Below are 288358 nucleotides of genomic sequence, written 5' to 3' on the forward strand. Positions count from 1 at the left end.
AACCCCTTAGTTCACCTCAAATCAAATGCGAGATATGTGGTGGATCTGATAAGAAATCTTTTAAAAATCAACATTTACGAAGTCTAAACCATGGAAATGGCATCTTACTAGGTATATGAGTATTGGTATATAAATGAGATGGCGTTTTGCTGACGTATCTACCGGACATCCCTGGATTGTTAAGAGTGTCTGGAATAATGGCACCCAGAGTTGGAAACAATTCTATCAAATACACACATCACCAGGAAGGGAGTTCGTGTTCGCTCAAAAGCTATGGCACCTGTAAATGATCGATGCGTGGAATTAATTCACAAACTACAGAACAAACTATTTGAAAATTTTCTTGGGCCTTGATTGGACTGGAACGATAGTTTCTATGCAGACCATTTCCAGATATCTAGTTGAGAAGAGATTTTATGCTCATTCGTTCTCTTCAACTCATCATAGAAAAAATTCACTATATTGTAAATCTTGGGTGTAACAAACTTGGGACCACGTCCTCTTTCCTGACATCAGAAGATTCATGATACAGAATGATTTTAAATAAATTGTGATATGAAAAAGAGTATGGTGTCCGCTATATTCCATAAAACATAAAAGAAATCGATTACTTCTATAGAAATAAAACTCTTATGTGAGTAGGAATTATGTTGGACTGCCGTACAATCATACGATTCTTTGTTTCGAGATCTGTGAATGAACAACGATATGGAGATGAGCCTTGCTGAGGTGTTTTAAGAGAGTTATTAGATATGATTTAATTTTATGGGGAACAACTTGAGGCCACACACATCTCAACTTGTGAATAATTTTCTGGAGAAAGAGGATGTTCGTCGAAAGAGATAGTCAGCCGACGAATAAAGCATGCTTTTGTTTGAAATAAAATGCTCTTTGTTTGAAAAAATGGGATCTGTTGCCTCAAGCAACGATCAACAAGCTCATTGTCAGCCTGACGGCCCGCTGTAAAATTTGTAAAGCTGTGAGAAGTAACCAAACTCTTTATAAGCCTGAGGATTCTGAAAACATCAGGCATGATGCTTTAGACTTTTTTAATCTGATTCGAGTATTTGAAATTTATTCGAGTATTTATTCCTTTTTATTATGCTATTTTACTGTTAGAAGTCTAATGACATCAGATCAGTGCGTACAAAATGTCACTACAAAAAGCGAATTTAATTGATATATAACATGTCCCACATTTATAATCTACCTTTCAAAGAACAGTTTATGTGATGCCCATATGCTCGATAACCTCCAAAACCAGAAACATTGCATGATTCACGAAGCAGTCATTAAAAACAACATTCCAGAAATATTACACTACGGAAAAAATATCAAACCTCGTAATTTTGTATTATTCTTTGTCGATATGAATAGATGTAATAGAGTTTTCATTCAACTAACTTTAATTTAAATAAGTATTCTACTGAGCGAATTTTTCTGCCGAACCTTCACTTTCTAGGATAGCGTTATTTACACTCCGTATTATGAAAGATGATTTCCATTTAACGAAATTTCTCTGGCTAAATTTTACTTTACACTAGTATAGAGAAAGTACTGTAATACGGGGGGAAAAAAACCTTGAGATTTTAACAATTTTCGACGTTTCAGAACTCCCTGAATTCAAAAAACATGTTTTTAATATTATGCCGGTCTGTCTGTTTGTCAGTCTGCCTGTCCGTGAATTCGATAACTCAGGTAGGTGGTATCAAGTATCGCCCGAAACGAAGAAGCAGAAGTTCTTATAAAAGCAGTCATGGAATCCTTGCCATTTATAGATTGAATTTCCCACAAGAATATGATCTCCAATCTAAGAAAGAATTCTACTCAAATAGTCTCAGATCATTATCACAGGAACATATCTCGAGCTTTGATTGGGAACTTCCCAGACATCATTACTATGATTAAATGAACCAGAAGTTGAGTTCAAGGTAGACATTGCATGTGTAATTTGTAAAATTATCATAATTTCAGGTTTTTTATGCAAACTCAATCTTCCCGAAAACCCTTGTGCATCAAGTACAACGAAGACAACAGTCGGTCAACCAAAAATTGTCGGCAAAATGCGACAACAACGGCAAATATGACAACTTATTGATTTATCACCCTTTCGACTATTTTGCCGACTGAAATCGGACTTGGATATTTCGATTCTATATTATATAATTTTAAGATGGTTTTTAAATTATCATATTGTTTAATGGAAGTGGGGAAGATGTTTGCTGACGAATCTCAGAAATTCTTGCAGATGGTGGTGGTGGGAGCTACTGATAGGGGCAAGTACTTCTTTCTCCCATACAAGCGCGGATTCTGATCCTTATGCAAGGGTATAAGTCACTTCGGCTACAGAATAAGTATTGCTTTTTTGAAAGCTTACAGTTTATTTCCTTTAAGAGTATATAATAATGCTGAATATCACTCTTGAGATGATACTAGACTAAAGATATTTAAAATCAAGAAATAGGCGTTAGTACATTGCTCTTCTCTTAGCACAAACTGCCCCAAAACATTGCTATGATACCTTAAAAATATTGAACAGCTTTCAAAATATCGCACAATATTATGGGGTTATTGTACAGTATCTTTCATTTATAGGATCTGATCTTAATTTTGTTGTCGTTTCGTCACTTTGTTCATCGAAATACCCTACCGTAATAATATTAGAAAACAGCTGGTTACATTTATATGAAGAATTAGATTATAGGGTATGGCAACAACTATTCACCTCAAGTTTTGTGATGTGCTGATATGTGTGTGTGCGATTGCCGTTTATTACGTGTGTTTAACTAAAACCTTTCTATCAATTATTCAAGATGGCTTGCTTTTATTCAAAACATTTGAGTCTTTTGCTAATTTATTTTTATTTAACTTCTACATTATCATTTTATCTTCCTGGTCTCGCTCCTGTGAATTATTGTGAAGAAACAAAAGCGACTCAATCTTGTCAGGTTAGAAACATTTTATCGATATGATTACTAGTTGATAGAGAACATTTTGTGTTCATTTTACAATACTGTGAATAAGGGTTGAAATATTAGTTCAGTCAGATGATTAATTTTGTATTCTTGCATTTGCTATATGTCACGTAGCCCCTCCCGGCGACTTCATAATTGCAAGACTACTTTCATATTTGTAGTTATGAATCATCATTCTGTTTCTGTTGAAAACTACGTATTAACTCCCAATCGATCGCCAGTTCTAGGCAATAATTTACTTAATATTAGTTATTTATATAAATGATATCTGTGCAATTTATAAGTACAGATTATTATTAAAGCGAACTGCATACTTAAAAATCTTGAAATATTCTACATGTTTTATTGTAAATTTAATTCATTTCCATTTTTTTTGAAATAAGGAAGTATGCAAAGTAAAAAACATTAAAAGGCAAAATGGAGAGAGGTAACATTTCAAAAAATTCATTGAATAATCATGAAACTGTAAAAAGATTTAAATGTGAAGCAGATATCTGATTGCAAAGAAGTAAAGCATTAAATTTGAGCTATCATTTCTGGGCATTTCTTCTCAGCTGGAGTTTTTGACAAACGTTATATAAAATATTAATGAAAAAAAAATTAAAAAGTTAACTGGAAAAAATATTATTCTGTTTTTGTCGAATTCTGTAAATGACATTTTGAGATCTAACTTGTGATTCTTTATTTGAAGCACAGTGATTTGTTTGGGAAAGTTTCATATTAAGTTTAATATAAAAATTGAAATTTGAAGAAAACTAGCTTTACATTTATAAATTATAGGCTATTAATTGTTATTGCCGTCTTAGCTTTCAAGGTCTGTAAGAATTTTAATATCGTTGGTGCAAGTCGTGAGAAATGTTGCAAGATGAAACTTTAATGTGCATAATTTGACAAGTAGGGCAAAAAAAAAAAAAAAAAAAGAACTGTGTATTATTTACTGCATTTCTGCTCGAACTTCAAAAAAATTTGCTTGTTTTAATAAATTAGACAAAAATGTATGATACGAATTGCGATACATCTTGCTTTTATTTGTTTAAGATCTTAAACTTTTGAATTTTTCCAAGGAAATGTGATTTGTATCTTTACTTTAAAATATTCACTTTTTGTCCTAAGACAAATAAATGCTAGACTAATTTTTTATAGTGATAACTTCCATATGTGGTAATCTAATTGTATTGTTTAGTCGGTATTTGATGAGTTTGTAATGATTTGGCTGACAATGGTGAAAAATCTAATGTGTCCTTTACTTTTACTGAATTATTTAATACAAGTCTTATTGATATAGCTAATTTGCTTCTTTTAATGACTGTCATATAATTTGTAGTTGGTTTTTTAAACTCATTTTTTAGAAATTGAACACAAAATGATTAGAAATTTTTAAAGATATATGATATTTTTGATTTTAAAACGGATTATTTATGCCAAGGAAAATATGATTTTACTGAAATGAATTAAATCTTTAAATTATTGTGCACTAACCTTTACTTATTTCATATGATTATGTTAATGTGTAATGTAATTTAAATGGAATTTTTTTCAAGCTTTAAAAAGTAGTTCAAAGTTGAGATAAATTGTTAAACAATTTAACATAAAATTTCTGATCATATATTATTGATATTTATTTTTTTGTTTTAATGATGCTTCGAATTTGCTGATAGTTTTTGATTAAAATTTTTAAAGTCCAAACTGAATTGGAAAATTTTATTATTTGTTTACTTTTTATTTAAAATTTCCAATAATGTTTATGCAATAATTTTTCATGTTTTCTTTTTTAGTCTCATGTTGTGCTTTATGTCAATCGACTGAATTCTGAAGAATCGGTCATTCCCTATGAATATAATCAGTAAGTTGAATTTTTTAAAAACTATTTTATAGTGTAAGTCTAAATTTTTAAAAATGATTAAAAATTTGAAGTTAAGCATTTGTTTACAAAGTCCATTTTAAAGTATATATATATAATATAATAATTGCGTGATAAAATGAGATATTATTCTGCAAGATGTTCTTGTTTTGAGTACTAAGTTAAACAAAAAAAAATGTGGCTACATGATATTTAAACTGTTTGTAAATTTTTTTTCCTCAGTTCTTAGCTTAAGTTTTCTTGAAAGTTTTTACAATTCTTAACTTAAAAAAAAGAAAAAAGTTTTTTAGTTTGTAACTTGAAAAAATTTCTTGGCAGTTATTTGCTAAAGTGCACAAAATGCAAATATGAAATAAAATATGGGACAAAATATTTTTGTTTATAATATCTGTTTTATACCAGTGACTTCATTGTTTATTCATGACTGGAGAATGGAGATGCATTTCAGTTTAAATATAGGTGCTATTTATTTAGGTTTTTTTTGCCAAGAATTAATTTTTCTTAAGCCTTTTCAAAAATTATTCCTTAAATCTACAATTATTCTCTGTGACAATTTGGGTATGAAATTTTTACAGTTGATCTGAGAAAAGTAAAAGTCAATATTTTTATTTTCAGAGTTTATAAAATATATTTTCATTTACATATGTCATTTTCAAATTTGTATATAATGTAAACACATAATTTTAAGCAATAGAATGGGCGAAGAGAGAAAACACTTTGAAATTTAAAAACTCGGTTTATTTCATCCAGGAAGGCATAAGTTATGTATAAGCAAGAAATGACAAGATACAGCATGACATAAGAGCAAAAAGCAAAATATTTTCCCCTGTAGTTTTATACCATGAGATTCTGATAGGGATTTCTTTACACAAGTTGATTTAGGAAAAGGAACTATAGGTATCTTTTAAACGAATTTTCCTAGCTCGACAGATTTTTATCCTTTCACTTGGAGTGTGTAAAAGTACTGATTAAAGCAGTTTTACAAAGCTCGTGTAGTATTAATTAAATAAAAAAGGTGGGAATTGGATCAGGAAATAAGAGAACATTTTAGAATTAAGTTAATATGGGTTAAATTAAGATAAAAATTGGAACATTAATTAGGATTTAAATTAGATTAAGAGGTATATAATATACAGATATATATACTGTTAGCAAAAGTGTGAATGCTATGATAATGTGAAACATTTGGTTAAATTCATGGCATTGGTATTTGTGAAATATTTTTCCTTTAGAAAGAATAGGACAATGAGATGTCATTGCTTACAGAAATGAGCATATTTAGATTTTTTAATGGTTAAATCTGGGTTAATGCACACTGCAACTATCTCTTGAGAAAATAAGCATTTTCATTTTTGTAATTTAATATCCAAACCAAGTTTTTTTTTTTTTTTTTCCCCTTCAGTTTGGGCCAGAATTGATCTCTGTAGCAAAAGGCAGGAAGTTGGTGATTCATTATAAATGAATAAAAATCTTTTTTCGTGCTCTAACAATATCTGTAGCCTAACACTTTGCATTAAATTTTTAACTTGAAAATATTGATGGAAATTTTCAAAAACAGTAATATTTTTTAGGTATAATTTTGTAAATTTTGCTTATTAAGTAATTTGAAGATAAATTTTAAACAGGGTGCATAGTGCCATGAAAAGTGCTTAAATTTTAAAAGTATTTTCAAGTGATTTAAAAGTGCTTAATTTTGAAAATTGATCCTTGAAACATGCTCAATTTTCTCAAGAAGAGCAAAGAAAACTTTTTGAGGGAAGCTTACATGTATTAAGATAACATTTAATGAATTTTTTGTCTTCACTTCTTTATTAACTATGGACATTGTGCTTATTGATGCTTCTTGTGACTCAAAAAATGTTCCAACTTCTGTGGAATTCAAAGATGGTGAAGAATTTGTTTTAGTTATGCTTGATAAATATACTTTTAACCATTTTCTGTGTAAAAAAAATATGCAGATTGGTTCGACAATCGGAAAATAAGAATACAGCAGGGTGAATTTGATGCACCATAGAGGTGTATCGAATATGAGAAAAGTTGCTCTAAAAAAACTTACAATGAAGCCTATCTAGTCCATTACACATTTAATCATTGTTCTTGTTAATATTCTCTTTTGCAGCAATCTCTTGAGCAACTTATTAAAGAGATTTTACTGTACTGTATGAAATTGTATTGTAATTTATTGCTGTATGTAATTATGTTAGATGATTGCATACAATTTAGTATGATGAAGTTTTAATTTGAAACCATAGATTTTCATAATCATAATTTCTTTCACATTTTCTTTTTCAATGTCCCCATCCATTTGAAAATTTACTTATTGGAACAATCTTAACATATTTTAGATTTTATAGATAAAAAATCCTGCTAGATCTGCTAATTTTTAAAGAAATACATTTTTTTTAAACTTTTATAATTTAAGGTTCAGATTCTATCATTTTTAAAAACAATTTTGGCCTTTTCTCTTGGATTTGAAACTGTTACAAGTCCTCCTCCCATTGAAATCCTTCTCTATATACATACAAGTTTATCCTGATTGATTGAGCAACTTGCCCAATCTTAGTATACCCAATTCTTAGTATACCCAATTATGCAAACCATTGAATAATTGGGTATACTAAGAAGGGATTTTTCAAAATTTTAATTGGAAGTTGAATTAAAAACTAAAAACAGAATTTAAGCACATTTCTGCCATAACATCAAAGCTTATTATTGCACAAAAATTTTAACCCTGTTGTAAAAGTTTAAAAAGGTGACATTTCTATGATACTAATTTTGTTTGAATGAATAGATATCTTACAAAAAAAAAAAAAAAAATAGTAATTTTTGGAAAATTAGTTTTACACAATTTATAACAATGATTTTTATTGTAATTAAATTTAAGAGACTGTCATTGATTCATTGAGTCGCATTAAACATGTCATTGTGATAAAAGAAAAAAAAAAAAAAAAAAAAAATGCTTTCTTTGCTTTAATTTTTCAAGACCTTTAAAGCAGTTCATTGAATAAGATTCTTCACTTTTTGAGTGTTGTTAAATTTTAAGACAGTGGGATATATTATCTCGCTCTAGCTTCAAAAAATACTTTTTTTTTTTTTTTTAAATACGTTTAACTTTGTTTAAAAAAATTTATTTTATTTCTGAGTGAGGAGCTGGAATCTTTTTATCTTCAGGAATTTGTTTCTGTTATTTATGAAAACTAGGAATTGTGAAATCATCATTTCTTTGTAAAATATGTAATCACATTTTTCTGTAATTTTTTTAAAGCTAAAGTAAGAAAATTTTATATAAGCTGCAAATAACTGTTATTGCTTTTAAATTGTTAAATGCAGTGAAATAGCATAAGTGAAAATTTATCTTTTCCAACCAGATTTTATTTGTTGCTACAAATATAAAAAGCGAATACAAAATATGTGGTCATCATGTGTTTCTACATCAGTGTCGACATTTTCAGAAATTATGTATCAATCTAAATTAACTAATAATTTGTTAGTTTTAAGAAATTTTGAAAATTATCCCAGATTTTTATTATTAATCTTTTAAAGTTGACTTACTTTTTTGATATTTTTTTCCTTCTATTTTTATGCTTTTGTCTAAATTAAAAATTTGCTTTACAACAGAAGGCATGCTTCTGCAGTGTTTCAAAAATAAATATTAAAATTTAAAAACACATTAAAATTTTTTAAAAATACATATTTAAATGTAAACATTTTTGCAATAAAAATAATGCATTATTATAAAACAGAAAACATCCCATGCTTAGAAAATACATAGGTTTACACATGCATGAATTTAAAAAGGTGCTTATTTTTGACTAAGGTGCTTAAAAAGTGATTGGCAGTAATTTCTCACTACATACCCTATTAAATAACTAGCACTTTTTAATTATAATCCCAATACTTATTTATGATTTTTAAAACAGCAGTGATTCAAACTGAATTGCTATGCAGGGAATTTAAAAATCATCTAAAAAAAAGGGGAAATGTAGAGAAATCTGATTTTTTTTTTTTATTATTTATAAAACCTGGAAAATACAGGGAATATTAAGCTTCTTAGTTGATTTTTTTTTTGCATCTGAAAGATGCCAATCTCCAAACACTGCAAGAATAAAAGATCATAGTCATAGCTTTCAAAAATGAAACAATACCATTTGTGATTATGTAATGCAGAAACTCGCCCCTTTTCTACTCACCCCCTTTATTTATGTGCAGTTTAGTCCCATTTCGATTTTTGAGACAGTTATTCTTTCTTAAGATTCCAAAATTGCTGGTAAGAGCATGCACAAGACTTCTGTAACTGTGTGAAAGAATAGAATACATATCTGGCAGAAACATTCAATCAATGGAACCATCTCTGATTGGTCTACATTGGTGGTGTTTAATCCACCATACCTGAGTTTATTGAATGACTTATTATTTGAGAAACTATAAGATTATTCAAAATAGAGAATTTTTTTAAAATAACGAAATGCCCAAAATCCACATTGGACAGATAAAAAAAAAAAAAAAAAAAAAAAAAAAAAAAAAATCAATCCTGATTTTGCTGAATGTGTCGAAGTTCTGCAAAATCTATTTGTTATGTACTGCTTGCTTTATAAGCAGATAATTAGCCTAAGTGATATGGGAAAACAGGCATTTACTAGTCATGCCAAAAGAGGAAAACATGCAAGATTTACCTGACAGTTTGAAAGAGTCATCGCTGATGTTGTATAAAAGGAATACAGAAAAAGATGTGTCAAATCTGAAAATGCCAAATTGAACAAACGACCTTTTTCGAACTTTTTAGTTAAAGAACAATAATTTAAAGCTGAATGTTTATGGGCATTAAAACTTGTTGCGTCACATTCATCCTTTAATGCATTCAATGTTATTGGAAATACTTTCACATATGTTCACTGAAAGTGAAATAGTTTAAAAACAAAATGTACAAAAATGTTGTGCCTTATTTGTTAAGGGCGAGTTCTATCAAACTGGTGGCTGAAAAATCTGCAGAAATTGATGGTCAAATACATAAATAGACAAAAATGAATTAATAAAAAAGAATCATGTTTTGCAATGTTTTGTGGTTGTTGAGTAATCATTAAATGATTTGTATTATAAAATTGTTTTGCATTTTTTTCCCCCGAGTTCTTAATTTTGTGCGACTTACAGTTAAAGAGCATGAGAGATAATATTTCTACCCCCTTAATATATAAATTTTGCCTTGGTAGATTCTAGATAATAAATATAAATTGTTTTTGTTTTTTCTATATGTAAATATAAACCTTCTTATAATATGCTATTATTCCTAATAATGTTAAATTGTTGTTTCCTTTCTCCTTTCCTTGCTTTTTCCACTCCTTAAAATCATATTCCATTACAACTGGCACATGAGTGCTATTCGCATATTTCCTCATGTTTTGAATATACATACATGGTGAGCACAGGGATTTTTTTTCCAGATTTGAGTAACAACACTGCTCAAAGCATAACATGAATTTAGTATAATAGCATTATAGGACGGATACTATTTAATATAGCAGCACGTCATAATAATTCTAAAATTTATCTTGCATATGAGTTAAAAATGCTCTGTAATAAAAGCTTTGCCTATTAAATCCAGTGCAATTCAATACCTTTCAATTTTTCAGCATGGAATATCTTAAATTCAAAATTTTGGCACACAATGGAATCAGCAAAAAAAAAAAAAAAAAAAAAAAAAACCCTTATTTCAATTGTTAAAATGTTTAAATCAATAGATATCAAAAATCAATGTATCAAATATTTTAAAAACATTACAAAATTATTTTTGATATTACTAAGTACTTTTTAAGGCTAAGCAACATAATTGTGAAGATGCTGAAACAGTTTTTTACTCTTATTTCTCACTTTAATTTGATTATTTAGAAACTATATTTTTTGCATTATTTTTTTCGTTTTGTGTATGCTTGAATATTTTTTAAACTTTTTTTTAAAAAAAATTGAATTCACCACCTTTTAAATGTACCTGTAAACTTGAATCACAATACATTTTAAAGAAGATTGTATGAAATATTTATCACCCTCTACTTGTAAAACAAATCTAGTAACTTGAAGCATGGAGGATTTAATTGTTTGCAAAGAACATTGAAAACAATTTAAGTTTTATGAAATTGTAGACAAAGGAAAGTAGAATGATGACTGGGTGGGCATTGTCAGCAATCAAAATTCTGAAACTTTTTTACCATCAAGTAGATGATGATATTCTTGGTGACTTTTAGTAAAGCATTCTTTGAAGAAACAGGCTTGGAATTCGTTAATGATTTTTATTCTTCATAAAATTAAAGAAATAGTCCAAATGTTATCTATTATCAATATTCTTTCTGAAAGTCATGATGATTACAGCACAGAAAAAAGAATAGAGGGAAAAATATTTTGATCTTATATAGTTTCAGAAAAGAATTTGGACACTATGAAAAATGAGTAATCTGCTCAACACAGAAGTTATAGTGAAGTCATTTGAATGATTATGAAATTATTTTTCAAATGTAGATTAAAAGCTATTACATGCACATACATATATAAAGAATATCTTTCTAAGTGTTTTTAGGTCTTTGAAATTTGTTAAGATATATTATCATAAAATTTTTAAAAAAAAATAAAATATCTAAATTTTCCCAATTTGGTTTGTATTTATCAAGTTTAAAATTATCCATTTTTAATTCCATAAAATTTTTTAAGCAGGATATTACTTCGATGTGACAAAAACTTTCAGTAATATAAAATAAATGCATCCTTTTGAATTTCTCATTCAAAAAGTATAGAAAAGTTATTATAATCGTCAAAAAATATGAATTCAAGATTTTGATCCAAGTCCATGTTTTAGATCTCCCTAAGTTTGAAAAACACATTTTTGTCTATTCATTTGTCTGAGACACAGATAACTCATAAAGGCTTTGAACTAACAGTTGGAATTGTTACATGGTCTTTACATGAAATTTGTAGATTTCTTTCAAATTTTGAGCAAAATCCATTCAGTGGAATTCTCTCTCTGCAGCTGCTTAATTATAAGTTAACACAATTACTACAAAATGGTGAGAGCTTGATAGATAAATTTCAGTGCACAGATTTATCATTTATAGTGTACACTTCTATCATATTTTGAACCAAAACCAACAAGAGGTTGACCATATGTATCTTCAGAAGCATGTAAACACAATAATTCAAAAATGCAATATGAAAATTGATATGGGATTTTGCATCTAAAATTGTAGTTCTGTGTCATATTTTGGTTTCAGTCGGTTTGAAACAACATATCTAAAACAAATTTGATTTTTGCATACCTATTGCTAAATACTAGGAGTTAATCCTCTCCCCTACCTCCCGCCAAAAAAATCTTCTCAGCGAGCTGGAAGGCAAAGGTAGATTCCTTCACATCTAAGTTACTATCTGGCAACATAAATTGTTGATGTTAGGAACAATCAAAATTGGGGCTTGAAAATCACTTTTCAACCCCTAACTTCTTAGATATTGCAGTTATCGAAAGATTTTTAACACACTGTTTACAAGATAACATGGGTAAAGTGTTTGTGCATATATATATGCTTATATAACTTTTGAACAAAGAATGGTTTTAGAATCTAGGGACCATGATTGGGGAAGAACTGACGAAATTTTCCCAAAGTCTTGTCATGAGAACCATTGCAATTGGTAGTCTTCTTATAGATATCTACCTAAACCACCAAAGATCATATAATAGATTCATTAAAAATGTTAAATTCATACCAAAGGTTAGTATTTCATAACTATTATGCACTAATTCCTTGCAAAGCATTCTCTGCCTTACTCAAGGTCCACGATTTTTTTGGGGGGATGGGGGATAACAAATTCATTTGAGAGCATGCGAGAAAGTTTTGGAAAGATCACTCTCACTGGTTTCACATGCAGTTAAGTCTTTGTAGTCTAAAGAATATTCTCTGCATTTTTTTACCAAGAAATATGAATATGTATTGGTATGTTTTTGCATATACTTTGGAGTTTATCACAATGAATGGAATGTCTTTGTTACTAGGAATTTTTAGAGATGATTTCTTGAAAGTTTGTTTCATAGTAGTATTAAGTAATGGGATATCATTAATATATTGATTGATTGATTTTAGTTTAGCTTTTGTTTTTCATATAATACCTTTTAAGCATTTCTGTGCGCTTGGATTTTTTTTCTCCCATGTGTATCTTATATATTTAAAATTTGCTGTTGGAAAGGAATGTTTGTGCCAAAATGTTAATATTCTTTATAAGAAGGTATAGGTATAATTTTCAGGGTATGTAGCATCATTAAAAGTTCTTAAAAACTGCTTATTTTTAATGGTTCTTTTGCAGGGTGTCTTAAAAACCTTGACCGCGGATTTTATTCCTTAAATATTGATTATAGACATATACTGTAAATTACAGAATCGCGTAAAAAAAGGTGCAAAATGTTATGAAATCGATTAAAATTTTCAAGGGATTAAACTTAAAAAAATACAAAAATAAAATTTTTATACGGACCGGACCGCCTTTCAAAAAAAATTCCTAGTGAGTGAAATGTGCCCCATCCTTTAATAAGGTCATGTACAAAATTTCAGAATTTTATTATGAAAACTCTCAAAGATATGTTAAAACAAATTTGGTGAAGGGTAAATCACAAATTAAAATGCAAATGTTTACAGCTTCAGTGCAGAAAACGCGACGCAGGAATGCATCCTAAGGAAATAAAATATGCTTGATATGTTTAGTTTTAAATACAAATTTTAAAATCTATGCTTTCTAAAAAATATTTTGAAACTTTATATCGTGAATTATAGAATATAACTTAAAAATCACAGTCAATGAACTTGTAAAAAAACTTATGTAATCTCTGCTTTAAGTAATCTTTTCTTTATGTTATCTTTCCTTTAAGTTATTATTTCTACAAATTTTTAATGCTTTTGAACCAATAAATAGCAAAATTATTTATTTAATCATTACTTTCTTTGTTAATTTGTGTACGACCCCTAAAACACGAACATCCGACTTGATTTTTCTTTTTTTGCGAACTCATATCCAGGTGTCGAAAAGTGATTTAAGTCAGCATTTATGTAGTTTCATATCTTTAAGACTTTTTGTGATAAATTGCAGAAATTTGGTTCATAACTTTATTAGAGGATGGGAAATATTTTACTCACTGGGAATTTTTTTTTTGTACGGGGTCTGTATAAAAATTTAAATTTTGTATTTCTTAAAGTTTAATCCCCTGAAAATTTTAATCGATTTCATAACATTTTGCACCTTTTTTACACAACTTTGTAATTTACAGTATATGTCTATGATCAGTATTTAAGAAATAAAAGCTGCGGTCAAGGTTTTTTGAGACACCCTGTATAAGGGCCTTAAAAGTGCTTATTTTTTATTCAGGCACTGTTTCTGTCTGATAAAAAACAACAACAAAAAGAAACAACAACACTGAATTACAGAGTTATGCTAGATGTACCGAATTATATGACTGTATTTTCTTTGCAGTGCTTGATCTTTCAGTGCTCAAAAGGTCTCAATGATTCTGAAGGCTGCTTAAAAACGTTTTATCTTAACTTAGGGAAATATTTATAGTATGAAAAAAAAAAAAAAACACCTCTCATTGATTTGACTTTTTATTTTGCTTTTAGATGGAGGAAAATCATTTCTTTTTATGGGTAATTTTATATATTTGTGTAAAACTACACGAGTTAGTTTTTAACAATAACTTAACCTTATTGCGTGTTGCTTTTCTACATGTAATTACTTGTTTGCAGAAATTTTGTTAGTTCTGTTTCAACATTAGTTAGTGAATTATTTAAGCATTATTACAAGTAATTTTTCTGCAAAATTTAAGACTTTTTTTTTATTAATATGCTGGCAAAATGTGTATTTAATTCATTTTGAACTCATTAACTTTCAAATGGGAATATGCTGAAAGGTTTAAGGCTTTTAAAAGTAAAATAAAGGGTTCAGGGTACTTCGAAGTTACTTGTAGGCCACTTGTTACTCTAGCCAGAAATCCCAAAAATAATTTAATGCCAATAAACTTCTATTTTTCTTTCACTTATATAAAGTATTCAAAGAGGAAGAATTTTAACTGCCAAAAAATTCAAATTTGAAATTTTATTTAATCTCAGTGATTCAAACCTATGCAGAATGCATTTTCGGAATTTTATCTGTTTGTGAACTTTGAACTAGACAGTTGAAATTTGTATGTGGTTTACTTCAGATTTGTAGATTTCTATCAGATTTAAAATGAAATGTGTTCACAAGAAGTTTATTTGTTCGGAGCTAGAGAACACAATAGCTTCATACTACAAGAGCTGTATTGGTAGAATTTTGAGTACAGTTTTAAAATCTAAAGTATAGATCCATATATATTTTTGAACAAAATCCATTTTTCTGTACTTTTGCATGCATATAAATGTGACAATTTAAACATGCAACAACTGAGATAGATAAAATTTTGCATGTTATTTTGTTACTAAAATTGTAGCTTTGTGACAAATTGGTTTTAATTAAGCTTCCAAAATGCATACTTTTTTTTTTTTTTTTTTTTTTTTTTACTATATTGCAAAACACAAAATAATCATGTGCAGAACTCTAAAAATAAAAATCTTATTACTCTTGAATTTCATGGTCTTATCTATGGCATGGTCTTGTCTATGGTCCCTCTCTCATAAATATGGCCCCTAATATTTATGAGAGAGGGAGGGATAAAACCTTTTTTAGAGAGTATGCAGACAAGTCTTGGAGACATTTTTTACTGGTTTATATGAAATGAGACATTTTTGATTAAGTCATTTCTTCTACACACTTTGATCCACTTTTGTCTTTTTATGCCTCTGAGATATATATATATATATATATATATATATATACACAACAATAGCTTAAGTTTTGAAAGAAAATTTCTCAGTTGAAATTATTTTTTCAATAAATTGCTAATGCTAGTTTAATTAATTTTTTTTTTTAATAATGCATCATGCTCTACAATTGATAAAATGAGTGATGATGTAGAAAGAAGACATCTTGTTGAAATACTTGCATTTCATAGAAGAAATATCTGATAAAATTATATGCTTTTCATGTATAATTATCAGTAGTTTATTTTTTTAAAAAGGTTGGAATGCTTAATGATTAGGTTTCCAGTAAATTTTGCATCAGTAAGAGATGTTATTTTGGCAGATAACTAGTAAGCGAAAAAATTGAACATGTTATGTTCAATTTCTTTACAGTTTCTTCAGTACTTTAGAGAGAATAGAAAGTATTAAAAGTTATTTTTACTTGATCTTAAAATTAAAAAAAAAAATCTAATTATATCTATTATTTCACCATTTAAAATATTAAAAGAATCATTTTAAGCATATTTTTCTATATCACATAAAAGAAAATTTAACGTACTTGCACGAAAAAAATTAGCTTTTATCAATGTGTATCATGCTGGCAAAAGCTTAGATTACAAGGTTAAGCTAACTCTCATTATAAACTAAGCCTAGAAAAATATAATTTTTAGCATGTTTCTGTATGAAATAAAATAAGTATGAAACATAATATTTTCTAGAAAAATAGATGCAAAAAAAAAGCTTGTGATCTTTTAAAATTTTTATATTAACAATGCAATAAATATGTGATATTTGAAGCAGACATAGTTTTATATATAAACGATATCTACTCTAATATGTCCCTAGCCGCTTATTTCCAAACTGTTTACAAAAAGCTTGCATAGATAATAAGAAAAATATTTTAAATGAAGTAAAGAATCATATTTAATGTAATTTAAGTTAATAAATGTTCTGATTAATTGCAAATTTTAAATTTTTATGCAGACCCTTAGTCTTATGAGTCCTATTTAATAAAATATTCTTGAGACAATAATTAAATTTCCATTCTTTTTTTGACAAAAATGATTTGAGATGTGGCAATCTGAATATCACTATTTTATAAAAATGTCTGATTTTAGATCCCTCCATTTTGACTGCTGCAAGAAAGAAACACCTATGTAATTGTTGATTGTCCTAAAATATATTTAAAGCTTTATAACTCGGTTAGATTTGGCCACAGAAGATTGAAACTTTTTTGGTTTAAAAGTTAGAGTGTTAAGAATATTTTGCTAAACATGATTCATAGGATAAAAGGCCTACATAAATTTTTCAGAATTTTTTCAAAAATGCATTCATTAATTGAAACAAAATAATCTTTATCTGATTTAGAGTCTTTTCTCAAATGAGATTATATACCTGTCTTGAATAGAGTAGAAATTAGCTGTTGGGCCATGTTTAGAGTGGATACCTTATATATAAAATCTTTAAAAGAAATGTTATTTTGAAAAATCAGAAAACTTTTATTGAACAAGACTAATTTTAAAGAGAGAAGGGAAGTAAATTTAAAAATTACTATAAAGACTACTGAAAAACAATGGTTGAATGTTTCTTATGAAAAGTAGTTCAGTGCAAGTAAATTTAAAATCTACTTGCATAGACACTCTCAGCATATTAATGTTAATTAGATGTGTTTTAAAAGACTTTCGAAAGTGCAGTAGCATATTGTTTAAACTATGATGGAGTCCCAATTAAACAATCAAGAATTTTTTGTAGTTATTTGATTTCACGAGCTGAAAGATGTAACTTTTACTTATATTCCTGGATGTATCATCAAGAAATTCATTATATGAGACAGCAAGTTTTTGAGATTTTAATGTCTTATTTATTGTCAAGTTAATCTTGGAAATTCTGCTTCAGTTACATATCTTAGTTTATTTGTATTGCTGAAGAAATCATAAATGCCAAGCTACATAAAATATTTTAACTAAAAATTTTTGTGACCATTGATCATCATTAATCGACTGATCATCAAAGATGGCTAATATTTAGTAAAATTAGCATGATTTTAGATTTGTGTACTTATGTTCTTAACTTTTTTTCAAGGAGTAGAGATGTTAATGAAATGGCAATACATTTTTTTAAATACTATTAATTGTAGTGTAATAAAATAGTTTTAGATATGCTATTAAAGTGATTTAATTTTTTGACAAGTGATAAAATTTTTCAAACAAAACTTGCATAAAAAATATTTTAAATAATTTAGTATCAGTGTTGGTAAAAAATATTTATTGGTGGTATTATGTTTATATTTGTGTAGAAATGAATACTTTGTTAATATGTAACTTGATTCTATTCTTCGAATACATAGTTCCATAATCAAAAATATTACATTAATATTGGTTCTTATTTTTCTCTAATGATACTTAAAAGTCTTTATTTTTTAAGATAACATTTGTGTACACACCTTGATTTTCTTAATAAAGGAGAAGAATTTCTGCAGCAGTATACACTTTATTGAGGTTTATTTTGTTTTAAGTTTGTGCTTCATTGAAGTTAACATTTTACTAAGAATCCTAAAAAAGAAACTCTTCAGGTTAGTTGTCAAATGAAAAATTGTCATTTTAGGAAGTGTTTTATTAAACTTTCAGTTATTTTAATAAGATTATAACTGTATTAAACTTTATGTACAAGTCAAAAGTATCCTTATGCTTTAAAATGTCTTTAATATTTGGTAAATATTTTGTATGCAATTTAGTGTCAGAAACTTTCTTGCATACAATTTTAATAATGCTGCTTACTATATAAATATTTTTATAGCTTTGATTTTTGTTCTGCTGATGTCTCAGACTCTCCTGTTGAGAATTTGGGTCAAGTAGTGTTTGGAGAACGGATTCGACCATCGCCTTACAATGTAAGCTGAAATTCCTTCTAGAAATATTTCTTTATAAAAATAGCATAATGTCTTTAAATTAGTCAATTTTTTCTGTTGAATACTTACAAAGTATTCTTTATTCGAGTTCATTTGAAATGCTTTCATGTACAGTTATAGCTGAACTTGCATGAACTCAAATGTTGTAGTTCATAATTTTCTGATGCCACTTGATGAACAAAATTATGTAATAAAAACAAATAGAAGTAAATTTGTCCATCCTTTTTCAAAATTGAATTAAAAGCAACACCAGGTACTGAAAGGTTCACCCAGGTAATAGAAGTGATCAATTTTGATGGGTAATTATATTTGGAATTTTAAAATAATATTGTCAATTAGCTGTTAGACTTGCATAGTAGAGAGCTGATCATTGATAATCTAATTGTGATATGTGAGTAAATCTTCCTATTGAATTCAAAACCTTTAGCTCACATTCACCAGAAAGCTAAATGATAGTTACAATTTTTTCAGAAAGTTCATTTGAGATTAATGAAGAATATTTTCCAACTATAATGCATAGAATTAAGAAAGAAAGAAGGGGGGGGGGAAAGAGAGAGAGAGAAAGAAATGGTTGCAGTGCATAATTTTTATGAGAAAAATAATTTATGAAGTTTTCAGATAAATTTGTTTGATACTTAAGAAACCATCAACATCATTCTTTTGTGTGACACTGTTATTATAATATGTACTACTACGCTCTGTTCACTTCAAGCATCATATAATTCTGGGGTATTATTCCATTTATCCCCCCCCCCCCATTTGAATGGAAATAGCTGTAATATCATGGAAGTTAAATACTACTGATCTAAAGCATAAGTTTGCTTCATTTGTTAAATTATCAACATTTAGGAAAATTATAACTGATTTCTGATATCTGTTACTGTATTAGTAATGGTGTTTTTAATGGTTGTTTTTCTGTTCAATAAGCTTTCTTGTTGATTTAGTCTAGGCGCTTCTTAATAGTCTGCTTAGGAATGAATCCTATGTAAGATTTTTGTGGAATGTACTTCTGATCACTTATCTAATTACATTTGGATTTTTTTTTTTGAATTAGTCTGTCAATACTTAGAATTGTTTTGAAAAAAAAATGTTTTTTTTAAAAAAAGAGATCTTTTCAGGTTTGGAGCTACAAAAATGAGATTGTTAATCCCCCCCTTCCTTATCTACGTAAAAATGTTTTATATATTTTAAAAATTATTTATTTAGTTAGAGATGTAATTTCAGTTTCAAAATTAGTTGAAAACTATTATTTTATGCTATTTTATTGCTTTGTCCTGTGTTTCAAGAAGAAAAAAAATAATAACTTGGATTATGAGATAATTATATCACATTTTTATAATTTTAATTTTTGAATTATAGATTAGTTTCCTAAAGGATATTACTTGTGCAACTGTTTGTGAAAAAACTTATCACCTAGATCGTAAAGAAGATGTTGAAAAGCTTAATAATTTGAAAAAAGGAATGCTCAAGAATTATCAGCACCATTGGTGAGTCTTTTTTAAATTTAAAATTTTTTTTTATTTAGCATATTTTATGTAATTGTTTTGAAGTTAAATTTTTCAGTTATAGTTTTTTATTAAATTGTAGCTTTTCATTGAAATATTAGAGGCTATTCATATTAATTGTATTAAAAATATTGGTAACATTTACATGTAATGAAGTCTGTTATGTATCTGATTTTTATTTTCTGCAAGAAAAATTGTTATTTGGAAAGGGGAGCATTTACTTGGCAGTATTAAAAAATTGTTAACTGTTTCATGCCTTTAAATATAGAATTAGTTTCTTAATACAGGGTGTTTATAAAGTCCCGGACCCATTTTGATGTTTAATAACTCATAAAATAATAAAGATATAAACAAACTTATGGCATTTATTGATGGAATAACTCATATATTTTCCTTTTCAGGTTTGAATATTTTTACTTTTGTAAATATCGTCTGCGCGTGTGGTTAATTTCAGATAATTTCATTTTCCAGTCTAAATATCTGTACTTTTCTAAATATTGTCTGCTTATTAATTGCATTTTTCTCTCTTTTATTTTTGGCAACTATTGCAATGTTATGTTTACTTGTGATATGTTTGTTCTATGTAGTACTTTTGTATGTGATGTTTTATTCGAGCTGATATTAAGGAGAATGCATATACCACAAGAGAAAGCACAGATTTTATGGTGGTTCATAGAAATGAAATCGATAGTGCAAGGACAGAGAAATTTCAGAAGAATTTACCAAAAAGATCCTCCATCCAAAAACAGCATCTTGCGGTGGAAAAAGAATTTTCTAGAAATTGGAAGTATCGAAGATAAGAAACGTTCCAGACGTCCTTGCACAAGTGATTTTGATGTTGAGCGTGTCAGAGAGACATTTTTACACAATCCTAGAATATCTGTGAGATCAGCGGCAACAGAATTGGATATGCCAATTTCGACGGTGTACAAGGTTATTAAGAAAAAATTAAGACTGCATGCATACAAAGTTCAAATTGTTCAAGTTTTGGAACCGAACGATAGGCCTAGGAGGATGGCCTTTGCAACAGATATGCTAAGGAGGATAGAAGATGCTGCTGATTTTCTGAAGAGCATAATGTTCTCCGATGAAGCATCCTTTCATGTTTCTGGCATTGTTAATCGCCATAAAGTGCGCAAATGGCTCTGTGGATGCCGACATGCTTGTCGCTACCTGGCGTGAAATTGACTATCGACTTGATATTCTCCGTGCGACGAAGTGGGCACACGTGGAAGTTCATTGACAAGGGTCATGAAACTTTTTGAGTCTATTTAACCATTTATGTTATTAATTTAAATCTATCTTTATTATTTTATGAGTTACTAAACATCAAAATGGGTCCAGGACTTTATAAACACCCTGTATTTATACCTAAATACATTTTATGTTTTACTTAAAAGCTCTGCCTTTATGAAGAATGTGTCTGTCATTTTTGTTAATTTCAGGATCGTCGATAACATGCCAGTTACTTGGTGTTATCTGGTAGAAGTTAATCAGCAGTTTTGCTCCACTGGTTTTCCAATGGGTTGTTACGTTAATTCAGCTCGTCAGCCTAAAGATGCCTGTGTGATGAATGTGAGAACAATAAATTTTAGTTTTGATTGTTCTTGATTATATTTTTTGTTACTAGATATTTAACTATATGGAAATCTTAAGTTTCCCCCCCCCCTCCAAATTTGATAGGGAATTTAGTTCAAGTAAAAGTGAAACTGAATTACTGAAAATTATGTTTAATATCATTTTCAGTCACATAATCTTACAAAAAAGATACTGACAGAATTCAACATTTATTATAATTGATAAATTTATAATGAATGCTGAAAATATATTTTAGTTGGAATTTTTTGTTACTGAGCATTTTTTTGCTTGTATCTTCTAGTTGATAAGAGAAATTAAATGCAGATAGAATCTTTTGTCAAAAAGTTAGGAACGTCTAAAGTTTTGGAATTTTTTTTTTATTAAAACATATATTTATACAGTTTTTGAATATCATCCTAATATTTATGTTCCATTAATTCAGTTTTTTTTTCTTTATTTGAATCAAAATTGAAACAGCTGCCATTTAAGATTCTGTTTATTGCATATTTCTTTTGTGTTTTTCTTATTAAATAGTGATCTCACAATAAAATGTGGCAAACTTTTAAAAGTTAATTAAAATGTATTATAAGAATTAATGGAATACTAGTCAAATGCCATTGAAAAAGTATCACTGTGAAATTGCTCTTTTAAATTAATTTTTATGTAAAAGATGAAGTGTTGAAAGGTTAGAAATTATCAGCTTTGAAATAATTTTATGTATTGATTTAATTCTTTATTAGTTACAATAATCTTAAATGGTTGCAGTGAATTATGTGGATATAAAATATGTTCCATGATATGTTCATTTCGTTTTGATAATTTTGTAATTGAGTACTTTATGAGAATTCAAATTGTAATGCAGCTAACTGATGCAGGCAGCATGGGTCTTTGTTAGATATTGCAATTAACAGATGATTAATTTTTATTGTTAGTTTTATTATGAAAGCAAACATGCATTCCTTTAGGTTGCTAACTTAGTTCAAGTTAAGTAAAAAAGCGTGAACAGAGTGTAACTTATTAACACAACTGTAATACATGAGGAAATTAAACAGCCATGAGTGATTTTTTTATTGATTGGCAGATTTTTATCTGAATATACCAAAAGATCACTGATTATATTGATTTACTTCTTAACCAGCCAAATATTTATAATCAATAATACAACTATTAAAAATATTTAAAGAAATAAAGTAATTCTTTTATAATAATTTAATGGGATTAGTCGGTATTATTAAATGCCTATATTTTGTGACAGTCATTATGTATTTATCTTATTATATTAAAAATTCAGCTTTGTGAGCTAGTGATGACTGCTTTTTCTGGATCATATATTTCAGAAATTATATTATTTTATCGCATATTCAGCATACAGAGTATGAACTGGTTTCAAAATTAATTGCTCCTAAAGCTTTTGTACTGAGTTATGAAAATGTCAAAAGTGTATTCTTCATGTGATCTTGAAATATATATAGGATGTTTTGATCACGGGTTTCATAATTTAAAATAGCTTTTGATTCTTTAGATAAATTGCATTAAAACTTTTGCTTTAGACAATTGCACCTGATATATTAATCAGAATTGTTAATTTCTAATTCATAAAATGAAAGTTATTGGAAAATGTTTATAAATTATCAAAATTGAAATGTTTTCTCATTTTATTTTATAGATAGAAATTTTATCAATTGAATTTTGTTGTTTATTTCATGGCAATGTAATTTATTAGCTTGCAATAATCGAAAAGCAATTGTTTTAATTCTAATTTTGCTCCATTTTGTGTCTATTTCAAATAAGTTTTCATATCTTAAGTATCATTTTTTATTTTTAGACCTTGTTTAATAAAGCTGATACCTTTTACATCTTTAACCATGTGGATATAACTATTACATATCATAGTGGTGAAGATGAATCCTGGGGTGTAGGTTTTAAAGATAAAGGAGGCCGGATTGTGAGAGTTAAAGTTAGACCTAGGAGGTATGTGTATTTTTTTTTTTTTTTTAGCTAAGTATATTTTACCTTTCTAGTCCCCCCCCCCACAAAGATATTATGGGAGATTTCTATTTTCAATGCAAATGAACTGCCATTTTCCAGTTTTAAGTCTTATAATCTGTATTTTTGATGCGTATGTAGTAAAATAAGTAAAACATACTACATTATCTAATTTTAATTTGTGTTTTTTTATATTATGCTACATTACATTTTTTACATTATGCTAATTTTAATTTGTGTTTTTTTAAATTTGTGTTAATTTTATTTGCATTCAAACTGCTATTTGAATATTTTTTTTTGTATTATTTTGCTTTAAAAGTGCAAATATTGAATTAGAATTGTAATGAAAAGCCATTTCAGTGGGATTTATTAAAAAAAATGATAACTGGAATAATATAGCTCTTTTTACTTTTAATAATAATCCTATAATGTATAAGATGAAATGCTTGAAAAGTTTTTAAGAGCATATTGCTGTTAATTTTTTCCTTCTTTATTACATTTAATTTTATTAGTGTTTGTTTATGTATCATAAAAAATTGTTAATTGTTGTAGATAGTGCAAACTTTACCATTTTAAGAGTAAGAATGAAAGCTCATTTTAAAAAATGTGGATTGATTATTTAAAGAGATATTTAAGATTTGTTTTTATTCGTGTAGAAATGTGGGGGAAAACTTAGGATGTACTATCTTAACTTGTTATTTTGGATTTGAGTTATCCTGTTTAAATTTTAGCAATATGAAATTGTTTATTGATTCAAAATAGGTGTTCATTTTTAATTTGCCTTTTTGTTAGGTGTAATGTTAAATATTCAAAATGTTATTTAATTTTATTTTATAATTTTTATGCTGATTTCAATGGGCAAACAGTATTTTAATTACAGCATTATTATTATATTGTGAATTAATACATTAATCGGATATTTTCTTTACCTCTCCATTTTTTTATGTTAATCCTTTTAGTTGTGTTAGTGCAATACTAATTGTGTTGTATTTTTCAGTATCAAACACAGTGACAAGAGTTGTACTACTGAGTTTACTCCTATGGATATACCTAACAAAATTAACCCTAAGGATGTTATTACAATAAAATACACTTATTCCGTTAATTTCACTGTAAGTAAAAGTATTTTATTTTTATTGCAAAATGAAGTAATTTTCTAATATCGCTTTGCAAATAACCAGAATTGATGTTAGAAAATAAAATATTGATAGAAATATTTAGAAAATATTTAGAAACGGTATTATCTTAAGAGTTACTATGTTTAATATCCAAAAAAAAATTATTCGCTTTATAATATGAACGTTGACGTGTGTATAATTAATGGACCATTATTTGTTAAGGCTTGTGTTTTTATTTGACATAATTTTTCTCTCTAATAAAACATTTTTTTTGAGACTCAGCTGCTTTTAATATTTGGCTGTTGGATACTTTTAATTATTGAATGCATTTGTAAATTTCTTTAAAATATAATTTAAAATTTAGATAATTCAGTTTCAAATAAGTATGTTTAAGTTTAGAACAGTGACGCAAATCCCGTATTACAGGTTTTAATACTTCTGAGATATTTCAAAATATTTACTGTCACATAATTGCAATTTTATTTACACTTTTGCAATTCTTCTATTTTTTAAATTTTTACTTTTAGTTTACTTTTATCTTTTAGAATTGTATGATGTGGTGTGATGCTTATATTAAGGTATTTTTTGTACATTCAATTTGTTTTAATTGAAGGCATCGATTAATTTTAACTGTTTGTAACTATGATAAAGAACAGGCCTCATCTGAAAACTGGAGAGGACATTCTCTCTCTTCCTTGTCATAATAGTCTAGTTTTTGAAATTACTTTTCTTAGACTAAGAAATATCTATCAGTGATTTGTCTTATTTCTGGAATTATTTAAATAGTAGATTGAAATTTTTAGAAGTATAGACTGGGATATCGTCTGAAATTCAATATATATATATATCTTCTAAGGAGCTTGCTTTCCATGCTGAACAACAGATTTTCTGTAATTAAACATTTCATTTCTCTGTCTTCAATTTCATAGACATGGAAATGAAGATATGTCTTTTATGAGTAGAATGGAAACGGAAAGACATTTTAAGAGCTTTCTTTTTAAATTTGGAGTTGTAGAGATTAAGAAAAATCAAATTGTTCTTTAATCATTCTGTAGATAAAGATTGTGAATGTATAATTATAAAATAAAATAAAGCTTAAATCAAGTTAATATCAAGGAAAGATTTAAGTTGAGACTATGAAAACAACCTAATTCTGTGTTTTTAAATTGACATAAAGTTTACTATTCACACACTTAGTATCGGTATTAATGTAAAAAATTACTTATTTCAGAAAGAAAACAAGGTCAAGTGGTCTTCTCGGTGGGATTATATTTTGGAATCAATGCCTCATACAAATATTCAATGGTTCAGGTAAGAGTAATATCATAAGCAGATATTTAGTGTTAGATGTTTGAAATATGTAGCATTTCTAATAATCGTTTTCATTTCAGCATTTTAAATTCTCTTGTGATTGTTTTGTTCTTGACTGGAATGGTTGCGATGATTCTTTTAAGAACCCTCCACAAAGATATTGCACGTTACAATCAGATTGAAAGTGCTGTATGTATATGTTTTAAAATATTATAATATTTGTTTTTCTGTTTAATAATTATTACGAATTATCATTGCACGAAGTTTTAAAGATTTGTTACAGTATTTCAGTAATTCTGTATTAATGTTAAAATATTGGCTGTGTAGAAATTTATTAGTCAATAATATTTCATTACTTATGATAAAAAAATAATCGAAATTCTCAAAGTTTCTTTTAAGTAAACTTTTGGTGTTCAGAAATGAATAACAACATTTAATTTTAGAGATGAGTTTACATTTTTTTTGGTTGTCAATTAAGAATTGGAATGAAATAAAAATCTGAAATTGTGTTTTAATTAAGTTGAATTTTTTGGATCATTTATTCATGTAAAGAATAGAGCTGATAAATAAATTCAGTGTAAATATTGCTTTCCTTTTGCAGTTATTGAGAAATGAAATTTACATTTCATACTGCAAAAGCTATTAATTGTCTTCTGATGTAAAATCTGCTATGAATCTTGCAGATATTTATTATGGTCTTTACGCTCTTGTGAATATTTAACATTATTGGAATGTTAAGTGGATGTTATTTTGATTCTTGATAAAATTCTATTGATTATAAATTTATCATCCTGGAAATTTGTATTTCAGCTATTGCTAATTTATTTATTTAAAAAAAATCACAGATTTCAGAGGTTTATCAATTACTGAATTTTATAACAAAAAATAAAATATTTCATATTATTAAAGATGATGAAAGATTTTCCAATTTATCTTGAAATGGTATGAATATTCTTAAATCTTTCAGACATGTTACATTTCTACATTCATTTTCCTTTATTTTAATATTTTTCCTTTTCCACTTAAAATTTAGGAATCTTTCTTTTCTTAGTCTTGGATACATTTAATTCATAAATCAAAGAATATCATGAGCTTGAGAAAAAAGTAATTTAGAAACATGAAATTATGGAAAAAAGTATGAAATATTGGATGTTTATAATATTATATTTGGTAAAGAGGAATTTTCAGTTGACTTATTTTCTTTGATTATTTCTAGCAATATAGCTATAATCTTCATCTTGAAGTTATATTGCTAATACATAACCAAAATTCAGATTAATATTTTTTAATTTAAGAAGCCAGAAATAAGGATGCGCTTAAGTTTTTAAAGTTCGAAACGGGAATTTCCCTGAAAGAATTTAAATTCTAGAGATCTTAAATTTATCACACACGAATACAAATCTATTGCAGTACTTTCTATATTGAAGTAAAATTTATGGAAACCATAATGTTCGTATTATGTTTAATTTAATGTGTTTTCTTTTGAAATTTTTAATTTTTTTATTGAAGTTTAGATTAAATGAATTAGTGATAATCTTAACTTATTACAAATTTATGATAATTTACTTATTTCTTAAAGGAATTTTTAAGAGTATCTGTAAAATATGAATCGTTTTCCAGACTTGGACTGAGAATGTGACTACAAATTTTATAGATTAATATACTTGCAAATTAAATGTAAGAGGAATTTAAAAATGATTGAAAGTTGGATGTGGTATCTATACTAGCTATTTTTTTTTCTCCATCTGAATTATTTTTAGTGTGATCTATAGTATTTTGTACTTATCTGAACATTCATAGATATTTGACAAATGCCATATAAGAGTTTTATTTAGGCACAAATTATCCGCCGTCTTGCGTGTAGTTAAAAATAGCAATTTTGTGCCTTTTATGGATAATTTCTTGTTGACATTCCTTTGTAGTTGCCTGATGGTTATATTTAGTGGGGTATTTTCATATTTTCTTAAAGGATGATGCCCAAGAGGAGTTTGGATGGAAACTTGTGCATGGTGATGTTTTTCGTCCTCCAAGGAAAGGGATGTTGCTTGCTGTATTACTTGGAAGTGGTGTACAAGTTTTCTTTATGGCACTGATAACTTTATGTGAGTTTTGCACATTTTTAAGATTTAGAATAATGATGTTAGATTATAAAGATGTAAATTTTTTCCTATTTTTCATTCAATATTTTCATTTAATATATAATCTGAAGTTACAATGAACGAATGAAATAATGATTCTAGAACCAACTTTGTATCATTGTTACAAAAAAAAAAAATGTTTTGCATCATTTGACATATATCAGCATATATTAGATGTAAATTTGTGAACTTTTATATAGAAAATGTGTTCATATTAAGAGATTGAATGAAAGCTACAAATAATTGTAATTTATAAATATTTTACTTTGTAATATTTTAATATAGCCTTTAGTCAGTTTTTAAATAATGTGAAATGAAGTAAATAGTCATTCCGTTTTATGTATTTAAATAGAACAGAAAACACGTTTTCTTCCACATTTTTATTTTTATTGAAAATGTTTTTTTTTTTTTTTTTTTTTTTTTATGGGGAGATTATTTCATATTATTTTCAGTTCTTATATTTTAATTGGTCTTTTATGCTTAACTTCTGAAACATGTATTTGATTTTACTTTTATGTGTTTTGGCTTTATTAAATTTCTGCTTTTAGTTAACTCTTTTTCTCTAAATTTCACAACAAACTTAGATGTATTTATTTTCAAAAGTTAAAAAAAAAAAGAACCTTACTTTCTGTTGCCCTTTTAAAATGAACATTTTTATGAAAAATTTCAGAATAAATTAAAAGTGAAGAATTTTCACTGATTCAAAAAATATTAATACTCTGTCAGAGATGTTGATATACAAATTATCCAAAAATTATTGGAACTGTACAAAATTACTTTAATAATAAACTCTAAGTAGTAATCAGACTTTTGAACTATGTCTGACTAGTGCAATTTCAGTATTTGTGTTCCTTTTAAGTTTATATATATAAAAAAATTTGATAGGTGGTGCAAGGTATGACACAAAGTTATAGGCAAGAGAATTATAACACATTTGTCATGTTGATTGTGTAGTAAAAGGCGATATGCATTTTATGGCTCGTATTGGCAATATGCATTTTATTTAAATCAGTGCCTAAAGTTAAAAGGCATCATTGTTTAGAATATAGATATCAGCTTCCATCAGAGAAATCCATTGAGATGGATGGATCAGTTAAAAGAAATTTAAAAGGTGAGCATCGTCCATAGGTTGTCTAGCATTCACTGTGCAATAGTTCATATATTTCATTAATGTTTCTGCCGAAGTCCCATAAAAACCGTTCGTTAAGAAAGCACAGAACTGCAAAAATTCCCAGATCGAAGGTTGTGACAATGTCTTTTGCTAACAGGGGGTGCACATCCACAGTAGTGAATATTTATGCACAGTTGCTTTATTTCTCTAACAGATGGATTGTTCATGGTGGTCCAATTCCATTACCTCTTCGATCGCCTGATTTAATTCCAATAGATTTTTTTAATATGGCGATATGTCAAATTTTGGCTATAAGATTGCAGATGTGCAGCAGATCACAATTGCTGTTTATTCTTTAACTACGTGTATGTTTTTCAAATGGGGAATGAATATGCTATGTACTATGGTCAATCACAGGATCCCATTTTGAAGTATATTAATACATTGCTGACCGGCAATTTGATGCCGCACTAATGAAAATACGAGTTAACTTGTATATGGTCAAAAGTGTGGTAGTGTTTATAGGTATGCTTGTAGTGAGTTATTAAATTTTATTGCTACTGTTTCTAGAATTTTATTTCATTTTGTAAAGTGTCCAACAATTCTCAGACACCCTGTATAACCCTTTTTGTTTAATAGGTTTATGTTTGAAAAAATTTTCTTGGTAAAGGAAAGCTCCTGTAAAGTGCTTTAAACAATGTATTTTATTTTTTTATGCTGATGAGAAGAGTTCAATTTTTGTCCATCATTCAGGTTTCTTTGGTTTAAACATGATCAGACACAATCCAAATAAGAAGGCAAGAAAGAAAAAAAAAGTTGTGAGGGAACATTCAGAAATATAATTTTAGAAGGAAATTTGGCTGAAACAGCATTTTGATTTCACCACATGTAGACCCAGTGTAAGAAATGCCCATGCACTTCAGAAGTTGGGGTGAATCCTGAATTTGAGTGATAAGAAAAAAAAATTTATACATGGATAAATTGAAATTATGCATATATATTGCTCAGGCTTTTATTTTCTTGCAGTGACTCTAACAAGTGCTGAACCAAAATGCTTTGCCAGTAGATTCCTTTCTGAAACTATATAGGTTCAAAATATTCTCTCACGCTGTCCTTTTTTCTTTTTCTCTAGTTGATATGCTATGCTCGTTATGGCTAACAAAGAAATCTTGATAAAAATTGGACTATTTCCTTATAAATTTGATATATATGATGAGCTATAGAATCTTGAAAGAAATGCAATTGTGATGAAAGCCTAATTCTATTTATATTAAACTTGAAGCTTTATAAGATTAAAGCTCATTTAATTTATTCTTCAAATGTTATATTTAGCAAGTCCGAACCATGGCCGTTTGAGAAAAATATGGCAATTTCAAAGCAAAATGAGCCTGATATAATAAGTAGTACTTTTTAACAACCCAGTAGAGGGAATCTTCATTGCAGAAGTTAAATGGTAATTTAAACTAAAGAATTGCTTGCACAGCAGTTCACAAGATCCTGAGAGGTATATGATACATATGCAACTCAGAAGTTGAATTTTTCAAATTTGAAATCAAGTGGTTAAAAAGAGGATTAATTTAAAAAATGCTAATGATTTGAATTTATCATTCATGCGAATGCGCCCAGCCCCCTCACACACACAGACATTATTGCTCCCTGTTGAACTTGGATTTTTTAAAGTTTATTATCATGTTAGTTTCATCTCGTAGAATTCATTTTGAATGAATGAATTTTCTTTAAGATAATACATGACTGTAATGTGGCTACATTCAAATATTTTTTAACCTTAGTTTTGTTTTAATAAAAAATAAAAATCATATATAATCCTTACATACTTAAATTTAATATGCTTTGGGTTTTTATAGAATTTACAACATACTCTTGTTGATTTTGTCAGAAAATAAACTATTCCAATGAATTCTAGTTGCTTGTTCCATTCATGTTCTAGTTCCATCTATTGCTGTAACATTTTTTTTTTTTGAAAAATTTTGTTGCTTAGTTACTGCTTTGCAATGACACCTGTTCTTCAGTTCAACATTTCAGATTTCGGCAAATTGTATTTGTTCCACTATTTTTTCTTATTGAAATAAAATGGAAATATATCTTTTTTTTTATTTAATAGTTTTTGCCTGTCTGGGTTTCTTGTCACCAGCTAATAGAGGAGCTCTTATGACATGTGCTATGGTAAATATTATTGTTTTTAATTTTTAAAAAAAAATTCTTACTGATTATATAAAATAATAGGCTTAATAAATGCCTAAATTTATTAGCATTTAAATGGTATTAAAATACAAAATGTTATTCTAAAATTAAGCTCCATATCTTTTCACTCTTTGTTCATACAAGCATTGCTGTAGCTAATATGTTAGAAATTGTTTTTAAAAGTTTGATAAAGAGTTATAATTATTTCTAAAATATGTTTGTCTGTTTCATGTTTTAAAAAACATTTTTTGATTGCCAATCTTCTATTTTAGGTTTTATATGTTTGTTTGGGTACCCCTGCAGGCTATGTTTCTGCTCGAATGTATAAAGGTATTTTACTTTTATAACGATGAAAATGTTTGATGAAAATGAATGGTGTATTTAATATTTGTCTTGTATTATTCTTGATTTTTATCGAATAATATTTTTGTTTTCAGCATTTGGCGGTATCAAATGGAAATCTAATGTGTTGCTGACATCCACTCTTTGTCCTGGGTATGTTTTTATTTATTTGGATTAATTTTATCACTATTAAATTATTTTCTATGTTTTCTTATTTTAGCCTTTTTTTCCAGAGGTGTGTTTGTTTTATTCTTTATATTAAATTTACTCCTATGGGCTAAAGGAAGTAGTGCAGCAACACCATTTACGACTTTACTTGCACTGTTGTCTTTATGGTTTGGGATATCATTACCTCTTACATTTGTGGGTGCTTATTTTGGATTCAAGAAAAGGGTAAATATTGTAGCTATAATTCATGGCCAATTTTTGAGTTTTATTGTGTTTTCTTTGCATTTGTAACATTTTATTAATCATGCACATTTCCATAGAAAGCATTTTATAAAATTGATCATACATTGTTCTTGGGTAATTTCAAACTGAAAAGACAATTATTTATTACTTATGAGCTAAGTGAAATCGTTGTGTAATGTTTCGATGGTAATTTACATAATGTGTTCTACTTTTATACTTTTATCCTGCAAATCGACTAAGTTAGAATTTCCTTTAGTAAGTTAAGGTAAGTTAAGGATTCCTAAGTTAGGAATTCTTTTTAACTCTCCGGTTTTGCATATCGTTAAAAATGTTTTTATAAGGCCTTTTTAGAGCATTAAGAATTGTCAATAATTCTAATTTAATTTTTCAACTATTATTTTTTGCTGTGATGTTTCAGAATTATAGTTCCATTATAAAATGAATAGGATTATTCTTTTAATTCTGTGCAAGAAAATTTCATTTGATAAAATCTTAAATATTTACTTTTGTATATTATGTAAATTTGTTATCAAGCCCAATCTGTAATGCAATTTTAAAATCAACTGTGAACAATCAATCATTAACAGAACAGGCTCAATTGAATAATTTCATAATTTTAAATAAAAATTGTGACAGAAAAAACGCTTTCAGTGATTTTTGCATATCAGAATATATAAATTAAAAGGGCTTCTCAGAAATAATTTTTTCGGATTTTATTCAAGAATTGTTGAGTAGTTTTTTGAATTTCCTCTGCCAATATATCCAATTTTTTTTAAAATCCAGTTTGTTTGACAGGTTTAAATTTTGTAAAGCAATTTTTTGTTTGGCCTTAAGCAATGCATGTGCATTTTCATGATTTTGATTTATTGTCACTTTATCTCTGTATCTCTTAAAAATAAATTAAAAAATTATTTTATTCACGTAAAACTTGATTTCTACTTTATTTAGTACTAGCCGCCTTTGGCGACCAGCCGGTTCGCCAATCTTAATGCTCGTTAAAATTTTAATACCTAAATATTTCATGTAATTTCTGCTTTAATACCTTCTTCATCAAAATATTTTACAACTTCAAATTTTGATAGTCATATAATTCACTCATATTATAAACGCCTTCAGTCATAACATAATATGTATCTCTCTAATTTTCTATTAACTCCCATAGAATTTATGCTTTAAATTAAAGTGGAAATGGTTAATCTGCAATTAATATAATAATATTTTTTACTGAAACAAAGCATTTCTTTATAATATGATTTCTGAAAACAGAGTCACTGAGCATTTAAACCTTATGGGCACTGAAGAATATCTTTCTTAATTTATGTAACATCTCAAGAATTTGTCAACAAAATTTTCTCAGATTCATCATGAGCAGATCGATTAATTAACAATGTTTAATTTTAAATGCATCAAATGCTAAGAAAATAAACAGAATCGTTTAAAATAATCGGTCGAAAACAGGTTAAAAAAACTACTTAAAAAAACTATTTGCTTAAAACTATAAGCATATGCAAAAAATATATAACATAAATACAATTTAATTACAAAAGCATACAACTAACCTAAAAATAATTTAAATCAAGTCCGCTTTTGTTGAAAATAGTTGTCAACAATCAGAACACAATGCGCATGCGTGAATTTTCAACGCCAGTTGGGGTAACGCTACGCAGATTAGAAATTTTTAATTTCCTTTATTCTGTTTTATTTTAATTCAAAAGTACTTCAGAATGAATCTGAAAGATCTATTAATTAACGATGTTTAATTTTAAATGTATCAAACATTAAGAAAATAAACAGAATCGTTTGAAATAATCGGTGGAAAAATGTTAAGCCTAAGTCTCATTAGCGTGGGAAAAAAAAAAAAAAAAAAAAAAAAAAAAACTTAAGCCTTACTTATATGGCGGTGGAAAAATGAAGATTTTTTTGGCGAGAAAGTTAGTTTTTAATTAATAATTAAAATTCTAATTAAAATTAAAAAAAAAAGACCCCGGGTGCTCATTCCCGACTTCCAAGGTATGCATATACCAAATTTGGTAGCTGTAGGTCGAACGATCTGGCCTGTAGAGCGCCTATACACACACACACACACGCAAACATTGAGCTTTATATAAGTATAGATAAGTGGTTATTAGAAACTTTTTGAATTTGTAATTATAAAATCGTTTCAACTCTTGCAGACCATAGAACACCCAGTCCGAACCAATCAGATTCCAAGACAAATACCTGAACAGTCTATCTATACACAACCAATTCCTGGAATTATTATGGGAGGCATCCTACCATTTGGTTGCATTTTCATACAACTGTTTTTCATCTTAAACAGCATCTGGTGAGTGAATATTCTAAATGAAATGCCTTTCTTTGCTGAATAATCATCTTTTTATATATAATTATATATGAGAATTTTATTCTGTCAAAGAGAGACACGTTTGTTCTTTATTTCAAGAGTATTTGTTTTATGAGAGATGGAAGCCTGTGGTTCGTGTTCTCTGTCCTTTTAGGTTTTGAATGCTGAAACCTAATGCATGTCCACCAGTTATGTTTAATGATGAAATTGAAAATACTTTATGGAATCATGTCTTATATATTGTGTAATCATGTGATTTCTCAATGTTTTGATATGGCTAAAATATAACGAAGTTAAGAGAAGTTAATTAATTTTTCATATTTACAAATATTTTTGGGCACATTATGAAGTGATTTGAAAAAATATTAATAATAAAGGGATTTTTGTAAAAGCAGCACGATTATTAACGTACTAAAATCTTGAAAATTTGATCAAAATAAAAATCGTAAAATATTTCCAGTAAATTAAAATTCTTAGGCTATTCATAATATAGTGCAACTTGACAAAGTTAACCATATTAAAAATGAGTGTAGCAGCAATATTTAAACATAAGGCAGTAAAAATTTATTTCGAATATTTAATAATTTAATTCAGTAAAAATAATTTTAACAAATTTATAAATTATTTCAGTAATTAAAAAAAATTAAGTAATTTTTATTAACTAAAAGTGTAGAGCACTCTGAATACCTCTCCGCTTTAAATTAAACAGTGCATTATGTATTTAACATTTTTAAGAAGTAAGACGTTTTTATTGCTTTTGTGATTGGATACATCGAGCAGTAATGAAATCCTTAAGTATATTAAGTGCCTTAAAAATTGACTTAAAGTCATTGAGAACATAATGTGTTGTTTTTGTTTCTGATGGCACTTGCCATGGACAAGCCCTGCTGATCGAAGTCAGCGATTTTAAGCCGAAAGAGAGTTTCTCTTGTTTTTTAGTAGCGCCAACTAGTGCCAAGAGTACGATTTTGCTACTATCGCATCACATTCGTTTGCATAGCCCCTTTTTACATGGGGAGCACATTCACACATCTCAAAGATAGAACAGATGAACAACAACCATGCACGAACCGGGACTCGAACCCAGGACGCCCAGATCACGGGGAAGATGCGCTACCCCTATGCACGAACATAATGCACAATCATATTTAATTTATGATGAAAATTCAAAAAGTAATTTTTTAAATTTGGCCATCATACTAACCAAAATGAATTCTAATTATTAAGCATATTTTCAGAGTTTACTGACTGAAGATTCCAAGGATCAGAGAAAAAAAATTTAGAAATATATATATATATATATATATAATATATGAAGTGATTTAGTGAAGTTTCGTCATATTTTAATTTAATTTCGTCATTTCGCATTTAGGTATTTTCTAATTATATGTATTGTGACTAATTTGACTAATTTTCTTATTGTTATTATTTTTGACCCTTTAGAGTTTTATAGCTTTTATTTAGACCTGATTTTTTAAAAATTTGAGTTTATTTTCTGCATTTTAGTGCACATTTATGAGACCTTGTGACATGAAACATTTATGAAACCTGTATTTTAGTGTAATATTTAATAAAAATTTTAAAATTATTTTCTATTTTTTAAATCTTTAATATGAAACATTATTATAATGTTTATGGAATCTTATGCTTAAATTTTCCCCAATCCACTATCGGTCACTCTCATCTTATGGAATCAATATTTAGTTGTTAAATATAGTTAATAATTAGTTGATAATTTCTGAAAGTATTGAAATATAGCTTTATCGTTAGTGATATACAAATTTATATGAAATTTTTTAACCGCTTAACTGTTTTGCCCGAGTGCCATACGTGCATCGAATTATCGAATTTTGATAGTTGTAAGCAAAAAAATAAATCATTCATAATGATTATAATTCAATATTAAAATTAATTCGAATACATAGATAAGTCAAGTATTCAATGGATTTCCATTAGAATCAAAATAAGAAAATATTCCCAAAATAGAAGGTGCCATTTTATTAGATAGTAAAGAAAATAGAACAGTTAAGGGGTTAAACACGCATCGGTAAGTGAGGAGAAAATTAATTGAAAATCTCAGTCTTTTATTTATGTGAAAGGTAATTAGAAATTTTACTGCTTTAACGTTTAAATTAATTTTGATAAAATGTTTTTGAATATTTAGATATTTTGCGAGTGGAATATACTTATATTTTATTGCATATCAATTTAATTTGATTTTGGAAAATGATTTTAGCTGAAGTAATCGGTGTAATTTTTGGGCTTGTGCTGAACATTCCCCATTTCTGTTTTATCATTGCTGTTAATTAAAATTTAGATAATAGTCTTACTATATAAACTTGTTCATTTCAGGTCAAGTCAAGTGTACTATATGTTCGGGTTTTTATTTTTGGTATTTATCATTCTCATAATTACTTGTTCTGAAACAACCATTCTCCTATGCTATTTTCATTTGTGTGCTGAGGTACGTACGATCTATTTTGAAATCTATATATTTTTGCTATTAAAGTAGTACATGAATTCTTTACAAAAGATATGATTTAGTTTCATATTTTAATACCAAGAAATACTTAAAAATACTTTCTTAAATAAATATTTGCATACTTTAAAAAATATATTGATGAAATTAACTAATTAAGGAATAATTCTGTTTGTGTAAATAATATAGTTCTGTTTATGTAAACTGTGCTCTAAAATTTGGTTGTTATTTTTGTGTTATGAATAGTAAGAATATATTACATTTTCTTGTGCAGAAAGTATATGGTTGTGAAGTTCAATTTTGATTAATATTATTAAAAATTAATTTTTTATAACCATGAGAATTTTAGAGAGCAACTTAACTTTAAAATTAAGCTTCATATTGAATTTTTGATGGAATTATTAACATTGCGGTAGCGCTAGGCATTTTTTTATTGATACCTATTCATTCAATATAATCTGATTTAAATTCCATTGGGTGGAAAAAATTACAGGCAGAATGATGTTCCTATTTGTCCTGTAGATTACTGAAATATGCATTCTTTGCATTAGAAAAATGTTATTTTTCATTGCTACAATTAAAGAGAATTATACAATGAATTATTTATTATATATTAAGCAAAGGGAAAGAAAAAGAACGTTAGAAGTTTCTTTAAAAAAAGAGTTTTGAGTTTGTTATTAAAAGATTATAGCCCATTCTTTTTTTCATTTGTTCTAAATTCTGTTTAATGTACAGCAATTGTGAAAACATTGATTTACTTTGATTAATATACAGCTGTACTTTTTAAAAACTTCTGAATTTGTGTGCCTTTATTCTATGAAAATATTTCTTATATGTTTTGATTCGCAGGCATTGTCATATTTTAGGTCTTGAATGTTTATTAAAAATGGAAAAAAATAATACTTTGTTTCTTGAAAATTTACTTGTGACTCTGTTTCATTATATTCATTTGTTAAGGTTAAATATGAAAGTAATTATTTGAAAAACTTGGTTTTAATTGCATCAATATGCATTGAAGAATTAGTATCTTTACTGTTTTTGTAGTCAAATTAAGAGTAGAGTTTATATCTAGATGAATATTAAAATCAAATTGCAAGCATTTATACTCATTTTGAATATCTTCACTAGCTCTAAAAATATGTATAGTGTCAATTCAATAATCTTTTCATTATATTTATCAACCATTGCATTTAATAATCTTATATTGAAAAAATAATGATCATAAAATATCTTGCATATTTGTAATAGCTCACTATAATATTTATTTTATTTTACTGATCATATATATGTGTGTGTGAAATAAGTTGCCTGAAGCAAGTTAATGCAAAAGCTTTGTTTGTTCTGACCATGATCTTCAACTCAAAGTAAATCTTTGCCAATTTGTCAGAATTATTTATTTTCATATTTAACAAATTTGTAACTGAAACATAGGGATATAAATTGCAATTGTTATAATGATCAATTCTAAATCTTTTTGAATTGTAATATATTCAGCTGTCATGATTGTTGAACTAATTTAACTGCAAATAATATATTTAATATATTTTGTTTAGTTAATTCTCAGCAACTGACTAGCAAGCTTGCATTAAAAAAATAGGGCTAAGATATTTTATATCATGTTTAATTTTTATAAGGAACTGCTTACATTTTTGTGAAGTGTTTGTGGTTAGGATCCTTTAATTTGTTTACATGCATTATTAAGCGTTGTATTTCATTATATTTTGAAATTATTTATTCTGTTGAATTTATTTCATTACAAGCATATTTCAGTGCATACAGCAGAGTGCAAATTGCATTTAATTTTATACTTATGCAATGGATCAGTTTTGATCTCTGTTGAAATGTTAGAATAGATACACAATATAGTTTTATTTTGCAGATTTTTTTTATATATGTTATTTTTCTTGTACTGAACAATTTTTAAAACATATAAATAACATTAGAAGCGGCATTATTTCGGAATATATGTAAAGTGCATGTAAGTATGAAGGTAAATAAAAGTAAGACATTTGCATTATTTGTGGCATAATTTTTTAAAATATTTTATTAAGGTAGAACAATGAATTGTTTTATATATTATCTGCATTTTCTCTAGGATTATCATTGGTGGTGGCGTGCTTTCCTCACAAGTGGCTTTACAGCTTTCTATTTATTCATATATTGCATCCATTTTTTCATAACAAAATTGAACATTACTGGCGTTACATCCACACTCTTGTACTTTGGTTATACTCTGATTATGGTCTTTCTCTTCTTCCTGCTTACTGGTAAGTATATTAAATTTAAATGAATTTAGTATTCAAGAATTGTATTAAATTGTTTTTTTTTTGTTGTGAAACATATTTTTAGTTTTAATTTAACTTATTCATTGGCTGACGTTTTTCTTGTTATATTTGGGTAAATTTTTCAAAATGTTTTTAATTGCAGAAGTATCATTTATATCCGCAATAAAAGATGTATCTAGGTGTTGTTTTATCTGTATAAGATGAACCTAATGGTAACTTCTTTTAAAAGGACCTACTTCTTATATTCAGAAGAATAATTTGATACTTAATTATCCATGTATGTTTGAGTTTACAGACCTGAAAAATATAATTGTGCAAGATGATCCTTTTTAAAACATTAATTTGCAGCTTATTGCAACTTTGTAGAATTTTTTTTTTAACCGTCAAGTGTCATAATTATGTATCATTTTGGATAATGCGTAGAATTACACTGAATGGCCAAATTATTACGACCACTTAGACACTTATACGCAGATCGGCCATAAGTTCGCGTTGTTGCCGCTAGAGGATGAAATAACTATAAAAAAGGAATGCAGGGAAGTGAAGCATCAATTCCACTGTATTGCTTGGAAGAAATGGGTAAAAAACGTGGTTTAACTGAATTTGAACGGGGTATGGTTGTAGGCGCTTGAAGCATTGGAACCAGTAGCAGCAAAACGGCTGCACTTGTGAAGTGTTAAGAGGAACAGTTATTAATGTTTACAAAGAGTGGACTACCAAGTAAAAGAGCGGGTCTCATCATCAGGATTGTGGTCATTATAGGCTACTGATCGTTCGATCTGGAAGGAAATTTGACAGAAGTGTCCAGTATAAGAGAAGAGCTACAGTATATGAAATTGCGGAGAATTTTAATCAAGGAGCAACTGTGAAGGACTTCAAGTGAACTGTTTGCTGGAGATGCTTTGCTCCTTATAGGCAATAGGAGATGACGACCTGTTCGAAAGCCACTACTGTCTACCTTAAATAAGAATAGATGTCTCCAGTTTGCAAAGGAACACAAGAATTGGCAATATATGGCAGGAAAAGGATCATATACTCTGATGTATCGCATTTTCAATTACACCATGCAGCGAATGCGAATATGGAGAAAACAGCACGAAAGCATGGACCCCAACTGTATTGCCTCAACACTTCAATCTGGTGGAGACTATATTATGGTTTTGGAGGTATTTTCTTGCCATTGTATGGGTTCTTTGATTACTGAGGAGCAATGTCTGCATGCCCAAGAACATTTAATTGTTACCACAGATCATGTATATCCTGTTATGTTAATAGCGTACCCGGTAAGGAATGGACACTTCCAGCTGGGCAGTTTTCCCTGTTGTAAAGCTAGCGTTTTCCGCAGTTGGTTCGAAGACCATGATAAGAAAATCCCTGCCTTTATTGGCTCTCATAATCGCCAGATCTCAATGCAATTGAGAATTCGGAATGAGATTGAAATTAGCATCTGGTTATTGGGTCCATTAGCATCAAATCTTGAGGAATTGGAAAGTGCTGTTCATCGGATATTTTCTCAAATTTCTCATATCACTTAACAGTTGTCCATGCCTAAAAGACTCCATGCAGTGTTTAAGAGCAAAAGGTGGTCCAACATTGTATGAGGAGGGGGGGGGGCATAATAATTTGACCGTTCAGCGTGCATCTATAACTATGTATGAATGTATGTATGTATATAATATACAAATTTGTGTGTGTATAATTCATGGCCAGAATTTAGGTCACAAACAGGTTTTTCAAAATAATTCTAAATTGCTACCAGTAAAATTGATAGAAGTTGTATTTTATATATTTTGAAGAACGGTCAACACAATTTCACCCTTCATTTTAGTTAAAGAAGTTGTTTATCGTTAGTTTTTGCAGAACTACTTGAATTAGACCGTTTAAGTATCTGGGATTTTTGCCTGCAGTTTTGTAAATATTGCATTAAAACAAATAGCGTAAAACAGCGTGTTTGCAATGAGAATGAGTTCTCATAATCGTTACATGATTCCTTGAGATGGAGAGCCATTGGTAAGCTCAAAGCTGGTCAATCTCAAATGGAGGTGGTGCGATGGTTAAAAGTAGCATCGAAAGTGGTATCCAGGTGGAGCCTTCCTGGTGATAGTACCCCTCCTACGTAATACAAGGGGTACTATCACCAGGAAGGCCGGCTAAAGCCGGTACTGAGCAACGACACCTGCACAGGATCGCTACTTAGCATTAAGCGATCCTGTGCAGCATCCGACGATAGAAGCTGAATACGGCTCCTCAGCTTGCTCTTGATCATACTGCTGCGTCAGGAATTAGAATTTCCTGGCGAACAGTATATACACGTCAAGCAAAGAGAACTCTTTAAGCCCGGCTTCCGGTCATGTGTCCCTTTGATTGCATCCAATAGGAAAGCCCGGTTGTTTTGAACCGATTGTACACAACAAGAATGGGGGTAGTGTTCTTTTCACTGGTGAGTTGAGATTCACCACACTGTGACTGTCGTCGAGTCTTCATCTTCAGTGAACAAGGAGCTCGCTATCATCCCTCCTACGTAATAGAAATTGAAAGATTTTATTGCAAAGGAATCCTTGTCTGGGACAGCATAATGTTGGGCAGTCGTACACGGCTGCACATCTTCAATTCGGGTAGTTGCCGAATATCGCAATAGATATGAGGTTTTTGAAGCCTCTGTGAGGTTGTTCCTTGAAGCTATAAGCCCAGGCATCATTTTTATGGACGATAATGCGTGTCCACACAGAGTTATATGAATAAGCCCTGGTGGTCTCCGGATCCAGTTTTTTCAACTTGTATGGGATGGTCTAGGAAGAGCCACTGCACATCATAATAGCTCTCCCACGACCGTCCAAGAGCTAAAAGTCTCACATTTGGATGGACGGGATTGTTGCCACTCTCATAAACATGAGAACTCGTTGTGAGTATTGTATAACAGTGCACGATGGTCACTCCATATTAGACGGATTTTCCCCGAGATAAATGCTCTTTCTCTGATTCATGATTTAATACTTTTTGATTTCTTCTTCATTATTCACAAATATTTTCCTCATTGTTACGTTGCTAAATTATGTATCCCATTGTAATATATCTCTGCGCCAAATTTCGTGACTAACCAGTTCGTGAATAGTTAATCAGATTTCACAGATTTTGTTTGTGACAATATTGAGGTGTACATTTTGAGCGCGTGCGTGTGTAAAACTTGGAGTAAACTGCAATTTATTTTTCACGGGAGGCATAATTTGTACATGGGAAAAGAGTGATAGGACAAAAGTAAAACACAAATTTTTGCATTTAGTAATTTTACTAAAAGATTCTGGGAGGGATTTCCTTGACACGTGTTGATTTAGGAAAGGAAATCTTTGAAATATATACGTGGTGTTAGGGATTTTTATTCCTTCGCTTGGAGTGTGGGAAAATTGTTAGCAATTTTTTAGGCGCGCGTTAGAAATTAAATAAGTAGGATTCGGATCAGGAAATAAGAGAACATTTTACAATGAAATAACATGGGTTAATTTAAGATAAAATCAAAATTTAAATTAGATTAAAAAATATTATTACGCCCTCCCATTCTCTCTCTCTCTCTCTCACACACAAATTTAAATATTATCTTTTATTTATTTATTTTTATTGTTAATTACTACTTCAGATGTTTTAATATTATATTCATTTGTTTCTTTGCTAAATAATGCATTTCCAATAGATTCAAAAGTTAAATGAATTCTATTTATTATAGGTTGTGTTGGATTCTTTGCATGCTTCTGGTTTGTTAGGAAAATTTATGGAGTAGTCAAAGTAGATTGATTCAAGGATCGAATTTTCTCTATCAAGTAAAGGTTTAGTCCTTTTTAAAGCTTTGTAAAATTTTGCAAAGCTGGTGTGATATTTACGTTTTACTTTGGATTGCAACTGAAACAAATGTTCCAACTTCTACATTGTAATTTTAAAATGACTTGGTTATTGTTAATTACTATGGAAAATGACCAACTATTTTAGTCATTCAAAATGTATATCAATTCATTGTCCACTATAAAACTTTTCTTCGATTATATATTATATTTTCATTAAAATGTTATAATTGTTGTTTTTGGTTAATTATTGTGTAATGCATTTAGCACAAACCAAAAACACAATTGGGCAAATTATAAAATTATTATGTATTACATCTTTATTTGTATTTTCCCCTGTGTTTAACACCGGAGTTTTAAGAATTAATTCAAGAAATCCCCCCCCCCTTTTTTTTTTACTTGTTGTATTATATTGTAATTTGGATTATACTCTACTTTAAGAAATATTGTCTTATGGCGCACTATATTTAAAGAAATGAACACTAGGAAGTAAAAAGCTATTCTGTGGTTCTTTTTTCTCTCTTTTTTTACGGAGCTATTTGTAAGAAGGAAGAGATTTAGCCATGTTTATATAATAAATCTAATACAAACTGAACAGTTGTAAAATATATGCAGATATAGTGCTATGTATACTCAAATATTGTTCAAATATGTCTGCTATTTTATTATTATTATTTAAAAGTCAGTGTCTTATTTTCTAGGGGTTTATTATGAAGATAATTTCATATCTTCATAATAAACTTGCTGTGCTTTTGTAGGTATTTACTTTGAGAAATAAAGTGCTAAAAATGTTTTATTCATAAAACGGACTTTATATACTCTTTTTTTTTTTTGTGAAATAAAACTATCAACCTGTATTATGTTTTAACAGTATTGAGTTTATTATTATATCTCATTATTTATAGAAATGGAAAAGGATTTTAAAAATTCATAGTTTGTTCTCTTGAAACTCAGAAATAAAATTTTGAATGAAGATTATTTGCTTATATTTAAGATACCTGCATATACCTCAATAAGAATTTAATTTGTATGATTATTAACAACTGAATATTTGCTTAATTTATATGTAGTAGCTGGCTTAAATATTAATGAATAGTTTTATTGGAAATATTTGTTCGATTGTTTCAAAGTGTATTTTTTTCCCCTTATAAAGCCATTTCGAAGTTGACACATTTTATTTCGGGTCACTAAGTTTTGTTAGAGCATATAAATTGCACCATATTTCTTTTATTATCTAGGAAGAAAACTTTTTCATTTTTTTTTCTAGTTATGTTAATTGTCTTCTGTAGTATAGAGTTTAAGATTATTTTTGTGAATATTTAATGTTTTGTATTTGAGAAGTATATATATTTATACATATATATATGTAGCTGATTTCTTGATATATTTGTTGTATACTTGGAAAGTGTTTATTTTTAGGATCTTTAGTTTTCACAATCACTTTTGTGCTGGCAATACCACTGACCAATTATCTTAAGATTTCAGGTAATATGACAATTGTAGCATGTTCATTGATACCATTATATTCATTATGTAATAACTATATTTAAATTACTATTAATGGTGCATAGTGCTTGTCATGTGCACTGCATTTTCCCCCAAATATTTGAATCCGAGATATTTATTTCAGTCTTCTTAATCATCTCAATATCAATTCTTGCAAACTTAGATGTTTAAAATGACTTCTTAAATCTTAAATAGTTTTTTTTATAAAGAAAATAAAAAATGTTTATGTGTGGCATTATTTTTATAATTTGTCGAAGATAATTTGTACTCAGTTTGTTTTAACGTTATGTAATTATTCCGAAAGCTTTGGTATGTAACATCTACTAATAAAGTTTCTGATTTTGAAAAAATAATAATTTTCTAATATTATGTGTTATATTGACGATTGTACACAAGATTATCATAATTCTTCCTTATTTTTTACTTATATTTTATGCCATTACGGCTTCACAACCCAGAAATTATTTTTTAAAGTGACATTTTCGTTAGCTAATTTTCTAGCTTTTCTATTCTGAGAATTTGATGCTTTGTGTTTATATCGCTAAGAGTTCGATGATCAATGAAAAAAAAAAAAAAAACGTGAAGAGAAGACAGAATACAAATTAACAAGTTGGTAAACACATGTCTTGGCTAATTTTCTGGCTGCCCATGAAAGCTCAAGTTAACCATAAGTTGCTTCTATCATTGTAGAAAATTATCTCTTCTCCTCCCAACTTTTAGAGACCAATTTTTTTTTTATATAAGTAAGAAGATAATTTGTTTTGTGGTGACTTTGCAGTTATGTTATTTGCTTTGTTTTTTAATGTGTATATCATGGAAAAGAAACCTAATGGTAAATCTTTATTAAATGCGACCCATTCTGAAGCAGGACTGTAGATGAAAAATAAAAAGCTAGGTTTCTAGTGTCCCAATTATTTTTGTTGATTTTGAATTAAATTTATTTCCAGAATCTTTTTATATTTGTAAGAGAGTATTAAACATCCTTGTGAATTTCCTGAAAAGTTGCTGCTGAAGGTGCATCGATGTAGTGCTATGATTTGGAGGCAAAGTCAGCCCCAAAAGCAGTAGGATCTTAATTAAATTTGTTTTTTATTTACACATAATACATTCCCAAACTGGTATATATTGAAAATATTACTTATTCAAAATTTAGTTAAGTTCGGTTAGGGTAAGTGGCAACGAATTTTAAAGGCTTTTTCATTTTTTTTTCTATTTGAAATGATTCTATGAGAAGGGAGGTAGGTCTATAATTTATATGCATATCTTTATTCTGGTGAGCTCCTTAAACAATTTTTTCCAGATTAATTTATGAATTAAATAGTTTCAGTTAAACGATGTTCATAATTGCCCCAGAAACCATGGGGTAATTGCAAACATCTATTTGGGCTTCTGATTTAGAAGAGAATATATTCAGAATGTTAAAAAGCTACTGCTTTTTGCCTTAGAATTTAATTAACCACATATTCTAAACGATACCAAAGTACTTCTTTTCTACTATTTCCCATTAAATACTTTATCTCATGGGATATTGCATATAAATTATTATAACTATTTAATGCCTTCAGTTTGGTTTAATTTATAATAATCTCCAATTTTGTCGGAAAATGAATCTTTATAAAAAAAGAGTGAAAACAGTTTCATGTGACGTGACAAGGAAATATCTGAGATTTAGAACTGCACTTTAAAATGAATATGGATTAGTAGTTTAAGTGAAACCAGTAGTTTCTATTACTAAATTAAAATAAACCGTTCAATCTCTTATTCACCTCATTTTCCCAGATATTTACGTTAGAAGAAAAAGACGACATTCTAACAGACCCTTTCGTTTATAAGTTTTATCCGACCCTCGGAAATCACGAACTAACCATTAGTCACCAAAACAAATTTTTATTTAGTCAAATTGACGTTTCTTCAAACCCGTCGCATTCAGCTGGTCACCATCAATTCCATCCCTGAAATTTACGAATAGTGTCCTTTCTGGTTCTTTTAACATCATTGATCGAGACATCATATTTGTTGAAAAATCAGCCAATGATGATTCAGTATACTTCCTTCATTTTCACAATCTCTATTTCTTTTTGAAAAGAATCAAGATCAGTATCTGGAAATTCTTCCCACAGCATTATTTTTTCCTTCTTCGATGTCAGTTTTCTTGTTTTCTCTCAGATTTGACTTCAAAAGCCGCAAAGCATTATTAATAACCAATCCATTCGGGAAAGGTAATATGTCCTTTAAAGTATCAATTGTTAATTTGACATAAAACGAAGAACGTTACTAGCAGGGCGATACGCTATCGCATTCTTAGATATAAAAATCACAAATTATTGCAAATGCATGAAAAAATGCAGGTTTTTATTACAATAAGTCTTATTTCTAATTAATCCATGATGGAATTTATCAGGCGTAACTGAGAACGTTATCCTGTTCCAAAATAGAAAATTGAGTCCTACTTATAACCATTATATTCTACAGATTTTAAAAAAAAAAAAAATCAACTTTATCTTACAAATAATCGATGTAGTGATTAAATAATGACATTTAGAAAAATTTTGGTTTATTTTTTTTTAACGTGATTGCAATTAAAGTAAATAAACGTTATAAAATGACACAGAAAAAGGCAAGAAAATTATTTTGAGTGCCTTAAGAAAGCAAATGCTTCTCAGCTCGATCAGGCTTCACCTGTGCTCTCTGTAGTTATGTTTCCAATTACTCTTACTGACCCTATGTTAGTTACTTAACAAAAACAAAAACCCTAGAATCTTGATGTTAATTGAAAAAGAAAATAAGTAGTAGAGAGTAATTAAATAATTGTAAAAAATGCTCATCCATGTTGAGAGATTAAAGGGTGATATTTTAATCAGATTTTGAAAAACTAAAAGAAAACAAGTTTTTTAAAGCTGAAATAAAAGCCTGATTCTCAAATCTTACATCACTTAAATGAGGATGAAGAATTTAAATTACTCAAACTGAAACAGGCAAAAGAGTGAACACATTCTTTATTGAAAATCGGTATTTAAGTGTTTGGTTTCGAAACAATTTAGTGGCACGTACAACTGTATATATAACAAGCTCTTCTCATAGATATGCATAATGATAATTTTTCTAAAATTGACAGCTAACACGAAATATTGTGTATGGTCGACTAAGGCTTAATCTTGATCCATTTTCTTTTTAAAGAGTAGAAATGTGGTAATAAATGTTGGGAAATGAATTTCGTTTTTGCAAATTCATTAAAATCAATGAAACTTGCTTTGGTGACAGATCAAGGTTATGCCATTTGGTGTTTCACACTCTGATTAACATAAAAAGTGACTACTATTAGGGTGAACTATGACAAATACTAATTTACCAATTTTGATTGAGAAGCTCCACAAGGGCAAAGGAATGATACAGTGATGCAATCTATTTGTCTAAAAAGCTACTTTGTGTTTGGCAGTTTGCTAAATAATGTGTTTTACTTTACTACAATACATATTATTTGACAAGGTGAGTGACTTTCGGGGAGTTGAATACGATAGCTGTGAACATTTAAATGATTATAATAACATTGATACTTGACGTTGAGAAGAATAACTGCAGTGTTGAATGATCATATCAAAAGTCGTGAAAAGTAAAAACAATGATTTTTATAGAAATGTGTGCCAATGATGTGTACGTTATAAAACGATGTTTGTTATAAGTCAACAGATTCGGATTGGTCAAGTTGAGATAGTATCAATTCCCTTTTCAATCTAAATATTTGTTCTCTCAATTGTTCGGTGTTAGCTGCTGCTAATGGTTGCTCTGCGAAATTATTATTTTCGCTTGAGAGGGCATTGTTATCAGAATATACTGAACTTGAGGAATTTGCGGAATTGTCAGTATCAGAAAGTGGCAGTACTCCATTTCTTTTATCGCAGCCCTTGATTGATCTGTTTTCTAATTGTGGAACTATTTCACCACTTGGATTATTTGTATTTAATGATACCGCATCAATAGCACATTTGTTTCCGTCTGTGTTACTGTTTTCATGGTCATCCGAATTTCTCTGCATTAAAGTAGAAGAAACCTGAACTTCTGAAAACGTGAGTTCTGTTGGATTTGAGGAATATTCAGTCAAAGGAGTATCTGCGTCGCTTGCTGGAACGTTAAAATCTTTTCGACTGTCACTGGTACGAGCTGAAGAGTCACTGACAGTTGCACCACACATGCTACTGCTGCTACTACTTGATACTGCACTTGTACAACTTCTGCTCAAAGAAAGTTCGCAAAATGTAGAATTTTCAGGATTTTTAGAATGGCTCGGATTTCCATATCGATGATTACTTTGAAAATCTGAAGATTCTTGAGTCGATGTACTCGTATCTTCACAAGACAGATAATTTGAAATTGTGTTATTTTCCAGTGATTTTGTCGTACTTTTAATACTGCTTATTCCGTTATTAGAAGAAGATATAAAATCCTCTAATGGGGTAGAAAAGGATGTACTTTCATTTAAAGGAGCTGTTGTCCAATTACAATCCGATTGACTACTTTCTTCCAGAGAAATTTGATTCAAAGATTTAGCTGAATATATAGGTTTGTTAGTATCATCTTGTTTCAGTTCATCGCAGAATAATTTGGGTTCAGATCTCAACTGTTTCTCTACAGGATGGTATAACAAACTAGAAGAAACAGTAAATTGAGTTTTGGTTGATGTTTGTGGATTTTTTAGCTCATTAAGAGTTCTGTCGGATAGAAAATTTCTGACAGGTTTAGAAGACATGGCAGATAAAGCATCAAGATTTCCAATTGTTGTTAAGCTCGCTCTAAGAGGTGAACAGCTTATGTCTTTTAATTGTCCTGGCATATGTTGAACCTATAATAGAACAGATGAATATAAGAGTTCAGCGATATGTATGAAGTAAAATTTATTTTGAATTTCTGCCTAAAACAATGGACTGCAGAGATACTGGACGATATTATGTCTATGGTGTTAGAAAGTCTCGGTTAAAATTAAATTAAAGTAAAGAATTGTCCAAAAAAAATGCATATAAACTCATTTCATTTACATTTTAAATGAAAAACCAAATTTTAATAAAAATATTATTGTTAAATGAAACACAGGTAAATGCTTATCTCGAAAGACGTTATTAAAGGCAATCCTTTATGATGCAGATTAATATATGTAAAACGCAATACTTTACAGAGAAAATATGTTTTAATAAAAACAAAACCTTCCTATACATAAAGAAAACTATTCGGAAGAAAATGACTCGAATTGCGAGCAAAAGGTGTCTATCAAGTACAAAAATACAAACATTAATTGTATAATAAATATAAAATAAGGGTTAAATCGCATTAAGGGTCTAAAATGATACAATATTTAATTTTGTTTCAAACTGAATAAAAACAAGCTAATTTCTTGTTACATTTCCTGAAATTATGTTAATATCGACAGAAATATTGAATAGAACTTAAATTTAGTTTTTTTAAGACCAAACAGATAGACAAGCAAAAAGCAAACGTAGAATTGCGTACACAGAATGACAATATATAGAGATTTTCGGTTTTCAAAAATTTTAGGGACATAAAAGTTCTGAAGATTATGCTGTCTGAAGAATTACGTACATTATTTGTTAAAATTATAATCCCAACATCTAACGCATTTAGTTTGTTGGTCTATTGGGCTGTGGTAAGATAAAAAAAAAAAAAAATACGGAAAATTTTTTTTTGCAATTTTTAATCTAAAACTCAAATAGGGCGAGGATAAATAAATACTATAATACCTTGCAAACAATTTCGTTGGGATGGCTTGTGGAAGTGGAAGGAATTTGAAGAGCTACTTGATGAATAGCACTGAACGCAGAGGCTATGGTCGGTCGACTTGTGCACCAAACATCATCACTCCCAGTGGAAGAATAATCTTTGTATTCGGATATCCATGGAGGAAGACCGTCATCACTGTCATCGTCCTGAGATATACAATATTTTTAAATAAAAAAGATGTACTACCATTTGGGAAATAAAATTGTTTTTAACAACAGAGAGCCAAATATTATTTTCTATAGACTACACAAATTTTAGACTTTACACGAGAATTAATTTGTTTTATGCGTTAAAAGAACGTTGAACAACCTTTTCTTTCAAAATATTTCTTTTAAGGGAAAAATTATGTGAGAACCTTTTTTTTTATACATAGTTTTCTTCACTATAAATCTGTCCAGTGGATTAACTGTCCCAATGAACGATTATTTCTAATTTATTTAGCAACTTCGAGAATAAAGAGGAAATAGTCGCAAATAGAAATCTTGGTTACAGTCTTAGAGAGTGTTTGTTCTCTTACAAATAAATAAATTGAGTTCTGAATTTTAACCATCGTTTGAATACCTGGAATCACTTGTAAATTTGTTTGCGTACTTTCAGAAAATTGAAAAGCCTAATTCTCGGTGAAGCAAATTTCGCATTTCTTATATGTTTCTCAGTTTTCTAAACTAAGAGAACAGAATTAAGATGTTTATTGTAATAACATTCTCAATTTTTACTTTTTTTATATACTTTGTAATTGATTGTATTTTTAAATATACTTCATTTTTGTTACAGTGAGTTTCCTCAATATAGTAAAAGCAACTACATTCTTCCACGATAAAGAGACTTTCAAGTTTTCTTCAGCAAACTTGCGCATCAGTGGATAATTTGTTATATGAACTTTTTAATTAGGGAAAATTATTTTAAAGGCTTCCTAAAATGTTTTTAAAATCTTCTTTGGGAATTGTTCCTTTAATAATTGTTTAATGATTGTATCGCTTAGATGGTAATAATAATAATAATAAAAATTTTGTTTCTACTTTTTTAATGATTAGAAATTCAAAAAGTCAGTTTGAGAACATGAAAGCACTTAAAGGATTCAATGCACATTGTAAGTTCTGTTTAGAGGGTAAAACAGATAAATATTACTTTAATGACACTTACTTGACTTTGGTCACTAACAGTTGGTTTGCGCACTGGAGTTGGAGTAAGTCCGATGTTTATTGCCAATCTGTTGTACTCTTCATCTAACTAAAAGTAAAGGAACACAATTATCTTTTTGTTATAATGAACATATACTTCAATAAGATCTTCTGAAAAATTAGATGAACCCCAAAATAAAAGTGACTTTCTGTGTATGAGATCGCTCTTTGATGAATGATTATACAATTTGTTCCTCTAAATATATTTTGATATTTCATTTTAAAATTAATTTATATTAAACTTTTTATACACTTTAATAAAATTCATCTGTTCATACAATGTGAACCCCTTTTCAGCGCATTTTTCGTTAACAATTATTTCGCGTTATCTGTCTTATTTAACTAAAAAGGACAATTATGGAGTTATATTAATTACCAAGCAGATGAAATTTCTTATTTTCATCGAATTTCACGAATACCTAATGCGAACTTTTTCTGTTTAACATAAATACTATAATTACATGTATTGAAAAAGGTAAATTTTTCCTTATAATTATCTAGTTAAATTCATAGTCAGTAATTTCAGACATTTCAAGATAGATTGGTTGTATGAAGAAACGAAGGGAAATGCAATCTCAAAAGAATAAAATATAAAAACAGAATAAAGTTGCAAATTATCGAATATATGTGAGAGCATAAATGTATTATATGGAAAATATGTAGATTAATCCGTATAAATAACTAGAAGATGTAAATTATCCAACTTCAGTATAAAAATTTTCTAGCGCATAAAGAGAATTTTATGGGATGTTTGTATCTTATGGTATGTTTTTCAAAATTCATCATATTAGTTGTTTGGAAATCTTTTTTACATTTTTCCGTATATTTTTCTTTCGGTAAACCACTAATATTTTTGATTTCAAGCACTGCAAAAGCAGAAAATGATTCTTATTTTTAAAAAATAATCTACTGTTTGCATCTTAAAATAAAAAGGAAATTAAGAAAAAATATTATACTTAATATATATAAAAAAAAGTCAATTGCAATGATGTAACAACTAACATCCAAAGGGGTTTCAGCAAATTCATTTACCATTTAATTTTACAATCAATAAGCAAGAGACAATCAGTGCTCTATCAGTGTTTTAATGATAATTTGCTTACTTATCTATACATGAAAAATTGATACGATAAAATACCTCTTTTAATTCTCTTTTCAATGCTCTGTTTAATACTTCTGCTCGATACAAAGATTCTCTGGGCTCATCTATTGCAAAACGGCGCGTTTTACATTCCACTTTAACACCTGGTGTTGCAACAACAGCAGCAGCATCTGGGTTGAGTAAAATCGTGTGAATCTAAATACAAAATAAAATTTAATATTAAAGCTGTTGGACGGACGGAAGCCATATTTAATTTTATAAACGGAACTATTGCAATTTTTTTGAATTCAGGTTAAAATAATATAGGAATTATTTTTATATTAGAAATATGCCATATACCATTAAAATTACTCTCAAACTAATTAAATTTTGATTTCAATTGTATAATCTATTTATGTTTGAAACACAGAATGATCATCATGCAGTTTAATTGATTTATAGAAAGCGTATATCTCTCATGTATGGTAGTTCTTTCCCTGAAGGAGGAAGTTCAAAATTATCTAATGCTCATAGATTGGTACTAGTAAACTGTTGAGTTCAGTATTAAGATAAACACGGAATGTGGTTTATATCTAAGAAAGAAGGTTCAACAGTAATGGAGCAACATAAAAAATTAAGGCTAATATCTCTAAACTATATTTCAAAGTTAACAAAGTAATTGAACTCTTTTGATAAAGTTTGACTCTTTTTTTTATTATTTAAATACGTTTAATGTATCTTTATATACTTTTAATTTTTTAAATGCAGAACTATATATATATATATAAATGACCTATTGTATGCTGATTTTAAATGAGGATACTCAGGAATGATATATTCTTTTTAACCAATGCATCTTAAGTTAACATTTACCTGATTTAGCATTTAAGTTAGCACTTTGAATTTTGTAATAATAAAGCTTTTGTTATTTGAGAATGAATAAATATTAAATATTTCAGCTCTCATTTGATGAATTTCAACTCGTAAGTAGGAGAGAATTTTTCTTATATAAATGAGACACTAACACTATTTGATTCATGAAGGGATGAAAATACATGATGATCAAACACACTTCATTAAAATGGATACAGTTAAAAAAAAACTAACGATAAACAAATAAAAGTTAAAAATGCAGCTATAGAAATAAAAAAGAATAGTAATATAATGTGCTGCTTTTGTTAGTATTCGGAGGCTATTAACAGAAAACTTTGACCACTGAATGCTTCAGAATTGATCGGATTTTCAGACCAAACCTTTATTTTTAAGCAGGTTGAAGAAGTTTCAGAAATTTTCAGAAGAAGAAACATAGAAGCGTGGGTCATATTTTCTGTTTCTAGACTGACAGATTTGGTGAACACTCCAGCGATGTGTTCATTGAATGAAGCACTGGAAATTGGTTAAGTCTGTAAAGTTTTGTTTTTCATCTATGGCGTTTATTATTGCTTGAAATTTAGAAGGAAATTTCCTGAAGTAAAGAAGTGCTATATAAAAGTATAAAAAAATATTTTATCTTCACTGTTTTCTTTAAGGCGGAAAAACGACTGAACACAAATAAAAGCAAACGTTTTAAACAGCTATTAAAACATTCTATGACAATAGTCATGTCTCACTTCAAGAAAAAACAATTTGTATATCTGTATGAGTAATAGTAATATTTTCTGCTATTTGTTTTGGATTTTGTTAATGTTTTATAAAACTAATGTTTAAACGGATAACAGAACATAATACAGACGTGCACTAGTTTACATGAGCTGTATTGATCATGAAAATTTACCTTTGGCACAAAGAGTATGCAAAGCGTCATAGTAGTTGAAACGAATATCAATGTAGACACCAGGACGAAAGTTAAAGTGTAGCGTTCAGCTGGAATTACATTTGCCAAAGCTACAACAATAACACTTGTTATGACAACGTTATAGACGCTCATTCCAATATATTGAGAGTCATTGAGAGCGGGAACTTTGACATGTCTAGTTTCCCAGGCCATGTAGCATCCAACAACCAGCAGAAATCCTTTGTATATGTATAAACTTCCTAACCATTTCGCCATGTGTGTTGAGCTGCAATGCTCTCGCAAATTGAGATATACGACGTTTCTTTCATCCTTGTTAACCTAAAATAAAAAAAAAAAGACATCTTTGCAACAAATGTTTTGATTTGTTGTTGAGCATATGCACAGGTACTTCACCTATCTTACGTTTAATCATTTGAATGCTAGACGATAGTATTGAACTTTTGACCTTTTTCTCAAAAGTGCTGAACTCGCCAACATTTAAAATGAACTATTTTATTACTTGAATTTCTTCATCTTACATCATGAGGTTTTTATGAAACGCATTTTTTTATTTTAACTAGGAGTGAGTAATGACTTAAGAAAACCTTTATTCACAATCACTTAGAAATGTGTGGAATTGACTTTAAAGGTATTTTTGAATGCAAAGTTGTAGAAGAACGATTGTGGTACTTGCTACTTTTGAGCATGAAACTTTGTAATAATATATAAGCACTATGATAATAGAGATTTTCAATCATATTTTAATAAACATGTTTGTCGCTCAAAGGTTAAACCGTATGTGTCTATTCTAAAAATGTTGTATTATTACAAATTTGTTTCACAAATAAGAAGATAATTAAAGTACAAAATGTAAAATTGTTTCAGATCATGTTATATGAAACAGGTTTTGTCAAACACCAGTATAATACCAAAGTTGGATGGATTTTTCTATCGACAAAAGAAAAACAAATGATTTGAAAGCAAAATAAATAACAGACAAAATGCAAATACGGAAAAGGAACGGAGAGGAAAGTTTCAAGGGCATTCGTACACAAGCATAAAAAAGATAGTTCATGCGGGTGAAAAGAAAGAAGTGAGCTTTGCACTCAATCGAGAGCTTTGGGGAGTTTGTATCGTAGTTGCTTTTTCTATTCGCTAGAAACTTTATAAATAGATAGATCTGATTTCTTCACAAAATCTATTCAAGATTTCAAAACACTAAGGATTCTTATTGTGACCGTTTAAGATTTAAGAATATTCGATGCGTCTCGAAAAGCAATATTTCTCGATCAGGGCAATTAATACGTTTTTTTAAAAACTTTTTTACAGTTATATTATTATACATAAGCTGACAGTAATTATTGCTATAGTAAATAATTTTTACATGATTTATTTATGGCATGCATTTTCAGTATTTAGCATAAATGCATACGAGACATTTTTTAAATATTTTAACAAATCAGCAAGACTAAAAACACTATAAATTCATTTTGATTTTCGAAATCATCAATCTTCTTTCTGGTTTATTTTGCTCCATGTTACTGTTACTTTTAAGAGCAGTAAATGAGAAAGAACCAACCAAAACTTATTAGTAGTCACACGGTTAAAATATGAGAAATTTTCATCCAATTTTCTCCAGTTTATTTCAAAGTAAATGAATAAATGTTAAATGACAATCATATGAAGTTTTATGCGTTTCACTTGCTTATACTTCTTTGATTAAATACAATCCCTGTCAAAACTTTTATCTTCACACAAATTTTTTTATTATTTATTTAATAATTTGGAGCTAAGTATCAGCTTAAAAATAAGTGAAGGCGTGATTGAATTATAAATTATATATTTACGCATATAATTTATATGTTTTTTCTGTTGAAGAAAAGATATTGTTTTTCCTTTATCTCTTACCTTAGGCAAAATGAAAATAATTTGATTTTGAATATTAAAATAACATTTTTTTCATAAATTCGTGATGTACATATCTAAGCGAATTTTCCTCCATGGTGAATTTTCATTTTGCTTTGTTTATTGATATTTCTTGAATATGACTTGTGTTTAATATTTTTTTTAAATATTTAATGATGTTTCTTCCTTCAACTTTTCTTGGAGGAGTTACGAATGAGTTCAAACATATGACGAATAAAGCGAATGCTTAAGCAATTTTGCAATAAATATATAAAGCTTTTTTAAAAGAAATTATAAAGTTTTTTTTTAATAACTACAAGCAACATTGCAGAATACAATTAAAATGTTCATTACTAAAGACTGATTGATTGTAATTTGTCTACAAGAAAGGAATGCTCGAAGAATTGTCAAGAAGCATTAAGTCATCAATTGTGACTTGCAGTATATTTTATGGTCGAAGATTCTTTGCTGATCAAAAACCTAAAGACCTTTCAAGAATGATTACTTATTTTTCTATGCTTTTGAAGTTCAAAGCTTCTTCTTCATGTGATAGGACTTTACAACAATTCGTTACCTAATGAATTTAACAAATCAACAAAAGTGAGCGCGTGTAATAATTGTTACTGTTATGGTTTTTCAACAAGATCCTGGTCATGGCTTTTTTTGACAGCACATTTATTACACACGCATAAACAAGCATATAGAGGAAAGACGAATAAAAGATCACATAGCATTTTCAGTTCAGTATTATAAGTATACAGATATATCTTCAAGGGCTCGCAAGGAACATTGTGAATGACTGCGTTAAGGGAAGAGGAGGGAGTAATCACATAGATATTCATCCACACTAAAATATTGCAAAAAAAAAAAAAATGCTTGCTTTATTCCCACACATCCCTTCTGCGAATGATATATTTTATAATTTTAATACTAAACCCATAAAATATAAATACCAATAAATATATAAAATTAGCGATATAATATTTTCCATAGAATATTTCACATTTTCTTCGTTAAGAGCAATTAACATCTTGAACAGTGCGAAAATTTGCAAGCAGGATATAATTATCCACAATATTCTGGTTTAATTACATTATCCTCTAACAAATTAAAAAAAATGAAAACGGAAATTCATATGCCGCGATTTATTCGAAGAGTTAGTGCATTTAATACTCTGAATTACTGCTTGACTATCTGAATTTATCAGCATAATTCATGTATTGTTTGTGTTTCAGTTCAGTTAATAAATTTACTATCCAAATAATAAATATGCATAAAAATATCGTAGAAAAATAGTCCGCTCGCTTCATCCCAACAGTGAAATCCTGTAGCAAGTTATATCTGTTTGAATTAACGTTATATGTAAACAAAAGATTAGTTAAATTTTAAATGCTTCTTTTAAAATCCTAGAAATTTAAATTTTAGAGTGATGTGGTATGTTTTTCTCCCCTTTAAAATCCATTTGTCATTTATGAGTAAATCGTAGAAAATTAAAATCTTGATTACTAAGCAAATATTATCTAATCTAAAAGTTTATGTACACACACATGATTTTTAATCTGGATTTGAACACAGAAATTTACCTGCGAACACAATAAAAAAAAACTCCAAAAGCTGGAGTTTTCAGGAAGAAGTAAGTAATTATTTTATTTTGATCATGAATAAAAAAAAAGAACATTTTCAGTTTTCAAAAACTGCAAGCAAAAGTTTTGATAATTTTAACTTTCATTTAACTCGCTAGGAAGAAGAAGGAAAAGAACATAAATATACACCAAAAAAATAGAGAAAATTTTGTATTTTTACCTGCATAGATAAGCTGATAAGTTTCCGCTCCATCGGGTCGATAATTACCCACAAAATTATTAGTATGCAATCAATGAGGAGAAGAACACTAACCATTCCGAGCAGCTGCTGATCGTGTAAAAGCTTGAAAAAAAATACAAAGTTATGAAACGGATGGAACGATTTTAAATAAAAATAATATAGTAGAACGACGCACAAATATTGATAGAAAATAATTGTTTTGGGATTTAAAGAATAAATTTCAGCACAATATTAAAATCAGTGCTATATTTATCTAATCACATTATTTTAGAAAGAGGTTTTGTGTTAGTTTTAAATATTTTATCTTTCAAAAGAAAAAAAAAACTATCATACATGCCTACTGAATTAATTTCTATATCGATTCAACACCAATGAAACTAAATTAATTTCACAGGAAGAAAGTAGTTAAAAGTTAAACTAAATGAGTAAGATAAATATGCAAATAGTTATCGAAAAATTTGCATTCTTTTATCGAATCACGATATTTATTTTTGAGTTTCTGATGCTAATAAATTATCAACTTACTATAATTTTACTATAAAAAATTAATATTAGTGAGATTCCAACTTTACAAAAATAGAATGTATAAAACATGATGTATAAACTCTACAATTTGATACATTCGTATTTGGTTTCGAATTCAAAGTTTAGCAATATGCATAATTTGTTTGGTGAAATTATCAGAAATTCAAGTGACTTACTTTGCTTTTAACAATTCCAGTATTTGCTCGAATGAATATATGGTATACACGATATGTTTTGATGAACATACAGCCAAATGCAAGCGAAAATCCACCAGACAGCAAAAAAGCCCGGGCCTTTAAAAGAATTATATTGTATTATAATACAATGAGAAATTTCTTTCTACGCACTTTAAAGGGAATAACTTATATAATAGTTGACTATGAAAGTATCCTTCATCAAGATGATTAGAAATGTTACATTACTGTTATTAGACGTAACGAAAATTATTATCTGAGTTAAAAATTCTTTCAGGTATATTTTATACACATTTTATTACGAAACACTGACACATAAAAGGTTTTACTCTGTATTTAGTACTTGATTGATATCAAGAAAGTCTGGAATGAAAAAAATACCCTCTCGCATTTAGTCAAATGTATACAGTAAATGTATTATGTCTGCTTTGAAAACTCATGTTGATATCAAAACTCAAAATAGCAGGTCTATGTTATTATAGCAATAATATTATGCTTCAGTAGTTTTATGAGCAGGAAATATTTTTTTTTTTATAAAGAAGAACATTTTTGAAGAGCTTTGTACATTAAATTTAATATTATTATTATAAATAATCCACTTAAATTTTTCTACAAGAAATTTGTATGATTAAAATTTTAAATCCCATGTAAAAATGGTTCACTCTACGATAACCGATGTAAAGGTAAGATTTATTTACCTAAAAGGGAATGTAGTCTGATCTCTGTGTCGTATATGCCTATTAGGAACAAAAGGGTTAAAGTTTTACAGAAATTATATAAATGTAGAATTTTCTAATAAAATTTTAAACATTTAATCTAGAATTTGATAGGTTTGGCATAAAATATATGAATATTTGTTAATAAGAAAGCAGCAATTATTATTAAATATTGAAGACTGACAAGAAAAAAATAATTTTCAGGTTAAGTTAGAATATCCAATTTAGCATTTCTATTGCATATGAAATCTGTTTTTGGAATAACATATTCTTTTTCTCAATTTTGCAGCGATTCCTAATACAATGAAAATAAAAATGGAATATTGATTGAACTGCAGAAGTTTTCTTTCATTTCAGAAGCAAAATTTGTTTTAATTTAACAATAAGATGTGGAATTTTCCCTATTATGATATGAAGAACATTTTTGTCGGATATTACTTATTCACATAAGATGCACTGAAAAGATTTCCATATAAATTTTGAATCTTTGTATGCATAGAATACCATTTTAAAATAAAGAATATAGCTTATGACAATGATTAATTTAAATGCTATTTTCCTTAAATGTATGTTTATACCAGCTACCTTCGAGAAGAAATACGATGGTAGTTTTAGTTCCTGTTTCACTCGATATATCACATTCCTTTTCTCATTTTGCAGAATACCTTTTATGATACCAATCATTCTTTCATATAAAAATACTTTTCGTTTCAAATGCTTTTTCTAACGTTGGATTTCATTGAAATGTGCTTTTTAATCTTTAAACTGCTTAAATTGAATCCTGAAAAAATAATATAAAAGGGTTTTGAATTTCTTTCATAGCATGAAATTTTTAATATTAAATCTTCAAGCGTTCACCTTTTAGGGTTTTGGTATAAGCAAGGTTCCCTGTTTGTGCAGGTAGGGTTTAAATTTTATTCTACCAAATTATACATTTTTTTAAATCTAGTAGACTCGAAACTATGCATTAAAAGTTGCATTAATATTTTAATTATAATTTTATAATGCCAAAAATATTCCTGTAAGCTTACTAGTATAATTGTGAGTTGTCTTAAATTACGCCCCATTTTACTCTGGATGTTCCTTCTCTTTATCTGTAATTGTTACTTTGCCCTTTTAGTTTGGTGTTGGTGCTTTAAAAACTATTCATTTAGAGTCTTTTTTTTTGTCGTTTAATAATCTCGATAATTAATCTCAAGATATAAAAGGTACAAAATCTTTTATTACATTGTAAAAATATCGAATTCAAATATCGAAAAGAAATTATTCGAAATCAAACTTTATTCTCAAAAATGATTTTTAAATACATAGATGGAGATATTTTAATATCACTAGCGAATAGAAAAAAGATACTTACGGAGCATACAATGCGAAAATGATTGTCATCAAGCAATGTTCCATGATCCATGCCTAACAGGATGACTGTGATATAGACTAAAATGCAGCCTACAATCACGAAATTATTCAAGTTTGGACTTGATAGTTTTATAAATCTAGAAGAATAGAAATACATCATAATTTATTCCACAACATAATGGATGTTTTCATAGAAATGCTTAGAATAATATTCATCTATAAACGAAGGATTTTCAAAGGGGAAAATGAAAAAGATGGAGCATTAAATGCAAAATGATACGTAATCAGATATATTAGCAAGACACAGCAATTCAGAAATGAAAGAAATCAAAAGAAATCATTTTATATAAATGATTGAAAGAAAGATAAAATATTCAAATTCAGTGCTTAAGGAGGTTAGCAACTTGACATAAGTCATGCTTTTGCGCTTAGTGAAATTTGTTTTTGTGAAAAAAAGAAAAGTAGGCGAAAATGTTTGGGCTCACATTACACAAAACAAAATTGATAAAAGCTCAAATTAAAATTTCAGAATATAAGCTTAATTAGAACTTCATAAGCATGTTTTCTCCTTTGATTATGATTTAAAAATGGACGAAAGCTAAACCTTGAGAACAGTGGCGTAGCATAGCAGAAATGGTGGGGCGTCCCTCTACGAGTAGCACTTTTTGAGGGCGGCAAAATTTCACAATATATAATAATAATATCTTACAATTTGAACTTTCTTCAAGCTGATGGCCTCAATAAAATGAACTGCAGAGACCAAGCATATGATAATGAAGCTGTTATGACTGGAAAGCACATAGAAATTCGACAAAGAACAAAAGAAATAAACCCCCAAAGTTGAATTCGTATGTTGCAGAAATCATTCGTTAAACATGATTTGTTTACATGTTGTCTCAGGTTAAGTGATTTCAGCAACTTTTTTCGGTAGATTAGAACGTCAGCTTTCATTTTTCCTTATGTCCACAAAATGGTTGGGAGTTCTGACAATAGCTATAGGCAAATATTTAAAAGAGGGTTCAGGATATGTGGTGGGGCACAAGATGCAATGTCATAAATACAATGGTGACTGAAATTGATAACTCTTTTGGAAATTTTCATGTTTTCTAACTTTGTATGCTTATAGGAAATATTACATTTCACAAAATGCAAACTTTTATATATAATTTTAAAGAGAATTTAATATTGAATTCAATACAAAAAATAAAATTCAAATATTCACACAAAATTATACTTACTTTAATCTGAAAAACAAACACAATGATGAAGTGGATTGAAATTACTAACTTTCCACTGCTCATGTTCTGGGAACTAATCAAATGTTAGTAACTGCTAGCAGAAGCTGACATCATGTTTAAAGTTGGAACAAGTCCCTATATGCTTTACAGAAAGAAGGCTATTTTTTATGCAATTAAATTACAAGTAGGAATTTCTGTTAAACTTTTTAACATTTAGGAGAAAGTTTTATAAATATTTTAAACATTTAATCAAGAAACAATGATATCATAGAATAAATTGGACATCTAGAAAGAGAACTAAGGTTATTGTGTTACAAGAATGTGGTCTTTCTCATGCTGAAATTGAAAGACAGGTTGGTGGTTCAGTGACTACATCTGGAGTCCGAAAGTTTTGTTTATGATATCAGGAGACAAATTTAATAAAAAAACAAAGCAGACAAAGGACGAAAAAGTTACAGTACATATGTTGACGACAGAAAAATAAAACCTATGTCTCCAAGATGAAAGAATGTCATCAGCGGCTATCAGATATGAACTGAATGATGCTGGTGTTTCTGATAGTTCAAGAACAATCAGGAGAAGATTATCAGATGTTGGACTAAGAGGTAGAATTCCACGAAAAAAGTCTTATCTCAATTTATAGCAAAAAAGACTATAGTTGGCAAATGAATACATAAATTCGTCAGATTATCAGTGGGCATAAGTTACATGGAGTGATGGAACTAAGATTTTGTAATTCGGTAGTGATGGACGAAAACATGTAAGATGTAAAATAAGGGAAGAGCTACATCCTGACTGCATTCAATCAACTTTGAAGAACTCAGTTAGTGCAATGATTTGATCATGCATGTCATCAGACGCTATTGGTCGCTTTCATATAATCGATAGGACTGAATACAAGAAAATACATTGACACTATTCTAGAACCAAAACTTATACCTCCCACCAGGGATCTCTTTCTCAACAATGTTTTATTTATTTTTCAGAAGGATTCTGCTCCTTGCCACACAATAAAATTATCGAAAAAGTGATTTAGTACAAAGAGCATTGAATTCCTGTCATGGCATTAGTACAAGGAACATTGAATTCCTGTCATGGCATTAGTACAAGGAGCATTGAACTGTTGTCATGGCCAAAAAACAGTCCTGATCTAAGTCCTAAGTAGAACTTGTGGCACTGTTTGGAAACTCTTGTATGAATGAGGCACCCATCAAATAAATGATAACTAATAGAGGTTATAACTGTTTTCTGGCATTATGGAATACCGGAGGAAGAGCTTAAAACTCTTATCAGCTCAATGAAACATCGATGTGCAGCGGCAATAAAAAATAAAGGCTGCCGTACTAAATATTGATTACTCACTACAATCATCAGCATCTTATTATCTCTATAATTACCCTCGATTACCTTCTTTTGTGTTGCAAATATTTTAATTTTTTTTGTATTGAAATCAGTATTGAATTCTCTTTAAAATGACATATAAGAGTTTGCATATCGTGAAACGTAACATTTTCTATAAGCATACAAATTTAGAAAACATAAAAATTTTCAAAAGTGTTCACAACTTTGGCACCGTTGTATGACACGGTATAGGTATTTTGATCTCAGTGGAAATATTGACTGAGACAGATGAAAGTTTAAATACAAGTTTAAAATTAGAAGTTTTATATTTATATTTCATTAATTTATCAACAAAAATATGTATCACAACAGTATCTACTCTAATTAGAAATTGATTTGTGTTTTATATTCTATTCGCTCTTATCGTTATGTGCTTTTAATTTTATCTAATAAAAATAATTAGTCTTGTCTGCACATATCATAAATGTTGTGTCTATATCAATAAGTGGCATACTTGTAGAAATTCTTGTAAAAATTGTGTTTATTATAATATGAAACATACATCCAAGACTTTTTTATTTGTATCCAGTACAATAATCAATAACAAAATTATTCTTGTCGAAAAAGTCTTTGGAGTTTCTGTAAATTTTGGAGCCTTTTGGATTTAAATACCTAAATAATAAGGCGGCAAATTTGACCTACGCCCCTGGTGGCTGAAACTCACGCTATGCTACTGCTTCGGAATCTGACGGAAAAAGAGACTCACGGTTGGGATGCAGTGATACGAGATGCTTTTGAAAGGCGTTAATGTTCTTGAGTTAAAGAGTTCATTTTTTAAATGATAACAAACTAGAATAACAGATCAGTAATGTGATGACTAAAATCTTTTCAACAGATGAGAAGTTCCAAGTTAAAGAGTTGCATACAGGATCTGAGTACTGAATTTTTAAAACATATAAAATTTTGTACCTAGATTTGGATAGTTAAAATTTTCAAAATAAGAAAGACCTCTGTCTCCCAGCCTTTTTGCCATTTTTAATAAATAAAAAAAAACAATTAAAAATTTTGTTTTCCTAATTAACTCTGAGCTCAGTATAGGAATGTATGATTTAAGGACATTTAGTATATAAAGAAATGAAAACAAAATTATAACATAGATCATAATAAATAGAAAACTACATGTGATGTTATAACATCAAAATAAAAAGTTCCGTGCATGGTTCTAATACATTAATTTTTTTGATATATTTGAACATATCTTCACTTTAAATACTAATTATAATCGTTACTAATCATAGCTTTCTAAGAACTACCAGCTTGTGTCATCATTGACTATCGATTTTTTAGAAAATAGAAACGGTGTTATATGAGCTACACGGAGAAACTTTATATTTGGGTTTAGAGGATAGCATTCATTGTCCATTAAAGACTTTTTCTTGCAAAAATTATTTAAGATAATCAACTAAATTGGAAAACAAATAATTGACATTTTTCATCAACGATTCAAAGTAAGACTCACTGTAAGAAAAAAATTGCAACCAAAACGCCTGAAAATTGAGCTATATCCGGGATGATAGTTATTTTCGAAATTTAATTGTTCAAAATTCCCTCTTTAAACGAACCGTGGCTTTATGGTTGTTAGTCTATTAGCAAAAATACATTTAATATAAAGACAATAGATGGCAGCACAATTTCGAGTCTTCTTCTCTTACGGATTTATTCAAGAATTCATTTCATTTTTATGGAAGGGGGGGGGGATAACCGAATGCTCTTCTGGAACAATTAATGCTGAATTAATTTTTCTGTCATTGATACCTGTTAGACTGCCCACTAAAAATGAGTGTTACATAGGAACTAAGCAATGAAAATATATTCCTTGGCTAAATAATGCATGATAAAGTGAAAATTGTTTGCGACCATGTTGTATAGTTTTGCCAGAAGTTTCGGAAAAAAATTTTTTTTACTGTCTTTCAACTTGGTATCTGAACTCAGAAAAAAAATATGATTGGTATGTGAAAATAAGTCATCAGTTTCAGCCTTCTTACTTCAGTTACAAAGTGTAAAGGTTCCCCGTCTGCTTTCTCATAATTCTGTTATTAAAGACAAGAGAATAAGGATTTTGCTGAGATTTATTCTTCTCTTAACCTCTTAAAAGTGTAATTCTATCTTCAAGTAATCCTTATTGCAATCTTCTGTGAAACTTCATTCATTTCAAAGAAAACAAAGCTTAAAAACCTGCTTGAAGAGAAAAATCAATTTTTTGAGGAAACTGTAATTTAATCGCTGTGTAATCACATTTGTTTGCGGACGCACGTATATTGATTCTAATACTTGAATGTGTCTTGCGTGTTTGTAAATGGTTTTATAAGTTTTAATGTTATATTTGTTAGATTGAATTACAGTTTTTACTGACATTCAATTTTTTAAAACTCATAATAAGTATTTTAATCGATTTACAATAACGAAATGGTAAAATAAATGTCTTTTGAATTTTATCATTTTTATTTATTTTCATAATTTACTTACGAGAATTTTCATAAAAAAATAACTGGATAATTGTTTTTACGTTGAGAATATTATATGTGCGAAAATACTATAAAGTAGCTCAAAATTTAGATTGTTCAAAAAGTAAGATTTCATTCAAGGAAACTCTAATTCATATTCAAGAATCATTAAATTAAATTCATTGTTGTCTTTTGATTATTATTTGAAAAAAGTTAAAACAAAGATACAGGATCTTTATATTGTTACAGAAAAATTTCTTAATAATAAATAATACATTTTTTGATACAATTCTTCTACAGTTAAAATGTTTGAGTTTTTTTTGTAGTAAAATCATAAAATATTTTCCTTTTATATTAATTCAATAGTAGTATTTTTGTGTATATTCTTAAACATGCAAAAAAGTTAGATTTTACAATAATGTCCTGCATATCAAATATATTCAAGTATGTATGATGTTCCTAAATACTTAATAAAATAAAAGTAAGTTCGTATACAAATGTTTCTGCTTATAAAAAATGTCATGTTCAAATGTATCTGACAAGGAGCACAAACCAGTGTGCACTAGTTACACACATTTAGATAAAAATATTATAATTAACTTTAAAATGTTCTAATCCCAGATATGATGAATTTTGGGAAGCAATCAATTTATATTCAAGTGATATACGTCAATTGTGAGAGATCAATTTAACTTAGAATTTATACTACAGTTTGAAAGAGAAAGGGAGAGAGAAAGATATGAAATTGTAAAGCAGAATAAGACAACGTGCTATTGGATGACGCTTTGGAGTTATTTTTGACATGTGATTATAACGTCACGTCCATTGATCTCTCGAATATCATTCATTTATGAGCATTAAGGATGCAATGTTTAATGTTTCAGACTAAATAAATAGCCACAAGACATAAAGTTTTTAATTCACCAGATAGCCAAATGAAATTAAACTTGTTTTATTCATCCTTCATTAATTAATGTCCTTTTCTATGTAAATGTATATTTGAGTAACTAAATACTTTTTTTGGAAGAAAAAGACAACAACAGACGGAAACATTCTAGGAATCCCCCTGAAATGATTCTAATCACTGATAGAAGGAAAGCGTAATGGAAATAAAATAAAATTACTTACTTGATCTTTCGGTAGTACAGATTAAAGGACAAGAAAGTTAGAGCTAGGCTAACACCAAGGATTGCTAAAGCTGTGACACAAATGAAAACTCTCCGATCCAATATGGCAATTCTTAAAATAATATTGCGACTGGAAATCGGGGGACTTCCACCTGTAACAAGAGTTTGCTTAAAACTGATCTTTTATGTACATGAATAAGAATAAACAAAGTAATTTTGTTATGAATACTTTTTGGTTTATTTCCTCAAAGAATGCATAAATAATTATTTGTCGGAAAAAAATGAAACAAAATAAAAGAGCCTTTTGATTCCCAAAACTTAACTTGAAATTATGCGAGTAATTAAATAAATATTTACATCCACCAAAATTTTTAATTTCTTCATCTCATTAAAAGTTAAATTAAAATAATTTTATTCTTTATTCAGATTTAAACAATTCTTTCTTACAATTAGATAAACATTTCATTAATGCATTTTGAGCTTTTTAAAGAAAGTGGGAACAATAAAGTAACCGAAATTTTGTAATTTTCGCACAGTTAAGAAATGAATTAATGGAAGCTGTATGTATTGTTTCTTCCCACTAAAAAGTTTCATCTTTTGACTGAAAAGAGGTTTTTGACTTTTTTTTTTATCAATGAAAGTATTTTCACACAAATATTCCTTTGTTTTACCATAGAGTGGAAAATTTGCTTTATATCCTACCAAATTTAGGAAATTTAGAAATTATTACAATATATATCTAATTTTCATTTATTAGCGCATGTAAAACTTTTTACATGCGCTAGAAATGCATTTTTAATACAACGCATTTACTGTTGTTATACAAATAGCATCCCCTTTTATTTCCGAATCTATTGAAAGAGAGAAAAGTACTTGATGCGTTTGATTCATTGAAAGAATACAAAAGAATAGTTTGTAGGAAACTTTCTAATAGTTGTCTTTGTAATTAAAGAAAGAGCTTGCACGTACACAAGGTGAGTTGTTTTTGATAAATAGGACAAAGGCGAATTTTGTGTGCTACAGTTCAGCTCCATTCATTAAAGGCTAGTTCTTTTTGAAGTTAATGTAGTAGCAAGTACAGTGAATCTTTCAAAATTCTTACTGTAGCTTTTTACTGCTTGTATATATTCAAGATTCATATCAAACTTTGAAACACGAATATATTCATTTGCGAGTCATTCATATAATTTGTTATTTATAGTTATTTATATATTTATATTTGCGAGAGAATGCATATAATTTATTTATATTTTGCACAATGATGTCTGGCATTAAAGCTTCAGCTAAGCTTGGTTATATATCAGGAACACCTATGTGGTGTGGAGTAATTGAGCTGAATTTGATAAATTATAATACTTTAAAAGCAATCATGGATTACGTCAATTAAAAATTTATAAATATGATAGGCTACATAAATTTTAATGTAAAAGCTTATTTTTATAATTGCACAGATTATCTGATAAATTACTTGATTTATGGATCAACATATGCCAATTTCCTATCCTGAGTTTTAAAAAAATCAAGAAAAATTTCTGGCATTTTGTGTTTTAACTTACAACATAGTCTGTTTTGAATGTTACTTGCGGTTTATGCTATAAGTTTATCTAAGGAGAATTTAGAACTGAAAGAAAAGTGGAGAAATTGTAATGAAAACTAATACTATTTAATTTATATTAAATGACAGTAAAACGAGACCTCCTGGTTTGTTGTGCATGATATTTTAGCTTTGAGTACAGATATGTTTACTACAATCTTCTTGAAATAAATAACAGGCATATAATATTGAAAAGTATAATTATAGAGGGTGAATATCAAGAAAGATAGGTGATAGCTCATTTTTTAATTGTAACAAAAGAACATACAATGAATATAGATACAGATCTTCGAAAATTCATGTATTAATAAGAATAAATCTGGAACAGGATATCATCATACGATTGTAATAGTGGAGCCACAAAACGGTATAAAAATAATTATTTAGCGATCTAAAATTATAATCAAATCAAAATATCTTTAAATTACAAAAAGAAATCTAAAAGACAAACACATTTAATCACCCTGTGTGAAAATTTAATTGCCGAATTGTAACTGAAGAGAAATCAAGTTTAGAGCAAACTTGGATATATTGTAATGTAGGATTTCAAGAAAAAATTTCGCAAATATGCAGAATGTGAAAGATTAAAAATAATACCATTTAATAAAAATTCACAGAAATCGTGCCAGGTATTAAAGCCCATGAAGGGATGAAATAAAGTAATGATTGTTAATAATCTAACGATGATGCATCGGTATCCTATTTTAAGTCCAAGTCTTCTTCTAAACTGGTTAAGCTTATTTCTGTCTTCATTTCAGAATAAATGTGTAGTTTACATTCTGAAATATGTTAGATATTATTTAGATTGCCTCAAAAATTCATAACAATTTTCCTACTGAAGGCGGAAGATTTAGTAAATAGAATAAAAAAGTAAGTTAGGCATTTTTGGTAAAACTTAAAATAAAAATTTTAAATGAACTTGTTGTTAATGAAGAAACGTTATTTGATGCTGATACGGCAAAACATATAAATGACTATTCCTTTTAATTTACAAAACTGATGATTCGATAAATATGTTGGAACATTTAAAGAAAGGTAAATGGTCAGACTTATTTCTGTTCTGATTTATCTTACAAAAATATAAACAGATATTCAAAATTCTTTTTAAGTAAATGAGAAAATACAATACTGCCTTCATAATCTTAAAAGAATATTAAAAGAATTAAAATTATCTCAAATGTTGTAGTCCCAAAGAGATATACCTTTTTTTAATTAAAAAGAAGTAGATAAACCATTTTTAGTTAACGAACTAAACTTAAATCCCAAATTTAATTATAAGTGGTTTTTATGACAAGTAGTCACTGAAGAGTTGGCGTAAACTACTGCGAAATATCTTCACCGATTCCATGAAAGACCCTGTCATAAATGAAAAGATGAATACGCCCTTAAAGAGATGATTAAGTACCTAATATCCACTTCATTTTCGTTCACTAGAGACTTTTTAGCAAGAAATACAAGATAAAGTCAAATCCAAGAGCCATTAACTACCAAATTTTGGTAAAAAGATCTGCATTGGAAATTAATGACTTCTAGTCATTTTATCTACTACAGCAAGTTCATTTAACTATTTCATAGGGAATTATATCTTCTTTTTCCTTCCCAAAGAATATATAAGTTCAATCAACTTTTTTAAAAAAAGCACTAGTCTAACAAGGGTTAACTCCAAAACGAAGCATCTTTATACCACAATTTTTTTCAAAAACAATTTCCAAAATAATTAAGGATTTTATTCTTTTTGGTGTATGCCGTGTGTCTAGAAATTCGAGAACAAAAGCTATAATTCCTTAAATAGGCCCCTGAAGACATGATACAATTTATCATGTTTACTTCACTATGTTTGCAGAATTTTATAAAAGTCATTTAAATTAACTGTGATTAACTTTTAGAAAAATTTGAAAGGATTTTAACAGTTTCTTGGATCCAAATTGCTAAACGCCAGCACCATTATGAATGCTTCTCCAAAGCACAATGGCAAATAATTTTAATTCTTCTGAAATATTAACAGTCATTTGAAAATGTCCTCATAGTTCACGCATCAAGTACCTGTCAATCTATTTTAAGAATAATTTACTGATTATTCACAAAATAATAAAATCATAGTAATTAAAAATTGATTATATTTATTTGTCCGTTTAGAATCAAAACGTTCTTCGTCATTATATTATAAAAATTTTGGTAAAAAAGATCTATAATTTCTTGAATTCAATACATTTTTTTTCAGGAAAATTTTAAGTATCACACTTTTAAACTGTTGACGAGGGTCGCCAATAAATTTGGGGAATATAACACAAATAGTTGATTATAATATTGCTCAAAAGCTAAACTTTAAAGAGATAAATTATTTCTGGCAAAGAATTTATTCTAAAATGATAAAAATAACACATATTTATTTCGAGTTACCTCACTTCCATCAGTTTATTGTATTACAAAACAAATCACATAAGTATGAAAGCTTATATAATTTTAATGTGATATTAATTTTAATCTAAAGCTGTTAATTTAAATATATAGTATAATGTTACGTTTTTTGAAATTACAATGGTCGTATTATTTGGTATAAAAATTAGTTTGATTTGAATCACATTCGAGTAACATATTTCTTTCTGGAAATGTCAGCAAACGACACAGAGTCAGTTTGGTGTATATATTTAACCTTTTGCATCGTTCAGATATTGAATTTGATCAAAGTTTGTTTGACGTGAGACAGAAATTATTGCATCAATCCTGAAAATATTCATTAACCTTTTATGCTTAGTTTTCATAAATGAATTTAAATAGAAACTATATTTTTTCTTCAATAGTATTTAATGGTTGCAAATACATAAAAATATGAGCACTAAAACTGTCAATTTATTCCTATTATGTCAGTAGCCTTATTTAAATTTTTTATAGTTATAGTTTTATTGCTTGTAAATTATACATCGTAGCAATAATAAACAATAGAGACCTTCGGTAAAATTGAAAACTTTAATTTTGAGGTGCTTTTTAATTTTTGCTACTTGAACTCTGATCGAATATATACCAGTACGAATCAATAGTACAGCATAATTTTGCTGATGGATTAATTTATGGTTAGAATAATCCCTTAGATGATAGGGTAGTAGCAATTAAGGTTCACATTTTGATATTATATTGAATTATTAGTAATAATTCTAAGACATCTATTAGAGGGCTTTTAGACACCGTTATTAGATTGATTAAACAAGCTGCAATTCTTTAACATTAATCTCAAATATATCCAAATGATTCCTTCAGCTGTTCAAGGGCATAATAGTCTCATATTCTTCTATCCGCCTAATGATTGTACTTATTACAGGCTCAAGAATATGGGATAGCATCTATTTAAGGGTATCGTATGTGGAAGTCATTCAAAACAGTTAAAATTATCATTATGTTTAATTCAAATCACAATTATATAGCTTTTCGGAAAACTTTAATATATTTTCTCTAAAAAGTAAGGATAATTTTACATTAAATATTATTATAACATATCGTAGTAACATGAAGTGAAAAATATTGAAAAAAATTACTATAATTGAGTCAATAAGGGACTTTTAATATGCAATCCCGAGCTGTAAAAAGTTGACTGATATGTATCAGAAAATCATACAACATTTGAGCATCTACAACAATATATATTCACATAGGGAGAGAAGCATTAAATAGGTATTAAAAGTCAAATTCAAAAATATTAATTTTAGTAGATGCAAAATTATTTTTCACCTGTAATATAGAATTTAAATATTTCTGCATTACTAGTTATATTAAACAATTCAAAAATTGATTTTTAATTACTTTTCTTGATACTCACACATCTTGCGTTTGTTTTTTCGTTAATATTTGTAATTTTTCATCATTTATCCCGTTGTTAAAATACAACCTTTTCTATTTATGATAATTTAAAAAACTGATATTTTGAAAATGATATATTTTTTTTATGAAAAAAATAAAGAAGTTTCATTGGCCAACCACTTTTGTTATCTTAAAAGCTTTTACTTGGACAAAATAGTGAAAGAGAGTCTTATTTCGAAAAAATTTCTTCGATGTTAAGTAAGAGAGTAGAATAAAAGTAAAACGTCTTGTTAGTTTAGTTTTGAAGTCGTCTAAAAAGTAAATCCGATTACAGCTTAAGAGTAAATCTAGTATTACATATCGATCCTATACCATTCGATTTGATTTTAGTGCCTTAACGAAATTATTTTTTAGAATAAAGTATGGTATTTTGTTCGAGTCTTCTTCAAGCTAGTAAGAAGGAAGGAAAAGAATTAATTCGAATTTTGAATTAATTGAATTTAATTCGCAAAATGTTGAGCTCTAAATGAATCATTAAATGTTAAGAGTTGACTATGCTAAGAGTTCGGATAATTTTTAAAGTTCTGCTCTTTTTAAATAATTATTTTGAACTAACCTTGCCATTCTATATCACTGCAGGCTATACATTCGAACTCCAGTTTTGAAGAATCAGGAGTGTAGATCGCTACTAGTTTTAGATTAGTTCCTAGAAATAAAAATTAAATAAAATATCTGAAATACTTGACAACTTTTATATATTACGACAATGCATAGTTTTCAAACATGCTTCGAAATGTAACATTGCATCAAGTACCAAAAAAAAAAAAAAAAAAAAAAAAAAAAAAGAAGTGTTGATAAATTGTTTTACCTTGCCTTTGATGAAATGCCGTAATACCCACTCTGTCAGAATTGTGAAATGAAACAGGCCCCTAAATATGTAAAGTAAATCTACTTATAGAAAATGTATAGTAATCTGTCACATAAAAACACTTAATAACTTGTTGCTTAAAATGTAGCATGTTATATAAAGTATCATTACTTTTCCTATTATTCTTTCAGAAATACTGTTTTTCAGTTTGTGAAAAAATTAGGTCCTCACTCATAAACCATCAATGATAAAAGAATGCATAGATATTCATTTTACGAATAACATTAATTTCATTATTATATTATTAGTTATTGTTGAACAACAAGTAAAATTTAGCCTTTAAAACTAATTAAATTGATTTATATCCTTATTTTTTAGAAAAAACATTAATAAATTAAATACATTATATAACACATAAAAAATAAATTAAATACAAAACAAAAAGCGAAAAGTAGCAATTAATATATTAATTAAAACACAATGAAATAAAAAAATTCTAAAATTTAAATGTTACAGTCCCAAAATTCATAAAAGAAAAAGTCCCCAAGCTTTAAACTTCCAATATTTCGGGCTATAAACTGTAAAAAATACAAAGAAATTGATATTAAGAAATATTTTTACAATGCAATCTCTTATCGTTGAAATGTAAAAGATTTAACAAAGTTATAAATTTCTGTTTTCAATATCTTTGGATCTATGTATTTATATGAGTAATGTTTTCTAACATGAATCCTGTTATATGTAAATTGCGGATCCAAATTTTTGATGCCAACTTTAATAATTTTATACACAAAATTATATGCTTCTATGTATTAAAAGCGCATACAAATACTTTTATTTTTTGTAAGAATAAATTTTATATTTCATTTATGTAAAGAATTTTTCAAGAGAGATGTTCGCAATTTACATTTGAGACTATATAATTACTAATAGCAATGTTCTTTTAAATATCGTTGCTGGTAATTTTATTGAGCATTAAGAAAGTACATAATTAATTAAATAGCCTTCCTTCTTGGCCACTTTTTCGTTCTTTATATCATTGTTTTTATAGTTTCCGTTTCCGTGGACTTGAAAGTGCTTACTTCATAAAAAAATACAGTAATGTGATGCATAGATCACGCATTTTTTATTTTATAAGCCTTAATAATTTTGTTTACATAGATCACGTATTTTTTTTAATCTTATAAGCCTTAATAATTTTGTTTAAAAACTGATATAAATAAAGATTGCAATTGTTTGGATGTTTCCTGTTAGGGAAGTAGTTTTCTTAAATTATATTTTCTGTAAAACAAGTAACTGATTAATAAATAGCAATAATCTGAAAATAATTATAACAGTTACATTTAGTTTAATATGTACTTACAGAAATACCCATGAAATGCAGATTGGAAACGGTTTTGGCTATGTTATGAGCCATCAAAGCGTTGTCGTAAGTGAAATCACCCAGAGTAAACGTCGAATTCGTAGATCTCCAATATTCTTCTACTTCTTTCAGTGCCAGTGCAATTGCCCAGACAGCGTCATATGTTTGAGCGATGTAACCACTTGATTTGAAGTCGAACTCAAATTCGATTTCTTCTAGTATTTCTGGCAGTGACTACAAATAAATATTTTTATTTCAAGTGAGATCATACAATTATTTTTTAGGGGCGAGAATGGACACATAAGAGATGGAACATTTTAACTAGTTAATTAGTTTCTACTTACAATTTTATTTGGTCCAGTTTTTATCGAAATGGGAGAAATACTATTGTATCTTTGTTTATATTTTATATTACTGTTAGATTATAAAATGAATGTGATGAAATTGCAATAAGCCATTTCATGAGTTTATAAGTTCTTTTAAAAGTGTAAGTATATCAAATTTAAAACGAAGTTCCTAACTTCTTATGTTTATATGCTTTTTTGGTTAACCCTTTAAAGGGACATTTTTTTTCTAGTCATATTATGTCAAAATATTTTTAGGCTTGAAATTAGAATAAGAAAAGGGATTCATTTAACTTATTAGATAAATTTAATTTGATTAATTAATTAATTTGGTTAATTAATAATTAAGTAACAAATCAAGACACATCATTTTATGCAAGATAAATAACTGAAGCATCTAAGTTTCTGTCTTTGTAAAAAAATTTCTCAGAACTTATGCCAACCTACTTAATTTCATACAAAGATTGATAAATTTGGTGGGAAGCATACTTCCCACGGCCCTAGAAAGGGTTAAATAATCTCTTTGACTGCAATTATGTATTGATATATAGAATTTCAGAAATAATTTGTTATGAATAATAGTTGTCTTTTAAGTTGAACACGACTGTTGAGATTAGATCTCATTATTTTGATCATGTCTTCAATTCTATTATAACAGTTTTCAGTTTTTAAAGTTTACACTACAAGCATTATAAAAGGGAAATGGTGAAGATGAAAAAACAAAACACAATGATATCATGCGAACCTTTTTGAAATTTGATCAAACCCAGTTTAAGTGATTCAGCTTAATACTCATTTACTCTTAGTTCTTTGGGTCTCGATCGAAATAACTTTTTTTTTATTTAAATGAAATTTTAAAGAAAATGCCATAGAAATATTGTAGATAACAGATAGTCAAACATTTTATTTTACAAATGTGTTTCATTCTAAGTTGAAGATAAGCAACATTACTTTAAGTTTTTTTTTTTATTTCCATAGGTTTTATTAGGCACTAAGAAGTTACAACGGATACATTGAAATAAAGAATGATACAAATAATAAATGCATCGAGTTCATGCAAAGGTAATCAAACTGAAAGTATCTGGAATTCATTCAGAGTAAAAGGCTTAGTACGAGACTTGCATATCCTAGCTACATCGTGGTTGTAACTCAAATGTTTGGTTGATATCAAATTTTCGTAACTCAAAAACTTGGTTTATTTCTCACTTTATTTGCTTTAATTTTCATTTTTAGCACTTTTTCGTTAATTTTTGAATTATGTATAATTAAAGCTAATATTATCTTGATTACTACAGCCTAAAAGTTAGGCAGTAATAATCAAGTTGAAAATTGGGCTAAGCTTCAAAAGCAGATTTATTCAAATTTTTGATTTATTATTTGATTTCATTCGAATAATAATTATTGCTAATGTAAGTAAATAGTGATGAGAATTCACACATCAATTATTTCAGTAACCAAACATTATTTGAATAAGTTCATATCACTTTCATTTCACACATAATAAAATTTACTGATGATTTATTTTTGACTTAATTTCTCACGATATCTAATTCAGTAACATAAAAAATACAATTCTGACTATCCCTTTTTAAAACTATACATTCTTTATATAAAAGAGATATCTTCGCTACATTAAAACGATTTTCATTTTCGAAGCTTTTATGTTTCCCTAACATAAACACTTTTTCTTTCCTAAAATTGAAAAATAAAAAGGAATTGACATATTATGATGGATAATAAACGACATTTCAGTTTGTGTATCAGACAGAGTAGTTTGCAGGTACCTTTTCTGAAATCGGGGTCCCATTCCCTACGACTTCGTAAAGACTGCCAACCGAAATGACGCCTTGGACAGCTTTTCTCAGTTGGTGGTCGTTACATTCTGCATCTGAGTCGAGTTCCCATGAAGAATCGTCATTATCACCTAACATGATCCATGCGTAATCTGCGCCATACATCCCCAAGTAATAAACCTATAAGTTGAAAAAATATACAATAGAAAATAAAAAATATACATGGAAAACAATCATATTTAATTTATTATTGTACAAGGCCAGAATTCTTCAAATGTTCAGGTATTGAATGTTATTTATTTTTATTAAGCACACATATTTTTGCTGTTAAGGTTTTCTTACAGCCAATGAATCATTTTTATAGATAAGCGGACAAGAAGTGGTTTTGTTTAGGTCCCCGACTTATGAACTGAATAACTAGTTGTAAATGCTTGCAAATTCAGTTGTAAATTCATCAAACTCTATATCAGAAAAACTCAAACATTCAGTGTAGAAAAGCAGAAAATTTTTGATATTTTCTGTTAAAGAAAAATACTATGAAAAAAGATAGAAAGTGATTGTGAAAATTTTGAATATACTATAGGTTCGAGAAAAAAAAATAGGTTTTTATTGTTTGATGAATGTTTGAAAGTTTTCTATATGCCTCCAAAATTTTTCTTTCTTGGTGCCTTCTTAACAACAAGAATTTCTTCCATTTCAGCGTTTAGTATGATTTGCATTTACACTCTATCTGCATTAAACAAAAGTGAAGTTTGTTAGTCGATATGGATAATCTCTATAGAAAATCATATAGTAAAAAAAGATACTGAAGGCTTAGTGCATGTACGCAAATCTTTCCTCCGTTAAACAGTTTAGTTGATTTGCGTGTTCGCGCGATTTCATTCTAATCTGTTTAGTTGGCAGGGTGGTGCAACCGTAAGAATATTTGTCATAGAGATTTACCAATAATAATCGTGGGTTTGCTTTGCTGTCTAGTCGCTGTATGTTAGCACACTTACTAAGTGCAAAAGGGGATTATTTTTTTATGACAATATAATTTAATCTTTCTCGAAATTTTTAAAATTTATTTCTAGATAATATTCTTTCACGAAGCTATTACTCGAATTACTAGATTGAATGATGATTTTTCAATTTCAGTACACATTCAGCATATAAGCCTAATCTATTTCCTGCATTTATATAGCTATTTCAGACAATTGTGTCTGAAATGAAGGTATCGATCTTTTTTGATATCCGCTCGTTCTTCCCTGATATTCTTGTTTAATTTGTTAAGTGTTATTTGAAAGTATTTATCTTTTATATTCCCAACTGTTTTTAGACTTTAAGTGGAAATGTTACACATCTGAGAAGCGACATCATATGTACTTAGAATCGAAGCCTGATGTATTCACTCAATATATATATATATATTCATTTTTATACGTTATATTTTCCCAAGAAACTAAGTCAGATACAAGCTAAAATCTAATAATTTTTAGAAAACTTAATTACCTATTTTATATCTTATTTAATAAGTCAGATACAACTACTTTGCAATTAGAATTTTTTGAAATTTTAAAAGGAAGAGGAGGGTTTCTTCCGTCTTCGAAGAAAGGAACTGTTGGGTTTACTTTGAAGGAAACCCAGGGAGTGTTTAACGAAAATTAAAAAAAAATATACAACTATATTTCTCCTTTTATATCTAATTACAATAGACTACATGTTGATAAATGTAATTAACATGAAATAAAATTACCAATTTTTTTTACCAACTATAGAAGACGAAAAATCATTCATAATGACCTCAAAATTGAAAATGTTTCAGATTTCATTAAAAGAACCACAGGAAATTTTTTCAAAAAACATTGGAAACTAACAATAAATAGCTTCAAGGACAAGCATATAGGATTCAACAATCCCCAGTTAGAGCAAAAGGTTGAAAGACACTTCATACAAAAATTCTGATGAAACGAAGATGAAATTCTTCCTGAAATCTTTCAGTTTAGGCCTTCGTTAACTATAATGTGGTCATGCATTTGTACAGACCTTTTCCCTATACATTCTAGCAGCAACTTTGTATAATTCACGCGCCAGTTTCAGAGATCTTATCATGATCTTCAATCCCTAATGAAAGGATTGGAAGAAGAACACTCCAATACTCTCCCGTGAACCTGGAGCCGGCCCCTGATCTTTGACCAATTTTTCAATCTAAAAAAGATAATTTCGGTATTTAATCGGCCTGCAATTATTAAGTTTGGAATATTCTCTTGCCACTTTGATCCTTGAACTTGATTTTCGATTTTCAACTATTTTAAATTGCATGTATGTGCCTGACTTAGCACTGAAAATTAATTTTACGTATTAAATTTGTTCATCGTAGTGAGAAGCATATGACGTTTACCATAACTTATGTTACAACAACCATAAAGGAGAATGCAGGACTGTGGGTCAATGAAAATATCTTACGTTAAATGGCAATTTGAATTCCCTCTTTGTATAACACATAATACTTAAAAGCCTTACAATTTTTAAATACTGTTTTGCTACTTTCATTATAAAGAAATAATTATAAGCTATCTAATTTTCCATACTATATAATTAGACGACATGTTCTATTTTGAGAAATGTCGAATGGTTTTGGAAGTTCGGTCGCTGTCATTTTCATTCAGCTAAGAGTCCATACATGCTTATATTTATAGATTTTACGAGTCTTATTATTTTGCTCTTATTTTATTTTAGAATAACTATTATTGAAAATCAATCACAAGAAACTTCACTGATTCTTCCTAGTGTATCAGTATTAAAAGACCTCCAGTTTTATATCCAAGCAGTGGGTGCCGTGATCAGTAGCCATTTTAAAAAATCCGTAAGAAAATAAGACAAGAAAGATCAATCGTCCTTACAGATACTTGATATCAAGCAAGAGCTCTTCTGTTTGCCATTTTTGTTCAATTAACTCTAGGCTTTGACATCTTCAAATAATTGTCAAAATGGTACAATTCAATCAAATATAATTACCTTTTGGCCAAGCTCATTCGCACTTCTGTATAAATTCTCAGAAGGGCTTTTTCCCTTCAACAAATATGAGAAAAATAAAATTTCTTTTTTCTTTTGCCAAATAAGAAAAACAAATTAAGATGGCTGACTCGAGGACAAGAAAGAAGTAAATGGTTTCGAAAAATATTGCATAGCCACTAACCAGTTTTATTAATTAAAAATTGCTCGTTGTTATGTAGAATGTGGAAATTAGATATTTTAATACACGTTGCTTAATTTTTAATAGAGTATAGCTAAATTAAAAGTACAATAAAATGCATATTTACTATTGAATTTCAGAAAGATTGCTGAAATTTTGAAATCGACCTAGAGATTTAGATATCCAAATCATTAGATGCAATGACAGTATTTTATAAAATCATTACCCAATTTATTTTACATGAAAATTACACTAAATTCCTAAACTTTCTTAAAACTTCAAAATTTGTTCTAAAAATAACAGAGTAGTTAAATATTAAATAAAATGTTGGATAATAATTGTTTTAAATGAAAGGAATAAAATAATGACAAAATAAGTTAATAATATAGCATAATTAGTTAAGCATTGAATAGAAAATTATTGAATAATATTTATTTTAAGTAAAAGAATTTAATAAAAAAATATAAAATCATGGTAGAGTAATAATTGTCATATATTGTTAAATTAAAAATGGTTGATTAATAATTTAAATAAAAGAATCAAAGATAAATCAAATCAAAAGATAATTCAAAAGTTAAACAAAAATTATCTAACTATAGATATGTTATTTTTGTATAGTAATATGCAGTGGATTTAAACTTGACGAGGCCCTAGGCTATTTGAGGTATGGTGTCTTTTATAAGTCCATTTAAATAGAAAATTTAGTATACATGACATTTTCTCACCAGGACAATTTCTTTGAGACCCCTCCCTCACTCAAGAAAGGGGGAGGAGGCCCCAAGCTACAATTTTTGTAGCTTATACGAAAAACCGGTGCTGATAAAAAGCTTCTATGAATGTCTTAATTTTAACTTATGAATTCTGAAACACGAAAATACGATGGACGATATTAATATAAGGAATTAAAAATATAAGGATTATTAAAAACATAAGGAATTAAGGTAATGCATAAAAGAAAGTTATCCTCTATTTTCTTTTGTTACTGCGCTATTTATCAATTTTTAAAATTTAATGAAGCAACATTTTTTTATAAATTTGTCTCAGAATGTGTTTAAATTATTGCTTTAATACCAGGTACAGTGAGAAGGAAAAGAAAAACAGTCAGTATAACACCTTTACAAATCTTTCATTTATATTTCTTTTTAAAGTCGTAATAATCAATAATATTATTTTAAAATATTACAGAGAAATGTTAACTCAAAACTATTTGTTGAAAAATACTAGGCACTCATGAAGCTCACATTCAAGATAAAATAGATATAATTTTGTGAAGTATAAGAAGGGAAAGCGGGATGAATCTAATTATTTTGTATTTAGAAATTTCATTTGTCAAAATTGTTTAATTTTCAGATTCTCTGTTTTTCATGGTTTCACTAAAATAGAAGGTAAATTTTGCTCCTCAGTTATTTGAGCTAATGACTAAAATAGATTTTGAACCAAATACGTTAAAAGGTATGTATTTGTATATATTTGTTTATCCTTATGCATTTGAACAGAAAAATGCAAAACTTTAATTAATTAAAAAAATGAAGCTTATTAAGTGGCTTTTAGATCAAAATTGCAGGTCTGTACCAGATTTTCGATTCAGTCTACTAAAATAAAGAAATTTCAAAATTTATTCCCTATTAACTTCACAGAACTAAGCAAAATATAAAAATTGTCAATCTATGGAATTATACGAGGAGGTCAAATTGTGAATACTCTCTATTTTTCTTTTAGGAATGTCCAGAAAAGTATGTCTGTCTAAAAATAAAATTTCTGAAGAGCTAAAAGAGATAAATCAAAATTTATAATTTTATCTTTTTTGCGAATTATATCTGTCACTTTTATGTATCAAATTATAGTTATTTTAAATGATATAAGGCCATCAAGATCACTCTGTATATTCTTATTCTGCATCTAGAAATAAAGTCATTTGGTAGAAAATTGAGGAAATGCTTTTCTAATATCTTAGCAACCTGACTAATCATCCATGCTATTTCCACCTGCCTCTCGGCTATACTAAAAGATGAGCAACCAACCAAGAATTCACCAGAGTCAATTTATCATCGAGGCTATATATGCCAAAATTATAGAAAGGCAAGGTTTATAATTTGATATCGATTGACATAAACTCTGGGCCCTCTGAACTGATATCAGGTTATTTTTATTAAACTGCCATAGCACTTATATTATATATATATATATATATATATATTTGCTAGTAAGGTTTCAACAGCACGTCACTATTTTGTTGTAAATACGATTTTATAAAAGCCTGGATAATGCATTTGTTGTTAAAAGGGAATAAATCGGAAAAAATTCAATTGATTGCAAACTTTGTATGTATAGCCTTAATGCAACTTCCATTCAAAATCTCTTGAAAAGTAAATGGAATTTTCCTGTTTATGAATGAATTCTAGACAGAATCATTTATAATAAAATGCTTGTGTAAAAGAATTCGGCTTTTCGAAATCTTTTTCCTGAAGTCAGTTTAAGTTCAAAATATTTGCATTCCAAATGACTTAATTCTATTTTCTACCAAGACCTCAAAGAACTCGGCTTGGAAGGCATTCACTTATCCTTTTTTGAGTCATCAGACCGGTGTCTAATGACACCGCGAAGAAAGCGCGAATGAAGTAATTTATTTTCTTTCCAAAATCAGGTCCAAATAATATAATGAAGAATTTCGATTCGACCAAGTCAAGTTAAAGAGAAAATATGCTCTGATTTTTATCAGGAAAATAGAATGCATCTTCATAAAGCGCTGACATTCGTATCGTACAAATCGTCAGTCAGACAAATGCAACTAAGAAAGGATTTCCGATAAGCTGAAACTGAGAAAAACATAATTAATTTCCATTGATTACCATTATCGGTCATTTATAAGGGCTATCGTCTGATGTACGCCTAAATTGGTTCCTTCACTTTTTGGAGAATGTTCTGCAGCCCGAGGCTTATTTCTTAGTTCTTTAATCGCGTCAAATTAATGAAACTTTAATTAACTCACTTTTTACCTTTAATGATTATGATTTCTTTTAGAAGAAAAGAAAGAAACTAGAGGGAAGTTAAAGCTTCTTACATATTTAGTAAAGAATATTTATGTTTATAGAGAAATATTTAAAGAGTTCTTAATTCATTAATAGAAGATTTTGAGGCGTCATTGTTGGAAAAATATTTTATATTATTTATTTACATTAATTACAATATTTATTTTTTGTTTGCAAATTTATTTTTTTTATTTAATATTCCAAAAAAATTATTTTACAAGTGGAAGACAATATTATTTTTATAATGATAAAAGTATGAAAAATAAAGTTACTTATACTGAAGAAAAAGTGTTTCACGTTTCATAATAATGACATTTAAAACCGACAGCATAATTGCATAAAATTATTTTGGTAGCAATTTAATTAACTTATAATATCTGTCTGAGTTGAGTGAATAATATTGCAAATTTACCTTCAATTTACTGTCAGAAACCGTGCAGGTACTTTTGAAAGTTTTTAGCATTCATCTAAATAAAAAAAAAATAATACTAAAAACACTTAAATTAATTATGAACCAACATTTGAATTGTTTTTGATCAGCACCAGCATATTTGAGAGATTCCAACACTGGTTGGAAGTCATGATTCAAGGTCAAGGTTCTACAATACTCACATTTCCATTCCATCGTTATATAAAATATTTATTTTGATTTGACTTCACGTATTTATTTTGTTTTTCATATAAATCCATTACTAATTTCATGTGCTATTTTATATGCGCTCTATTCCTCCTAAAACCAAAGTGCAGGAAACATCAATGTGGTCTTTCGCAATTACGGTAAATTATTTAAAACTTTGTAAAAATAAAATTCTCTAATGTTCTTTATGCAGAATATGTTTAGCTTTGATAAGTAAACTGCCAATTATTTCTCTTGGTTTAAACGTCCTTGCAGTTTCGTTATTAACAAAATGAAGGACTGGATAATGCCAAGATATATCTAAAAATACTAAAAAATTTTAATATCTTATGTTTTATACTTTCTACAATTTTCACTTTTAATAGTTTTAAATACATCTTTAAAGTCATGAATGGCGTTCTGAGATGATAAATAGTTATTATATAGAAACGTAAATGTTTGATAATTAGCAAATGAAAGGATCAAAAGTCTTTGAAATTTTCGCTTTAACTGTTCCAAAAAATTCCAAATTTGATCCATGATATTGTTTGCTCATTTGAGTGCTGTTATCGCTGTTAAAAAGGCTTTCATTGTTAGCCATAAAATTATAGCGTATTTAAATTATTCATGCACTGTATTTAGTAAATATTCGTACTCAGTTATTTATTAGTAAATATTTCAAATTTCTATTCCATAAGCTAATATCTAAAATATATTTCCTATATTTATTCCCCCCCCCCGAATTTTCAGTAAAAATGTATCAAACTTTTTAAAGTCTTTTTTTATTTTATACGAAACGAAGACAAACACATTTAATTTGATTAGTTCATTTTACCTTGACGACGAAAACATATGCGCACTTCTTACCTTGCTCAAACAGCTGCACCTGGTGCAACTTGAGTCGAAATTCATATTCGACTGAAATTTTAGAATCCCTGGAGATAAAAATAATAAAAAAAGGTCCATGCTGGTTCAAACTGATATTGGTTTGCCGTTAAGAAATGAAATATCCACATTTAAGCGGGATTTTTTTTTATTAAAATATTTTCAAAACACTGTGAGAGTCACTTACAAACTTGCCTTTATTAGTTGAATAAATTATAAATTTTTGTGTTTCCATTTACTCACTTTGAGATTTATGAGTTTTTTCCTTAGGTATCGATTACATTTGTATACCCTCTAAACTTTGCCACCTCGAATATAAAATATGCGCAATCGAAGACTAGCATTTCCTGCATATAACTAGTAAAGTCCAAGAATGCAGGAATATGGTGCTTCATACTGCATCAGTTGCAGACACTTTTGTGCTTACAGTATACAAGCAATTAGTCTGTGAGTAATGAGCTGATTTTATTGATTGAAGATAAAAGTTTGTAATTTGCTATTGCTATTTTTAACGTTTGATCAATAATTAAAAATCGCACTGCAACTTTCCTCTGAAAATTGTTTATCTCAACAATTTAATATGTACATATTTATTAAATTTATCATGAGAATATCAGTATTTAATTATTATAAACTTAAAAATCTTATACCCACTACTTAATACTAAGCTGAAAATGAAAATACAGTGAAACAAGGAAATTTCACTTTAAATATAGAAGCTTAGTAAGAGTTTTTCATTTTATATACAAAAATTACTATTGATTAATTTATAGTGCAGAAATAACTTTTAAAAATTATGATTTATTACCATCATAGTTTTATGAACAGACTTTTTTTCATGTATACGTCCTTTTTCGTAAATAACCGGGATTTTCTTTGAAGAAAGCAAGTTTTGAGAAGGATTTTGTGTATCTTTATTATATATTGAGTTTTGGATTAGACTGAATGATCATTAGTAGGAAGCATCGCGGAATACTTTAATCTAGCTCGTCTCTAGACCGTTCTCTCTGCACTTGAAGATAATAGAATCGATTGGAAATTAATTTTAATTTTGCTTTTTCTGAGCTAAAGTTTGAAACATCTTGCTATATCCCATAGTACGAATTCAGTGTAATACCCGTGGCATAGAAAAAATTTCTTCTAGGCTACGAGTATTACACTGCATGAATTCGTCCATAATTTATTATTTATATTACACATTTTAATAATAATAATAATTTAATATTTTAATATTAATAATAATTTAATAATGCAATAATTTGCATATTTCCCATCAATTTATACTTGCTTTAATATAAAAAATATAAACTGAAGAAAAATTTGTCAAAATAAAAGAATCTATGAATGCATTGAGATAATTGAAGACAGGATATTTCATTTATACAAGATTCATTTTATACAAGTCAGCGATTTCATTTTATACAGGAATATATTCACGGGTAAATATATTATTTATGTTTATGCATCAACAGAGGCAAAATATATGGGTGGGCAAAGGGTACTTCCTCTCTTAATTCTTAAAAGATTTTTAGTTCTGATGCAAATTATTTAAAATTTCAAGACAAAACTGCATTGCAAATAATATCTCAATCTTGCAAATATATTTTGAAACTTCAAGCTAATTTTTAACATCGACTTAAGGACAGAATTTCGTGAATTCTTTGAAGATTATTTAAATCGAGATCTGAACTAACAAGTATGCTAGAACTCAAGAAATTGGTGGCTTCATTCATTCAAAAGATTCTTTCAGTCTTGTTTAGGAACAATAAAAAAGTTCCTCTGCTAACTTTGGGTGAGTTATAGATCTAATCAAAGAAAGGAAAAGTGATCTCATCGTGTCAGTACCAAGGGAAATCACATCCTATCCTATACAACAAGAGATAAAGCAAAGTGCAAGCTTGAAAAATTTATGAGGTTACTTTCCGTCTCTTAAACCTTTAGTAACTGCCAAATTTTGTTTTATTTTCCTACTGAGTAATCATATAAAACATATATAAAATTAAAATAACACCGAAAGCCTTATACTAACTACTAAAAGAAGCGACACGGTTATCAGAAACATTAAACAGAACAAATATTTTAGATAGATTTTGTCGAACATACCTCTTAACCTTCAAGCAAACAAACTTCAAGATAAAAAATGGTCTCAAAAACGTTAAAAAAAGATCCATATTAATAATATGCGATATAAAAATTTAATTTCAGATGTATAGAAACTAAAATCGTAAAATTATAAAAAGTAACGAGTTCTACAGTTTTCCAGCTTGACAAAGAAGCAAATTAAAGCTATTTCTCTTTTGTTTAATTAATAAATAATTGCAGGGATTAATAAACATTAATACAGAGGATAAAGCAATTCCTTTTGAAACCAAAAATTAGAGAGAGATTTCACTTCTTTTAGCAGTTGGAATGGCCAATGCATATGAAGTAATATGGACGGAAAAATACTTTTATTTTGTCGGAAACATCTAAGAAACAAAAAGAATCTTTCTGCGTTTTTTTCTCTTTCTTGGTGCTCTCTACATTTGCATTCTTTTAAGGAAATTTCCCAGAAAAAAATTCTTGGTTCATGAGATCCATATCTCCAATTAAGTGATTCGTCCGTACTAAAAGTAGAAAGAAAAATCCCATTACCTCACAGAATATTTTCTTGAAAAGAGAAGAAGAGAAACTGCAAATAATAATCCGGCAGTCTTGATTCTGGAAAAGAAAGTTCTTTGAGTTTTTGTTAATATTTAGCTTCATTTAAAGGAAAAAAAGTTAAAAATACAGTATTATGAATACAAATTATAAACTATAAGGAATATAAAATTTATAAACTTACAAGCTGACAAAAACAAATGATAATCAGATCGATGTACTGATTTATGCATTGAATGTATTAAATAGAAAAAAAATATAGCTGTTTTATCAAATGCTTGTTAATAAAAAGTAGAGTTTTGATTTGAAATCTAAGGGCTATCCAGCTTTCTGTTTTCAGACAAGAATTTTTCATAAACTTTTTTATTTTCGTATAAAAAATAAATTAATTTTAAATAAAAATAATCGAGCGGTTAGATTTAATCAAGCAGTTTAAGTAAAGAAAAGCTCCTTGTACATGTAAAAAACAATTAGTTTTTCTTTTTTATTAAAAAATTAATTGAAGTTGCTGAAAGGATTTCTCCTTGGGGTTTCTGTGAATAACTTGAGCATTTTCTTGCTGTTCGATATTAGTTTAGCTGATCGCTTCAATAAAAACATGAAAATAAATGTTTAATTCTTCCTACACTCTTCAAAAACATTGGAATGAATTTTTGTTATTCAAACGAATCAAGTAATATTTGTCTTATCTAGGATACTGAAATTTATAAATTAAAAGCATCGTAAGAGATTTTATATTTACTTATTTAAAAAATATTCTTATAAATAATCTTTGCAATTTTCATAAGAGTTTTTAGTTAGTTTTTTTAATATTATTAGCTATTGTTTTGAACAAGTTTGCGGTATGATATTAAAGTTAATTCCTTTCACAGAAGTTAAAGATAATCAATGGTTGTTTTTGGATTGAACTTGAATGAAGAATGCAACATTCTTCATTTTTACTTATTTTCTATTTTACTGAAAGCGATCTTTAAAAATGTTTGCAATTCATTTGTTTAATTTCGATAATATAGTGCAAGATTCTCATCGAGTCAACAACGTATCGTAAATTTGATTTTCCCCCCTTTTGCTTATAGGTGTCTTGATGCTTTTAATTATATATAGTGTTACAATTCTAATATTTGTTCAAATAATAGGAATAATGTAATTTATTGATTTTTTATGCTGCCAGATGTATTATAATTTAAATTAGGGTTCAGTTTAAAATATTTAGATACATTTGACCCTTTTCTCATCTTTATATAGCTCATTATTCGAAGATTCAAGTTTAAATACCAATCTGCGAAAAATCTCTTTTCATTTTACTTCTAACGCCAATGATAAATCTGTGAAAAATCCTATCATTTAGCTTCTCTTAATGGCCATGATGAATTTTAATGACATGCAATGGGAATTTTTATATTGATTGTTTTATGTATCTAACTTTGAAATTGAGAAAGAGAAAATGTGTTACGTTTCACATATCAGCTGTTAAAAATTATTTGCTTCAAATACTCACATTTCGTTGAATATTCAAAATATTTATTTCGTTTTGTTTTACATTGTCACATATTCTTTTAGTTTCATATAATATTGGTTGAGAGCTACCTGTTATTAGCAAAAAGATTTGCTGAAAAATTTGGGATTTTAAAGAACTTTATTTCTTCTCGAATTTAGTAAAAATGCATGCAAATATTACCCACTGAAAGTGAAATCATTGACGAAAGTTGCAAATCGTTGTCCGTTTTCAGTAAAATAGGGTGATTCCAAATCAGTATCTTCTTGATGAAGGCGTTTAGGAAAGAGGGTTTCATGGGGACCGCTCAGAAATTGACGAATGTTTGGTCAGTCTCCTAAACGCCCTCATGAACGAATCTTTACTGTAAAAGATGAAATTGGGTATATTCTTTACATAATTGCAATTTAAGGGCAGTTCGTCCGATTTTTCTGGAGGTATTCGAAAAAAATGTGTACATTCAAGAAGACTCTGATACTTTTGATTAGATAGTTATATAATTGACTCAAAATTTCATAAGAAGTATAATATAAGTATTTTTCATTCTCAGTACATTTTACAAAAATTAGAAAAATATAATGAATCGTATTTTTAAGGTTCATCATTTTTCAGCTATGAATAAACAAAGGTCGTAAAACGGAGCAGACGCAGCCAGTTTCTTTAGTAAATAAACAACATGGAAGCTCAACTTGTAACACACTATAAAATTTTTGTTCTTCCTAATAGCGATCCGCGGTGGCCTGGTGGTAAGGTCTCGGCTTCGGAACGGGGAGGGTTTCAGGTTCGTGACCCGATTCCACGAAAAGCCGTCGTGTAAGCGGGGCTGGTGCACGATAAATCAGTCCGGACCAAATGTACTCCCGCTGGTGTGGTGTACTGAGGGGAGGGGGTTGTTAGCTCAGGTGTAGTCCTCGTCATCTGACCGTGGTTCAAAATTACGAGGTCCATCTCAAAATAGCCCTAGTGTTTCTTTAAAACGGGACGTTAATATAACAAAACTATCTTCCTTATAGTATAATGATATACAGTTTGTACAGAGTGTCACTGAACTGAATGTTTTCCATCTAAAACGATAAAAGTATTGTTTTTTTGTCTGGAAGCTTTTGAAACTTATTTCCATGTAAATAATAAGTCTTACAAATTTTTTCCAGGTAGTTTAACGTAGATGTTGAGGTAGCTTCTCATTTTTTTTCATTGATTTATCATCTATATACGTTTCGAAAAACGAAGAGTTTATATTGTTTTCTTATTCATAATTTCGGCAAGAATTTATTTACATCTAAAGACATGTAAGTAAGACGCATTTAAAATATCTTCAAAATTCTAGATCTTATAAAGTTTATAGGTTGTTTTACAAAGTTTTTAAGATACAAGGAAGATACAAGGATAAGATACAAGGTTTTAAGATACAAGGTTTAAGAACCAAAAATTTTTTTAAAGATAACAGATGAATTCAAACTATGAAAAGAAACTGATTCTTTCATTTTGGCAAAACCTCCTTTTTATCTTACTCATAGCAAATTCACAACTAAATCCACATCCAAAATAATTTTTTCAAAGACTAAAGACAAAAATTATGGTTAACCCTCCAACTGCAGGATTTTTAAAGTTGCTACATAGGAGAAGCATTTGCAAATAGGTTCAGATCATTTTGAAATGAATAGAAATGTTTCTTATATGTAACGCAAACAATATAATGTAATTCAACGCGATAAAAGCAAGAAGTAAGTGTATTAGTTCGTGACCGGAAAGATATTTCAGAAAACAAAATTAATTCTCAACCCACGCAAATCGCAAGAGTAAAATTAATCATGTATTACTTAGATCACGATAAGACTAGACGATTGCCGTTGCTCCCAAAGGTATGCTTTACACTGAGTCACAGTAAAGCCTATGGCATGTATATGTACGCCCGTTTAAATTATTTTGAATATAATCTTGTTCTATTTATAAGTGATACATTTTAAGGGAATCTAGTTTCAATATATCGATATTTTGTATAATGAGACTCAATATTTGAAAAGAAAGTAGTTTAATTAAAAAAAAAACTCTAGAAGTTTTGAGTTTACTTTTAAGTCATTCTTCTGCGAGTTGATCACTTGTGGTTTTTAATGAATTGAGTTATCTAACTGCAATGGGAGGATACAGATGCCATATGTATCGCATCTGAATTGCACTTGAGAAAAAGGTTTGTACAACTTTTCTGGCGACAATAATTTTTTTTAAGGTGGCATTTGACTTTCTATTATTTTAATAATTGTATTTAAAAAGTGAATCAAATTCAAAGTTAAGACTCCATTCTGAGTTTATATAGTGTAGTTAAATTTCAAAGCTAAACGAAGGAGATTTTGGGATGAATCTCATAATTTTGAACTATCCTCTGGAAACCAGGACGTCACCTGAGCCATCAAGCGAAATTTAATGAAATTCATAGATTAATATATAGTTGAATTTTTAAAACATTAAAATAGAATATTATCATTAAGAATACATAAGGGAGTAAATTTTCAATTCTAGTTCATCAGGAATCGAGAAATGCAAATTTTCATCTTTAAGACATGAATCAAGTCAAGTTAAATAAAGGTACACGAGGCAGCATAAATTGTCCTTTTCTTAATTTTTGTTTGTTTGTAAATACAAATTGAAATTATGCGCAATATATTTTCCATCTCACAAATGTTTCTTTCTGCATACTTCTTGATATTCAAACACATAAAAGCACAATATTTAAATGCTTTATCGCATCAGTAAAAAAAAAACTATTAAAATATTCCTGCTTTATAAATATGAAGTAAATGGGAAACAAACCCATTAAATAAAAGCTTATAAAAATTCCGAAAATACTTTTAAATTTCTTGCAACGAAGACAAATATCAAAGCTTTAAGGAACAGATTAGGTACCAAACTTACAATTCTTCATAGCAGCACATACGTTTTTCTAAAACATAATTTTTTTATTACCTTGTTCCATTCCTCAAAGTGTTCAAATTTCTAAGTTAAGTCTTTAAAAAAATCCAAATAATTCGTGACAAGTTTATGTAGCAACATTACGTGCAATTTCACCATCCATGAGGCTTTCTGTTGGATTCAAAGAGTGAATCTGCTGTAAAGTTCATATGGGATTAAATCGATATATTTACTTCGAGAGTAATCTGAGGGTACGCTGATGTTACATACTGATGGAGGTAATAAATCGTGTTTGAGAAACAAGTTTAACTTTTTCGAACGCCTTTTAAATCTAATTTCTTTTCTTATCATTTATCTCCGGAAGAAGGCACGTTGGATAAAAATCTAGAATGAGCTCTGACTTGATTTATGTGTCGTCGATTATATGATCCGGGAATGTTCGATAATAAGTTATTACTTTTAATGGAATTTTTATCCTTTAAAATATATATAAAATACAGAAAACTAGGGAGCATGGGAAATGTGTGGAATATTATCAAGTGTTTATACTCATCTTTACGATGTCATTTCCCATTAATGTTTAACAGGAAATTTTCTCGATCCGCGATATATCAATTGTTCGTTGGAGGATGAAATTAATTTTTTTTCGAAGGATCAAGCAAAAATCATTAAATTGTGAAAGCGTTTCTTTTTTTTAAAACTCTTACAGATTTAAAGAAATAAATGCAACTAAGGCTTTTTGAGAATTCCAATTTTTTAGAATTTTTAAAAGAACATTTCGCTTTGGAGTATTAGGAAGATAATGTATTTCCCTGATAACTGATTTCACATAATTCGTTAAAATGATTCTCTCATATAGAGTATATTTACTGATTTTACGGATTTCTCACATAATACTGAAAACATCTATTAAAATTACTATTTTGTTTCTGGAAAAAAGTGATCAAATGTAAGTGAATGAGAAAGAAGTGTAGATACTCAAACAGTGGTTTGGAAACTTTTTCAATTCCAAGCGCTGATATTGAATCCTGAATTTTTAAAGGCAGTCAGTTTTAAATACCCTCAAAACGTTTTTTGTAAACTAGTAAAGGATTTTTTGTGCAAGTTAGATAAAAATGAATAAAATACGCTTCTCGTCACATTGAAATTAATTGAACAAATGCTAATGAATATAACAATTAAGTTCATGGATGGAACTTAATTTCTGCATATTTCGTCAAATTAAATGAAACAGAGTTAATCTCTTTTTCTTTTCCACGTTGATTTTTGAGCGATGATTTGATTTTATGATAGTAATTTCCAAAGAATTTAGCTTTAATAGCTAGAAGAATCAAACTATATTATCGAATTGCTATTTAAATTACATCGAGATTAAGCTCCTGATATAGTATTCCAGCTTCCTGAGGAAGGTGTGATTCTCAAGGGCACCGAACGCACATTTTGGAAACTGTTATTCTAAATGAAAATTTAAAATCCTAACACACTGTCTTTTTAAAAATTATTTGTGCTTAGCTTACTTATATTAGGGACACTTTAGAATCAAAACGAGATCTATTTTGAACCATCGGTTTCTGTGTATGAAAATCAATGGAACTCAAGTCACATGTCTCATTTTAAGCAGCTGACTTGTCTGTAACTGTTTATGAACAATTTAGCTTGATAAAGCCTTTCTTGTTGACGTTGCCAGATGAAGTGACATCTTATTTGTAGTCTCTTGGCCATCAACTTTTTGTACTTTATACCAATATATACCAATTTTATACTTTATACCAATGTTTTTTCGTTTGATACCAGTGTTACAAGCATGAAATGATGTAATGATTGACATTTATGGTGCTGGCTATTTTGGATTATCCCTGGTAAACTTCAAGACGTTCTATTATCTCCCATCGCTTGGCATCATTTAGATAATGTCGTAAACTGTTTTTCTAAGATTTTGCTATTTGATATTTTTTCAGTTATTCGTAGCCCTGATACAGCTGTAATCAGCACTGATACCGTTATTCGTAGCAATAACAAGCCGGTTTTTATGTCAGAAACTTTTTCATAAAAAATATATTCGTAATTTTTTTTTTTGTTACGAACTTGCTTTCCTTTATGCGTACCTATCATTTTCAAATTCTGTTGATACCACGTCGTTTCATTGCCGAATACATTACCGAGTATCTGCTAATCTATTTTTTAATTAAATTTTGAGTTCATTAAAGTAGCGCCACTTATTAAGGAATCTGAGAGGAAACTGATTTAAAGATACCATAATATTTATAAAAATGACTCTAAATTACGGATTAAAAAGCAGAAAATAATTAAAATAAAAACCATTCTTCTTTTTAATACACTAATAAAATTGAGCTTCAAAAATAGTCTAAATGAAATTTATTTACTTTGATTCTTGATTTTTTTTAAAAAAAAACCTCTTTCATCCGTTTAAGTTTTGAATGAATCGAACCCTCTCTAATAATCAAGTAAAGTTGACTCATCAACAACTAGGCATTCGTTATAACAATTGTAACTCTCTTTTTTTTGCCACTTGTAATAAATTCAACTCTCACTTGTTCACACATAAACAATTTCCCTAGAGAAAATTCTAATTTTTTTTTAACACCAGTGGATATTTTCAATGTTACGTTGAATTTTGTCGTTTTATTTCAATTTTAAATGTTTACTCGACAAAAATGTAGAAGTTAGAATTTCTCGCCTTTCAGAAATAGAAGTCATTTGAAAAAAAAAAAAAAAAAAAAAAAAAAAAAAAAGGAAGAAACCCACACAAATATCTGTATGGATCTTTCCTTATGAATGCTTTTTCTAAAATGACTGATATTCTTGTCTTTGCTACCTTAGTTAATCTCTAAAATAGTAAGCTTTTTAGAGGTTTGTAGCGCAGTATAAAATGTGTTATTATCTGTCGAAATGAATTGCATATAGAATGATCAAGCATAAATATAACAAGAAACTTGAATAAAGCATTTTCTCATTAACAAGAACCACAAAAAATGTGCCGGCGTCATGTCATAGGGGTAGCCCGTCTTCCAAGTGATCTGGACGTCCTGGGTTCGAGTCCCTGTTTGGGCATGGTTGTTCTTCCGTTGTTCTATCTGTGATATGTGTGAATGTGCCCTCCTGTAGAAAGGGGTTGTACAAGCGAATGAGTGATGAGTGAGTAGCTAAGTCGTACTCTTGGCCCTAGTTGGCGCTACTAAAAAACAACAGACGCTCCCCCACCGGCTTAAATCTCTGTCTTCGTAACAGCGGGCTTGTCCATGGCAAGTGCCATAAGAAACAACAACAATAAGAAATGTCTGCACTGACACTTATATATATTTTTTGTTGTCCATTAATATTTTCTATTGTTTTTTAAGTCCAATTATATATTTGTAAGAAAATTAAAGCACTATAATGTGGGGTTTTCATAGCTGAGAGAAATTAGGCTAGCCAAAAATTTGCAAATACAGTAGTTATTGAGATTGTCAAATTAAAATCATATTGACTGTCAATGCGAAGCAAATTAAGGTATGCTCGATTTTAAATACAATGCATTTAAGACAACAGTGTTCACCTTGTTTTATCCAATAATTTCTGTATGAAATGTTTTAATACACTCGCTTCCATGATTCATGTCACTGATTTACGCTTTCTATCTAATTAGATGAATCCTTCTCAACTATTTCTTAATTAAAGAAAGAGTCACCTAATTAGATAATAGGCGTGAATCAGAGCGCTTTTAAATGACGTCATTAGCAACAACCATGTTAAGAAATGGGCCTGACTAAAATAACAACCATTGAACATCGTTACTAAAAATCTGAGACGTTGCCATTTTAATAAGAGAGTTGCATAATCGCTGTTTGGCAATATACAGAACACTTGTACAAAACGTTGATGCTGTTTTCCTTTCAAGTTATAAAAATCAGAGTCGAGTGTTCCAGATTTTCGATTTGGAGAATCGAAGGAAAAAAAAGTACCAGTCAGCTTTATTTCATCATTATTCATCATACAGTCATAAAAAAGGTATCACTGTAAAGGATACCTTAATGCAATCATAAAGATTTTTAAATTAAAAATTTCATAAGGGGTCTTTTATATATTGAAATAAATACAAACTTCGTAATTTCAAATGAGAAAACCCATTTTTCTGATCAAATTTCAAAACTATATAAAGAATTATTCCCGAAAACCAAGTGTCATTAGCACAGAACTAATAAAATTTTGTCCTTTCAATGTTAAATTAAAATTTTGGACTTTTATTCATATTTAAAAAAAATAATATAGTTATTGGCCAAAACTTTTTCAATCTACACATTTTGCACACAAATTTATCATTTCAAAGTAACCTTTAACATGTGATGTAACTATTTTTTTTTCCAATATAATATGTAGTTAAGCCCAAAAGAGCAATGCTTTGTAAGTTTCGAAAGTATTGAAGGAGTATTATTTAAACTGATAATATATATCCACTCTCATCACATCTGCTGCAATGGTCAGATTGTCAATACTTTGCAGCGATTACCGGCTTATTTTTTAGTAATTTTTCATTCAAACTTTCTTTTTTTAATATATAATACGTAGAAACGGTCACAATGAATTTGCTGAGACGCTCTCCATCTGCAGTTAAAATCAAGAACTCTCAATCTGCGGTTAAAACCAAGAGCTCTCCATCTGCGGTTAAAATCAAATCGAATATAAGGAAATAATTAATATTCGTTTTACATACAATCAAAGAATCAATAGAAATACAAAAGTATTAATTGTAAATGATTACCTTGACTTCTTGCAGTTGATCCTTGTAATCTCGCTCACTGACACCTTTAGTCAGAGCTACAGTTACATTTACTTGCTCTAGGTCCGTATTAAGCTTTGTCATAGGCTATAAAAAATAAGAATTTAAATTTATATAAGCATATTGTCTACTGAAATCATGAAATAATTAAATGACAAAAATTCAATGTAATAAAACTTCAATTTTACACCTGCAACTATTTCCTGCTGTGCCTATAGACTAATTAGGGCTATGTGTTGACTTTTTGCTAATATACTAACAGATATAAATATCATTTAGTGTTACTTTAAAAGTATTTGAAACTATTTACAAAAGTTGTATCTATATATCATTTCTCTTTATTTATTATTTTTTATATAGAGTCTTCTTTTAAATCTATATATCTATTTTTTATAGGTATTTATTTCTTAAATATCAATACATATCTGTTTTCCATTTGTAATTTTTTTATAAAAAGAGATTTTTAAAACTTTTATATTTTTTTGTGTGCAAACTGTAGCATTTTCTCTTTTTTACGGCGGCAACTGCTGTATTATTCCCGGAAATCAAGTAAAACTAGTAAAAAAATCATAATTTTATGTGTGATCTTGTGTCCGTAGTTCTTGTCCGGCTGTCAACCCATTGTAGATGTGGAACGACATAGGTTGGAACTAAATACATGATTGAAATTTGATAAGCTTCTCTCTTAAAAATCACTTTAAGAAATGAAAAAGCAAACGATGTAGAATATGTTTTCAGAATCTGTTAAACTTTCAGGCCCAGGGCTTTCTTTAAATCGTTATTTAATTCCAATACTTGAAATAAGTTTAATTTTAATACTTTTGAAACAAACCGAGTTTCTATTTATATACAAAGTTGTAATAGTATAATATAATTCAAAGCTAAAATAGTATCTTCTAGCATATAGAAATTACGAATGCATCAGAAAATGAATTTACTTCGAAATCGCCTAAGTTGTTGGAAATGCTGTTGAAGGAAGATACGTAGATGTCAGCTAATGAATTTCTGCTTTGTGGTTCATAAAGTAAAATAAAAACGTAGCTTTAATTAGCTTCTGGTCTAGAGATTAGTGATTGATTACAGTTTCAGACTTCGAATTTGATCAGAATCCCCCAAGCAGGTAAAGCTCATTTTCTCAAAAAAAGAGAACAACTGGTTACATGGAACACATAAAAAGAAGTCAAGTGTCATTTATCTTGTTTCCTTCAAAGTCAGACGGTCACAATTACATGGCCCTTTTTATGCTTGCAATTTCTTTAAAACCGTAAGATTTATAACTGATTTGTGATAAATGTACTATATCATTTGCAAAAATAGTCCTTTAGTTACGTAGATTTTTCTCTTTCAATGAAAATGAGTTTGAAAAAGATTTTGTCTTTATTCAAAAGAATCTAAGCAATACAATATTTAGAATGATACATTGAGATAAGTGTATTCAGAACACTCTAGACAGCGTTTATTATCCAAACATTTAACATTTCAACAAAAAAGTAAATAAATCTGAGAATATTAGCAAATTTATTTTTTGTTAAAAAATGCTTCATATATACTAAATGACTCGAATGATTTGTCATGCTTTCAAGCACTTTATTAAAATAAAAATAACCTTAGAATAATTGGTAGTCAGGCCCAGATTGCCTTTTTCTAATTGTCTTCTAATTAGCTTTGGCATTTTAACAGAATTTAGCTCTTTTAAATCGATATAATTTATTATACCGCATATTTCATAGTTATTGTTTTTATTTACAAAAAATGGTTTCAGAATAAGACATTGTTTCATAAGAATAATAAATTCCTTTGTACAAGAAAGTCATAAATTTCTCTCAATAGTGTTAAATTTTTATTAAAAAGGGAAGAATTATTTTCCTTTTTTTGCTTAATTGATGAAAAAGAAACGCCATGTCTTAAATCAAGAACGACCAACAGTTTAATATAAATTCCCCCCCTTTAAACCCTTCTTTCTTCAAAGCTTCTTTAATGACTAAATTTTTACCCTTTTTTGAATTTTTTTGGTTAAAACTCATTAACAAAGTAACGAACTGTTCCAATTTATTTCCCTACTGTTGTTGAGCTGCATGTTTCGATTTTAAGCAACAGTTTTTGAAAATTGATCATCTAATGTATAAAAAAAGAAGATATTTAAACTAAAATAAGAAAGAAATTTTCATTTTTTTCTGCAAGAAATTTCATATAAAGGGATCTTTAATCTGTTCGTTTGTAAATACAGGTATCCCAAAAGTTCATTTATAAACTTTATCTACCAAGACGGCATAAGAAGCCTTTTTACAACAGGACATGGAGTCAAAAACGCAAAGTACAACAGCACAAGAGGGCAGCTTGTCAGCAACAGTGGGACAGTTAACAGTTCCACAACATAACTATTTATTCAAAAAATCATTATTGTAGGCAAGAAAAAACCAGCAGCATTTTTGTTTCACCATAAAAATCACATAATTTGTATTCAAAATCAAGGATTTGAAAAGCTTTGTGCAAAGGAACAGTTTACTCGTCTAAAAAATTTGAATTAATTGGTTTAGAATTACCGAATTCACAATTCACTTAAGAGAGGTTTATTGAAGTCAAATCTTCACACAAGAGAATTTCAAAGAATAGTTAATCCAAAAGCGATGCTTATGATTTCTTTTAGAAGAGAAGTACCGAAGGAATGAATTCGCAAAATTTTGTTTGTTCTTTCAAATGCATTAATTATTCTTATCGAATTAGCATTACACATCAGATGAAAGATTGCCTCAAAATGAAGGTAAATTGATGTAACTTCCATGAAAAATAAATTTTCAAATTTTCCGTTATTCTTTTAAAAATATTAATTATTCCTAAGGAGCAAACAAAGCGCATCAAACTACAATTATGTGTTAAAAAGGAAGGAAAACTGAATACTTCATCATCGAATTAAAACGAAAATAATGACATATTACTTCTGTAATTGTCATAATTCTCGAGATTTTACCCAGCCTTTCAAAATCATTAGATTTCCTCACTAGAGACAATTAAATAGCATCGATTAAAATTGAGTACCTCTTAAGAATTTTTAAAGGAAAAGATAAGTTGCCATGGTTTCAGAAATAAATACTTATGTATGACTTTTAAAAGTTTCTGATTAACAGCAAAGGAGTAAACGGGGGAGATCGAGGAATAAGCATCCTTGCAGGACGGCATAGAAAAAGTAGCTTAAACTTTCATGATCTAAATTAAAACTATTTCCTCTTCAAACTGCTTTCAATCGTGTCTTAGAGCCAAAAACTCATTTCGCTCTAATGCGAAAATGATTCGGCGACTTGCATTTTGGACGACTCGACGGTTGGTTCAATGATGGAAAGACGAGCAGCATACTTCCGGAGGAGATAAGAGGATATTTTCCAACAAAAAGACAGAGATTATTGGAGGAAAAATTTCAAAATATACGTATTTCTTGAGGGAGGAGGAAAAAGAGGGTAAAAAGTTTTCTGAAAAAGTGAATTTCCTAGGAGATTATCACGATAACGCTGTATCAGCATTGTTGTTGCAGAATTTTGAACTTGATGATGGGAAATTTTTATTGCTCGTGTATATCTGTCATTGGAAAAATTTCTCGAAGTGAAAATAAACTACTTTATATTTAATTTACCTTGAAGAGTTTATTGATTTTTTAAACTGACAGTTAAATTGATAACAGCTAAGATTATCTTTCAGTTTACGAAATAAAATAATCCAGGTTTCTTTTTTTCAAATTTAAAGATGCGTTTTTAAGTTTCTCTTTTGACTTTTATTAAAATTAACTGCAATAACAATAAATAAAATACTAAAAATATTCGAAATTAACTTTAATACAAGTTTCATTACTTTGCAAGACTAATTAAGACTATATTCATTAGATAAGACTAATTAAAAAAATACAAGATAAAGTTGTCATTATTTTTCCGTTAAAGTTTTAATAAAGACAAAACTATCTAAAAATTTACAGTAAATGAAACAAATCTATAGTGCATTTTCAGCATTGAAATTTGAATTATATTTTTTATCAGAATATCAATTACAATAAAAGTTAAAGTGATTAATTAATATATTACATTAAAGGTTCATTTTGAAACTCTACTAGCGCTATTGAATAAAATTTTCGAGATTTTATGTTCCCAGATAATGAAATTTTTTCCGAAATGTTAGACTACTTTCAATCACCAGGACAATACAAGGTAAGGAATTTCGGGTTTCCATACAGAAACTTCACAAACACAAATAAAATCTTCTCTAAAATAAAAAATCGAATCTGTAACCTTCTGACAGCGTAGCTGAGATATAACTACAAAATAGCTATGGTTTTATAATGGAACCTGAGTTAAGGAATTTGAAGTACAACTTCAAAAAAGAATACTGAATCTTTACAAAAACAAGTAATATAATTTTTTAAAAAATTCAATTTCTACTTAGGTCAAAAAAGAAAAATTTTATTGTAGTTACTTTTTATTAAATAATTATCAAAAAAAAATTATTAAGTATGAAAAAATTATTGATTTTCACAAGATTGAACTTGCATTCTTCACCTTCACGTGAAAAATACTGAAATCCTTGTGTTTTACCGATTGAGCTACAGCCTGTTGATTTCAATTTTCATTACAAACTGCTAAAACTCTATTTAAAGTATTAAACATTAATTAAATTTGATTAATGAATTAATATTTGAAAAAACTGTCTTACCATGAAGTGTCATCCACTACATGTTTAAAAAAATGCATTTGTACTTGAGTGGATGAATAAAAAGTATTTTTTTAATGATTGAAAATTTGAAAAAGATATATAAATATATATAGGGAGAGTGTGAACTAATAGTAGGAATTGAAAAATGCATATCTCAATAATTAAAAAAAGCATAAAAATTGGAAAACATATCGAGAATTCCATTATTTTATAATAAAAATTATGTTTTTTTAAAAGTAAAAAACAATTATTTTTGTAAATTCCGAAACTGTAAGTTAAGCGGCATAATATTCAAAGTAAAAATGAGATTTTTCCAAATTATTATTTACAAGTTGTTGATAAGATACACAAAAATAGAAAAATGCCTTGGAAATCCAATAATGCGTAAATAACAATCTCGTTTTCTTCACTAATTTAAAAGATGCAGATGATTAATTCTACAAGAATAATTCTTAAGCTCCCTTTTAAAAATCGGAAATAGTATCGCGAAAATCTTTTAGAATTTACTTTTTCTAAAAAGTACTTTTCTAATAAACTTTTATCTTAAATGCTATTTTTCAAAACGACTTTTGATCGGAAGAATAGAAGTACTTACCAGTGAATGCTTATCTCCTTGTTCATGTAACGTAGCAACAGTAAACCACTTGTGGTAAAGAACAAAAGATAAGAGAGCAGCACTGTGAGATGAGTCTGGAGCCACAGTTCTGAAGAACATCGGGAAGTTTTTTCTATCACTTAGAGCAGGAGATTTAGCTCCATAAGATACCTGTGGAAAAATATATATCTAATGTATACAATTTTTTGAAAATATAGATTGTGGGCTTCAAAAATTCTAGCAGAAAAATGTGTGCTTCAAAAATTCTAGCAGCATTTCCACTTTTTTAAAAATAGGAATAATTACATTGTATATTTATATAGCCATCGTATAGCTATTTGAAACTCTAGTTTTATGTGTTTATAATTTATTGAATTGCTGATCAGGGATTTTAAAATGTTTAAAAAGTTCATTCTTTCAGTAAGTTGTCAAGAATGATCAAACGCAGAAGTACAAAAATGTTTTTTTTTATATATATATCCGACAATTATTTGTCCGATATTTAATTTCATTCGAAATTGGTTCTCAATTAATTAGCAATTAAAAATCGGAAAATGTATTTTGTATCTTTCTTTATGGTTAGGTAAGATGATCGTTATGTGGGTATTTGTTTCGCTAATTATAGGGCGTTAAAGGCAAGTTGACATGGGATCTCTGGGCATAGTTTGTGTTGCCGGAGACTAGATGTCTATATTACTACGTTATTTTTTGTCCATGTTTTAATCAAGTTCTCCTTTGTATTTTTCTACCTGAAGACTGAAAGGAAAAAAGAATTTCTTTTATCTAAGGGCAACATAATTCTGCGAAGAGATTTAAATAAGACCTCTGAATTGCGAATCGAGACCAGATGAGAAAGCTGACACGTGAAGCAACGCCTACTTTTTTTTATCTACATTTTCATAAAGACGAATAAGAGTTTTATTTTTAGTTCTGAACCCACGACTTTCTCTTTCTAGATAACTGGTATCAATCTCTTGGTGATGTGCGTTTATTTGGGGGGAGGGGACCGTTTAGATGTCATTTTCGTCTATGATCATGATTTAAAATAATAAATTACATTAAACATTCTCCTGCAGTAATTTCAAAACAGAAAACTAATTTGATCAACAATTATACGTAGCTGATTAGAGCTCTTTTAGTTACGTTTTTCGATATCTTGCATTTGTTCAAGATTATTTCATTTGCGTCAATTAAAGGAAATTTTCTGTTTACAGAACAATAGGGAATATTTTTTTATTTAAAATTTGTGACTTACTTGAACAATATTCCATCTGCTGACAACTCTTGCAAGTCTTTCAGTTACTTCAGAAGATCCAGTTCCAAGAAGAGTGGTCATCACAGGTTGGCGATACAAGGAATGGAAAAATGCGTCGACAGCAACTCCCGAATCACACTAAAGAAGGAGAAAAGTTTCTTGATACATTCAATTACATTCATTATAATAAAAACGGCACAAGATTGTTTCTATTTCTTAAAAATGTTCTGCTGTACTAAATTAAGGTATTCTAGATGGATATTTTTGTAAGCATATTTTGTGCAGCGTATTGACAAATTTTAACTTTGTTTTCGAAATTGGGAATAATTTCATTAGCTTTCAGTAATATCTGTTGCTAAAAGGGTTATTTCAGGATATCACTTTCAAAATAAGGAAAATTAAGACTATTTTCGTTGGCGATATGTGGAAGAACCCAATGAACATCAGAGGTGGGAAACAATAAATTCTTTCCGTATCAAAGAATCATGAAATGGTACAAATCATGTTTCTATAACTACCATTTTAATGCAGAGACTGGTGAGCATGATAATACCTGGAATTAAGTTTCCAATTACATAAATATGACCGAACCGTAGCCAGTCATATTTATATAATTGGGAACTTTGAATTGTTTTGAACTTAAAATGTGCATTTTGAGAGGTAGTTATTTCCACAATATTTTTTAGAAAAAATTATAATGCTATTTTTTCACAAAAATTAATTACTTTGTACAAGTAGCGTACTATGCAACGGATAGCAAAAGTCTCAATTTAGCAAATAATTTTTTTAAAATTAACTTTAAAAACCCCCCAAAAAAACCCGCTAAGTCTCGGTTGGTTCCAAATTGTGTGCAGTAGTAATTCATTGTTAGTAAAAATTCTGATAATTTAATTTTACTTTAGCTTCCTCCGGCTTTAATTTTGCATTTTTTCCTCTCTGATTTTCGTTCACTAATTTTTTTAGAAGAATTGAGTTTTTATAATTTATACCAAGTCATTGGAAACATTTCTAATTTATAGTACTTTTGCTGCAGAAGCAGTTTTAAAACTCTTTTGATTCTCGTTTTTCCATTTATTCTCAGAGAGGTATATCAGCACCCAAAAAAAACTTAATGAGGAAATAACAATTCTTTTTTCTTTTTAGAAAAAGCACAATAAAAGAAGTATTACTTGCGTAATTCCTCTTCCTTTCATGCTTCAGGAGTTAGGTTTAAGTTATTTCTTCCGAATTACTTTTTAATTCTGCTAATGTATTTTTTTCTCTTTCCTAAGAGAAATTGGCGTAAGAATAAATAATTCTTTAATAACCTTTTAAACAAGCTCTATAAATCTTATTTTGTATATCTTTGACAACTAATATTCATTATTTTAAGAATTACTCTCACTTTTTAAAAAAATTTAAGCATATGAAGAATGTGATAATATTTAAAAATTCTAATAAGAGCTCTTAATTATAAACAATAAAAACAGTAGATTTCTGTTTTGTATAATATTTATTTATTTCTATTCTGATTTTCATTAAATGTTTCCTCAGTGCAAGTTAACTCCAGAAATTTTGCTGCAGAATTATGCTGGCCAAAATTAACTGAAGTAAGAAGATTTAAAATTTTGTATTATTTATATTACTTCATGTCATTATTTAACAATGGAAGAATAATCCTTTGTGTTTTTTCCCTATGATTTTTTTTCAAACCAGTGAATCCATTAAAGAAGAAGTTAATGAACCTAATATTTCTGCTCGTATGAGTTGTAAAAAACTTACAATAGTTAGCTAGGTTTACGGTTTAAAATTACAAATATTCATTTGTAATATATTGTCCGTCCAGTATTCAAGGTTAAAAGGCATATTTAAAGCGGATTCCAATATCTTAAATTAATAGTCATAGTTAACAACTGTTCCAACAATGGTAATTTTAAATTGGGTTCTTTCAGCTGCTTCTGTTGAAAAATAATTAATTTTATTTTCTTATAGGCCTGTTCAGTACAATTTGGTATTTTTACTTTCTTGTACATTAAGTGTAAATAAAGTATTGTAATCGTTAAAAAAGAATCTCGAGATTTTGACGAATTTCCACTTTTAAGAGCTCATTCATTTGAAAAGTACATTTTTGTTTTTATGCTTGTCTATCCGTGAACGCGATAACTCAAAAGTGCTTTGAACTAGATGGATTGAATTTGATAATTGGGATTCAGACAAATTTGCGGATTATTTTTTTATCAAATTTTGAAAGACATCTAATCAGAGTAAGTCTTTTGTGGCTGGCCGAGTACATGTTAATTCTATAACTACAAAACGTAAAGAGCTAGGCAGATAAAATTTGGTACAGAGGTTTCGGATCTAAAATATAGATTCTTATCGAATTTTGAGCCAGACCTATCAAAGTTCTGTACTTGAGTATACATGTAAATGTAATAACTCACAACCGCAGACTCAAATTAATTAAATTTGGCATGGGATCATATAACTACAACTATAATCCAATGTCAAAATTTCACTTCGACCAGTAAGTTGTCCAAAATACATATTCACACGATAGATTCAGTAAAAACGCTAGATTCAAGCGAAAGGTCTATATTTTATAATTATTGTTATCCAATGCCCTTCTATGTTTTCGCGAGCTTATATAAAGGTCTACAATTTTATGTGGAGGAAAGGCTATAACACCTTTATTGCAGAGTATAAGAGAAATTTTGTGGAGACTTTTCTGCAGATTTATATTTTGCAAAGAAAGCAGATTCTGCTTTCAATGAATTCTGAGATTATGATTAAAACATGCTATGAAGACATCTTTTTGAAAAAAATTTCTTCCTTGAAACACTGAAAAATTTACTTCACTGGAAATGCCGAAATAACTGTATATTAATTACCCACATGCTTATTTTTTGATTAAAGAATTCATACATTAGTGAGACTTTCAGCTTTTAAATATCAAGAATTCACAAAGCTTTTATTTTCTTAAGGTTTTTATCAATCACTACATCATAATTGTTTGCAATTTTGAGATGGAAATATTGAATTCTCCTCCTTATTCTACGACATTGCATAACTTTCACAAATAATTACAAATTTGATAGTAATAAATTTTCCTAGTTAGCCACTATTTTACAAAAATAAAATTTTAATATATATTCGATATAATCAAAGCTACCACTTAAGAGTATCAGCAAAATACTACATAATCCTTCAATTTAAAATGTCATGGAATGAATTTAAGATCAATAACATATTTATTCTGTTCAAAATTTATTTCCGTTTACGTTTACCTTTCTATCGAAATTTTATTTAGCAGCCATTAATTAAGGTTACATATCTTCTGCATTTGCGAGCACTTATTATTACTGTACAGCACGCACGCACGTACGCACTTTGGTCGGTTCTTCGCCACAAATTTGGCAATTACTCTAATTAGACCTGTTACCTCCAGAGATCCCGATAATACGATTTTGCGTTATTAAGTCTGGGAATTCTCACTCGAAACTTCGTTTGATACACGAATAATCGTTGATGAGTGGCTTTCAACAAACATCATGGGTAAAGTATCTCACTAATGAACTTGCAGATTCCAATTTTGATAGTTAATAAGCGCGAGACCATGCTTTATCCACATCCAATATTTAACAGAAATCGGGCAGTTTCATGACCTTTCAAGTAATATTTCAATATGCAGACTGAGTGATTTTCCTTTTTTGCAATTATTTGTTTTAGGATTCTTTCGCAAATTTATAACAATTTAGTAAATTACGCAAAATGTTTTATAATAAACTAGTGAAAGAAGCTAATAACGCAGGTTAGCAGCTTTTTTGGATGAGCGTTTTCAGATTCAATAAATGATTTAATATATTCAAGCCACGTGGAATAAGTATATGAATTCTATTTTTTAATTACGACAAGGTTTTGAAAAAAAAAAACGTAAACAAAAGCAATCATAAAAATGAATTTAACATACCTCAGTTTAACCCTTTAAAGGGCCATTTTTTTCTAGTCATATTATGTTAAAATATTTTTAGGCTTGAAATTAGAATAAGAAAAGGGATTCATTTAGCTTATTAGATAAATTTAATTTGATTAATTAATTAATTTGATTAATTAATTAATTTGGTTAATTAATAATTAAGTAACAAATCAAGGCACATCCTTTTGTGTAAGATAAAGAAATGAAGTATCTAAGTTTCTGTCTTTCTGAAAAAAAAATTGTCAGAACTTATGCCAACCTACATAATTTCATACAAAAATTGATAAATTTGGTGGGAAGCATACTTCCCACGGCCCTAGAAAGGGTTAAATAGCTTCAAAGCGATTCAAAATTAATTCACGCATTAAAATGAGAAAAAATGAAATGGGTGTTAATTTACATCATTTTCATATATAAGAGTGTGGATCATAAAAGTCATAAACACATAACTATAAAATATATTGTAGTTATGTAATTCGAATAAAAACAATGGAATTAACATTTATGTTTCAATTTGTGCTTAATCAATTAATGTAAAAAAATATTTTGGAGATTCTACAAAGCTATCTCCCCAAATATTCTTACAATTGAAATAAAAGGGCGTTTTCAAGGCTGTTCTTAAATTTCTCGGTGGCTCTTTTTTTCTCGATTATTTCATTCTCAAACGTATCAAAATGTAGCCTGGATGGCATAACAACAAGCAGAAAATCTTCAAATCCTTACCAATTATTTACTGACGGTAAATACAATATGGATTTTCGAGTTCAATACTTTTATACCTTTTTAGGATAAATTGAATGAAAGCCTGGTACTAATACTGTAATATTAGTACCAGGCTTTACTAATATTCTAGTATTAGTAAATCCAGTAAGTATTAGTAATTTTTATCTTTTCTTTTGTACTGCGAAACACCTTTTAACCTTTTGATTGCAAAATGCTCTAAGTTAAAGAACCTCGAGTTTACGGCCGGCAGTAGCGATTGCTGGGGACAAAATACTTTTTCTCACAATATGGATCGTGTCAGTGGCGTATTAACAGATTATAATACAGTATACAATCCAATTATTATTACTTTGTTCATTCCAGAACGGATCCGATCATTTTTTTAAGTTTCAATATATATTTTTAGTTCATTAATTGTTTAGTCACTAATGGTAAAGTTTCAAAATGTCATAATTTGATAACTATAATGTAAGTATTTGGGATATTGAAAATTGAATAAATAACAACTAAGTAACTTAAATACTCTATACGTAAACAAAAACTTTCATTTAAGAAATATGAACAATAAGAAAATTAATTTTTCAGTTGCGTATGGTAAATCTCAAAGCAAACATCAACACATAATCCGACTTAGCATTTTGTATACTTTTATGAAATATCTCTCCTTTTTTTTATGTTTCCTGCATATATTTTCTTCTCTTCAAGTTCCTGTTGTATTCAAAATTTTTGAAAGGATATGTGTATCCGGAAGACGAAATGGAAGGTTGAACCAAACCAAATAACGAATCCAAGTGATGAGATAAACGGGATTTCATTTTTCCCCTCATTAATAAGCAATGAGGTATGAGATTTCTGCGAATGTTGGGCATATACGATAGGAATAATTTTCGAACATACTCATGAGACAGCAGTAAATAGCTAAAGACTTCGCCGGACGCACATATGCGCTCATAGACCATACTGGTGGGTTTTGTTAGACGAATATATGTGTCCATAGCAGTCAAGGGGTTAAAATTTTCTTGTTTATGTCAATAAAGTGTCTCTATTCATGTGTTTCAAACTAAACACCCTTTATGTGAACCATTGCCTTAGTTTGTGCCATACTTTTAAAACCCAAAAATAAAAATCCTCCTTTTCTGCCTAAATGATGTTTTCTTAATTTCATAACTCAAACTCTCTACATTCTGTGACAGGCTTAGTATATATTTTAAACCCCCGTTTTATTTCAAAATAAGCAAATAAATGCCTTTAACATGCGATTTTACAATTCACTTTTTGTTTTCAATCATAAAATAATCATTTATTGATTTAAATATATTTCAACTGCTTATATACTTCATCTCTCTTTTTGTTAAACAAATATGCTAACATAGATGCTTGCATAACATTACTTGAACAGAAATATATTATAATAAAGGAATTGATTAACTGAAACTCTTTCTTGGACGTAACAGAATAACTTACTCAGCACTTGTTCATGTTACTTTTAACCACTTAGCTTTATCTTTGCTGACGATGTGGTCTGTTTTTACTGTCTCATTGTCTTCAAAAATCTTCCAACTGATGTCTAGTAGAAATTAAAAACCATTCCTTTGATAAAACTTTATTATTTGTAAGAACAAAATAATTCAAAATGAATCATATTAACCTTAAAGCAAAATATGTGTTTTTGTTCAGACAATGGTTATTATTTAAAAACCATTGATACAAAACAAATACAAACATATGATGCTTGACAGAACAATCTAAGACCATTTTTAATCTCGGGCGATCGAATCTAATATAAAATCTTATTCAATATTAAAAATCAGTATCGGCTTGAGTAATTTTTATGCAAATTTTCGAGTTTCAGCTGAATATTCTTTCATAATTTTTATCAGTAATTATCATATTAGTTGCTTTCACGAAATTCGAAATTAATTTGTTGATTTATTTTGGAGGTATTTAATAACATGAATTTTTATTAAACAATACTGTGAAGATTTAATATTTTAATTATAGATGCACTTTTACTAACTCTTTGAAATAATAATTTAAAAGTGTGCAATCGAATTTAAAAAAAATTATAATCTAGAAATGTAATGCTCTTTTAAAAACGATTTAACGATGGTTATTTAAAAACGATTAAACGGTGATTTTTTGTAAAATGATAATTTAATACGAAATGCATTATTTTACAAACCCTAGTCTGATATATATATTTTCCGTCTTTAAAGCTACACGTTGGCTACTTGGGCAAGGAAGAATCATGCCAAAGTTTTAATACGTATAAGGTTCATGCTCATAAAACTATCCTTAGAAATTAGTCTCGAACCCACGATCCTTCGATACCGAAGCTCCATCCCTGAACTATGTCTGGAAGCAATCAGTGAAAATAGGGATTAAATTTGGGAGATTAACTAAAAAATATTCATTATGTTAATACAAAATTTAAAAAATAAAAAATGGGAAAATTACAATTTTAGTCTTTCTTATCCATTTTTATTTAACTTGAATTGCTTCATGTTTATAAAAGGTGGAGTTCTGTAATCGGTTTTCTTGATAAGCTAGAATTTTGAAATTTCATTCACTTATATATTCTAGATGACAGTACAGTAATTTAAGATATTCATAATTAAAGCATCCGTTAATTAATAAATTTATTTAAATATTGATTCCATAAGAATGGCGGAAATTAATTGTGAACCGAAGAAAATATTTATTTCGAGATTTCACAATACTTATAACAAGGAATTAATTATATATGAAAGTTTAAAAATATAGAAGAAATTGAAAGATTTTTAGTAGGTACACTTTTAAATATTTTTGTGCATATATTTTTAATAGATTAAAAAGTGCATTTTCATTACTGCAATCTGATAGTCACAAAAATTAACAGATGTTTTCCTGAATGCTGATTCCGATTGAAAGACTTGTTATAAGTAGCTTCTTCTTTTGTAATGTTTATAACATATAGGGATGTAAGGTTAAAAAAATGAATGCTTCATTTATTTTTACAAAGTTGAAACCATTTTTCAACTCAACAAACAGGTACTTTATGTTCTAGTGCTCAAGTAAGATATATAGCTAAAGTTTAATTTGTAGGAAACTGCTTCAAAATTTACATTAAAAGTCTGGCTTTGTACGGCCAAATCTGGTTTTTTCGCTATTAAACTCACCCAATTAATTAGATTTAAAAATGCAAAAGTTATTTAATTTTATAAAATTCCTTCTTGTGGTATTTTATTAAATTATAATAGTTGAAGTGATACATACTTTGAAATTTCAGCTAAAGTTAATTCCATTAACTGTTGGGTTTCAAGCGCTGAGATTTAAATCGAAAATTTTTAGGAAATCGTTTTTATGTTTTATCATAATAAAAACACAGAAAATATCATTATCATATATTATACATAATTTCAATAATATTTAAAATTTTTAGGTATCATCACGCATTATTTAATATCATATACTGTTAACCCAGAAAAAATATTTCTCTTATACACCAAATCTTAGCTAATTTGTAAAATTAATATTTAAACAATTTATAATGCAATAAACGTCATGAATAGTTAATTAATTATAATTTACTAATCAATACTAAATACTATGGATTTGTCATTTATACCGGAAAATTATTTATAATGGAATTTGAATTGTTGGGTCGAAAAAAATCATGAAGTTAAAAATTCTAAATAATTTAGTTGTTTAATGCTAGGTATAATGTTTTGTTAAACGGTGATGTAATTTGAACAGAGATGCACGTGGAATAAAAAAATATAAATTTTATGAGTACTATACTATAAGGTAATATCCAAAATATCCCAACTATACGCTATATCAAATAAAGTACCGACAGGAAACTCATAACTGTGCTAATATCAATTTCCGATAAGATGCAACCAATAATTATGTCGTTAACTTTAGCCCCTCATCGAAGTACCTAAGTGGTATCGCTTAAAATAATTAAAATATACATGCAACAAAGTACCAATAATACTTATGTTGCTTATTTTCCCCTAAAAGTTTTTAATGACGCTGACTTTATAGCAATATTTCAAAACAGGAAAGAGTATTTTATATTTACATTAAGCGCATAGGGATGAAAATATTTTGAAATATATTTATTATAGCTTCAATTTGAAGTCTAAAATCAAACATTTAATTAAATAGCTTAGTTTATCAAAATGTATTTATTGAGGATAAATGGCTGTAGAATTCAGAATAAAATCTCTTAAAATTATGCATTTCTGCTGTATTTATATGGATTAAGTGATCTCTTAAAAAATCTAGTTTAAATGACTTTAGCACTGTGAATATTGTAGCTTTAATAGAACGTTAAAAAATCTCCACAAAGTTTCTCGAATGAAAAAGAAATTTTTTCTGTAATATCATATTATTGAAATATTTTTTCATTAAAATTAATGAAAAAAGTAAAAACCAACACCATTTTACTAATTCAATTAATTTAAAATTGATAAGAGTACCTGAAATAAGAGAGTAGAAAGGAATTTAATTAAATATACAAAGTGATCGATTATTAAAAATATTTTAATACATACTTTATATTTGGTTTTTTTAAACTTTTCTTTAGTTTTCTTTGTAATTCTGAAACAGTATTTGCAAGTTTGAAAAATAGATTCTTCGCCAATTTTTCTGAATGAAAATATATTAAAATAGGTTTCTTATATTACAATAAAACATTCATTCAAAATTATTTAAAACAAAACAAATTGCATTGAAAAATTGAAACAAAGAAGGCCTGAATTTTGAAAATGTTAGCTGTAATTGTTTGAGGCTATTGTTAAGTAAGAATTATTATTTTATTATTAATTCTTAATAAATAAGCCTTTTCAATCAAAATAATTTAAATATTTGTTTTAAAAGTATTATAATACTTTAGATATCAAACTAATATGAAAGAATTAATTGTAAAATCACAAAGTTATTTTTACAGTTTCTATTTCGAAAACAGCATAAGATCAGTTACAGTTGTTTTGAAAATATTGAACAATTTGAAGGAGCTTCTGTATTGAAACAGAGAATAAAGATTTAAAATATATTTTTATTATGCAATTTTATTTTGTATCAAATTTTGCTAAATTTTTAAAGGAATTTTCAAATTCATGAAAGCACTGATTTTTAAATATTTAAAAATACTTAAAAAAAAAAGAAAAGAAAAAGAACAGAAAAGAAACGCCACTTTAAAAAAACAAACAAATAAAAAAATAAACTACTACAACTATTATCAGAAAATAAAGTAGACAAAATATAAGAACCTAGTTCAAAACAAATGCAGTATTTTCGGAAAATAAAGCTGCAAGGTGGAACAAATTTTATTGTAATGGTACATTGAAGTTTTCGTAAGACATAAAAAAAAGCATGAAATATTTTTTTATCCTCAAAAATTAAGAAAAAAACAAACAAACAAACAGACAAACTTTTTTCATGACAAGAACATTTAGAGTAGGATGACTATATTGAAGGAAAATAAAAATGTACTTTGTAATTTTTGTTTCTGTTGAAAAGGAAAGCAGTTGTCTAGCAGAAATGCGTTTTCATTTTTATCAAAGTTACTAAGCTCTTAGAATGAAAAAAGGAATTGTAGCAGTGAAACATTTTAGAAACAAAATTTTCCTTTTCAGGGAAGTGAGATTGAGTCAAGAACTTAACATTTCTTCCACTGCAAAATTTCATTTGAACAATGAGAAATTACATGAGTAAACGCGGTTTACTCTGGCATTGTTCTTCATCGGAATAAAGAAGAAGAAAAAAATGATAGATGTGAATACAGCTCTCTGATTGGCCCTGACCAATTACCGCGTCGCCTCTAATTGGAGGTCACCCATTTAAAGAGTTTCTAAGTGACGTTGTGGGAGACTCCCTGGTAATTAGACAGGAAGCTGCCGACATACAGAAAGGTACCAATAAGTAAGAAATCGTGCGTTATCTGATTAAAGTAGCTACTATTCTTTTACTCAAAATGAAAATTATTTCTATGATTTTGCAGCATTATGGGAAGTAATGCTGACAAAAAAAAAAAAAAAAAAACCCTTCATCAAAAATAACACTGCACAATTTTTGTTGTTATTTTATTCATAAAGATCATGTACAGAAAGGTACCATACTGCAAGAAGCGGGAATTATCAAATTAAAGCAATTAAGCAATTAAAGAAGTCTGCAGTTTGAAAACAGAGACGGGATTTTAATTAATTTGTATGAAATCGTGTTACTAGAGATTTCTACTCATTTAAGAAGAAGCTTTATCAGAATTATTATTTTAAGGAAAAAGTTAAAGAAAGCAAATTTGGATAGAATGTAAACTTTTTGTTTTCTCAAAGAATGCGGTATCAATAGAATTAGCTTCAGAGTTAATTAATTTTTTTAAAAAAAACTAGTCGTTTGTTGCTGAATAGACAGAATGTTCATGACATTTTTTTTTTTTTTTTTCATATACCAATGCTCACTATTAAAATCTTCTAAATGTTCAGTACTTGCGACACGTTTTCGTTGCAAATGACATTCGAAATATCGCTCGATGTTTGAAAAAAAAATTTCGTCAAACATTCTTGCGAACAATGGAGTTTAAATTTAATAGTTTATGGATTTCAAATCAAAGAACCAGTTCTTTATCCTCAATTCCTAATTAGATTTCAACAATTTTTATTTTATAGGAAAAGTCATGACCCTGGATAAATCATCAATGATCACATCTCCCAACTACCCACAATTTTTGAGATAAATCTCAAAAGCATTTTTTTAATGCACAATCTTTATGACGAAACACATCTACATAGTCCTCCAGTCGCAGCAATTGTACATATTTCAGCAATTCTTATTTCATACGAAAATTCATGATCCCCAGATACGTAATCAATTGTCACTTGCCCCCTCCATTCTACATTTCTAAGAAATCTCAAAAACATAACTTCATTGTATGGAGATTATTTTTATAAAATCTCTCAATTACAATCACTGTACCGTTTTTGCGAATTTTTATTTCATATGAAAGCTCATGAACTCTAGATGCGTTATTAATGCTTGCTTGGCCTCACCTCTCCCCATTTTTGAGATATATGTATATTAAAATAAAATATTTTCATATATATCTTCCAATCTCAACAACTTGATCAATTTAGCTAATTTTATCCGTCTATTAATTTTGTTGCTATGCAAGAGTAATTAACCAATTAAAAATGTTCTAAGTGCTTAATTTATAATAGAACTTTCATTTAGTGTGATAAGATGTAGTTCATTAAGGTTTGATTACAAGACTAAATTAATATTTTTTATATGATGGCCAAACTGTTGATCACTGAATGCTACTAATTAATTAATTAATTATTTAATTTTAAGTTGAATTTCAATCAGTTGCTCTATAATTTTAATAATAATAAAGAATTATAATTTTACATAGGTAATGTTAGAAAGATATTCTCACAGTAACAAAAGAAGCATAAATATGATTTTATACCAAAGGCGTGCTCAGGTAATATCATTATCATTTTACAAACGCAGTTGTGTACGCTATCAAGATTCGAAAAATCTTCTCATTTCATATCGACTCATCCGATGTTTTTTAGATGCCGATCAATATTTACAGAATTAAAGTACGTCAAACGAAGTGCTTGGCTATATACCTGATTTTATACTAGTTATTTGATATTTTATAAAGTAACAACGGATTTACTTCTTTACAAAGTCAATCACGCTTGCATGTTTAACATTGCAAAAATCAGAATATTTTTTTCAGGAATACAGGTAATTCCGCTTTTTCTAGAAACAATCTAGAGGACATAATTACTTCCATTGATAGAAAATTGATGTAGAAACGTTAGTATAGTATTATATTTAGTATTAGTCATCTTTGAAAACTAGCTTATTTGACAGAACACCGAAGGATGTAACTTGTGTCTCGACTCAAATTGATTAACTCTGAATTTCCATTTACCTTTAAAAGCGATCTAAGGATTTCTGTTTCACAGTTCATAGCTTTAAAACTTTCATGGAAGTTTAATCCAGTTTATTATAAATAGATAACGAAACAAAATAAGTTTTGTAAAGTTTTGATGGCTAACTTAATGTTGAATATAAATTAACAGAAAATGAATTTAATTATTACTTACAGGAAATATAAATACAGTTCATTAATTGAAAGGAACAATGCATCGGTCTTGTATTGGTTATTGGATAAATGTTGATTAATTTATAGTTGATAAAACTTTCCCCATGCTGATATAGTAATCAAATATCAATTAATTCAAAGATGATATCGATTTAGCATGAAAAAATTTCAAATAATGAAAATAAATTTACATTTAAAGTTTCAATTCAGGATTTAATGTTAAAATAAGAACAAAACAAGATTAAAGTAACCTTCATCTTCATAAAAATTAAATATATTATTTTATAATAGAAATGGCAAGGGAATTATAAGAAAACACAATCCATTAAGTAAATATTTCTCTGGATTTCGTTTGTGAAACCAAAATCTTTAAAAATATAAAAAATATCACTGTCCTAAATTTTTAAAGATTTTATAAAATATATGCAAATTTGAGACATATTCATTATATTTATTATTTTGTATCAATTGATTTGTACCAATTTTTGAAAAGTACTTTCGAATATATCATTATATGGAAAAACAAAAAAAAAAAAAAAAAAAAAAAAAAGATATATCAAGATTTCTCATCCAGAAAATATTTTTGAACTGATAATTTTTGCTAATACTTTAATAATACTGATAGGGATTTGATATTTTTTAATACAATAAAGTCTTTATTGCCATCGACTATTACATAATTTTTATTTCAAACAGCAAAACACAAAATTAAATACAAATCTTAGTTTCCCAAATAGATAGGTTCAAATCACTTTTATTTAATCTCAAACCCACACATTTAGATTTAATTTTCCTAATTTTTATTAATTCTTTAAATTACGGAATATTTATATGCGTCTTACAGCTAATGTACTGGCGATCACGCGAGAGTTAAATTACTGTTCAATTTTTCTCTTTGAGTTGCAAGAGAGTTAACTAAAGACACACGCAAAGAATATTTGTTAATATTTAAAAAATGAGATTTGATTACATCGGGAAAGAACTTTTAACAGTTGAAATAAGCCTTTTTAACTGCTGTAATTAAGTCAGATAAGATACAATGATTGAAAAGATGCAGAAAGCTACAAATTTTCGTACGCAAAATGAAAGAAATAAAGATACATCATATATGAAATAAGACTTACTAACGTTAGTCAGGCATTAATGATATTTGAAATGGCATAATTTAACTTTTAAGACTTTTAACTGAAAATATATTTTCCAAGAGAGAATAATGGCCTTCTGATATTTCAGATGAACCTGGTAATGTTTATTAATTATTGCCTTTATATTTCAGCGTTTGGAAATCTAAGATCTTCTATTAAGACGAGGATTTTAGTGAAGGAAAAGGAATGTACTTTCACGCTTTCTAGTCATTAAGGGATAAAATTTATGACAATATATCAAAAGAAAAAAATGACGTAAAATGTTATGCCTGTAATAATATTATTCTTACATAAGTTGTTACATAAGTTTTTCCAATTGGTTTTAAGCACTTTTTTTCCCATTTTCTACTCGTAGGTACTTGAGAAAATAAACCATAAAGACTTTTAATAATTTTTAAATATCTAGATTGATCCGATAGTCACAATCAAATATGAAATGTTCAAAAAAATAGTTTATACTATTTAAAGTTTAAATGATATTGTTTAACTTTTAAAAAGCACCAACAATTTACTGTTTATAGATTCTACCACTTGCAAGAAGAGAATCACTAAAGAAGCATTGTTCCTTTTTATTGGACTTGTATTAAATTTCTGACCACAGTATGTCATTCCATCTTACCACCCATACATTTCATAAGGAAAGAGTAGCGGGTCAAACTATATATCGCAAAGTTAAATGCTTTGAAAAGATGCAAATAGTCAAGCTCGTAAATTATTAAGAGTTGTTGGCTTTAACGTGCAAGAAGTCTCAAAATGGTTCTATTGCATGCGAGTCATAATGTGGGTATTATGTACAGGATGTCCCAATTATTTCCATAAATACAGACATTTTTTTTAAAAAAGAAATCAATTCATTTTTTTATTGTGTTTAAAATGTGTTGAAAGTGTATTAAATTTTTGTATGTATATGTTATTCCAAAAGTTTTAATTTTATTTTCCAGAATTAACCTAATTTGGTAGATAAAAAACAATTTTAAGCTAGTATTTTTATAATCGAGTTATGATTACCAAAAATTGTAAACTAAGTTAATACAACACTGAAAAAAAGAGATTTATAAATATTTATGTCTGAACTTTAACTAAAAATTTCAACATGAGCTACTTTCTTAAGACTCTAGGTTTCAAAACTATGTTTAGCAATGCCAAACAGGTTTTGCATTTTTCATTAATAATCTCTTGAAAATAAACAATTCATTTGCAAAACATTGCTTTAGAAATTCAATAAAAAAAAGGTGATTTTGGAATACTCTGAATAATCCATTTAACACACACACACACACACACACACACACACACACACACACACACACACACACACACACACACACACACACACACACACACACACACACAGAGAGAGAGAGAGAGAGAGAGAGAGAGAGAGAGAGAGAGAGAGAGAGCGAGAGCGAGAGAGAGAGAGAGAGAGAGTTGAAATATATCAATACATGCGAAATGTATCAGATTGAAATACATCAAGAACGACGATACATTTTTATGAAATATCAGGCAAATCTCATTAGTATGTTTTAATATAAGTAACCGTAATATAATCCACTTTAATGTGAAACCAAACTAAAGCATTGAAAAACACACGAGGCAATTAAAAATGCTTCCATAAAAACGTGCATTATTGTTTGAAAAGTAATTAGTGAAAATTTCGTATTTCTAAAAAAAAAACAAATTAAAGATCTTCAGCACAAGAATTACAAGAAGAGGCAAAATTAGCTCCATATATTTATGATTATGATTATCAATAGATTGAAGTATCCCATGTTGTCTTGGAGGAAGTGATTAAATTCATATCATTTTTTAATTACTTTCATAGCCTAATTATTTAGCAGTGGTTTCTGTATTATGATACTACAGAATTCTAAAGTAATTTTGCAATCCGCATTCATAAATTTTAATTTTTCTTTAATTAATGAAAGAATTTCTAAATTTGAACCGTCCTTTAATATATCTTATCTGTGATCTTGAATGTCAGGCTTATTTTTAATGAAACATTAAAAGCAAAAGAGAAAGTTAATTAAGAAAGTATTCACGCAGAAGATTTTCATCATCATAAGGAGTAAATGTTTTCATTTTAATTTAACATGTTTCGTGAAAACATTTTATTAATATTTTTACATGGCAGAATCAGAGAAAATCGAATCTCTATATCTACATGTTACTAAACTATAGCTTTATAATATTACATTTTGAGGAAAATATCAAATTTAAAAGAAAAAATTTCGTTTCGAGTTCATTGGTATTATTTATGAAAATAATTACATCATTTGAATGCTATTGTAACTTTAACAATTTTCATTTACTTTAGGTAGTAATTTAAGCAAATCCAGTTGTTTTCATAGTTTATACTCAAATAGAAAAAGGATATTATACAGAGTTTCTTCTACTTTCGCTAGATATTAACCTGTTCATCAGTGTGCACTGCATTTTGCTGAGCTTGAAGTACTTTTTTATTTTACTGTTCTGACTCATTTACTTCATTGTTGTCTACTACATTTGCTTAGTTGTTGTATTATGTCATATATCTTAACAAACGAAATATCAAAAATAAAAATAATAAATTCAAATAATAAAAACAAAAAAAGCTACATATTGAAAAGCTACATGTTATTTGATGGCCATCAAGAATACATACTCACATTCAAAAATTTGGAATGCTCCGATTTCTAACTTTTTGAACATTTCTACAATATGGCATTTTTGGAGTTTAGATAAAATACCGAGAATGCGTTTTGGATCGATTTGACGTAAAAACTGATATAAATTGAAAATTTAGGTGTGAAGACCACAAACAAAATTTCATTCGATTAGCTTGCTTCATTTTAAAGTAAGTACACGGATATAAAGATAGTCAGAAAAACTATATGCGTGCTTTTCATAGATTTGATGCAAAAATTGACCACATTCCACATTTCATCCATATAGCATGTTCCATCCCAAGTAATCGTGTACAGATATATATGGAAAGACGGATTACAAACATGACTTTTTCGTACATAGGGAAGTCCAGAATGTTGTGGTGATATATCAAGATCTGGAAACCGATTTTATTTTGAATTGCAACATTTACATTTTGTATTTTTTTTACCAGAAGGTAAAAAGACAGTTTTTACCTTCATTCAGTGAATATAGGATTCAGATAAAAATACATGGTGGTACTGGGTGTAAAAAGAGATTCCACTATAACTCAGAATTCGAGGTAATCCCATAATTTGGTGAACAAGAACACTAAATCGAAGAGGTGAGGTGAAACGAAAGGATCTTGGAAAGAAATGCAAGAGAAGTAGTTGTAAGGATCGAAGAATTGGTTGGAAACTCTTGATTTCGATGCTGGAGAAGGGAAATCGGTTGCCCAGGGTAAAAGACTAGACTTTTTTCTTCACTCCCCATATTCCATAGGCGATTTAAGCCTCTGTGTATTTGAAAAGGGGTCTTTCTTATTCTCTCAAAAAAGAAATATACAAAAAAATGTCGTAATCGTCAAAAAAAAAAAAAAAAAAAAAAAAAATCTGACGCGAGATTAAAAGAAATGTCCTGATTTCAGGCCTCTCAGACTCCGAAAATACAATTTTTATATTTATACATGTCTGTGGACAAAATGAAAACACGACAAACAACTCAAAGCTTGTATCATAAAATTGAAGCCTGAAGCTTGTATCGTGATTTTTGTATCAAAATTGTCAATTTCTAAAAATATTTGTTTGAAATTCGCTAGCGAGTAGTCTGTTTACCAATTTCGCGAGCATGTGAGTATGATAAATCAAAACCCACAAAAGCTAGATAGATGAAATTTGGCAATTAATTTTATCACAAAAATTGCATCTAATTTTGGATTAAATCCATCGACTGACTAATTGCCAGCCATTATTTCTTTTTGAATATATATAAACCAAGGGAAAAAAATCAAATAGGCAATCAAGTCAAATTTTTTATCAAATTTTTGATAGAAATGATCAATAGAAAGAAGTCTAAAATGTAAATTTGATTCTCTTCATTATATGATAAAACAAAGTACAAAACTCGAAGTAGTGTGAAAGTATGGAGAAAGTTGAGTTCACCCACTAGTTGTTTTATTATTATTATAACAAAGAAAAAATACAAACTTTGTTAAGACCTAACCATAATAAATTGGCAGATGATATAATATGCTTTAACATATATTGGCAGAAGAATTGCAATAAAAACCTAAAAGAAATAAGGAAACTTGATAAGGAAATCAGAAAAATTCTTCTAAAGAATGAAAATGATTTGCAAGAGATTACGAAGCAAAATTTTTCAAGAAACTGAGTTGCGAAAAGGGTTTTAAGTAAGGTTTTAAAAAAAATCATTAATAAAATAGGCGATATAATAGAAAATTCTGATGCAAACTCCATCATAGGATACACGAGGTGTTCCTTTAACAGAGAAGTTATGAAGAGAAAAATTAATCATGAAATTTACAGAGACAAGGTTAAATGAATTAGCCTAATTGGTAAAAACAGAATTGACGAATAGGAATTTTAGAAAATGCATAATTTAGTTAATTAAGATGTAAAATAAACAAGTTGTACCGCTATACGTGTTACTATAATGATGTACTAAATAGACTCAAACTTTCATCGAAATACTTAAATAATACAGTGAAAAGAGGAACATGAAGTTCCGTTAAAAATCATAGTTTAATTAGTAAATGAACTTATTTAATTATCAAGCATGCTTATTTTAAACGTATTTACATATCAGACTCAATCCAAAAATAAAAGAGAACTTCGAAATGATTTAATTTTGCAAATTCTTTTTAATGAATTACATTAATTTAATTATATAATTGCTTTGCGAATATCAACCACTAACGAGTCTGCACAAAATATCAAGAGAAACGTCTAATTTATTTTGATTTAAACAAATCTGAATGAAAGATTAGTAGTTCTAAAATACTGTATTTACTTATAAATATTTATTCAAAGCAATTAATTCTCTTAATCAGAGCTAATCAGATCTAAAGATTCTTTTTTTTTTTAGTTTTATGCATTCTTCCATTTGAATTCAAATAGATGTGATAATTTATTCACTTCTGAATTTTATTAAAGGTGGCATTCTGTGATAGATTCAAAAGATTATGCATACCCATGCAGAATTCCGAAGGATATTAAGGGGAACGATTTTTTTAAAGAAGGCAAACACTTGAATATTTTGCGTTTTTAATTTGAAAATAAAGTAAGTAGTAATAAGTAACTTTACCCTGTACTAAATAAAACTTAATCCAGGGGAAAGAGCAGTATGAAAATTTGCCAATACTAGCAAAAAATAGTGCAGGAAAACCACTCTTATAGATAATGGTTCATCGATATCTGTAAAATGAAAATTTTAAACAGAGTAAAATATACATGTTTTAAAAGATGTTTGAAGAAATTAAAAATCCAATCCATAAATTCAGGTAACAAAGGTAAGGTGAGAAATTAGAATTTAAGAAAGTTTAATTGAATTAAAAAAAATTAGACTTCTCCATATTTCGCAGATGCCATTTGCTTATATTGTTCCATAAAAAGTATTCTATCTCTGAACGTTATTCGGGAACTAACTTAAATCCAAACCTATCTATTTTCTAGAAAAATATGTAAAATTATATAAAACTTTATGTGTAAAATTTTATATAATTTTAGGTTAGTTAAGGGTATGTCTTCATTTTGAAATCCTTATTAACTCGTTTTCTTTCCAATAGCAACACCTAATTGGTTAGGCAGAGTCAGTTTCTTCCGATTTAAAGAACTCGAATACATATAAGACTTTACCATAAAAAAAAAAGAAGTAGATTAATTATAGGTAGTTTTACAAGGTTTTTAAAAAATATTAATTAAGTTTCATATTAAGTTTTTTCTTAAATTGTGGTATTTCTTTTGCTGACGGATGGTAGCTGATACCAATACAATTTATGTGTATATAAAGAAAACACATTTATAAATTAACTGATGTATTTCAGTTAATTTTAACACTTGGTGATTGCGAGAAATAAAAAGCTTGAGGATACGTTTTTGAAGGACTGTACCTGTTATAATAAAAGCATAATACGAATACGTTTTATTGTTTATTATTTAAATGCGATTTTAATTTTTATATTATTAAATAATTCTTCTGGAATGACTTCAACATTAATTCAAATACTTATATTAATTTAATAAAATTAATGTCTCAGTTTCAAGCAACTTGAGATTTGATTAAAGTTGGAATACGAAATTGTGTGAAACCTGTCTAGAGGACGAGGAGGATAAATAACTCTTTTACCATTTTCCACAATTCCATGCCACACTAATGTGAGAACATTTATCCCGCCATGACAGATTTCTCCTGCACAAGATTTAATACATACAGTAAAATTGATCTATAATCTGTAAATATTTGATCCCGAAACTAAAATATTACCATCAGTCAATATTGTCTTTTATAACGCGTAACAAGATACAATTTCGTAATGAATTTTACCCTACATAATCCAATTTCAGGAGCAATTTTGTGAAACTTGCCATCAAATAAGCCCTTGTAATATGTTTTCAATTTAATACAGAGCGTTAACGATAGAAAGGTCGTCAAATTTAGGAGAGCGTAGAAGAAACGAAAATTATGTAGATGTTGCACTGTATGTTTGTGCCTTTTTATTTTCTTTCATAATCATGTATTCACATATGCGAACAAACAAAATAAGCGCTCCCAATGTTGATGCAACAATTAATGTGTTTGCTTAAATATTTGCGTCGCCTCGACATTCTTTAATGGAAATAAAACAGAATCTCATTTATTCAGCCTAAAAAAGGAGTTGTCGAAGTCGGATAGTTGAAAATGATGAGGTAATAGGAAGGGAAAATGAGAGACAGCGTTGCAGGTAAAATGTCTTTTCACATGTTCAAACTTAATATCTGCCATGTACTCTATATTTCAAGGTTAAAAATAGCCATTTAATGAACGAACGAAACATTTAAACATTTTTGAATAATAAATTTAATAAAAATATATATATTTTTAAAACATACTTTTATTAGTGTTCTAAAAAGGCAGATTTTTAAAATTTTATTTATTTTTTATTTTTCAATCTTTAATCTATTATTCATTATTATAAATGTAGTGATTCTTGAAATGATTTTTTTTTCTCAAATTTATAACAAAGCGATGAACTCATTTGGTAAAAATTCATTGAATTAATCATTTTAACGATAACTAAATTGCGAAAATGTTAAAATAGTGTATTGTCGTCATGAATGCACAAGTATTCACAATTTGAAAATTCTAGCCCACTAGGAAATGATTGAAAATTTGATAAGAAAACTTCCTCCTTACAAACACAAAAAAAATCAAATTAAATAATTTTAAAAATTGAAAGGCGAGTTCCTTAGCCCTATCATGACTTAACCCACTAGAGCACAAAGATGGATCTTATTGTTTTTTTTATGTTACTAAACTTACACTTTCTTTATTCTTTTTTCTAATCACCAGTAGTCACATGACTACCATATAATCAGTTACAACTGTTCATAGCTTTTCCTTTTTTCAATTTCTTGAATACCATAATAAAACCATTAATTGTTCCTCATTTATAGCAATTTTTTTCCGTTAAGCCACAATTAAAAAAACAGGAATTAAAATAAAATATAATAAACAAAAATTTAATTTAAACACAATAAACTTGCAAAATATTAACTAAAGATCAACAAGGGCCTTCATTATCACAGCGTCCTAGTCGACTTGGGATCTTCAGCTACACTACTTGGGATCATTGGCTACACTTACTGGATAGCTACACTTACACCAGCTATACTTACTGGATAGCTGTTCAATGCCACATATTCGCTTAATTTTGACAAACAGCGCACGGCATCCGTTTAACAATGAACCCAGAAAAGGATAGAGAAATCTATAATGAACATGTTTAGATTATGGATTAATAAATGGCGCAAAGCCGGATAATACTTTTTCATATTATGAGATGCTGTTGTATATTTAAACGGATAATAATTTCCAATGATTTATACTCACTGATATTTATCAAATTTAAATGTTTTAAACTGCTATGCTGCGACTATATTAAACTCCTTTCAATGATCTATTTAGGATTCCTCATGATTAAAACATAAGATGAGCTAGCAGTCAAGTTATATTTCTCCTTTCACAACTCTACAATAGCATTGGTGTAGCACTACAAGAACGAATACGAATTCAGCGCTTTCTATTTACTCGGTACAGGAAATGGTGAAACAAATATCACTTTGTTGACCGCTAACTTGAATTAGAAAGTGAAATAAATCTCATTTCCAGCTAACAAACCTGCCTCACAAAACCTTAGAGATATCGATAAATGATGGAGCCGGCCGTTAGTCTTTGATTTAAATGTTAATGAACTTAGAGTAACATTGCAACCCGTCAGATTACAAGTTAGCTAGGATCTGCGAAGCTCATCAATACTTAAGCAGAGTGATAGACAATGGAACTGTTTCTTTCTTTGCTTTAGTGAGGATGTTTTCTATTATGGAATGGATAGAATGCATTAGATATTCTCCTAAGAGGTACAGAAAATGAAGAAAAATGTATTGACAGCATAATGAATAATAAAATATGTAATGAATACCAACTTAATAAGATTTGATACCTGAGTAAGACACGCTTTAGATTTCCTAAAGCAATATTTGATTGTAATGAAATAAAGATTTGCTTCTTAGAAGATCATTAATTTAAGCACGAAAAAGTATTTACTAATGATGCATGGAAATTTCTATTTATAACATAGAAAAGAAGTTTTTTTAAAAAAATATTTACATGCTATCAAAACAGCGAGAGAGAACTCTTTCCAAAATTTTCATTTATGTTTATGCAATATGGAGCATTTTCACACAGTAAAGAAAATTGAATACTTTATTGGGCACAGCTTTTCACATTTAATGATTTTGGTCTAAAATTTGACATTGATCTAAAACTTTATGTAAAAATTACATATTACATTCATTGCATTTTTTTATTACCTCTTTTACGTACACACGACTACTCATACAGGCAGATGATCAATCCGATTTGAGTTAAAATCTAATAAGCATCTGCAATTCTTTAGATAAAACTCTGTGCAAAATTTCATCCATTAAGCTCAACGCCTATTTGAGGAATAAGAATACGGTTGAAATCTAAAGCTGAAATATAAAATATTTTCACAAGATGTTTTTACGAATTCATGGTCTAAATATTGGATAATGACAGGATACATTAAATCTGACAATTTCAGCAGAAAAAGTCAAAAGTTGGCAATTAGGCAGTATAACAGCGATGATGTTCATTGGAATGCGTTATTACAGCTACTCAAAAAACCATCTCTCCATATATTTTGCTTAAGGATTAACGTACCTTTTTGAAAATACTAGTAAATACCATACTCGAAAATACCTTGCTTGCATCGGGCACATGTCTGGTTCCAACGGTTGGTTGAGCCACAAGATCTGCTATGGACAACATAAGTGACTTAGCCTACTTGATTTTTCGCATAAGACTAAAGAAAAAGAATATAGAGTTATGAAAATTGAGGTGATCTTGTTGGCCAGTGTATCCAGATACTTCGCAAGCTTGCGCTGAAATGTACAGACAACATTGTACTAGAGTTGCATAGGTCGTGAATAGTCACGAAAATAACTGGAAGCAAATACAATCAAATCTATTGCAGACAAATGGGAGTTTTTTTCTACGAGATAAAGAAGAATACAAGGTCTAATTGAGTAGACACGGATGGAACTCCTATTTATAATTGACCGTTGCTGGTACGTATGTGGCTTGAAACCAGAAGGTTCTGATCTGTCAACAAATGTTGATTATGTATATTCATTTTACCTTGATGTGTGAATATAAATCGATTCGAAAATAACAGCACATCGGCCAAAAAATCCGTCTTTTGGAACATTCTGTATAAACAATGAGAGAAATTTATGGGCAGGGGACCATTTGAAATTTGCATTTTCAACAGGAGATTGGAATGCCAGCATTTCTCGTGTGATATTCTCTAGACAATATTCTCTGTTTTGATATATATTAGTATTCCGATGGAAGACTCATACTTATTTTTGGATTATCTGCAATCGAGCGTATATCTGGTTATCAAAATATATGTGATCTCCAGAAACCAAGTATCTTCACTTGAAAAGAGATAATCCCGGATTACTGACTGTACAACCATGCAAATTATGTATAGTTTAGCTTATGTCACATTGGATATCACTCAGGGGCACCCATCTTTATTTCTATTCTATTGTAAGTTGTTGCACCATATATAGCCATATCAGTTCACTAGGTATCCGTGAATCTTCTATCTCACGAGTGATCAAAAATATAATAACACTCGACTTCTGACACTCCAAGACTGCTAACCTGTGTCATTTAACCTTGCACCCCGTACCGGTATTATGCTGCTTTTATATTCTTTACAGAATATTTTCTGTTCTGAGTACTCTACTATCTTCTCATATTTGGGTCTTGAATTCTGGAACATCCTTTATAGGCAGGTCTAATTATTATTTGAGTCATACGATATTTAAAATGTACAGTAGAAGCGCAAGATTTTTTGAAATATCTTTTTCATATGTAAAAAATATTGGAATACGCTGAAGACCAACAAAGATTATTCTATCGAAGATTTTTTCAAAAAAAAAATAATAATTGTTCAGTCTTTCTTAATAGCTGAATATCCTCTTTATTGAATGTTTATGACCTATATAAAGAGCTTTTAAAGCTTTGATATTTATTTGGAGTTCACATTCTTTTTTTATTTTCAGAAAAACTTAATTAACTGGTGTAGATAGATCTATTGAAACACTGACAAAATTGTACTTGGTGATAAACATATCTTTTACAGATTTAATTAATTTTACTTCTTTAAATGTAATTTTCTTAAATTTATTATTTCTTTATTTTAAAATACAGCTATCCATGTCATAAATCTTAAGTCTCAAAGATAATAGCGAATGAAAAATGGATTTTTAAAGTTGTGAACAAGAAATAATTGCCTCCTAACTTAATTATTCCCTTTTCTTTCACTCACATTTTGAAAGGCACAGAAACCTTCAATTAGAAAAAAATCATTTCGATCTCTTTCAGAAATTAATAGAAAAAATGTTTATTTCCATTTTTCACTCCCTAGGTTTCAGATATGTGTGAAAGAATCGTTTTTTTCCCCCTTTCGCGTTGATTTATTGGGTGTGATAACAAATTTCAACTCATTCCTCTTATCTTTATTAAATTAGAACCTTACTTATTAATACTTTACTCCTTTAGAATTAATATTTTTATGAGTTTCAGAAAAGTTATGAATAATTTAAAGAGGAATGCGTTGTTATTTCAAAGAAACTTTAAATTATTTAAGAGAGGTAAATGAAGAATTTTTAAAAAAATTCTTTCAAAAAAGGCTTTTTAACATTTTTGATTGCTCACAAACCCTTTAAATATATGCGTCAGTGTAAAAATTAAGAAAGCGAAGCATTGTTTATGGGATATAAAAATACAATAAACTGAATGCAGTTTAATTATATATATTTATAATTCGTCTATTTGCTTGCTATTATTTGTTATGTATCATTATTTATATATCAGATCTAATAAAAAATATATTGAAAATTAATATTTCATTGTATTGTATTTTATGATATATAATGTATATTCATTCATTCTTTATTTTATATTTGAGTCTTAATAGAATGTTTTAAGTTAAAGTAGTTCTCGTAACTATTTTTATTATTCAAAATTCATCGAACTTAATTAACTAGGTCACAGTATCCTGATGGTAGAATTGCTGTTTCGAGATTCAGGTCCACAAGAGATCCGGCATGTATACAGACTTTGTACACATTAAATCTGTCGAGGGTGAAACGTCCAAGCTATTGTGTTGTGGAAATTTGGAGAGGAGGTGCTACAACAGTCGTGATCTTTGTCTATTAAATATGTTTCAAAATTGCAATATCCGTGCGAAAATAGCCCCTTTATAGCTTCAAAGTATAGCTTTTAAATATCAAATGCAAATACCATTCTTCTATAAGTATGATTCATTCTTTACCAAATGATATTTCTTTTGATTTTTCCAGAAATTCATTGATCATTTAATGCATATTCGGATACAAGTAACCGAAATATCTACATATATCCGAGTATAAATCGCTAATTTTCCCATTTATTCAACTGTAGATGACCCCACTCCCTTTCTTTAAAAATGCTGAAGTATACGGCAAAGCTGTTATGAGAACATTACCGCTAGTTTGTGCTTTATTTATAAGTATATGGTAATGATATTTTAAGTATATGGTAATGATATTTTAATGATATTCAAAATTCTTCAGTCACTTAAATCAACCCATTCAACTGAGAAGAAACCTTAGCAGTTCCCAGTTTGGCGGTATACTTTGGTGTAAAAAAGCGTTTTTAGTTTAGTTTAATTATATTAACGTCCCGTTTTGAGGTAACACTAGAGATATTTTTGGACGGACCTCGTGATTTTGAACCGCGGTCAGATGACGAAGAGGACACCTGAGATGACACCCTTCTCCAAACTTCCACATCACACTAACGGTAGGACGTTTGGACCCGACTGATTTAACGTGCACCAGATCCGTTTACACGACGGTTCTTCGGTGGAACCAGGTCTCGAACCTGAAACTCTCCGGTTCCGAAGTAGAGACATTACTACCGCGGTCCTGTTGGGAAAAAAGAGAGAGAGAGAGAGAGAGAGAGAGAGAGAGAGAGAGAGAAACAAAGTGTCCTAAATCAAAATTTGTCCATATTTTATTTATATTATTAAAAATATCCATAAAATCAGTCTCTATGATCATTACGACAAAGAGTAAAAGATACACATCTTGGTCTTCTTCAGAAACAAGGAGAGGGGGAAAAATACCAGTTGCAATTCTTAAAATCTAGGGATCGAATGCATTAATTTATTTACATAAGACAAAGTGAGTTTTACGAAGTTTAGCACAGCATTAAAAAACTCTTATTCTTTCCGAAATAAAGCGAAATGAAAATTGAGATATAATGGGAAAAGGACATAGATATGTAACATTTCTTACGAATTTACAAAAAATAACATTGCGCATTTTTTTTGTTAAAAGAATACTAGACCTTAGTTTCCATGTTAATACGCAGGGATCAGTATGCTTTAAGGCAATTTTTTACAGTTATTCTGAAAAAAAATTCCTTTCTTGTCATTCCTATTAAATATATATATATATATATATATATATATATATATATATATAATTTCCCGAAGGAATACATATGAGTCTGAATGCGTCAAGCTTTCAAAAAGTGTTTCAAACTCTAGAGACTGCATCGGCACTGAAACCCAGTTAGATAGCTTCGACGAAACTTTGAGTGCAGGAAGGATTTCGGAGCAACTAAGTAAAGAATCCCGCAGAGCAGTCTTTTTATAATTTCGGAAAAGGGCAGGACCTTTGAGAATTACGGAAAGGAATTTCTCAGTATATCAACAACCGGAAAGAAGTTTGAAGTGATGAGCGGCTGGACGTTATGCTGTATGAAACGAAAAGAGCATATAAATAATAAATATAGAATTTTTTAAAAAGGTTTTATCAATGCATTAAAAAGAGAAAATAATATCTATGTAAAAAATCTGGCGGGAAAAAAAAACTTAAGAGCACGAGGAGTAGATAGAAAAGATTTAATTAAAATTCCATTGTTTGTATTTATACTTTATTTAATTTTAATATGCATTTACTATTTCATTGAATTCACTGTGTCTTTGAAGCCTTTTCCTTTCGTTTTCTGTGCCTCATGTTTTTACGATTTTTTGTTTAACCTACAAATTTTTGAAAAAAAAAAAAAAATTTCATTTTTAATACATTTATAAAAACATTTTGTTAAAAAAATCAGTAAAAAGGCGTAAATCAGTTGTTATTTTCCAATGGATATGACATTAAAATCTACGGAAAAAGTTATGCAATGTGTCGTTACAATGGGAACGACAGATTCGAGCGTTTTTAATTCAAATTTGCTGGTAATTCGAATCGTTTCTTATGTCTCTTGAATTTTTTATTAGCATAACGTTAAAAAAATTCTTTTATTTTATTTATTTCGGTTAAATTAAATATTTTTTTTTTATTTCTGGATTAGTTTTTTTCAATTGTCTCGTATTCTCAGTGATAATAAACGAGTTTTCTTGAGACCTTTAATTGTCTTGAAAACTTTTACTGCTGTACATTGTATTCAAATAAAAAAGGAAAAAATCTATTTAAAAAAAGTAATTTTGAGCACATTACACGTTAATTGTACGTTTTATTAAAATTTTTTTATTATTAATTATTGCATTCAGTGTGCTGTAAATAGTACGTTTATCAACATTTCGTATCTATTCATATTATTATTTTTAAAAATATAAGAAAACTTCAATTATAATAATTATTATTTTATTTATTAAATTAACACGTTCTTTGTTTTATAAATTTGTAATATTAATTTAAACTGCTAAATTTTGAAAATTTTAAACGTGATTTATTTATTAAAAAATTGTAGCCTTTTTTAATGCTATATTTATTTACAGACCCATTTTTTTTAAATTCGAAATTTAGGCTAAATCGAATTTTTAGTGCTGCCATTTAGGTTTGAATTAGCCAAGTTTAAATCTACTACTAACTTAATAATCTTAATTATAATTTTAATGCACTAATTAAAAATAATTAATTTATATGATTTTTTGCTGAATGATTTTAAAACCATGGGGTAATCTTAAAGTGTAGGTCATGCATACAAAAACGTCTTTTCCCCACAGAACATGGGATCGTAAGCATATAGGGTGCCTACTACAAAGACGTTCTTTGCTACTGAATTAAGTGAAAGAATCTGATGCACTAGATAAAGCGTGCAATTGAGGTTTAATAAAAAGTTATTTAACTGATTTTTTTTAAATATACCAAGCTTTTAAAATGGACAGAAAAGTATGAAATAATTCCTCTCAGACCAATACAAATTGTCTTGAAAATTTGTGATTGCGAATTTTTTTAAATTCACAAAAATTAACAATCACTAATTTTCAAGACAATATGCATGGGGTTAGGAATTTGAATGGGATCATAAATCTGTATGCGACTAGGAGAAATTGTTTTTCTCCCTTTCAGTCCGTTTTAAAAACGAGATGAATTAATTTTTTTTATTTAAATAATTATTTTCTGCTTTTTAGTCGTGTGTCTGAAATGTTGCGATTGATTTTAAACTAACTTCCCGATGATAAAACAATTTGGCATGGCCTCATCTGTCGGCAGTGAAACTTTTTGATTAATTACCAAATTTGTACCGAACAGTCAGACAAATAGACAAGCGAACTGATAGTGCATTGTCATTCAATTTTGACTTTGTTTAAGGTTTCAAGCCCCTAGCACATCGGGAAGTTAGTTGAATACCAATTAATTGTGCTTTAATAGACAAACAAACAGGACAGAAGGAGAGTTAATAAAAATATGTTAATAAATTCATAATAAAACAAGTGAATAAATTATTAAAAGTCATATGCTTCATGACAGGTACAATGTTAAGCAGGAAGCAGGGAATATTTGGTGTAATTAAAGCATGTTTCAAATGATATGTCGTTCAGAACTATACATGCTTCATATGTAGTTTTTCTTTCAACAATGTTACTATGCTATTAGAAATTCGTATTCATTACATTCGTTTTTTGCTTAATTCATCGGCAAAGAACTATTGTAACAATCTCTTTTATGCTTGGAGCCACATCTTCAATTGTGAAAAATTACTTATTTTTGCTTTCTTGATCTATTCTTTAAGTTATGATTTTAGAATAATCCTATGCAATATATATCGACCCATCTACATAATGAAAATATATTTGAAAATGTTATTGAGTATCATGGAGATCCATTTGGAGCCCTTAGACTGCTTATTACGTCATTCATTGGTTTAATTGTTTTGCATTTCAATTAACTTGATTTGTATAGGCAGTACTTCAACTTTGCGACAAGCAACGGTTAAATAGCTTTTCTTGTAAATATTCTCATATTTAAAATTATGTGCTTTCATCATAGAGCAATTGGATACCATTTTTCTGTCAGTGGTAAAAATACAAATTAATTAAATGAAATTTTAAATTAATAAACAAAATAATCTCAATATCCCCCCCAAAAAATTACAAGAACTTGTAGCTAAACTACGATGGCGATTCTTTTTCAAAGATCTTTTATGAGATGCTCAAAATCGCATCACTTTGTAAAATGGGATTTGCTACTGAATGCTAGGAATTATGTTCGATCGATGTCGGCAAATATGTGTTTACAACACCATTCATGTGGTAATGAGTATGATTAGTTAACGATATTCGCAAGTTCTATGCATCATCTACTGACATTTCAGCGATAAACTTAAAAGCGGATGCATTCAAGCCTCACAATCCCTGTGTGCGTGAACGTGTATACATTACATGGCTGAAATTCTAATACGCATCATAGAAGTTTCTATGGCAAAGTATGCCATAGAATATGCGGCATACTTTGTTCTTATTGTTTTGCGCGTGTATTACTGATAACTTTTGCTGTTTTTTGCTTTAGTATTAAAATTTCAACTTCTGATTAATTAGGTCCAACTGATTTGAGGTCATATCCAGATTGTACAGCAAATTAATTTTTCTTTTCAGATCACGATGTTAATATCTAAAGATTAAGAATCGCTAGAGATCTTCCTTGTTAGCTTTTTAATTGTCACTGCTACTTAAAGTAAGCAGAAATATTAATACTTCTTTGCCAGGAAAATTTAAGAAGCAAAGTTTATTTCCAAAAATAGAATTTATAGTTTCATCTAATGTCACAAATCACTGAAAGATGCATTTTGAACTTTTTTATTCAAAGAAATTTTTTTTGAATAAGTCCGGCAACATACGTATTTTAGAAGAAACTGTTGTAAATGGCTGGAAATATCGAAAAATGTTGCATTGCTTTCACGACAGGTTCGTGAAACCAATTCCGAAGGAATTAAAATAATTTATAGACATGTTTCTGCGTATTGTTTCCTGAAAATTGTAGATTTAAAAATTACATAATCACTGCCTGTGGACATCATCGTGAATTTGAAATTTTGCTCCTCTTAGCGTTCACTAATAATCCACTAAAAATCGAAAACAGGCAACACATTTCACCAAAATATTCATTAATAGAGCTTTCTACTTTATTTGCTTTCGTTCCGGAAATACTTTCTTTCCTTGGAGGCAATAAAGCTTTTCAATTAAAAATATTATTGAATAACGATTATCTGAATACAAAATACTGGTAAAGTGTTTGTTACTAATTCTGCCAAAATGTAATGCTAATGGAAATTCATCGAGATTCTGAGGATAATTTGGATTGCATCTATATTATTAATTTCTTAACTGAAAGATATTTATCGAAATAGAAATTTTTTGTCCAAGCATACTTATAAATATCACTTATTAAAAACTCTATTTACCGACATATAAGCTACTATTTTTACTTTGAAATTGAAGAATTTTATTTCCTATATTTTAATTATACAAATACGAAAATTTGTTTTTTAATTATATATTTTGGAAGAAAATTTGACGTGATTATTATTAAAGGGCCCAAAATCTTCTAATTATAAAAATTTTCATCACACTATTTGAAAAAGTCAAAATATTTGGGAAAAATAAAATTTTGTTATACAGAAATAAGAATGAAATTTAAATCTGTTTTTGAAGTTACTTGCAAAAAAGGCATCTTCTTTATAAGAATCCGAACCCAAAATAAAAGAAGAAAAGTTTGACTTTTTTTAGATTGTGCATATAAGGTTATAATTGTGAGTGATCACTTTATATGTTGATATAAGTTAATATAATAAGTAAAAATTAAATAAAAAATATTACATTCAGATTAAATACGAAGAATAATGCATGAATTATAAAATATTTGGCAATATAAGCTAATTATTCGCTTTTAATAGGTTAAACATCAAGGTCTATGTTGGGGTTCACAGATTCCCTGATTGTAAAGATTCTAAAAAGATTGGTAGCTGAAGACGTTGTCAGTAACTGATTCATGCCATATCAGAGATTCATTGTATGTTGCAGATGCGGTTGCACTTTTATGCTTATTTCACAAAATAAGCATAAAAGCAAAACCATTTCAAGAAATACCGGATTCCGTTTTTATCTTAGCACTTTAGTTTCTTGAATTTTCAATGCAATAATTTCAAGAGAAAGCTACCTAATTCTACCCATTTCCTAAATTGTCTTTCCATCAGCACTTTTACCTCCATTAGAAGGAAATCCATTTGATGAAATGCTTTTAGAAGGCTTAGAAAGAAATAAAGTGTTCATTTTTACTGCAGTGAAGTAGCTGAGAAAGGGAAGATATTGAATTATCAGAAAATGACAAAAGCCTTCGTAAGTGTAAACGAAAACGGTAACTCCTTTCATTCGCACAACCCTGAAGTGAAGAGACCTGTCCAATTCCAGAGAAACAATCGGACTGAGATAGATTGCATTACTGGACATTTGGACACTCTTCACGAAACATGAAGAGGAAGAAATGGCAGACATCGGTTGCAGAAATGACTAAGACACTTAACTCCTTTTCATTCTGCCTATGAAATGTCCATCAATTTTTTTTTGCAGAAAGTAGTTTTGTTTCTTAAGAGGTTGATTGAAAAGTTTTCTTGAAAAAGGAACGATCCTTAAATCATTACTGTAAACATTTTTAGAAATTTGAGACGGCGATTTTAAGTGTAAAAGCACTTAACATCCACTTAAATAAGGATTTTTTTTTTGCTGCAAAATCTTCTGACACAAAGATTATCTTTTTAAATAGGATTTTTTAATAGCTAATTTTGAACGATTACTATTGGACCACCTTGGTTTAGGACGTCTAACTGTACTTTGTACGACACTATGCTGTACGCTCCATGTCATGTTTATTCTCACATCATGCTCAATGGATTCCAAAACTAAATGCGCGATGCATTTAATGTATATAATGTTATCATGAATTGGTACTAGTAATAACGACTGATAAATGTAAGCTCATTATGAAACAAATGATTTAGTAATTTTGTTTTTTATACTTGGCTTATTCGCCATCATTTCGTTTAGCAATTAAATGAATGATTCATTGCTAAACAGCATTAAATAATTTAACCAAATTACAATAATTCATATATTTTAAGGCAAGTATATTTAAATGTTTTTTGAGATAGATTGTATAAAATTTGGTGTTGGCTGAATAAATTACATTCTGATTAAAAGGAAAAATGTGTCATCATCAAAAATGAAATAATAAATAAATATGAAATCAATGAACTCCTGTTTATTCTTGATAATTTCACTTAGCAACATTTATCTTCCATAGACTTATGCTATATCAGTTCGTTTACTATTCCTGTATTCCGATGTTGTAATAATATTTTAAAAATGCTCTTAAATTTGCAATTATTTTTCCACATATTATGAAATCGTTAAATGTTTTATAGGTTTTCTTGCGTCTAAAATTTATCTTTAAGTAACGGTTTCAGTTTTGAAGGATTTTTATTATCTATAAAAAACAAGGTAAAGTAAATTATTCCCGAGTATCCAGAATTTTTATTGCGGGAGATATTTCATCGCCAAAATAATAAAATATTCTAAACATATGTAAGAATTTGTGAGGAATATTACGTGCCAATTTGAGTGGCGAAAGTCAACCTTGGCGCCGTGAATCATTCTTTTATCCAATCTCATAACCCTGAGTGTATGTGTTCAATATTTTTCATTCTGTTCATTGATGAGTTCGAAGCACGAAAGCAGGAAAAGCCTTTTCTACCAATGAAGAAAGGTGAAAGGTCTTGATATTTTAGAAGAAAAATTGTGCAATATTTAGTGCCAACATACGTGGTATTCTTAATGACAAGGAATTGTTTGATGATTTTTATACAACTAACTGAGATTGCTAAAATTGTTAAACAATTTTTAAGCCTTTTTTGCAATATTATGTTTCGTTGGGTTCAACTTAAAGTTTGAATTTTTGGAAAGAAGGATTCTTTCCGTTTTAAAACTGAACTTGGATTCATTCAGGATAAGAAAATATTAACTGTCGAAACTGTTTCGAAACATCAATCACTGAAAATATTTGACTGATATTTTATATTTACTCAAATATATCAATATTCTGGACATCACATTTTAACCTTGATTTTGATTATGTTTGATGTTCTTTAGACTTATACAGATAATTCAGATCATTTTTATGTATTTTCATTTTCAATGACTTCTCTTTTTTGTAATAGTGATATAAAACATGAAAATTTCCAAATTTAACACCAAAAAGGCGGAATTTGGTTTATGAAAGCCTCTTGGTTCAATAGCTGCTTTAATCTTTTTTATTCCTTTCTGAAATTTGAATGCAAAAATTATGTACTAAAATAATAATTTAAGACTGTATTTTTTTCTAATTGCTAATTTTATTATTAAAAATTAGGTATAAAATGACATTATTGGTAACGGTTATGCAACGACAGTTGTCGCCCTTTTCATCTGATCACCATTCAAAATTATCAGATACGCCCAACAGTAACTTTCATGCAGCTTCTAACCAAAATTTTAATGTAATTTAAATAAACCTATTAGATATGATTCCTTTTTAAAAATAGCATGTCTCACAAATTTGATAGTATATCGTCTCAAAAATTATAATTTGTTCCAAAGAAATCTGTCTCTGTTTTTCAATAGATCGTAACTGATTCTTGTCTATGATTTCTTATTGAATCAATTTTCCACAAGATTACTAGAGCTGGATCAAGTCGCTAGGGAGTTTAGGCAATACAAGCCTCGATGATCCCTTTTTTTCAAATTAGAGAATTTTTGATTGATTTTAGTTTTAATTTCTTTCTAAGCAGTTTTTAGTACCAGACTTCGACGGACTGGAATAACAAAATATTTAATTTCAGGACAAAATATTTAATTTCAGATTTTAATACTTCACTAAAAAAATAAAAATTAAAGGTAATTTTAAACAAAATAGTAAAAACAAGGACAAAAGATTTTTAATATAATCAAAATGCTATTAATTTATGATATCGAACATTTTTTTTAATTAAAAAGCTACATATCTTTTTAGAATTATAAATAGTAATGAAAAACTAAACTTACAAAATGTAATTATTTAGAAATAATGTTTAAGAATAATATTTTCAAATTTTTTGATTTTAGTTGAATAAATTCGAATGTAAGGTCTTTGCAAATCAAATGAAGGCTCAAACTTAAATCTCTCTGAAAGCAGCACGGAAAAAATCGCGAGACCTTTAAGCCTACAACGAAGATGGCTACAAAAATTTCCATTTGTACGTCATCTCTAATCTACTAATTCTTTTTACCCTTAATTATTCATCAATTACATAGGTGTTAACTCTTTGCATGATTTTTTCTTTTTTTGTGAAATAAATCAGGATGATATAATTCATGCTCTAGATGAAAGGGAAAATGTTTAAAAAAATCCTAGTATAAATATATAATAAAAAATAATTAAAAAACAGTATGATAGAATATTCATCATCATGCAAATTTACATATTAAGCTCAGTACAAAATCTTCAATGTCCCTCTCTTCTACATTTCTGCATTTATTTTATTAGCAAAAAAAAAAAAAAAAAAAATCCTCAGATTAGTTATAAAAAATATTCACGCAATCGCACGTTTCAACAAATAGTGGACTGACAAGTTGAAACCCGTTATAATGATTGTGACATTTGATTTTTTTTTGACAGCTTCGTTTCTTATTACGCAATCGTGAAAAAAGTTTCCAACAACAACCAATTTACAGTATACTTGTTTTGAGTACAATTTTTTGTTCACTAAATATTACGATTTAAATTTCCATCGTCATGCAAAGAAGAATTAATTACTTCTGATATTTAACTTCTTTTTGAAAGATTTTCATAATATAACTTCAAAGAGTCCCTGCTGCCTATAAATCTTAAGAAATTGTTCTCGCATCGAATTCTTACACCGAGTCTATCTTCGTTTAAGTTAAATTTTGAAGTTAACCAAAGATAAACAGGCTTTGTTATTTTAAAGTAACTTTACTGAGCGAACTCTTCAAACAACCTAAAAGAGAAGACTCATTTCGAAAAGGAAAGATCTTGTTTTTTTGCTCGTGGACTGGAAAGCTGATCTTGCGAAGCGAATCAAAGAACAGTTTGCCTAGACACTTCTAGGATCGTTTAAGGAAAAAAATTCCCCCACTCTCAATCCGTAATAGTATTTTTATTACTTTTCAGATCGAATTTCGAGATTCAATTGGAAAAGTCAATGAAAAAATACTGCCCATTTCTTAAACGGAATAAAGATCAAATTGAGAGAGTCGTTTTTAGATTTTAGCATCCATCCTTTCATTCGATAAAGCAAGTGTATTCCCATGTATACCAGATAGCACGTGAAAAGAGTTTGTGAGAGATTTATCAGGCAACCATAAAGGAATTATTTTGTTACAATTAGAAAATAATTAGAAGAAAGATGCTATGTTAAAAAATTGAACTGGATTATTTTAATTTTACTGCGTTAATAAATAACCAAATCGGTTTTTATATTTGCAATCAACGCTTCTATATTTTTTGGTAAAGCTTATAAAAAACAGATTTTAAAAACAAACTTTTATTAGCGCAGTAAAAAAGTAGAATTTTTTTTTGAATATTTTCTACATTTTTACTTTTAATTTATAATTTATTTTTTATGGTAATTTGCAATTAAATTTTTCTCAAATTCACTATCAAATGGGTACATTTATATGGAATAAAAATTAAATTAATTAATTGGTAATTAAATTCTGAAATGGATAAAATAGAATATTGTCATAAAGAATTTACATGGGGAGAGAATTTCAATTTTCTAGCACATACAGGAAAAAGTGAAACATCGATTTAAAATTCCATCTCTACAAAAATAAATGAAATTAAATAAAATATAAAAGTTTATAGTAAAACCCGAATTCAGTAATAATATAATAAATTAACTTCACACTTCCTTCATTTTTATAAAATTTAAAAACAGCAAAAATTTATTTTTCGTTGAACAAAATGCACGAACATTATTTTCACATTAAAAGAAATCTTGATTCACTGGTTAAAATATGTGAACATGATTTTCAAAGTCTTTGAGCATATTTTTAAAGAACTCAAACTGAAAATGCAGAGATATTCATTGACACTCGAAAACAAATAAATATAGAATAAGTGAATTAAAAATTTCCTTTTTTAGCATCTAGATTTAAAAAAATAATGAGAATATATATGAAAATTCTGAATACTTTATAACTGAATGCCACATCAAATTGGATTCAGAAAAAGAACAAAACTGGATTGTTTTTATCTTAAATAAATGATTCAATTTTTCATCTGAAGTCAAAAAATTCACTTTACAATGATAAACTTAAATATTAGAGGCAAGAAAATCGCTTTGAAAAAACAGAACGTTCCAAATATATTTACAAATGAAAGAAGCTGAATGAATATCAAGAAAGAAAAAAAAATTATGTTGTGGCATCTAGGATTTAAAGGTAAAAAGCTTAATATTCTACACAATGTTTGAATGTGCAATATTTAATTCTTTATTGGAAAGAACTTATGACAAATTTAATAACAGAGAGCATGAACTCGTATGTATATCGAGAGTATTGATCTGAGATCTGTGTTTAATTCTTCGTATGTTCCATATTCCAAAAAAGAAAAAAAAATGGACAAGACTATTGAATAAAAACTTATTCTGGGTATACCTTAACACACATTTCTTACACTAAAAAAGTTTTTTTTTTACTATAACTATATTTGAATATCAAGTTTTTGTAACTTAATGACAAAAGAAAGACAACGCCGACTCATAAAATGACCGCGCATTCAATATTCATTAGAATATCATTAGTATTTTAAAATAAACAAAAAGAACTTTTCCCACATGTTTTCGAATTGGTGCTTCAAATGAAAAATGTTTAACTGTGATTAGCAAAATGCTTTTTTTTTTTTTAACATTTATTGATTTGTCGACTCTCAGAATAATTAACATCTTTGCTCAAGTGGAAAATAATTCATTCCATACGACTAAAATAATATATTCAACCATATTTGTGCACATTTTGAACAATTTAAAATAATTTGTCTTGTCACATTGTGTTTAGTCTTGGTTAATATGTTTAACAGAATAGCAGTTTGATGTGTAATTTATGTTCAAATTAAACAATTTTCTTTCTAATTTATAAAGAGGTTTTTATTTACCCGTTACTTTGTCCAAATGCCTATAAAATAATTGAGCTTCATTAACGCCAGCGTAGTACTGAATTCTCATCTAGTCTTTTCTTTTATTAATGGTAATTTTTAAGGAGGATTTGAGTGAAATTTATCTCTATAATTTCTGGAGAATGAATTTGATCAATCCAATTCGACTACCGGAATCATCTAACACATCAAGACTTTTTTAAAATCTTAAAAATAAATAAATAAATAAAAATAAAATAAAATTTTGAGCAAGGTTATCTTTTATGAATATGGTTGAGAGTCAGTGAATTGTTAAAACACTTCAATTATTTTGAAATATAAGCGTTTGAAATAAGTATTACTGTAAATAAATAAAACTTATCTTACAGGAATTGTTTGCATAGCAAAACAATTCTTCACGAAATGCTTTAACATTTACACCTTCGTTATTCTTTGACCCCTGAGAATAGAATATATTTCACTGAGTGAGAATTTGATAAACTGACAAAAAGATGCAATGCTGACAGAAAATGCATTTCCTTTCTGACATAAAATTCTAGGCAGATATCATCGCGTTTGAACTCTTCAGAATTTTTCCAGCATTCCGATTTCAGTATTTCATGCTCATGTTGTTAAAGGAGATTTCTTATGCTTCTGAAAAGAGAACTAGAAGATAAACTTGAAATCTTTCTACCCTTCAATAAAAACTCTATTTCACACATCGTAAAACGTCTACCTGCTATAGAAAGGCTTATTATCTTCTCTATCTTCGATTTGCCTTTCAGTTTTGTTTACTTTGCATTTCGAAACAAACAGTGCGTTTTATCCAAAGACATTTACTACTTTCTAGGTTTTAAAATAAATGTAAGAGAAATGAATATATGCACATAGAGATGTTGAGTTTTATTATGTCAGCGATTGTAAAAGAAAAGTGGAATATTCGATTTTGATTTCAAGTCCAACCAACAGAAACTTATTAATGGTAACCATATTAGTCAAATGTGCTTATGATTTTAATATTTATGGACTAGCATTAATACGAAAGTTTAATCATCTATAAAACAATACATTTTTAAGAGGGATTCATTATTTTTTAAATGTAATTTTTGCATTAATACTATGCATATAATGGCAAATACAGATTGTCCAAAATTAAAAATAATTTTTAAAATTTGCTTCTACAAATGCAATGAAAGTGAAGATTGTTATTTAAATATTTTCTACTTTCTAATCTAGTATATTATAATTTATTATTTTAAAAATGAGAAAAATCAGTTGAAATCAGTTTTTTTTTCAAATTCACTACTAGGTAGCGCTACCCGTAGAAAATCAAAATTTAATTAAGTTAGCAAATTTAGCAGCAATTAATTTATGAAGATGTTAAAGTAAGGCATTATAAAATAATGTAGAAGACAAAATTTTAAAATTCTAATACATCAGGAACTATTGAGTGAAAAATTTATTATGAAATCCAAATTTTTGAAACGAGACATAAATCAAATTATATAAATTAGCGTAATAATATATTATTAAAAGTATAATTTAATGATTAGAATAAAAGACATTAAGGATAATAAAAATTAATAATATGTACTCATCTTAAACAAAAAGGGCGACAGCAAACTTCATTCGTCAGAAAGACATGAAATTTGAATAGTGTGGTAAGGAGGCGAGGGGACAATTTTCTAAAGGAAAAGAAGTTATTTCTATATTCTACCAAAAGAAGGCAAGTTTCTTTGTGTAGAGCCTATAATTTAAATTGTAAAATTTATCTGTCTAAGACAGTGATGAGCAAACGCTTTTTTGAAGAGGACAAAAAAAGTACTGGCAAAATATAGCTAAAATAGTTTATTATTTAACCGAATAAGAACACTAAAATTATTTTAATAATTCATTAACACTAATGCAAAGAATAAAGCTGTCACTGCGTTTCTAAAAGCTAAGAAAAGCTATTTTATTCTACACATAAATCATTCTAATAGCTATGAGGTTTCAGTTCGATATCTGTTTATTATTTTAAAATCTATGATGGACCAATTAGAACCTCAAGTGAGTAGTAGCCTGCTCATGGCCAGTCAAATGAGAACAAAGCATGTTCAATAGGGTGGAACGAAAATTGACTTTTTTAGATTTTAGTTTGGTAATAGTGCGGGAAAGTTGCCTTTTAGGTTCAAAAACAATATTTAAAAATTTGGTTGCAATATTACATTATCTTGAAGTGCCGCAAAGAGCTTGAAATTTCCCCCCAAAAATTGAAGTTTTTGAAAAGGGCCTTTAAAATTTTTCTTAGATTGTAGTTTGGTAATAGTGGTGAAAAGTTAGCTTATACTTTAAAAAATAATTTTTAAAAATTCTGGTTACAATACAACAATATTTCGAGATGCCGCAAAAAGCTAAACTTTGTAAAAAAAAAACTGAAAAATTATAAACTTTGATAAAATATTTTTACGAATTTTTCGTTCATATGACGTTACAAAAGATGATTTTAAATATATATATAAGCATTAAAATTGGAAAAATTATTAGCTACAAAGTATAATAATAAAAAAATATTTTTATGTCCAATTTTGCGTTTCTTACTTCTGTATCCTTAATGATTACAAATGTTACAGCTGCAAAATGTTTGTTTCTACTTCATTGCTCCTTTAAACTGTTTTTTTTTTTAATTAAATTTTGACACATTCACGCTTAAGTCAATTTTTGCTCTTGAGTATCTTTCTCTTGCGATTGAACCACAGACATTTTGATCCCATTCGACCACCAGTTTCACAGCTCTTTCCAATCCTTCCATGTGACAAGGAAGCCGGGGAAAGTCGATAACCGGATCCCCTATACTATTTGGTTCAGCTTCAGATGCCTTCTGTATAAAGTTTTCACTTGATATTTAGCCGCATAGGTACTTGGTAGTTTTATCGCTTCTTGTCTGTTTGATGGATCTCGTTGGCTTGCCTCTTTTTGTAAAGAAAATTGTTCTTTAGTGTTATCATTGTCGCCAGTAATCTGATGCACTAGTATTTTTTGTCCGTTCTTGATTAAACTTAACTATTATCTGTAGTTCTTTACTCTTTCTTGCTTCTTTCTTCCTCAAAGCGCTTGTGGTAGCAATATCAATATTACCTATAACCATTTTCCGTTTAGAGCATTGATCGTTTATAACCTTTTATTCAATAACTGGCACTTTTTTTTGTTTTATACAAGTCAGCAATATCGAATAAACGTCTAGCTTCTTCTCTAAATTCTGTGAGGTTGGAATTAAACTTATCTAAACAATTTCTGCTTTTAGACTTTAATAAATTCCCGTTGATCGTTACAGATCAAATTAAAAGCTTCTAAAAGTACAAACATATTTAATTTCCCTTTAGAATAAAGTTTTACAGAACACGCCTGCAGCACAATGCGGCTCAAGCCAATAAAAAGACAACATAACAGCCGTTGCCAAGAACATAATACAAATTGAACATTAAATTGGTTGCCAGATACAATGTCATACATTTAAATGATAATAATAAAAAAGAAAACACGAGAATAGAACCAATAATAAAATTACAAATACATCCAACACCTGTATTTAGCATCATAAGCTTTTATCATTTGTGAAATTCTTTTGCTAAAAGCAGCGGGAACAGTAGCACTAGATTCGTATGTAGTGAGTTCAACTTCAAGTAAATCACTAATTTTCCCAAAAATAGAATACTCCGATATTTGTCTTATCTTCCTTAATTTAGACTGAGCCATTTTTACTCACAACAAAGCACACAAGCACAAACTAACAAATCAGTTACTTTAATCAGTTACACAATAGACGGAGAGGAGAAGACAACACAACTGAACTCGGCAAAGCTACCGATTTGAAACCATCTCCGTCCGTGTCACCGGACGCAGAAATCTCTGCCTTACCTCAACAATAACCGCTCTGGCCAATGCCCTGCCATGCCAGTCCAATAATAAAACTGTTTTTATACTTATATTCATATGAAAATGCCTGATGAAAGCTTTTTATTTCATAAACGAGACACGGAAAAATCCTTAAAAAGTTGCAAAAAGTGTGTGTTTATGAAATTTTAACATCCTTGCGGCACCTCAAGATATACTCTAATATTTTTTATAATTTTTATTTATCTTATCTATACTGAAAGGCAACTTTTCCGCGCTATTAGAAATTAAGAATCAAAAGTTGATTATTTCGTAAAAAAACTTTAAATGTAGCAAAAATTTCAATTTTATGAAACTTTAACATCGTTACGGCACTTCAAGACCTACTACATTATTTTTAATATTTATAATTTATTTTATCAACACCAAAAGGCAACTTTTCCGCTCTATTACAAATTAAAAATCAAAAATTGATTTTTTTTTGTTCCACTCTAATGTTCAATATGATACTAACAACCGGGATTTTGTCCTAGCATGTTCAATAGTTGATTGCGGGGAATGCTTCGGAATGTCACGCACATGGCATGCTACATTATCTTTCCCATTATCTCCTTACATTCCCCACATTTTATAATTTTCTGATCAATAATTTGCTCTGTAGGCCTTTAAGAAACATGCAACTTAAATTGGGGTAAGCTGAAAATGTATTATTCTTTACGGAAGCATCATATTTTGCCCTAATTATAAAAACATATTTTTCACAGCTCAATTTACAGCTTTTCTAAGCATTACTGAACAAGTCATGCAACTCAAAAGTATTAATAAAAAAATCAAAAGATCTTGCCGGGAATAAAAATATTTTGTGCAGAGCCTATGGCAAAGATTCCAATACGTGATCTTTGGTAACAGCAATTAAGACTTGTATATGCTTCGTTTAACAGTTCTGTAGATCATAACCAATGGATAAAGCCGCAGGTGCTGTATTCATATAAACAGTCGTCATTCTTTCCAAGCTTGTTTTGTTTTAACGCATTGTGCTTTCGTCTTAACTATTAAACAGTTACCTATTCTGGAGTTTACTGAATTGCTGTCTAATGCTAATTATGTTATCAGTAGTATTAAAAGGGAAATAAAACATTAAAGGGTTAGCAACAAACATATAAAGTATCAGATTATAAAATAATGAATAAAACGTTTTCCCCTATAAAGTGGATATGTCGCCTTCTATGCAAACACAAAACGTAATTTGTTTGTATTGTATGTTTATGATTTTCTATGCTGGCATCCTGGCATAGGGGTAGCGCATCTTCCCGTGATCTGGGCGTCCTGGGTTCAAGTCCCCTTTCGGGCATGGTTGCTCTTCATCTGTTCTATCTGTGAGATGTGTGAATATGCCCCCCTCTAGAAAGGGCTTTGCAAACGAATGTGATGCTTGAGTAGCAAAATCGTACTCTTGGCCCTAGTTGGCGCTACTAAAAAGAAGAGACGCTCTCTCCCGGCTTAAAATCACTGAATTCGAAACCAGCGGGCTTGTCCATGGCAAGTGCCATCAGAAACCACCACCAACAACATTGATTTTCTATATTCTTTATTATTAGATGATTTTAATGAATTGCTTGTTCTTCACTGACTTTCCTTGCTGTTGAACTATTAAGATAGGACGTATAGTTGTTTAAAATTTTCCCTTTTATTGCTAGACAAGACTGAAAAGCAGAAATTCAGCGAAATTTGAGATTTAAACCTTTAAAAGTATAATTTCAATAAAAAAAATAATTAATATTACTTGTATAGAGTTAACGGTCTGCCTAGGGTTAAATTTAATATTAAGAAAATAAGAGATGATAAAAATTGCAAAATATCTGTGGCATCACATATAGTGGATTAAAGAATATTATGAGTCTTTTAAAAACAGAACGAAATAAAATTAAAAAACGCTATTAAAAAAATAAAAAAATATCCTTAAAAAAGAGCTAAACGTCAGAATTTTTCAAATAATAAATTTTGTGGCGTGTAAAATGCTTTTTCATTGGTAAAAAGAATTAAAATTAAAGAAAAAAGCAAATGCTCATTATCGTGCTATTGCATATTTTATAAAATGTATCAAATGGATGCTAGTACGAAAAAATATTTCACTTTTTAAAATTTAAACGATAAAAATATCGTTATTCAATGAACTTTAGCTAGAAAACTTTCTCCGAAAAAATCGAAAACAATTTGCAACTGAAAGAAATTTAAAATAAATATCAAATAATTGTTATGATGGGCACATTCTCACTCTCCAAAGTGTATGTGAGATGAATTGGAATTCCAGGTTCAACACTCTATGCTATAGAGTGCCAATAGACAAACATTTGTTCTTATTATCGGTAGAGGTAAAGACTTGTAAATCTAATAATTAAATAATTACTCTAAAACTAATTACTCCTTAAAATCAACTCATAAAACTATGCAATAATATTTTTTTTTCAAAAATAATTTGACTTTTCTATCCAAACTGAGGAATTTTTAATATTTAAAATAAGAGGTTAATATATAACGGATTTCTTTTCCAAGCATTCCAGTTGCAATTTAACTGGAATTACAACAGATGGTTAATGGAAACATTTATGGAACAAACAGCATAATCAACAATATTCCAACATTAGTTTAAATAATTGATTTAACAGTACTGTGCAAAAATCGAAACTGAATATGAGATTAAACCTTTATTGAGAACTTCTAGATAGTGATATCAAGTAAAAAGCAGAGCAAAATATTTTTTAATCTGGCTAATGTCCTTCACTTTTGTTATCAAGTATACAGTTTTGCTTTCTTTTTTCGATAGATAACTGAAGAGGTAAGTGCTGGTGGAAATAGGCAGATCAAAAATGTCACACAATAAGCTTGGACATCCGTTGGCATAACAGCACCATATTAGTGAATTTGTGTTTCCATCATAAATGGCTGAAACTTTGTGTTTCCATCATAGTGGCTGAAACTGAGTGAAACCATTACAGGGGAATGGTACTGAACTCAGTTGATGCACTTTGAACCGAACATTGAAGGAGAAACTTGACAGTAGCAAGAGAGACACGGGAAAGTTATCCTCTAGCAAGACAATGTTCGGCCACTTATCTCAAGGCCACTCAAGACATAATTTGAAATGCTAAAATGGGAAGTCTTACCTCATACACCGTACTCTCCAGACGTTGCTTCTTCCGACTACCGTTTGCTTTGATCGATGGAACACGGTCTGGCTGATCACCATTTCTGCTCTTATGAAGAAATCCAAAAATAATCAGTTCGTGGATCGCCTCAAAAGACACATCCATTTCGTTTAGATGGTGTTCGGCAATTGCCAGAAAGATGGGAAAAGGTAGTACATAACGAAGTTCAGTAGTACTTTTAATCATGAATAAGTAATTCCTTTTTGAAAATCCACCTCAAATTTTGAAAAACTGGTGGAAGCGAAGTTTTACATCTAATGTGTGGTTACCTTTTATAAATAATAAATGCGAATGATAATTACTAATACATTTTTTCTGAAGAATGCAGGAAAACTTCTGTGTTATACTACATTTTTCATGCATATCACACCATTTTCTACTTGTCTTTAGAAATTTTTCTGTACCATCAACGATAAACTATCCTCAGTTGTCTATTTATATGATTATAGGCTTGATATTCTTTCCTGCTTCGACCGAAACGCGCTGTCTTTTGGAATGCATTTTTCTTAGAGAGGGCCCCTGTTTATCAGGAAGAGTCGATATTCTTTCTAGTTTTCTCCAAACAATGGTTCTTGATGATGGTTTAGATGACCAAGGATCGGATCTTAGATAAAATAAGATACCTATGATTCTTCTCATGAGATATTTGTTTTCCCAGTGGGTGGAGGATAAATATGTTTTGTGCCAAGAAGGAAATTGCTACATTTTCAAATTCTCAAGATGATATAATCTATATGAGGTATTGAAAAATATTAATCTTATTTTATTTTGTCTTTACCATGATAAGGACTACTTTTCCTTAGTTTTTATCTTCATATTATGAACATTTGACTTGTTTTGGTGACAATTTGTAAAGCGTTAACTTCATGCTCCTTTATTTTTAAATTTTCAAACATTAATTATATGCCTTCATACAGATGGATATAAGATATATAAGTAAAATTTTACCTAAAATTGTTCAATATATTTTAAAAAAGTGCTTGATGTAACTAATAACAATATAAATTTCAAAACATACTCATAAATCATACGATAGGTAAAATTTAAACCGTATAAATAATGAAATATTTTTTAGGGATTTTTCAAACGAATTTTTCTTTAAATTTAAATTTTTTTTATTCTACAAAATATTTCACAGACAGAGAGTGTCTTAAATCGTTTAAAAGCACAGGTCTTCATACATACTGTAAGAATTTAATGCTTTCTCTTTCAAAAATAACTTCCAAAATCTGACTAATTTATGAATTAGAATTTAATGCCAATATAAACTATGAAAACAAGTAAAAGAAGTTGGTGATCGAAAAATTACATTTTGTTTCTTATATTGATTTAATTCTCTATTGATTTATTCTCTCTTCATTTTGTTTCTAAAAGATTTGGATTCTCTAGTCAACTGATTGAGAGAAATCATTGATCAAGAAAAAACTTGAAATACATTTCCACGTGCGATTTCTATAAGGAATATACCCAATTTTGATTTATTATTTTTAAAAAAGAAAACCATTCATTTTTGAAACAAATGATAACGACGGAAAGAAATGTATCATCTATAGTAATAGTAAGCTGAAATGCTTTAGAAGTTATTCGAGTAAGCGACCATCAACCAACACAAAAGGCAATATCTATTCTAAGAGACTTATTTTATCTTGCTTGTGGACTTGAAAATGCATCACAACTAAGTGGCTAACAAAAAATTTAATTCTGTTTAATATATTAACCATCTTAACAATTAGAAACACGCCAATGAGCAGAAGCATCTAAACATAAAGGGGCGATCTTTCACTAAGATAACTCTAGGTCCCATGTGTTTTTCGTTAAGCGAAGAAAGTTGTTGGTGCTTGCCTGTTTTACAGCCCCTCCCCATGTAGTCCTAAATTCATTTCTCTAGAGGATTGTAAACAACACCTTGAGAAATTTCTTAGCAATAAGTCAGAGACTTTCTATGAGAGTGAGATAGTGAAACGTTTCGAGAAAAGGTAAATCAACATCAAATATATAAAATAAAAACTCTTAATTGTTAGTATTATAAATTCTCTTTTCAATTTATCTCAAAATTCTGCTGAGAAATCTTATACATGCATACACACATAAATATATATGTGTAAAATAATGCTTAGAAAAACCCGAGTATCAAAAAAGGGAAAAAGAAATTGTAAATTAAAAATAATTCAAGGAAGGAATACTATAGATTTTTCAGAATCAAAAAGGGAAATAGCACATACGCATACCATTTTTATCATCATCTTATTTGTGAACAAATATATAGCAGTACAGCAAAAATTGATACTGAGCATGAATGAACACTTGTTTAGCGCTTCAAAGATTCTTAGATCCTTTTATCTTTTGTTGTGGGAAATAAATCGTGGAACCATAAATCGAAGAAGACCATAAATCTAAGAATGCAACACTACCTTCGATATTTTTTTAATAAAAAAATATTTTAAAAAAATACTTGTTACTTTTGTGCTTTATCCATGTAAAGAAAAGCAGTTCTTTCTTTCAGCTTTTAAAAATTCGCAATCATTTGTTACACATCACTGTGTCGTAATCATAGTAACACATCTATCACAGTCACAGTTACACATTTATAAATTTCATTTTAGAATTTTTTGCGGATATCGCTGGAGGGAAACCGATGTGACAACATTTCACAGGTAAAGTAAGACGTTAGATGTCGTGCATTGTAATATTTGTCCCCTGTTTATGGTATAACTTGAATTGACCATTTTGTCAATACAATCCTAGAGACTATAAGAAATAATTTTTTTTTTCATGAAGTAAAGATGGAAATTATCGATTTCTGGAAAGAATTGTTTATTAAAGTCAATCTAGTTATGACATAAATGGACTTTTATTCACAACTGCAAACCATCTTAAAACGGGTAAAAAGTACTAAGGGGAAAAAATTGTAAAAACATTACCATTTTATGAAAGGGAAAAAGGGTCCGCTTGAAGGGATCTCTCGATAACGGCTCCCTTTTAAAGGAAAAAGTCATGAATCTCTCTTCTTTAACTGTAAAAATTTATAATTCGAAAGCTCAGATTGAATGATTCAAAAAGAAATATAATTTATTCAACATGACTGCTTGTTCAGAGTTAAAATGTTTCGACCTTTTTTCTCCCAAGTATAGACTGAGACAACGCTGTAAATAATGAGGTACAAGGGACAATTGACACAAGAGTTTTTGGCGTTGATTTGCTCGATGACCTTGTTTCCAATAGAGCTTGTGTTTCAAAATTAAGCCTTGAACAAGACCCTGGATCAAACAATATACTAAATTTTATTTATAAGATGATATTAGCCACTTTGTTTTTAGTTGCATTTGTTAGAAGCGTATTAAAAAGAATGGAAACATATTCGAAAAGGTGAAACTTTTATTTACTATCTATTAAAACAAAAAGAACATTACAAAATTTCTAAGTATATCTGCATAGAGATTTTTTAATAAAAGGGCCTTAAAAGTTAATATTTGTTTTTTTGAGTATATTTATGAATTTTGATTGTTTTAAAAATGTTTGAATTAAGTATTACACGCTGAGCATTCTAGATTATAGTACTTAGATTTATATTTTAATTGCTTAGAATATAAATTCTATTTAGTATTCAGTTTTAGACATTTGCATTTTTTAGCCTTTTAATATTTTAGTGCGCTGTTTATTGAATATGGCATGATATAGAATAGAATGGCATGATATAGAATAGAATGGCATGATATAGAATAGAATTAGCTTATAATGAATTAATAGTGTAAAATACCTTGTCTTGACCAAAAATAGTCCTACAGACTTTAAGTAGACTCAGACGATGGGAGTAAATAGTTAATAAGCAATTTAAAGAAGGCATTTTAATGTGAAACTATATGTTTCACACTTTTTTCACTTTCAATAGATAATACGTAAACAGTCATCACCAGGAAAGTATTTATAATTTTTGTATATCTATATAATTTATCTATAATACTTATATTATATATTGTATATATATATAGATAAATTATATATTGTATATATAATTTATCTATAATACTTGTAGTCAAGAAGAATATTTATAAATTCCATTAATTATTTAAGCAAGAGTAGGACACAAAACAATATTTCAAAAAATTTCTACCCTGCAAATGATTTCATTAATGTTCTTATTTTAATATAAATTAAACAGAAAATTCTCACCATATCATGAATATTGTATCTGCATTTAAGACGCAGAAATTACAAATTATTTAAAAAAATGAGCGCCTAAAATATTTTGACAAGAGAATGCATATTAAGCCCCCCCCACCTCCCCCCCAAAAAAAGACAATGTAAAGAATAGAAACCATACAATTTTTGGTATTTATATATATTCATGAAGTATATCTCTATCATTGATCAATTTTAGATCTATTTATTATTTAATTGGTTTGTTATTTACTTGGTTTTGAGGATGAATATTGTTTTTGTAAAACATCATGCTTGAGATATGTAAATATATATTGTTTATCGAAATAAAATTTAAATATTCGAAGAGTAAACCATTATACTTTGAAAATGCTGTAGAAAAATTTTTCTAAAGAAAAATGTCAAAGAAAAATTTTCAGTATTAACTTTTGTTGATAGCAAGTAAATCAATAAACGAGGGCCAGTGAATGCAACAACAATGCATGATCCCATCTATTTAAGATTATAAGGTGGAAAATGAACACCTCATTAAGTTAGGGATAAAAGTTTACCCCTCTAAAGCAAGACAATGCATGTATCGATGATATATTTTGCAATAATTTAAGCCATGTGTTAAGTAATTCAAGACGTATAAACCTCAATAATAAACCTTTGCGGTATGTCTAGAGCAATCACTTGTTTCTAAATTTAAAGAATTTACATTTTCTTCCCAAAGATTGCATTGGTAGTGACTTGCTGACTAGAAATGTTTATGTGGCATAAGAAATACTCAAACATTATTTAGGTAGTCTTTTTATAGATCCATACAAGTTATTATGCCTAAGATATTGATTATTCATACATAGGTGAAAATAAATCAAAGCAAAAAAATATGTTTTACGAATAAGCGCAGTACTCGACCTTGCCCGTTTTGGGAGAGTAAAATTATAATGAGTAGCATAATTCTTATTAAACTTTTACTAATGGGATATTGCTAAAATTCTAATAAAATAATTCATAAATTAAAAGTATAATAATTTTCTTTAATTTGAAAGCCCTTATTGCGACATTCTATATATTTTCCACATTGTTAAGCATCTTACTGAGTCTTTTTAAGAATTCTGAACTGGAATTCTGGATGCAATCCAGATGAGTAATTATTCGAATTTGTTTATCATCACAAGCTTTGATAAAGCACACTTACTAAGTTTCACCTCAATTAAATTCACATCTCTACTTACCTAATGATTAGTTATTATTTTAGAGAATACTTATGATTAGAATTTCATATAAGTTTGTTTAGTTCTAACATGCAAGTAGCATGTACCTAGTAGGTTCATTTATTAGCACTATTTTAGTGACTCACTGTCTATTTTAGTAGCGTAGCGATTGGAAGGTAAATATGTCTGGTCGCCAGTCTTAGGGACAGTCATGGAGACAAAACATTAATGTAATTACACCAGTCTTTAAAGTTAAATGCGATGACGGAGCAAACCAAAATAGTCCAACCACCAAAAACCAAAACAAAATAGCCATAACAGCCAAACAAAAATACCACGACTAACTCTTGATAAACCAGTGATGGTGTCTGGGTGGTGGTGAAAAGACTGCATTATGTTCTGCCACCATTTACCTCCGCTAAGCCATAGCGCGCTTTACCTAAAGGGGGGGGGTTGTAGTTGATTGACCCTTACAGGATTGCTAATTGGCCAATGAGAGACTTTACCAAGTTTCATGAAAATCCCCCAAACTGGATCTTACAAAAATATTCAAAGGAAGCTGGATACTACAGATATAGAAAAATAAGATTAAGTTTTAAGCTTACATGTTGCATGATTTACAATTTTCTGGAAGTGAAATTCATTACATAATTTAAGACCCCAGAAGGTCTAACGCAAGACGAAAATGAAGATAAAATTTAATTAAAGCTTGAAAACAACTCAGTATTAAGTTCTGTGATCATAATGGCATTGCATAATTATCACAAAATAATTAAAACTAAAACTGCTTTTATAAATTTTAAAGTCACGCTTCTTAACTTTCAGAAAAGTTTAAAAAAAATGGACGTGACAATCTCTTTAGACAATATGGCGACAAAAAAGAAAATTCTTTCCAATAAAAGAGTTAGTAGGCCCTTTTAGAAATTCATTGGAATCCAAATAGATCGTAAAGATACATCACGTCAAAAGATTTATTCAAAAGAACATTCTTTCGATGGCGAAAAACGTGACTAACTACCAAAGAAAGAAACGATCCAATCATTCTACCGTTCTGATTAGAGGCTGAGCTGTCAATCACCAACATCCGAAGTAAAAAAGATTATCTCGATCGAAAGCTCTTTTATAACCTTATATTTAGGAATCGAGAGGCAAAATGTGGTATCAACTCTTTTGTTTCTGAAGTCTCATCACTTTTTTCTTCTTGCTTACTAAATAGAGTATGGATCAGAAACCACCGATACTTCCTGGTTTCTTTATATGTTCTGACAAGATGAAATGGTCACCTCTTGTGCACGAGTACTTTCTTTGGGAACGCTCGAAAATGCCATTGAATAAGACCCAGGTTTTTTTGTAACATTATTTCTTGAACAAGAGGATGATTGAAAAAGGAAATAACTTCATCATGAGTAACTTCACTAAGAGAAAGATGCTTTTCTGTTAGACATTTCATTTCTAACAAAAATATAGTGATAGAATCTAATGTAAAATTGGTTGCAATGTTTGCAAATATTTCCCGTTTCTTTAAGCTGGAAAATGACATTTTCTACAACAGTTAGAATGAAGACTTACCACCTGTTTTGTTACTAAATACAGTTATGCTGAAAAATTATTTAATTACTTGTGTTTTCTTAGGAATATACACTTAAATAAAAACATCGTGTTAGAAATATTCAAAATGAATAAAATGTTGTTGCGAACATTCCCTTTATTCCTCTTAAAATAAAGCTTCATGAAGAGTAAATCGCCTGAATGAAAGGGAAATAAACGAGGTTTAATGGTTTGTGATAGAATGCTTTTTTATATTTCGCAAAAAAATATTCGAGTAAAAATTCCAACCAGAAATTAGAACTCTCATGACCATTTGTTCATATTTATTTCTGTTCTTTTTGCAAAGAGGGGTATGAAGAAGCTTTACTAGATGGGCTGAATAATGAGGACTAATTTTGTAGAACATTTCGGATTCTTAGTTCAGAATTTTAAGTAATGTCACTGAACTTTACTTAATATTCTGAGGTAAACAAACAATTATTTCTTAGTTTAGCTGCGATACAACAGAAAATATAAAATATTATGAAATAAAATTTTCCTCATAAATCTCATTTTTGAAAATTAAAAACAGAAATTATTTTGCTATTTCATAAAGAATGATGAGAAAATGTATTGTGAAAGCTCATCTGGAAATGGGTTGGAATCCTTTCAACTGACAAAACCTAAAGCATTTCCCCAGAAGAAATACATGACTGGGTAGTTTCTTGTAACAAAATATTAACACTAGTATTCTCAGTTTTCGCCTATTTTGTCAATGATTAAAGCTTATTTCTAAGATCATAAACAATTCTTACAAGAAAAAAAACTGAGTTGTTTAGATTAGTTTATTTACTTTAGGATAAACCATTTGAAAAAAAGCTGTGAAAATTATTTGCTGAATTTAAAAAAAAATATCTTTACAGTAGCATTTAAATTAAAAATGCCAATATGAAATGTAGTTTCTAAGAAAGATAAATTCAGTCTAAAACGATACAAAAATACAATGAAATTACTACGAGTTTGCTATGGAAATAATGAAGCATAAAATATTTCAGGAAAAACATATAATATAACTATGCAACTGACTACCTGTTTTCGCTTCATATAATATTTCTTTTACTGCAATCAACAATGGTAAGAGATCCATCCTTAATCTTTCCTCAAGTGATGCACCAGAAATCTTCATAATTACGAAGCATTTCAAGAAGTATTAAAACATTATTCGTTATAAAATCGTACTTTGATGCGGAATGCATGGACATCATTGGCAACTGTAGACATAAACTGAATGCGCAGAAATTATGGCAAATTTCTCTCCTCATGATCTCAATTTATTTTATTTACAACATTCTACTTAGTATCTGACCTGTTAACAAAAGTCCCCTTTTATATATTTTTTTCCGTTGTTCATATAATCATATATTCAACCACATTGCATTGAAGTTTCAAGTACAATACGCAGATGCCAGAGTGAGAAATTGAAAGAAACAACTCCAATATGCTGAAACGGAATGCTTTTCTGAAAATTTATAATCTGAAATAATGCTTAATTCATGCCTATTTGACCAGGTTAGACGATTTAGTACGTCTCCATCAAATCTTGACTATACAAAAATGTCATCACTCATGAAATTCATTCTCGTTTAAGGAGATGATTAATGTTCTGAGCACGAATATTTTAACTTGGTTGTAGGTTGTATCGATATTTTGCAATTTAAGCTATTGCAAATCGCACTAAGAAATAAGAGGAAAAATTCACTTTCTTCATTGGAACGAATAGAAATAAATTTATTGAATATTCGGGGTTTGGATTTGAGGAAGCTATCATCGAAATTAAGTACATATCTTTTTGATTGACTTTGGGACAAAACTACTTAAACCATTTATCAGTACCTAACGTAATTCATGTCTGAGAGGTTTTATGTTTGAAAATGTCGAGTAGTCTCAGAAAAAAAGCCAATCATGATGTCTATGCATTATTGGCCGATTTATTCTGCTATATAATATCAAAGAAATTGAAACATGTTTTATTTTTGCTCTGTATTGGGTATAACATCGCTAAATCTGCTCTTACGCTGATTAAATCTAATAAATCGAGCAATTAACTAACAAGCATTTGATTTTATAACATAATTTGATGTCGCAAGCATATTAAGATTTAATTGATTATAATCGTTAAGATCGTTTTTGCACAAATCTTAATTTAATATCAAATATTTAACTCCGATTTTGAGTTTTTCTATTTTCATCCAGAGGTACAATCCTTTTAAAATTAAATTATTAGGTTCAGATTTTTCCTTAAAACAAAACAAAATAAAGAATAATTTTTTAAAAATAAAAGATAATTCTGATTTTAAATGTGTTTCATTTCGAAAGAAGCCATAATAACCTGAACGAGATTTCTCAATTTTGTTTCCATCCCATTTTGTCCATTAATGCACTACGGTATGGATAATAAATCAATGGTTATATCTGAAACACCGATAACACGCAAGTCATGGAATACAATAGCGTCTAGAAGTCCATTCATTGGACAACCATATTAATTCGGTTTTCAGAATAGATAGGGATCTATTGAGAAACACGTGTCAGTCATCGATAGGTGGGATTCGTCAATTACAGGGGTGGTGAGCGTGGTGATGATCTGTGCTAATTATGAATTACGTCACTCTAGTTTATTAACTCAGGGAGACATCCGTCTAGAGGACAGGAGATTAAATGGAAAATCACCGAAACGATAAGTCTAGACCATACGCTTCAATCATTTTTCTGTGATTCATTAATTTGAATTTTTTTAAAAAAATTGATTACGAATCAATTTTTTTTGAATGACGAAACCCGTTTATTCAAACCAAACTCATTAGTGCCTAAATATAACAGAAAGAAAGCTAGAAGAGAGCAGAATTTTATTCTCCAGCTTGTCAATTTATCGTTTATCCTGATGATTCTCACTTTATCACAATCTTTAGAACACGCGAAGAAGAAACGAAACCGCTGTACTTATATATTAACAAGAAATCAGCTCTCAAGAAATGGTCCTTCGAATCGCGATGTCACGTTTTTGAAAAAAGTTTAGTATAAAGTAAGGAAGATTCATGGCGAAATTTTTATATTTGCTGTATCTTTCACGACATTTTTTTTTTTTTATCAGAGTTTCATATTTTTTTTAGAGAATTCAAAATTTATTGTTTTGAGTTTCTAACCTTTTTTTAAATGATGTTTACGTGTCTTGTAGTTAAAGTAGATATATATTTAAAAAAAAATACAAAATTCAGTATCAGTTTATTGCATTCTTAGATTTAGACATTTATATTTCTTTTTTGAAGACGTTGAAACGATTGAAAGAAGCTTAAATTAAGATTAAATTTCAAAATAATAAGCACATTATAAAGAACTAAAATTAGAAACTAGTCTGAAAGAATCACAAATATTTTAATCTAAGCATTTTTTTAAATCACCAAGCAGGAATCTAAGCATTTTGAGCTGAGTGTTTCGATTATTATTTTTCAATTGGCCACAAAACTCTTAAATAATTCTATTCAGTAATTATTAAAATTTAATTCAATAAGTAATTAACATTTCAAAATATTATTTTAAATACGAAAGCTGAACAGTTTTGATTTGTTAAATGGCAGCTTAATATCAAGCTGGAATTTTTGTAATTGATAAAATATATCTAGAGATATTCTGAAGCAATGGCAACCACCATTTAACATGAGGGGATCTAAATTTCAAATACTCAAAATCCATCATTAGCTTCTTGATAATTAAAAGGTTTTATATGAATTGGAGCTAATTTCAGTAGGAGAATATGAATTTGCATTCCAAATTAGGTATAGCCATTTCAAGGACCTGAGCACGTACGGATTTTACATATAAAGATGGGCAGTTACATAAACAAATATTATATAAACTTATAAGAAGCATTTTTCTAAGATGACAGAAATTTTTCATTTTATATACCGGTGAAGAGAACAATGTTTCGATACTTTTTTGGCAGACTGTACAAGATATATCTGTACAGTCTATAAGACAGGATATATCTATACAGTCTATAAGGCAGTCTGTAAGACTGTACAAGTAAACAGTTTTCAAAATTTCTCTAAAAACTTTCAATGTGCTATTACTGTGAAATCAGAATGTTAAGAGTGTTACATGTTTTTAAAAATTAATATCTTTAAAAACTTTAAAAAAACAAATGAGATAATTATTTCACCACCAAATATTAATGGTCGTGTAAATAAATAAAGTCAATACTCTAAAATACGATTTCTGTCTGAAATCTCTAATTTAACAAGTTTCAGGCATTCACTATGTAAAACATTTTATTCCTTGAACATCTGGAACTAATTAGAATAAAATGATGACGTTTCTGAGAACTTTTATTGGATAAATATGAGCTTTTCATCTTCATCGAAGTTACTGCAGTAACGTAAATTTAAGCTTCAGATATATTTAAAATGACTCTATAAGACTATAAATACTACTATAACGAATACAAGAATCAATTCGCTGATAATGTCTAAATGGTAATCATCTGCTAAAATGCAAAGAAAAGCATTATTCAGAAAACTTTTGTTTTTAAATATCTCAAATGAGATTTTCCTGAGTTCTTTTGTTAATCTTTGTTGTGAAGGAAACTAATATATTTATAGCAATTTCCCATATCTGAATAATTTCCTATGCCCTTTTTTCTCTAATAATGAAGAACTATGGAGAGTGGGATAAGACGAGGCTTCGGGGCAAATGAGGTAATTGAGCTACTTTTTCATTTGGCGGTGCTATAGTGCTGTCAACGTTCGTATTAATGCTAAATGAGGGGAATTTGATTTTGCATAAGCAGAAGCAGTTTTGATTGATTTTTTTTTGTCTTCTGCAGAAGTTTTTCAAAAAAAGAAAAAGAAAAAAAAAAAAAAAAAAAAAAAGGTGGATTTTTTTAACATTTTATTTGCGTCATTGTATTTTCATTTTGAAATTAATAATTTATTGACTTATAACTTCATGTATATTAATGCACGTGTACTTTTCAGCTATTATTTTTCAAATTTTTTAAAAATGTGAAATATTTTTCATATTTTATTAACGCCATTCTTGTTAAGTCATACTTTTTCTTTGAATATTAATAGAGAAGGTTCGAATGTATTAAATGAAAATTGACCAAGGAAGGTAAAGACGGAATCCGTGATAATACCTATGCTCCCCAGACTAGTTAGAGGAAATTTAGTTGGAGATCATGCTGAATATACCTTTACTGTAAATATTTATATTCGCTGTCTGCTGAGTCCTAGATTCCATATTTGAAGCCCAAGGAATGAGCTCGCAGTATGTGTGTAGTTGACGATACATGTGGTGAATCAGTTAATCTTCGTAAGAAAAAGATGACGCTTTGTTTTTGAACTAATAATTTGGTAGATTTAATAAAAAAATAAATAACTCTATTCTTGTAATACTATAAACATAACAATAATTCAAAAATTCCCAAACATAAATGTTGATTTTATTAATCCAAAATCATTAGAAAAATGTTGCCCAACTCCTTTTTCATAGTAAATAAAATATTCAAATCATTTCATAAAATATTCACTGTAAATAAGTGAAAGCTAATATTTTTAATATTATCGTTCACTAATAAAAGAATAAAGGATTAAAGAATTGTTATTTAATAATTATTTTATATTCCCAAAATTAGTATAATAATATTGAAATGTAGAGCTGTTATGAGAATTTTTGCTAAGTGAATTGAAAGTGGACTACTATTCGAAGCATAATAATAGTTATATACTTTCCTGGTTAATGTGATACAATAGTAATAAAAAAGACTAAAGGAATCATAGATTGTTGCAATAGCAAAGAAAAAGAAGATTGAATGCAAATATTATCTTCAACTTCCTTTTCAGACAAGAACGCCAAAACTGTCATCATATTTATGACAGGATGTTAAATACGCCTACGTTAATGACCCTATTATGAGGCACTTAGTATGGTCTGAATCATCAGTCGCTAAGTTAGAAAAGATACATTTGATTTTTCATCCATTGTTATACTCGTGATTTCAAGAAAGTCTGGTTTTCTTTATTCATGGACCAGACCATGAAACACTCTTTCGATTCTCGTACTTTTACCGTCTTTAGGTGGACTATTTATCAAAAATGTCGTCTCTTTTTATTTCTAGAACACGAAAAATTACGGCAGATATTCATTGTAAAGATCTGCATTAGCCAATAAAAATATTATTTTAACATATACTTAAGAATAAACTGAGCAGTTTCTTAAAATAAAAGAAGGCTTTATGATTGCTTATTAAGCATCAAAAAGAGAACGGATGGTATGTTGAAGATATGTTGATCTTGATTGCGTTTGTTGAATACAATCATAAAATGACGCGTTCGAAATTCAATTAAAAATGTTTTTTTTTTTTTTTTTTTTTTTTTTTTTTTACCAAAAAATGGTTAGCTGCTTAGAATATAAAAGAATATTTAATTAAATATTTCCTGTTTTATGTTGATGATAGATTAATAGACATACTATATATAGGATAACAGCTCTCGCAGAATCAAAATGGCACATGAAATGTACACATTATTGTCAAATTTTTATACTATTATAGTCACATATTTAGGACATTGAACAATATTGAATAATATTTTCATTTATTAAAAGAATTACTGTAAAATAACGAAATTTTTCTAGAGCGAAAGAAAGTTCTCCTTAAACAAGACTTATATTAATTACGCCTCATTAAGAAATTAAATTATTCATAAAAAGAATTTATAGATAAGACTAATAATATATATTTCAAATTCACGATTTTCTCGGCTTTTTTTATTAGACTGAAATAACTAATAAGAGAAGAACTCATTTTCTGTTGATTAAATGATTGTAAAAAATTTGGCAATGTATTCTAAATAGAACGATAACTTTGTACAAAAAAAGGAGGAGCTAATGAGTTGATAAATAAAGATGTGTAATAAAAGACAGCAATATAAATTTTCTCTGTTAGAACTAACCATATTTCTTTTTATTTAAGAAATCACAATTCAGATATCTTGTTTTGCTTTGGAATGAAGATATTTTTAATGAAAAACCTCATCGGTTATTTATAAGAACGGTGAATTATTTTATGGTTAAAAGCGTGAAAAATTTATTCTGCACGAAATTGGAACTAAAACATTTCTTTTCATTTCAAAGATGTTAGTTACTCATGGCATTTAAATTAATCGAAAAATCAGTGCATAAAATACCTCCGATACAGAAAAAAAATTTAATAATTCCATAATCTAACGAAGTAATGCAATATTTCACATTGATGCTTTCTAGAGGGCAAAGGAACGTTTGAAAAATCGGGACACGATCCTAATGGAACCCATTGGCCCATCATTTAGCAAGCGGAAAAAAAAGAAAGCTGAATAAGGTAATTGGTATCGTACTGCCATGTTCAGTATCTCCTCGTCCTGCCAAAAACGATGACAAAATCACTGACATAATGACTTCTAAAAGTTATTTCGAAAAACATTTTCTGTAGTCTGATTGGAATAGGATCGATGAAAGTAATATTGCGCTTTGCAATAACGGGAGAATTTTCTATGACGGTGGAGCATCTCAAGCTATATTGTTTATAATTCCATTTTGTTGAGAAAATAGCAGTGATTGAATTTTTCTGTATAACTCTCTGCCTGCCTTTGGGACTGTAAAATTTAGAAAAGTATTGTTCCGTTTAGTTGTGAGAAATATTGAACCAAACTGATGAAAAACACAATGTAGGATATTATTTTAGACAAGCGCTTGATGACTTGCATTACAAATGTTGTGAAGATCTGTACAGAACAATTAATAGTTTAAGGAATAGTTTAGGGCCATATAAAACTATGGCATGTTTATAGATCTTTTTTCTCTGGCTTTAATCAGAACTAAGTTAAGTTGAAAAAGTTTCGATTTTGAGTTAATCAAGCTAACTCTTTATTCGTAAAGAAATACTTTAAGTATAATATTCAACAAAGAAGTTTCTTTAGAAAAATTTGAAGTATTCTATTTTCTGTCTTCTCTCAAATTGAGATTTTCATTGCGCTCTTTTGAAAAGTAGAGTTTTAAAACTTAGCAAAGTTCTAATCTAAACCAGTTATTTGTAAAATGTTTCTTTTTGTTAATCTAGAGGAGCGGCTTTTGTTTTCATCTATTTTTTTAGATTTTGAAGACTTCAAGTATCTAGCAAAGATGTTTTACGCAAAGTAGAATATCATGTGATGAACTCGAGATCCATTGAATTATTTTGGATTTATCACATATTATCTAAATTTGCTGAATCAGATACAAAAAGAAAGTACAATCCATAAGGATTACTCTAGTTATACACTTGGACAATTTGAAACACCGCGTTTCAAATTATTCCTTATGATTTGACGGGTTACGCTATTATAATCGTTCATATATATAACAGTTCACTTTGTTTTAAAAGCATTCGGATTTTTTAGCAGAGTTTGAATATAAATGAAGAATGATAAAAGTCTGCAATTTTTATGCAAAATAAATGGAAAACTAAAAATTGCTCGATAGTGGAAGTTTTATAGAGCACGGATAAAAGAAAAAAAATTCTTCAATAATTATTTTACTGTAAAAGAAAACCATGAAAAAATTTTATATCCTTATACAAGATTTATTCTATTTGGAGAACATTATACGAACAAGAGTTCACTTCCTGAACTCTTTTTCTGAGGCGGAATGGATTACTAAGCAGCGAAAAAATTAACATTTAATGGACCTAAAAAAAGCTAAAAATAATTAAAAAGCCTTAAGGAATTTCAATTCATCATTTTGGATAACTAAATGTTTCAACCACCTTTCACATTTTCAGCTTACTGCTTTTATCAGCAAAAAAATTTTTTTTTATCGCCACCTTTCTCTCTTTCTCATTCTCTTGACAATATCAGTTCCACCATGAATCCCAATCAGCACTCTTCTTAAATATCTTTCCAATAATTATCATTCTCCATTTGTTCACTCAGATAATAAATTAAAATGATATCACGGATTTCTTCTTTCTATTCCTTTCAATAGTAAGGTATTAAGGAACTAGTTTGGGGAGTTTATTTATATGTACATATTAGTTAATTTAAGGAATAAGAGTCAAACTAATATAAATGAGAAATATCTGACTATTTATGTGGATTTGGTGAATGTATAAAATTTAGTAGATTCTGAAGGATCTTTGGAAGTAAAATATATTGAAATTTTGAACACGCTAAATTCAACATAAAAAAATGGATCTGCGCAACAGGCTGATGATGCAGTTTCGGCTTTGAGACCAGGTGGGCAAGTGTTGAAGTCTTGATTCTCAGAACAATATTAGTTATATAAAGATGCTGAAAATTATATCATAGTAAACCTACTAGATGACTTTTATACATAATATTTCTTTAGTATGGCTGAGAGAAAACATTATTTTTTTTGAAAAAAAAATGATAGAAAAATATATTAAATATTAGAAACTAAGAAAAATATTTTTTTCTATAGCGTAGCCGATGAAAACTTTCCAAAGTGCGAAATAACAATGCAAATAATTCAGTTATGGTTAGAAAATGTTACTTAGCCTGGAAATGATATATGTATGTTGGTATGAATATTTAATAGACTATAAAAAGATTTGTACAATATATATAAGTACACTATACAATGGTGAAAAGATGAGTTTTAAATACATTGTATGGCTATTAAATTTCATCCCCTTTAGTATATGAATGAATATGACAGTTTACAAGTCCATTTTATATCATAGAGGGACAACAGCAAAGAATGCGTAAAATGATTCTGCAACATTAAACTGTGATTACGTCTAATGGAATTTTATTGTGTAGGTGTCAAGCCACGTTTTTCTTCTTTAAAAAAGAAAGAAACGACAGTGGAGTCAAAAAATAAATTCTGTGCACTGTCATGCATCAGAAGAACAAGCATTTATTTCATATTACAATATCTTATATTGAAATTATCCCGTTGAAAATCATTAGTCTTGATAATTTGTATCATTGAAAACGAGAAGAGATGAGTTTTTCTTAGATTAATTGCATATTAGTAGCTTATATTGCCAATTTAATTGTTTATGGACTGAACTAAAATCATTTCTCGTATATGAATGAATAAATGCTTCTATAAAAATTAAACTCTCTTCAAGTCTAAAAATCACCCTTTTTTAAAGATATGCTTGAAAATTATCACTTTATATTTTTTGGAACTCTTTGTTTGGATTTCAAGGATAAATTTTAGATAATTTTATTATTTATTGTCATTTTCTAATTATATTAAAAATTTGCTGAAAGTATATAGTTTTGGTGTCAATACAATATGCTAAATTTCATTCACATAGCTTGTTACCTTTTTGAGTTACCCTGTACACATATATGGAGATAAACAAATAAATAGAGTCTTCTCTTTGCGAATAGTAGAAGGGTTTCTGCTTCCCCCATACCCGTAACAATTCTGGTCACTGAAAGATTTGATGGGCATGACGTAGAAATTTTTTTTATTGAAATCAAATAATTTATTTAAACACCTTACAATATATAGCTGTGCACATTTCTTTATAAGATTTAAATAATAATTTTTTTAATCTATTTAAGTAAACATTATTAATTTTATAAATAGTAATAGTTATAAAATATGCATATTTTAATATCTGATATTTTTTTGCTTCCTTTTTCCATTTCTTTTTTACCATCACAGCATACATAATAATCTGACACACACACACATACATCCCTATAAACCTTTCCCAAATGCTTCTTTAAAATATTTTTTAATTTTTTTGGAAATTTTAAATCTAGTATTTGAATTATAGGCATTCTGTATAAAGCTTTAAGTGAAGTGAAACATTTTGTTGAAGATTAATATATTTAATATTCATATCACTCCAAGAAAGCAGGGAAAGTTTAAAGCAAGAAACTTATCGAAGAAAATATTTTCTTTAGAAATTGTGTATTTCTTAAAAGCCAAAACTGAAGCGAAAGTATTAAGTTCAGAAGGATTGTTATAGGTCTAGAAAGAAATATAATAAATGAAAAACAACAAAATGAAGAAGAAAGCTGACAAAAGACGGCTGAAGTATTGCTTCACTCTTTCTGCGCTGTTTGGGAAAACACATGAGTCTAAGAAAAAGCGTGAATTCGGGGGGAATCAATACTTAGTGTACGGAAACGAGGGAAAACCATTCTAAAGAAATGTAGTTTCGTTATTACTTTGTTGTAGAAATAAATTTGGGGAAATCGTGAAAGTTTTCAAATTGGAAGGACATTTCCTTCCATTCTCTTTCAAGCATTTTTTGAATGCTTCTAGAGCCTTGTTTTACTTATGACATTTCCAGATTAATTAATACATACTTAATAGATCACATACATATTGAATAAGCCATTATATTTTATTTGAAATTTTCTTACTTAGAAATTTCAAATAAATATTTAATACATGATGAGGTTATTAATGATTTGGCGGACCTCTTATATTTGTTAGTAAATTTGAAGGTAAATGTCTTGCAAGGGAAATGGGAAATGAAAATTATTATCATTTCGATACTGAAAGACAAATTCTTAAAGAAAAATTGATACATTATCGAATTTTAATGCATAAATAAATAAAGAAGATGTATCTGATGTTAGAATTGGCTCCATTGTAGGTTTATGTGTACGAATCAATTATAATAAAAATAAGATTACCAAAGAAATTGAAAGCCGGAAAATTTTAATAATATTTAAATATTTTCTTGTAGAATTTCAGATTGGCCAAAACTTGTAAAAGAAATTTGTTGGTAAAATAGTTTGGAAAATGATCGAAGAATGAGAGAGGAAGAAATATGAAGAACATTAAACAATCTGAGAATTTTCTAAGGAGTTTACTTGATAAATAAAATGAAATACTCAAGTTATATATATTAATTGCTCTCAATGAAACGCAAGTTTTGTTATATAAAGATAAGAAAAATATTAAGATAATAGAATAATCCAAAGATCTCATTTAACTGTTTCCTTGAGTATTTCTTGTGTAGATTTTATTTTCCTTAAATTACAGAATAGTAAACGTAGTACTTACAGTAGTAAGATGTTGAAATGATATAAAATGAATTATATTTAAGATGGAGAAAGAATTGAAAAAAACTATTGAATTTCTTTTATCCTAATCCGAAATTGAATGCCATCCTCACTAAAAGGCTTCTGAATTAGTTTCCTGCCTGTTAATAATTCGCCTAATGTTATCATTAGGGCAACCTATAAAATATGAATGGACTGAAAGCCCCAACAGGTTACTTTTAAAACAGGGGCGCAGCCGGAATATACGACAACCATGGGCGTTGTCGGCCGTAATCAGATGTTGCGATGACTTACATTAGGTATTTGTCAGGAATGTTTATAAGCATCATTGGTCACATCTTTTTTATTTATTAAACATCAGTAAGCTTCATGTTAAAATCAACTCCTAAGACTGTATTGGTCTTCTGAGGAAACATTTTCCAATCTGGGATGACAAATAGTAAATTTTAAACTTAAAAATGATGTTTTAAAGATTAAAAAAAAAAAAAGTGAATTTTCGATAAAAATTGAATGAGGATTGCATTTTTTAAATTTATAAATACATTTTTATATCCACTAAAAAATTAAAATGACTGGCTTAGATTCAAAAGCAAAACAGTGAAACAAGATAATAAGTGAAGCAAACAGTGAAGCAAAACCTCAGAACTACTTATTAAGTAAATACAATGCATCAAATTAACATTAAAGCTATAAAAATATTCGGGTTCTAAAGGAACTTTTTAAAAAATTTTAAATGATAGATATTGCATTTATATTTTCAAAATCTTCTTAGAGAAAAATGACCAAAACTTCAAGAAAAAGGTTCAATGAGGAATATATAATACTTCAAAACGGTCAATATATGTAGGTTGATTCCGTATTGAAGAAATAAAACCGTCTTTTAGAAGACTTTTTCAGTAGTTGGTCAAAATATTGTAATTTTGTTTTTAAACTCGGTGCAAGGAAAGATAAAGGCTTCCTACAGTTACAGCACCGGCAATCTTCCTGCTTTTGCAATTTATCTTTGCAACAAAAATAATGTTTTGGTAAATTTATTCTATGCATTTTATAAGTACTCCGATAAATTCGATTTGGGATGCTCTAGAAAATGTTCAAATCTTGAACGATTTATCATTTTGTGTATTAGCTGCCAACCTTATATGTTTTATGTTTTGAATAATGTTAGAAATGATAGTTGGAAGAGATAATAAAATTAAGAGATAATATTTTTAAAGGCTGTAACATTTTTACTGAACACATATCTTATCCATTCGTATCTTTTCATTTATGTTGGTAAAACATTTTCATTAAATTACGTAACAAAAACTCTTTTATTCAATATTAAACTTTTAAAAAATGATCAGCATCTCTTCCAACAACAACAATAAAAAAAAGCCAAACTCATTGTAATAAGTTACTTTCAGTAATGAGCATGTTCAGATGTACTTGATAGAGAAAAAGATTAATGACCAAGTATTTAAAAACTATCTTTCGTGTGTTGGAATAAAAACTCATGAGAATATAGATATTCGCGCACAAGTTAACAAATACAGACTGATTTTTACACAAATACAGAATATGATTTTTTTTCGATATCATAAACAGCTAAAATTAGCACAATATACATAGAAAAAAATATTTCTCTTAATTTCAGGTTTAAGGGAAAACAAAATACTAGTAAAAAGTACTTAAAAACCTAACAAAAAAGAAAAAATAATTTAATGTGAGTATAAACCATTAAAAAGGAGTTCTCGGTCATAAAACAATATACAAAGAGGTGTTTTCATCATTGTCATATTTTAAAAGCTTTCGAAAAATCCTTGTTTATATTATGACCCATAAAACTTGCCTTAAGAGTTGCGCTTGAACGAGTTAAAGCATCTCAAACTGCTTTAAGTCTATAAAGTAAACCAGTAAAAAAGGTAGATTTCACGGAAGTGCAGTCAGAGCAATTGGAAATGCTTCTCAAAAATTATATTATTATTCTAATTAAAATTAAATATAATGGTTCTTTGGTCCTCGTGTTTATGATAAAATTAGTATCATTATAAACTGTTTATTTATTAACAGAAATAGAAAGCACACTTTTCACGCAGAAATAAATTAATGTTTCTGATGAAAATATAAGATAGTTATAAGTTAGAATAAGATATTATGAAAATTAAATAGACGTGATTAAGAAATAGTTGAATTTTGCTTTTATTTCCGAGTAACCTAGAATTAGGCATAAAATATGTTGTTAAGATGCAGTTATTAAACAAAGCAACAACAACCGCTCAGCTTTTTTCAACAATTACTAAAACTAGTTCAGAAAACAATCCTCTTCATATATTTTCGGTTTGCGAAACAAAGGGTTCGAAAATATTGTTAATCATCAAAAATGTTGACCTTAAGATTTTGATGAATTCTCCACTCTTGGATGAAAAGTATTTTTGGAATTATGTTCGTCTGTTTTCCTGTCTGTGAACACAATTAAAAAACGAACTGACAGAGAAGAAATTTGGCACTTGATTTTTATATCAAAATTGTAGATTTCTTCAAATTTTAGCGAAATTAACCAAAGTGAAAGAAAATTTGTCTTTTTGATCGTGTGCATGTAACCGCAATAATTCAAAAATGTAGCGAGCCAAAATGAATGAAATTTAGTATACAGCTTTATAAAAAGAATCATATATCTTTAATAAAGCTTCGTTTTAAATCCATTAAAAAGGTTATTATCTATCGATTTGTCAATTCGTGAATGTATGAAAATGAGAACTCAGAAACGGACTAATTTCAATCAATGGACTTAATCAACGAAAGCTGTTATATAGTTCTAGTGTTATTATTTATATATACTTTTATCAAATTGGAGCCCAATTGATACAAGAGTTGATGTTAAAATACGTACTTGTTTTTTTTTTCATTGTACTATGGAGTTTTATAAAAAAAATGAGCCAATTTGTGAGCATTTGAGATTAAATGAAAGAGAACACTTCAGCTTGTTTCGGAACATATAGTCTACGAAGATCGTATTTAATTTTGTCATTATCAAATGAACTTATCTTAATATAATGTTATCACAATATCGTAAAGTATTCGCTTCTTGCCATTTTATTATTTTTTAACAAAATAATTTCTGATCTATTCAATTAAAGAAAAAAGTGTGCTACCCTTACTACTCAGAAATCTACTATTGTCTGTCGGAGCATTATTTGCTCATGGCAGCCTAGCTTCATCAGCCGACTCGCGTTTGACAAAAAAACTTAATCAAAAATAATAACACTTTTCCGCTTTGAAAACATCTGTCTCTGAAAACAAAGCAGACAGGCGAAAATAATTTTGACTCGTCTTAACAACAGCAGTCGAATAGTATTAATTGAGAAGTTTATTTCTATGTTTGAAAGCTGCAGTTAAATTTATAATTTTTTAATGATGATTCTGGTTTTTCTTTTTTTTATTGTTTGAGATTTTCTTGGGTAAATGTATATTATTATTTTAAAATAATTTCAATGGTGAAGATTGTAACAAATATTTAGTTTCTGGAATTAAAAAAAAAAAAAATAGGCAGCGTGTTATTATGAATAATATCCTCATTTATCAATTCGAAATTAAAAATAAATATTTTGAAGTGGCAATGGGAAAAAATGACATTTTAACATTCTGATTTGACTAAGATACAACGATAAATGTTTTGAATACAGTTTGAAATCATCCAAAACTCCTACAAATAATTTCTATTTAAATAGAGTCTTCCTATTCTAGCAATTGAATTTCTGTTTAAAAAACGGTGCTAATTTTAGAACGAAATAATTTATATGCTGTTGGAAAATACTTCGAAATAATTTATATGTGATTGTAAAATACTTCGAAATAATTTATATATTGTTGTAAAATACTTCGAAATAATTTATATGTTATTGGAAAATACTTCGAGATAATTTATATGTTATTGGAAAATACTTCGAAATAATTTATATGTTATTGGAAAATACTTCGAAATAATTTATATGTTATTGGAAAATACTTCGAAATAATTTATATGTTATTGGAAAATACTTCGAAATAATTTATATGTTATTGGAAAATACTTCGAAATAATTTATATGTTATTGGAAAATACTTCAAGTATAAAAGTAAACATTTGTGTTTTAAAATTGAAGACTACTTTTGGCCGACTGTCTTTACTTGTACTGGGGAGATTTTAAATGAAATTTGGAATGCACATAAGTTGATATAATGCAAAAAGGAATGCAAAATAGCAGGTATGATTCATTCAAATTATCGTGTGCATGGGCCATCAACTAAATAAAGTGTGATATAGACGCTACAAGATGGCAAAAGGGAGGGTTATTGCATATAGTAGTTATATACATACCATACTGTTAATGTGTTTATGTTGAAAATAGGGATGTTTAGGAGACCATGGCAGTTGCACCCACATTTTCTACAATCACGGTCAAAGAGTCTCAAACCGCCAATTTTGCGCAGTAATAGACGTATAACTGTGAGAGGGAACCATGCCCCTACTAACCAATTTTTTTGTAATGGCTGTCGTATTCTTTCTTGCTTGGTTTGATGACACGTACACTGGAATATGAGATTGAACCATAACTATTGAATGATATTTTTTTTACATATCAATTTATATAACAGTTTCGCATCAATCAATAAATATACCAAATTTCATTAGGCCTTTCATGCATACTCCAGTGAATAACATTCTCGAAATAAAATATTATTCATTAAATTCCTTTTCTATGTTCCTTAAAAAGTATATGTATTATCTTCAACAACTCAAAATTATTTTAGTTCAAAACTGAAGATTAATTAAAACTGACATTGTCGATTATAGGCACAAAGTGGGGTCATCTAAAACATTTCAATTCGAAAATACAAACAGAAGATTTCTTTCTTTTTCTTAATTCGGGGTAAACAACATTTTAAATTTGAGATTCACACTAATAATCCATGTCCTTTGGCCATTTTAATTATTACAGATCTTCTAATTTTCAATGAGATAGATACTTCTGCCGAAATATGTCACATATAGGAAAACATTCATAACATAATCAATTCATTTGTATAAGCCATAAGCATTAAGATTTTTATGGGATCAAAACTTCATATTTTCATAAAGAAAGAAAAATATGACACAATTAAGTAAAATATTTATAATGTACAATTACATAAATGTTACGAATCTGATATTAACCATGACTTTGGTTTATTTAGTTTAAAATGGGGTATTTTTTAATGGAATAAGGGGGTGTATAAATGGAAGAATTTTACTGAAATCAGCTTTTTTTTTATTCTCAAAGACGAGAGCTTTGAATTTAAACTCGCTATGTTGGAAGCATGTATGAAATGTCCCAAAAAAGTGGAACTAGCGTCTATTTCTTTAATTATTGTAATTAGATATATACGTCGAAATGCAAAATTTCCTCAAATAAGATACCCAAATGTGTGAAAATACTTTAGCTTTTTCAAAGGTTGAGAGTAAAAAGCTACAAAATTAAATTTTTACACGCTGCCATACCAAAAAAAAAAAAAGGCCAATAAATGAAATGATTCTTTTACACTCATTTATAAGCATGCAAAATTTCCTGACATATTAAAAAGAATATTTATTGATTTAGATAATTTTTCTATATTTCACAAATTAGTGTTTGAACCAATCTTTGGTAGTTTTTTCTGGGAAAATATATCACAAAAAGATTTTTATGAGGACGAAACTATAATGCATTGGCATAGTGATGCATTTATTAAATTTCATTAAATTTTGAAAAATTGTAAAATAAAACATTGAGTTAAATACTTAAATGTGTTCAAAATGAACACCTTCGACACTGATACAGAGTTGCAATCTTCTAACACGATCCAATTCATCACACGTGACACCAAGACATGCTTCTTGAATTCGTTGGCAAAGATCTGCTCTGACTACTGTAGAACGTGCTACACATAGAAGAATGTAAGCAGCCCCATAAATGAAAGCCAACAGGATTCAAGTCAGAAGAAAATTCAATATTTAACCATTGTCTACAAATGACGTATGGTGAAAAAGAGCATCATCTATTAGTGACCACATTTGTATAAATGCTATCATAGACCAAAGAGATGAAGTATACTGTCAATGAAATCTAACTGAATATATTGGCCAACATTCAACATACTGATGTACAAAATAGTGTTAGTTAATCAAACAGATCGCAAAAATTCCACTCCACACATTTGTAGAAAATAGTTTTAATGATGAACCTCAAATGTTCAGTTTCTCATACTTCGACATAATGAAAATTTATATCAAAATTTGAATGTAATAAAAGTTTTCTTCTAAATTTATTATAAGTCCTTCTAAATTTTAAAATAAGCCTATTACAACATATTTTCTAGACAGAAGTTGTGTGTACATTGATGAATGTAAGATAAACAATTAATTAATTGACTCTTTTACTCTATGGAGCAGTATAAAAATTCAATTATTTTAAAATTTTAACTTCTACAAAAGTTAAAGTGTTTTCATGCCATTTTCTATCACTTTTTAATGAAACTTTGGAATTGGAAGTATGTATATAGATGCAATATTTAGGCAAATAAAAACTGGCACCACTTTTTTTGGGACACTCTTCAGATTCGTCATCGCTCCCTCTGGTACATACGTTAACTAATTGATGGTATCTTTCAAAAAGTTCGTTATAGATAGAAACCCCATTTTCGTCAAAATCCATTACTTAATCAGATTTTATTTTTACAAAATTCCCATATGAGAGAAAATATTACGCCAGGGACGAAGAAAAAGTTATCTAAAACAACAAAGTATCTAAAGTATGGCATTGTATTGGTTTAATAATATATATTTTTTCTTGCTTTGTAAAGGTTAATAGAGCTTAGTTAAATTATGTTATTGGATTTGACATTCAAGTTATTAGTAGTTAAAAGGAAGGGGAAAAAATCTGAAGATCACTAGAGATGAGTAGTACACTTTCAGTATACTCGTTATAATTAATTTGGTTTTCTCTTTTTTGGTTCAACTTTTCAGAATGTATTCCCAGAAAAAGAAAAAATATCACAATTAAAGAGCTTGCATGTAATCAGGGTTTTCCTAATCTGGTTGGTTTTCATTTAATATTTCCCCTGGAGGCACGAATTAATGAGATTTGATTCTAGTTTATTCTTGTGGTTGCACGAACCACAAACACAAGCGACAAATTTGGATTTCTAAAATCAGTTCAACTGATTTTGGTCAAACTACGAAATCAATGCATTCTTTAGATATTCCGAAGTTTTTTTTATTCTCTCGCTTGGCGTATATTTTTTCCTCTAATTTGTCTAAATAAATTTAGATTTGAGCCTAATTGAAATTTTGAGCTGTAATTGAATTAGCCTGCTGCTTTTTCAGACGATGTTACTCTCTGCTCCGATGAAAATCTTCTATACTTATTGTAAAATGTATGATTTTAATGTTAATTAACCAGAGAAGGTTAAGGTAACATAATCACCGTTCGTGATTAATTAATTTAAAACAACTTTCATGACTAATTAATTTAATACACATAACTTTTATGCACATATAATTTAGGACAACTTCAACACATAATTCTTTTGTACTTGTATATACTACTCATTTTGTATTGGCAAAATGTTATTAATATGTGTTTTACAAGAAAAAGGCCTTACTTCAGAATTAACAATTTTTTGGAAACTTTAGGTTGCATGTTAATGAAAAAGCAGTGTTAGTGTGGGTTTTACCCTTTCATTTTTCTTCTGAAATAAAAACTGTCACACAAGAAAAAGAATATTTTTATGTTGAACAACTTTTGATTTATGCGATATAATTAATCCCTAAGTGCGCATAATTTGATTAATAGAGGACAATGCACTTGTTTCGCATACAAGTGGGAAAAAAATGTTCTTTTTATAGAACGAGTTCCGTGGAAAGCTTAATTACAGAATTTTTCTAAGTAAAAACTGCATACAACATATTTAGTATGCATTTATATATATATATATATATATATAGCATGAAAACTTCAAAAAGTTTGGAAAAGAATATAAAAATTTCACTTTTTTTAAAATTATTAAATTTACTTTTTAATAAAATAATGCAATGTACTTGTCGCCATATGTTTTTCTGATTTATTGTTCTGTATAAAGATAGATTATCTTGAAGCAAAACGTGCCGAATGAACTATCTTAACAATTTTGGTTTCTATATTTATAAGTTCTTAAAGTACAGGAGGCTTTTAATTTTTGTACTGCGTATTCAGTTAGAAATATGTACAATGACTAGCAAAAAACTACTGTACTAAGAAGCTTTATTTAATAATGATATATTATTTGTGAAAAGAGACGTAAATACGTGCTCTACCCTCAATTAATTCTAAAATGTCCAACGAATTAAAATTAATATAAATTGACCATTTATTTTTAAAATTAGAGCTCTTCTTTCGTTAATGGCAGTTTACATTTCTTCAAGGGCTTTCAGAGATATCAAACGCGAGGAATTTTTCCAGAATTCGTTTTTAAGAGCTAAACGGCGTGAAATTGCTTTAATGAATCTTTTGTCCTTACGGAGCGTTAGTAAAAACAGCAGAAAAGAGGTTCACACTAGAATAGTAATTCACCAAATATTACATATCACTGCGTCCCTCTTTGTATCTTGAACTTCTTTCAAAACCAAGCGTATGCCTTTTACGTTCAAAAAAATATGATTATCCTAAGCCGTCTAAGTTAAGGTTGAAGTTTTAACCAGAGAGCTTCATAGATGCCAATAAGAATATTGCGTACATACTAAAATGTTATTTATAAAACTTCTTTTTTGAAAATAGAAAAGTATTGAAATTTCCCCTATCTGATTTTAATAGCTTCGAATAGCTTATTTCAACAATATTTAAACCGTAGCGGGAAAAGCCAAACTTCTGATTATATTTGAAGTAATTCTGTCAAAGACAACATTTCCGGTCTCAGATGGGACAAAAACAGATACCGAAAAGAGAAGTCCGGCACTTAAAATCAGCTAGAGTTTCTAAGACAGTAAACGGAAACCACTACAAACGAAATTATTTGAAACATCTTGTGAAGACGTCGGCAAGACGAACACAAGATTACTGCCGTTCTATTGTTAAATACCGAAGTTAAGTAATGTCCCTGGGGCACAAGTCCTGTCAGATTATTTGAACCTTGGCTAGTACTCTCGACATGTTTCCTAGGTGATAAATATCGATTATTTGACTGCCAAAGACATTGCTTATGATTTTCTAGATCTACTCATCTCTTGACGATTTGGTCACAAATAAAATTAGTATGTCCATCACTTCAAAAACAAAAATGAAAATATTTTTAATCTACAAATTATTGTTCATTCATGATCAACAAAGCCGACGTTTTTCATTTGTTTAGCAAACATGTCGAACTTTCATTTCTGTTGATATTTGTTTGACACTTTTTTTATTGTAATAAAGCTCTGTGATTTCTTCTGACAATACTTCACGGTTCCCAGACACAAACGTCAGAAGTTTAGTTTATTCGAAGAGCTAGTTTGTCATTCGCTTGAATAAATAAACTCAAATGCTACTTTATATCTACATTCTTTTCTTTCTTTTTTGTAGATTAATGCAACTAGGATGCACCAAGTGCATTTTCTTCAAATAAAAAAAAATGGAAAAGCGAAATAAAAAATATTTCTGAGAGACATGTCATGCAAGCCATAAGTAATGGACATTGTTAAAGGAAAGGGTCAATAAAATAAAAAAAGGATGCACCTTCGAAGTATTTTAACGATTCTTTTAGTTCCTTAGTATTTTGAATTCAGAAACATTTTTTGTAACTTAAAATAGTTTCTAAATGCTTTAGAATTGGCTGTAGGCACGCAATTTATTCTTACATTCAGAGTAAAGGATATTTAATCCATTTCAAGTACGTCCCTATTTGTCAGTTGACCTGTATACAAAATTTGGGATTTTTGGTCCTATTGTTGAATAATACACTTTTGCATCATAAATATCATATGCACTTACGCATTTCAAATAATTCATTACAGCACAGTATAATTAGAGGAATGAAATATCATTAGTTTTGCATGATCACGCTTCAAGGTTTTTTTTTTCATAAGTATTAATATTTAATTAATCATGCAGAATACTAACAGGTTGCAAATTGCTTTTAATTCTTTAACTATCATTTATTCCTTTATTTAATCATCAACCTCACAAGAGGTACTCCAGATATGGGTTTCTTGTAAGGTGGTTGGATCTTGCCAATTTGGTGGGCATTGTAACGGTATGAGGCTGAGTGACACGACTCTAATGACGGCACACATCTCTTACGGAATAGGTTGTACCATTGCCAGTGGTGGCCATAAAGACTCAATTATACTAGACCAACTGTCGCAACGTCCAGATCTCTAACAACTCTGTATACTTTCTGGAGGGACGGGTGTAACTGTGTGGCAATTATTTACATATCAAGTTCCTTAGCTATGAATTTATAAATAGATAAATAAGTTTCACTTACTCAACCTGTTTTTTTGTTTTATGATTGATTTCAAGAGTATCTGCTTACAATAATAAACTCTGTGCTTGCATCACAAATACAAAAAAAGTGCTTTGTAAAAGAAATACGATTTAAAAATGGGTATTATGTTATATTTTAATCAAGTAAGAGCTTTTTATCTAATCTTAATTCAAAAAAGAAAAGGAATAAAGTGCGGAAATTTACCATAAAAATTAAAAGCAAAGACCTGAAAACTCTCATTAAATCGTACGGTTAGACTTTCTTGGAAATTTGATTAATGCTTCTGCAGTAATAATTAATAGAATAAACATGTCGACTGTTTGTTTACAGTTCTACTGCATACTGAAATGACAGGGAACGTGTCTGATATTTCAGATTATTTACAATTCAATAAACCTTGCCAATATTAATCTCTTAAATTAATCTTTTTGAAAATGTAATCTAAAGCAGAGTTTCTTAAACTTCATTCATTATTTTCGTTCGAAAGGTTTTGCTGCAACTCCGAAGTTGAAAACTAAATTCAATTTAAAATTAACGATAACCTAATAAAAATTAATTTTAAAATAGCTCTTTCGCAATTTGTTTAATGTAAGGTGATTTTTAAAACACATTTGCTTTTAAGTGATGAAAATAATAGAAGAGACCCTACGCCACTCCTACCGGAACTTTAGAGTCATGATAAAAAAATCTCCCCCTCCTCCCCCCCCCCAAAAAAAATAGTGATCGTAAGTCGAAGACCTGTTTTAGAATTTTTAATACATTTTCAAGAAGAAAAAAGTAAGAGGAGCAAGACATTCAAGTATTTATCTTCAAATTTAAGTACCTATTTGAATTCCGAAAACTTTTACTAAATAGTTTCTTTAAACTTTCCACTAAATTCTAATAATTTTCTGGTGTAATAATTAATGGAATAAACATGTCTGTATTTAAAAGCATCTGAGTCCAACGACATAAGATATTTCTCACGAGATTAGTTCAACATACATCTACTCTTAATGACGTGGACTTCAACTCCAAGCTTCAGCATTCCCTGGAGGGTGCAGGAAGTTGAAATGGGACTCTCGTTAGAAGAGTTATGAATCATATCCTGTCTTCATCTAGAGCTAAAAGGGTGCAGTCGTGTGAATCAAAAGACACGGCTAGAATGCCCGATACCTGGGATTGTTAGCATATTTTATAAAGGTTTATTATAAACTACCAGTTGAATTACAGCGAAATAATCTAACGTGGATTTTCTGGAACAAACGTATGCAGTATACATTATCTAATTGAGAATAATAAATTTAGTTAAACTTTTACAACAGAATTTAAAGAAAATCCAGAAAATGTATAAAAATATGTTGTAATTATGCTTAGGTGTAATCGGATATTTAAGGAAAATAAATGAAGTTTGTTTCATTTTCTTAATGGTCTAATGAATTTCTTGAAAAATAACGTGTAGTTGAGTTCTCGATGTAAAATCCTTCGACTTATTATGCTCATATTTCAATCAAGGAAAAAGCAAAATTAGGTATTTTACAAAGGCTAATTTCATGTATAATAAAGGCATTACAAACATCAAGCTGGATTGCAAATAACTGATCAATCGTGAATTAGCTAGAAAATAAATTCAAAGAGCGTACTTAATAATTATGAAATAAAAAACACGTTTATTTAAGTAATAAAAAAAATAAAGAGGATTTCGAAATAGAAAGATTATCAGCGGCAGTGGTCTGCCAACAGTTTCTGGCTTGCTTTCCAAAAAAAGTCTTATTCCCTCCCTTTTCCAATTATGACCCTTGGGTAAAGCCGAGAATACCTTGCATGACACTGGCAAAGCAATAGTTGTGAAATATAGATCATTAACTCGATTCTAACAGTTTTAATGAATCTATCATGCGAATATATATTTTAAATCTTTTTTCTACAGATAGAAACTAAAATTTCGCACGGAATTACAGTTGTAGTCATTACATCACATACCGAATTTCCTTTATTTAAGTTATCGCGTTTACACGTACGCGAACCGACCGACAGATAGTAAACCCTTTGATAAAAATCTACATTTCAAATGCTAAAGTTGTCGTTTAAAATTTTTCTATCACGCTTTTTCTGTTTTGCAGTTATTTAGTTCAATTGTACTCGAACAGCAAGGCGGATAGACTTTATATGAATGCATTTTGTTCAACAATTGATATTTTCAACATAAACCAACTAATTTTTTGACGATATTACAATACCTATTCGATACTTTGTATACGAGAAAGTAAAAATGAACAAAAATGTTTAGATAAAATTGAATAGTTTTATAAGCTAAAAGATTATAATGGTATATATATATATATATATATATATATATATATATAGAGAGAGAGAGAGAGAGAGAGAGAGAGAGAGAGAGAGACCTAGATATGATAAATCCTGTTAGTTTGCAGTCTTCAACTACTAAACTTTGAAATGTTTTCTTCGAGAATTATTTATTTAACCACAAAATAAAGTATGAGTAAGAAGTAAATAATTTAAAACTCATTGTTTAGGGCAGAATTTTGTATCCTAATTGCTAGATATGATTTATCTTCTGAAGTCTGGAAAAATATTAATGAAATGGTGAGTTAATATATTATTTTTTGTAACTTCTTTTGAAAATCAATATCTTTAAAAATATTATTAAAAAATCAGAATAACAAGATTTTATGTATGAAGAAAAATTGTTTTAGTGCAGCAGTACACAACACATGTAAATATCATACTTAAGATGAAATACACGAAGAAGAATTAATAAATAAAAGAAAACAGTGAAAAATAAATTTCTTCCGGCAGATGAATGTTACTAATCGATTTCGTGTTTACATTTTGTCATCTTATTTCGCGTGTGTACAAGATTTGGAAATTGAAAACGCTCATCTTGACAGAACAGAAAACAATACCCTCTTAAACAAACAAAACGAATTACAAAGCATAACCTATGACTTTTAAAAATTATTTTAATTCAAAATATTCCAGACGTAGAGAAAAATGTAATATAATTTACAATCCAAGCCGGAAACGTCTCAAAATTAGTTTTATATATTAAAATCTCTCTTCTCGAACAATATGCACTTTTAATATTCGTATCTTTGCGATAAAATGATTTTGCTGTTGAAAAGTGTAGACAGCCACAAGTGCCAGAAAAATGTGTTTCAAAACAAAATTTAATACGAGAAAGATTTGAAATGTTGAAACTGTTCAAGAAATGCCCGGAGAAGGCGGATATCAAAGGAAAGCATCAAGAAAGAAATCGGGAGCGAGCAAAAATAAAAAATATATATAAAAAAGATGTTGCATTTGGGCAAAAATGCTTGGTGATAAATCTGACATCTTTCTCGACAACGTCAATTTTTGGGAAGATTTTAAGTCCGAAATACTTATCTCAACGAAAAAGGAAAATAGTTTGAAGGAATGCTGAAAGTGAATTAAAAAAAATTGACCCAACTGTCACGATCAGGGAAAGCACTATCAGAGAATTTATAGAATCGCATGCTGTCAGCTGGAATTTTGTCCTTCGTCACTTAAGATGGTTCATTTTAACATGAACTCGTGTAAAGTTTTGTTAGGTTCCTGCGTGACAAAACTAAGGTAGTCGAGAAATTGAGCATGTTTAGAAGCACTCAAAATTTCTGATGTCCATAAATAACTTTAAATATTAGTAGAAAAGGTTGAATCACAGATTCCTATGAAAATTGTTAAATGTTACTTTTGCATACTCGAAAATAGTGGAAAAATTGTTTTCACTGAAATAAAAAGGATTATTACTACCTATTTTTCCTGGGCTTTATTTTTTCATATGCCGAAGTATACTTAGCTCCTACACGCTTTAATCTTTTCGTATCAATCCATTGGAACTGAAATTTTAAATCCTGAAAATAAAACACTCCAAATGTCTTGGTTTTTCTTTCGTATTTTTAAGCATATTTATTTAATCAGATATACAATGAAGACCTTTGCCAAACAATGCCGTGTCTGTTTTGCACATCTAACTATAGAAATTTTTGATACGTAAATATGAATTAAGGTCAAAGAATAAATTAATTTAAATTTGGCGAAGTGCCGGATATGCTTTACTTCTTTGGACGTACTTAAGTCTTTCAAATCTGTTTTACATTCATATTTGGATTGAGATAAAAATAAAAGCCTCGATTAGGACAAGGTTTCATCTAATTAAGAGGTTAAATACATTCATAAATCAAGGAACACACATAAGAGGGTTTTTAAAGGAAGTTTTAAATTTAATATATATATTTTTTGAAATAGTAGCATAAAATGCAAGCTTAGCAAATTTGAAAAGAAAGTAATTACGTTAATAATGAAAACTGCATTGAAATACGCAATAAGACATTTACTGTCAAATTTTTCTTGTTATTTATCAGTAGAACTCCCCTACTTCGAAAAAAAAACATTGCTTTCCTACCTTTATTTCTTTTCCTACATCCAAAGTATAAAATTTTAGTGATGTTGCAATTTCAGTTACATGCGTGCCAATTTCATCTTCATCGTATCGAATTGTTTGCCCTCAAGGTAAGTTACCAGTGAAGCAAGCAAAAAATATTGCTTGAGGTTAAGTTGCTTGGCTCTGTGAGAAAAATGCTTAAGTTGTCACCTAGATTCATCATTTCCTGGTAAAACGCAGCTGTACCAGATATATTTATTCTCCTTTTTTTAAATTGAGACATACTTGCTTTCTAGCTGCTGCTGGAGTTGACTACTGGATAAGCTGTCTTCGAAAATGTAATTACGTTTTGATCAGTTCAGTGGCGTACATTATCAGTTATAATTAAACAAAGTTAATTATATTCCTTGAAAAGTTAAAATTCTATATTATTGGTATACATAAAGTTCCAGTTGAAAATTTCAATTTATTTCTAATCAAGAAGAAAATTTAAAAAAAGAATTCTTAAATTCATTTGATTATTACGTAATATAGTTAGTATCCTTTAAACCTAATTCCTCTCTTCAATTTCGTTTTCTTAATCTTATTCCTATAAATGTTACTACTAAACTTTTTCTCATTGTATTCGAATCCAACTGAAATGACACATTCATATTTTTTTTAGGTAACTGTATATGTAATTTTTAAACATTTGATTTAAACAATTACATTTTTTTTTCAGAAACACTGTTGACCTATAGATTCACTAGAAGAAAAAGTGAATCATTCTTTTTCATTGATTTAATTAAAATCTACACCTGCATTCCAACGCTAGCTTAGAATCCATTGTACGAAAAAAAAAACACTACATAGAAATACTATATTTAAAAGGATGAAAAATATAATTAATTTAAATTGCTCTAGATCAACTGTGATTACGAAAAAAACTATTTTCTGAGTCAAGTTCTTTTAAAGATTTTCGAAAAGACTTCCTAGATGTATTTAAACTTTCTCATCCAAATGCAATTGTTGAAATTGTGTATTCTTTATAAGTTTTTAAACTGCACATGGATTTTATGAATAACCTGTATTTAATGCTTGAAGAGAAGCTTCATGATTTTATATTTTATAGACTATACAATTCAAGCTCCAGGCCTATCCTCCTCCATTCAATAAATTTTTCATTGAAATAGTGCCTTTTGAAGATCTAACCTCTTCATACCTAGTCTATGTCCCTTCACCGAATCGTGAATTTAATAATCCTAGATCTTATTATTGGATTTTTCGTGTATGCTGTAAACAGATTATTCCAGTTTTACTCATCAAACCATTCTTTTTCAGTACTGCTTCGAAGCATTTCAGTCAAAATGAACAACGAAAAATTCAAAGAATTCACCAATTTCATAACTTCAGAAATCTTTTATTATTAATTCTTTAGCTAATAATCTTTTCAAATGAACAATAAAAACTGTTTTGGAGTATTTTGTCATTTTTTTTTCATTATTGTGGTATTATTACATTTTACTTTTCATCATCGCACGATTTTTTGAATTATGATGTCATTTATTAAATTTTATAACATAAAGGATTATTTGAAAGTATCACAAATTTATGAATTTTTTGTGGTTTCGACAGATTATTTTAATTACTAAATATCTACTAAAGTAGAATTTGGATTTATTCAAATATTCAAAGAGTAAACTTACGAACCAGTTATCAATGGCTTGAAGAATAGCTCAACTTAGAGATTATTTCTCAAATTTATTCTTTTTAAATATGCCTTTTTGATATGTAATGTGTCAATAACACATTCTAATATTCCGTTGTCAATCGAATTTCTGATCTTATCTGATTGTCAATTTCTTTGATAATCATGCTTTAAATTTTGAAATTTCAGCAGATAAAATATATTTTACATTAAATCATTATACTTAGGAATGTTTTTCCATTTATTTACAATTAAACTTTTCACATTAAGTTTGAAGCATTTTGGCATACCAATGTTATTTTTGTACTGCAATCGAATTGAGATTGCAGGTTTATTCATAACAGGCATCTATGTACCGCAAGTTCTCCAGAATGTTTCATTTCATTGTTTTCATCAAATGATGATGAAAACAATATTGATGAAGAAAACAATTTTTATTTGATGAAGAAAAGTGTTTCATTCTTTACGTCTTTCGCAAGTGGAAATTAAACGTGCAAGCAATGCACAGCGTAAAATTAAACAAATGAGTAAGAACAGTTACGTTGATCATGCGATTGCGACGTCCCGTGAAATTACGCCATTTTAGTAGGAAAATATAATTAATTGAAATGAATGTTTAAGAGTAATTTGATTCCCAAAAACAATTTTTGTGGCATTTTAAAAATGGATAGGCTTTTGGTTATCAGCTATGTTTTCAATCACTACTATCATTTACAGAACTAACAGACCGATATAAATGTTACTTCTTATGAAAGATTAGTAACAAGTGAATATGACATAGTCACTGGACTCAATGCTGAAATAATCACCACCTTTTGAAATCCCTCCCTTCTCCCCCCCCCCCCACACACAAAGAAAGAAAGATTCCATTTGGAACTTAAAATTCAACCTTCCCGCAACCTCCTAAGATGATAAAATTATAGAATAAGTCAGAAAAGAAAAAGTCCGTTTTGAGTTGTGTCGGTCTATTTGGTGAAAACCGAAATCGTATTTTGAGCAAACCAATCGAGTTGTCGTATTTTACATAACAATGGAATGCTTTTTTTAATGACCAGGCTCAAATATTAATCATTGATGATTGCTGAATTATATTGCAGACAATAATCATTCGAGGTTACTTCATTATAATCTAATTTTAATGTTATACGAGTGACATTTTTATCCGTCTCTTCTTTTACTATGCAGTATCGTCAATACTGCATATATTTTGAAAGTATCCATGGTTTATTTCGTCTGAAAAAATACCCGAAAATGCTTTTTTATCCATTTATCAATCTCATTCTAGTTCGATATGTATTTAAGTATTTCACTGTTAACAAATATTAAAAAAAAATAATAATAACTGAAACGTTCATCCATAGATGCATTAAGTAACATTCTAAAAGGTAGTTGAGTAATTCATTTCTATAAGCTATAACTTATAAATGATAGAATGAATGCTACAGTGTCATTTCTACCATAACCTTAATTTTCACCCACTTTTTTTAAACAGAATAAGTTATGGATAATTTTCATTTTTCCTGTCATTGAGAAGTTAGAAAGCGTTTTTAAACAATTCGCTTAATTGCCGATTTACACGAATTCCTTTCTATAGTGTATTTGGAAACTGCTTGATTTTGAGTCATTTTATTTTGTAGAATCCATTAAATCGAACATTTATTTGAAAACGGTTCGCATCGAATGTAAATGTTTTGATCCTTTTAAAATCATAGGTTCTGAACTGAATGCCTGATCACTAAAGATAATTTTACTCTGATATCAAATAGTTTAAAACATCAAAGACTGATCAAAGCAAATTCATATCAGTAGGAGGCTTGATATGTATGATATAAAAGGATATGCAATATTATCCACGGTTTAAATAAGTGCTTTCGATTTGTACAGAGCAGAAACAATGAAATTAATTCATTTTAACGTTTGAATGATTTGAAAAAAAAAACACCTTTTTTGAGATTTATTTAGCTGTATTAGAAAAAAGGTAAATATGAAAGAAAAATAGGATATACGCAGAGGATATATGCTTAAAAAAGCAAAGTTGTCAATAAAATTGAAGATAGAAACAAAATAAGTTAAGATTTCAACACCTTTCAAATTCAAAGAAATATTTTTTTTAAAAATTAGATAATGTTAGTAAAAAATCATTTTTTTTCAAATCAATATCTAACAGAAATATTAGACAACGGATATAACTTGAATCTAATAATCAATACTTTCTAATATTTCTGCAGCTAATTTTTTAGCATTTATTAATTCTAAATTGTGAGGTTTCAACACGTAACCCAACAAAATATATAAATAATAATATATTTTTAGGAAAGAAGTCTCTTGCAATTTTTCTGAACTATTAAAAACTAAACTACTAGTATATATGCGGTACTAAAAAAGTAATTTCAATAAAACCCTAAGAAAATGTTAAACATTAATTTTAAAGAAATATGCAGTTTTCGTTCAAAATACAATATTTATATTTTATATGCTTTATCTTTTTTTGTAAGTTTTAAATATTCTTATATGCACATATAAATAAACAAATAAAAAGTAATTTTAACTGAGAATTATCCATATTTTGATATTTAGATATTTAAAAAATTGGTACTGTTTATCAACATCATGTAAGAGCAACTAAAGTTTTGATGAACTTGAGTGTTCCTAATTTTATATATGATTATTTTCACAACTAAAACTTTGTTTTTCCTAAATTTTATTTACTTATAATAAGAAAATCTAATATAAATATTTATAAATCTGTGTCGATATCGAAAACTGTGAGAAAATGTTGAAGTGATTAAAATATCATACCATGAATAACATACAGTAATGTAATGAAACATATAATAAAATACCAATATAATAATGCAAATACTATAAATAAATGTTTAAAACTCAATTATATAAAACAATTTCCCATATATTTCAGTTTCTATAATTATATTCAAGATTTTTCAATGTGTTTCTAGAACAATGCATTTTTATGAATTATTTTGAGAGAACACTGCTAAACTTTTTTTTATGATGTTTCTAATCTTGATTATAGACAAGGTAGTAATTAAAATCGTGAGCATCGATTAGGAGGTCTATTGACAAACAAAGTTTTGAAGTATTTATCCAACAATCGAGAAGAAAAAAATAGAAAACAATCTTATCGTCAAGTTTTTTACTGCTTTTATCAAAACCTTTCTTGTTTGTTAAAAATGAAACTTCTGGATCTAATTATCAAGTTCTAGAATGAGTAGTTAAATTTTCTTTAATAATAAAAAATAAAGCTAGTTGTTTAATGTTACTAATTATTAAATTAAAAGTACCATATTTTGTCAAAAGTTTCTTCTCGAATAAAGAAAATGTGGAAAATTAAATGAGTAAAGTTTTATAATTAGTTATTTTATATATTTTTGTGCATTTAAAAATAAACTGGCATTTTCTTTTAATTTAAAATCAATTAAAATTAAATACACTGATACATACATGTTATTACATCATCTGTAAGTTATTACACATATAGCGTAGAATAAAATATCTTATTTTAAACTCACTTATTAGCTTAAAAAAATTCCTAAATAGTTAAAGATTTTTTTTAGATTTTTACTTTCAAAAAATTGCTTAAACTACTACTATTTTTCATGTATATTTCAGAAAGAATAAAAACCAAATTAATGAACTGGTTTAATTTCACACGACAAATCCTCCAACTCAAAGCAAAAAATATGAATTTAATAAGATAATCAGCGGCGAAGAGACTATAAATCAAAGCAACCGAGCTTCTTGTTATGTTTGCAATTCCCACAGCATATTTAGTTTTCATTTTCATGTTAGTGTCTTTTATTATGCAACTAAACGTTATCTTTCTGCATTCTGTGTCTTCTGGGAATTAATACGCAGAGTTAGAAGTAATCGATCCTTTATTTTGCAAAAGAACACGCTCTTTGAAGAACAGCACTACTTTTACTTAATCATCTTTTTATTTAATGCGTATCTTTTTTCGAGAAAACGCATTATTAAATTGTGTGCAGTGTTAGTTGACATTCTTCAACAATTCTTTTTTGTTAAAAATTGCGTTTTATTCAGCTCAGCGTTAGCGCTTTTTCGAAGCTTATTATGCCTATTTCACTTGATTTATTTACTAAATCTGGATCCAAAGCAGCTTTTAAAAAATATGTTTCAGACAATAGAATTTTCCTTATAATTTTCAGTCAGAAATTTAAGCTTACAAATGTTCTGATTCGCAGTTTTAATTCTGTGTCTTTAAAATTAAAAAAAAATGATACTGTGACAACAAATAAAATGAAAATAAGATGTCATAGATTAGAAAATATTAAATTATCAGAAAGCAACTACATATTTGATAAAAGCGATGATAATAATCTCACTATTTACACATTTGCAAAAGTTGATTGAATTTTTTTTTTTTTTGCTTAAGAAAAATTTTGTAACACCAATATATACAATATTTAGGTTGTATCAGTTAAACAATTTAGGAAAATTTATACCTAACATTTTGCCTCGTTTTTACTGGGATGATGCTAATTTTAATAAATAAATACTAATCATAATATTTATGTGTAAGGTAATTAAGATATGCGTATGTTTAAACATGCTCAACAAATATTTTTTGAAAATATTTGGAGAATTTTAGGGATTTTTTTCTTATCGAATAGAAAGTTTCAATTTAAAAGTAGTTTTTTTTCCATAAAATTTTCTGGATTTTTCTAGATGTAATTCATGAAACAAGATATGCACTATAATTTTTTAGACTTCTTCTGCAATACGCATTCTGTAGATATGTACAATTTTCGAGAAGCGAACCTTTTTTTACATAGAAATCTTTTGACAGATTTTTGGTTTAAAGTTAGAAACTAAAGGCGGTTCTCTGACAGGAGCTCGAATAGGATGTACTTGGATACCTGATGTTTATTTTATAAGGTTGTATCGGAAATTAACCAAAAGATTGCGTTTCATTTTAAATTTAACTTCACTGGAATTGAGTTGCAAAGGATTTACTTCATTGATCTCAATTTTATTGAAGTATTCTAACTTATTTTGTTTATCTTTGAATACTCGAAAAGTTGTGAACGTTATAGTTTTTTAGCTATATACAATTTGTTTTGGCGAAACTATAGAAATATAAAGAAAATAGTACTGAATTCACACAAAATTTTCTAGGAACTTCAGTTATGTGAGAAGATATTTCATTCATTGCACAAATTTTAAAAAGCAGTAAATTTTTACTAATTTGCAGTAAATTTTTGCTAGTTTAAATGCAGTAAAATTACATGATGAATATAATGAAATATGGTGATATCCGTTTCAGCTGCATTTTTGATGACTGAAATCACTTAAAGAATAATTTTGGAATACATTAAAATATTGCAGAATATTTATCTACTTTATTTTCTACAACTGTAGACAAATAAAACTCAAAACTTTTATTAAGTTAAAAAAATTACAAGCCTTTTCTTACTTTTAAGAATTAAAAAAAAATGAAAATTGATATTTATTAGAATTTGAAAGCATTTCAATGCAAATAAGCAGATAATTGAATACAATAACTTCAATGCGAAAATTTACATTTCAATGCGAATTGCGCAATTTTTAAATAAATTCGGATGCGGAAAAGTATATACGTACTTTTTTTTGTTTCTATAAATATGTACATATAAATAAAATAGCATGCAGCATTTTGAATGAAAATACACGCCTTGTGCATATGAACTTATTAATAAATAAAAAATACATGAAACACTTATACCGTTTTATATTAAAGGGGCATATGCTAGAAAGAAATAAAAAGTAAACTTCTTTATGAACTATTTGATACATAATATCGAAACTTCTCAAAATGCATTTTCTTCTGAGTTAGAAATGAGATGGCTTTAAGAATTAAAAGATAAATAAATTTTTAATTACTTTCATTTGAGTTGTGTAAAAAGAATTACAATAAATTTCAGAAAACCAAATATTGTATTTCAAAATGTGATAAGATAGTTTTGGTACTTTAAAGAGAAAAAAAAATATTTTTATTTTTGCTTATAGAGCAAGGAAATTTCTCTAATTCAAGCATAAATCAATAAAAAAATATTCATGATATCTTTAGATAGAAATGCTTTTACCTATACACGTTTTACAAGAATGAAAATACATGTTTTTTCAACAGTTAGTATGGTTTTATTTTCAACGATCATCAAAACGATAGTTCATTAAAAACTACCTAAATATGAGTATTTTATGACACTGAAAAAAATTTGAAGTTCGTAATTTTTTTTTACAAGTATATTATGTTTTGGAAGTTTAACGTGCATTGCTCATTATTTCAGGTCATACCATGTCTTTATGTAAATCATGTAGTAAAATTCAAGCTTGGAGCCGTTTGGTAAACCACATCAATCGTGCTCAATAAATTCTGTTTACTGACTAATAATGTTTTAAGCAAAAAGAGGATAATTATTTACAAGGTTTCACAAAACTTTGAATGAAATTTGTCAACATTTTAAAATATTCATCGGCCGAAATTTTCTGATTGGTTTATTGCCTAGATTCAATTTATCTGATGACAACCGATACTTTAATTTTGATATTAAAACTGTTCGAAATATTTGTTGTTTTAAGCAATATGATTTATTTGCTTCATAAGTTACAATGGAACTAAATGACGCGATAAGTTAAGAATTTGAATAAAAAGTGAAAGCTTAAGCTTCTTACAAATGCTGACACGATCTTGAAAGTCAAGCAATAAATAAAGGAAATTTCGCTTTCAATAAAAAATGTTTAATGTTATAATTCTTGCTGCATATAAATTCATCAGAAGAAATTTTTTTATATCAGTAATTTATCATCAATACTCGAAGAGCTTAATGAATGATGGGAAAAAAAACTGCTTTAAATTGGTAAAAAGTTTCCTCATTAGATACAAAAACATACTTGCTGAGGAATATTTTTTTTTCATCTAAAACAGGTGGTATTACACATAACTGTATCTAAAAGCTCATAAATTCATTAACGTACCTAGTAAGACATTACTGTCTTCACTCCTGAATAAAAAAAAATGTATAAAGAAATATGAAGTTTTCAGCCCTTATATGAAATTTTTTTAATCTTTGCTTATTAATTATGTTTCCTTAATTTAAATTAATCTGCTTTACATAAGTATATCGACAGAGACAAAAGAAAATTTTTCTCTCCCTCAGGCGTAGTGATTTTAATTACCTGAATTCTTTTAAAAAATGAAATCCAAGTGATCTCACACTAAAAGGTAGATTTCAGTAAATAATTAAAAATAATGCTTGTGCTTGGAATTTGTAATTAAGATTTATGAAAAACGCCTGTCATATCTTATGCTTTTTTTCTACTATATATTTCATACTATCTCCTTAATCAAACAGAAATAAAAGTGTGTGGTAATGAGTTATGCAACCGAATGAACTCTTTTGTGTTGGGCAGGTGTTTCTGTATAATCAGCTTTGTTTTTCTTTCGCATTTATTAGTGTTTCAAAGTGCGTGAGTATGAAATTTCAGATTCATATATTCTTTTACCTTGGGCAGATGTTTTTGCATAATAAAGTTTTGTTTCATTTTCGTGTACATTAGCCTGAAAGAGCGTGTGACCAAGAATCTCTTGATTCATTAATTCTAATTAAGTTTAATTAGAAACTGGTAAACGAAAGACATAATTAGAATTTTGGGCACTGATGTTAACATGTTAGAGAATAATGTCAAATCTATGATGAGACGTAATGTCTTTATTTAAGATTAGATAAAATTTATAAAGAATATCTTCAGACGCTTACAGATTCACAATAAAAATGATAATTTTTGCCTGGAACTTTGAAAGGTCATCTGCCAATAATAAATTATCTTTTCAATGAATAAATTATCTTTTGTGATAATTCTAATACTTTATTACAAAGGCATACAGAATTGAGGATATCGAATAATTCAGTCAGTATATAAAACAATTCTCGAAAAATTAAAAGTTTAATAATAATAATAAAAAAAAGAACTGTCATACGAATTTTGTTCACAGAGAAAGCTATGGTAATAATTATAATTTTTCCTATATAATTCTTGAGTAAATTAACACGAATTCTGTGAGTGTTACATTTGAAATTAAAAAGAATGAAACACAAATAGTTGTATCATAGAGGAAATTCAATTTTGAAGTGGTATTTAGAGATGGTATTATTTTGATGGTACAAGAACAGATAAGCGATAAGTATCAAACCATTGAAACAAATATCACTTGTAATAAATTTACCAATAAGAATAAAAATTTCAATTTAATTTCCTTCATTAAGATATGCAAAATAAGTGAATTTATCGGAATAATAAAAATAAAGCATTTCAGATTAAGGTTTAAAAACTAACAGAATATTATAGAATAAATAAAAAACAATGATGATAACAAATGAACTTAAGTGGGTTTAAATTGCACAAAAAGAATGTTTTAAAAATGTACTGAATATTTTCAGTATCTTAAAGATTGATTTCTTCAGCATACGATTACCCAATAATGCAAGTCTCTAACCTTACATGATGCATTTGTGTTTTTAAAATATTCTAGCACTATTATTCTCATAAAAAAGTATACGATAATGAAAAATTTTTGATAAGGAATGGAATTCTTTCTTCGTTAAATTTCTAAATAATTTTAAAAATTTAATCTTATTGCAATGAATTCTTTGATAATTTAATTTGATAATTTTTTTCATTAAAGTTTATACGGAAAATTTCATTTATAAATAATCCTCTGTGCTGAATAAACCAAATTTAGCTTATTTTCATAGTGATACATACATACATACAGAAATATCGCAGTCCATTAATACTCTAAAAATTTTTTTTTGTTCAAATTTAACTAAGTCAAATAAAAAAAATCACTATTGCTATTCTAATAGCTGTTATATGAAACAAATTTTAATTGACTAGTTTTTCTTGATTTGAAACTAAAGCATGATTAAACAAATATGTTCGTTTGGGGTAAAATTTTTTCAGAGATTTTGCTTAAAATATTAACAAACAAGTTCAACTTCTCTTTCTTTCCCCAAGAGCATATTAATTTTGAAATGGAAAATGAAATCAAATTTCTTTTTATTATTTTTGCATTTCTATAACTTTTTTTGTTGTAGTAAATTAAGCGCTACTGATTGCCGATTTTTGTATTACATTTTTATGAGAGTGCTAAATGATGCTAACATCTAAAATATTTTAATGTGCATATTCGAAGGATATTACAAAGAGATATTGAAACAATCTATTTGTTCAAAATTTGCTCTTGAGTCTTTCTATCAATTATATTGAAGGAAAACTTGATATGATACGAAATTTTGTGATCTATATCCTCCAGCATTTAGGAAAATTCAAAGATCAAATTCATTGCTGAAATTTCTACCTAACAATTACCTCCGAAATTCTTATAAAAACAGTTTTAGAAACAAAATCCATTCCACAAAACCATTTTAAAACTTAAAAAAATTACATAAATTAAAAAACTATACTTTAAAAAACTTTTTAATAAATATCATGTCTTTTGATAATTTTTAAATTGAAAAGCTATGCAGTGCTCAGAGATACTATAAATAATATGGCATCAAAACTTAAAAAAACACACTCATATTTCATTATTATTACTTAACATATATTAAAGTCAGTTTTTGAATTATTTTATCTTAAATTTAATAAATAAGTAAATACATAATTACACAAACAATTTCATTACACAAATGTTTATAGATTAGAATTCGATAGCGACATATTAAAGAAAATAAAGAAAATGAACTTACCTGAGTGTCATTATAGTACATTTGAAGTTTATATCCCTCGATGATATCTCTTGAGTTGATATGCTGAATTGCCAAAAGAGCAGCCTTGTATTCATACACACCAGTCTCTGGGAAGTCTCGACAATCCCCGCGACTCATCTCAAACAATCCATGTAGGTAAACGATCCTTCTCAAATCAGTTTCGGTTGTCACAATCTCTGTAGTCATATTATCTGTCCCGATGTCCATTGTCATGTTGTCCGCCATATCATTTACGGTTGTCAGTGTCTCGTTCATAAAATTGGCATTAGATGCATCTTCTATGTCGGAATAGACGTAATCAGCACTTCTCTTGACACTTTTACGGAAATCTGTCTTATTAGCATCTCGATGGGTTTTATAGAAACATTCTCTTTTATCATTAGAGCAACGGAGGGGCTGTTTTAAACGAAAGAAGTGATCTTTATTAAAATAATCAAACTTCCTGTTAGGTGTGGGCAAGTCTGTATTGGTATGCTGGTATCTTTTTGCATATGATTTAGAGTCGACATTTTTTTCGCCAAATATTTTAATGTTGTTTGAGAAGGAAGAATCAGTGCCGCTTTTATGATAGTTCCCATGTTTATAATCAATATATGGGGAAATGAGTGGAATGTGTTGAATATCAGTTTCCTTATTTCTTGGTCCAAGCCTTAAATTAGCATTTTCGCTTTTATCAAGAACCACAAGTTCGAAAAAATTAGTTCTGTTGAACACTTCAAGCAGCTTTGGCACAGCACGCAGAAGAACGCATTTATAACTCGTAAAACTTCCATCTCCGAAATAGCCGTTATTTCGTCTGTGAAGAAGGCTTCGTTTCCCGTATTTAATAGTCTTGTTCCGAATTAGACGTAAGAAGTAATTCGATCTTGTGAAGTAAAATTTATTTTTATATTCAGACTGAAGTTTGGAATGATATGAGTTAGGGGTTTTCCACAAAAAAGATTTTGCGAATTTTCTGTTTATAAAATTCATTGCTATGCTTTTTCTTTTAGAAGCTTTTAAATCCTGCAAGAATCTTTTCTCTTTCAATTTTGTTGGCATGTAATGAGGAATTGTTAGAAATGCTGGTAATACTGAACGGTGATTAGAAACGTAGCAATGAAAAATTCTGCTACGATCTTTCATAATCAAATTATAATTTTTTGCATCCACTATATAGGTTGGAGTGCATTTGTATGGAAAATATTTATCTTGTTTTAAAGCATCGAACTCTCTTATGAAAGTGCCATAAGTTGCATTTTTTTCTGTCTTGAAGCAAAAAAGAATTTTTTGAAGTTTGAGATTATTTAAATTAATTTTATCATCATGGTGAAGTGAGACATAATAATGTTGTGAATCAGTGCTTGATAGTGCCTCATTTAAATAGGGCATTAAGATATAAAGTACAATTATTGTGAGTAAATACTTCAACGTTACCATTTTAAAAGTGAATTGTATCAAAGTTGCTCTTGTAAAATCTAAACTGACGAGTGTAAAGAATATGATAAGAACATTTAGATATGTATTTTAATGATATCTAATATTATTCATACATAATGACTTGTATGATAAAAGATTCAGTAAATTAAGTCAGTTCAGAGCTGTCATGATGCAAGTGTAGAACAGGAATAATTTTCCTCATTTTCGAAAACACTTATCAAATTTCACAATTTGATAGCATCTGAATAAAGCGAGTTCCGCTAAGTCTCTATTATATCAATGATCGAAAAAAAAAATGCCCGAAGAAAATGAACATTTTTTTTTGCAGACAAATAAAAGAACCTCAATAAATTGGAAAAAAATCTAAATGTTGCGAAAAATTGATAACGTGAAAGTTAGAAATGCACTATTTCGAAGATATCTAAAATTTATTTGATGAAATGGCTGAATTCGGCAAAATGTCTTGAGCCAATAAAAAAAAAATTATGCTTAGATGAACTTTACAGTCATACAGTCACAGACGAACATTACAGTCTCAAAACTAAACGAGTTTTAAGTAATAAACGTGAAAAATGTACTTTGCTTATACACTCCCAATGATATATTTTACAATAATAAAATAAATAAAATTGAATTGCACATATACCAATGACAATCAGATTAATATTTTTATGTAATCAAATGTGCTTCCATAAAAATTGTTCAAGTTTATAGTTCGATTAATCTGTTAAAACAAATCTTTTTAACATTCATCGAAAAATAGTTTTTTATTACCAGTTCTGTGTTTTATAAATATTGAAATTCTTTGAATATCTTAGATGGATTATCTTTGTGAAACTAAAAAAAACATTTATATGTTTTTGGAAGTTTTTTTAGTCTTTCGGTATACAAATATTATACTTATGGCAGAGAAATTAACTTGAGTGTGATCAACACTGCCTGATGGTGAAAGTTAATTATGGTGACAAATCGGATTTGCAAAAATTAGTCAAAAGAAGTCTTTATATAACACACTTTGTCCAGAATATTTTCTTTATGAAGTGAACACGAGGTGCAAAGTTATGAATAAGGTGCTTCGTACTTGTGTGGGTGGTTTCAGGATAGGACAACATTTATAATTTAAAGTTCAAATCAGTGGATTTGAGTATTAGTTGAATCATACTTGGGTGCTATAATATTAGTGCATACTATCCTAAATTGATCTTCTTAGCAATTAATATGTATACAACAGGTACATACCTCTTGTAAAAGGTTTGGCCAGTCGAAAATCTCCTATTCGATTTTTTTTTTTTTTTAGATTTGAGATCACATTTGGATCGTGTTTAGTCGATATAACGGCTCGATTCAAACACACGGGACTCGTTTTTTGTTGCGTCCGAAGAAGCATCAGTTTTCAGTTTTGTCCCTCCCCCCTTGAGAGCGTTCAGCCACACGCGGGGAAGAACTTCAAAAGAGTTCTCCCGCCGCTGAGAGCAGCAGCTGGACTGAGAGGGGTCCCCGCCACAACGCCATCTCGTGCCAAAACTCCTCTTCCAATCGACCAGCCAAAAAGGGAAGTCCTCGCTTTCAGAATAGACTTTTGCATTTACCGCCTTCTGAAATGTCTCATTAGTATGATAGCATAAACGAGTCGATTCGGGCCAATAATCGAGCTCTATACATTTCTTTTACCTGGATATTTGATATTATGGGTATTGGTGAAGGAAAAGACGGCATTTTACCCAGTTGCTACCGGCTTTGAAGGATGACATAGCGCAAAATAATTGGCAAATGTGATATATTAGATAAATTAATTAGAATAATATTCAACAGCGCCATCAAAGGAAATAATTTGAATTTGGTTAGTAAATTTGAATTTAAAGTTTGTCCTTGAATTGCTTACAATTTGGGATCTATAAATGATCTAATAAGCATATTTAGATTAGAGCATTTGTATTATAGACAATAATGATGATGGAACTGGCGAAGATTTAGCAAACGCATATTTTATATTATAGACAATAATGAAGGAATAGTTTACTCTTAATAAATACGCTTATAGAACTAATATTAATTTACAAAGATATTTTTTTATTAAAGAGGAAAAAAGTTTCTTAAAGAGAAGAGATAGATTTAATGGAAAATCTGAAAAAGAAAATAGTGAGCTCTTAAAGAAAGATACGTTAACCAAGAACAGAAATTGTCAAAATGTCTTTGAAGGGGCGTCAATTTATAAATCACTGATTCCTTACACTATTCATGAAACATTTCAACATCTTAACTTTTCAACCAGATGTATTTTCGAGGCCTTATAAAAAGGAAAGAAAACAAATTGGCTTTTAATTTCAAAACGCTACTAAAGATAATCCGTGGAGTTGATTATTTTGTAGATCAGTTCTAAAAAGAGATTTAAAAATGTAGAAGACATTTTTTTTTTTTTTTTACTAAAAAAAGTTGCCCTTGAAGCAAAAAATAAATCACTCTTAGTAAGTCTTAAATTTCAAATCTGTTTTAACTTAAAAAATAAATTGCAAGATGTAAATGAAGCAAGTTTAAAATAAAATTGCATTTCAGCACAAGAAATTATGATTGATTTCCTTATAACTGAAATTTAATCATTACTAAAATTATACCATTACTACAATTTAATCATTGCTAAAATTATAGTTATACAAGTGTAATATTGCAGAAAATGTCATTTGAATAGCATTTTATACCGATTATTACAAGCAGTAATTTATTACAATTAGTGCTATTTCACAATATTCTAGATTTTATTTTTATTTTGAAGTACTTCATATTTAGATATCGATATTATAAAATAATATTTTTGAAGAAATACATTATCTTTTGACTTTTTCTGTAATTTGATAACGAAGTTGTTGGAGAGATAGTTTAAAAGAATGAAAAATATAAAACAAAATTTTTAGCCCCCCCCCCAAAAAAAAAAACAACAACTATGGTCTAAAAAAAAAAAATCCGATTCTCTTTGTTATTGAAAATTATTGATACTGAATATAATATTTTCTTATCATTGGGCGAATTTTTCAGACGAAATTTTCAAAAATCCCACAATCAGAGACTGAAGACATTCAAATTACACTACATATAAATTACCTTTTTCTTCAAAATTTTGTAATTATTTAATTTAAAGGAGAACGTTTTAATTTAAATTTTGCTTATTTATAAAAATATATTTTCGATTATTTATAACTATTTTGCTCTTTTTTTCAATTAAACTTTACTTACCTCTGCAATAAAAGTTAAAAAATAAATTTTAATATTTTCTCAAAAACAACATAAGAATAATTACCTCAGAATACTGTGCACTTATGTAACTGAAATCACTAAAAACTAAGGCATTACAAAATTGCGTAAGACATTTTTTTATTATTATTAGATGTTATATCGATAACTCATAAAATGCTAAGAAATAATATGAGTAATGATTATAATTTAGAAATTAAAAATGAAACTTACCCCTTCCAAATCGTCTGAGTTTGCATTTTTTTTACTTTGTCTTTAGGCTTCTGTACACTTTTTAATGAAACAGAAAGTAGCATACTATGCTCATGAGTATCTATCAAAAAGAAGTTTACAATGTAAATTATCTTAAACTCAATTTACATAGAACAAATAAGATGATAAAGAAATTGAAAATCATTGCAAAGTTCACAATTAAAGAATATAAAATTGTGTACAAAATACAAGTAATTTCTTCCTAGAAAAGTAAAATCTATTATATGCCATTAAAGTATAAAAGAATATCAGATCCTTTTAGATCCTGCTTTTTCTAACACCTGGCAGTGTTTATAAAAATTAACTGCGGAAAGAAATTTAAAAGAATCAAATGCCGATTTTAATGACTAGAATTTTTTTTAATTACTTAAGTTCTCTTTTTTGTGTTGATATTTACGATACAAAAATAAGAAAATTTAATAAAAATTTAAAGACTAATAATAGAGAATTGCCCCCTGAATCCATAATTGGATAATGGTTGCAAGTAATTCATCCGAGAACAGTGTCATTAAATACAGTAAAGAGAGTCTGGCTTACAACAAGAATCTTATTTAATGAATTGTTCGCAATGCACCGTCAACAGCTTAAGGTAAAAGTGCACAAAGCAGATGTTTGTAGCGAATAAAAATTAGTTTCAATGTAGACCTAAATTGATTTTTAATCTGATGAAACAAATATTACCGTGTCAATTTCATCGTTAAAAGAACATGGAAACTAATGAGAAAATATCGAAATGGAATACCATGAAGCTATGAAATCCCTTTTAGCAGCAAATATCATGCTCAACGCATGCTGGTTTTTTAGCAAATGAATTTGAGGATTCTACGATAGATTTACACTTTCTAAAAGTATATCTTAATAGTTAATGTAATTCATCAGGAAAAAAAAATGAATTAAAATTTTCCATTTTAGAATACACGTACGCTGATGCAAGATGTAATACCAATCACTGCATTAAAGTTGAGAAAGAAACTTTAAAGGAGGAGATGAATTAAATTAACGTTCAAGGGTAATCTTGAAACCAACTTTGTGATTTTGAACTATAATCAGTTGAAGAGGCCAACGCCCGAACTGGCACCCATTTCTGAAATTCAGCACCACACGAGCGGACAATAATTGAATCTTGAAGAGTTTAATACACGCTAGGTCCTTATAGATGGAAACTCTTCCGTAGAGGCCTGTTTCAAACTAGCGACTTTCTGCCACAAGGCTTTTGCTGTCCCCTTTCAACAGAGGAGAGAAATAATTGAAGAAATTAGAAACATTTCTGGGCAAAAAGACTTGATTGAAGTTTTGAAGCCACTGGTAATTTTTTTATAGCTCCTCAGTTTAGTCTACTAAATTGCTGTTTTCCGTAAGTACATGGCTACATTATTCAATCGACAATTCATAAGCAAAATACATCATATATATTTTGGATACGCATTCTAATAAAAAGGAATTTCCAATGAAAAGGAAAAAGATTTAAGTATACCCATTTTATATTTAGCATTTTTTATTGTGTTTTAATCTATTATGATTAAAGAGAAATCCTTTATAGAGAAAATTTACAGTTCAAATTTTGATTGTCGTTATTATGGACTTTTACTGTATAATGCAAAATCATAAAATTTTAAAAATATACATGAAGTTCTTATTCCAAGGCATAATATTTTATACAAGAATTATGATATATTGTATATCATTATAATTCTTTTTTGAAATAGATAAAGTCATATATTTTTGAAATAGATAAAGTCATATATTTTTGAAATAGATAAAGTCATATATTTTTGAAATAGATAAATTAATATTTAACCAAATAAAACAAAAAAGAGTTTTGAAACGCAGATGGAGTTTTAAAACATATTTTTCATATAAGTTTGATAAAGGATTTTATGCGCACACGAGACGGAATTCGCAGCACAGGATCTATAACTCTATCCACGGACGTGACATAAAAAAGAGGCCTTATAATGGGTATTCGCAGTTATTGCATATAACCTTGAAACGAGAATGATTAAATATCTGGGTCATCCGATGAAAAAATAAATAAATTTTATGATCGTAACTTTAGGACGAGTTTTATTTTCGGCTGATCTTTATAATTAGCAGCTTCAAGTTGCACTTGTGCAGGTGAATATAACGGCGGTCAAGAATTTATTTTTGTTAAGTAAAAGTCAGCCGAAGGAGAGAAATTCAGAAAAAAAAAAGAAAAAAAAAAAAAGAAAAAAAAAAGAAAAAAGGAAGAAACTAAAAAAACTATCTTTGAATTTTAAAGATTAAAAAATGTGGGAAAAAATATAAAATTCACATTCAAGATAATATTCCCACAGAAAACTTTATGCGCGCAATTGTGACGTATTAGAGTTAGTTAACGATCACGTTAAATGCGCTGTGCCAATTTAATTCGGGAATTTATTGACCACTTGGCGAGAGTTAAATAGGAAGTCACAGACTAGCGAAAGACTATATGTAGTTACAAATAATCGAGGGTGTGCACAATTAAGGCGCCATAGGATTATGAAGTCACGTCAAGTTATCCTGCCTCATCATAAATGTGTATAACTACAGGAAAAGATATTTGACAATTATTTTAATGAGAAACAAGTTTTTTCATCTGTTATTGTAGAAAAAGTGTGTTTTTTGGAAAAAAAAATTTATTAGTTAAAAATTTTTTTCACTGACTTCATTTACAGAACAAGTATAATGATACAATTGTTGTTCTTTAGGAGAGATTTGTAAGATATGAAGACAGTTAATTGACTGGATTGGCAGCTAAAATGAGAACCATGTTGGCTCTGAGAAACTCCAAAGACTCAGAGTTTTACAGAAAATTATTAAGGAAAGACTCATTTTGAATCGCAATTAATTTCGTCTATTCATTTATCTTAGTAAACAGCTCAACAACTTCAAAGGTTTCCATTCTGTTTATTCTCTCTCTCGGGGAAAAAATAAAGGAATAAAAGTTTGACAACGCGTTTAATAGGTCAAGTTCTCTGAATTCACTTGAATTTGAGAAAAAAAATGTCTTAGAATTTGATGGAACAGCCTTCACATTTTTGGAATTAAACGTCACGGGAACTCAAATCTTCCTTTTTGATATACGCATTAAATGACTATTTGATCTGCCTATTCTATAATCAATTGAAAATGCGTTATTTTTTGTTACCACTTTCTTACAAAGTATTGTATAGCTCAATCATCGAGCTTATTTGTCATCAAATAACTTAGATTGGAACACAGAATGAAAATTTTCAAAATGATGAATTCTTTGGAGCTATTTTGATTGAAGGAACATATCTTTAAAATACGCTTTACTACGGGAAAGTTCTAAATTTTTCATCAATATTTAGGGAAGAATTTCTTTCATTAAGTAATAAAAACTATTATATTAAATAGCTGTTGAGTAAGTATTTTTATGATATGGTTTTTGGGTGAGGAGTTTAGTGATAAGTATTTTAAGTAATGGTTTTTCTGACAAAATTGCTACACAAATGCGTTTACATGAAAATAGTGACTTTTATTTATAATTTAATAGCTTTCCCTTTGTGCAGAAAATACGAGATTTTGATTATCATGTCAAAATTATTTGTATGAGAAATATGTAAATCTTTGTCCATGTTATCTTATGAACTCAGATAATTAGTGTAATTTTTATTGAATTTGATTTGGCAGATGGTATGTTGCAGACAGGATGAAAATCTCGGTGAATTCATCAATGGGTCTTCCAGCTCGAGCAGAGAAAATGTTGCGAAGCTGAATTTTTTGATTTTCCATTAACTTCCTCATGATTGAAGATGGAAAAGTAATTCAAATGAGTATTAATGAAAAGTAATTCAATTTATCGCCATATTATAATGAACAACTTTTTTTAAAATAAGTTTTTTAGAGAGCTGTAACTGCTTAGAAGTTAGGAGGGAAAAATGATTTTCCACTCCTAATTTTGGCAGCTTTATAGATTAAACTTGCGACATTTTATTGGAGAATTCTAATCGGTTGTAATATCCTTCAAACTCTTTAACCCTCATAATTCCAAACTTTATAATGTTAGCGATGGAAATGGCAGGGTGGGTAGATTTAATTTTCTTTTACATTCTTCTCCTTTAAAACGGAGCCTACATTCGCCTTTCCATTGGTCACAAAGACTTTTAAAAAAAAATAGATTTACTTTTTTCCAGTTTAGAATACCGTAGGTACTAAAGATTACTGTTTGGATTTTAGAAGAAGTGCTTAAATTTATTCAGAAAAAAATACATTATTTTAATTTTTAACTAATCTAAGATATTAGAGTAACAAATGTAATAAAAACCAATGTAAACAAAAAAATTTCGGACTGCAACTTCCAAACTGACCCTCCTCTTGAAAAAATGAAAAACGATATACTACTTAATGTAACTAAGTTAACATGAATGCTTATTAAACACAAATTGCTATCAAAATTATTTTAACGAAATATTACTCTTAGTTATCAAGTAAAAGATATAACAAATTAAAGTTCAATCAATTTGAAAAACCTAAGTAAACAACATTTTTTGCGTATTATTATTCAATGCAAGTTTTTTAAACATGTCACAAGAGTATACTAGATGCGATAAATTGCACAAATTACATTTTCTTTTTTTATTTTTCGCATTAGAATTCAACACAAAACTTTTGTTTTGATCTTGAGTCGAGGGTTGTTTCGTTTTCAGTAAACTATTCCTGTGAATGTTTTCCAAGACCCGACTTCTTTTTTCCATAGAAGTTAATAACTTATCCAATTCAGGTATTTTTCAATGAAAGCTTAAACTGTTTTTGACTTTCACGACCCAAATTTCTCAAAACAATATTTAAAATAATGATATGAGACAAATTGTTTCTTTCAAACTTTAAATTTTTTAAAGCTCTTAAATTTCTATTTATGTTATCAACAATTTTTCTTAAACCTTTAGGAGATTTATGTAACAGTTTACGATTTCTAGAATTGATTGAATATGGTTATGAACAATAATTCGTTTGTTTTCATATCTTTCTTCCAATGCCTGGAATAAAGACATAAAAGTATCATCTTCTGTTTCCAAAAGTTTTACTTCATTTTTAAGCGAAGCACGAAGATAATGTAATTTTTCATTATCTGACAAATTATTGTTGCCTCCAATAATACTTAAATTGACTTTTTAATGTTGCGAATTCTAAATAATTGCTTGAAAATGTAGGAATAGGCACTTCAGGTATACGATAATTTATATAATTATACGATAATTTATATAATTTGACATAGAAGCTTGTTCATTATCTTTAGTATTATTCATATCACTATTTATTTTACAGTTTTTAATGAGATGTTTAATTGTTACCTCTAATTTTTAAATTCTCGAATCGATATCCAACAGTTCAACATCGATTTTATCCATTTCAGATTCATTCTTCACAGTGTCACAGTATTTTTCACGTAGTTCGCAAATGGATGACTTTAAATCTTCTATTTAATTTTGTTTGTAATTCGATTTCATCACTGAATTCTTCATCCGATTTATCCAAGGATAACAAATTTTCGAAACGAGTTCACTGAGCTTTGACGCTCCTTTTTTTAATATTTAGTTTTTCCCTATTCATGAAATGGAAATTATTCATATACAATCAAATATTCCACGAAAATAATCCACGTGAACAAAAACGAATTCCATCAAAAACTCTGGCGCGAATGACCAAAATGTAGAATACTAAATGGACTGTATGCATCACTTTTGAACTTTATACGAGTGCTGGTTCGTTTTCTGAATGATCAAATTAATTTCTAATCAACAATATTTAACTAAAAATTCCATACTTTTCATTACAGAACGCCAACCACGCAACGAGACACGAATAAGAATAATAAAGAACAAAAATCAGAATTTATATAGAAGAGCGATTGACACAATTGGCGAACTATCATCAGACATGGCGATAATAACAATATTTTTGTTTGATATTTAACACTTAAAATTAATTTTTAAATATTGATTAGTCAATTAATTAATGTATTTATTCTGTTTTTGATACGAAGTAGTCAACTTTTCTAATTATGGAATTCTGATTACACAATAGAACTGATTCATTCTCACAACACACACACACACACACACACACACACACACACACACACACACACACACACACACACACACACACACACACACACACACACACACACACACGTGTAGCGCTCTTATTTGATTTTTGATTTTACTGTGCGTCCTATGTCCTATAGGAAGAAAAAGACATCTACATACTGCACATTAAATACGAGTCATAGCTCTATGATATTTGCTGACACGCTTTTCATGCGATTGAGTAGCGTGAATTAACTCCATCACACAGATATTTATAAATTAAGAGCAACAGCAATTGGTAAGAAAAAACACTCTGAAATAGCTTTATGTTATTACAGGAATAAATACACAATGCAGATAACCCTAAAACATTATATATATATTATAAAAAATAAATAACAAATTTATAGAAATAATCGGAGACACCGGTACACATCCAAGCACGCACATTCCAGTATTTTTTCTCTATTTCCCGATTCTCACCTACAAAAATTTTGACCGATTGCCCACAGCAACAATCCCCAGTAACTGTTCCAGTTCCATAAAGTATGTCCCAGAACCTTTATGTAGCTTTTGGAAATTTCCAGCTTCCAAGTATATCCCAACAGAACGGTATTTTTCTAATTTAACCACAATATACCGACATGTGAAATCTTCTGTACGTATTCTTTGCTTCGCATAATTTGCTATATCGAGAAAAAGCAGCTGGAAATGTCGTCTAAATTCTGCAATAAAGGTTTATCCTGCTCCCCCACCCCAAGCATAAAATTGCGCTTTCTTAGGCAGGAGCGTGAATGCTTTGCCTGGTACTGATGTGTAAAAGCTACTAAAATGTATATCTTTGGTACGAATCTGTATCTGTGTGAATTCGAAATGGCATAACTTCCTCTGAACGGATTATTATTACTTACAAATTTTGCTGTAAGTCTATATCCAAATTTCATTTGTCTAACTTAAACCGTTGTAGACTTACCGTGTTCGCAGACTGTCAAACAATGCCAAAAATGTGTTTTTCAAATGCAGGGAGATCTTAATCGTGAAGATTCATCAAAATCTATAGTTCGAGTTTTTTTACAATTACTATACTTGCTCTATACTTTGTATAAGAGAAATTAAAAGCATGAATCACGTGCATAACGCAAACAGAATAACTTCAACCTCATTGTCCTGTTTTCATTTATTATCCTCTTTTGCGACGTTGATGCCTGCCACCTATTTCAATATATTTCAGTATTCATAAATCAGTCAATAAAAGTTTACTCAATAACAGGCAATTAAGTCAATTTCCATTGATAATTAACAATTATTTTTATTTAAAAATTTAGCATTTCATGCTTGTTTCTTTTTTAAGAGTATGTCATTCTAAATTAAATAACTTTAGTTAAAATATAAGTTTAAATTAATTTAAAATTTTTTCCTCATGTTTATCACATTTATGTAGATATGTCTACACATATATTTTGGAAAAAATAATAATATTGAAAAAATCAGACAGTATTGAATTAAACGTGATTAACTGAACTGATGCTATGTTTTCATTTCCTTTGTTTAGTAAGAAACGCTTCGAATTATGGAGTAAAGTTCTCTTTCTTTACAACTTCTTTCTTTTTTAGTTTTACTTTCATCCGGTAAAGGGTTCTTATATGAGATGTTTTGAAAAAGAACCATTTCCACCGTCGAGTAATAGCCGGCAGTAATGCTAACAAAATTATGAGGACAAAGGTTTATTTCCACTACTAACATTCCAAATCAAAAACATCATTAGATTGTTGCGTGCTTCACCGCTTGTTTCTCTGTCTAAAAATCAGCAATATTAATAAAGCTGGTTCCATAACTTAAATTAAGCAAGAAAAATGATATGTGCCATATTCTCTCTTTGAATCTAAGTTAATATAAGTTTTTACTTTTAAATTGTTCAGCCCATTTCCTTTCAAGCCACTGTTGCGTCCGACTTGCAGATAAGTAAACCGACTATGCATCAGCATCAGAATATTGAAACCAAAAGGAAAGATTTTTTTCTTCTTAAAATATGCAGTGCGGGAGCTTTCATATCTATAGATGATTTAAAATACTTTTAACTTTTTCAAGTGACAAAGTTCTGTAAAAACAATTAGAAAAATTTGTACTACTAAATAATTTGCATATTGCTTATTATTCAAAATTCAGATTCAATCTATTTCGTAATTTTTCTTGAATGAAGTCATAAGTTAATAGAATCATCGCTGATTTGCGGTATTATCTATACAATTAACAAAGGTAAAGGCGTGTATGTGTTGGCGCTCTACAGGTTAAACCGTTGACCTTAAATGAAAAGGTTCACTGTATTGAGAATAAAACTGAGTGAAAGTTATAAAAATTTAAATATTATTAACCTATAAAACGCACGATTTTATACGATTTCATCGATAGTCTCAAAGAAGACAAGACTATCGAGCTCGGAGTCAATGCTCTGAGTTTCCCGAAGGAATGGCTTAAAATTATGAAAATGTTGATTTTAATATTCAAAATTTTATAATTCTTTAATATTTGAGCCCAGAAGATAGATTTTTTTTAAAAAAAATTTAAAAGTAGCAGTATCAAGAATATTTTGCAAAATATGATTCCATAGAACCAAAGGATTGTAAAAACATTTAGACTTCATAATTTTTTGAAGTATATTTATTGACCGAAACAAAATAAAATATTATTATTTACGTTATACAAAGCCTTTTGATAGTAAAGCTAAAAATTGAATTTTATGATGAATTAGGGAAATTTTTATTGAATAATTCTTTGAAATATTGCAAAAAATATGAAAATTATTTTGTTTTTGCCTATAAAACTTCAATGCCGAATGATTGTTTTTTTTTTAACTCGCGTTTTTTAAAAAAATATTTGGCTTTAGCAAAACATATTTTGCATTAATTAAAGTTTAATCATTTCCACTTCAATTAAAAGTTAAAATTTTACGAAAGTTGACAGAAAATTAGATGCATAGTATCAATGAATCGAATGACTTAAGACTTCGTTAATAGAATAAGTTGGATGACTATCAAAATTTGAAGATTAAAAATAGTTTTCAGAAGAAGGTATTAAGAAACGAAGCTACTTAAAATATTTAATTGAAAATTTTAGCAAGCATTTATCCCGGTGAATCAACTGGTCGCCAAGGGCAGTTAGTTAGAAATAAAAATAATTGTTTCGAAAAGCGGTTTTTTATTAGTTAGCTAAAAAATAGAAAATTTTTTAATCAAAAATTTCTCCAAATGCTGATTAAACAGGAGTTCTGAATAATAGAACTGAAAACAATTTAGTATTTAATAATAAACTTTCCTTGCCTTGTGGTTTTAACTTTTATCTTCATTTATACCGTGAGAAAACTAGAGATGATATACGGAGTTAACTAGTATGTTAACTTCTCTTTACTAAAAAGATCTGAGGGTTGTTATGTATACAGTGAGATAGAAATCTTTGAAAAGTGTCTTAGTGAGATTTACCTTCAATAAATTATAATTAGTCATTACATCTTTAAAATATAAAATTATTTATTTCTCTTGGTAAATCCCACTTGAATATCTTCTCAAATTGTAAAAAGATCTGCATATTTTTCCACACTAGATTGAAAGCATTTAAAATTTTAAAAAGATCTACGAGAGAAGAGTTTAAAAAATGTACTTTTTTCTTATATGCAACTTTAATCCTTAATTTTTCGCCCTTTGATATCAGTACGCTGAACACTTGTCCTGCCGGCCCATCATAGCTACGCCACTGATTAGATTCAACAAAAATTGGATGGTAACAAGTGGCAAGATATACAATCCAAATTCTTGAAAGTTGAATTCTTATGATTTCCATATTGTTGAAATTTGTATTACAAATCTTAACCATCCAATATATGCCAAGAAAAATGATGCAAGTGTTTACTTTCCGTAAGATATGATTATAGATTATTCCGTAAGATATGACTCAGATTGATAATTTAAATTCGCTTCCTCGGAACTTTTCCTATATGTGAATTTGATCTTTTGTAGTATTGATCAACTCATTCAAGCTGAATACAAAAATAAAAATTTTCAAATAAAAAAAAATAGAAAAATTAGATTGTTTTACTACAACGAATAAAAGTTCCTCATCAGTTACTTTTTTACAGAGTCATTTTTTAAATCTAATAATAGTTTAAAAAAATGATTGAAGGAAAGTGATTATTCTTACTCTTATCTTTCATTTTTTATTTTTTCATAAATTTAAGATTGTGCGGTTTTTGAATTCTTTTCTTTCTGCTGCTGAAAGCTTATATTTTTATTCATATTGATAGGTTTTAAATTTAGAAATTTATAAAACAAATATTTATTGAAGGGAATAATTAATTGCAATGAGAGAATTAGTGATATTTTAAAATTTAATAAAGAGGTCGAAGTTAATTATTTATTGCATATATAAACATGCAGATCTAATGAGCCAAACAGAATGAAACTCTACCCAAAAAATATGTATCAGTCAATTTCTTCTTTGTCCGAATAGTCTTCGGCTGTTTAATTAAAAAAATTTTAGATTAAAAAGTTTTTTAGTTATATTAAAATGTAAATATGTTAATTTCAATTATTGAATCTGAGCCTATATATTATGCTAATTTTAGTGTAATTTTATTAAGAATTCTTTTTCCTGCCAGTCTGGATTTGGATTGTGAAAGTTAAGATTATCGTATAACTACATTTATTCCATTTATTATTAGAAAGCTAATGTTTTAAGAAACTGATAGTTTTATGCTGTGCTGAAAACAGCTCGTTTTTTAATATTTTAAAAATTTTACAACAAATTTCTCAGAAAATGTTATCATTTACTTGCAAACATTTCCCTTTATTTACGACACAGATTTCAGTGATTTTTGTTTTTGTTTTCGAGAAGATCTTTAAAATTTCCACCCACAAATGATGTTTACGGTAAAAGGTTTTATCGTTTATTTATCTGAATTCTATACATTTCATTAAATTAGAATAACTTTCTGCTTTGAAGCAATGCGAATTCTATTTGGGGGTCGACGCCTTAATTTTGAACCCTGATCAGGTGACGGGAACAATGCCGGAGCAAGGCTTTTCTCTACAATTTCTTGTCGGCCGGAAGAACGCTTGCTGCATGATGGATTTACTGTCCACAAGGATCTATAGCACTGTCGTTCTGTGGTGAAATGAAAATTTATTAAATAATAAATAAAATTACATTTCTATTTATACGGATTGAAATTAGTTTGTTTTTGAATTTTATCACTAAAGTCTTTATATATAAAAATAAATAGATAGATAAATAAAAATTTCTTTATTTTTATATTTCTATGAAATTTGATTTTTTTTAAAAAAATTCTTGTTACCTAGTAGACTTTTGAATCCTTAATTTTTAAGGAATCGTGTTATTCTCTCTTTATTTTTTTTAATGATTAAAGGGTTAGTAATGATATAAACCTCCAAATCCATCGAAATTCCTATAAGTGGCAATCAGTGCTTAAATATATATATAATTACATTTTTACTATATTATTAATATATTATTTGAAACTCTATGAAAACGTGTATTTTGAAATTAATGAATTGGTTAACTAGATTACACAGTTTGTTTAAAACATTTCCTGAGGATGTATCAACGCATCTATATATTGATAGAAATGTTTCATCTACCAGCAAAGCCATTTACCTCTCAGTTTCATTTTTTTTCTCCTTCATTCACAAATTTATGCTAGTTCAGCGTGGAGATTAAAGTCAGATATTGCAAAATATCCGTTTAATTTCGCCCTTAAATAGAATGCCCCCCCCCCCATTGAGACTTTTACAGCATATTCAAAAGAAAAGATAATATTATTTTAACAAATAGGTTTCTTTAATTCTAGCTTTTTATCATTTTTAAATTAAAGAAATCGATATGCCTTTACATTCACAATAAAGTACCTAGAAGTCTTTTATTTCAATTGTTCAGTTTTTACCTGTATCGGAATCTTTTTGAATATAAAGCTTTTTAAGGCAAGAAATTCTCACAGCCACACGTAAGTGGAATTATATTTGGTGTCTTAATCTCTATGCCTAATTAATAAGAAATTTTACGGTATTATTTACTACATAAATCCTCAAGGAAAGCTATGAAACGAACTTTTGAAAACAAAGACATTAAAATATAAGCTTTTAGCATTTACTTGCCGTTACTGAATTACCGAATATGAAATGAAATATCTTAAATTTCAAGATTTTAAATCTCAATCCAATCTTTCAACTCGGTTTCAGACGCACAAGTATTCAGTTTCAGACGTAATATTATTTATTATGCAAGAACCAACAACAACACTTAAAAAAAATAGGAATTTTGAAATGAATCCCATTAAAATCTGGAATGGAAGCATTAGGGAGTTAGAGAGATGCAAGCAAAAAGTAGATTTATACATTCTTATTATAGATTAACATGATGAACATGAGCAAAAAATACTGTAGACGGCTTTTATGGTTAGAAAAATGATTTATTGCGTTCATATTTCGAATACTTCATAAACATACCTTAGAAGAGAAGGAAGCTTATAAATGATTTCGATTGAAAAGCTTCCATTACATAATAAATTTTGCAGATGTTCCATGAAGAAATTTTTCATACTACTTTTTAAAATTTGAATTCGTTAAACAAAAGACTCAGGTAGAGTTACCTGTAGTGGCTGCAAGGATTCTACATATTCCTCTATCGAAAGGATGTTTGAACCGGGAGGATATACCATGCATTAGGACCAATTCCATGGCAGTTCTTGGATCTGACATCGTGAGTTTGCCCAGGCCGCCATCTCCTTAATTCATACCTGCGATTGTAATTAGAAAAATGAATAAAATTCATTTAAATTAGAAAATCTCTGCTTAGATTTTTGAGCAATGCCTTCATAAACCATATGTAAATTCATTTTTATTTTCTTAAATTGCGAATTGATTATTAATGCATAACAATGTTTAGATAATTCTGACGCACATTCATTATTCAGATTGGTAATTTATATTCATTGGATTGCTCCACTCATTTAATTAACTTTTGATACATGAAAAAATATGATATGTCTGTAATGTTTGTAATTTTAAAAGTCCTGACAAAAATATGAAATCTTTGCCTGCAAAATTTTAATGTAGTCATAAAGACTGAATTAAATTCAAAACATCTAATAAATTTTATACAAGAAAAAAAGCTACTTTTTGATGAAATACTCATATTTTAATTAATAGGCAGTCAGTTACAAACAATATAATAAACCAGTGTGTGGTCTCCCCGAAAATTTCTCTCATACTCTCTAAAAATGTTTTATTTCCCTCCCAACCCCCTCAAAAATTGTGGACCTACGGCAAAGCCATGGAATCTATGACTGCTGAAATATTTATTTTCAGCTCCCCGCACATGAGAATCGTATGCTTTACATTATAGTAAATAAAACCTGTAATTGAGTATTATGAACCACATGGCTATCAATAGCCAACAATAAGTTGGGTAATTTATATATGCATTTTCTGCTATAACGTATGTTCCCAAAGCGCGGAAAAAAAACCCGATCTCATAAATATCTCCTTTTAATCTTTTACCTTCACAGATATATTTTAACAATATATTGTTTCCTTCATGAATATATTATGACAATATGATAGTTCCAAATTATACATATATGACATTGAGAAGTAGTTGTATTTTGAAATTTCATTTGAACTCGTGTATAAAAATAAAGTCTTGCTTAAAGTATTGAACTCCAGTTTTGTCTTTTAATTAAGATAAGTTCTGCAAAAGAAAAATTAAAAGGTTTGAATCATACAACTTTTAAGTTAATTTTGCCGGTAAAATAACTTTAGTAAAGAAATACTTATCGTAATTTGCAATGATATACGATTGTATTTTTCAGGAATCTGATGGCAAAAGAAGTTTCAACATTCAATTTTTTAAAAATTTAAATTGTTTTATAACTTTACACTTTCTTCAGTGTTCATAATTTTGTTTTTCAAAAATTTTAACGCCAATACATTCTGAGTAATTTTTAGAAACTTAAGAGATCATGGCACACTTTTGTCATATTTACTTGGTAAGCTCCCCCCCCCCTTGCAGTGTAACATCAGTATAAATGTGTCTCATATGTTTGAAGTTTTAGGTATAGTTTATCAAGTACGTTATCAGTTTTTATATATGTTATATTGTTACTTTACATACAACATATAATACGACAGTGCGCAACACTAACTGTACAAACAATAAGACAAATAATAGTTGTGAAATATTTTATTGGCTAATTATCCGTAAAATTGTTTCCATTTAAATCGGAAATGAAATTAAAAAAGATTATATATTTTAATTATTGAACGATGTACTGTCTCATATGCACGTTTTATTTAACTAGCACACTCTAATAACTCAGACCAAATTTCAACGCATTGTTTCGAATACTATTTCAAATCTCTCAAATTTATTAATTATCCTAAGTTCTCGATTGATTAGAATTTTAAATTAAGGGCTGAAGCTAATATTATTCATGAATAAATCAAATGCATCGCAGAACTGAGAGGTATAAAAATAAGATATAGTATTTAAAGCAATAATCTGGAATACAGAACGAGTTTTTTTAGACGAGTGAACATCAACGAACACTGGACAGCGTCAGGGACTCTAATTAAAAAAATCTACTGAGCATTGGGGAATCTTCTGTGCAGTCAGACGTGCTTCCGATTGCGCCATTAGGACATTTCTTTCCTTTTCCATAATTCTTGCACACCGGCTGGGACTTCAGAAGAGTGCTGTGCTTTAATTTTTAATGCATAATCAGTGCTTTCACATAAAATTTGCATCTTACATTAATTCGAGACCGTCGCTAGGTAGAATAAGATTGCATATTTAGAATGAGATCGAATAATACGACCATCTCTAAAGCTTTCGGTTATTAAGTGAGAGAAATAAAAAGCTGGAGGGTGAACGGTTCAGAGACAGAACTGATTAAATATTCTTTAAGTGAGTAAGAGCGTTAAATTCGATTGGTAACTAATATGGAACGAAATGATGCAAATGCAAGCCATCGATCCGTCGCATTTTAAGTAAGTAGACTTCCAGGTAAAATGATTTTGTATGGGTTATTTTATTCGATATTTCATCAAGAAGAATTGATTTACAATATTAGCAGACGGAGTCATCATGAAAAATAAAGCAACTTCTTTAAATATTTTAATATTGGTGAAACTTTAAAATAAGATTATTATTATAGCATTTGAATCAATATGATTGACTCATAAATTTAATTAACGTTAAATGTTTACGTATTTTTGATTTCCATAACCCATTAAAGAATAATAATTCATGAACTTGAATCAAATATTGGAATTTCAGTTCAATTTGATGAAGTAAATATTTATAAAAGGAATGATTTTCATTTTCTTACTTGATAGATTAATTTCTTTTTCCAAAGTTACATTATAAAACTGTTGAACCTTAATGTATCGTTATGAATGTAATTTCCTTAGATGATGGCAAGAGGATGAATATAAATATTCCAGCCTCGAAACTTCCACATCATGACAATATGGGATCCTTATACTCCTTTAGGTGCGACGGGCATCACAACTTCGAGATTTCTCAATAATCTGGTCTCTTTTCAAGCATGTTCTTACTTACGACTTCTACAGTTGTGCTTTCACTCCTTTATTTTATTTGTTCCTTTATAACTTCTCATGGACAACCAGATATTCCATACGTTGACGTCAAAGATAATCTCCTGAAGAGTGTTGGTTGAAACGGTATCAATAGACTAGTAGATAATTCCCTTGATCCCTAACATTTTAGACAAAAGGTCACTTTTTGTTGAATGTTACATGAGGTTGGCGTTTACCAACCTATTATCAAATATACAGTGAAACGTGAGAACAAGTGATTAAAGAAACCTTGTGATTAGCTACCCAACAGATTAGCCCCATGAGGGGAGCGAGAGTTTTATTTCACCATCCTGTAAACAAAGTTCTAGAAATTTTGTGTAGCATCTGCACTACAGCAAGGAAAAATTCAAATCGCTTAACTTGACGTACAAGCTTTTACATCCAAATCTTTTGAAAATACGGGGGATTTTGGTTAAGGGTGTATACAGACGTATCACATATTATCCGAGATCATCTATTAATTAAAAGCTACGGAAACTTCTCAATGTCATCTAAAGATTGTTAATAGTCTATAGATTATTAATCGATTAATAGCCCCAGAAATTTCTTTCATATATTTTATTTATTTGAGTGTGAATGTACTCTGTAATAAAAGTAGGCGATGGAATTTTTCTTATGAAAAAATGTAATCTTTTATATTCATTCAAACTCTTTTGATAACAAACATTTATTAATTCGAGAAAAAGTAGTAACTAGTGATGTAAGCTAGAATTCCAAAATTATGTTAATGGCAAAATTTTTTAATTAATTCTTTAAAAATGTTTCATTTTTTTCTTCTCTTCATGCCTGTCTCGATTTTTGAAATAATTAGAAATCTTTTTAGCCTGAGTTGGACTACATAAGAGTCTGACAAATTTACCATAACTTTTATGTGCCATGTATTGGCTATTTTGAAAATCACTTTAAAGAATTCAATCAAGTATATTTAAAGGAAAGAAAGATAATGAAATTTTCTACAAAATAAGTTGCTTTTGGCAAAAATCAATTAAAAGTTTTTCACACTCAACTTTTTACCTACTGCACGACTTATTAAATCAAAATTTTTGGTAGGTATCCAACATTTTATGCATACTGAAAATTACTTAAACTCATTTATCAAATAAACTTTAGAGCTAGATGTTTAGCTTTGTAATGAAAAGAAAATACTGCAAAGCAAAACTTTGCATTAGAATCTGACATCCAAAATAAGACACATTGGTAGTAAAAAAAATGACTGCTCTACGGACTCTATATTACAAATATTTTATATTATATATATATATATATATATATATATATATTTAAAGTCACTTTAGAGAGTTCAACAATTGTTTTGATAAAAATATAGCATTCCTTTATTATTTAGTTTTAGTATTCTTAATTATAATAGAATAAAGCAGCATGAATTCAGTTTAACTGTCTAAATTCTATGGTAATATAATGCATTATTATCCCAAAGTTTTTCAATAACATTATGCTTTAATCAAAGTTACGAATTAAGGGTGTTTTTATATAATAATCATTCATATGTTTATTTGCTCATCTGTTAAAACTATATCTGATAAAATAAACTAAGAATATTAAACAAGTAACAACTAAATCTTAAAATGGTATAATAGATATAAAAGGTTTATTCAATGTTTTAAAGTTTTTTCCCCTTCAATATTAGGATAATAAAAGTTATTTGGAACATGGAATATTTGAGAATTAAAAACTATACTTGCTTAAAAATAAGCTTTTTGTTGTCTCTATATGAGTAAAACATTTAAGCTAGCAATATCTCGCTATAAAATCATAAGATTCCGAGATAAACCATCCCGTCTTTTATCTTTTGTACAATAGCTCGGCACCAATTAGCCGTTAAATCCCATTTCAATAAACTCTAAGAACCTTCATATTCCTTCCATTCATACAATGCAGTCTTTGGAATTCTGAAGGAATCGGAAATTAAATTGTTGGTCTATTTATCCTGGAATCTGAATTTTCTCCTTTTACCATTATCCTGATTTTGGACTATAGAAGAGTGAGATGAATTAGTGCATATACATTAGACTAAGAACTTTTAGATTTATATATCCAAAGAATTAGGAAAAAGTATTCTACATAAGATAATTTTTAATATTTTAAAAGTTATACTCTAATATATAAAGTGGAGTAGAGTAATTTTGAGCCTTCACGTTGGCAAAATTAGGAGAAAATCCTTCATCAAAAGCTAGGAAATTTAAAAATGGGCCAATATTTTTTTTTATTTGCTTGTCAGTGCCATATTTTTTGCAGAAAAGGTAGCTATAAATAATATCATACCGATAAATAAGGCTGCAGATAATATTGGTATATCGAGTGGGCAGTCAGTTACATATTTATTAGATTGGAACTTATGCTTTTTTTAACCTTTTCATATTTGTGCAAGGTTCCCACTGAAGTCCTGAGACCTCTTAAATTCAAAATGATAACAGCTATTAAGATAAAAATCATTACACGATTTAACCAACAACAGAGCCTTTTTATTTAAAAATCGGTGCGAAGCATGGAAAAAAGGGAATTGCAAAACAGTATAGCAATATCAATTTGATAAAAGAAGAACCTTAATCAAATATTTTTTAGATAAGAATACTTAAAAAGTACATTTACTAGGTCACGATAGCCAAACTATGATACGAGGAAGAATGGAAAATTACCTATCATTAGGCTCACTTATCCTTTTTATTGCCACTCTGCGTACCTGAAAGGATTGGACTGGAATTGGACACTGTCTAACAATGCAGTTAATACGGTAGTACAAGCGTCAATAAAACATCCCGAAAGCTCTTGCAGTGTTGGAGGAAGGGATTTTCCACCTTCTAGTAAAGGAGTCTGAGTATATTTTATTACCTAGAAGGCATGTCTCATCCTTTATCATATTTTCAAAGAAAAAAAAGGCTAGATCTTCTAAGTAATTCTCAATGAAGCTGTAAAAAGCTTAACTTCTTTCAATAGCAACTGCTCGCAAAGTTGTTGATCAAGAGGAATGGAATCTTAATTCGTCAAGGAGGTTCAAAGCATGACCATACCGCTAAATTCATTATTCCACAAATTTGGGAAACAAATGCCTGTTTTAATGAGTTCTATTATAGTATTAATGTCCACAAAGGATCTTTTTGTGGTATATCGATAATGATCTTCAATCTTGTGATAGAAAACCGTTACAAGATAACTGTTACTTCATACCGTTTTCAAGCTAGAAATGCGAATTAAGAAGATTTTATCTAAATGGTGTTGATGAAAGTGATTTCATCGCATTGCCTATAGTCGAGGCAAGACAACGATGTCATGTTTATAGCTAGGACTGTTCTGAAGTCAAGTGGGAGCGGAGGATGAAGACTTTGGTGGGCAGCTCGCAGATAACTTTTTTCTTTTTAAATATTTATGCATACTTTTATTTGCTTGTGGACTTTTATTTCTTTTAAATACAGTAAACTCTCTTTAATCCGACACTCTTTACTCTGATGCACCTGTTGGTACATGTTATTTGATGATTAGCCTACTTGAAACATTACCTTTTTCAGAACTTGATTTTTTTTCTTTGTTGAATGTGCTCCCCACTCAACACCTTAACATAATATTTTCTAAACATCAGATTGCTGGATCGTTTCCCTCACACAGTTTCGTAGAAAAATGTATCATGGTATAATTCAGAGATGTCTAAACGATTGTCTACAGTCCATCAATCTCTATAATCCGACAGGTGTCCGGTCCCATATGTGCCGGATCAGAGACAGTCTACTGTAATCATATCCTATATATATATATATCCAATAAAATTGAAAGTTATAATTTGCCTTTGTTTCTATTTTTACTTTTTGTTTATTTTTTAAATTTCAAAGTTTCTATCATATTTTAATTGCTTTATAATTTTCTCATTTTTATTATTAATTCTGCAATAATTTTTTCTAATAGAAAGAATCCACTTTCCAATCTTTCTTTATCTTCTGTATTAATGTCTATAAGCTATGCGATGCATGCATGCAGGACACAGTGATATATACAAATTAGAACTTTTCAATATATCCGATCCTTCCCTGCAGGCAACAAATAATTTACAATGGTTTTTTACATAAATTTTATTTAAAAAATACTCTAAAAGGCTAATATAAAGAATTAATGAGAAATACAATTTTATTTCACTCTAGAAAAGCCGACATATAAGAGAAATGTGTAACAGAATTAACTAGGAAATAAGCTCACCGTAAGATTTATGTAGCAAAATTTGTGTAAACGAACGATAAAAATATATCAAACATATTAAGTTGTTTCAAGATTTCTTTCAGCTTGGGTAAATTAAGGTTACCTCCAGGGAATAACTTGCTATGAATATAAAACTTGCCCCTAAAAATGCAACAAGCTGAGGCATGAAAGTAATGCTAATGCTGAGAGAAAATTCTAAGAATAAACATTCTTTTCTTTTACATTCATGCTGAAACCCTTAAAAAGATGTTTTACATGAGAAGTAATTGATGATTAAGCCTCTCAAGGGTTTTAATAAGTCACGAGAGAAGGGAATTTAATAATGGCTTCATAACTGGTTATGAAGAAATAACAAGAGGGTAAGATATGTACAATTAAGGAAGGACCCAAAGGAAAATTCTTTAAAATAATAATTAATAATGCAACCAAACCTGTCTTCTGTCGCATTACTGCTGCTTAAATATTGCCTTTTAACAAATATGAAAGGATTACAATGGGATTGTCGACGTTAGATCCATAAACATTTTATAGAAACGTTTTTAAAGACGTAGAAAAATAAATATAATAAAAAAAAAATTAAAAAGTATTTTTAGTAAAGTACTTAAAAGAAAAAATAATAACTAAAATTTTGGGGTTAAAACAAAATCGCAAAAGTGTAAAAGCCTGATAGAAACATTCTAATTAAATTAAGATTTTTATCACATTCATGTAGAGTAGTGTTTAGCGAAAATAATTTTATTTCATTGATTTTTATGATGCTTTTTAATCAACGCTAACAAATTATTTACAGTGGATAAAAAAAGTATTGGCAATTGCCTATAAATGATCATATTTGCTAACAAAGTATGTTTACAAATTTTATTTTAACATAGCGATTACAGAAGGAGAAAAAACAAACAAATATAACGAAATTTTCATTTAAATATTTTTTTAGTCAAAATCTACGAGAAAATCCAAAATTTACATGATAAAAAAAATATTGGCAAAATTATGAAATTGACAAAATTATGAGCGAAAACAAAATCAGTATATGTTTGGTACTTTGTATGCATATCTTCTGCATCTATAACAGCTTATAATCTATTTCTCATAGAGGAAACTAAGGTCTTTGTTGTACTGTTGGGAATTTTGTGCCACTCTTGCAAGAGTAAACGTTTGAGGTCGTCTTTACTTGAAATTTTATGTTTCCTGATTTCTAGATCCAGCAGGTGCCATAAATTTTCAATTGGATTGATGTCAGGCGATTGAGGTGGGGTTTTTAACTGGCGAGGGGCATTGTAGAGTAGCCATTCACGGGTGAGATTCGCTGTATGCTTGGGGTCATTGTCTTGTTGAAAAACGAATGATGTTCCCAAGCCAAGATTTTGGGCACTGATTTTTAAGTTATGGCGCAAAATGTCAATGTATGTACGTGCTGTCATAATACCATCAATAAAATACAGGTTGCCAACTCCATTAGCTGCCATACAGCCCCAAACTAAGACGCTGCCTCCACCATGTTTTACAGTAGCAGTTAAATGTTGCTCTTCCAATTCAGTATTTGGCCTCCTCCACACATATCGTTGTCCATCACTGCCGAAAATGTTAAACTTTGATTCGTCAGAAAAAATAACTGTGTTCCAAAACTCTTCGGATAAATCAACGTGGGATTTTGCAAAATCTAACCTCTTTCTCCTATTTATTTGCGAGATGAATGGTTTATTTCTAGCTGCCCTTCCATAATAAAGTCGCTCGTGTAAAACATTCCACACAGTCTGTACGCTGAAAGTCTTTTGCGAAGTGAAATCAACATCTCTAGCTATCTGGGGTGCACTTATTTTAGGGTTTTTCTTAACCTTGTTAATAATGGCACGTTTTTCTCTTGTAGAAAATATTCCAGGTCGTCCACTTCTAGTCTTATTTTCCGTTGATCCTGTTTCCTTGAACTTTTTTACAACACTTCTGACAGTAAATAAACTTATATTCAACTGCACTCCTATAGCACGATAAGTTAAACCTTCATTTCTGAGCCTAATAATCATGTTTTCAACACTAACTTCCAACTCCTTCGATTTCGAAGTCATTGTACTGCAGTAATCGCAAAATAATGCATAGACACTTTTGGAGTAGTTTTGCAGACTTTATACCGGTAGAGTTTCTTATCAGTCGAAACACGTGACTTCAATGTAACAAAATTTGCATAGCAGTTAAAACTTTGCCAATATTTTTTTGACATGCAAATTTTCGATTTTGAAAGAAAAACTCGTAGAAAATGTAAATTAAAATAAAAGTTTTACTATTTTTATATATCTAAGATGTCTTGTATTTAATTACGACAGCTAAAATTGCATAACATTTTATTTATTTGTCAATATGAATAAATTAAGACAATTGCCAATACTTTTTTTACCCACTGTATGTTTCAATTCACGAAATGCCACACGGCATAATTCAGACCGCTACCACGACGGAAGGACTGTTCAAGTCCAATTCTAACTCTGATCTCTCAATTCCCATTCGGATTTCCTATAAGATCTCTGATCACGTAACCATTTGGAGTGACATTGAAGTGTGACGTTGTTGAGTTGATATCATGAATGTGTGCCTACATTCGTGATGCAATTTAATTCTTTATTGATGTTTGAGAATATGATATTCATTTAAGCTTAATATCTTTGTTATAATGTTTTCAGCATTCAGCACTTTCACAGTTTTGTTTTGACCTCACAATTTTGATACACAAAATTAATTCGTATTTTTAAGTGTACTCATAAAATTGTTTTTAGATTTGAATTTTGATTTTCTTTTATATTTTTGTCGTGAAAGTATTTCATAATTCTTCATTATAATTATTACGAAATATTTTGTAACAGATTTTTCTCAAATACATTTCTAAGTGCAAGACACAAGAATTAAATTGATTAGAATTAATAAACTATTTCATAAACGAGTTTTGAAAACATTAAAATATTATATTGTCGCCGAGAATACACTTTTGACAAAAATTTTAGAACCCTAGCTCATAATGTCAAAGGATTTTAATAAAATAAAATAAATAAAGTGAAAAATGCTAACTTTACATAATCAATAGCTAAAGATGTTTACTATGATTTTAGAGATATGCGATATTTATTATTTAGATGATTTTGTCCTTTTAAAGAAACAAAACGACTTTTTAAAATTTCCTTTTTATTTCCGTCGTTTTATGAATGTGTCAGATATTATAATATTATTGTTCTTCTTTAGTTTGGTTAATTAAGTCACATATAAACCAAAAATATATGCCATATTTCACAGTCGAGAAAATAATTTTTCACTCTTTTCACTAAAAATTCAGAATATTTCAATTAAATATGGAATAAATAAAGTTGATATGAGTGATATTTAAAATTCAAAATGATTATAGATTTGTACACAATACAAATCACTCCTTTTTTTTGTCACATAAATGAGATTTGTATTTCAATTTTTGTTCTGTGAAGAAACTAATATTTATGTTGTATTCATGCTTGATTATTTAACACTGCGCAACTAAAACTTTATTTAGTGGAACTTAGAACTGATTCATTCATTTTTGTCCAAAAGGACTTACATTAGTTACGTTTGGTTTGGATGAGATTTTTATTTAACCAAATCTTATTAATAATGGAATTAAAAAATTATGAATTCAGTTGGGTTTTTGAATTGATGGAAAACTCTCATCAAAGTCTGTTGGAAAATTTTTATTTATCTTTCTGCTTTGATCGAAGATTTTCTTTTCATTCCTTGAGAATTTTGTTATAGATATGAATTAATATTTGAGAATTGAGGATTAAATTTGCCCCAAATACATTGCGTTGATTTGTGCCAATACTTATTACGACAAAAAAAAGAGATTTGTCTTCATACAAATAATTTAAATAAACTTAATAATGCTCAAGGAATTTTATAAAATGAAAACATATACTAATGGAATTTTGGTATGCATTTTGTATTTTGTTCGGCCCTTAAGTGCTAACAAGTTAAGGTCACTAACTCCACCGATGAATAACAATTCAATACTAAATTAGTATAGATCCATAAATCAAGAAACTGTAACAATGTTGGCAACTAGGAGATCGGTAACCGACCCCAGCTGCAAGTTCAATCAGATCTGACACTTCGACAACGTCCTGTTAAGCTCGGAATCCCAACAGATCTATTATTCAACTGAATTTATCTTAACTCAAAGTTCCTTGTTTCATTTAGGATTTGTGAATCTGAAGCCGCCGTGGACACTTAGACGACATATCTATTACGGCTCGTGATACTTAGATGGCTTGTAAATTTATACATATTTTATGATTTTTATATTAAAGTATGTTTCACATCTATCGGTGTTTATGGAACTATTTTTTTTTCTCGTAATCCATCTCCCCATGTCTTGAATAGTATCTTCAACAATTTTGGAATCTTTACACTGAGTAGTTGACTGTATAGAGAGCTCAGACTAGGGGTGTTTTAATTTTGATCACCTTGTATATATATATTAAAAAGACTATATCGGTAGACATGTCTTCAGTATCATTCCTATATGAAGATCCAATCTAGCCCATGATGGAGAGCAGAAATTCTTTTCTGCTCTGTTCAAGGCATGTTTGGAGACTAACTTAAAAAACTCAACTTGACCACCTGCATATTGCAGCTATGGAGACTTAGGTCTACTCTTCATTACGTCATTAAATGCCTGTTGATGGAACGTAGATTCATATATTATTTTGCTTATTTATTGCAGTTTTAATTAGTTCTGAATAGCAAAATTTTGTTTGTATCTTCCTTGTACTAGCTTGACAAAAGTAAGAAAGATGACAGATTATAGCCTTTTATGGAAGATATTTCCAGATGAGGTTTTTGCAAAATTAGGATAGGTTTTTCGAATTGAAGACTCAAACGTATTCGTATTATTATTATTATTATTATTTACATCTCAGATTAACATAACTTTTTTCATCTTTACACATTGATCAACTATAATTCTTGGAGAGAAGATATTATCTTTTCACTTAATTGTTTGGAACTATTTGCAGAAAAAGCTGGAGTTCTTTATGCGATCCACATTAATTTTCATTTCCTAATGCGAAAATAATCTGTCATCGTTTTTATTTTAAATTAGCACATATTACTTTATTCTAAAATTTTTCTCTTATTTCCTAATCCAAGTCTCACTTTTTTACTTACTTATTTCAAGAATGCCTCTGAAAAATTGCAGTGTCAGAATTCTCATGTTCCAAACGAAGGGATAAAAATTCGTAACGCTTACGGCATAACTTTCAAAAACACCCAAGATTCCCTTTTTTAAATCGACACGTGTTAAAGAAATTCCTGCAAGAGTCTCTTAATAAAAACACTAAGTTTTTCACATTATGTTCTTGCTCTCTAGAGCAAACAGGCGTGATCCATCGATCCTTCCCATGTACATATCATGCCCTCCCATGTAAAAATAAATTGTAGTTAATTCCAAATTTGTCCTCTCTTCGGGCACACACATATTCAATTCCAAATATATTGTAGAAGAGCTGCATCAAATGAATAATGAATGGAAAATTTTTAACCCTTAAGCTGAATTTAAAACGATGTTTATTGACTTGAAAAATTTGGTAACCTTGATTTTTTCGAAAATTACAGAATCGGTATTTTATTACAGGAAAACAGACGTAAGCAAGGTGGTTACAACATTTGATTTTAATTTTTTAAAAATTGGTGCAATTATTTCATTTTACAAATATTTGCCAGTAAGGTTTCAGAACATTGGAAATTCTACGTCTGAATTCTGAAAATTATTCTTGGAACTTGCAGTTATTAACACTTATGACAAATTATTTGTTAAATGAGGAACTAATCATCCTTTGGACAATTACATTTTTTTTCCTTTTCTAATCAGCTTAAACCTGTATTCACCGTAAGCAAGGTTTCTCCCGAAATAGATAGAACAAAAGAGATTCAATGCACGGCAGAGGAAATATTATTATTACAAGTATAGAGGAAATGTTATTTCCCTATACTTGTAATTTTATTAACCTAATCTAAGGACGTTTTTCTATGAGGCTGTTTTGTTTCCTTATTTTGACCGATATTAAATTCATTTCATATTCTTGCTTCTGAAATTATTCAGCGATGAAAAACGTTGTTTTGACTTTCGTTTTGACCATACATTTCGATCTATTAATTTGACGATAGAGTCGATATTTGATTCTCATATAATTCATAATGGCAACGGTATCTTCACAAATTTAAGAAGAACGATATCGCAAGGAATGCAGTGCGATTCTCTAATAAAACTGCAAAATGAAATCCTTTTCTGTGTAATTATGTAGCAATTTTTTTCTTTAAAAAGGGATTTTAGAATACTAGAAAATTTATTGCCATCTCTTTTTTCTCCCTTTTTAGTTGAAAACTCTTTTTTTTTATCTGCTCAGGAATGAAATGAAAACTATCCTTAAGGCCGAAATCATCAAAAAGCTGTCTAATTTGTGATCATACAAAACATCCAACTTTCAAACTAATTTTCAACTGCGAGAAGAGCTTCAGAAACAAAAGAAGATTTCTCTTTCTTTTCCAAGAATTCATTCAGATTTTGATAAACTGTGCTTCTACATAAAGTGTGTTGAAATGAAGGGGTAAGTCAGGAAATAAATTAGGATCTCCTTTGGTATTTGCCACAGTTTTTCATTCTTCTTGCATTGATTTCATGTTAAAATGAAGGTATACGTGGTTTTTCAAAGTTTTTCATTCTTTTTGTATTGATTTTATGCTGAAGGTTTAATTTTCTACTGACAACAACACCAGTTTTCGGTTATTATAATGACATGAATGCAATTTTGCTTCTTAAAAAAGTTTGTTTATATTTCTTATTTAAAAATTATCTTCCAGTAATTGTCTTTCAAGAATTAATCTAATAATTTATGAGCCATCTTAACTCCAGGCGTTCTGGGTGTCAATTTTTTAAATAATTAGAAGAATTGTTGAAAGATTAGATGATGAATTTCTGTCTTGGAGGTAATTACAACTCATCCGTTAATTTTACAGGTGAATTAAAAGTGTATTTAGTCTTTTTTCTTCTAAATTGTATTCTACCCTATTTGAAAAACTATCCAGAGGTTTTCCTGCCCTGCATTTGAAAAATATCCTCGAGGCTAGAATCGTTAAAAAGTTACCTTATTTCCGTTCTAACAAAACTTCCTACTTTCAAACTAATATGCAGCTTTGCGAAGAGATTTCAAAAAACAAAAGAATGTTTCTCTTTTAGTCAAAAACTTTCTGATGAATTACATTTCTACTTGAAATGGGTAAAAAATAATAATAAAGAAAATAAAGAAAAAAAAATAAATAAATAAATAAAATAAATAAAAAAAAATTAGTAAGAAAATGGATTTTGGACTCTTTTAGTATTTGTGTTTTTCATTCATTCTGCAGTGATTTTGTATTGAAGATTTAATTTTCTTCTGACAGAGGTTTCAGTTTTCAGTGCCGCATGACGAAATAAGAGCCCTTTCTTTCGATTCAAGTTTTGTCTCAATTTCTTATTTAAAATAATAATAATAATAATAAACATTTTAAAACACACTTTTGACAGAGTATTATAAAAGAGAAAACATTCTTTTATCAAAAATATAATTATTAAAGATATAGAGGAAAAAAATTTAATGTCTGAGTCGCTTATAGAAATACTTTCTATAAACTGGAATTTCATCGCATGTGTTTGAAAATTTGATGAAAGTTAAGCAAATATATTTTTTATGGATAAATTTCCTTTTCGCAATGATTTTAGCATCTTATGATTTTACGATTTTGTTTTCCGCTCCAAATTTTTGATTAAAAACACTATTCCCTCTTTTTAAATGGGATAGAATTAGCTTGTTTTTAAAATCTTAATATTTTACTTTTTCGCCTTTAAAAAAATCATTATTAGATTTATTTTGGTATGATTAAAATTAAATTAAATTTATTTAATAAATATTTAGATCTGAATGAGTTAAAATTTCGTATTGTCGTCATAAAGTTCAAAATATCACAACTCTGGAAAGGATGCTACGCTAGGAAGGGAATATCAAATACAAATTCCATCTTCATTAACATGAAGTAAATAAAATTAAATAAAATGTTAAAAGAAAACCGGGAACATTTGTGCTTTCAAAAAATTTGTTTTTAATTTTAGTCTAGTAAAACGGGAGGCATTTCACTGATTACAATAATGTATAATTTGTGGAGATCTGAAAAGGTGAAAGTTTATAAATTAACCTTTAACAATGAATCTAACTGAAGCTCCAATATTAAAAGGATAGAGACTTTTGGCTTTTTCTCGAAACACTTTGTTTTCTTTTTCCCTACAAATTTCGGTACGCATAGAATGTTTTCTATTCATTATAACCGTACAAATTTTATACGACAATATTTACAATCATTATGCGTTTGTTAAACATATTTTAATTTTTTCTGCTCGATAGTATTAATCTTTAGAGAATCTTTATCATGCTATGTATATTTTAAATTTAACACGACATTCATTATTTTTTTTGAAATTTTAGTATTAGCACATTTAAATGAAATTGTAATTATTATAACTATGAGCATATATTATGCTGATTTTGGAGTGATTTCACTCAGGATTATTTTTCTGAGTGTACCGATTGGTGATTATGAACTTTAAAATTATTGCATCACAACACACATTCGATTTACCCTTAAAAACATGCTTTAAGAAACAAATATTTTTTTTTTACTGTTTTACAATGAAAATAAATCATTCGTTCTACATGTCCTAAATTTTCTATATGATATTGAATCTCACTTGCGAAAAAATCTCTCTTTTGAAAGAAAAATGTTTAGGTAAAGATAAGATTATTTTAAAAAAAGAGAGTAATTATGCTAATTAAATCTTAAAAATCAAAACTATTTTCGTTTTCAAACAACTTTTAGTTAACTATCTTTCAAATTTATATGAATTCACAATTTAATACGTATAAACGGCAGTGTGTTATTCTCGCCGAGAAAGCTTTCAAGTTTGGAAAGTTATATATTTTTTGTTTATGATTTTTACAATAAATTCAATAAAAAGAACTCTTTTTATTGAAAGCAAATGTTACAGGAAGTAAAAATTACATTTAATATGATTATTTTCTACCGTTTAGTCTCAAATATATCATTCATATTAATAAATATTATTAAATCTTGATATTAATTTTTCTCAGATCTGCTACCAGGTGGTGTCTGATGTATACAAAGCTTAATTAAAGTAATCTATTTATTGACAGATAACCTGTAAAAGTATAAATTGCAGATAAGCTGTATAAATATTAAATTAGAACTTCATCATCAAGATCACATGAATATAAATGGTTTCAACATTTTAACACATCAGGAAATAACTGAAAAATCGATTCCAAAGTTGTATCTTTACCAAAGTTGTATTTACAAACATGTAACAATTTAATTTAAAAATAAATGTGTTAAAGACTCTCTTTTTAAGATTTTAAGAATTAAAATGCTTCAGAATTTGTTAATCTATATCAGTCTCTGAAGTTAGTTAAAGCTTTTGAATGTTAGCAAAAGACAAAATATTTTAAAAACTGGCTTACCAAATCAAAAGTTTGTAAAGAAACGCTTTTAAAATGAATGGAATCTCAAACATTCCGACGACTGCGAGAAGCTTAGTAACCCTTTAAATTTCCAAAAAAATAATAAAATTTTCTATTTTCCTTTAAAAAATAGAGGATTACTTGAGCTTTAAGGTGCCGCTTGAATGGAGAAGATAGTGAAAAAATGCATTTCAGCTCCATAGTACTTGAAAAATAGCAAAACTGCTCCTTTGCTTTCTCGTAGACGAAGGTTACAAAGAAAAAAAAAACATTATAATCATCGAAAAATTCCACCTTAAGATTTCTAAGAATCGACACTTTTCTACAGCATGAAAACAACATGCTTAGAATTATGTCTCTGAATGTATATGATAGCTCTAAAGCACAACAAACTAAAACCTTGAAATTGGTATGTGAACATTAATATTTTATATTTTTTAATTGAATTTTGGACGAAAGATGTCTTATAACATCATTTACAATCACACGTATATAGACAAAATTACTCAAAAACGCAAAAAGATGGAGATATGAAATTTAGCATATGGTTTTATCATCGGAATTGTGGATCTGCATTGAATTTGGATGTTTGGATAATTTTTTTAAAATCCAAACATCAAATCCTTGAACCCCATCTCGGGTATCATATGTAGGTCTGTATAATTGTTTATGGAAGTTACTGTGCAGAAATGCAGCTACTTAGGGAAATGAAATTTAATTAATAATCTTGCATAAACCATTTTGTCGAAATTGTATTATTGTATCGAATTTTGGTTTTAAATGGATGAAATTAAGACATCCAATGTGCATACTGGCTTTTTTTCTCTATGGGGCACAAACAACTCCGTATTGGTTTATTATTGTGGAGCGGAGCAAACATCTGGAAAGAATTACAGGGCAGACATAGAACAACTTTCTTTGTTAGGAAGCATCTGAATCTAATTCTAATAAACGAATGAAATCAAAATTCTCTTACAGACTGTAGAAGGCCGTGAAGTAGAATTTCGATAAAAAAATTACTACAAAAAAAAAGAGAAAAAGTCTTTGATAGAAGAGATTGCACCTGTCAGTACAAAACATTGAAATCATTAATTACAAAGAACGAAAAGGATTATGCGAGAATTCATTAATGCTCCAGTGATAAAAAGAGCACATGCAGAAATGAATGGCATACAATATGAGAAATCGTAGTAAATATTCTTTTGGTAACTTGGAAATGGGCTGCGGCTTCATGAGAAGCCTCAAAATCTTACCGCAGTTCAAAATCATGAGATCCTTACCGAAATAAAAAAAGCATACAATTTGCGAATAAAATGTTAGCTCCCTAACAGTGTCATTTTCTTTATCTAATAAGATTTCTATTTTGGGATTATGCTAAGGTTTTGATTAAATAATGCCCATAGAACACTTCAGGATGTTTAAATAATTTCCACCTAATTCTTACATCGAATTACATTTACTTATAACTAATTTTAGTTCATCAGTTTTAAGGTTGTGATAATACGATGCATGCATGATGCACAGATAACTCAGCATGATAATTATTATTACTAAACAAAAGGTAGTTTCATGTTTTAGTTTAAAAGTAACAAAAGAAAAAAAAAAACTATAAAAAGTGAGCGTACACGGAAATGTGATTTTGGTGTTTGAAGCGTTATTTCGAAATTTCTTTGATAAAACAAAGCTTGTACCAGGAAATATTTGTATAAAAGTTTAGTAGCCGTATGTTAATAGATAAAACAGAAGCGATAAACATAAGTAGTGTCAAACCAAGGATTTCCCCTAGTAGTCTCTGCGCGGAAATTTAATTTTGTCTGCAGAAGGAAAATGCTGCAATGCCATACTCATTATTTATACTTGAATAAAGAATGAGATTAGCACTGAATGTACATTTTGCACTGCGGCCTTCTAATGATGCAACGACTTTAAATATGAGCATATGAGCACAGCTGACAAGCGAAAAACCCGTCAATCATAGTTTATAAATCACAGCGCCATTAGAAAACTGTACTTCGTGACATGCACTCAATCCCATAAAGATTTACATGTCAATGTAACTTCTGTAAATAGACTTACGCAGACAAAAATTGGATTATTGCGTGCTAAAAGCCTGTTTCGAGGACTTCTGGCAAACTTCTGTTTCACCCAATAATATAATAATACACACTGTTATATATCACATTTCTCATGACATATTCAGCTATCTATGACGTTCTGCCATATAATATAATGATGTTAAAGCTTTAATGTTATTATGTTATATGTTATTATATAAATGTAATGTTCTATTTTTGTTTGGGCACGGAATACACCAGTACATAATACATAGTGTCATCAGTACAAATTGCATAACGTCGATATGTATAAAATATTTACAGCCTAAAATGAAAAACTCATTTTGGAACTTTTTTTATTTACTTGCGTTAAAATATTAATAAACAAGTCTGTAAGCAGCACTTTTTTATTTTTACAAACGGCTGCCAGTGATCTATTTTTCAAAATATTCTTGTTATCGAAAAAACACCGACGCAAATGTTGAAGAAATAATCTTTTATGCCCGGAAAATGATTAGTGTGTTTCAAGTACTCTGTCACAAATACACACTCCTTCAATTTAATATATAGTATTGGGGCCAATTTTATTATGATACGCTGTCTCTGTGTTCGATCGGTGTTTGGGGAGATCTTACATTTTAAGTGCTTATTTTCATCGTTTCTTTTACTCTTTCGCTTCAGAACAAAATTATATATAAGCAACTTTGCAACCATTTTCAATTTATTTAATGGTTGTTTTCTCCATCTCAAATAGGGAAGAAGTACTTCAAGGTCTTAAAAGATGCTAGGGCTGTCTTAAAATTATACCCCAGGGATTTTCTGCATATTTATAAGAAAATGAGTGATGATATTAATGTGTCGACACTGGAGATGATTCACTTTTTAAGAATTTATATTCCATTCCAAGGTTTATTTATCGTTTGTCCAACGTTTTTTGTTAGGCATACATTAATTGATACGGAGCAAAAGTTTTAAGATTGTCTTAAAATAATAAAACCCTTTGTTACAGCAACGTCAAAGAAGCTTATTTTTTAGAATATTAAGGTAATAATCTTCGTAATTTTTTGTTTTAAAGAAGAGAGATGAATAAAAGTCAATCCTTGAACTATGTAAAGTATTTACAAATACATTTCTTTCTTTTCTCGTATGCTAAGATTAGAAAAAGAATTTATTGTATTCGTTAAATAATTCAACATCGAGATTTAAAGAATTTTCAGAGTTAAGTCATCGAATTTGATTTTTTTGTTTGTAATTTTCTATATTTTTATTAACGCGTCATGAACATGTCAATCCAGACGGAAGAAAGTAGGTTTTTAATTTTAATTCTGGAATTGTTGATTTTCATCAAAATTTTTAACCAAGCTCTACAACGGATCGATTCTCTATCGCTCTATTTATTGGTGCATATGATAACGTGATAACACAAAAACTCCATAATCTAGATAAATGAAATTTGGTATGTGGCATTATTATGAAAATTGTATATCCATATCTAATTTTGGACTATCGATCAAAAGTGAGATATCCAAATTGTATACTCTTTTTTTTTTTCTTTTCTTTTTTTTTTTTTACTAAACCACGTAGCGCGAAATGGGCAGTTTTGCATAAGTGTAAAAGAAAGTCGAAGAATATTATATATATTGCGAAATATTAATGATAAATTCATCGTCAACTTATTTTCATGAAAAAGGGCTTTTATATAAATTTCAATGGAAAACAGTTGAATTTCTAAAATAATATATTCTTCAAGTGATTTCGAAAAACTGTTGAAAGGAAACTAAGTAAATTACTTAAAATGTAAGTTTCTTTGATGAACTTCCAGTACATGCTTACTCTCAACAATGAAACAAATCTTTCATTGAAAAGTATGCAAGATAAGATACGTAAAAGCTCTTTTAGTGATACTACTCAAACTTTTGAGATTCGTAATTATATTCAAGTATTTGTTCACAGTTCTTTTTAAGTATTTTTATTTTTTAATATACTTGAAAGGAAATTCATTTAACAACCTCGCTTTTTTATAACAAGGTTAAACAAAATATACATTTAAACTAGCAAGCAAATCCATGATTCCTTCATATTTCCACTCACCTAAATAGGATGCTATAATAGCTCTTATAAAATTGTTTTCATTCATATATTGGGCCATTTTATGTTCTCATCTTTTCAGCTTTCTAACTGAGACATAGAACTGGATTCCATACATCAATAAGTTTTTAGACTCTTCGAATAAAATTCAATTTCGTTCATTTTAGTTTCAAGCACACGAAGTATAAAAAGAGAAATCGTCAAGAAAATTCAACCATAAGAATTTGATTAATCTCCATATTTTAGATCTTCCCAAGTTCGAAAAAAAATCGATTTTTGAATAATGTATGTCTGCCTGAATAACGCAATCTTTGAATAACGCAAATATAAAAACGACATAGAAGGAAAAAATTGGATAGTCCATTTTTACATCGTCTCGGGAATTTTGTTTGTTGGTACGTATATATTGGAACATGACATAAAAAGGCTATAAACTGATGGCATATATTTTGGAATGTTATCTTTCAACTAAACCTGAAGATATGTTTCCTATTTTGAACAAAACCAATAATAGGAAAGAGGAACAATACGCTGTTTCAAAATTAAATCGCGATTCTTCTCATTTAGGCCAAAAGTAAAAATGCAATACATTTGAGAAATATACAAGAAGTCTAGGTGGGAAACACGGTCACCATTTTGTATAAAGTTAAGAAACCCGTTTTCATAATTAAAAAACCAATATTTAAATTGAATTATATTTCATTTTCTGTCGTTACTTTGGATGAATACAGTGTTACTATAAAAGATTCATTCACTTTCAAAACACTATATCCAGAAGTACTACACGTATATACATCGGTAATATACAGGTGGTTATCAAAACAATGGAAACACCTTAGATATATGAAGAATCCTTGGTTAGTATTGTGTAGGACTGCCTTTGGCATGTATTATAGTTTGGATTCGCCTTGGAATCGATTCATACAAGTGTTTAATAGAGTTTAGAAGAACATTGTACCATTCTTCCTGGAGATATTGTGAAAGTTCTGGGGGAGATGCGGGGAAGATATCGATTCCATATTGAACACTCTAAAATAAACTATAATGGTTCAATTATATTGACTTCGAGTGATTGTGTGGGCCAAGGAAGATGTTTAGCTTCATCCTCGTGTTCATCAAATCATGATTGGACAAGTCTCGCTGCATGGATAAGCGTATTATCATCCTGAAAAATTCCATTTCTTGCAGGAAACAAAGTTTGCATCATAGGATGAATCTGGTCAACTAAAATGTATTGATACTTCTCCCCAGTGATCCTACCTTTCAGGGTTATGATTGCTCCAGCAAAAAACCATGACATGACTGCCCATAACATGACAGATCCACCTCTATGCTTGACAGTTGGAAAGAGACAATGACGATCATATGATTGTGCAATTGTCCTCCAAACGTGCACCCGTCCTGTTGCAAGGAAAAATGTGAAACACGATTCTTCAGACCATATTTTTTCCTTCCACTTATCAAAAAGACCAGGTTTTGAGAGTGTGACACCACTGGATACGATGTTTACCATTAACATTTTTGACAAGTGGCTGGAGCATTGCTGCTCTGCCATAAATGTTCTGTTTATGAAGGTGCCTACTAATTGTAATCACTGACACTGGAGAATCCAGATGGGTATTGAGCTTTGCGATAACTTTTGCTGCAGTTGTTCGCTCTTTAGACATTACAATCCGCTTCAAAACCCTCGAGTCTCTTTCACTGAGCTTCCCTTTCCGCCCACTATTTTTCTTTTCCGAGCTTGTCTTGCCGCTCTGTGTGTATGCTGTCACGACTTTAGGTACCATACTTCTAGAAACGCCTAAAAGTTGCCATGTTTCGGTCACACTTGCTCCAGCTAGACGGGCTCCTACAATTTGGCCTCTTTGAAAATCTGAGAGTTCCGACATTTTAACTCTTTTGAAAAAAACCCAATAATTATAGAACTGCAATAAAGCTAGCACATACTACCAGAATATATACATTGATATTTATAAAAAAATAACTGGTTGTTATTATTATATTTTAATGCCTGCGAAGCTCATTCAAAAATATCACTTTTATTCACAGGTGTTTCCATTATTTTAAAAACCACCTGTATGAAAATAACCGCAAACTCACTTTCTTGCGCATTCTGCAAATGTTCTACTAGCATCCCTTTGATCACACACGATTAGTCTGTATTTAAACTCATACCACACATTTTGTGACATTTTCCTGCCAATGGTCATCTCTTTTCTGCTCTTCTAATATTTTTACTATTGAGAATACAAAAACAAGATCCTAATTCTGACCCCAAAGAAATCACAAGGTGTTTCATTTAGCCAGAAATGGAAATCGACATAATGTGCCATTCTGACAGTTGAGAGGTTTATCAAAGCTGAATATTTTTTTGTTTGTGCGTGCATTTCTCGGACAAAGGTGTATGGGTCGTTTTTCTTCTGTAAAAAGATTGCGATTGTTACAAGTTAGCTGGGTATGCTGCAATATAACATGTTGTAGTTTGACGCTACAGCATGCGAGAAAGAACATAACTGCAGAATGGATATGTGTCTAGTGACCAAGGGGATGCACTTAGAACATATGAAGAATTTGTAAAAATCTCGGTGAGTTAGCGATCATTTCTATATATCAGTTACAATTATACTGTGATAATTTTGAATATATAGAGTTTTGAAAATATATTACTATTTTATAGTAGCCATGCATTTTACAACCTTATAAATTACTGACACTAAAGACGTACTTAGTAAAAAAAAAGTCATTATTTATCTATGTTTATTATTTTCTCCCATTTTGTTTGTTAAAACTTCAGACTATATTCGTTTCAGCGATCTTGCAACTCTCTACTGTATACCGCAAACATTTCTACTGATTGGATTTGAATACGCTAATGTGTTGCCTTTATGCTTATATTTTCTTTACTTTGCTAATGCAAATATTTTAAAAGAAAGTTTTTCTGGGAGATATCTTGAGGTTGAGAAGTTGTCGCAAGAGTAACCAGTTTCTTGGTTCCCATTGGTGGTACAATATTTGTGGTCTCGACTGGTTTACGATACTATCGCCGACGAAGTGATAAATATGCGATCATTGGGCCCATATGACGCTCTTAACTAGGTTTATTATGGTGTTTTTTAGTACCCGTGTTGCTACTTATTGTGATGAAGTAATTCAACTTGACTATATGTTCTTGTAATTGAACAGTCCTTACTTGACATTAAAAGAGAAAATTTTATTAGGGTAAGAGAGTAATATTACTGCAGTTTAGGGATAGGCGTAATTTTCCGGGTTTTTAATTCGAGAAAGGTCGTGCTGTCACCATGTCACCGTATACTCAGTTAAACATCAGTCCTGGGAAAAATATTTGTTTGGAATTTGGACAGAAAGTGTCTTTAAGTGTCTTCGTTCTGATCCCTCCCTCTGTATGTGTAATATTATTTATACTTTTCTTTCTTTTTTGCGTGTGTGATATGCGATTCGGGAATTAAATGGCAATGGGGTGACTCAGTCACCCTATGCCACCGTTATTGCTAAGAAAATTCATATTCTAAACAGCAAGGTTTTGTATTCTAGAGTATTTATTTTGCTTGATTTGCTGAATTATTTAATGAATAACGGAGTGAAAACAAATTTAAGGATTATGAAAAAGAAGTGGGGAATTCTATTAGATGAATATGTCGCTATCAACGAAAAATGAGAGAAGTTTCACGGTCGGCACTTTTTTCGGCGACACCTCCCCAAAAAACCAGCAAAATATGGAATCAAAAATCAATTTACAGATTCCAAAACATTTTACAACTACCATATGGTGATATACGCAGTGTAACAATCAAAGGATTTTAGATTTGAAAAGTTGGATTTTGAAATGACAAAACGGTTATGAACTCGTATTTGGATCGGACTGAAATCTGACAATTGATATTTGGTATATGAATTGTCCTGTAAAGAAAACAATTATCAAAGGAACTAACCACTATAGGAACATATTTTTTTTATCACATATTTCTTATTGAGTGCTGAATGATACCGCATAAATACCTGAAGGGCTCTAATGTCAGCAAAGAGCCCTTGTCAGTCCTTGCAATACACATGTAGGAGAAAATTCCTGAATCTGTTTGCATTATCTCTTAATAAAGCCAAGGATAAATATTAAGAAAAACATTTCCTTAAATCGTCCTTGAAGATCTCATCAAAAAGACCAAAATACGACAAAGGCTAATGTTTCATATTCACAAGATTTGAAGGCAATAAAACCAAAATTTCTTGCATAAAATATGATTATTTTATTCATCTGTTGAAAACACTTTTCTTATGTTTGACAGAAACGCAATGAGATTTGAAATCTCTGATAAAGATATGCAGTTCTTTAGAGTGGAAAGATTCACTGAACATCAAAAAAGTTTAACTAAAGAAATATAATATCTCCACGAATTAAGGCGATTATTGTTTATTTCCGAATGATTTTTCCTAATTTATAACACAATTTTTTTACTGAAACTAATTGTTTGACTCAGTTTCTCTACGTGATCGCCAATGTTCGTTTTGATTTCGTACCTTTTGCCGGATTAAATATATATAAAAACTTTATGAGTAATTTATTTATAATTTTTTCTATGTCGTAATACTAAAATATTTGAAATGTAAATTATTAAGTTCTATAGATAAGTCTTATTATACAACTTTTTGATGAAAAAATTAATTTACCTAACTTCCGATTATAAATCCATTGCTTCAAACTTGATGAAGCATATCAATAACGGAAATTTCAGAACGGAATAAAAATTCCCCTCTCGTCTCGATTCTCAAAAGTATGAAGATGAAGAAGGTTTGTACTAAAAGAATGATAAATTTTTCTCTCAAACTGAGACCCCTCTTTGAAACTTTGTTGAATACTAAACAAGAAAGTAGGAAAAAAGATTTTCCTGAAGCAACCATACGGGTAAGACAAATCGGATTACACATTATTGCAGAATTCTAGAACGGAAATAATACAGTTATTCAAATTCTTATGGAGTCGTATGTTCATAAGCCAAGGAGAATGTGTTATGAATTGTAAATTAAAGACTGAAAAGTAAAGCAGCTGGAGTAGTCTTCCCGGAAATTTCTCGCATACTTTCCAATAAAGTTCTCTTTCCCCCTCCCCACCTCATAAGATTTTCAACTTTTGATAAAGAAAAAAATTACAAAATATGGATTTTTGACATGAATCTAGCATTTTTACCAAATCTAAAATGCAGATATATATTTTGGAGGCCTTTGTTCTGATTGATAGAAATCAAACTTTGACATGGAAATACAATTGTCCTCAAATGCCGAATTTCCTTGATTCCTAACTTAAGTACATGCAAAAATACAGACGGACAAACGGTCAACCTTTTGACAATTGTTATTCAAAATGCAAGGAATCTATATTTCAGACGCTAAACCTTTGTACCAAATTTTATCTATCTAGTTTTTAAAATATTGTAGAAATAGAGATCACTTGTATTCGAACAGTTAGATAGACTTCCTGTGAATGGAGTTCAAAATTCGATGGAATTCTACAAAGTTGGAGTAAAATACATATTTTACTCCAAATTTCATGCGTCTTGTTCAAAGAGTGTGAGTTATTGTTTGCACATACAGACAGATGTAATGTCAAAAAATGTGTTTTATGAACTGAGGGAAGTCTGAAATATGAATATTCGTCAAAAACTCGAGTTCCAAATCTTTGACTATCATAATATTTCTTCTATACTTCATATGCGATAATCTAACAATATTTCAAATTTAAAAAATTAATATTTAGCACACTAATAAATGTCTTAAAATGTTTTTAATAAATTTATTAATATTTTTGTTAGTTCATTGTTAATATTAAGTTGCTACAACATAATTTAATAAATTATTGGTTTCTGCTTCATTAATCTTTTTCAGGCTTAATTTTTCCGAGTAAAATTTTTTTATCTTAATCTTTCCGAAAGCTTAAAAAAGTCAAAAGTTTGTTTTGTATGTAAGTATTATTTTTATACAAGATAGAACTATTGGCCAAAAAATTTACTTCAAAGCAAAAAAAGAAACTTAAAGAGTGAGAAAATTTTACATGTAAGGTTGAATTTCTGCATAGCATAATCAATTAGATTTTGAATAAACGCAAGCTTGCTAAAATATAGTTCAAGGAATAATTATCTTTTTTCTGACTAATCCATTCTATTTATATCCAGAATTCTTGCATAATTTCTTCGTTTCGTACTTATACTCATATCACGTATGATTAGGACAAAGTGAATATATTGAAATAAATGCACATTATAATTTCAGCATCTTGAATCTTCAATAAAAAAAAATTCATTGTAGATTCTCATCTAGTGATCAGAGAAGTTAGAAATGATATATTTGTGTTACCGTTAAAATGTGAAATACGTTATTTCTTAGAAAAACTAGGTATTTCATGAAATAACTGGAAAAGTCAGTTAAAGCATATAAAATTATTGAATTCTACGATTTAACCAAGTATTCTACAGAATGATAATTACTTGATCGTTAAAGTATGAAATACGGCACTCGAAAGTTCTTCGAATCGGTTCTAGCTGCTTTTAGACAGTTTTGAACCACTCATGAATTTTTTGAAAATATTTAAATACAACTATTTCTGCAACATATTCTTTTTTCCCTTTCTGCTTAGCTAATATAAGCAATATGAGCAATAATAAAATATATCATCTGCTTTTCCTATTATTTATCAATTGATCATCCGCATTAGGGATAAAATGTATTTTTCGAGAGCTGTAGCGAGATAATTAGCTATTTATGATCAATTAATTTATAAAATAACTTTGAAATTGTTTTTTTTCACTTTAAAGGTCTATCAGTTATTTCATAGAATAACTAGGTAAAGTATAAAATGTTATGTCTATTATATACTGACTTGTCTAATTATTTCATGAATTACCTAATTATTCTATGAAATAAACGAATTATACACTTTAACGGTAACATATACATATAGCAAAATAATAAAAAGAAGAAATGCCGATTACACATCTTAAAATATTCTGTTTCCTTGCTACACTCGGGATCAACCTGATAAGTAAGATTCAGATGTCGGAGCTAAGCTCGGCCACAGTCCGGAATAGGCTAACTAAAACTAAAGAAAACATAGTGCTTCCTTCAAAAAAATAAGACACGAGTAGAATAATTTAAAATGATTTTACACTTAATATTATCAGTTCATATTTTTAATTTTGGATTTCTTATTAATTAAGCACATTCTAAATTTTTCTGTTCTAAATAACATTCTCCTCTGTCTCAGAGACGCATTACGGGTGAGTTGATCCATTCTTCTTCGAAAAAGTTTAAAGTTGTTTGGAATTATCTTTTTGACTCTGAATTTTGCACGATAATTGGAGTTTTTTCTCAACAACCTTTTTTAGTATCTTTTCAATGCTTTGATGTTTTCTTTAAAGAAAAGGCCGTTTTATTCTATTAGAAAAAGAAAAATGTCCATAGAAAACAAAAAACGACAATGCTAGTTCGAGAGAATGTAAAACTATATATCTGTTGATTCCCAAACGCGTTAAAAAATATGGAATCCATAACTCAAAGGTGGTAAAAATTGTGACTGTAGTGTGATATTTAATTGTATGAATCAAGCCTGATTTTACAGAATTGTAACTGCTTTAATTATTAAATTTTACAGTTTTAATCAGAGTGCATTTAAAGGGAGGTTTTTGCTTTCCAATTCTTTTTCTCTACAAACACTGATCATATCGTGATATCAGATATAAAAAAAACGATGGGCGTTTTTTTTTTGATATTTATACAAATAAGATATATTTTCTGTTAAATTCACAGTATAGTAAAGAGAGTTTTGATTTCTTTCCTTCTGTCAACTGGGCCCAAAACCAAGTTAAATTTACAATTTTAGTGGCAATTGTGGAATACACCATATGAACACCGTACTTTATTCATTTAAGTACCATATTTTATTCATTTAACTTCTTGTGTTTTTGAGTAAATTCATTCACGCCTCAATGAATATATAGACTATTAGATAGTTAAATCCTTCACAAATAATTTAAGAATTGCAGGCTGAGTTAAGTGTAGTTTAATTACATAAAAATTCAATTTTGACGGAACATAGTAATAATTATTTTGGCACGAACAAAAGAACTATTTTTCAAATTTAAACCGTAGACAAATAGCGATTAGGATCTCATAGCCCTTTATTCAGGTTTCAACTTCGCACTAGTCAAAGGACATTAAATTCACGACGTCAGATATAGCGTGCATTAGGTGCACATATAAGGCTTCGGTGAAATCAAACGTAGGCCTGGGGAACTGTGGCCCTGATGTCAAAATTAACCTTAGGACACATCTCCTCTAAAGTTCGAGATGTAATGAAACTATAGGCAAAAGAATTTACGATCTCGTTTTGTTTTTGAGTTACATTGTTTTCAGGCAGACGTAATTCAAGAGATAGGTGTTTTTGGAGTCATGGGGATAATGAAAAACAAAAATTTATTAAAATCCTGAAGTCAAAATCTTTTTTTATGCTAACAATACTTAATTTTTATGTTTTTCAAGCAAGGAAAAAATATTGGTGAATCTTAAAAAGTATAGAAACATCTTTAGATCATGATCAGCTGCTACATTTAAAGTTCTATGAAACCTGGTACAAGATACCTTCTAATATCTGATTTCGTAAGAAGTGTATAGAAAAGAAAACTAAATAGAGAAGAATATGACATGCATGCAGATGTATCAAAAATCACTACAGTAAATTACCTATCTGAATAATTATAAGCTTAAAATTTGAATCTCCAAGTTATAATAACCGAAAAATAAAAGCATATTTTCACACCGTTTCTGAAAATTCATGTTATCGCATTACGGATACATTGCGGAAGAAATAAAGTTAGAAAGACAAGAATTTATTACTGTGCTCCCCGAATCTCAGGGTTCAGAGAGTTTAATCGATTGAGCTATTCCAAGAGTAATGTGTTGGTGCTACCTGCTGATGAAGGTAATAAATCGAGCTTGAGTAATAAATTACGGTTTTTCTGAAACCTTTGAAATATAATATATTTTAGCACCGTTAATTCTCTTATGGAATTAAGATGTGAAAAAGTAACTGAATTGAAATTTAAGTTGATTTGTGATGCATCAATTAGGCAAGGTGTGTTGAGAACTTTTCCAATAATTTTTGCGTTTCAATAAATTAAACTTGATTTCGATATTTCAATGAATGACGGTAAATTTTGAGATCTTAATATTAAGCCTTTTTTTAAATTTCAGATTTTGACATATAATGTAAATATTAGTTCAAGCTTTTGTATTGATTATATGAATATTTTCCATTTTTTTTGTTAGTCTTGCCAAAAAACAGTGATGATTGGCAATATTAATAAAATTTTGATAAGAAATTAAAAGATTTCTACTTAAATTTTCACTTAAACATATAAATTGCATTTCTAAAATTAAGACGATTTTTGAATTTCTACAGAAAAAAATCATGTGATTATTAAAATGTAATGATTATATGTATCACCAAAACGCGATTAGATTCCTGAAAAAAATGCAAAGAAATTTATTGCTTGGTTAGTTATTAACTTTTAGTAAGGTAAATAAACTTTTCGTAAAAATTTTTCATAAACAGTCTTCGAAGCATTATTCGAAACAAGATAAAGAACAAAAAATTAAAAGTAGTGATGCATTTACTTGTAATATTTCATTAAAAAATTATACAGACTTTGCCTAAAGTTTAGACATAAAATCATAAGAATTGTTAAGAATGCTATTCTTCTTCATGAAAAAACTTGCATGATTTTTCATGTAACTATGCTTTTTTTCCCTTTTGCTACTCTTTTTTTACTACGGTAACGTCAAGAAATAATGTTGGGGAATGTATCACTGGATATTTATTTTAATTTTTTTTGTTTTTAACTATTTAATAATAATTTAATTTAATTTATAATTTAATTGTATTTACACAGTTTTTTTCTTTGATGGTGAAGTCGCTTTAGTAGGCTGTATCCCTTTTCCGCGAATTATGGCAAATATTATTTAAACAATTTATTGTATTTCACATTGATAAGAAGGATATAACATTCAAAGAATTATAATTGACAATTGTAATTATTTTCTAAATTGTGAGATACATCAAGATGAAATTCAAAAACACTGAATTTCATAGTTACGATGTGAAAATGAGAAGTTAGGATTCTTTTCCATAAAATTCTGAAAACTTCTTCAATCCACTAAGAAAAATATAAAATTCCATTTCCCTTAGAATTCGGTTAGTCTACACAGAATAGCCACTAGAGAAACTAGAAGTAGGAAATACTTTCGATAACATATGATCGATGGTTCCTGCTAGGAGTTTTCATCTTACGAGGGCACTCTTTTCCGGAAATGGAAAAACACCATCATCAAAATATTGTTTAGGTATTCAAAACACTTTTCAGTATCTGATAACAATGAGAGAGAATTAAGAATCAATGCTGACACTTAACAATTATTTAGGAAATAGTGCATCGAACTAAGACTGCTGAAAAAACAAACTTAAATTTCGGAAATAAGGTACGCAGAGAGAATTTATGGATTTTCTTCTATAAGATTTTGGAATCTTCTCACATACTGAAGAAAGTATTGAATTCCGTACATCTTGAAACTCAATCAATATCATATTTGGATAGAGGAACTAGACATCGGAGATTATCAAGACAAAATGACAGAAGGCTTAAATGATGACAAGTTTTGATTTCAGATAAAATATCTGTAATATCGCGAGAGCTTGTAACTGTTTACTGGAGATATATTATTTTTTTTATGAGGATTGCGTGTGAAGTCCTTGCAAACTTTTGAACTCTTCGGTATGGAATAAAGTTTTGTTTAAAAAAAAATCGAATTCTTGTTTTTACGAAAAATCTTTCAGCTCACGAGAATTTCTTTTCAAATGTTAAGAAGTCTATGCTTTAAGTATATCCAATTGTATCAAAATTTTTGATTGTGATAGTTATCAGTATAAAAACTTTGATATTGAGCAAAACACGAAACTGAAATACCCGATTTAATTTGTAGAATTTCTGCAGAGTGCACTTTTAAAAATAATAAAGAACGGGAAAAACAGCCTCATCGAATATTATATTAATTTTTGTACAGGATATTTATAGCCAGAAATTTAAATTCAGATGTCTGCATGCATTATTTCAGAACTTGACAGGAATTATGGAACATTTATGTAAAATTTATGAATAGGTAGAGCATTTTCGATTCAGATATTGAGAAGTTAAGAAAGCGCAAAAGTTGAAACCCTAATTTTGTTCATAATTTTTAATCCATGGCCAGTTACTTAATCTTACCCTTAATTAAAAAATCATTTTGGTTTTGTTTTAGAATAAATTAATTAACAGTAAACAAATTCATAAACCTATATATGCACGCAGATAACAAATGATAATCAAGTTATTTATCAGATTCTTGCTTAATTTCCGTCTGTCCTTACTAATAGCTATTTTCAATATTTTTCAATTTTTGTTACACGATCTGAAAATCTCGCTGATGAATCGAGGAAAAACATGAATTTGAAGAGCATTGGGACTTCACTGATGAATTGGGAAAGTGGAAATATCTCATTCAGGGATCTGTAGGTACTGGAACTTAAGACTCGGATAGCACAGAGATTTTACTCATCAATAGGGGAAGTATAGAAACTTTATTCAAAATTTTGTAAAATAATGCTTACAATAAAAAAAAAAAAAAGATTACATTTTAGATGATATTTACTTAATGAATTATCAACTGCTTTTTATTCAAATCTGACTGCAGTTCGTTAAATATGGGATGAAAAAAAAAATATTGCTCTTCATCCATTCTTAAAACATTTTCGAAATCTAACGCATTTCAAAGGAGGAGAGTTTTATTAATAAACCATAAAATATATTACTTTAGTTATTATTTTAGGTAAAGATTTATTACCCTTAATTCTTATTGCTAATTCGACTCGTTTCTCTATGACCATCATATATATATAGTTTTACAAACTAAATTTTTAAATTTATGGTAAAATATAAGCAAATAATTTTTAGTATAAATAATTATTACTATTAGACTAACATCTACATTTTTTGTATTCATTTTGTAAGATAAAAAAATAATGCAAAACTTTCTTATTTTTGCTTGTAATTTAAAGCAGAGTACTACGAGGCCTCGAAGACCAGCATAAGCTCATAAGTTCGAAACCGCATTCTGTGTAAAAACTGCTTCTTGAACTTGGGGGATATTCGATGCTTCACAGATAAAATATCTTCACTCTGGAATGGAGTGAAAATTTGGAGAGGGGTGTCAGCTCAAGTATCACCCTTGCCATTTTACATTCTCCAAAATTATGAGGTCCATTCCGAAATAATCTTAATAAACCTTCAGAAGATTAATCTAACAAAATTTGATAGAAAATGTAAAATATCCCATTTATTGTCATCATTCTCTTTGAGCTCATTTTAAATTGGAGGGGCATCAAAAATTTCCCGCCTGAAATTGATTTTGAAATTCAACGACTTAGTCTAAAAGTCACTTAATTTATATGATAATTTTTATTTAACTTTCAGTACAATTATGGATGCATCATCTGATCACATAGCGCAATGCAAAAATGTTGCTGTTTAATAGCGCACAAGTTTCTTTTAAAATAAGTGTTACAAAATATTTCTCATGAATAAAGCGTTAAATAATAATGTTATAATAAATCCTTACAATTTCACGCACCAGTCGACTGTCTATTGTTTATCGTGTAGCAATAAAGCCCTTTTACTCGCTACAATACTTTCCTCGCATTATAATAGGAAGATTTGAGATCAGTATACAACGAAAGATAATTCTGATAGCATAGTTATTTTAGTAGAACAATGAATATTTAACATAACTGCAATTTCCCTTCGTCAACAATATGTTTGTTTTTCAGCTCCAACAATGTTAATCATTAAGCTGATTCTGTACGTCATGTTATTCAAGTATAACTTTAACAACGAATTTAGCATATTTGATTCCAATTCAAAATTCGAATTACTGCAGGAAATTTCAAGTGTAAATCCTTTTGTATATATTGCACTTAAATTTCAGTGTAACACTTAAAATTACGTGAATAAAGCCAAGATCCTCTAGTGATTGATTGGAATAATATTTAAAGATATACATTGAAATAATTAATGATGAAAATGTAACATTTTCGGATAAGATAATGAAAATCTTGATGCAAATAGAACACAATATAATTTCAGAAACGTAGATTTGTTGAAAATCTACGACTTACATGCTTTAATTGGAAATTTCAAAGATGATATTATTGAAATAAAGACATTTTCAAGCACATTGTGTAGAATATTTCAATTGCTTCGGATTTTTCTCAATAATGAAGAAGGTATCGTCGTTTTTTATTTGTATTATCGACCATAATAAAATTGATGACAGCAAAATTTGTTAAAATTTTATTCTTATGTGATAAAATATTTAAAATCATTAATCACTTTGTGTGTTTAATATTTTATTTAAAAGTGAGAATTCACATAGTTTTAATTATTTGAAAATTATATTCAGATAGGCAAAGCGCTATTTCAACTCAATCGAATCGAAATTTTTATTTAGTAATGAAAAAAATATGAAAAGAAGCTTAGAAATATTTTATATTTGATATTATTCATATCATCCAGATTAATAAATTAAATTATTCTATCCAGTTTAATTAAAAACAATACATTATTAATTCATTTATATCTAAAAAATGTTGCCAAATAAGAGATTTTCATTGCAATACTAGTTAAGTAATGAACTTTCTTGATTCTTAAAAGCAGATTACTGCGGCGATGGCAAATGACATCTGTGTGCCAAAAAAGGTTAAACACAGAGGAATAAAACTGTAGAATTCTCAGTGCAGAAAACATTGTTTATAATGGCTAAAATTCTCATCATAATAAGTTTAATTAAGTTGCGGGAAGTGAGGATTAATTAAAGGTTTATTTTAAATTTTTAGGAAAGATCAGGAAAAATGAAAAGTATTTTTTTACTCTGTTCGATTTAAAAAAATTATCTATATCGATTTACATATTTTTTTTGTCCACTTAGATTTCTACAACAAACTTTTCTTACTCATAATTATACTGAATATTTATATAAATCTTATCAATTATCAAATATAAATGCATCGCAATTACATGAAGCCAGTTATTTATGCATTTTTATTCATTATTCCCTCTTAAATTGCAATATTTTTAAAGAATGAATATATCCAATAATAGAAATAAATTGATTAAATCGGACTCAATAATTAGTTTAATTTCGTAGTCTGATGACTTATATGTCATCTGAGCAGAGTCCCCACACTTCAGATTTATTTGCCATACCAACTTGAGACTATTTAACTCGCAACGTATTCTAAGTCAAATTTCGATGGAATCGGGTTTCGGAACATCCTTCAATTCCCAAATCTAGCCTCTACTTCCAGGCTACCAAAACTACACCCCTTTCTTGAATATGTGTATAGGATTTTAATCTGTTTATTTTTTGCTCAAATTTTATTTCCTATAATTCTTAATAGAAAAGGTGCTCGAAGCATATATTTTCATCTTTTTTCTATCTTTCTGATGCATCGTCTCATCATGAAAACCATCAGTAAAGATATTAATGAGGATGGTAGAGTTATCAGGCAACTAAAGATACTTCTACAGTGTTTTCCATTTCTTCATGCAAATGCACAATATATTAACACATTGCAATAGACGACATCTAATGAAACATGGAAGTTTTATTTTTTTTCACATCTTCATTTTTTTTATCATATTATTGAATATTGTAACAAAGGTTTACAAAAACTACTTTTTTCGAAACAACGTTTAATAAACAAAATATCAATGCATAAAAAAATTATGAAATAAGTCTTTCAAATTTTATTTATTCATCATGTTTTATGATTGTGGTAAAGAAAAATATAAAACCTACTACAATATAAATTTCATTTGTCCACACTATTATTAAAATAGAAGATCACTTTATATTGGAGAATATTTCTATATTTTTCACTTTCAATTCTTAGGCAATTTATTTTTATTTGGTCATAAAGCAGACTTAGGATATATCAAATTGCATTTTGTATTCGATTGTTGTATAAATGGTTGTAATCAGATGATTAGATATAGATTAAAATGAAACTAATATCTTTGTTTTCATTATAAAAGTAATATAAATATAAACCCACACGATTCTTTTCAATTTAAGTAAACCTAAAAACAATAGAAAATTTCAAATTTTTTAAAAGGAAAACTTGAAATGAGAGGAATTCAAATCACATGATTTCGACAAATCCATTATTTCAAAGAAAAATTTTTAAAAATTCAAGTATCAATCCGAATGCAGATAGTTTTGACTTTCAGCAAAAGATTTAAATAAAAGATATCATTTCTAAGATCCCAAGTTACAACTAAGCCTTGGAAACTTTCCCTTTTGTTTGTAGAAGAATTATCAAATGTAATTGACCTGCAATTATTTAGTTTAGTCAGAAGGTATTTCACAGCTACGCACTTTTAAGCTAACAAAACCGATATAATGCCAAGTAAATTATATCGCATATAAATGAAACATGGCATTTTAAAGACTTTCTGCTAGAAGTAATCAAGATTAATCTGCTGACTCAATGAGGATTAGTTCCCTTTGTTCGCCGTAATCCTCAGACAATTTTCTCTTTTCATCAAGCAAAGCCAAATCACCGTCGGGGGTGGGAATCTTTCGCGAGTGTTCTTGAACTTTAAGTTGCTTACTTTCGAAAGAAAAGTTATTTTGATGATTTTTATATGAATTGTCAATATCATTTTTAAGCCGTTAAAATTAAAATGACAATTAATAAATGCAGTCTTTAAAACAACCTTAACTTTTAGCGAAAGTTGAAGTTGCTCACTCTTTAAATCAAGGTTATTTTGAGAAGTTTTATTTAAATTTCTAATACCATTTTCATTCCTTCCGTTAAAACCGTTGACAATAAGTAAATGCAGTCCTTAAACATAACTTTAGCTTTTAGTTAAAGAGAAAATTGGTTTAATCTTCTAAAATTCGCTCATTTAAATATTACAGTAGGCAGACTGGACTTCTTTGACGCAACGGATAATTGTTACCGACGATATTCTCTTCGATCTGTGACTTCCTGAGAAGCTAACATGAACAAAACATGAAAGAAGGTTTAAAATCTTTTTCGTAGGTAATTAACATTTAAAGAGTCATCATTTTTAATTGAGACGATATTATTGCTTAGTGTATTTTCTATCTTGAAAGTTTGGATATAATATATAAGACCTCATAAACCACTCGCATAATGTTATGGAAAAAGAATAAAGCTTTTATTTGATTTTATAAAGAATCTTTTATTCTTGTATTGCACAGGAAATATTTTACATTTCCCACTATAAAATGATGCTACCATTCTCAGGTTCTCATTCACGGATTCTAATAGTTCTAGTGAGGAAAGCTACCTCCTTTGTATTTTACTAGATGCAGATCGCGTTCATGCAATTGCGTGCTCTGGTTGTTTGAGTTGGCGAAGCTTTTCTCTCCTTTAGGATACCAGTTCCGGTCCGAATGGAATCTGTTTTAATGCATTTCTCACTTTAAATGCTACTTCTCTTTTCAATCTGTTACATATATTTAATAAAGTTCCAGAATGAGTGAAATTTCCACTTATACCAGCATGCTATATGTAGGAAAGATTCAACCTTGAAGCACGAGCCTATTATTCCCTTAAAATGTCTATGGCAGCCACTTGAATTCATGATCAATGCCCTTTAGTTGTTGAAGGAGAGAAGTTAGGATGAATTCCAACCACGAAAAATAATATAAGTAAAAGAAATTCAGTTATTTTCTGGTATCTCACCCCCATGATTTACAGTTTTATGCGTGTTAGATGCTATAAATTAATTTTCTTTGTAAGTTAAATATGCAGAAATTTTCTCCACATCTTTAGAGTAAACCACAAACTACAACTGGATTTGAATTGGCTGATAAACTGAAAGCATTTTCACTCAATAGGCCACAGAAGTCCTCTTTGGAAATTTTGCAAAGCAAGATCTCTTCTTATCTACTGTGGTAGAATTAAAATTAATTAAATTCTTAAGATTCTGATATTAATGCTGTTAACTATAAAGGATAGTGGTTTCCACTCTTTTACACCCTAATATATCCCCCATATCATTACTGAGTATAGTTTTAATGTGTTGATTATTGAAGATTATGGAATGGTTTTCCAACAGTTTTCCATTTGTAGTTGCTGTTAGTATTTTCACAAATGGTTCGAAACTAAAAAAAACTTGCTGACATTGACATGGTTTTAGATTATGAGTTTCACATACATTGTCAAATTATTTCAAATTCAGTTTTAAATGCTGAGCTAATAGCAAATTTCCGAATATATAGTTATGTATATAGTTGAATATTTATGCTGACAACATGTGTACCTTGGAAGCATAGTCTCATTTTATCTATGCAATACATCCGGGTACAATAAATATCTCGTCTCTCTTGCATATACTTAAGAATTTTAATACTTGATTTTGCTGGATTTCTAGCTACAACGGAATTTTTATAAAAAGTCAGTGGACTGCGCTGCAAAAATAGTTTCTTTTCTGTAGTGATCAATTCTATACTGCCATGCGCAAACGGCTTTTCCTCAATACACCAATTCAAACTCAGTATATTCATTTGGTAAATGGAAAGTATAAATTTAGAAAACAATCCTACATTGCATTTCATAAAGACTTTTTCTGATAAATTCCTCTTTCCTGTGTGAAGGACTGATGTTGACTCGTCTCCATATAGATAATTCCCATTAGGAGCAATCAAATATGGAGATGAGAAGTTTCCGTATATATAATTAGGCTCTCGCTTTCTTGAGGATCATAAATTGGTGTGGGTTATAGTTACCTCCACTCCAATGTCGGGTTGTAAGTGGTGGACGCATAGATCCCACCATAATGAAGTCTATTTTGTGTTCAATGCAGTGCCCGTTTTAAATGTCGTGGCGGCAGGTCATTCCTATTTATATTCAATTGTTTGGTGGTAAGCCACACGTGATTCTTCGTTTAGATCATAATGTCCTTGACTAAGAAAGACACTTATATTTCTTAGGTATCGCCCTTATTAGCATTCGCGTTCCCGCAATTGGTCACTCAATTTAAAATTTTCGTATTTAATTTCCCAGGGTTTTTTTTTTTTTTTTTTTTTTTTTTTTTTTGTCCTTAAAAGTACAAGATTTGACATAATAATAGTTCACAAGAAATATTTTTGCATTTTAAAGAGAAATTGGCTTTATTTAGGTTGCATCCATTGCCATCCTGTCTTTTTTCCGCATTTAATATATATTTCACTAATTTCTTATATTTTAGGATTTTTTTTTCTTTTTTTTTGCACCGAGTCGTGATTTTCAAACCCCTTTTTCAATTTTTTATTCTTTGGCTTTTTTTTTCTTTTGGATTTTTTAAAAAAACTAAATATTATACTTTTAAACGTGCCTCGTCTGTTCGTTCTATCGAACCAACCAACTAAATCTTTAAAACATAAGTTCAATTTACTTGAAAAGCAAATTTTCAAAACTAAATTAAATTTGACCGATACTATATTTGAGTTAAAATCTTTTATACTTGAAAATGCTCCAAGTTACATTTTGAATGTTGTTTTGACAATGTAATTCAGAGTAAAAGTAGCTGAAAAATGTATACTAAAAATATCAAATCGTTCATCGTATAAACAAACGGCATTGTAGGCTGAAATGTTCCAATTTCTCGTATAAAGCTGACGGCCTATCAGACAGTGAATATTGAGGTATTTCGAAAGAGGCTACAGGGCAAATGTTCTACTCTCACACCGAATGATTTTATAACATTTCAGTAATAGACGGATTGAGTCTTAACGCCCTTGATGGAAAACTCATATCGATTCCTTAGATTGAATTCTTTATTGATTGATGTAAAACATATTCAAACACTGCTGTAATGGTTTGAAAAGTCACTTATTTTACACATGTTTTAAATATTTATGTGTATCTTTTCACATCATTGGAAATAATCTTAATGTTTCAAATAATCCCCGTCTAGTTGACGTTAAAGAAATCCTAATACTAATTTAAATAAAAAATCATAGACGTCAATTTTTATAAATACAAGGCTGTGATGGGTATTTTATATAAATATGAAAATCAGTTATATGCTTGTAGTTAAGATATAATCTGTTACAGTTTAGAACCCACCTCCTCCTGAAGAAAACCAGAAAATGATATAATTACAGAAAAAAAAAATAATGATTCTAATTATTGTGCTGCCATAAATGGCTACAGAAATAATGTTCAAAAAACCAATGGAGAAAATAAATTCCGATGAATTTCGTACACTGTTATAAAATACTTCAAAGACGAAGTTATATTCCAACTATGCATTTTTTAATGGCCGTTCCCAATTCTTTCAAATGATTGTGCTTCTATATGATTGTTTAGTTGAAAAACTGTAAGTAAAAAAAACGTAGTTAATTTGAAATCCTCTTATATTGTAAGATTATCTAAATTCACTACTCAGATTTAATATGAATTAAATAATCTTTACGATTCAGCCGTATTCAGACAACAATTCAATTATGACAGTTTTATTAACTTGATGGCAAATATTTTGGTTTGATATTGTGAGATAGAGATTTGAGACTTTTGATCATTTGGCGATATATCATGTGCAATAATTAAATTTTTACAATATTTAAATTTGTATAATCTTACTTTTATTGTCTGAAGAAATCAAAAGAAGGTGGGTAAATAAGAATCCTTGATAAAAAAATATTAAAGAAAGCTAATCTTTTTTTATTGCTTTTTACCTCACTGAAAATGCATGGTAAGATGTTGATATTGGATTGCCCTCTGTTTAATTCATTTTAGTTGTTTTTTCCTGAAGAAACAGTTAGCTGATATTTGTGGCTAACTGAAAATTAGAAACGCAGCAGTCATTTGGGCCGAAATTACGTCCATTTGTCACTAATCTTCTTTCGAAGTCATGGAAATGTACCAAGATAATAGCCTTAACGATCCTGAGGCCTTCTTCATTAATAAAATATATTAGATGCAGAGGGTGATAATACGGATGTTTTGGGATATCAAATATATTTCTTATTCTCTTCCAACCGAAAATATTTCACAAATTATTTTCGTCATGAAACAGACACGTATTTGAATTGATTACGATAACAATCGAATAAATCTTCCGATACTCGCTCCCTCTATCAATTATCCTCATATTTTATAACACTAATTTCATTTCTCTGAATAACTGCATGAAACAAATGTTATATGATTTTGAACAATGGTTGCGATTTTTTCTAAAATTCTATGAAAGAAGTAGTTATAAACTTTAAAATAAAAAGCAGTCTTGAGATTCAAAATTTTACATTTCCAAATGCAATATTTCTTAGGAAGGATTGTACCTTCGTCTCGCCCACCACTTTCCTATACAAATTTATAACACGACATTGCTGCTTTTAATAACCTTAAAAACCTGCATTAATAACCTTAAAAAAATGCTTAACAGAAGCAGTATATATAAACAATAACAAAAACTAAAAAAACAAATCTTTATAATGAAACTAACAAATTTTTATATAATAAAATTTATGTTGCCTGCGCTTATTATTTTAAAAATGATATCGCCGTATATTCTTGAAAATTTTATGACATAATATTGAAACCTGTTTTTTTCTCTGTATACCATAAAAAATTGCTCCGCCCTTACAAGGAATGTATTCCCATTAACCCTCCAGCTGCGAATCCCACGATTTCCGTGGTTTGGCAATCAGTCCATTTCCTATTGCATCCCCCGTTTTTCGCAGTTTAGAATGTTTATTGCTGCGATTACAGATTTTTATTATATTATCGTGTAACATATAGTATCAGTTCACTTTCTTTGGAAAAATATTTGAACTTATTTACAAACATCGCAACTAAATAGTGATTTTAAAGAATTATGCAGCCAGAGGGTTAAAAGCAATGGGATTGTTACTCAGTCAACGCCATAGTAACGGGGTCAACAGCGAACAGACAACTTTTTCACTTACCTGGCAATTTTTCTTTCTAGTTGTAACCTCATTTTTCTTAGCAAATTTCCATCTATATACTAGATCTAATCCTCTACCCCTAACAGGAAGCCAAACGAGAAAAGATGAGACGCCTCGAAGTTACCCACCCACATGGTAGGAAGACAAAAGAAAACTACTTGTCTCCTCCAAAGAGCAAAGCTGAAGACTGCTCCTTCATATTATAAGAGTAATCTCAAAACAGTTGCCCACGACATACGGAAGCACAGGATTTCCTTTTGCAGCTCTTCTATTAATTTTCAAGAAAGTCCCACTTATGAACTGAATGGAAAGAAGATATGCAGTGGTGGAAAGGACCGCAATTGCGCCCAAAACTTTAAAGAGTAGTCGAAACGAAAGGTAAATAGATTTTAAAAGCTCCGCTTAATTTCCTTGCCAAAATATAATCAGTAATAAGGGAAATTATAGAAACTGAAATACATTCCCTATTTTCTTCCAAAATACTTCTTTGTCAAAATATTTCATTCATTCCTTTCATAATGAAGCAGGAATGTGTCTGAACCGATTTAAAGACATACTCGAGCATAATCCGTCTGATAAGAGCATATCTAGTAGCAACTATCGCTTCATGTATCATCTACGTGCTAAAAGATTTATTCCTACACTTCATAGAACATCTCATTTCTCCAATTGGTCAAAAAATTTAAAAATTAGGCAGTCTTTCCTAACATAAAATGTATGACGTGGAGGCATCATTTCTTAAGTAAGGTTGAGTTTATTTACTTTATGACAAATTTTAAAATAATTTTGAATTCTTTTCGTTGCATTCCTAAGGAAAATTGTAAGTCATGGGAGGCTTTAAAAAATAAGATTGGATTTTAGCATAACGTAAAGTATATGACTTGTGCCAGCAATTCTTTGAAATATATTGCATTTTCTTTCGCACTCGCCCATACTTTTATAAAACATTGTCGCAAACAATTCTCTACTTTTATGTACCAGTTTTTGCACTACTTTCTGTATACTATATAATTCTTTTTTCCATTATTTTCCTGGAAAGCTGTAAGCCGAAATTAGATGTTGAATGAAAAGCAGAAACGCTGTGGTAGATTGGACCACAATTGCGCCCAAGAGCCTAGAGAGTAGTCGAAATGCACCAAGACAATAGCCTTTACGAGCTCGAGGCTGGTTTCATTAACAAGATATATTAGACGCCGGGGAAGATAACACGGAAGTTTGTAGAAAATCAAATACACTTCCCATTCTCTCCCAACGGAAAATATTTCGTAAATTGTTCTCATTATGAGGCAGGAACGTGTCTGGGTCGATTTGAAGACAATCTTGAGCGCAATCCTTCCGATCGATGTCACCAGGTGAGTAAGCAAGGCTTACAGCAGCAGTTCCTTCATTGATCGAGCAATTCTGTCTTCCAAGGCGGAAATTTTTTTCCATTTCGTCTCTCCTAAGAAGGGAAGCAAGCCCTGGAGCTGTGTAAAGTGGTTGACTACTTCGATCTTGGAAGATTGAACAAAATCGGATTGAAAATGCGGATCATAGAGCGAGAAAAAAATCTATAAAGATATCCTCGAACATCAGAAGTAATCGCTCGAAATCTAAAAGGTACGCACCACCCAAAATGCTTTCTCACGCAAGAATCTATTTTGGAGATGCAACGTGGATTTTACCGGAGTAATTTAGATTTTTTTATTCATGAAAATGATGGACGCTATGGATCTTCAAAATCTCTTCCGAAAATTGATTGCCCGTGATTGAAACCTTCATTTTCTTTAACAGAAAAAAATTATCTCCATTTTTTTTATATTTTCAGGAAATATGAATGTATGTATTTTCTATCTAATGTAGTAGTTGTAGATTGTTTCCTTAGAGCAAGATATTGTGTTGAAGATTCAATACAAACTATAATACATTTCTAATATTTTGCTTCGTTGAGACATAGTTTTTAAGTTATTAAAATTGTGCAGTATACCGTAATAAAAAATAAAAAAATGTATTCTCTAGTATGCCCTCCGAGCGCGCTTTTCAGATTTTTTTTCATTATTTTTTTCTTGTTGCCAAAATTTTATTTTGCCCTTGCTTCACGCTGAAAAGCTGTATGATGATACTGGAGAATATATTTTTCAGTTTAGGACGAACCCTTTCTTAAGGTACGGAAAGAACATAATTTTAATTGCAAATATGTCTGCCAATTTTACAGATGGAAGATTACCATGAAATTTTTTCCAGTGTTTTTATTACTGTATAGCGCACAATTTTCTGATTGAAATTTTTGAGCTGTGTCCTTTATTTTTGAGTTATTTTTTGTAATTTCCTTATTTTGCTGTTAGAGGCGCTGTAACCTGTCTCAATTTAACATAGTAACTTTACTATAGGCACACATCCTGTTCTGGTTATAGAAGACTCCGCTTTAAATTTAAAGGGCTTAAAATATTTTACCGATTACTTTGTACACTAATAAAATCAGAATTCTAATTATATTTCTTATGTATTTTTAATTTTAATGAACGTTTGGGGATTTCCTTTCTTAATACATTCATTATAGCTTAATTTCATTAACATGTTTTTATGTTCTCGCTCTTCCAATTTTTGCTTTATCTTTAAATATTTGGAAAAATACAAAGCTATTCCCTATGTTATTATAACATTGATAATTGAAACAAAGGATTGAAAATGATAATTTATTTCCTACTTATTAGTCTTTAAATACTTAATTCATTATTAAATCGTTATGGAGGCTTATAAGCATTCTTCACTTTCAGATGGCGCATCTGATATCAAATAAAAATAATTAAAGTGATTGATTGAAATTAAGATCTTAAAAGGTTATATTACGAAGGGGTATCACTAAATAATACACATTTGAACTTACTAATAATAAATGCGACAAATGACAATATGAGACGGAAATTAAAGTATTGTTACAAATCTGTAATTTTGCAACCCGGCATGAATAGTGTCATCGTGAGAAAGACCGTTGTAAGATCTGTGCTGAGCAGCTGCCGCGTCAATGACCTGAGAGCTTGGCGACCATTTGGCGACTTCGCGACGAATTTGGCGAGTTTGGAGACTAAATGGATAATACTGGAAAGTTCGAGAACTTTCACGATCCATCCAGTAATAACCGAGATACACTCAGGTACGCCCTGATTGGTCTGAAGATACTAGCCCCGCCTCCCGGAACTATAAAGGACGGTTACTCTGAAGCTGCAGAGAAGTTGTGTGTATCGTCAGAAGTGATGTGCGAGAGTAGTCGGAGTCGCCGACACGTAGAGAAACTGAAGGATTAGACAGCAAGAAAGCTGCTGAACTAGCGAGTAAATGCGCTGCATTATTACGATTAATTTGCGATATTTGTAGAAGAAAAATTTTGGAACAGTATTGCTAATTTATTACTTTTCGATATAACTGCCATTTATGTTGAGACCTTTATCTAGCTATGTAGCAATTTGAAAATCGGCTGCGAGTAAAATCGTTGTCTCAAGGCTTGCTTGAGATCATCGTCAGAATGAAGCTTCTGTTCACCAAGGAATTTCTTCATAGGTCCAAATTGATGAAAACTTGATGGTTCCGTGTCCAGACTGTTAGACGCGTTCTCCCAAACTTCGTAACTGAATTGTTGAAATTTTGTCCGAATGGAGGAAAAATGTTCCCCTGATTTTCCCGGATTTGAAACCCTTTGTTCAACCCCCCCCCTTTTTTTTAAATCCAGAAAGATTTCTCGGTGGTCAGTAGCTTGATTCTGATGACAACCTCAAATGGGATGCGAGATAGCGGCGTTACTTGCAGCCGACAGCACTCTAGATTTTCAAACTGATCCAGCGCTGAGACAAATGCTTCAACATGAATGACAGTTATGTTAAAAGTAGTAAATTGGTAAAACTTTCATTTCCGTTTCATACTGTCATTTTTTGCATTTCTCTTATTATTATGTTCAAAATTTTGGGTGGCACTTATGGATACTCCCTTATAACATCGGTCTCACCTAACTAACTGTACAAAATTTCAGAACTTAAGCATATTGGAAACTGAGTAAAAAATCGATTAGAAACTTCCATCTTTAGAAACTTGAAACAAGAAGGTAAATAAAACCATTTGGTTTATAAGTGGCCAGCTGCAGCGAATAACTTTGTGAAACAAAAGTTAAGTGGCTCGAGTTTTAGTTTGGTAAAATTGGTCTTGAAGTAGTATGTCTGGCTGGTAGACATTACAAAGGTAAAAGCTTAAATTTATGGCAGCTTACCTTCAGTGGAATCATAGAAGTTATATCTTTGTACTATTCTTAGGTCTCATCATTCGAGCATAGGTTGAAAATTACAAAATTCATCGCCATAGACCTCATGCAGTTTCAAAATTAGGAGCGATTTTTTAAAATTAATTAGAAAATAAAATGGCTTCATATAAGGTATGTAACTGAAAGGCTTTTGAAATGTTGAATGTTTAAAAAACGCTACAAACTGGATCATTTGATTAAAATTTTCTAACATGCAATCTTTGTGAACATCTCATAGGAACAAAATAAATGAAGCAAAAATAAATATTAAATTTCAAATAACAGAGCTGAAATTGCATCCATGTGCCTTTGTTTAATTATATGAATACATTTTATTAAACATCATAAATTTTTTTAATTAGCTGCTTTTAAAAGCCAACCTGCTATAATTTATACACCGAGATTGATTTTCTATACTCATTAACTTATTTATTACTCATTTTTACTCATTAGACTGGCTTTTCAAGATGTCTTTATTTTTTATTTATTACATTCCAAATTTCTCTATTTAAAAGTTGTAAAAAATCCTGCAACTAATTTTATATTGTTATTTTACATCTTTTAAGTCCTCAAAACATAATATAATTAAGGTATCCGAATACGTTGAAATGGCTATTTTTTTCAAAAAATCGTATTTTTAGTTTTTGGTTTTATTGAATAAAGCAGTTATTTAGCTTTACAAAACAGCTTGTACTTTGTTTCTACGTCAATTACAAGCCGAGATATTAGCAAATTAGTAAAGCTCGGTAAACCGGAAGTGGGTGTTCAAGTAACCGGAAGTAAGCATTTAAATGCCCATAAAACTGTCAAATTTGATTGAAATTCCGCGATTTTTTTAAAAAATAATTTTAGTATATTATTAATTTAATATTTAAAATAATTCTGCACCTTAAGGATATGTGGCAACGTAAAATTTAAGGAAATCTGGCAACATTAGTTTGTTTACATTTGTAGCGTGCGTTGCGATTTTGTTGTGATCTTCTTGTTTAGTTTTTACAAAAATAATAGTAATCTGCATTAATTTGATAGATTATTAGTGAAATTTTAGAAAGTGTTAGTGTTTTTAACAGTGCTAGTAATGGGTAATAATAAAAACAAGTGTTACTCTCGCAAACGGAAATTCGGAGGGAACAGATACTCCAGTAAAGCTACAAAAAGTAGTAAGTTAGATGCTTCACTGTTAACAGTCAGTGAAACAAAATTAAAACAATCTTCGAAACCTTCAGATATTCCTATAAACAACGAAAAGAATGTGCTTATTAATTTCCAAATCCTCAATGACATTATTTCATCATTATGTTGTCCTGTGTGTTTTAAAAGTGGAGTTAGCATTATCCAGGAGTCTGTATTTGGCTTAGCGATGAATATGACATTAAAGTGTAAAAATTGTGACTATTCAATATCTTTCTGCACCTCTCAAAAGGTAAATAAAATGCATACCATAAATCTTGCATTTGTTTTTGGTATGAGAGTTATTGGCAGGGGACATTCTGCAGCGAAAAAACTGTGTTCTGCGATGAATGTGAATGTGCCTTCGAAAAAGTCATTTGGCTATCTCGAAAAAAAACTGGAAGCTGCTGCTAGTAACGTGGCATCCAAAACAATTAAGGAAGCTGCATTAGAAATTAGAGGTGACTCAGTAACTGAAGAAATAGCTCAGTGCGGTGTGTCAGTTGATGGCACATGGCAACGAAGAGGGTATTCATCTCTGAATGGATGTGTCACGGTCATTTCAATAGACACTGGAAAGGTGTTAGACATTGAAGTGATGTCGAAAGTGTGTAGAATTTGTGACAAAAAAAACAGCGAAGCAATAAACTCTAGTCATACCTGTACAAAACATACAGGTTCGTCTGGTGCTATGGAACCTCTTGGTGCTTATCGTATTTTTGAAAGGTCTGCTGACATGAGGAAACTACAATATATAAAATTCTATGGCGACGGGGATTCAAAAGGATATGATGCTGTGAAAGATGTTTATGGGAAGGATAGCGTTACAAAATATGAGTGTATTGGACATATACAGAAGCGTGTTGGCACAAGGCTAAGAAAATTAAAATCGAAGCAAAAAGGTCTTGGAGGTCGAGGAAAACTTACAGACACCTTCATCGATAAATTGCAAAATTACTACGGAATTGCTATCCGTAGTAATGTGAATGATTTGGAAGGCATGCAAAAGGCAGTAATTGCAGCATTTTTTCACTGCTGTTCCAGTGCAAAACAACCAATGCATGGTCAATGTCCAGTTGGGCCCGAGAGCTGGTGTAGATATCAGCAAGCCATATCGAACGGAAAAAAATACAAGGAAAAATCAAAAGGGCTTCCAAAAAATGTCCTCAATAGCATCAAGCCTGTATACATGCAATTATGTGACAAAAATTTGCTACAAAAATGCTTGCATGGGAAAACCCAAAATGCAAATGAATCGTTCAATGGAATTCTTTGGAAATTTATTCCAAAAGAAATTTTCGTTGAGTTGTCAACATTGCGGTTGGGTGCATACATGGCAGTGATTCAATTTAATAAAGGATTTGAAGGACTGCTAGATATTTTAAGGCATTTTGGTGTAAGTTTGGGGGTGTTTACCCTCAAAGGTTTTGCTGAACTCGACGAAGTGCGAGTTAACGAATCCAAGCGACATTCTTTGCCCGGAGTTAAAGTTGCCAGAAAAAAAAATCGGGCAGCTAAAAAGAAAAAATTAGTTAAAAATGAGCAAGCAGAAGGTTTAACTTATAAATCTGGGACATTTTAGGTTAGTAGTCACATGTATATAGCATATATGTGGTAAGTTGTAATAAAAATGCATTTTTCTCAAAATCACTTTTTTTGCATATTTTGCCAGCGATAAAAATGATAACTTGAATTATTCTAAAGCAATTGCTTTGAAACTTGGTATAATCTTTCCTTATAATGTTTTCTAGAGCGTGACCTAAAAGAATGTTCATAATAGGAATATTTTTTAAATTATGGTATGTTATTTGAATAATGGTGTTATAAAATATGCAAAATACCCTGTGATGGTTCTTCGACTAGCTCTAGAAGTTTTATTTATTGGGGTAGCCTTAAAATTTTAGGTCATTCCCTAGGTAATTGCATAAGGATTATTTAAATACTAAATTTATTGAATTTGGTTAAATAGAATTTCGTGTACCATTTTTGAAGTTTTCCTAAAATTTCTTCAAAATTCACCATATATCTACCAATTTTCTAAAACTAAAAAAAATTATTGCAAATTTTAACTTATAATAGCTTATGTACACATAAACTGAAGTCAAAAAACATGTTAATTTGTTTCTATATGATAATTTTCAAAAAAAGTGCTCCGAACGTATTCGGATACCTTAAGCTATAGTAAATCTACAATTTGGAATTCACAAGTGATATGTTTATAATAGTGATCATGGGCTGGAATAAATCAAATGTTCATTTAAAATAAATCCCATACTTTACTCTTTTCAAAAATTCATGATAAAGAATTCAGTCGTTACGACTTTATTTTCTGACTAGAAAAATATGAACACCAATTACTCAACATCTGTAAATAATATATCAGAAATTAAAGTGACTTTATAGGATTCGTATAAATTGCATCTGTTTTGTTTGTTCAACTTAATGAAATTTCACATGCAATCGAAGCGAATTAAATATATTTTTTGAAAGTAAATATTCAACCAATTCCTAAAACGCATTTACAGATCATTTAAATTAATTAAATTGCCGTATTTTCGGCATGATTATTTAGAATTGTGTCTCCAAAGCATTTATTTAGATAAAAGAACCCCCTAAAAATGTTAAAAGGCAATTCAATTTGGACGATTGAAAGTATTCATTATTAATGTATCAAGAAAATTCTGATTTCATTACATATTATTAATGTTACATTAAGAATTAATAAATGCTCTAGAAATAAAAAGGAAAGGACATGCAAGAGATGTTTTTCAAAATAAATATTCCTTCACTGAATAAAATATTTCTAATGAGTGTATAGAACTCAATTGTAGCTTTTGAAATGCAATTACGAAGTGGAAAGAGGAGAAATAATTTTTTTGTTCCTAAGAAGATGTAAAAGCTTATACTTGATAAAATTGGATATTCTGTTTTCACGTAAACGTTTTAAGGGGTCAGCTGTTCTGAAAAACAAAATTACATTGATACATTTTTATCGTCTCGTGGACACTTTTTTTTTTTTGATGAAAAACGTTACGGATATTTGTCACATTTTGCCAGCAGGACTTACAAAAAGATCTAGCTAACTCTCAAAGTTTAAGTGAAAATCGAAAGCTAAACTAAAAAGTCGATTAAGTTGGTAGAATCATATTAAACTTTCAGAAATTTTATTCTTAATCACTTAAATCACGCATCAATTATATTTCCCCTCCGTTTTTTCCAAACTTACAGAACTTTATGAATATGGTAGTACTTAAAATCATGCATCTTTTCCAGTCACTTTTGATTGTTGATGGACACTAGGCGTTCTTTAAAGTACCAAAATTGAGTAAATACAATGTTGAAAGAAAGCATAAAAATTCTCATGTTTTCACATAGAGAAATGTTTTGAAATTAAATTATTCCAGAATTTTCGAACTGCACCGAATTTGACGCTTATAGGGAAAATCAACCTTTACAGCACTTTCTGTCGTATTTCTTCAGTTTGTTCTGTTCCAGTAGGCTTTGATCTAAACGGATTTACTAGCTGTCAGTGTTTACAGTCAACCGTTGGACTGAAAGGAGGTCGATCTCTGTTTACCAAGGGGAATTTCTCAGGTTCGGTTGAAGTATTTCACTTTCATGCTAGCTTATTTGTGAAAGTTCTTTGTTTGATTGAGAATTTACGAGGAGTATTTCATCTCAAAGAGCCGACTCACGTAATTATGAATCTTTAGAGTGGCGAAAATTAGCTTGCTTGATCAAAAATTCATCATGCGGAACCTTTTATCATAGAGTTAAACAGTGGTAAGAAGAAAGAATGTTAAGTTAGGCAGTATGTACTCTACATAATAATAAATTCAGGTATTCTTTCAATGATTTGATAGCTCGGTTGTGAATACTAGAAATTTTTATAGTTGCTGATAATTTTTTAAAAAATACTGTGTATTGAGATCTCAATTTGCATTTAGTACAGTTAATAATAAAATTTTGTAATAAATCTTTCAAAAAGTTCTAAAAAGTATTTTATAATGTTGAGTCTGTATGGGAAAACCTTTTAATGTAACTTTAAATAACTTAATAATAATTTTCAAGACTGAACCTTATTTAGCTATTTTCATGCGGAATATTGAATTCAATTGATTTTTTTTAAATCTTAAGAATTTTAACTTCCGAATCTGAAAAATGGATGATAATTTTTAATAATGAAAGGTTTTTATTGTTCAATCAGATTTTATCCACAATTTGTTACCCAGTGTTCATACTTCAGTTGTGATGAAAGGAAGAAAGTCTCGAATATTTAAACATTAAAATTAAAAATATGGAGCTTTTATATATATTTTTTTAATATTTCTGCGAAACAAGTCTACCACGGATAGAATGAAAATAGTATTGTACTTTTTCCGATAAAAAAATCCCACATAAAATATATTTCATTTCAATAATATACCTATTTTACGTAAAAAAAGTAAGTACCAGTTTTAAATTTCATCTTTGGACAGATTTCTTTATCTTAAATAACTGGAAAGTAAAATAAATGTGAATTTTATGTAATTACTTCTTTCTTTTTTTATTGATTGAATGGGAGTACTTTTTTCCCAAAGCTCTGAATGCCTCCTCTAGAAAGAGATTGGTTTGATCAAAGGGGGAACATTATTTGATCTCATAAAAGTAAAATCTTCAATTCCTGAAACCCGTTTTGAAGTCAACAACGGACACCTTTAATTACTTTTACTTTGTTGACTGAAACATTTTTATCATCACTGACAGTCTTTCCACTTTTTTTTCTTCCTTAAAAGAAAGGCGAATTAGTAAAATGATGGGAAATGTGATATTTTTTCGGATAAATTCCACATAAAGGAGTCCCACTAAGTAATATTTTCTTTTACATGTTAAAACTCATGAAAAATTTACTTAGTTTCACGAAAGTTTTGCTTTTGCTTATTGATCAGTTGTTAAACACTTACATTACTTGATTCGTTTCATATTTACGTATCAGGATTTTTTTCCCGAATGGATGGAATTGATGTTTCCCTTTACTTCTTACTAGGCTCTTTTATTCTTTTAAAATAAATAGAAAATGAATAGAAAAAAAATAAGATTTAAAATATGAAAAGGAAATCGAATTTCTAAAATCTTAGTCTTAAAAATCTTGTTATTTAACTTCTGTTTATCAATCTCACTCTCTGAAGATATTATAGTTGTATTTTTCATTAAATATTTATTACCGTTTGTAGTCGGAGCAGTGTTTTTGAGTTGCATTGAAGCTAAAGAATTTTTTTTTTCATAAAGTACGAAGTATACAAGGCGAAAATTTTGTCAAATTATTTAACTTGGATATTTTGTCGAATTTCCAAGTTTTAGGCCTCCTTGGGCCCGAAAAGTCATTTTTGCATTAATGTCTAAACTTATTTGACACAATAATTAAAATTTTGGGCATGATCGGTCAAAAATAAAAAATAAATATTCGAATTTTTTTAAACTATAAAATAAGCAAGTGGGAAAGTTGAAGAGAAATCTGTCCATGTAGTCACTGCTTCTTGTAATATTCTAACTCTGCATGTATTGAAGAAGCCATGTCAAGATTGCTTTCATCGCGAGCAAAGCTTTTAACTTTACAACCACAAGCAAATTTGTAAATAGCATATAAGGAAAAAAATATACGTAATTTACTTAGGAATATTTATTAAAAAAAGAATTCCAAAAAGGAGCGAAATTTAAATTGCAAAGAAATTATATTTGTTTGTTTAATTCCGATAAATTTTTGACTTTTAATTGCATCAAAATTGATTTTGGCTTCTAATTTTTTTGTTTATGGAGAACGTCTTGCCCTCTACTATCAATTTCATATAACATTAATAAAAAATGAAGTGGTGAGCCACAATATGAAATAAATTTAAAATATTAATAAAAGTTGGAGACATTTTTAATTATTTTGCTATTTTTTTAAGATTACAAATAATACATTGTACTTAACTAGCTTCTTATCATAAAGCTATAATGATATTACAATCCGAAATTATCACATTATGAGAGCATTAAGCCCCCCCCCCCCCCCTCTTATTTGATTACGACCTGCCTGGTGTTGAAATTGGCTTTAGTTATTTTTTATCGGAGTTTGAAATGAATGACTATATGAATATTTAATTATATATGCTGTAAAATTCTTGTTGGCCAATTCAATTAATTTTCTTTTTTTCTATTCTTTGAGAACATCTTCAAAATCCATGAATTGTGCAATTTTATTGATTAATGTTAGGCGTAAAATAGAAAGGAATCATATTTCCTTCATTGTGTGGGTTTTCTATAGTGATGAAAAGAGGATATTTATCGGAAAGAAAATCAATTTAACTGAAAGAAAGAGATTTCAAAAATATATGTAAACAAATTCAAAAGAACTCTTGTAAGTATAATTAATTTTGGTCGTTCTTTCTCGTGAAGTCTTTTTAGATTTCGTTCTTGCTAATGGAAATAAACAAATAAACAATGAAAAAAATCGAATGCTTAACCTTTATGTTCGGAAGAATTATCTGAAAGAAATTGACTTTTTCGCTAAAAAATATCAAACTGTAGAAAAATTAGATTGCTGGGTATTACAATATGAATATAAAGGTTTCAAGAAATGTATGATTCGATATGGTAAATAGATATTAAGAAATACAAGCTTATGATTATTTCAGTCAGCCAACACATTCCAACACATCGGCCAATCATTTTTTTTAAAAAAATGCAGAGGGGCATTTCTTACGCGAGACCTAAAACTATTTAACATAATCCTTCGATTTTAAAATTGTTTCTCGGACATATTCTAAAATTGTAAGATCTTTTTCTTTATAATTTTCAAAATTTTCCTCCTTAAGAAAAATAAGCAGTTATTTATGCTCCATTTCAGATGATAATTACTTGATAGTGGATATCGAATATATAATACTGTAAAATTTTAATTAACATTGTTATCTTAAAAAAGAATACGCGATAAAAATATTACAGTTTTCACTATAAGATGGTGGGTTTTCTTTCCTAAATGGTTCAATAATTCGAAAATCAATGCAAGTTTAGTTTTTAACTAAAGCGTTCACTTTTACCACCATCAATTTATCGCGGTATAGCTTTATTGAAATACAATGTTGGCTGGAATTAGAAAGTATTCCCCAAGCAACCAATAATCTTAACTCGAATTATCTCGCATATCTAGTTTCAAATCTTGATGGAAAATTATAAAAAATAAATAATACAAATCGCTCGTTACTCCATTTATATTGCGATTCTGGCCCGAAAAAACATTTATAACTTTAAACACAGCTAGAAACTCTCAATAATGTTATGAGGAAAAGATTAACTTGGATAATTAAGCATTTTTGATATAGTAGGTATTTTTAATGAAAACTCTTGGACTACAGTAAATTTAGCCGAATTCTTTTATTATGAAAATTATTTGAATCACAAATGTGGCCCACATTTTCTTAGAAGTCCTGTAAGAAATGGTTTAGTATACTGGAATGTAAGTTCTGAGAATGATTACTTAGCTTGAATTGCCTCAATATTACCCCATGTGATATTAGAGGGTCTTAAATTGTTAAAATGACTATACTTTATTTAATAATAACAATATTAATGAAAAGGATATCCTTTTCATGAAAAATAAAATTTACATTCGCACTTATATACAATTAATGGCACTATGAATTTTTCATACTTCAGGAATTAATTTGAATCTATATATATTAAAAATAAATATCTTGTATTGGGATATTTATCACAGCACTATCGATTACAAATATAATATTCAGGAATGGTTACTCACTACTTAGTTTAAACTAGCAAGGAACAAGATCCTTTTTCATATAATAAACACTTTATTATCATTATTTGAATCAATAATAAAGACATTTAGTTCAAGTCCGTAAGAAAAATTTAGTTAAGTAATTCTTGCAAATTCAGGCTTTTGTAAATTACAAATAGGTGGTTTAAAAATAATAAATATACTGAAGAGTAAAGGGTTTAGCTTTGGAGTCGAAGAAATCCAACCTCATTCAGATGAATGTTGTATTCTAGATAATTTTATATACTCTCATTACCATCACTAGTACAGAAACTGAATGTTAGTGAAATTCCGTCGACTTCCTATGCAGATCGCGTTCACACCTCTAAGACCATTAAAATTTTAATCAAAGGAATAACAAGTGGATGAATTATTCAGGAACATAGTTAGACTTGTTTGTAAGGAACTTTCCTTCCATGTCCACAGAGAGATACGGACAGAAAGATGAATAAATGCATGGGTGAATTTAGTAAAGGATACAGTAGTGTTTCTCTAGAACAGAATAACATGAAGATTTTGGGAAGTCATACGGCTTAGAATATTGACATATTGTCTTAATTCCTCTGTAAAATACTCTTAATCCATATGTGAATGGATTATGTAATAGAATTTCGAAACAGGAAATTGACATACGATTTTGAATTTAATACAACGGATGTAAAAACGAAGAACAGGAAAGTTATTCTTTCCAATTATGTTTGTCGAATATAATTATATAATCTAATTTGTAACGTAATATCTGTTACTTTGTGCAATCAAACAAATTATCGAATATTTTCAAAAGAAAATTATTATTCGAATATTTCATGTTAATTTTCGTAATTATTAATTAACGTAAAAATTTGTAATTTTTGTAATAACATGATATATTTTTCATTACAATCATGTAGGGATTGCAATACCGGACCAAAATTTCAATACCGGTATTCGGTATTTTTTAAATCTTAATACCGGGATACCGGTTTTAATACCCGTATTAGAAATTTTGGAAAAAGAAAGAAAACACAGGTGTTTCTTTTTTTTATTTGCCAGTTTTGTTAGAGAGTGTAAATATCACAAAAAATAATTTGTAACTTATAAATTATAACAGTATATAATCACAAAAAAATAAGGAAACATCTTATTTATTTAAATCACAAAAAAAGTGTAAATATCACTATTCAGTTTGTGGTACTATTACAAATTTTTGAAATGTGATCTAAACAAACATAATGCATCAGTTGTGCTGTCATTAAGCCTCAAAAGTAATTGTGTAAAAATTACCAACTGTCGAAAACGCTCTTTCGGCATCTACGCTAGTTGGTGGTACTGTTAGCAATGCTCGATATACTTTTTCCAAGTATTTACCTCTAAATCCCTCATCTTCAAATAAATCGATTTCTCGTCGGATGGTTTTGGATATAGCTATTTTCTGTATTGTATTTTGGTTCGTTGAAGTTTTTTTATTTATCGTTAATTTTAATTTTTGTTCCAGAGACAATTACTTTTCACTATCGACAGTAGTGACATCATAATCTTCGATAATTGAACTGAATTCTCAATGTGGATAGGTTTGTGGGAAAAAAATTAAGAAACTTTACTCTAACTTAATCAGATTTGAATTGGTTATTTTCTTTTCTTTTCATTTCCATTTTTAAAATCATTAGAATTATGTAAATACCATAAGACATTTTCTATTTCGGCATGCCTTTGTTCTGTGCGATTTTTCAATGTAATATATATAATTCTTCAGATACTAATGTGTGCTGTTCTTTCAGTGATTGCAACATGAAATTTATTGTTGCATTAGCTGTTAATAAATTAGAATCTCTCCGACATAATGCCTCAATAGTCAGGTTTATTGGAAATAGAACTGATATAGTTCTGGATATTAAGTCGAATTCACTATCTGAAAAATTAATTTAGAGGTTTAAGTCGATTATTGCTTTTTGGATGGATTTCTCAGTTTCAAAAATCGTTCCATCATTAGGAGTAAACTGTTCCAACGTGTTTTAGAATCTAATATTAACATATATTCTGTTTTATTTTCAGTTAGTATATATTTTAGTAATATATCCTTTTTATGGGGGAACGTTTAAATATTTTAACAATTTTTCGAACTTTATAAATTATAGGAAGCAATTCTTGATGTGTTAATATTTCATACTCATTAGCAATATCTTCAACAATTAAATTGTAATTATCTTCATTGTCAATATCACTCTCACTCACTTCAAAGTTGTAATCCGAAGTTTCTATATCCACAGTATTTGGATTCATCTGTTCTTTATATTTTTGGTATAATACATCTATTACTCCTAATTGAATTCCATGTGCATAGCACAACTGCTGGTTTGCACCAATCAACTTTCCAACTTTTTTCATAATTGTTGCTCCATCAGTCGTTATGGATACAATATTTTCTTTCAGGGATAATCCATGTTTCTCTAATTTAGATTTAAGCAATTAATTAGCTAATTAATTTCGCCCGTCAGGGCGACATAAAAACGTATACTATAATGCTATGTTCGCGATACCTGAACATATAGTGGAGACAATTTAAAAAATTTCTAGTAAATACCGAAAAACCGGTATTTAAACTTGTGAATACCGATGTTACAAAATTGTACAAATGGCTCAAAATACCGGTATTGCAATCCCTACAATCATGGTATTTGTGGATCATTTTGTCGCATTTTCGTGTTATACTGTACTCAGTTTGCTACCAAGATAGTTAAGAAATGTAGTTAAATATATCTTAAAAATTAAAAAAGTTTTATAGAGGTTGCTGAATTGCAATTTTGTTTTGTAATTCAACAGATGAAGGTTGAGTTAAGATAATAGTCCTTATACAGTATAAAAGATATGGTAACAAAAATACTTTTATTCTTTAGGTTACAGTATTTAATAACAGCCATTATAAAAATAATTTTAAATTATTAAATTAGAAATTAATTACTATAAAATAAATATTATATTGTTGCTCTTCATTTTATCAAGAAAATTTGCGCATATAATTTTGCTACTAAAATTACTAAATTACTTGAATTTATACAGTTTATTAATCCATAATAAAGAAAATCATAAACAGGAAAAAATACAAATTGTATTTGATCCATTCCACATAATAGATTATTTCATGATTAAGTCCTGTTAAGTAGCATGAAAAATATTTATTGTGTGGTTTATGATGAAAGGATATTGATTTTTAACTGGCAATTAGAGAAAAAAAAATGAGTTTTACCTCTTTAACAATGCAATTGCTAAGAGCTGCTGTAATATGCTATATTGTTTGACAAGCTCATTAAAGAACTCGAAAACAAGCTTTGTTTCGTTCATTAAAGTTTTAGTTTGAGAAACCGCCTTTTTGTCTTCACCTAATTGGTAAAATGTTTTCAATTAGTATCTGAAAAATGTCCAAGTCTGAAATAATTGCAATCTCAAATAAATCAAATAATGTAACTATTTCCATTCTTCCTTCATAATTACAACATGCTCTATTAGTAAAGAAACGGAAACATTTTTCTCCAGTTAAATGTCATTTTCAGTTATTTTAATATATAATTCAGTGTTCTGATTAAAAAGCATGATTTTTAAATGTTTTAAACTAGGCTGTTTGTCGAGAGAAAAGTCGTAAGAAAGAAAGAAGAGAGAAAGTCGAGATTTCATAAATAATGATTCTCACCTAAAATTTTAGAAATGTACCAAGCTGAATAATTTAAAGATCACTTTCTTATCATAATTATTTCAGAAATTGCTATTTTTATTAAATGAAAGAACTGTTACAGATGTCTTACTTGACAAGTGAACTAATTTTTCCTTGAAGGAACAAATATAAAAACACTTTTAGTGGAAAAGCTGTTAAATATTTAAAAAGTCGTCCAAACGTGTATACGCATTCAAATGCAAATTTATGAGGCTAATTTATTGAAAAAATTATATACGAATTTTCAATTTAGGTGTAAAATACACTTTAAAAAATATATTTTTCATAATTAAGGAAGAGTACAAGTATTGACTTCTAATAGCAGATAATATTATGATAGGAATGATATTTTCTGAAAACTTAAAAATATTTCTATTTAGTTTTTTCTCTATGGAAAACGTTTCTGTTCCATTTAGTTTCTATCACAAATTTTAGAATTCTAAATTGTTTAAGAAATTAATAAATAGAAATTTAGGGCCACTTTGAGAACGTTATAATTTGTGATGGATTTAAAATTAGAAGGCAGAAACTATGTTTTAATATTATCGGGAGAATTCTATTAAAAAGTGAAAAATGCAACTTATCATTTTGTAAGGGCAATTCGTGCAAAAATACTTTACGACAATCCAATTTAGTCTTAAAATTATTATTAATTGTGGTCATTAAATTCATTGAGCACATAACAGTTTGACTTTTCCTGTTGAGGCATCCCTTTTATTTATAATGATGCTAACCGTAAATTAAACTGGAATAGCGGAAGGTCCAAGGACTCATCTTAACAAAGAGGTATAAATAAGATGCTTAATACGAAAGACCTCAAACAGTAATCAATATTTTTATTTTTTATTTTATATAACAGCGGTTGAGTAAAAACAATAGAGGCTAGCTTACGTCCTGGTCACTAAGATATGAAAGAAGATTTTAAAGTTAGATTTAACCAGAAAATCGATATAAAATTTCACAAAAGACTGATTTAAATCTTTGAGAGGGACAAATTTGTAAACTTTTAGAGCTAAGAATTCCAGGAGTTACGTAAAATCCTTTTACTGATCAAACACAAAACGTAATTTTTTAAAATATGAAGACTATGGCTTATGGCGACCAATGATTGATTGTTTCTTATATCGAAAAGAGATTTTGAGTAGTCTTGATGGTTGCAAGTGTTTGTCATTATTTTGGAAGACAATATTTATTTTCCCTAAACCTAATTTTTCCCCATATTATAAATATTTTCCCTAAGCATGACTCAGGTGGTGGAACTGTCATGATATAGGACTGTTTTCAATCGAGTGAAGTGGGATCTCTTGGATTTGTTTCTAACAAAAAGAATTCAAAAGTTGAAGTTTTTTGAAAAGATGGACCGACTAATAGGTCTATCCACACAACTTAGGTTCCAAACTAATTATGTAAAATATTTTTAAAATATGGAAGGAGTTTATTTTCAATTATAGAACTGTAGTCCAATAGTTTTGATGAATGGTATACAAAATAACTAAGTCGATTCGCTGCTTTGCGAAAGAGTGAACATAGAGCTTGAGGGTCTTAACCTCAGGGCATTAACATCTGGCTGGAAGAAAAATGACTTTAGAATATCATCACTTTATTTTCTGATTTAATTCATTGTAAAGTCCATGGAAATTACTTTCGAGATTTGAAGTCATAAGTAATAGTGAATCGTAAAGTTAATCGTAACTTTTTTTCTAATTAGAGTTTTAAGAAACAATATAGTTAAAATGTAGTTTTAAGGTTTTGGGAATTTATAAAACCATTTTTATGCTACAACGTGATGCGATTCAAATTTGCAGACTTTACTGTTATGACGTCTTAATTTTAATTTTAAAAGTAATTGAACACTCATTTAATAAATGAAATTTACTTATATTTTTAAAATAAAGTATTGAAATTCAACAAATTTTAGTTAAATTATTATAATTTTTTTTATTTAAACAACTATCTGTAATTCTGAGTTGAAAAATACTATTTTTTTTTCAAAAAATCTCCCATTAATTTATATCAGTTGAAAGATTGAGGCTGAAAAACAAAGAAGTGGAAGTATTCAGCCTTCGAAAAATTACACTAAGATTCGTAATAAAGTGAAGAGAAAAAGTTTCTAATGTTAGATTTGATTTAAAATTTTGAACGAGTTTAGAATTCTCAAGATTTTATGCCGAATTTCATTTCACTGTCTTGAATTTTTGATTTATAGTAACATATACCTTAGAACAGACGGATCGATGGCCAATACTTTGACAGAGTTTTATAAGCATCTATTATAATAACAAAAACACATGCAAAATATTAATTTTTGTTGGGTATTTCAGTTTAATTATTTACATGCTTGGAGCTAAACAGATAAGCAGACCCGTTGATGAATTTTATTTAAAATTTGACATAACTCTACAATTTTGATTTCTACAAAAACATCAAACCGAATTACAAATTTCTTGCTTTTTGCCTTTTTTACATTCACTGACAGTCAAGCATAGTTCCAATAAAAAAAACCCTTTAATTAAGTACTAAAAACATTTTTTTATATTTTAATTTTTTGAACTTTTTAATTAATAATTTACCTTTATAAGTACTTGGGAAATTTGAAATCATTTTTTCTTAAATTCACTCTCAGATAGTGTCATTCGTACAGAATCAAAACTTAAATTAAATTATGGACAATTAATTAGGGTCTGAAAATACTAAAAGCATGTATTTTCAACTAGAATACGTAAGTAGACAAAGTTTGATAACTGACATCACGAATTGAGATGCTTATTAATCGTAGAATTGCCACCTTTACAATTATGAGACGAGATACCTTAAATAAAGGTTATAAAAATGATTTTTTTCCCGAGATATTTATCAAAACTTCGTGGTTGAATGTTCTGTCTGCTATAGTATTTTTATCTTCATTTCTTACACAAGAAATAAAAAAATTATGCCGGATTTATAAATTAGCATAGATTTTTTTTAAATTACTATTTAGACATGAAAATCTATATAAAGGCTCATCAAGATGCAGATAAGAAGTGAAAAATGAATCAAAAATTTGACAACTGCAAATTTTTACAGTTGAATATATTGATTGAAATTTCAACGATCAAATTGGCACTTGAATTTATAACTGAAATTGTACATATCAATCTTTTGAAAGTAGGAAATGCATATATCAAGATCATATTTAATGTTCTTAGGAATTTCTAATTTTACGATATTTTCATTCTGTAAATATTATATAAAATTTATAGTATATTCAAAACATCTGGAATGATATTCACATTAATATTTATACCTAATTTTTAGTTTCTGGGCAATTTTTTTTTATCTTTTAATCTTTTATTAATAATTTTACATATTTCATGGACTTTTGTTGGATTAAAAATCATAATTTCAACAAATTATCTTGTCTCATTTAAAACAAATTTAATGTAAACATTTTTTAAAAGCACACTTTTATAGGTTTTTAATAAGCTTCATTTTTAAAAATTTCAATGCTATTCCACTGTTTAGCTGTAAATTTACGATTGTTATAAATATAATGAAATCTTTAAAACTTTCTTTTCTCAGATTCACTACCAGATGGCGCCACTAGTATTAAACTATATTAAATAATTGATTTTCTGATCATTCAATAGAAAAAATATTGAAATAGCTTACTCTCAACATACGCAACGCTAAAGCGCATTACATTTCAGTACTCTAGTACATCAATAAGGGAGATAAAAATTGTATATAATGTATCATTTTTACATGCATGAAACAAGCCAAGGTAAATAAAAGCGCTTAAGAACCAAGCAAATTAGTTAATCAAAAATTATTTAAATGATTACCTACAAAAATGTATGTAGGTAATAAATTCTCAAGCAGAGGATTTATAGACCAAATCAATTCATTCATACTATGTGAAATGGCTCTCTTGTTTTCTTGCAAGGATGTCCATCCTACGAACTGTTGAAGTCATGAGATCTTGAACTTAACATCTTGATTCTCAGTGAATATTCAGTCCCCAGTTGCCGAAGGATATTTATTTATGGCCTTGATTGTTATTGACTCATCAAACAAATGGGATGGAGTGTGTAAATATTAGGTCCCTTTGGCTTTGCACACATTCATAAAAGCTGAGGGATGGGAATCGAAAAGTGATGAAAATCGAAGATCTGCAACACTATGATAGGAAGTTATACTAAAATGGTGATCATCGAATTATATTCTTTGGAAAAGATAAAATTAATCGCTTATGTATAAAGAAAAGTATGATTAGAACATGAGGGATTTCAAGTAACAGGAAATGACAAAAAATTTCTTTTGTATAAAAAAGCCTAGAAAAATTCAATATATTATTTAAATATTTAATAACAGGCCAAAAAGACAATGATAAATTAAAGCAATTTTTCGATGAAATAATTTTGAGAACACATTGTTTTCTCGGATATAAATTAAGTTTGTAGGTATGCTTATCTTTCAAATGTGCTTTTGAGTTTGATGGTTACTGGTCATTAACTTATATTTGTTGGAATGAATAAAATGGATTACTTGTCATAGAGCACAACTGGAATGAATAATTTCTTCGAACCAAAAAAAATGACAATTTTCAGCACATAGTGAAGCATAGAAACACTTTTTGGACAAATTAAATATTTAATAGGTGACTGAAAGAAAAAAAAGCAATTGCAGGAATTTGCTTCAGAAATTAGTGTTTTCTTTGATAAAAGTTAAACTAATTGGCATACTTATTTCTCAGACATATTTGTTAGTTTGAAATATCAGGTATTTTTTTTTCATGCTTCAAAAACCATTCATTAAATAAAAAAAATAAAAAAAACAGTTTTTTGTTGATGGACTTTGCCTAGATTCCGAATATTCGTTATATTATCTGAACTTAATTATGAGCGTTTAGAAAATTATTAACTTATTAATGAAAAATTTGAGATAAAAGTCCTTCCTATACATTTGACATTTTGGCTATAGCAATTTGTCCTTATTTGGATTATTCACAATGTAGTACAGTTTTTAATCTATTTTTTCTTATATTGGAAATTTCACTATATCATAACATGCGATATAATCGAGAGTCTTTCAATTACTTGGCTAAAATTCATGTCTGATTATTTCGCTGTTATTTGAAATTCTTCGCAAAGGTGACAATACAAAATTAAATTGGACTTGGAAAGTTATGAATAAATGTTTAAAAAATTCTTGCGTAACTTTTCTCAGATCATAAAACATTATGATGTAAAAAATTCTATCGGTCTATGATTTTAACGAACATAGGGCCGTGAGAAAGATATCTGATATACAAAAGTTCTGTTTGTTATAATTTGCATATAAAAAGAAAGTAGGCTGGTAATGGTGCTTCTTTATATTTTATGAAGTCCTTTTAAATGATGATATGTAAAGATGAAATACATTTGTGAAATAATTATATTAATTTTTATAAAGAATATTGATTACATCACAACCGATTTATCAAACAATTAATACAAAATATTAACGCTATATAAACACGCCAATACAATTGAATCTCCCATCCAAGATAGTAAGTAATCCAATCAAATAAGCAGTGATATAACAAATATACATTTTTTTTTTAAATTTGTATAAAAATTACATAAAGAATAAGACGAATCAATTTCCATAGTTCAGATTAAAAATATAAATGTAAAAATATATGTAAATTAAATATTGGAAATGATTGAAGTGATGGATGTTTATATCCAGCGTCTATTGTTAATGTTAAGATATAGAATTGGAGACTCGATAAGCATATCATTGTATATTTCGGTTCACTCTCTTTCAATGACTGTTCTCAAATCAGAGATGGTAATTAGTCTAAAAGAATGTACACTACGATTCAAATGAATCTGAATAATCTACTGGAAATGAGATTCAATCTGTGTATGATAATATTATGCATGTATGATTATATGATATTATACACAATATATTTTGAATATTTTCAGTACTGGAATCCCCTGGATTTAAGATTCAAAACGAGTAGGGGAAACTCAGTGTCTCCTCCTAAGCACGTGTCCATTCGAATCACAACAAAATTGGCTACCAATTAATTAAATCAAACTAAGTTGTACGTTAATCCCAGAATGCATATAACAAATCTGAATTTATGTCAATATATAAAATATCAATATAACTTATTCCTTATGTATAAAATTTTTATAGAGCTGCCACATTTTTGTCATATCGAGCATAAATTGTAATTCACCAATTCCCATAAAATATATTAAAATTCTTCGAAAATGCATGTAAGCAAAGAATGAAAGGAGTTTATGGATTCTGAGAATTTCTTTTAATAAAGAAATTTTTTTCCCTCGTTGCAATCTCTAAAAAACCTTTATGAATGATATCCAGACTGATTCATTTGCTCAATTAGAAGGATGTTCAGGATCTAGAAATTTCAGAATCAAAAATAATTGCAAGGGGAAATCGCCGTTAATAGGAAAATATTCTGGGATAATGCAATTTATATGTGAGCCATCAATTATCTTCCTGATATACTTTGATATTTTCAGGTTATCAGATCTTCATCAGTACGGTAAATGACGCATGTTAAAATAAGGATATTAATTTTCTAATTAAAAGTTTTAAATCATCAATTCATATAGATATTACATTTTACTCATAAATAGGAATATGAAATTAATTTTCAAATAAAGGGATTTGAAATACTAATATGACATGCATACATCAGATTGAATTCCCAACATTTCTATTATAATGGCAATGTGCATATGATTATAACTTTTAGGCTCAGCTATATATTTTCAAAAATCTTTTTAGCTATCAATTTAAATTATAAACGAATTTAATCAAGTTGGATAAACGATTAGTAGTTCAGGACTATTTTGAATGCCGAATATTGTTTTATTGGCATTGATATTTCCTTTCAAAATATCTGCAGAAACCAATGTAGAACAAAATACCGTTTACTGGTATCCACAAATTCAAATTTTTAATCATATAATAATTGAAAAACAATCTTTCAATACGTTCTTTCGCTTGGACAACTGACCAAGAAAATAATATAGATCCTACACCACCACCCCATCTTCTTTGGCGGAATTTTTCGAATATAAAGCGACTGAAAAGTAGAAGACCAGAAGTAAAGTTCTAGTGGGTAGCGTTAGAATATTAGATATTTTAAAGGCATCTAGTAAAAAATACCACATTTTAATTTATTGTATCTTTTAAATGTGATTGATTACCGATATATGAATAGTTCATCAAAAGCATAATTCATGAATTAAGATCTTTTTTGGGCTAATACGATTAATTGATTTAAAAAATATAATTTTCATATTTCATCGCATACAAGATTCTGATACAAAAAATCAATAAATATTTGGTTATTAATAAAAAAATATTTATTTCTTTTACTATATCTTTCGTTTTATTTATTTGTTTTTTATTTTTCTATACTTAAGTGGAAATTTTTAACTGAAACAGTAATAAAAATTATTTCTTAATCAGAGCTTTTATTCGTTCATTTCAAACACGGTTGTATTTTAAAGCCGAAAAGATATAGTGGTTTACATTCATATATTAGAGTTATAATACATTAAATTTCAATACTATGACAAATATTACTGAGTCAACTCCCACTAGATAATCTATAAATTATTAAATAGCGCTTTTATTATTTTCATAGACAATTTATAATATGATTTAAAAACGAAAAAATCATCCTTAATGGCAACAGTAATGAAATCTTGAGTCTACTTATGCCCAAAATATCGCAATAATTTAGAGAACCATTCCAGTGTAATAGAAATTAATTATCAACGTAATGAAAAAAGCCCAGTATAAAAGCATTTTTCAAGACATATCTAGATACCATTTTCAAGGTATAATACCTCACATTCTATACAGACAATTCCTGCGAGATTACTTTCCTTTCAACTCTATCCCGCATCATTTCTATTAGAAGAATTTCTTTTTTTCTCCCGCATATCTTTGCTCAGCGAGGAAAAGAAGACCAAGCAGTCATGCTCAAATGATTAATTCGTTATTAGATTCGTGAATTATTGAAACTTAACAAAGCCGTTCTTTTCAAATGCAAATCAGATTTTTTACGAATGCTAGCAAAAATGATTGATTTTTCGATTGCAGAGAATGTATGAATAGAATATAATCACAATCTTATTAATTGTTTTCAACTATAACAGAAAACGATTTTAAGCGCAATTTTAGTTTTATAAATTAATAATTATTTGCTTCTACAATTTAAAGTTGCAAAATTTTAAATATTAAATGTAATTAATCTACATTTTAGAATAAAAATTCGGATAAATTAATCAGCATCTTGTGATAAAAATATTTTCTGCTAGAAATTGTTGTTAGATTAATCTTTTCATACCAAAAGTACTGTTTGTAAAGAAATTATATTCTAAGCAAAACATAGACAAAGTTTATATTAAGCTATTCTGCATGATAGTTTACATTTGTATTAATAAAAATTTTGATTTTTAAAACTAATTTTGAGAAGTTTCGCAACTGAATAGTAAAATTATTTGCTTATCAAATATTTGACACGGAGAAAAAAAGCTTTTCAGGAAATGAATTTTAGTTGAATAGTAAAAGGTTCCCAATTATTCTATTTTTATTAGTTTAAAATTAAATAATTAATTTTTTATCAAAGTAAAAATGAATCAATAATCTTAAAATGAATTTTACAATAAATTTGCACCATTCCTTGAACTCAGGTAAATTTACCCAACCTTTTGAAAAAGTAAAAAATGCAACATATTTTGAAAAATACATTCTTTATTACTTTAACAATTTTTAGTTTTGCAATGAATGATTTTCAACCATTTGATTTTCATTAATTAAAAACCAAATTATTAATTTTATTTTTAATTAAGTAAAAACGAATTGATAAACTTTAATTACATCTTAGGTTCACAATTAATTTTTAATTATAAATATTTCTGCATTCTTTGAACTGATGTAAATCATTTCAACCTTTTAATAAAAACAAAATGCTGTGAAATTTTTTGTGAAAAAACAAATTTGTTATCGTTCTTATTAAATTGATGATTTCAAAAGGTATTCTGCTTACAGCTCCAGTATAATCATTTTAAAGCGTTTTAAAATTATAATAAATTCGCAACAGTGATTGCTGAGTTTCAATTTCTACTATCGCCGTACGTAGCTAATAACTTTGTTATTTATATCTTTTTTTAATTTCCTGTTAAGGGTTTTAACATCCGCTGAATAAAATCTGCGGACATTTAATAAGGAGCAACCCTTCTTGGGCATGATGGGAAAAATGTATTTGATAGTTTACTAGAAAGAATGTTCATGCCAAAGAATGTTATGAAGCCATTTCTGATCAGGATAAAATATAGTTATTGGTGTCCACTTTTTTGGAAATTTTTTTACTGACGAATTAAGAGCAATGAACATATTTCAATATAATTTTCGAAAACTATAAATATCATTTTCATCAAATTTGGATTTTCCATTACTAATTATCAAAAGAAGATATTTTCTAAATGACTCAAAATAAAATAGACTTATTGGATACATAAGGCATCTGGTCACATAAATTTATATATTTTTAAATACGGATAAAGATAATTTCCAAGCCACATTTTGGAAACACTGAATTTGTCTATCTGCCAAAACTACAGTCAAATCATCATTTGCATGACAGCAGTCAAGATGAGGGACTGTTTATTAAAGCAAGACATTCTGTTGCCACAATACTTTAATGAAACTATTCTTGAAAATGGGATTTTATAACTAAAATAAAAAATAGCCAAATAAATTTAACAATTATCGTGAAAGACTAACATAATTTTCATTTTTCATGTATAAAAATTTGTGGAGGGGATACCCTGTTGCCTTAGGTCGAAAATTGTACTAAGTTCGACTGTGTACTTGGGCTTGATAGTCTGGTTACTGATGAGTCTAGAGATAAAACTAAAAAGAAAAGTGTATGACTTCAGATATTTTTTCTGAAAGGTTTGCAAGAAATTTCGTATACAAAATTTCATCAGTGTGACTGATATCAAATATTCGAGAATATGTTCACCATGTTTCATATGACTTAATCGGTAATGTAATTATTAAATAAGTAATTTGGCACTAAAAGTCTTGTGACACCATTTCTTAGAATCGATGCTTTTAGAAGAACTGGGACAAAAATCTTAAAAAGTAGCAGAGAAAAAAAACATGCTCAAGTGGAAAGGAACCAAAGAAGACTCATTGCCCAGGGAAATGAAGTATTTGATTAACCAATGGCAATTATTGCTCATAATCTTATTAAATTTTTTTTTATAAAACTTAGAATGTTATCTAAAAAACCTACAAGACCAGTTGATAATGTATACCTATGTAAATATTTATGGGCATACACCCAAAATAATAAAAACAGAATTAGATTAATTGGCAACGTCAACACTAGTCAAATGAGATTATATGAATTGTTCTAATCTATTGTTTAAATAGAGATCAATGTCTCTCTCACAACTGCAACAAACATATAATTTTTTTGTTTTGTTTTTCAACCATGAAACGAACAGTATTTAAACAATGTAAAATAACAAAAGAATACCCCAGATAAGAAAACAAACCCTCTATACTATTTTAAATCTATTGTGGGAAATGAACAAATTACATAAACGAGATTGCGAATTTAATGCATGTAATTACATATTTATGAATAAATTATGTATGATGTTATGAATGATTATGAATGTTATGAGTACGTTTGAAATTATGTACGATGTTATGAATAATTATGAGTACGTATGAAATTATGTACGATGTTATGAATAATTATGAATGTTATGATTATGCATGAAATTATGTATGATGTTATGAATAATTATGAATGTTATGATTATGCATGAAATTATGTATGATTTTATGAATAATTATGAATGTTATGAGTATGTATGAAATTATGTATGATGTTATGAATAATGTATATTATACTAATATAAAATAGAAAAATTACAGCTGGAAAAGTGCTGAAGTTCAGAACAAATTTGTGATGTCAAATCAAAACCCACTTATCCCGCCTTACCAAAAACATTAATGGAAAAAAATATATTTACTAAAAATTTCCAAATATTGAAAAAAATGAAATTTTGAATAAATACAGTTAAGAAATTATTAACCTTGTAATTCTTCACATATTTTATTTATATTTGAAATTTATTTTGGGAGACAATATACATTATCATATTTCAAATAAATGCCGATTAGAATTTAAGCTGATAAAAATCCCGTTAATTATAAATATTTTATGAATTTGTGAATCGCAAAAGCCGATTGACCCAATTTTTAATATTTATCTGGTCAAATAATGATTTATTATTAAAAAATAGCAATACTTCATGACTAAAATTGCCCTTTTATCTAGATTAATCAATTAAGTCTCCATCAACTAGGTCCGAATAAAACGATTTAGTAGATACGCATAGAAAGGCACAGGTGACATTTAACGGCGCTGCAAGCCCTGAAAAAATCATGACTGATAATGCTTGTAATAAAGTAAAAATTAGCTAGGAGATGATGTTATATATTCTAAAGTGATGAGAATTGTCGTCAGGATAATTTTCGTTCTTTGTTATTTAAAATTTTTAGATTTAAGATAAAAAATTATGGTAAATGATATCGACTTCCGACGGTAATGAGGTTGTGATGGCCTGAAGGCAAGATCTGTATGCCGTGACAGGAGATTTAAAGAGAATAATAGCGATTTTAACAAAGATGCATCGTGTATATGAATCTAGAAGATATTAAATCTGATACTGAAAGGCAAATAATGTTCCTCTGTTATAATGATGAAGTTTAGCGAATCAGAATTGACGTTTTAGATATTGTTCTAAATTGTGAGGTGTATACCAAAATATCTATTGTGTTTTTTCAAACTAAAACAATAATATAATCAACTAAACTAGAAGAAGATATCTATGTAAATTTTACTTGCATGAAAAGCTTTAATTCTATTTTTATGATAAGCAGAGTATATTTTTTTATTCTCTTAGGCGTATTTCTAATTTAATTTTTACCTGATCTCCGCAAGAGATAGTGTCCTTTTATAAGGGCATCACTTAATATATTTTTTAAATGATCACACTTTCAAAACCATCAGACACATCTTCATTACAGTAGATAAATTTTCATTTTTATTTACTTGAATAAATTTTCGACTAGTGAAAACATTTACCATAATAACCCATTAAGCGGTATGTTTTGGCATCAGCAGGAAGAAATGCTTTGAAAGTATTAATTCAATAAAAGAAATTTAATGAATCAAAATAAAATAATTTGGTTATTTAGCATTGCAAAAAAATGGAAAACCACAATAAATTCACTTTAAATATTAATTAAATATAAAAAGAATAAATTTAATTGAATGAATTAAATTTTGCCAAACTGCATAGCAAAAACTTTACAAGTTAGAGACTGATCTAAATTGCGTGCCAGATACATGCAATAGCTGCAGTTGCGTGATAACCTCGAATTACCAGCTGTCCGTTGAAAAATGGAAAAAAGTCGGGCTTTCTGAAAAGTGTTAAAATGACAAAACTTTCGAAAAATTAATATAAATTCAATCATTCAGTTAAGGAAAATTTAGGTAAAAACATGAAACTTAAGTTTTCACATTGTAATTACAAATATCATGCTCATTATTACGATTTCAAATGTATTACATTAACATTAAACATAAAACAGAAACAAGTAACACTTAAGAGCGAAGACCATTTTGATTATTAATTAAACATTAAAATTTGTTTAGCTCATTGGCTCGTCTTTCAGCTCAGACTTACTCTTCCTAGCTCTCATCAAATGGCAGCACTGATTTTACTTAGGATACCCATGCGTTTATAATTTCCATAGGATATACATATTATTTAAAATTTTCCGTAAATAATAAATACACTAAAAAATAATTATTTGCAATAATTTGCATTTCAATTGAGATGACGATGACTTTGTGGTACGTTCCTACAATTACATACGTTGGATCCTGGTCTTAATTATTGGTTGCAAGGTTTGGTAGAAGTTATTAAATCAATATAAGCTCGAATGATTTCATTGATGCATAGAATCTTCGAGCACTAAAATTACTTCTCTTCTGTTTTATAAATGGGTAACTTATAAAATGCCTTTTCAAGTTATATTAAATCTGCGGACACTCAGATACATTCACGAAAGTTTGATAAATTGAAATAATTGATGTGACGAATGAAACATTTTTGTCTTAAACTGAAAATGGATTGGTTGAATCTTAGCTTCGAGGGGGATGATATGCAAATGAATATGAAATTCGTGGAATGGATATACGAAACTATTCCCCCAACAATCCATCGTGTTTATGACCCTGGCGCACGTTACTTTTGTCCTAATTGGTCAAATGACTTGTAATTGATGTGCTTTGAAAATAGGGAGAGTGGGATACCAACTCTAAGGGGACAGGTCCCGAAATAGCCTTTGTGTAGTTTCAAACCAGGATAGCAATTCACTAGTCTAACCTGTGACGTTTAAAAATGAGATATATCTTCCAAATGAATCTTACACAGCTTCAACATAAGGCTTACCTTTAACAAAATAAATCAACTTTGTTCGTTGTTTCCTTAATTTGCATTATATTACTATACAACTCTTGAACATCACAAAACAGTTCTTGTAAATCGTTGCTATGGTAACAATGAAAAAGCCAATTTTTAGTTAAATGCTTCCATCTCCTTGGTAATAGATAGCTTTATATGCTCGTCACGCAAGAAGTTTAAAATCACTATTAATGTAGATTACATTCACATTTTTTTTACACTATAGAATATTATAATGTCTCTGAAATTTAGATATGCTTGATGTACCTTTTGCGTGATTCCAAAGGAAGGTGATATTCTTTCTGAGAAAATTTAAAAATAAGTTTTCGCTGAATCCCTAATTTTTATTAAGAATATACTGAATATTCTTTTTTTGTGTAATTAATATATTCTGAGTTTTAAAAACAAACATGAAATACTTATCTTTTCAAACATATCATAGAAGAAAATAAAAAATTTAGATTTATAATCATGAATAGGTTTTCTTTTGTATATTTGAAAACTTTGTTTTTGGTTCAAATTTTAGAAAATATATCTTTTACTCTGAATTTATGATATTTTACTGAATGTATAAAAACACTAAATTGCATCTTAGTCCAAACAACAAAGCTATTTTCGAAATCTCAGTTTAGACATTTTTTTTTTGTAAAATATAAGAAATTTGATTACTATTTAGCAATGCAAGATGCAAAATCGGATTAAATTCTCTATAGCAAATAGATAAAATAATCAAAAATATTTCCAATGGCCTTGTAAAGGACAAAAATAAGAATAAAATGTTCATTTATTTCCACTTTTGGGTTATAATTACTTCTGTTTTATGTATTATTGATTAATAAGGGCTCTAAATTATTTATATATTTATCGCTGAATATCCTTTAATTGATCTAGCTTTTCTTGTAAACGTAATGATTAATAACTTTTTACCAATTACTGAAGTATCTAAGGATAAGATAAAATAGGTTTCTTGATAAAGTTAAAATGAATAATTTAGACACACACAAGGAGGGAGGGAGGGAGGGGGATGCAGAAATGAATTTATGAGAATCTACCTTTCTACTGCTTAATATTTTTCAGTTTGTAGACCTTATTTTTTTGCATATATAAAGATAATCGTTGCACATATAAAGGTAATTGTTGCTCATATAAAGATAATTGTTGCTCATATAAAGATAATTGTTGCTCATATAAAGATAATTGTTGCTCATATAAAGATAATTGTTGCTCATATAAAGATAATTGTTGCTCATATAAAGATAATTGTTGCTCATATAAAGATAATTGGTGCATATATAAAGATTGAAAGATAATTTTGGAAATTGTTTATTGACATTGCTTAACATATAAAACATTTCAAATGAATTTCGATTTAGGTAATCATTTTTCTAGGATAATATCACAAAATAATAACGAAATGTCAATGAATCATATCAATATTTATGCATTTTTTTCTTTACATTTTATTTTAAAATAAACCAGAGTATAAATTTAAGTTAGCCATTTGTAAAATTATTAACTTATATCTTTCATTTGCTTTTTTAATATATGCTATAAAGATGTTATTTGATTACATTTTATTTAGTTTAATCCACTTTAGGATGTATTTCAGTGACAGGGGAGATTCAGAATAAAAGAAATAGATTTGCATTTCATTACATGATTAGATCTCGGGATGTAATCATAATATTTGTTTTTTGTCGACCAGTAAAACATGTTTTTTCTTCATTCTTCAATGACTCATTTTTTGGAATTTTTGTTAAAAAAAAAATCAAAACTGAACTTGTTTACTACCAGTATTTATAAAAAATTATAAATTAAATATTTGATATTGAATTTTCATTTTAAATTTTACAAGCAAATTTTAATTAATAATAACGTATAAAATGTTTACAACAATCAATACATTTCCAAAAAATATTTTTAAACGTTTTACTCTTTGATGTGAGATATTACAACTTAAAATGACTAAATTAATCACAAATGAATTAAAATAATTCATTTTTGACATTTGAAAAACTTTAAGATTTTTTTACCAATATTTTAACAGTAGTGAAAAGTTTTTATTAGTTAAATTGAAAGGCCCCAAATCAATCTGTTTATGAAAAAAGTTATATCCTTAACGAAAAGCAAGAATATTTTATGACTTCGCTGGTTCTGTTTCTAATTACTGATTTCATCTCTAAATTTATTTCTATGAGCTTAAAGTAACAATAACTCACGCCAGATAACACACAAAACTATTGACCTCAGCATTTCCGAACATAATTGACTTTTATCGGGTATTCCCAAACAGAGAAAGCACCAATAAAAACTACATCCTAAATCTAGTTTCTTTTATGATTCAGAGATAGTTTCTAAGAATAGATAGAAAATGTGCTTCAAAAAGACCAAAAAAAAAAAAGTGACTTTCAGCAGAAGATTGAAGCTCTTTTTTAACTGATTCAGCTATCGATCCCTAAGACAGGAGTGAATTGAACAATTTCCTTTCACTCTGGGAGTAATTCCTTGGGAAAGAGGCTCGATTCTTCACACCAAAATATCTCTTTTTAAACGAGGTGTTCCGAGGAAATGAACAGTATCCTTCTCGTGTCAGTATAAAAACGGTTACAGGCTGTGGGGAGAAAATAAAGTTTGCTGAGCGGCTTGCATGTCGGAAGAAACGTTGAAAGAAAGGATATTGAATTGCATTTAAAAGTTAAAGTGCTCTTTTATAATCTATAATTTTTCTTGAATAAATGTTAACATTATTTAACGTTTAGAATAAGAAATTTTTATTCATTGTCATTAAAATTTGCTTCGATTCTCTATTTAATTGTATTGAATTTATATTCATAGAAATGTTGTTGAATATTTCTATGTTCTCTATCTAATTGTAATGAATTCATATTCATAGAAATATTAAGTAATATTTCTATCTTTATCTAATTGTATTTAATTTATATTCATAGAAATATTCAGGAATATTTCTATGTTCTCTATCCAAGTGTATTGAATTTATATTCAAAGAAATATTGATGAAATAATTAGCAGAGGCTTAAATGGTATTTAGATATTCAAGCTCGTAATAATTTATGTAATTCAATTACATGATGACATTTCCTGATTTTTCATATGAATATCATGAAAATAAATTTACATAAAAAGAATCATGGAATTTTTATTTATACCATCTATTATCTACAGATTATTTTATTCCGAAGATTAATTTTTCACTTTTTGCAACATTTCCCAGAGTATTTCACCCTTGTATTATACAATATTTTATATTTTCCAGTAATTATTAGACATTATTAATTAAAATGGGTTTCAAGTAAAATTCCTTCTTCAAATTTAATGATTAATTTCAGCGAAGAATTATCAACATAAGATATTTACAACAATTCATGAGTTTAAGATGCAAAACAAAGAATCTGAGTGACATAGCGTTATTGTATCTGAGATAAATTAAGAAAGACCATAAAGTAATTATTCAATTAATTTAATTAATTGAAAAATTCGAATCCAACTTATTAATGAAAAAAATTATTCCACCAATGAAATAGATTTATTTTCCAATTTCATTATATAAATTCTTATATTGATTTAAATTTCAAATGTTTTTTGTAGCTGTATGTATTACAATGAATATGAAAATACACATATAAATATAAATATATTTAGAGAATATTGCGAAATGCCATCGAGTATTTAAGTAGGATACTGGATTAATTTAATTAATAACTAAAAAAACTAGAATTCAAAGTTTTAAAGAAAAAAAAATCATTTCATCTGCAAAATGCATATTACAACAATTCGGTTTTTTAACATTGACTTAAATTCCAAATCTATTTTAAAAAGCTGCAAATCAAAATAGTTCTTATCGGATGACGCAATAAACTTCTGACTCCATCGAATGTTATATACTTTCATCACGAGTTTCCAAAAAAAGAATATAATTTAAATCGAAATCCTAAACCTAGAAATTTATGATTTAGAGATGCTTTCTGAAAAATAGGAAATGGAACGCAGAAAATCTAGAAAACGGACTGTCAGCAGATGATACAAGATATTTTTAATCATTTCAGAGAATGTATCAAAAAACTTCCATCTATTTCGGGATTTATTCAACTGGATCTCCCCTAACATTGGAAGTAGAAGTAGGAAATGTTTGAATTTTTTGTCATTTATGAAAATATGTAGCTGAAATGTCCTCGTATTTCTAAAACATTTCGTAGTACACATTTAATTGCATTCTACTTTATTTTTTCTGATTTCATTCTTTTTTTATAAGATAAAACCATTTTAAATTTTAATACATTACTATAACAATCTAAAAAGGAAAATAACATTTTTGAAGGTGCACCATTCTTGGCATTTGACATGTACATGAAATTTACATACCATTAAAAAGATTCAGGTATTATTTTCTGAATTACTTCTCCGCTGCCAGCAAAAACCTTTGTTTCAATATAATAACCTTTTCATAATGCTACTACCAAGTCTAAAAATTTTTTTACGTATTTTTAAATTATGAGGATTTTAAATTAAGTTTATCCTTGCTTCCAAATGGTGTTGATTTACCATACCATTCCATTCATTTTTACATTTTGGAAAAATAAAGACATTTTTGA

The 288358-nt window shown here is 28.7% G+C and overlaps 2 protein-coding genes across 2 annotated transcripts; one reads left to right on the top strand and one right to left on the bottom strand.

Annotated features, from left to right (window-relative positions):
• The first annotated feature begins 2720 nt into the window (after nt 1-2720).
• LOC129960592 (transmembrane 9 superfamily member 2-like) lies at nt 2721-45633 on the top strand. The gene is made up of 18 exons (XM_056074090.1): nt 2721-2948; nt 4751-4818; nt 18465-18558; nt 19936-20063; nt 21527-21656; nt 23485-23630; nt 24643-24757; nt 25995-26074; nt 26155-26263; nt 28044-28176; nt 31446-31507; nt 31798-31855; nt 31963-32020; nt 32101-32260; nt 34453-34604; nt 36975-37086; nt 39197-39368; nt 43105-45633. Exons 1-18 carry the CDS (start codon nt 2814-2816, stop codon nt 43170-43172), a joined length of 1980 nt encoding a protein of 659 aa, XP_055930065.1. The 5' UTR covers nt 2721-2813; the 3' UTR covers nt 43173-45633.
• Nucleotides 45634-48263: 2630 nt separating this feature from the next.
• Nucleotides 48264-195660, bottom strand: LOC129960591 (uncharacterized). Its single transcript, XM_056074089.1, has 18 exons — nt 193604-195660; nt 103096-103233; nt 101841-102011; nt 96536-96640; nt 87369-87434; nt 77021-77209; nt 74893-75126; nt 73530-73590; nt 73278-73367; nt 67277-67427; nt 61067-61202; nt 58976-59092; nt 58254-58376; nt 54546-54884; nt 52829-52987; nt 51653-51739; nt 50470-50655; nt 48264-49559 (listed from the first exon to the last, which is right to left on the bottom strand). Exons 1-18 carry the CDS (start codon nt 195041-195043, stop codon nt 48396-48398), a joined length of 4956 nt encoding a protein of 1651 aa, XP_055930064.1. The 5' UTR covers nt 195044-195660; the 3' UTR covers nt 48264-48395.
• Nucleotides 195661-288358: the final 92698 nt, after the last annotated feature.

This window comes from Argiope bruennichi, chromosome X2, assembly GCF_947563725.1.
Source record: "Argiope bruennichi chromosome X2, qqArgBrue1.1, whole genome shotgun sequence".
Taxonomy (NCBI): Eukaryota; Metazoa; Arthropoda; class Arachnida; order Araneae; family Araneidae; genus Argiope; species Argiope bruennichi.

Bases quoted from the DNA above. Each gene is read 5' to 3' on its own strand.
- LOC129960591 (XM_056074089.1), bottom strand. From the start codon at position 195,043: ATGGTAACGTTGAAGTATTTACTCACAATAATTGTACTTTATATCTTA. The intron at 54,885-58,253 runs GTAAAAATACAA...TTTTTATTTTAG, and splicing joins TTATCAGCTTATCTATGCAG to GTTAACAAGGATGAAAGAAA. The intron at 51,740-52,828 runs GTATTTTATCGT...CTTTACTTTTAG, and splicing joins TGAAAAGAGAATTAAAAGAG to TTAGATGAAGAGTACAACAG.
- LOC129960592 (XM_056074090.1), top strand. From the start codon at position 2,814: ATGGCTTGCTTTTATTCAAAACATTTGAGTCTTTTGCTAATTTATTTT. The intron at 4,819-18,464 runs GTAAGTTGAATT...ATATTTTTATAG, and splicing joins ATTCCCTATGAATATAATCA to CTTTGATTTTTGTTCTGCTG. The intron at 32,261-34,452 runs GTAAATATTGTA...CAACTCTTGCAG, and splicing joins ATTTTGGATTCAAGAAAAGG to ACCATAGAACACCCAGTCCG.